This window comes from Agelaius phoeniceus, chromosome 3, assembly GCF_051311805.1.
Source record: "Agelaius phoeniceus isolate bAgePho1 chromosome 3, bAgePho1.hap1, whole genome shotgun sequence".
Lineage (NCBI taxonomy): Eukaryota > Metazoa > Chordata > Aves > Passeriformes > Icteridae > Agelaius > Agelaius phoeniceus.
The window spans coordinates 61,017,837-61,306,194 of NC_135267.1; the positions used below are offsets into that span (position 1 = coordinate 61,017,837).

The window sequence follows — 288,358 nt, forward strand, 5'->3', positions numbered from 1 at the left end:
GAAAACAGAGTTTCTGTATAGGTTGTGCCAGCATGGACTTCTAGTGTCTCTCCTATTGCAGTGTAAATTGTTAATGAGCTGAGTCTCACTGTCCAAGATCTACCAGAAGAAAGTGTAAGGAAATTATTTACTCTTCTAACTGGAGTTACTCTTTATTGAAATGCAAAGGATGACACAATAACTCCATTTCTTTAGACCAAAAAAAGTGTCAATTATATGACTGCAATGAGGTCATAACTTGACAGAAAAGAAGATCTGAAACTGGGAAAGTCAGGCTTAGCAGCTGAATGTGATGAAAGAACTGTCAGTGTGATAGGGAGGCATAGTTCATCTCTGTGGAATATCTTCCTTGAAAGCCTTTTTTATTCATAGTCAATTAGACATTGAAGATGTTTAGGTTCAATCACTATGAAATAAACCTTGGCTACTCCTTCATTTCTGGCCTTCTGCAGACTGAGGCTTAGGTAGCTATCACAGTACAGGTGCATGTGGTGAGTCTGGACCAGCCACTGCAGAACAATGTGTCCAGTTCCATAAATACCTGGGGCAAAGGCCTGTGCCTAGGAGATCTGCCTACTGATTTTATTGTCTTTGTTGTGGTATTTTTTGATTAAAAAAGTGATCTTAAGCATTGGCTAAAATTTTGATTTCAAGTCTTTGCAGATTTTTAATATAATGAATGTGATGTTCTAAATCTAATTGCTGAGGTCAAAGCAAAGCAAAAAAGATTGAACCAAAATTACTCATTTTCCTATGTTATTTGCTAGAGACAGTAAAGAGACATTATGGAAATCACTCTTAGTGTATTGGGCTCAGTTTTGTTATGCTGGTTTAGCAGAAAGGGAGAAATAATTCTGCTTTTGCAGCCTTATTGTTGCAAGTTGGAAATTTAAGCTGTATGGCAGGAGAGAAAAAGTAGCAGTAAGCAAAGGAATAGCCCAAATTGCTGGTTATGGACTACCCTCATTGTAGCTGGTATGTAAAAAGCCTGTTAGCCTGTATGTAAAAAGCCAGCTGGTAAACACTTTCTGTAAGTATAATTGTTCTCAGTAGATCTCTAATGTTCTTACTTCAGGTTTTTGACCCTACATTTGCTTGTTTCTCTACAAACAGTACTCCAAATAAGGAGTCTTCTGCTGTTTATTACGTCTGAAATTTATTAATGAATCATCCTTGAGTTTTCCTTGAATTAGTTAAGTATATTTTAGAAAGTTTTAGTTTTTACCAAATTCATCAAGAATTCTTTAGATTGAATTCTTCAAGGCATAAAAACATATGTTTTTATTAACATATCTACTGAAAAAAATATTTTTTCCTAATTTCAGTTTCCCTTAATAAATGGATATGTTTGTAGTTGGAATTTACTGTAAAACATTTCTTATGTGTTCTGTGATATTTGCAAGCTAAAATCTAGTGGGTTTTCTATCCTTGTACTTCTGCTGTTACATTAAAATTATGCCAGCATTGCTTCTGTAAAACCATTGTCTGGCCTTTATTTTAAAAGAATTGTCTTGTTAGGAGCAGAATGAAATGTAAATATGCAGCTGTAGGAAACAACGGTTGTTCTACCTTGTAATTGTACACTCCAATCAATAAACAGGATGCCAGAGTTCAAGCTTCAGGATTAGAACCCCACACAGAATAAGAAAACATTAGTAAATGCTTTCTGGCTAAGCTTATTAGAAATGCCACGGTTGGTGTGACTTGTACTGCCAGCACGCTTTAGCATCAGGTTATCCAAACCTCCAATGGGCAAGTCTGAGAAATGTTACTTGAAGGTAATTTCCAAGACTTTGTTCTCCTTTCCTGATTAAAGCAGTTTGCTTTGACATCAACAGAGATTTATAGAGTGTGCCTCCAAGAGAAGTAGCTGGCCTGTAAATTAAAGCTCCAAATGCTTTTTTCAATAAAGTTGTTTTGAGGTTGTTTCTGTGCTGTTGTGCTCAGAGAGTCTGACACTGTCATGCTTGCATAAGTACAGGAGTCAGTCAAGCTTGACCAGAAGGAACTGCATAGTAAACTAACTGGAGCTCCAAACTGTCAGGCTATCATGAGTAACATGTGGTTACAAATGATTCAAAAGTTCTCTTTCAACCTCTGAAATTTTTAAAATTTGAAAAGGAGCTCCTTATGTGAACATATGTCTGTAACAAACTTAGGAAAAGTTCAACATAAGATTTATTTCCATACTTTTTTTCTTACAGTTTAAACTTTTAAAATAGTTATAGAGGTTAAGAGTACTGAAAATGCAAATGAAAGAGAAAGATGAGATAGTTAGTGAAGAAGGACAGAGGGGAAAAATGAGTTCAATTTCAGTAAAAAATGTAAGATAATCTTTGAAAATGCACTGAAAAGTTAAGTAGAAACAGGCAGAGGAAAAATAAGTAGAAATGGTGCATGGAGGATGACTTGTAGCTGTGCATTCAAAAAAAATTGTGGAGCTAGTAGGAGGAAAACTGAGTGATATTCTCTTACCTGAAGCTAAGTTACTAATAACAGATCTATTTTCCTCTGTTCTCTGTCAACTGGAACACCAGTTCTCCCTCCAGACACTTCCATGTGGTTTCCTCTGCTGAAAGGAAACAGGGAACTGCTTACTTGGATGACAGCTTTTTTAAGGGCATTTGCCAGCAAGACACTTGTTTGATCTATTGAGTCTCTATTTGGACTTGTCTGAAATAGGAAAAAAGCAAGCATACCTATTTTACCTTCTCTTACGGGGGCGGGGGAAGAACAGGAGACTAAAGATGTATTCAGTCCTGCTTTTCTATCAGAATTGCAAACCTAGGTGTTTGTACCCACACAGAAAGTGTGCCCCATCATTGCAAATCCCACTTATAATTCATTTAGATGTTGGGAAGCAAGTGGGATTTCACCTGCAGAACTAATGTTTCTGGTATGAGTTTGATCAGTTGTGCAGAGCACTGGAACTGCAGAAAGCTTGTGCTGTGCAGGAAGCTGGTGCTTACTCTGCTGTGCAGCACAATGAGAACTCTCCTGGCTTTGGTATGTCAGGAGTGATACCGAGTCACTGAACTAGAGAGCCTTGTGGGACAAGGCCACCTTGCCCCAAAATAAACTAGTGTTTCTGCACTAACCCTGTTTCAATGTTACATGATTTGTATGTTTTCTTAATTAGTCCATGTAAATATAATCTGAGATGTTTTACAGTATTCATTCTGCAGCCTAGTTCTCATTCTTGGATGACAGCTGGCTTCTTTTGAGCTCAGAGATGTAATGTGCTGCTGTTCTCCTTTCTACTGCTGGAATTAAAAAGGGCTGTTAAAGCACTTTGCTACCTCAACATTTTAAATGGTAAAAATAGTTGTTTAAATGTTTATTACAGACCTACAGAAAGCAAGCTTAATATAGGGGTGGGGGGGAGGGAGGGAGAATCACTTAGTTTCAAATTCAGGCTCTGCTTTTGAGGTCAAGGCTTTGTGCATGTATCTCTAAGTGTAAACCCTATCCCTCCTTCTTTGGTTTCTCCTTTATTGGAATAACTTCTATGCTTCTGGAAAAAAAATATTACTGAAAAGCAACTGAGTGGGAGCTTGTGATCACTTTGAAGCCAATTTCAAAACTTTGTTTTAAAAGTTTCTGCGGTGTGGAATTCCATCCATTTTGCTAGGGAAAAGTAGGCTTGCTTCAATTTCACCTAAACGGGAAGTTAGCAGATCCTGGAGGACTGTTTGTAACTGCAGTACTTCAGTAAGCTTTCCAGAGGAGTACAAGATAAATAGTTACAGCAGTTACTCTTGTAGAACAGTGAGTACCCTGTAATGCCTTCACAATAATTTGAACAGAGTTGTCTCTTCCTATTTTGTTTACCCTTAACTCCCACAGGAAAAAAAAAAAGCCCAGAAAAACAACCAAACCCCCAAACAAATTTAAAAAGCCCTAAACAAAACCAGAAAGAGAAACAGAGGTCTTGTCCCTCCTGATAAACCTAGTGTGCTTCTCCTGAATCACCTGTGAAGAGGGGCTGCCAGAAGGTTGCAGTGAACTCTGCAGTTCATAGGGTATCAGTGCCACTCAGATTTGAAGGGACCTGGGGAGCCTGTCTAGTCCAGTCTCTGGCTCAAAGCAGGGTCAGGCTGTGACCTCTGAGTAGCCTACTAACATCCTAATCCCAAGGAACTTCAGAAAGAGCTAGAGACTGCACAGCCTGTCTGGAACACCTACCCCACTTCTTGGCCATCTTCACAGCCAAAAAGGTCTTGCTTGGGTTGTGTCAGGACTTTCCCTACTTTAAGTGAAGACTGCTACCTCTTGACCTCCTGCTATGTAGGAGGTCTGCAAAGAATTTTATTCAGTTGTTTAAAAACAATCAAACGCCTTCGAGCCTTATTCAGACATTTTACTTTGCAGGCATTGGGTGTCCTTCCTACTCCATGGCCATCTGGGCTTTTTTTCAGTCTAACCAGACAGTCCTCTCATCCTAGCAGGGTATTTGCTCTTGTTTCCTGACCCTCATGGTGGCCTGATACTGCAGCAATGGTGGTTGCTAGAGATGGGCTTTTTCCTTGAGTAAGACTATTGGGGGGATAAGATGGCAGGAACTTCCAATTCCTTTTATAAAAAGACAGTAATTTCTCTTGTTCCTGTAAGAATGGAGATGTAGGATTCCAGGTCTCCCTCCAGTGTTGGGTTTATTTTAATTTATGTTACCTTGTTTGTTGAATCAAGCCCACTTCAGTTTGAAGTCCCTGGCTCAGAGGGATTTTCACTGTCCCTGAAGAGCCTTTGTGGCTCTGGTCTGAGGGACACTTTTGAGACCATCAAGGCACATCCAGAGCCTGACCTAGAGCTGTGACTGGAAATAATGGAATGCAATTCAGATGGGAACTGTCATATCTCTACTGTGTCAGTAGAGTTGAAAGGACATAACCAAACAGGGAAAAGCAGCAACAAAAGACAAACCTAAGTTTTCATCTTCAGTGCTTCTGAGACCCTTGAGGCTCTTCCTGGCAAAGGTGAGTCACTCGGTAGTTTTGTGTTTGAGGGAACAAAAATCTATGCCCTGGAAGTAAGTCCTCCTGTTTGGCAGAGCCTGCTCCTGCTGGGATTTCTCAGCTAAGGAAAGTGTTTTTGCTTCAGGGAGAGGCAGGTGCTCTGCCGGACTGGCATGGTGCTGGGGGCATGGGGAAGTGCACCCTATCCGAAACTTGACCTGACAAGATGCCCTGGGTAGTCAAACAGAAATGCCTTAACGCCCGGTGGTGGGTTTGGAGACTTTTTGGTGTGGAATTGTTGAGTTGTAATATTCATGCAGTAAGTGCACAGAGGCTTGTCACTGATTTGCATTACGATTACCTGGGTTTTCGCCTTTCCTTTTGATAAATAGTACTGATTGCCTGTGGGCTTATCAAATTATGAATTTTTTTGCCCTCCTACGCCTCGCTGATTCTTTTTCCCGCTGCCTTTTTTCAAGCCGGCATGCCGTTCCCAGTTTGGCCGGCGGGCCTTGCTGCAGAGAGAGGGAGGCTGAGCGGCCCGGGCGTGAGGAGGCGAACGGTTCGGGGGTCCGGAAACAGTGAAAAGGGTTTCTCAGGAACTCTTGGATTTGCCCCCCGGTGACGAAACGCACCGGCATTTAACACCTCGTTCCCGTAACCCTTTCCTTGCCGCCCGCTCAGGGAGGCGGAGGAGAGGGAGGAGAGCGGGCGGGGCGGACGCGGCGCCATCCCAGCAGCGCCCGTGCGGTGCGGCGCTGCGGGCGCTGCCCGGCAGGGGGCGCTGTAGCCGCCTGCGCCGCTCCGGCGCTGCACTGCGAGGAGCCCCCGCGTGTCCGCCATATTGGCGCCCGCGCCGCAGCCGCCGCGCGTTGTTCCTCCATCTCCTGCCGGCGCGGCCGCCCGGAGCCGAGCGCGGGAGGGAGGGAAGGAGAGAGGGAAGGGAACGCCGGCGCCGCCGGGCGGGAAGCGGGGCGAGGAGGAGACGGAAACGAGCGGGGCCCGCGTCCCCCCGCGCCCGCCCCCTGCGCCACCCGCCATGGAGAGGAGGCCGGGCGGCCCCTGAGCGAGGAGCGCACGCACGCACGGACCGAGACTTGCCCCCGCCCGGCCCGGCCCGGCCCGGCCCGGCCCGGCCGCCATCAGCGGAGAGAAGCCGCCCGGCTCCCGCCTCCGCCGCGACATGGAGGCTGTGAAAGCCTTTAACAGCGAGGTGTGTAACCCCCTGCCGGCGGCCTCCCCTCCTCGGGGCCAGGGAGCGGGCGGGGCTCCGGGGCCTGGCGCCTTCCCTGCCCCCTCTTCGCAGTGGGGAAGCTGCGGGGTCTGGTGGAGCTCCGGGGGGCCCAGGGGTGCGGGAGCGCTCCCGCAGGCCGGCCCGGGGCTCCCCCCCGCGTCGGGCGGGAAAGGGCCGTTGTCGCCGTCCCTGGGAAGCGGGAGGGTGGAGAAGGTAATGGAGACATCCCCCTCCCCCCAGCTTCTTCCGCCGTGAAGCTGGGGGCGGCTGAAGGGGAAGAATAGATCTGGCGGCGGGCTGGAGGAAGAGGAGGACGCGTGAGGAGACCGAGGAAGAGGAGGAGAAGGAGGTCTCTTCCCTGCGCCTGGCCTGCGCTGGGGCGGGTGATGCCCGGCCAACTTCACCCAGCGGCCGAGGAGGCTGCGCTGGGCGGCGGGGGGGGTCCAGGCTCGCCGGGCACGGGGACTGTGCCCTTCCACGCCTTCCCTCGTCTCTCCTGCCACCCTCTTCCTCCTCGCATGTGTGTCCGAACCTCGCCAGCGCGCACTTTTAACACCTCGTGCAGCTAAGCTTTAAATCTGGGAAAAGGAATACAAAGGCATTGGAGGTTCGTCTCCGTGTTTAAGAGTCGTATATTCGCAGTGGTCAGGATGGAAGCAGACATTCCCTACATGCTGCACAGAGCTCAGATCCTGCGCTGAAGCACTGTGCAGAGAGCAGGCTGTGGAACCCAAGAACACATACATACATACAGACATACATACATATATACATACATATAGGCTGAGGTGTTCATATTGCACCTGGCTTCTCCTTTGTGCTGAGAGCCAGTGTTTATTTTATTGCAATATGGTTGTTGTGGCAACTCTGCTTTGTTTCTGTCATTATGAAAGTATCATTTGTATTTTGAAGTTAATGTACGAGCAAGAAAAACAAATACGTATTTTTCTTGCCAAGTCCTACGTTTTACAAAGTAGTTTTTAGCTTATGTAGACCTTAGATAGTATCATCATTCGTTACAATGTATACTTCTAGAGACTGCTCACATACTGAAGCTCCCAGTCGCTCTCTCGCTAGTCCCAGCAGGGATGTAGTACAGTTTTAACAGTTTTAAGTAATGCTGTTTAATTTGACCTGTGGTGGAACAATGTGGCAACCATGTTGTTGTTTCTACAAGCACAGTAAGATAGATTTCTAAAATGAGCAGGTACTCTCCAGTAACACTTGTACAGCTCTAACGTAGATGCGCAGTTCTAGATGTTGCACTTTATGCAATTTGAATTCTTAAGTAGAATAATAAGCACATTGTGGCCACTAGAAGAAAATAAACACTATAAAATTTTATTCCTATGTTTTTACTTGATTGGCACATGTGCTATATTGTTATGCAGGGAAAAGGAAGAATCTGGTCACAAAACCAGAAGAACATAAGTTGTTCAGAACATTTTCCTGCTATACACCTATCAGTAGGAGCAGAAGTCTTCCTCTTCATGTTGAAAAACAGCTTCTGACTGACCTGCTGAGCACTTGGGTATAAGTACTGTAAAAATAAGTCTGAGACTTAAGGTGGCAGCTGTGCTGAAGAGGAGAGCTTTAGATTATGCCTTAGATTTTCTAAATGCTTAAAAATGGTAGACGGTAGGTTGTTGGAAAAGAAAATGCAGATCTGACAGTGTCATTTTAACCAACTTATCTGCTATGGTATAAATAGACAGTATGTCTGATTTGACCTCTGTATTTGAATGCTGGGCTGCAATGATGGGAAGGTTTTGAAGACGCCATGACTAAACAAACCCTGATCCTGGAAGTAAATGGTACCAGACTTGCTACAGTTAAAGAATCCCATGTGTCATTGCTAGCCACTCTTAACACCTCTGTACCCAGTGCAGAACTGAACTTTAATTTAACATTCTGTCATTTTCTCTGGTTGAATTTGCCCATACACACTTTGCAATTTAGAACTGCGAAATGATCACTAAATATTTGAATTAGCTAAAGTGTATGAGTCTATTTATTGCTGTTCTTAAATAGTTTTGATTAATTTACAAAATATTGGTCGTAAATATTACTTGTAAAATCCTGTTCTTTGTTTATATTGTGTTTTAAGGTCGTGTTAAACTCCAGAACTGATGTCTGAGTCCTGTTTTAGAGTTTTTTGGCTTAAAATAGATGTAAATTAAATTTAGCAGCAGATGGGACAGAATAAATTGTATAAAAACTTTTACCATACTTTTTCTAATGCAGTTTGCATTCAGTTAATGATTTTACAACAGTTTATGTAACTTACTGGTGAAAACCAGATGACACTTTAGAAGGAGCATTTTAATACATTTAAACACTCAAGTTTGCAGGTTGATTTTTTTTTTGTTTGGTTTTTTTAAAGGAAGGAGTTGTGTTTGGATTCTGCAGTGAAGCTAAAATAAAGGCAGCTATCCATCTAGGGAGTACAGCTAACTCCAGAATTGTATGTGAGCTGAGGAATATCTTGTACTGTGACTATCCTATATGGCGGTCAGGATTGAAGTGATTAAAATGGGCTTGTCATTAATTTGATTAGAAAGAAGAATTTCAAGTTTATTTGAACAGTAACTACTGGAAATAATGGTGGCTATTGCGGAAAGCTGTTCAATGTCTGGTAGTGCTGTCTGTGCTGTACCTAGTTGTACATATAAAATTAGCCCTAACATTTCAAGTCTTGGGAAAGGTAAATTTAAAGCTGAGAAATAGTCAAGCTCCTAAATAAAACATGCTCAGTATTGTTTTCATGTAATGGTTGACATTTTACTGTTTGATTAAAACTACTTGGCAACTGGAAATTGGAATAATATATGACTGACTTAGTGTAGTGTTGAGGTAACTGGCAATGTTTTGTTCCACAGAGTTTATCATTTGCTACAGTTGGCACCACGAAGGCTTACCACTGCAGAGCCATTTTCCTCCAGGCCTCAGTTTAGGCCTGGGGATTTTTCAGAAAAGCACAAAATCATATTCAAGAACAGGTCCTGACAGAAGAAAATGAGTCAAGTACTTAAAATTCTCTATATGTTCTATAAAATGTATTTTGTTAAAGAGGAATTGAAATAGGCTAGAGGAAAGCATGTGTATCATCACAGTTAAAGTGCTTAGATGACAGTGATTTAATTGCAGATGTATATCATTAAAATTCAGTATTTATTACATTTGTTCAGTGTTAAAGTCCTGCTGTCATCATCAACTCTAGCTGGCCATTGTCACATTGCTTTCAGGTACTGGTCTTTGATTTTGAGTGCTATACTCCACAGAGTTTTCTTGCAATAATTGTCCTTTTTGCAGTGGCAAGCCAAATTATTTTTCACTTTGTAATATGAAGACTGTGGAAAAAGAAGAGCAATGGATGTTTTAATTTTGAAACACATTTAATTATTTTGAAATTTATTTCTATGTTAACATGTAGAATAAATATAAATAGTTTTACAGTCAAATAGTCACAGGATTGGAATTTATTTTAGGGGGAATGGAGGTCACAAATTCATTTTTAAGTACAACACAAACCGAATACTTGAAGTTGTGCTTTGTTTAGCCATACTAACTGCATCTGTAAGAATTAAATAATAGGAATCTTGAAAAGACAGAGCAAATTCAACTTAGATATTTATATCTTTGAAAATTGCAATAGTAGTTCACTGATCTGGTTCAATTAAACGTAGCATTTCTAATAATTTAAAGTTTGTCAATATCTTTACTCACATGCAGGCACACATCTCATCATGCATGAGCTTCATCAAGTCTTGCTCTTCATGATGTTTACTGATGTTTTTGGTTTTGCATTCTCTTTTAAAAAAAGGCAAAAATAGCTCCTGCATAAGCTATGCATGCTTTGGTCAAATCATTGAATATTGTTTTCATTTTGAGTAGCTGAGACTGGTACTTGCATCCTTGATTTACAGCCATTTAGAAGGTTAGTAGTGGTAAAACCTACTCAGGAGAGTTAGATAGCATATCTAGATTTGGAATTTACATTGTTGAATCCAGTGCACAATAGTTGTTATCATCCAGTGCCACAAATTTCAGCTGTATTTTTATTTGTCAGGGAATGCAGTATATTATGGCCTTGGAGAGGCAATTGAGAAAAGGACAATTATGTATTTTTTAAAAGGGTAACATAGAATAAGGCAGAGTTGGTCCCTTGAAACTCAGGAACAAGAAAGTCATGTGTCTTCTGATTCCTTTCACAAATGCCTTGTTCACTTGTATGAAAAGCTCAGATTCTCTTGTCTGTACAGTTGGGTGCTGATACTTTCATACAAGGGAATTGAATAGAAAACTTAAGTGTCATCATGGAGACTTGGAATATCTGCCATCCTAAAGTGAGATGCACATAAAGTGCTGTAAGGTTAAGGTAGTGATTACGATTTGTTTAAAGAGTGGTGTGGGTTGCTGTGCCTTTTCTAGGGTGTCAGAGTCATAATTAAAACTTCTGCAGCATTGCTAGGTTGGTGTTGAGCCGTTATTGACAATTAAAATGGTTCTCTTTGCATAGTTCATCATAAAATACACTGAGCTTTTGGTGTGCATTATGCTTTTGAGAGTCAAGTAAGATGATGCATAAAGTGGCTATTGCTGCTCTTGGGTTCACTTGTCATTCTGAAATTGATCAGTGGTAGAGACGTGGCAGGCACTGATCATTTACTGGTAATGTTTTGTCTCTGTACTTCATTTGCGCTTCATTTTATGTTGTCTACCTTTATCATGACAATTCTTTGGAAGGTGTATTTTGAGAGTCAGTGAGGGACAGTTCAGTGGTCTACAATTTCAGAAATGTGACCCTTGGAAATGACCTACATTTTAAATACTGAACATTGGAGTATGGGTGCATAAAAGTACAGAAGGCTAAACTAAATATTCTATTTCAGACTACCTTATTTAAATGGCGTATTCTAAGTCAACGAGGCGGGTTTTTCATGAAAGAATGCCAGTTGATGCTAAAAAGTGCTAAATGGTATGCCTCATGGAGATGCTAAATAGAGATTGATGCTGAATAGCTGGGGAAAGTGGGGAAAAAAGGGATTCTCTATAAAATGAGCAGCCAGGGCTTTGATTAGTAAAAGTAGATACTAGCAGTTATATTGAGTAACAGTGAGAAGACACATAAGCTACTACCTGTCAAGATATTTTTCTTGGATTCTGCTGCATGTTTCATGTTGGCTGAAGCACCTGAAACATCTACAGGGTTTTTTTCCTAGCTGCTGTGACAATGGCACAACCTCTATCTGTTTTGTCTGTCACTATATTTTAGAGTACTACCTTCTTTCATATCCTCTGCTGTTTGAAGGACTCTGCAGCTGTGATAAGTTTAAAACTTTCTTCTTTTTTGTTTATCTGCTGCCTCATTTATAGTCAGATACTTGTAAATTTTATTGTAACAAATTGGGATGTGAACTTCTGGTTTACTTTTGTCTTTTGTCAGAAGAAAAAGTGATACGTGCATGCAGACATTCATACATCTGAAAAGTGGTTTCTGTGTTTCACTCTTAACCTCTGGGGTGGATGTGAAAAATGTCTTCCATTTTAGTTGGCTGTATAATCCTGTAGTGTTTCTCAAAAAAAAAAAAGCATGGATATTTGCACAAATTCCCTTAAGATGCAACAAAATATGTTGCAAACTAACAAGAATTTGTTAGTTTCCTGTTTACTGGTCAGGAGCATTAGGAGCAGTGTCAGTGAAATGTAAGTATTTTACTCTATTGTTTCAAAGAATTGAACTTTGCTGGCTCTCAATGATTTTTTTAAGAGTGTAGGGAAAGAAAGTCCTTTTCTCTTTAAGATACAGTAAATATTAAATTGATGTTCACCTGGTTGAATGTCTCCGTGGTGCTGAATAAATAATTACAGTTTTAATATCACACTTTCAAAGACTGATCCAACCTTTGATTTTCATTGGCCACAGAACCTTGACTTCTGGCCTTGTAAAGACATGCTCATGCAAGTGTGTGTTAAAGGCCCGAAATGTTAGGGTTTGGTTTTATTTTGGTGCATGTCTTGCTCAAAAACCTAATTTCTTTAGTGAAACAGTATAGGACAGACATTGATAGGTTTTCAGTCTTAGATACATAGACTTTTAATTTGTTCTTAAACCGTGATCTAGATCAGATCCTTGTAAGCCTCGAGCAGTTGTGTAGATCTCCAGATTCTGCAAACTCTTTGGAGTTGTAACTGGATAGTTACAAGTACTGATCCTACTTGCTACTCATTTAGAGAGCAGCGAGCCATTTTGCAGTTTAAAACAAATGCCCTTCTGAACTCTTATAGCTTCAGATCCTTTGATTGTCACCTGCTTACCAAGATTATACCTGGGGCTACAGTCTTTGACAGCGTACTTAAAATTATCTTAACAAGTCTTGTTTGAATATGCCACTATTTGAGCTGTGCCCCATCCTTGGAAGTGTTACAGGCTAAGTTGAATGGGACTTAAAGCAACTTGGGCTAGTGGAAAGTGTCCCTGCCCATAGCAGGGAGGTTGGAATTGGATGACCTTTAAATTCTCTTCCAACCCAAACCATTCTATGACCACCAGTGTGTTTTCCTATGGCAGTTGTAGCAGTGGAGTCTGGTAATCCAGATGGCTTTCTTACAGGAAAAAAGCCATGCAGAACAAAACTTTTTGGTAAGGCAGGTTAAAAAATACTTTAAGGTACTTAAGTTACTCCCATAAGAATGTTTTTTCACTTAGGAAGAGGTCTTCTATTTTCTTGTCTGTAAAATTAATTCATCATTTTACCTCTGGACAGCCACCAAAAAAATTCATCCTGAGTGGCTCCTTCAGCCTTGGTTATAGCCCACATTCATGGCCTCAACAGGCACTGGTGTAATTCCATTGTGAGGCCCAGGACAGAGGTGCATAACTGGCTGTTCATATGCGTAGCCAGAGTTCAGTGACCTTGGCTTTGAAAGTTCAAAAACAAGAACAACTTTTGAAAAAAGTTCCAAATACTATTAGTCCTTGTTCCTGTTTAAAACTTTTTGTAAGTTGTGCGTGTATTTCTATTCTTCCATTTTTTCAATTCTTTGGGGCTACCTTCTGCAGCATTTCTCAGGAGCACTGCCACAGCAGTGGTTGGGTAGGTAATTTTATTAACCTTATTCAGGAGCTGCTTCATCACTTTAGGGTACATGTTCTTTGAGGCAAAAACACAATGTCCAGTTACTGCTGTACTAGTACTTATTTTACCTGTTCTTGCCATATGTACTGATCAAAAGGAGACATTTTTATAAGTAGAATTTAAAATGTTCACATTTGGAGGAAGTAAGAAGAAATGAGTGCATTGTCACTGTGACCCTCTCTCTATCAGATTTACCCCTACTAGAAATGCATATTTCTTGTAATAGCCTGCTGTTTCTGCTGTTTTGGGAAGTGAGCTGGCATTTGTACAAAGGTGATTACTATGGATATACAACAACTTATTTTACTTCCACTTCTTTTTGCCAGAGTTTGCCTACATAACTTAGCTGGTTTTACTGGGTACAGTCTTTGATTGTATGAGGTTGTTATTTTCTCCTGTCCCTGGTTATATGAGTGGGTGGCTGATGCTTTGACATTCAGAAATATAATGCATGTGTTTAGTTTACTAAACTACATGTGTGGAAAATGAGGCTTGGCACCTTTGTTAATGTGTCTGCTGTTGATAGTTTTGAGGGTTGGCAGAGAGTGTTCTGGTTCCCATTTAAAATGAAGGCACAAAAGAAGATGTGCCCCAAAGAAGGGTGGCAGAGCTAAGATCCAGGAGCAAGGAATGGTGGTTTGGGTGGATGGTGGCTGAACAGTAAAAGAGTGAAGGGTAGCAACAGCTGAGAGGTTGAAGCCACCTATTTTGTAGCCTTGAGCTTCTTTATTATAAGATACTGTTTATAACATTAGTTTTGAAAGATTGAAGTAAGTAGTGCTTTATAAAAAATTACAAAACAGCTGAACAAGGTGCACTGCCTTTATGCAAGGAGGTGAATAGCTGTCTTATGTATTTGAATTGAAATTTATTATTGAAATAGCATGCATTTTTGGGAAAGGTAATTTAGAAAATCCATCATCTTGAGTGGTTCAGTCTAGAGCTCATTGTTTCCAAATAATTAGTTTAGAGTTGAGTGGTAAAGGTTTCCATACTTTTTTTTTTGTTCTCCATCTTCAGTATTTATTAGTTACTTTCAAAAACCTAAGTAGAATTAATTATGTGCATTTTTTGCTTTCCACCCCTATTATTCTATAGTTTGTTTTTTCTGTAAAGTGCAAAATACTGTAAATTGCTCTCACTATAAAACTCTTGGTTTAAAAATGTTGGCCTTGTAGCAGGACTTTATGGGGCTCTCAGTGCATAATTTAGAAATCAGTATGATAGATAAAAATACAATTCCAACATTTTCTAGTGATGTGATTGCAGTTTTCAATAGAGAAATAATCATACTTATAAATGTTTTTGGCTTTTTCATAGGGTAAGAGCTTAGAATATATTAACCAGATTGTTGGAAATCAGTGGAAAGACCTGATCAAATCAAATCAAATCAGAGTCTTTCAGAATACCAAATCTCCCATATGTATTAAAAAACAAAGCTGGTTCATATGAAAATGAATAGCTTCAGATAACATGTTGATCTTCATGACTTGTTACCAGATGTGTAGTAGTAACCACTTGCTTCTTAATTTTCACAAGAGTGAAGTGGAGCACTTAAGCACTTAACAGCAAATGAAGACCATTTATATGACAAGTATATTGGTTGGAGAAATCCAATCCAGTACAAACTGGATTACATTTTAAAAAAAATTTTGAATCATTAACTTTCATTGTGAATGCAGGGGTTTTAAACTACATCCAAGGAGATATTTTGAAATGAACACAAGACAGTTTTTGTCATGAGTTCTAAAAACAGTTGGCAGAGAAAATGTGTGAGTCTGATTTTCAAAATGTTCAAGATCTGTTCCTATATTTCATATCTCAGAATTGTAGAGGTATGATTGTAGTTAGGTTTCTCTGAGGCTTTTAACTCTGCGTTATGCCATACTTTACCAAACTAGTGCATTGGAACAAGGACAGAGGGTACTTCTCCAGTGTGAGCAGCCCCCAGGTTCGCATCTGGAAATCTGTGAAGACTGACATTGTGACAGAAGCTGATCCATTTTCCTCTTGATCTAGAATTAGCTATATAATAATGATAAAATGTTAGTGATGGAAATTAGCCATATGGCAGGAAAGATGAGAAAATTGCTTGAAGTGAAATGCTTCTGTTATTTTCCTTGTTTCCTTGTGTGATACTCTTACCTGGATTTTTTGCCAATACTTCCTTTCTGTGATTGGGAGTTCAGGCATTGGTGAAGTGCTCACTCTCACCTACCTGTTTCATTTGGTCCATTTTGGTCTTTCTAAGCTTTTTGTTCCCATGCTGCAAACACCCCAAGTTACTCTGAAGAGAAAAAGGGGAATTGTATTTGATGACTTAAAAATGGCTAAATGCTCCACTTGCATGTTCTAGAGACTATCTGAAGTAAGCATCTGTTTTGCAGTTGTGTGGAGTTCAGGAAAGTGGAGCCAAATCCAGGTAGTTTCTTTACATTCCGGTTTTATGTTCATATTTGTACAAAGTAGACTGTACTAAGAGTACTTGAAGCTTTCTTTGAAATAATGGTTTAAAGAAAATTGTAAATGGGCTGGTGGGTCAGATATGTAAAAGCTAAAATGGAATTTTGTTATTCCATCTCAAATTGTTTGGGTTCAGTAAACTTCAAAGTCATAATTGTGTTTCCTTAAGACAAAAGAAGTAGGAGAAGCACTACACGAGTGCAGTGGTGGTAACACCTGACTTCATGTGCTGGTATCTGATGGGCTGAGGGACTGCTGTATTACCTTTGCATCCTACTTCACTTATTTGTCTGTGTAGTAGTTGGCATGAATATTTAAATGCCCTCTTTAAACATAAAGTGATGTATAATGCAGCTGATGTGTAGGGAGAGGCTGAGTTTTTGCTGTGAGTGTTATTGGTTGCTTTAAAAATTTTTTTAAGGAACATGCACTTAGATATCAAGAAAATGCAGTACTATTTTTATGTTTCCTAATTAAAACCATGTGTCATGCACTTTGTTTATGAAAACAGTTGTATTAAGGGAGCTGCTGTTGTCCTGGAACCCACTTGTTCTGTACTTTTTTAATGTTGAATTTTGGCAACTCATCTTGGTTGATAACTGAAACAATAGAATTTTTTTTTTTCTTCCAAACTTAAATACTGTATGCTGAAAGGAGTATCTGCCATTGTGATCATCCTGCATGCACACCTATGGTATATATTTTAACATTTATATTCAGCACTGAGGGTAACAAAGTGCTGACAGGTTTTAAATCACAGTTCTCACAGGTAGGTCCTACTCAGCATCGAGTTAAAATCCTACTCACTGAGAGATCAGGGCATGCACTTTGAGTAACTTTTCCAAAAAATTTAATTTCAGGAAAGTGTATAAAATGTAACCTAATAGAAATTTGTTGATAAGTGTCTTTTTTTTAAGCAATAAACGACAATACTCTTTTCTTGTTCTCTACCATGTGTTGATATTAATATTTAGTAAGGAATTCAGTGACTATTTCTGTATTTCCAATTGGATTTGATTTATTTTAATGGTATTGAAATATGAAATAAATTAACCTGATTTATTGAGATAGGATGTATTTGGCTTGACTTCTAAGTATTTATTTTGGGTTTTCTGCATTGAAATTGCAGATACTTGTTAATATATATGATGTCTGGTTAGTGTCATGTCATTACTTGATGTCGTTTTAATGTTGTATCCTGGTAGCAGGCAGAGAAAAGTTTAAAAATATTTCTGTAGAGGGATTTGTAACTGATATCCCTCACACTGGTCATTATCTCATACTTAAGAGATGGGCTGAGTCCTGGTGTATCAGCATCAAAATGTTTATTCCCTTAGCTGCTGTATCAGTGTTACAGAGATTTGTCTCTGTGAATATCTGTTCCTTTGTATCTCATGAGACTAGAGTTATTCACATCTTTCAAGCCTTTTAAAATTATATGGCAAAATTATATGAAAAATTATTTCCTAGCTGCTCTTCTTGTCTTTATAGGATGTGGCAGAGGTATAAAAAAAGGGAAATATTATTTATGTAGCTTTTTAAATTTTAATAAAGTTAGTACTGCTTTCTCTTTTTTATTCAAAATTTTGGTACAGGAACAGCTGTCTGGCTCTTTTGCCTATTGAATAAGAGCACTGAAAGATGTTGGAATTAAGTGCTGGGCTTTGTAGAAGTGCAGTGTGTCATTGCTTCCACAGATGTGTGTAGTAACTTGCTGTGTAAGCAACTGCCCATCCTCGGGGGATGTAAGCTCATGTGCATGATGTCTGGTCTTCACTTGAGAAGCTTTAAGCTGTAGCTTAGCAGCCTGTAGTACTGCCTTGTAAACTACAGCTGTGTGCAGTGGAGTTTGCTTTTTATGGGTATTTACAGTAGATTTCACTTTAAGTACTTCTTTAATTATGATTGTAATGATAAAAATATTGTTTGCGATAGTGAATGATGAAAATTTGAAATATACTGATAAATTCCCTGACTTTCAGTAGAGCTTCTCTTGAAGACTACTTTTCTTAACAGAATTAAAGAGAAAAGTATAGAGCAGAAATTCACTGCTTTATTTATAGCATCAACCTGATCTTCTGCATTTTCCCCTAATCCCAACATGTACTTTATATAGCTCATTAGATCTTAGAGCAAGCCCGTATTTTTTTCCCAAAATTTGGAAAGAGGACTTGGTTTATTTAAAATAATATTGGGGAAAATGAGTATTAACAATGCTGTTGACCTTTATGTACACTGGAATATTGCCTTGGATGTAGTGTCTTAGCTCTCTCCGTCATTACTTTTTGCTGTACAAATAATTGTACTGTTTTATCAGATAGAGGAAAATACAGAATTGTGAATATAATTAACTGGCTTTAATTGCTGGCCCGGTTCTGATACATAGATGTGCATTTCTGTAGGAAAGAGATAGTCTTAGAAACCACTTTTAGCACTATTACTTTGATAATATTAAGAATTCTAATGCTATCTGTGTAATAAGCTGTTATGTGCTTTACATGGACATTTGGCTGTCATCTGATTCTTACTTTGCAAGAACATGACCCTAGGAATTGCTTTCATTGAGACAGATTAGGATTTGTAGCATGTATATCTTTGTCTACTCACTTTGTCCCTGAGGTGCCATTCAGACTGAGGTCTTCCCTGTAAGGTTTTCCTGTGATTTATATTCAGCATTTAATTAAACATGCATATTTCTATCAAAGATTTATTGATTGTCCCCCACCTAATTATGAAAATGCCAGCGTGTGTAGGACATGGTTGGATGGAACCATCATACAGGAAACCAGTGAAATAACTTCTCCCCACAAATACACTGTAAATTTTATCTGGTGTTTTCTTTAGCTTAAATGGGTTGAGAAGAATAATGTTCATTTGTATTTTGTAGTTTCCTGTATTGTTGGCAGTGTGTTTGGAGCTGAGTGTGTTCAGTCATCTGGAATGCTTGAGGCAGGCAGAATAGTCTTGTCCACAGGTTCCTAGTATAAAGTGATAGATCATTAAATGTTCATTGACATTGAAATCAAATGTATGCTACTGTCAAGTGTGCTGTCTTGAAAAAAACACTGGCATTTTTTACAGCAACTCAAAAGTATTCTCTTAACTTTGGCTATGCTTTTTCTCCCAGAGGAAAATAAAATTAATCCCAGAAGATCATACAGGAATCATGCATTAATGCTCTTTCTAACTTAATTATTTAACACTTGTTTTTTCAAAACCTGAGCTAACAGTTTGAAAATGGTTTACCTTGCCAGTCAGACTCCTTGTGACTTGTCACTGATTGTGTAACTCTTGCCTCATCCCCTCTTGTTCCCCCCCTCCCCATTCTGTAGAATTTTAGTCTTTGTTCCTTCCTTGGCCTTGCGTGATGATGCCATCTGCCATCTACATTTAGACAGGAAATGTTTCATTTTAATTTTCTGAGTAATGTGCTATAGTTCAAGAACGGACAGTACAAAACAAAGCTTTGTATAAATTTTAATGTATATTTGCAGTTTTGTTGTTGTTTTTTTTTTTTTAATCAGGGGTTAACCTTTCAGTTTATTTTAAGTCACTCCACCTTGACTGAAGCAGCAATCTCCCATATGTTGTGTTTGTGTTGTGGTGACTGCTTAGGAGAGTCTTCGTGTCAGAGTGACTCGTGGGTGAATACATAGGTCACTGGAGCAGTGCTCTTTTCTGGGCAAATATCAGAAGAGTGTTTCTTCTCTCTAGATGCTAGGAGAGGTGGGAGATAAATTTTGGGTTGATTGAGATCAGCATATTCTCCTTTCTGCTGTAAAATCAATTACTAAATGAATAGGAAAAATAAATTGGTAGTGTGCTTTTTAAATTAGGTTTTATTATTTGTGTATATCATCAACAGGTGATAAATGTTCAGTGTTTGGAGAGAAATTCTCAATGCATATTTTAAAAAGAGACTCCACACACTGTGATGCTTTCCACAGCAATGCCTCAGATTTCAACAGTAAATGTCTGTACTTACTGGGTTTTCATATAAGAAATGGTGCAAATACTTTCACTCTGCAAATCTATAACATGAAACTTAGGAAGATAACTAGAAAAAAACTGTTTTAGTTGGTATTCAAATATCTTTTAGTAGTAATCAGACATTTAAAGATACTGATCAGTTTTTGCCTTTGAGAAGTGTTTCATATGGGTTGATGTATATCCAGAAAAGCAGTAAGTGGCTAATAAATGGAAGATTTTTTTTCATAATCATATGGTAATTCAGCTCTAAAGTGTTATTTTTTAAGTTTACATATGGGTTTCTGTCTGCTCCCTTTCTTTGTTCTTCCAGCTTGTAAATGTGAACTAGTCTGTTTCAAAATGTCTGAAACTTATGGTTTTACCTGGCACTTGAAGATTACAATGTTTCACTTTCGACCCTCTGAAATGAATTGTATTTCTACTGTGAAAAAAATGCAGCTGCTTGATGTGATAAGGCTCGAACTTCATTTGAATAAGACCTTTTAAATAGAGAGCTACATTTTATACTATCATACAGATAGCTGACTGTAATTTATACAGTTATTTAAAAGAGTGTGTGGGTTTCATTATGGTATCAGGGCACAGACTTATAGCAAGCTCATGGTGACAGTTTGGGTTCTGAGTCAATTCCCTCTGAGGAATGCCAGAGCTGCCCTTACAGGCTAAGGACAACCACACTGGGCAGCTTGGAACCACATCCACCAACTGTGCTCTTGCTTACTCCCTGCTAATCTCATGTGGTGTGCTCCTTGGGGGAGGAAGATCCTTCCCAGTTGATCTTCAGTGCTGAGGTTGTATTGACATATGCCTCTCCTTAGTGATCCTGTTCACCAGCTGAAGAACCTTTGTTCTTCACTTGAAAACTTCTCCACAGTTTTAGTTATCCCTGATGATTTCATGCCAGCTTTGGAGATTGTACAGTTGAGAGTGCCCTGTAGGTTATCACTGTTGCCTAAATAATGTAGATCCAAATGCCCATTTGCTGCATTTCCTACTGAGATTTTTCTGGTTTACTCTTGAGTTGATATCTTCAATGCCATCTCTCATGGATCAGCAGATCTCTTTGCTGAGTGGCAATAGCTAGCTTCAAAGCCAGTGTCCACTACTTCCAGTGTACTTACTACTTGGTAGTGTCACCAATGTTCCTCTCCAACTTTTGACAGCCTGACTTTGTCCTAACCAGAATATAGGTGACAGCAGGCACAAGTGGGTTCTATTGGGACTTGCCTTTACTGTGCATCAATTGACTGTTCATTCAGATTGTTTGCTGGCTGTATTTAAGGAGTAATTGTTCGGGTTATTTGTCATGCAAGGGCCTGTTTAGGATAGCTTAGTTTCTTGGGAGCCTTTTGTGAGAGATCTTCGGTAAATGTGTTTTGGTGGTCCAGTTGGTTTTATATCAGTGATTTCTCACTGTGCTCCTGGAATCTTTTAGAGAAGAGCAATATACTGAGATGTTGCCTTTCCTTACAACAGCTGCATGGTATTATCTGTGTCCCCACTAATACATTTATTTGAAGTAATTTATGCAATTTTTTGGTACAAACATTTAACCTAACTGATCCATTGTTTCCTAATTCTCCCCTTGAACCCCTGTCAGAAATTTGTGTTGCTTTTCCTGTCTTTCAGAGCTATAAGTTTGAGGCTGTTTTAAATGAGAATTCATAATCATAGCTACCAAGTCTTGCATTCTGGAGTTCTGTTCTAATACTTTGTTATTTTTCACATTATGAGCTTGTTATTTACCTTATTGTAAACACACTTCAGGAGGATTCTGGTGTGGGATCAGTTTTTCCTTAGTGTGTACATTAAAAAAATAAAAGGGGCGTGGGGGTGTGTGTGTGTGTGTCTTTTTCTGTAGGACTTTATCTCCTATGACTCCTCCTGTAAGTGCTGATTGTCCAGGACAAGCACTTTAGTAGATTTGCAATTCCTTCCCTCTTCTGAAAAGCACTGATTTTCATGCTTTCTCCTGTTTGTTTCTCAAACTTGATTGCACTATCTTTTGCACATACATTGCCAGCCAGAGTTTATGGTCACTTCCACTCCTCCCCATCCCTTTGAATATTACTACTGATTTTCTCAAGTGTATAATTTTATTTCAGAGAATTTCCTTGGCTTTACTATTTAATCTTGTTGCTTTTTTTTTTCTTCTGGTTTATTTAAAGACTTCTTTTATGTGAGGGCAAGCAATTACCTTCTGCAAATGAGCATGAGTGTCTTAGAAAACTAAGACACTGGTCTTAGAGAGCAAACTGGTTTAGTTAAACATCTGTAGGAAAGGGCACACAGGAAAAATTAAGCTAGGATATAACCACAAATTTTTAAAATAATGCATGTGTCTTTTAACTCCTTATTCTTCAAATTTGAAATGTCTTAAAAGAATCATCTATGCTGGATGAAAAACCAAAGTTTTCATTCACTAGAGAGGCAACAACTAAGTCTTGCTTCTCTAGTCAGCCTAGAAGTAAGAGAAAATGGATTTGGTGGATAGAGTGTTTGATGGATAAGGAGCTGGCTGGATATCAGCATCCAGAGATTGTAGTTAATGGCTACAGTATCCAAATGGAGACCACTATGAAGTGATGTCCTGCAGGTGTCTGCACTGGGATTGATATTATTTAATATCTTTTTTGATTACCTAGACAGTGGGATTGAATGCAACCTGGGCAGTAAGGTGCAATTGATAGATTTTTCAGAATGCAGTGTTTTATAGTAAATTAAAAGCTTCTTGAAGACAATTAAGGAAAAATAGTTTTTGAAGAAATTTTATTTCTTTTCTTGGTTTTTTGCATGTACTAAATTTGGGATCTGTGTGTTTTTTAAATGGCTGTTAAAATCTGTAACAGATGTAACCATTGTCCAAAAAGTCTCTCTCTACAGAAGTACTGTTTTACTCTTTTTATTGATTCCTTTCCACCACCACCTTTCCCCCTTGAATTATCAAGTCCTTAATGCTAAATTTGCCGGTTTGCTACCTGGAATAAAGTATTGGGATGTTGGCAGCAACCCAGGTTGTCCTGTTGGCTTTTGGCATATTCCTGATAAGTGGTGCTAAGATACCTGACTGCACACAGCCAATGGTCTCAGAGTGAGTTGTGTGCAACTCTTGCTTGTTTCCAGGCCCTGTGTGGTGGCTTCCTTGATACTTTGAACTGTCCCATTAGGGCCCAGATTATTTTAGAGTTGATGGCCTGGTCAGGTGTGGTGCCTGTGAGCATCTGTGTGAGTCAGTCGTCTTCCCTCCTTAAAGCTGTGTGTCTTGTAGGTAAAGGAGCTCTGGTGCCAATCCCATCTGGGACTGTTTTTAGATTGACAAGGTTGGCTTCTTGAATCTAGGCTGATTTCACATTTGCTCACATACTTGTAAATTGCTTTTACTGATTAGTATTTCGGGCTTGAGAATGATAAGAAACACTATACAAACAAAAAGTTTCTGGTGGGTCTCCCACAGCACACTCCTGGAAAAGTTGGCAGCCCACAGCTTGGACAGGAGCACTCTTTGCTGGGTTAGGAAATGCATGGATGGCTGAGCCCAGAGAGTAGTGGTGAATGGTGTTGCATCCGGCAGCCAGTGCTGGTGGCCAGTCACCAGTGGTGTCCCTCAGGGGTCTGTGCTGGGGCCAGTTCTGTTCAGTATTTGCATTGATGACATGGATGAGAGAATTGAGTCTTTCATGATAAATTTGCAGATGGCACTAAGCTGGGAGTGTGTGTCGATCTGCTGGAAGTTAGGAGGGCTCTGCAGAGAGACTTGGAATGGTTGGATGGATGGGCAGAGTTTAACAGGATGAAGTTTAATAAGTCCAGGTGCCGAGTCCTGCATTTTGGCCACAATAACCCCCTGCAACGTTACAGGCTGGGGACGGTGTGGCTGGACAGTGCCCAGGCGGAAAAGGACCTGGGGGTGCTGGTCCACAGCCAGCTGGACATGAGCCAGCAGTGTGCCCTGGGGGCCAAGAAGGCCAATGGCTCCTGGCCTGTAACAGGAATAGTGTGGCCAGCAGGAGCAGGGAGGTCATCCCTGTTCTTGGCACTGGTGAGGCCACACCGTGAGTGCTGTGTCCAGTTCTGGGCCCCTCAGTTTAGGAAGGGCATTGAGACACTTCTTGAACATTTCCAGAGGAGGGCAGCGAGGCTTGTTCTACAAGCCCTATGAGGAACATCTGAGGGAGCTGGGGATGTTTAACCTGGAGAAAAGGAGACTCGGGATGGCCTTATCGCTCTCTACAACTCCCTGAAAGGTGGTGGTAGTCAGCTGAGGGTTAGTCTCTTTCACCAGGCAGCAGCTGACAGAATCAGAGGACATAGTCTTAAGCTGCACCAAGGGTTGGATATTAGGAAAAAATTTTGTATAGAAAGAGCGATAAAGTACTGGAGTTGTCTGCCTAGGGAGGTGGTAGCATCACCATCACTGGATGTGTTTGAAAAAAGGCTGGATATGGTACTTGGTGCCATGGTTTAGTTGAGGTGTTAGGGCATGGGTTGGACTCGATGATCTTGAAGGTCTCTTCCAACCTTGTGATTCTGTGAAAACAGAAGAAACTGATTAGTGACTCGGGTTTTTCCCTCTCTTCTCTCTTTTCCTTGTGGTGGTGAAGAGCATTCATATACCTACATTTTAGAAATGTATTGCTTTCTGTCATGTGAGCAGCATGTAAATAATTCAGAATATTTTGCAACAGCAATTAGCGTTAGCATTAGTGGGAAGTAGTAACACTTGTTTTAAAAGTGGATGTCTAGCTGTGAAGTGGTTATAATTTCACAGTTTTAATGGAGATCCTTTCAAGCTGAGAAGACAGACATTTCTGCTTGGACAAGCCTTTGTTTTTTCACTTTGTGTTTTGACAGCTACAGGAGGTTTTGGTTAAAACTGGTTTTGACGGGAAAGGATAGAAAAAAAGTATCTCATGTTTACAAGGAGAACAAATCCTTGTCTCTTGGAAACTCAAGTATGATGAAAGAATATCTACTTATTACCTTCAGCAATAAATTATTATAAGCAACTTGGGGAGCATGACCTAAATTTAAGATTGTCTAATCCTTTCCACTGTGTGATTCTGGTCAGTCGTACAGTTTGCTTTATTAAATATAAACAGTTCTGAACTATGTTTTCTGAGCTAGCAGTTTGCCACAAATTTAGAAAATATTAGGAAGTTAAAGACATTGTAAATATCTGTATGGATATTAATCTGGTTCATTATATTGTGTTTCTCAGGCTGTATAGGAGAGGAGAGGGGTTCTGGCTTTGTTTCTGTTTCAATTAGTGTTTTATGGAAGAAGTGCAATTGTTCCTGTTTTCTAGGAAGGAAAAAAAATTTGGTTATGGATGATCATTCCTATTATCAGGACTCCATTTTTGAACTAACATGTTTCTAAACATGTGTTGTAAACAAAAATAAAATATAAGTTAAGAATGTCCTTAAATCAGATTTGGCACTTTGTGTCTGGTCTTTTTATGTCTGAAAGTAGCAAATATCAGCCAGTCCCTTCTCTTAAAACACCTAGACCTGAAGGAGAAAATAACAGCATTTTGTTCAAAATCATATATTGTGGATAATCAGAGGTTTTCACAACAAGTAAATAGCTTTGGGGAGGAGTTACTTCTAATTACAACCCATCAGTCATAGCTGTGAATTTAGTTAAAGTTTCACTGTGCAGCAAATTTCTGATGAATACCTGTCATGCTGGATTGTTTCTGCTGGGAGATGTATGTACCAGTCAAATGAACAGAGTTAATACTGCATCCAGGGAGAACATTGTTGCAAAACTACGCTACCTGTGTGCTCTGGTTTTTTTGCTGGTTAGATATTAATGAAGTTAAGATGCTCTGCTTGAAATTGAGAATACAGCTGGATTTTTGCTTAAACATTTGTAATACTTTCAATATATTACTTTCCTGGGTTAATGCAGTGAATGAATGAAGTCTATTCTTTTTACAGTCTGTTTTAAGTGTCAAATTGCTACATGCTCATGCTCACTGGGCTTGATTTTGTTGTTGTTCATTTGTTTAATGGAAAATGAAAAGACCAGATTCAGCAGGCATATGATGATGAATAAACTAAGTTAAGGTTTTGTTATGCTTCCATAAAGGTATTCAAGTATATCAGTGTCTTTGCCCTGGAAAACTTATTAAGAGCTCCTGTATTTGCATGTTTTAAGTATTTATTTTATTTTGTAACTTCACCTGAAACGCCTCCAGTATTTAGTGCTGGTAAAGCTAGGTGTATATATAGGCACCATTGCAAAGAAGAACCTGCTCTCCTTTAAGCATTTTGAATATGTTACAGTATATGTTATTGAGCTGCTTTTTTTTTTTTTCTTAAATAGGAATGTCTTTTCATGCCTAATGCATAAAATCCACTGAAAATTAGAAATTATATTTTCTTGTGGAAAAATAATGTATTCTGCTTACAATTCTGCAGATTATATTTCTAATAGTGTTTTTTTTTTTTCTGGCAGTTGTACTCGCTAAATGATTATAAGCCACCCATTTCTAAAGCTAAAATGACGCAGATCACCAAGGCAGCAATCAAGGCTATAAAGGTATGAAACCAGTTATCTTCTTTTGACCTCTTTTACATTTCTCATGTATGTCAAAATGATTTTGTGAAATAGTCTAAAGAATTTGCTTCAGAACTTTCCACCTCCCTTGTGCTTACAATTTCCAAGTTATGTTCATATGTGATATCTGGGAATACAGCAGAAGGCTAAAAGTGGTGTGTGACTTTCATTTGCTGGTTGTCATATGTGAGAAAGAATTATACCAATTTGTCTCCATCTGAATTCCATCAGATCTGAAAGACAGGGCTTTTTCCTTAGTTTACAAAGGAAGCACTCACATGCCTGTTAACAGATGAATAAATAGAAAATTACAATTCACCCTTCTCCCCTCTCTCCCTCCCTCCCCAAAATTTATGCATGCCTTTGGATCAATACAACTGTTCATTTTTCTGAATTCTTAGCATACCTTTTAATGGATACTGTTCATAGATTTCAGTTTTCTTGTTGCTTGGATACAAATTGTCTTTAAGTTTAAGTCTTAGTACACTCATTAAAGATTATTCCTGCCACAAAGTAAAAATAATTGCTAAACAACAGCACAGCAGAAAAAGTCACTGAAAAACGGTGAAGGAAGTATGCCACTAGTGTTAAGCATTAAAACAAACAGAAACTCAGTGAGGGCTGGAGAGGTAGAAAAGAGGACAGACCAAACTTACGCTTTTCTTATCTGCATTCCTTTGCTGACAATGCAGATATATTTTCAGATAATGAAATCCATACTAGTGTTTTGTGTAATTGGGAAAGAGTAATTTGATGACCGAAGAGTGAAATTCAATGGCTTTCTTAAGTATGTCTGTAAGTTAAAGCCTGTGTGTTGCTATATGCTGAAAACTTGTATTGAACTTAAGTAGTAAATCATAATAGATGGTTCTATTGATTAAACAATTAAATTATACCCAAATGTTTTATTATGTACTCAACTTGGAAATCCTACTTCCACTCTTACCATTTCAATGATAACATTTAATTGTGCAAGTGGTTATTTCAATTATTGACATGATTTAGAGCCATTGTGATTATATGTGAGATTTAAAAAAACAACTCCATGAAAGACAGGCCAACTTTAAAGAAAAAGTATGCAGTCGATGCTATAAATTAATGAAATGCAGAGAAGTTGTATGTTTAGTAACATTAGGTGAACATCTTCAGTCACGTACAGTAAAATAACCATGTGTTTTGGTAGAACAGTTAGATTATTCTCCTTGTTCTCAATAAATAAGCATGCTATTCAAAAAATCCAGTGTAAAAAAATCTTAAAGAAAAAGAAGAAACACTCTTTTATAGGCTATTAAGTGTTTTAAGGAAGATTGCGTGTTCAGCTGTAGATATTGGATTGCTATTTAATAATCCAAAGTTTCTGCTTCTAGTTTTGCTATCAATATAGCAACATACTTGAACAAATATGTGCATCTTCATATTTTCTCTATTGAAATACTATTGTATTTTTCAGTTCTACAAGCATGTTGTACAGAGTGTTGAGAAGTTCATTCAAAAGGTAAGTCAGTCAAGTGGGGGTTTAGGTTCACATATGATTAATATTTTTAGCATATATTAGTTTATCTCCATTTTTAGTGGCATTCAGTTTCTGCTAATAATTGGCAGCAGATCATAACCCATGATGCAGAATGACAAATACTTTGTTCTCATTTTGTTCTTTGATCTGAATTACTGTGGGCACTGTTTTAGGAATGCTTCTGTGTGTATTTATTTAATGTTAAAAGAGACTGTCAGTGAACAGCTAACAGCAAAACAATTGACAGTTGTTTGGCTAGTGACAGTTGCTTTTGCTTTTCTGCCAGGTTTTCCCATTGATTTTAAAGCTGAAGGGAAGATGACCTTCAGCCTCATCTTTTTTGTAGCAGGAGATGTAGCATTTCTATTGGTGGTTCTTACAAGTAAATTAAAACAAAAAAAATTATATGGCTAGATTAGAATTACTTTTTGGGAAGATGGTAGTATTAATTTAAAGATTCTTTGTGGCAAAGAAATTTATAGCACTTTCTTTTCTTGCAACAGTTAATTATTCTTGGGTAAAACTGCATTTTACTTCCAGTTGGAAATGCATGGATTCAAATTTGTGAGTCTTCCTTGCTTATCTGTGTTGTATCTGATTGTTCAGTTGGTCATTTTGGTACTGAATTTCTTCTCTCTTTGGAAATAGCAGTAAATTATTATCAAATTGAAATTTAGTTTTGACAAACAAGTTAGAGAAGTTAGGCTGTTAATGTTGCAATGTTGGATGCAATTTTCCTTCTGTTACTCTTTTTACAAAGCAGTCTGAATTGTTCTGTATTAGTAACCCTTCTTCCTCATTAACTTTTATTCCTTGTTGCCCAGTGTACTCTGTGTTGCCTTTTGACAGCAGCTGGGCAGTGTAAACAGGTTTCAGCTTCAGCCTGGTGGTTTTATCTGTCTCAGAACTATTTATCAATTAAATATTAGGTACTGGTACATCAGTCCTATGTGAAAAAAGTGTCATATATGTGTTTCAAAGCAGTAGTAAAGATTGGTAGTATACTTTATCAACATTGCTAGTTTTTTGTCAAGTAGTTGTCTTCTGGGTCCTTGACTCTGACTTCTTCCATCTCTGAGACAGGGATCACTGTCCTCTGATCCCTGTTCAATGCTGCAGGTAAACACAGGAGGAGAAGAACAGGAATACATCTTATTCATCTCTGACCAGTAACACTTTGCAGTTCCATGTCCTGAAATTAGCTCAGAATTGTCTGAGTTCCAACAGTGCTTTTTAGTTACAGTGGATGTGATAGGCAGTTCAGTATTCATAGGCACAAGAGAAGTTGTACACTCTGCATGAATGAATGGCGATTTGTCAGGATTGGGACTGGTTGTTCATAACCCTTCCACAAGCCACTTTGAGTTATCTTTGCATGCCTTCAGTGTCCAGTACTGCTCGATGAGGAAGTTCTGCGCTGGTCATTGCTGGTTACAGAAGGCAGATGTATGTTTTCATTGATAACCTTGTTAATGATCACCCCGATTAGATGATTCCCCTTGGTGGTCTTGCTGAGGGGTTTTTAATTATTTCATGAACAATTTAGTGAAATGTGCAACTTATTAATAACTTTAAATAAGAACTTTTTGCTTTACTAGAATGAGAGATAAGCAGATGAAAGCTAGGTATTTGATATTAAAGGACTTAAATTGTATGTTTGGAGAGATTAATTGGATGTTTTCTGCAAGCAGTCACTTCAAGTTAAAGCTCAAGATGACTAAATCTTCCATTAAAATCTGCTGTAGACTTGACCAGAATGATGTCAATGCCATCTCAGATAGTTAGCTCTTCATCCTTCACAGCTCCAGTATTTTCTTTTGTAATTTCATGATGTTACTGAAACTTCAGATAAAATAGATGCTCGTGACATTCTTAATTTTGTGCCACTTAACTCACTGGTCTATTGTTGTTTTGGTGAACTGCTTTATTCTTTGGCAAAAGATCACTTCAGGTGTCAAATGATCACATTTTGTATATGTGAGGTTATTCCATTGGAGAGCCAGATTTAATTTGTTTGAGTAATCAAATTACATTATTGATTACTCACCCAGGAAATAAGTAAATATTTGTGTGTAAAGGCTGTTCCATCTGAGATTAGGGATATGCAGGTTCACTGCCCCAGTTTTAATTTTTATTTAATTTTTTACTTGTATTTTATTGCCTTTTCCATATAATCTATATTATTACATTATTGTCATACTTTGCTTTCTTTATGTGCCATGTTTTAAAATACTTCAGCTAATACATGTCCTGAGTTTTCTTTTTGAATTTCTGTGAGCTTTATTAATTTGAATATTGTGAAAAGTTATATACCTGTCTGCTCTGTATGCAGAATACTCTTGTTCAATAATTTAAATAAAATTTCAGAGGCTACAATACATTGAAGTGATTTTCTGAAGACAGTGTATTATGTCTAATTTAAGCTTAATGATGCACATATATTCCTAAAAGGATGTCACACACATTCTAAAAATAAAGAGTGCCTTACTTAAATACATTGAACCATGTTTAGAACCTAAAGAAAGGTGGCTTTCTAAAGGTTGCAACTGTTAGCAAATCAACACTTTTCAAAACAGAACATTTGTATCTAGGGCATAGTAAAATTAATATTCTGAAGTGTTTGTTTGGCATTTTATTAAGGATTATTAATTTAGTGTGTTGCATAATATATCTACAGGACCAGAGAGGAAAAGGGTGTCCTTTCCCATGTTTTCCATAATACCTTGTGTGATATACACCCAATATTTATTAAAGGAATCCATAACATAATATATTCTGATGATGACTTCATTATACTTTTGGACCATGTTTTGTTCTGTCTTAAAACTGGTTGCAGTAATGTGGTGCAATTACTTTGCAGTTAAAAGACAAAAATTTTACCATTAGTTGCTAAGAAAGTAAAATTACATAATTAATTAGTCCTTTAATTAGCAGACATGCCTTATAAATATATCATGCTGTTTGTAAATTATGCAAGTTTTCTGGAGTTGTAAAATAAATATTGTTATATTCTCAACCAAACAGATGTCCCCATAAATATGTTTTTCTGCTGCAGGGGAGGATATACCACACCCTAATTACAACAGTGTAAAATAAAGTAAACAAATTTTAACTTTAATGTTTACTTTGATCATAAAGATCATTATTTGGTCATGCTTTATGCAGTACTTTTAAAATAGAGTGTACATTTTAAAAGGATATGTGGTTTGTGTGCTAATTTTTTTAATAGATAGATTTTTAAAAGTTAATTCTTTAGCAGTAAGAAATTGATTTCATACCATTTACATATCTTCAGAATGCATATAGATGTGATAATTTAAACATTAGAGGTTGGATGTTACTTGAGAAAGCTTCATTTTCCAGGACAATTTATAAAATAAAGAACAATTCAGTATACTTGGACCCACTTAAAAATTAGAGAGGATTGTTTGTATTTACTCTGCCGTTAATGGTTTTGGTTATTTTTCACCTATGCTCTTTTTAAATTACTGTTCTTTATAGTGCAAACCAGAGTACAAGGTGCCTGGTCTGTATGTCATTGACTCCATTGTGAGACAGTCCCGGCATCAATTTGGACAAGAAAAGGATGTATTTGCACCAAGATTCAGCAATAACATCATCAGCACTTTCCAGAACTTGTACCGTTGTCCTGGTGATGACAAGGTAAACCACTTACAGATCTTTCTAGTTAAAACAGTATTTAGCATATCATCTATAAAGAATAAAGATTTTCATCTCACTTTCTACTTGCTGGAGGGGATCTACTTAAAAACTTGCCCTGTATATGTATTTCTTAATGTTGCTTGTCTTAGTGTAGGGATTGGAAAGATGCATCCAATGAGATTAATTAGAGTTTTGAAAAGGTTGTCTTTCCCTTAATTCTATGATTATCCAGCAGCTAAATAAGGTTTAACTTGTGTAGTTTGACTCACTAGTTCAGGTGTTCCCTTAGATCACAATAGTTGAGATAGCCACCAAATTCTGTTTCTAAAAGATTGGCTGGAAATAGCAGGCAGTTTAACTTCCTTCATATTTGTCCCTTAGTTGTAAAATAGGTAGTGTTTCTTATTATTGAATAACTGCAGAAAGGTGGAGGATTCTAAGGGTTTTGTCTTCACAGAAATTTGTGTAATAGAGTCATTAGGTAAGGTAGTAAGTGAGGCTGGATGCTACAGGAAGAGTTGTATTTAAAATAGTTACATGCATTCCTAGACCTGTATTTTTCAACCAGAGATATGAAAACCCAAGGCATCCATGGAAGGTGATTAAGGCACATTCAGCCATTGTTTTATCTTAGGAATCTTGCCTTTTTAGAGTAGTTACGACAACTGCAGGAAAATGTGTCAGGACCTGGAAATTTTGCTTGGTTGGATAAACTTGGCTAAGGATGTCTGTCTTCTCTTCTGCAACTGAGTTCTGAGGTGTTGCTGAACAGGTTATTTAAGTTAAATGACATGTTTCCAATCTGGTTTTGGGTTATATGTGTGATTAACTTGCGCTGCTTCAATTCTGCAGTGTTTTACTGTGGTTTTTTTTTATAAATAGGCACCATTTTTTAACTTATATTTTTTAGTGTGTTTTGTAAACTCATTTAGCTTGCTACTTTGGGAAATATACTAATACAGAAAGACCCTGATGTATTGAAGAAGGAGAGGTTAGAACATGAAGGATGGATGCAAGTATTTATTTTGTGTCTAGTTTAAAAAATACATAATAAATTTATTGGCTAAGAAATTGCACTATTTGCCTGTGATATTTCAATGCATGGCAATTAATATATTGCATTAGAAGTGTCTGATGTGAAGAAAGATGGTAAAACCTAGGCTATTTAGGGTCCACAAAAGTCCTGTCAGGTTCATTTCTAGGATATTTTTCACCTCAGCATAAAACTGTACTTTTCAGTCCTAAGGGCTGCTGCTGTGCTGCATATGGATTCAATATTATAGGAGGGTCTTTGTGCTATGAAAGTAGTTATCCTATACATTGCCTAGCAAAAAACTGAGCTGTCAGAGACCAAGATGTGTACCTGGTTTGTAATATTTTGATGTTTAATCTGATTGAAAGGCATGATGGAGAAACACAGCAGTTGTCTTTATACAAGCAAATGTAGAATTTGTTTTTAAATCAAACAGAAATGCAGTAAGATTTCATTTAAAGTAACAACAAAAACCCCACAGATTCCTTTGTCTGGCCCAGAGAAAGTGCAAGGTGTGGGTAGATATGGAGCCACAGAAACAGTTTTGTATTCCTGTTCTGGAGAGATGAGGGCAGTTAGAGCCACTGATGGACTTGACAAGGACTGCTTATAATACAGACTCTAAAGAAGAAGGGCTCAGATAGTGAAATGCTGAGTGGAAACCGTCAGAGATTTCTTTAAGAGAACTCTAAATTGCATCTTCCATGCAGTGAAAATTCAACACTTCTGTATTACAGTTAAGGATCCTCTTGTAGTTCTGGACAAACAGACTTCTTTTTCTTGGTTTTGAACACTGTGGCTAAGTGCTCTATGTTTTGATTTTATAGAACTCAAGTGATTAAACCACCTTTGTGACAGCAAACACCAGATTCTATGAAGAATTTCCTGCTCTTTGTAATGCAACTGATTTTTTTTTTCCCAAAACAGAGGAAAATATTTCCTTTTGGTGGAAGTTAAACTCATTGAAAAAAAGATTGGAAGCAGATCAAAATGATGATCTATTTGTGATGTAATAGAATGCCTCTGTTGTAATAAAAAAAATATAATAGAAATGTAAGCTGCACAATGAGTTACAACTAATGGAATTGTATGAGGTGTTAATTTGGGGTTTTTTTTCCTTCCCCATGATGTACCTTTTTTAATATTGCTATGTATTTTCAATAGGCAGGTTATTGTGTTCCAGTTTAAACCTTTAAATTCCTCACTTCGTCAAGAGAGCTTGCAAAATATGAAGCTGCTTTTCTAATAAAAATATTTAGCAGTCTTAAAAGTATATGCCCATTTTTCAGTGCACTTAAATGATTAGGGTTCACAGGCAGAACAGAATTGCATTTATAAATGTTAACTATAAAAAATCAGCAGACTAATAATTCATTATTTTAATTATTAGTAATGCTTTAAGATGCTTCCTTAAAATAATTTTCCTTCCATGTCATCTTCCAAAACTAAAGGCACATATTTGGTTGAGAGAACATTATCACCTGTGTGTAGTAGCTCTTTGCTGTTGCCTAGGATCAGTCTCAGGTTTGTAGTTAAGACATCTTTGGTGTGACCCGGTTTAGCTGTCCTTACTGTTTGCAAACCTAAAGGTTGTTTAGTCTAGACAGATTAAAGTTTCTAGCTAAGAATTCCATGATCAATAACAAGAAAAATAAGCATGACTCAGATCTTTTGCTAACTTTTCTTCATTTTAGAGTAAAATTGTTAGAGTGCTAAATTTATGGCAGAAGAATAATGTGTTCAAGAGTGAAATTATTCAGCCTCTCTTGGATATGGCAGCAGGAATTCCTCCTCCCGTTGTGACCCCTGTCTTGCCCAGCACTACGGCTGCTATGAGCAACAATACGCCAGGTAAACAAAACCAGATGGAAGTCATACTTTGAACCAAAACACTTCTGTCAGCTTTGGTATGTTGCCTGTTAACATGCATATCTCACTCAGATGAATGCTAGAAAGAAGTATATTACCAACACTATCAAGATCAGGGAAACAGGAAAACATTATTATAAAAGTGGGCTTCATCGTTTTGTGCTCTGAGCATCTGCCTTACTTATGTAGGTAGATAGCAGGAAAATGGATTTTTAACTTTTCACTTCATCAAAATTTATTCTTTTGAAGTTGGAATTGTTGGAATCATAACTTTTAAATTCTGATACAAATTGACTTTCAAAGCAGTAATCTAGTTATATTTAGCATTCATTGGTATACCTCTACTTCTGAGCTATAAATAAAAAAGTATTTGTGGATATGGAGGATTCTTCTGGATTATGGCATGAAACTAATTATCAGAGTGCTGATTTAGTCTCAGTGTTTCTCTTGAGAAAAAACAATAAAACAAGCAATCCTCATGAATCCAGCTGATGCAGGTTGAAATTTTTAGTAGAATCTTTAAGACTCTTCCTGGGGATAAAGTGCAAGTCCAGTAAGATTTGGACTAGCTGACAAGTAGATTGCTAACAATTATCTTTTGGTATATGTAGTTTCCACTGAATATTTTGGAATACTGTGTGAAACTTATTTATTTTGTCTTCATCAGTGATTTGTTAGTAGTCCCACTAGTCCCAACTAACACTAATTCATTCTGCTACTTGAGGAATGTTGATGTGAGGCTGTATTATTTCTGTGTGCTCTCGTGTATGTCAGAAAAGTAGTTTCAATTGATGTGCTTTCTCAGTGTTTAATAACAGCAGGCTTTTGTCTTCTCTAACACTATTTTTCTTTTCTGTGTGAAATTTTAGCATACTGATTTTTCTGTTTTTTTAGGTACACCTGTGACTCCAGTTACCCCAGCCAATGTGGCACAGAGTTTGCCTGATCCTTGGGTATCTCAGATTGCTAACACAGACACCCTTGCCGCTGTTGCACAGATTTTACAGAGTCCTCAAGGCCAACAGGTAATTTTGTGGACAGTTACACTGTAGACACTGTAGACTGTCTAATACTTTGTGACTTTAAGGTACAGGTAAGGAATGCTTTCATGTGTATCTCTTATTTGTCTTTATATCCAATGTCCATATTAACTTTCCCATGAGGTTGTTCATGACAAGTAAGTTCAAGGTCAGTTAAAACTCCGTGTTGCCTTTTGTAGCCAGCCCTGTTTAAAGCCAGCACCTTTAAAGACGTAAAGAGTCTCAGAAGGTGATTTCAGATAAGATGGTCTGTAATACATGCTTGTCTATATAGATGACAAGTACAGATATATTGCAGATGACTAAATCAAGAGCAACAATAAGATTTCATGGATAAAGGTATGAATTAGAATGCCAGTTAAAGCATATGTCTCTGTTGGATGCCTGAAGAAGAGCTAAACATTGTACAGAATTACAGAATGGGAGCAAACTTCTTCAGGAAGTGTACTGTATATTGATTCCTTTTTTTATCTTTCCATCAGCTAAACATAGATTTTATTTTGCAGCATTCAAAAATAAGATTTTGGAAGTTACTATGTTCTTCAATCTTTAAATGCTCAACTCCAAAAATGTCTTGATTTCCAGCATCACAAGAACTTCTTGCCCTCATAACCTGTGGTTACATAAGTTAAGCACACACAATTGGCTTTCTGTAAAAATGTAGATCATTTTTTCAGGCTGTGCTAGAGCTATGGCACCTGCATAACTTTGGCATTGTGATTTTTATTTGGACTGAGGTTGTTTTACCTGCTGGCATACTAAACAAAAATCTCATGCATATGAATAAGAAGCAGTGGCCAGTGAAAGCTCTGGTGCTGGCAATAACAACTTTACTTAGTGAGAATGTTTTACAGTATTTAGCTAGCTAGAGTTGTCTGTAATTGTTCAGAAGTCAAGTGGAGGGAACATTTTTATCTGTTTACACTGGAAGAAATGAAGTCACTGAAAAGTAAAGCAAAATGAGTTTGTGGGATACTTTGAGAAATATGAAGGAAAGATAGTGGACTAGTTCTTAAAAAAGGAAAGGATATGAAATGAGAATGGTAAATACATGGAAAGTCAGTGAGGTAATTTTAAAGATTTTTGCTTAAAGAATATAAAAAAAGAAAAGTAAGAGAAAAAAATGAAGATGCGAAGGGAGTTAAAATTTTAAAGACAGCAGATCACAAAGAAATAACATTTGGATATTTAGCTCAAAATAGTTTAAGCAGAAGGGAAGAGACAGACTGGGTACACAATAAATATGTACTTGCAGATGTCTAGGATTGGTAGAGGAACTATGATATTTGCTTACATCCTGTCCATCTCTTTTCTTCTTGTTCTTCAAACCAGTCCTCTGCCACAGCCTCTCCCCAGCTCCAAAGACCTTGATTTAATCCTACAGTTGTGTTTTATCGGTGAGAATGTGTGTAGGTAAATTGAGAGTCTAGACATAAGAAGGGGCTGACTAAGAAAGATGTGACCAGCAAGAATGTGAAAACAGCAAGAATGGTGCCCACCCAGGATTTTTCCACTCTAGGGCCTCCATCTCTGCCTCTTCAGTTTGATTCCTTCCTACTGAGAGCAATGCACAGGCTGGACCAGCTGTATCAGACAAAAGGGGGTGAGGGGAGAACTCTTCAGCTTTGCCTATTGCAGTAATCAGGGAAAGCTCCTGCTGAGGTAGAACAACAATTGAAGCCTTTTCAGAGGCTCTGCTGTATAAGAAATCTGTATAACTGTTTTTAAAAGAATAGGGAAAATGGTTTCACATTATCAGAAAGTTACTCTAAAATTATCTTGAAAAAGGGTCACACATTTTTGCATTGTGGAAGAGAAATTCACTTTATGAAGTTTCTAGTGAGGCTAGTAAGAAGGGAGGGATTGAACCCTTTAAGAGTTTAGTGGGGAAACTTATAAGGGGTTGGGGGGAAACTTATAAGTGGTTGGAATATTGAAGGTAAGGGTAATCAGGGACTTATGTCAGCAAGTTTGAACTACCTGAATTTACTCAACCTTTTTTCTACAAATATCTAAAGATAAGACTCTAGAGATATATCTCGAGGAATGTCAAAGAACTGCTTCCTCTAATTCCACAGTGGTTTAGGAGAGCTTCTTTCAACAGGGCTAATATTTTTTCTTAAGGCAAATTGCACAGTTTTATGGGAGCATTCCTGTCCAACAGATAAATTGATCTCCCTATGAAAAAGCCTTTTATTTCCTCATTAGGACAGCTTCTCTAAAAGATTATATACAGATAGGAATTTGAAGTAAGGACATCAAGATAGACCAAGTGATTGGTTTGTACATTTGCTTTTGATGTTTTGTTAACATGGCAGGAGAATTGCATTCCATCAACCCACACCTGAGTTTCACCCTGAGATTTCACTTGTGACTTGTGCAGGGACACAGGTGCAAGCTCTCCCTATTGAACAGGTTGCATTGGCGTAAAGTGGAGCTTGCCACAGTGCAGTTCTTTTCTCCTTACAAATGCTGTTACAGGACACAGATTATCCTAATTTAGGTGGGCCCTTAGGAAGCTGGAATAGGCTAACAGATTTTTTTCAGGTCAAAAGGAATCAAACTGGAGAAGCAGAAGAGGGGGAACACTAGAAAGCAGGAAATCCTGAGTGGTGACTGACATCCTCATGAAACCTGTCAGAGCAAGTTAGGAAGAAGAAGCATCTGCCTATCTTATCAGCCCCAGAAAACAAATTAGCCAGTAAGTGGGAACAAAATTTGCTGTAAATAAATTAAAGACAAAACAATAGCCATAGGTTAGATGATACTTCATTCCTGGGAGTTTTTTTACTAAGTGGAAGGGGAAAAGTATTTTGTACTTTGCTTTTTTGCTTTAAAAAATCTTGTTCAATGTATTTGTTATCTTTTCTCTTTTAGCTTCAGCAGTTGATACAGACACTGCAGATACAGCAGCAGAAACCTCAGCCTTCACTACTTCAAGCTCTGGATGCCGGTCTCGTTGTCCAGTTACAGGCCCTCACAGCACAACTCACAGCTGCAGCTGCTGCTGCTAACACACTTAATCCACTGGAACAGAGTGTCTCTTTTAATAAGGTAGAAGTAAAATAATAGAAATTTGAAAAGGTGGTTTTTTTTTAAATTTAGAAATTCTTTTGGATTTTATTGTTTGACTTTGGACATTTTAAAAATACGTTAATATACTATAAAGTGTTTAGGGCTAAATAGCCCATTGTATAATATCTAGTGTTGGAAAAGACCCACAAAGGTTATTGAATATGGTAATGGATTTGATTTATGATTTAGCAAAGTTAAGCCATATATTTCTGCACCCTTTGTAATACAGCAATGAGAATTGTTTCTTACAAGGTAATAAATGGAAAATATGCAGGAATTAATATACACTGTTTGTAATTTTCTTGCATTATAAAGTATGTGCCAAGAAAACTTTAATTTTAGCCACAAAGTGATGTAAGTGAATAAATAAGCCTGTAGGTAAAGAAACTTTCATTGCAAATAACCCAAAACCAACCAACCAAAAAACCAAACACCAACAACCCACCTGCTCCCCAAAAAAAGGGCAAAAACCCCCAAACCAAACTACAAACAAAATCAGAACGCAGGAATTTAAGAATACTAATATTATTACATGCCAGGGAGCAACAACCATGCAGGCAATTGCAGACTAGTAGTATAATACCTGTAATAAAAAAAGGAAGAACTTCTGCTCAAAGAATTATAACTAACTAGCTAAAGAAAGAAATAAATAAGCATTGTTCTATTGTCTTTGGAAGAAATAGTTTGTGTGTACATAATGCCTGTAGGATTGTCCTGGAGTGAATAAATAGTAAGCACAAGGAAGTTGAAGAAGCAAAAAACCCTTTTTTATTCTTCACTCAGATAATCTCTTTTTATTGAAAGTAATGCAGCTGTAAAAATAAGTCAGGAAAAGAATGGCCTGCACTCTGCTATGCCACAGCTGTAACCATCAACTTGAGAAGGGCATAATCCCAGGGAATGAAGGCATCAGTTAATAGGGACTGCTGTATTATTTACATACAGAAAGTATTTTATAGTATGGCATTGTTCTGCAGATGTGAATTCCAGCATTTCCATGGATTGGTTTATTTGTAGGTGTGGGTGTCTTGAATTTTGGACAACTTAAATTGAAGCAAATTGAAGAAATTCACATCCTGATGAGATGTTTGTATACAGACATAAAAGAAAGGGCAGCTTTTATGAAAAACCCAAACATTTATTAGTATTGTGATCCAAAGGAAACTGTGAAGCACAGTGTTCATTCCATGACATCATGTTTGTGAATTGGATAACAAATAATAAATAGTGCAAGAAAATAATTTTGATGAATGCATAAGTATTCATCTTTTTTTAAAAAAAACCTATTTGGCAGTTCTTCCAATCCTTTGTTTTCAATCTCTTCAGTCTGTAGTATCTTGTGTTACTTAATCCTGCAAATAATCTTCATATGTGAAAAATTCTTTTGGCAACATCGAATGTGCGTGTTTTCTGATCTTGCTATAGAAGCAAATACTTGTATTACAGTAAAAAAAAATTGATGAACATTACATGTGGATTTACCCTACTCCTTTTCTTTTAATTTCCAAAGAGAATATCCTGATTCTTATGAAAAAATTAGTTTCATTTCTAATAAAAACCTTTTTTCATGTCTTTATTCCTTTCTGTTGCTTTTTCTGAACACGTTTTCTTCTTACATAATTAAAGTAACATATGTAGCATAAGGGAAGGTTCTGCACCTTTTATGTGCATGTGTGTGTAACATTAAACTTGGTATCCTAGTATTTAATTTGGTTTAATTTCTATTACTTCACTGTAGAGAGTATTCTTCTACAAACTATGTAAAAATCAAGATATTTTAGTTCAGATTTTTTGCTTCAGTATGTGCAATGTTACTTAAACCAAATGTAAACAAAAATCATGCTGCGCATTTACCTGTCTTGGCTGGAAGTTCTCTTGTTTTCTCTGGCCTTGGTTAATCTAAATGTTTGCTTTGTTTGTCATGAACTGGTAACTAGTTTCTATTTATTTATTTTCTCAGCAGTATAAACAGTACATATTCTGTTATTTTGTCTCCTACTTTGTCATGATAGAAGATACATGATGATTAATAGTATTTTAAGTTTGAGGTTGTTTTTCTGAAGTGCACAACTTTTTTCAGAGCAACAACATTTTATAAGTGCCTCACTGGAAAATATTCTAACAATACAAACAAAAAAGGCGATCACCTTGCTGTAAATGGATTACGTATACATGGTGAAAGTTGTTCTGGGTTTTAACATCCCATCTCACATAAGCTGGATGGTCTGTTTCTACTGTGTTTTCTCAGAGACATATTCAGTCCTGCTTTCTCATAAATTTTATATTGGGAAAAGTGGTTCTAAAAATTCTTCATTGATCAGTGATTGATCAATCGTCTAGTTAGCTTATGCTTCGTTCTTCTTACTGTACTCCAGTAAAGTAAATAGAGCATCCTGAGAAAGAAAATGGGGAACTGAATCATCTTGGCTTTGTGCTGAAGATGTTTTTGTCGTACTGTTTCAAAATTACTGCCATACATTCTCATCCTCTTGGTTTTTTTCTTCTGAGATTAAGGTTTGAGAGAAAGTTGTGCTGGTTGCATAGCATTAGCTCTGCTTTTCAGAAAACTTCCAAGGTGTGTAAAGAGGCATGGGCATGGCTTTAATAGCATGGTTCTTTCATTAAACAGTGAAAAAAGTCAATCTCACTGATAAATAATATCTGTTGTATTTCTTTATGCTTGTTCCTTAGTTTTTCTCTTCAAGAAAGTAAGGTGCTGTTAAAGTACTTCTGAACATTTTAAAATTAATAGACAAACTTTTTTACTTAAGCAGAACTCCAGTGTAGACATCTTCACAGATAACACAGGAAGTTTATCCAAGTTTTTCTCCTTGTCAGATACCTTTCTTTTTATCCATTAGAAGGATTATTCCTCTTACATGATAACTGCTTGCTTTGATTTTTTTTTGCAGAGTATTGAGAAGTTCTTTTCAAGGAGCAGTATATTTGAAGGAATTCAGGTTGTCTAAATGACACATGTGTGTGAAAATACAGTAATTCTTTGTGAAGTAATCAAGCTGTAGGTCTTCTCTTGATATGAGCAGAGCAGTTTGATGATTACCAAAGGATTGAATAGTTGGCCTCTTCGTAGTAATTTCTTCTAATTAAAGGTACCATTACAAAAAATTAATCTTTATTTAAGTTTTACTCCAAAATAGTTCTTAGTTACTGTGGAAAAGAACATGTGGTTGTACTTGTTGCAGCAGAGCTCAGGAAAACTGGGCCAAAATTTGATGCAGTCAAGAGTTTGGTAACAATAATAGTATGCCACTTAATTTTCTATTCAGGATATTTGCCAAACTTTTTTTTTTTTAAGTTGAGAAATGAGAGCATCTTCCTAATGAAGAGGAGATATGCATAAAGGGACATATAAGGAATGTTTAGTAATGCTTATTTTGTTTTCTCCTAGAAGCTGATGGACAGGTTTGACTTTGGGGAAGAATCTGAACAAAATGAAGAGCCTAAAAAGGAAACTCCCTCTTCCCAGTTGTAAGACCAAGCTATGTTTCTTATGGAAAAGGCTAAAATTTGCCTGATGCTAGTTGAAAATTAGGATTAAGTAAGGAAAATACTTATTTCAGAGCATAAGTACACTAAAACAGTAGGAAGAGAAAAGACAGTTTTCTGAATTAACATACACATTTTACTGTAAGTCTGTGTTCCAGAATACTTTTTTACTTTAGGATAAACTTAGTATGTTCTTTGTTTTTTATAGTTATATTTATACAGTTGATGGAATAGTGATGATATTAGAAGGTGGAACTAACTCCATTGTCCTCATTATTTTACATTTTAGTTAAACTTGAAATCCAGTTGTGAAGACCTATTTACTAACTGTTTAAACAAACAGAAAAACTGTAGGCTTTTTTTTTTTTAATTTAAGTTATTTCATTTTAGGCCATTAGTACCAGAATCTGTGAACAACTCACTTTTTCACCAACTAGCTGAACAGCTACAGCAGCAAAATTTAGAACATCTCAGACAACAGCTTCTGGAGCAGCAGCAGCCTCAAAAGGTAAGAACTCCATCTTGTGGCTATTGTAGTAATTTGTGTTCTCCTCTGATTAAAAAAAGCATATTCCAGGACAAAAAAAAATTGTGTTGTTACTGACAGTTTTCATATAATTAAAGTCTATTGCTAGCTGACCATGTAACAGAAACTTGCCGAGTAAGTGGGGTAAGTGGAAAAAAGTGCTTAAAGCAGAAAAAACACACAACCAAATGTGTGGGGAGTACAATTTTTTTCTCTTAGGAAAGAGTACTCATTAGGTGAGTTAGACATGACTCTGCTTTGGCTGTTCAGCTCTTTACGTGGGGAAAAAATGCTTTCCCGTCCTTGCAGAAGGAATAAGGTGAGCAATAAAGTGATTATGCTCCTGTCTCTGAGGGGAGGACAGATTAGAGACTGTGGGTAGCTTTAATTTCCCCGGGTTTTATGTCTTGACTAATAATTGATGAAATAATTCTGTTGAAGAATCTGAGCTAAAGTATAGTCAAGTATTTCCTGAAAAATTATTCATTAAGAGCTGGTGCTTGAGATGACCCAAGTTTCCTCTTAACTACATGAATTGTGTCCTCTCTACGCTGACATAACTTGACTTATTTCTGCTGAGATTAGTCCTCCGTACTTAAATGTTCTTTTTCCCTCCTGATCCCATTTAAAAAAAAACAAAAGAGCAAACCAAAACAGACAGAAGTATTTTGTCTTGATCCTGGCCAGGTATGAAGTGGACTTCCTGTGGAGTATTTGGATATAGTTTGACAGGAAAATAGAAATCTCAGATTGAAAGAAAAGACAAAGGATCACAAACTTAACAAACATCTGTTGGAGACTTTAGTTCAAGCTGTGGAAAGGCCAAGTCATAGAACCATTGAGTAGTCAGGGTGAGAAGGGACCTTAAGATCATCAAGTCCCACTGTCAACCAGCATGGCCACTGTAACCCCTGAACCACTAAACCACATCACCCAGCCCAGATCCAGGTACCTCTTAAACTCCACCAGGGATGGTGACCCTCCCACCTCCCTGAACAATCTATTCCACTGCCTGAGCCAAGGGGTTCAGCTTTCAATCAAGAATACCATTTAAGCTTTGAATTTCTGACTTTATTGATTTAATTTTTACTAAATACTGTTTCTTTACTGCTTTATTTTACTGATTTATTTTCATTTCTCATTTAAGTGTAGTAAATGGAAAAGAATATACAGTATAGCTACAGACTAAATGGTTTTGGGTCTTGGTGGATATCTGGCTATTTCTGTTTCTAAACACTAAAAACGCTGTAAAAGAATAAAGTGAGGAATGATCTGTTTGAGGAGCTTTTGATATGTCATATCAAAAAGTATCTGTCTAATTTGAAAATAAAAATATTGAATGCCTACCTTGTTGTAAAATCAGCAAAATAAAAGTTTACAATATATTTATGGGTAGAATGTTTACTTGACTCTCCCCTTACGCTTTAATTTTCTATTACAAGACCTGATGAATTTTCCCTTCAGATCCAGTCTTCTTGTCTAGTCAGTATGGAGAGAAAGGATTTTTTTTTCACTTTGATAACAGCTAAAAGATACAAACTGCTGCTGAAACTACTTTGTAGTAACTGCAGTATGTTATGGGTAATATTTTCTTGATTTCCATGTGTAAGTTTCATTGAGAAAGATGAACGGGAAAGAGAAGGAAAGATAAAGCACAAAACAAAATTATTAGGCATCTGATGAGTAGCAGAGGGAAAGGGAGGAGAGGACAGAAGATAAAAACAGAAGGAGCAACAAGAATTGTAGGCATTGATACCAAGAAACAGATGGTTGAAGAATAATTAAATATAAGGAAAATGAGACAAAACATTCTGTCAGAAGGCAAATAAATTAACTGAATTATTGTAGAATATTTTTTTACAAACTTGTTATAAGATGTTGAAAACATATAAAGATAAAACTGTTACTACTAGTCATTCTGCTAACTTCCTGTCATTCTCTGGGCAGATAGAACATGTAGGATTTGTTTAATTAAAAATTAAAATATAGTGAGGATCACTGAAATGTTTACCTGCAGTAATGGATTATAAATTTTAAATTGCTTATCAAAATTGTTCTCATATGATTTCTGAATATTTTAATTTCATTTGTTCTAGTTCTTGAATTATTTGTACCTTAGAGATATTTTTTCCAAACTTGTACTTTCAGGCAATGCACAGGCTGTTTTAGCTTTTTCTCTAGCAAATCATCAACACTTTGAGTATTCCACATTCATTAATTTTGGTGTTTTTTCAGAACTGCTTATTTTGTTAGATCTCTTGAAATTGCCATGTTGACACAAATGGCACAGCTTCCTCTCTTATTTTTTAGTAATTGCTTGTCTGAAATCATTCACTGTAAAAAAGTTCTATCTAGTGTAAAATGTTTAACTAGTTCAATTGGTATTGCAAATATTTTTATTATGTTAGTATCAACATTTATTAATGCATATGCATGGGGGACAAGTGGGTGTCTTTCAGGGTCACTGTACATATGGCTACGTTTGTCCTGTGAATTTCTGTTTTGAAGCAGTAAATATTGTACTCTGTGTGTACTGTAGTTTTGTTATTTAGCAAATAGATACTAATCTTTTGTAATCAGAAATATTAATTATTTCAAAGTTTTGTGTTGAAGGATGATAGCATAAAAAGGAATAGAATGGATTGATATCCAGTTCAGCTTTCATATTAATGAGAAATGGGAATATTATTTTCATGTAGTATTGCATTTGTAATTGCAAGGGGCTTTATGGTAAATTATTAACTGTTATTTAGGCAAGTCCTGAGGAGAATCAAGAAGGAAATTTTGGTTCAGAGCACTCTGCGTCACCATCACAAGGAAGTAGTCAACAGCAGTTTTTAGAAGTGGAAGCAAATGTAGATGATTCCATGGATATTCAACAACAGGTAAAATTTTTAAAAATTTTATTACAGAAATTGAAAAGAAAACATAAACTAATATGATTCCAAGTCATATGTATTGTGAGTAAATTTATTAAGTGTTACTGAACATCTTTTATGTCTGATCTCAGGACATGGATATAGATGAAGGTCAAGATATTGCTGAAGAAGAGATTTTTGAACAAGAAGAAAAGAAATCAGCTGTTCGTTCAAGATCAAGAACTCGTTCAAGATCTCGTTCAAGGTTTTGTAATTACCTTGCATTAAGTAAAGGAAGTTTTTCTGAAAAAAAGTTGCAATTCGTGATTGTCAGTCTTAATTCTGTATTTTCCAAAATTATCATAAGCAGCTTTTGGCAAAGAAAAGATATGTTCATTAAATAATTGTGTATTAGATGCAAACTTTTGGTATTACAGTTCATTTGCCATGTGTGTGATTTAACTGAAATTTTTAAGACCGATTCAGGTTACAGAAGTAGCTAATACTAGCCAGCTGGACAGGCTTTCAGTGCCAGAGAATTAGGTACTGTAGATACAGAACATTTTGAATGTGTTTTGTTTTAAGGTGTATATTCTGTTCCTCATCCAAACGGCATTAAATTTATTTCCTGAAGTAGTTTTAGTGAATATAATGGAAATATCTGTGTAGTGCCTAAAGTTTATAGTTAAAAGATGACTAAATCAGAGTATTTTTTTTTTAACTCAGCATACTAAAATTAAGTATTTTGTAGGTCACCAAGAAAACGAAGGTCTAGATCGCGGTCTGGTTCTCGTAAGCGGAAACACAGAAAACGTTCACGCTCAAGATCAAGAGAAAGGAAGAGAAAGTCATCTCGGTCGTACTCCAGTGAAAGAAGGGCTCGGGAAAGGGAAAAGGAACGTCAGAAAAAGGGATTGCCTCCTATACGCTCAAAAACACTAAGTGGTATGTAGTACCTGTGTAGTGCTTTAATAATGTAGGATTAAATGGAAAAAAGGCTTTGTTTTCCAGAACAAGATTTATCTTGACTATTTATATATGTATAAGTTTAATTTCTGATGTTTCTTGCAGCTTAGGTACATAATGTCACCTTAGACAAGAACAAGTGTGATACTCTTCTACTGATGTTTTTATTCACATTTGCACCACTGATTATGCTTCTAAACAGAGAGCAGCAAGGGCTGTCTCCAAGTTACAATCTTTTCTCTTTAATGCTGTCTTTAACTTGGCATTTGAATGTGTCCAGCAGTTGGTCTGAAAATTGTTAAAATGTTAAAGTGTGTGGTGCACACTTCAAACACTTTGATGGAAATCTTAGAGGCCTGGGTTTTAAAACATTTACATTGTTTTTTAAATAGATTTTCAGATGAATGTAGCACCAAAGCAGGTAGAATTTGCTAGTGTAAGACAGACCATAATGGTGGTATCTTAAGAAAGTATTCAAAAATCAAGTGGATTTCAGCCTCTGCATAGTGCTGCTGTGTACTGCTTTCATTTCCACAGAGCATTTACATACTAAAAAAAAGGAAGGTAGTAAGGAAAAAAATAACTTCCTCCACCCAGTTGCTTAAAGGGAATGTATTTTGAGAATTTAATTTTGTTCAGATAGGTTATAAACTGTTTCTGATATAGTTTTTCATTTATCTTGTGTATTCGAATGATATAGTTTATCTGACAAGAAAGCAGCTCACAACTCATTTTTGTAAAGGAAAGAATGTTCTGTTCTCTTCACATTAATATTTTATATCATCGCAAGGTGACTTTAAACTTGGGACTATATTGCACTTTAGATGCGCTTTTTTCCCTCTTCTTCTCTGGTTTTTCACATGAAAAGAGACAAATTGATTTTATGGTATAGATTTCTCCTAGAAGTCTACAAGGCAGGGAGCTATAATCAGAATGGCTGGGAGCTGAGAGACAGAGATGTTAAGTAACCTAACAAACAGCAGCAGCATTTGAGGTCCTGTGAAATTTAAAGGAGACGTTAAGTAGGCTAAGTGAAGTGTGGAAACTTTGGGGGGAGGTAAGTGATTAAATAAATAAGTAATTCACCTGACAAGTGTTCTACTTCTTGAAATTTGTTCAGTGACAGCCACTATTACTTGCTGAGATCCAAAGAATTGTTTCCTAGAGTTTAACACCATGAGGTACAAAAGGGATATCTACAAGCATGTGAGGAACAAGTTTTGTCCAAGAGAAATCTTACAGCTGGTCATTCTCAGCACTGTAGAGTACTAATGTCAGTTGAAAATGTCAGTTGACAGAATGCACAGCTCTGGTTTCCATTTTGGTGCACCAGGATTGGTACAGAAAGGAGATGTGATGTATCAAGATAATGATGAAGAATGAATGTTTCCTTGGTAAAGGATAGGGCAGACCAAGAAATCCAAGTTGCACATATAGATTGGGCAGTATTTAGAAGACAGAGGAATTGGAACCATGTACATATGGGAGAAGGAAGTCTTAGCTCATGCCAGTGAGTGTTTGTGTTTGGTGAGGAGGATGGGTGGGCATTTGGAAGGCAGGGATTCTGGGCTTGTGATGGAATTGAAAGAATCAGAAGTATCATGCATGTCTTCAGCCTGATCTGCCTCAGATAAATTTCTTTTCAGGTTTTTGCCCATAGTAAATTAATTGTTGCTATTTTCAGGTGAAAATGCAGTACATAATACTGCTGTATTAAGTTCCTGTAATACACTTTTAGCCAGCTAGAACTTAGTCTTACTTTGTTAAAATTGACATGAATCCTAAAGGCATGGGTTTTTTAATGGAAAGTAGAAGAGAAGTGTTTTGTTTTTTTCCAGAAGTAATTTATAATTCAGTTTGCCCTAGCTGCTAATCTACAGAATTTTACAGTTTTATTTCTATGAAAACAACTATTTTGTTTAAAAGAAAATGAAACAAGAAGAATAAATGCTTGTGGTGAATACGTTTGGTGTTGTTTAACCCTTTATCATTTTTGTTAATGTACTTAATCTCTATATAGCAAATAATAGATTTACCATTCTTGGGCTTTTAGCAGTGATTCCTGGGTAGTTTTAAAACCTTTTACGTTCATGCTATAGAGTAGTTAATAAGCTAATATTCAGTATTTTGACTGATGTGAATGTGTCTCTTGACAGTTTGCAGTACTACTCTTTGGGTAGGTCAAGTAGACAAGAAGGCTACACAGCAAGATTTAACAAACTTGTTTGAAGAATTTGGACAAATAGAGTCAATTAATGTAAGTAAGCATGTTGCTATGCTTTTTCAGAAATATTAGACTAGAAACTTAAGCATGCCTATGTCTCTGAATTCTTTACAGCTGCTTAAACTTGTATTTAGGAGACTTTTCTATCACAGTTAAAAATGGTGGCCATGATATTTGCCACCTGGTTTTGATCTACTCTGTTTTGAAGCACTAAAGACAGTACACTTCAAGGTAAAAAGGCTCTTCCTAAGCTCTAGCACTTTATGCAGTTTTTAAACCAGGGTTTAACCAAAAAGTTATGGTTGTTCTGGTTTAGTGATGTGTCATGGAGCAGGTATCATTTTCCTTGGCCTAAGGATACCTACAGATGTATATCCGCATTGTTCTTGGTTACTTTCCAAACAGAGGATTCCTTAAGTTGAATCCATCTTGATAAAACATTTAGAAGAAAAGAAATTGTACTGTAAACAAACATTTATTCTAAAATGTGACAATTAAAAAGATGCTTATAATTTGGACATACAATTCTCATTACTTAGAGTAATTTAGACTCAGGTGTTTAGAGTAGTACATCAGTTGCCTATAATTCAGCTTCAAAAGGAAGTATTTTTCTCCTAAAACAGCACATCTGCATGAGAGAAATCTGGGTTTTCCTCTTGCTTCAGCAGTTTTAAAATGCTTCTTGTGCAATTTCATTCATTTCAGATGAAATTTTTACTGGTTTTTTATCATGTTAATATATTCAAATATGTAATTTATAAGGAATACTTTTTTGTGACTTTACAGAATCTTCTAAAAAGTTTCACAAGTGAAAAAGCCAGCCCCATAGCCAGACATTGAAGCCTCATTTTGATTTGCAGGGGCTATCAATTAAGGAAAGTAATGTAACAACTAGACATGTCCCAGTGCCTGTTACATTTCAAAGGCAAACCATATTGTAGATAGTTCATCCTACGCATTCCACAAAGCTTAAGTAGCTAGAATAGCTAGAATAACAATGTATATCTTAATGCAGTTCTTAGAAAATATGTTTACAGTCTGTCATCTTACATGTTTGTTATGTTACTATGTGTATTTAAACAGTGTAAAAGCACACCAAGATTTTGACTAAAACAGATGTAAGCGATTGTCATATGTGACAATTTAGCTAGCATAAGCTGGCAAAGGTTACGTGGTATGTCATACATGCTATAAATAAATAAATAAATAAATAAAACATGCTATACATACATAAATACAGTAAAACGTTAGAAAAAAATCACATTCAGGAGTGAGGAGTCTGCCCTTTTAAAATGCAATATACTTTTAATCACTATTTTGCTTATCTGTGAGAGGTTATTGCTCAGCTCACAGAGAATCTGGAGCTTGAGGTAGCAACCTTTGCTTTTCTGATGTTGTCATGATGTAGTTCCCAGTCTGCTTCTTGTTCAAATTTTTCATGTCATTTATAACACTCATTCTTAAGCCTGCTGCTGCCTCTTGAAAATGTTGTAACTGAAGTAGCCTGCCAGTATCACTCTTAGGTTTCGCCATGCCCAAACTTGTTAATGTGGCCAATTAAGGTAACAGTTGCTTACAGTGTAAGCCTTTCTTTCTATAGTATTAGTATACAATTAGTGTTGTTACATAATCTGAAGTACTGATTTTCCTACTTTTTAAAACCACTGCTGTTTTTCCATAGATGATTCCCCCAAGAGGATGTGCTTATGTCTGTATGGTACATAGACAAGATGCATATCGTGCTCTTCAGAAACTTAGTTCTGGGTCATATAAAATTGGATCTAAAATTATTAAGGTAATGTGATTTTAATCTTAAGGATGCTGTCCATTTTAAACACAGTAAAATTCTACTATGATGGTTTGTCTTTTAGCAGCTGTTCACCCAAATGTACAATGTGGAGAAGAAGAATGAAGCAGTGAGGTGTAACCTGCTTTTTCTCTGTGTAAAATGCATCTTTAAACAGGCAATATGAAGGGTAGAAAAATTACTTGATCTTTAGGAAACACCTGGACCATAGTTTATGTACATACAACCTAAGTCCTCTACCTGACAATTTGGGTCACTTAATATTAAATTTTATACTAGTCTTAGAGATAAGTATTTTTTTAAATGTTATAGGGATTCCTTCTACCTGCTTGATACTTTAGAGTGAGTCCTTGAAATGCTGTATTTTTAATTTCCCCATATATATGTTAGGATTAATGTAGAACAAATTTAAGCTTTCTGATGTAATTCACCATACATGTACCTGTTGTAGAGGCCAAGTAAACTTCTTGCAGGTTCATTTAAGATCCAAACATTGTTAAAACTTTTAATTAGTAGACGCTGAGGATTTATGTGCAGTGACAGAAACTTGAAGGAAATAATCTGAAATATTCTGCTCCCAGGTTATATGATTTACCAGACTGTCTGATTGGGTTTTATTTTCAGATTGCTTGGGCTTTGAATAAAGGGGTGAAAACAGAATACAAGCAATTCTGGGATGTGGATCTGGGAGTTTCCTATATTCCGTGGGAGAAAGTGAAATTGGATGATTTGGAGGGCTTTGCTGAAGGTGGCATGATTGATCAGGAAACAGTAAATACAGGTACAAACATTAATAATTCTGATAGACAGTGTGTTTATTTTGGTAATTACAAATTCTCAGAAAAATTTTTTTTTAGGAAATATATAGTCTTTTTTCATTTGCTTAGATTTTTCTAGCTCTTTGTTTACAATATAAATGGCACTGAAATAATGAAATCTAGATTTTATTTTTAGATTAATCAACTAATTTTAGATTTAGTTGATTGTCATGACAATGAAGAACTGGTGACAGAAGATAATTAGTTTAGGCAAGTTAATAAAGGTTAGCATATTTTAAGAGGTTTGAATTTCTTGTGCACTGGTATGTGAAATATCAATTTGTGTAGAAATTGTTACCTGCTTGTGATTAGGAAAGTCTTGTATTCTGGTAAAGAATTAAGTTGAAATTAGAACTTGTCCTGACAGGCACAGGTTAGCAGAACCTTATGGTATTTTTTCCATAAAGTCAGAGAGACAGGAAAACAAGTCGTGTTAGCCCTTAATCTGAAACCCAAGTGAATAGTTTGTTAAGTTTATGAAAGATTTACTTGTATTGTAATTTCTTGAAACAGATTATACTGAAATAAACAGTAGATTAAGACTTTCACAATAGTGACAGTGATTCTTCGGGTCAAAATACAATCTTGCTTTGAGTGAAAATTGAGTATAAATGACAAAAATTAAAACAAGTAACATTACTGAAATACCTTCACTATGTTACACTTAAAGTACAAAATTCTTGGAGAAATGACAGATGGAAGAAATGGAGGTTGTGGTGAGGTTTGTTTAACATCAGGATTCTTTCTCATTGTACAGTTGCCAAGTGGTAACATACATATATTGGCTACAGGAGTTTTTAGAAAACAGGAGCATACTCTATATTGCAAATTGTTAACAGAATGATTGGTAAAAAAAGTTGGCAAGTTTTGAAAAATCAGTTTGTATACAGGCAAAATTAAACATCATTGCAGGTGGATAAAGATGTTTTTCTCTTTAAAATAAAGAGAAATAATAAATAATTGCACTTGTTCTTTTCAAAAATAAGTTTGAGGGCTATTTGTAATGAATCTATGTAGATACTAGATTCAAATTTATTGTTTAAGAAGGAAGACATCTAAACAAAAATAACACGTTAATTATTTTTTTATAATAAAATACATCATTTTTAAAGAGTGGGAAACAGCCAGAAGCTCAGAAGCTGCTAAAGAAAATACTCAAACGACGCAGAGTGCTACAGTGGATAAGAGTACCGTTATTACAACACAGACAGAAGCTTACACACAGCCAGTCACTATGCTGCAGGTTGGTATTGTCTGAGTTTGCAAAAGCCCCACAGAACTGGTGGGCAGACTTCTTATTCAATACAGGTAAACTTTAACACTGAGTTTAAGTGATAAAATATTTTTGATTTAAGTCCTGCATCCATTAGTGTTCAACTCTGAAATATTTTAGAATTGTTGCCATCCATAATGTTTAGTTTCATGCAGTTGCTTAATAAATTTTGTACTTATGTTATTAGTGTTTTATCTTTCTAAATGTGTATAGACATTTCCAGTTGTTAAACTGACATAAAATTATATGAATGGTAATATATTTGCATTTACTTGAATTGAATTTTGGGCTTTTTCCTCTCTGCAAAATCTGTCTTCAGTCTTCCTATCTGAGCCGTCTCCTAATGTACACTGTGATCAGTATATGTTTAAATATACATGTATATATTACATTTATACTGCTTCTAATTACATCTTTGTAAATATAATGCACTGAAACACAATGCATAGCTCAAACAGAAATTCAAGAAATAATAATTTTCATGATTTCATCAGGATTATTAGCCTTATAATTATGCACACTAAACTTAATTTTCCAGTACTGTTCTAAAATACCTAAGTTTTTCTAGACACTAGAATCACTGTTTTCAAAGTGCCCCCAAATTGCTACACTATTTATATTTTTCTTCCTTTTCTCTCTCTGCATTTCTGCATTCACCCCTCTGTGATACATTTTTATTCTTGAATAGACATAGTGTTAGACTGTATTTTTGGCTGTGTAAGAATGAAGTAAAGATAAAATAGGATTCTTCCAGTGTCCTTGTTTGTTCATAGTGTACCATTTCAGAATTCAATCTAATTCTTCAGTGTTTGAAATATATACAAAGCCTTTGGAACATTTAGTGCTTGATGTCAATTGCAGTTAGATCAGTTTATCCCTTTTAATGTCCTTGAATACTGTTAAATATTGAAGCTGCTTGTTTTTCTTTCCATGAAAAAAGATTCCAGTAGCTCCAGCTGTGCCTGCTGTTAGCTTGGTTCCACCTGCGTTTCCTGTCACAATGTCTGTCCCTCCTCCTGGTTATAGCCCAATTCCTCCTCCACCCTTCTTGAGAGCAAGTTTCAACCCTTCACAGCCACCTCCAGGTAAGTCAGTAAAAATGAAATGCAGTGTGTAATGAGCATAGGCAGTTAGTGTGCCTCTGTGTACATCAAAATTTTCTGTCAGCTACTGGTTACTGTCTGAGTGAGTTGGCCTTTGACTCCTAAATTATATACTAGATTAAAATTACTTTTATCTAACTTGGTATTATTTTTACCAATGTATTCTGTTGAGAATAAGAATCACAGCTTTCTACCTTTTTGAAAAATTAGAATTTAAAAGTACTTAAAATCAATCTCCTTTCTTTTGAAAAGTTTGAAACTCTTGATTTTCTTCTTTGGATGCTACTGGTAGATATCACTTAAAGATGCACCTGCAGATCATCCGTAGTGAAGATGGGGTTGCTTTTGAAAACAATAACCATGTTGCCTCTTCATATTAATATGTTGTTTGCCAGTGTACAGTGGCACAACTTTTTGGGATAAATAATGTAGGCAGTCTTTTACTGCAAAAGTTTATTTGCTTTTCATGTAATCATTTGTCATTATTTTCCATATAGGTTATATGCCTCCTCCAGTTCCACCTGTTGTCCCACCACCTGTTGTCCCACCACCTGTTGTCCCACCAGTTGTTCCAACACGTAAGTTTGATTGCTCTAACAATTGTTTGTGTGTGATGAAAAGTTTACTTGTTTATATACTCCTTGTTATTTAATCAAAAGCAAGTTAATTCTGTGTAATGGGAAATAGCTGCACAGAAGTTGTTTAACTGTTTTAAGCAGGCATTGAAAAAAGACTTATAGAGCTTATAATGAAGACTGAAAAATTATACCTAACATGGAGTTAAGTTGCAAATTGTTAATTATTTGTATGCATTGTTCAATATTTGGACCTTTCTAACACATGTAGCTATTACTGGAATTATTTGGTCTTAGTCACTGAATAATATATAATAATTTATTTTAATTTAGCATTCTAACTGTATTCATTTAACATTTAAAGATATGTTAGAGCACTGATTGCTTAGGTTTGCCTGGAGCTCATGATCTCTAGGGAAAAAACCCTAAATATTACATTGAGGATAAGAAATTTATTATCAAAAAATGTACCAGTGAGGGTAATTAATTTCACTTCTTCTGATTTATCAGCCTGACTTCTACCAAACTAAATGTGAAGGTTTCACTATATGATTACAGTGATACACTTCTGTTATATCTCTACAGCTTTAGTACAGCCTCCATTACCAATTGCACAAGAGACGATGAAGGATGTTCCTTTTACTGGCCTTGTTCTACCAGTTGGCACAGTTACTAGCAATCTAGCTACTCCAACATTATCTGCTGGAAGTGTTTTTAATCCCCTGCCAATCAACAAACCAGAATCAGATGACAAAGGACCACATCTTACAGACCTTCAGATTTCTTCCAGTGAAAACAATAGATCTGGTAAGAAATGTTTTCATTATATGATATGATCCTGTACAGGAAGCATCATAGTCAGAGATTTTTGCAAATCATAGTCCATTGAGCTAGTAACTACAGAATAGGAAGTTTTGTGTTGGGTAGGGTATCATTCTGAATTTAATTTGGGGAAGCGGTGAGAACCATCTTTGTCGTCATCTGATCAATGACTTCTAGCAGCTTATGCTTAAGTATGTTTTTCTCATAGTCTCAAGAAGTAAAGCTGAATCTGGGAACTCATCAGAAAACTTCTTAGAAGTGCAGTTTGATTACACAAGTAGCAATGGAAAGGAGCAGGAGAGTGTAGGATAGTATAACATCTATAGAACTTCATCAAAGATTTTAATAGTTTATTGCATAAATTGGGTGATGGCTTTGGGGTTTGTTAATTTTAGCTACTATACAGTCTTTACTATGTAGAGACATTAATTTCTGTGGCATAATGTCTATGTATCACCAATGTGTTTGAAATAATATATATTACCTATAGAAACTAGGACACACCTTGTCAGCAGTATCATCACTGCATGCATTACCTGAACATGGATTAAATCGCATTTTGTGTTAACACTGATATTTTTTGTTAATTGTTTTTCTTGTCACTGCATTTCAGTGCAAAGTGATGTCTCGAGTACCTCTGGACTTGTTGGAGGAGTGCAGCCACCCAGTGTCTCAAGCAATTCTGGGCTTACTGGAGAAGGGCCACCATCCACTGTCTCAAGTAGCTCTGGGCTTCCAGGGGGAATACAGCCACCCAGTGTTTCAAGCAGCTCTGGACTTGTAGGAGGAGTGCAACCACCAACTGTTTCCAGCAATTCTGGTCTTGCAGGAGGAATGCAGCTACCTGCTGTCTCCAGTAGCTCTTCTCTTGCTGGCGGGATTCAGCCAACTAACGCCTCAAGTAGCTCTGGACTTATGGCTGGAGTGCCACCACCAAATGTCTCAAGTAACTCAGGGCTTCTAGCTGGAGTTCATCCACCTGGTGTCTCAAGCAGCCCTGGCCTTCTGACAGGAATGCAGCCACCCAGTGTGTCCAGCAGCTCAGGAGTTCTGGCAGGAGTACAGCCACCGAGTGTTTCAAGCAACTCTGGGCTTCTCATAATGCCACCACCCAATGTTTCAACTAGTTCTGGACTTATGGGAGTGCCACCACCAAATATTTCAAGTAATTCTGGACTTCTGGCAATGCAGCATCCAGCTGCAGTTCCAAACATGCCTCATTTAAATATCAGTAATCAAAGAATGCCAGGAATGCCTCTTATAGATATCCGTCCAGGCCTAATGCCCCATTCGCCTGGACCAAGGTTTCCTTTAATGCAGCCAGGAATGCCACCACAGCGTGCTATTCCTCCTCCCGCAATCCTTGATCCATCTCTTCATCCACCACCACCACCTCGAGGTCCTTTTCCTCCAGGAGATATTTTTAATCAAACAGAAAGACCTTTTGGAACACCAGGAAGACAAAATATCGATAACATTTCTAATCCAGAGAAAAGGCTACCACTTGGAGGTGATAACATTCAACAGGAGGGGGACAGAGATTATCGCTTTCCTCCGGTGGAAAACCGAGATAATCTTAACAGACCATCTCCAGTGGATGTCAGAGATTCTGTTGGACGACCACCAGTTGATCCAAGAGAGGGTATAGGAAGGCCTCCAGTAGATGGAAGAGAACACTTTGCTAGACCACATATAGACATGAGAGAAAGTTTTGGAAGACCAGGTATAGATAACCTTGGCCGAAGAGAGCATTTTGGTTTCAATTCAGACAAGCACTGGGGACAGAGAGGAGATTATGATGAAAGAGAGCACCATGCCTTCCCTATTTATGGTGGCCCTAAAGGCTTCCATGAAGACAGAGAGAGGTTTCGGCATGTAAACTATAGGTTTGATAGTAGAAGTGGTCCCAGTTGGAATAGAGGATTTGAACAAGATGCTCACAGAGATTTTGATGACCGCAGAAGACCCTGGGAAAGACAGAGGGATAGGGATGACAGAGATTTTAATTTCTGCAGAGAAATTAATGGAAACAGGTTTGGAAGAGACAGAATGTCAAACAACTGGATCCCGCCTCCACATCCAAGGGTTTTTGAATATTTTGATGGGGCCACTTCTCAACGCAAAGCTGATAATATGCCCCAGGTTAATGGTGAAAATACAGAGACAGAAAGTCAGCCACCAACTGCACAGGTGCAGGATGATCCAGAACTTTATGAAAAACTGACATCTTCTGTCGAGATAAACAAAGAGAAGAGTGACACAGAAGCTGATATAGAGAGTGAACCAGTGGTAGAAAGCACAGAAACTGAGGGGACATAATCATCACTCAGTAGGTAAAAGATACCTTTTGTAAAGTTGTCATCTCTCTGTAATAGATAAATGGCTGACTGGACCGTAGCAGTTCACTTTTGTCTGCCAGAATTAAGTTAATCTGATGTTCATGTTCATCTTTCACTTAAATAACTGTACAACTGACTTGTATAGAACACTGTTCTTAATTTGAACATGGTAGGTAAACGTTTTTTGCTTTTGAGTTTTTTTTAAATTTTATTTTATTTCTTTGGTAAAGCATAAACTTGCCCCCAATTGCTTTTAATTTCACAATGATAAATTAACAGCTTGTCAAACAAAGACTTCCTATGGAAGAAAATGGAATTTTTAGATACTACCCTTAGTTTGGCTATCAAAATTGTTACACTTGAAAACAGGTGCTGGTGTATCTTGTCCGTGTTTTTAGGCTGCTGCAGAATTTTAAAGTATAGATAAAGCTGTGATATTTTATGTTCCTACAATTCGGCAGAAAAAAAAATGGCCCATGTTACTTAAGGAGCATAACACAGAGATTAAAAGTGATTTTGTAAAATCTACACTATAGTCTCTGTTTTCTCTAAAGTAAGTGTTTGTGATTTGTTCCTCGTACTGCAGTGGGTTTAAAAAATGAAAAAGTACATTTTAATGTTGGGTGCATTTTGTTTTTAGATGCCAATAAAGCATATTTGTTTGATAACAGTGTTTTAGGTATTGTATTTTTTTTAAAAACCTGCAAGCTCTAAAAACTTGGAATCAGCTCTGATATATGCTTAGCCAGTTGTTGCAAAAGGTTTATATTACTTTTGTGAAACCAGTGCAACAGTTACATGTGGAAGAAGCATATGGTTTTTACATCAAAGATCATGCAGTCATATTAGTTTATGTAAATAACATGTATGTAAATATCTGTGTAAACTGTTTGTAGATACCATTTTTCTGTGTGTGCCTGTGTATGTGCAAGCACTCACAGAATACTGTAGGCACTTCAATAAAATTGAAATGAAACTAGGTTGTGAAAATTTGCTTTTCACCTTCTTTAGGTAGTAAGATAAAACTTATTTCACTGCAGTGCTGTCAAGCTTCTATTTATCTGCTCATCCCCATTGTTACAATGTTCTTACTGCTTCTAGAAGGTGGAATATATATACTGTAAGAATATGCAGTATTATTCCAGCTTACTTTTTAAAATGCAGATATGCATGAAGCCAAAGCTTAAATGAGTATTTGCAATTTTTATTTTGTAATATATTTGGTGTTCTGGATAGATAGTGTTAGTGTTTGAGTACTCCGTGGTTAATTGATTTTAATGACTCAAAGCTCAGAAATGTTGCATTAAAAGTAAGCTGATGTTGGTCTAAAAACCCTACATGTTTTACAGAAATAAGAGTTGGGGGGTTGTGTTTTGATGGAATAACATTGAAGTTGAACCTCTTTTTAAATTGTTGAGATGAATTGGCTGCTTAGGTAAATTAGTAGTGCTATTCTCTCCTCTTTCATCTGCTTTGCTACTTGTGTATCCTTTCAATTGAAAAGGTTAAGCTGTAGGATGATGTCAGATTTTCAGTTTGTTCCATTCAAGTGCATTTCACCAACTTGTTTCAAAATAAGTTTTGTTAAAATTCTGTGTCTGAAAGCACCCTTTCACTCAGCTTTAAGAAAGTTGTTTTCCTCTTGCATAATAAGGTAATAAGGGTAGATTCTCTTACATGAATGCCCGTTTGGTAAAAGAAACGTTTTTAGCTCAAATTAGACTTTTGATCTTTAACATTAAAGCATTAGCATGCAAGTTTTATTTCCCCTTCTGCTTCCCTCAAAGGGGTGAAAGTATGAAAACATCACATGAGTGTAAAGCATTAGCATGCCTTTGAACCTAGAAGCAAGTTACTTGTGTGTGTAGTCCTCTTCCTCTGGATGGTGGGGTATTTTTCATGCTGTGTCATGGTTCAACTTTTCAGTTCCAGGGACTTCTATTCTGGATAGTAAACAGCTTAATGAAGGTAGCCCTTGGAAAGAGTGGACTTGAATGAATTATTATCTATTGTGCAAGTAGTAGTCATTAGGTATGCATTAAATAACCACTGCTTTGTAATGGACCTTGCTGATGTGTTTATTACCAGAACGTGTCTTGGGAGTTGAGATGAAGAATGTTGGAGGTAAATGTATTGTCATGGGCAGTCTCTGGCTCAAAGAGCTCGACCAGTGCTGCTGCACCAGCTACTCGTAGTGTTCTGGTCAGGCAGATTTGATTCTGTGGAAGCCCAAAAGCACAAAATAGCTCTAAGGATATTTTATGAACTTAAGGGGTTTTATTTCATTTTAATATATTAAGTTTGAAAAGGCTTCAGTCATAGGCCACAGAAAAAAATACTCAAAATCAAACACATATTGGCAGTAGCTTTACTTTTTAAACATTTTGTTAAAAACCTGAAAACTAGAAGTTCATCTGTTGTTCTTCTAAACTGGGACTGGCAGCGTGCCAAGTTGTTCATAGTATGAAGATTTAGGTAAATTGCCAGGTGACAGTTGTTAAACAATTTGGTTGGTAGTGTTATAGAACAATGCATTTAATGAATCTATTATCTTTGTTAATATCTTTCAAACATGAATAAATTGGCTACTGTACATATGTGTTACACTATCAGTTTCTAAACGCTGTTTTTTTGTAGAATAAAAGTTTGTTGTACAGTCTTCAGTTGCATTATGTTTACAGCTAGAACTGTTCTATTTCTTATTTAAATATTGTAGCATGCAGATATGTATTACCAAAATATAGCCATATTTAGAAACTTGAAGGGACTTTATATAAGCGAAACTCTGGTTTCTTTATCTTGCCAGTAGGAAGTTTTAAATGTTTCAGAGCTGGAGTGAAGACTTTCCTTTTTTATTGTAGATTAAGCCATCATAAGCCAATGTGTGCACTGAAAGGAACTGTCCTGACACCCAGAGCAAATCTTTGATGTGATGCATGGGAGTGACTTTTAATTTTTGCTTTTGCAAAGGAGAGAGATTGGGACAGAAAGAAGATGGGGCCCAGGCATTGGGGTAGCAGTTCTGGCTTACGCCGGTTTAAAGCTTGCTGTAGTGATGAAAGGTTGTGGGTTCTAGCAACTGAAGAAGCTGATGTATGATTCACATAAGTAACAGATACATTGAAAAATATTTCAGGTAGCTTTGCAGGTAACACATTGTATTTAGGCATTCACATTTACTTGAAAACCATATGCATCCATAAGATGTTTGATGTATTTACCTTTTTAAACAGGCTGTGGTTCTTTCACTGTAGTGCATTTGAGTAGAGCAGTATATCCATAAAGGTGAAATGTAGCCTTGTTTGCTATAAGGACATGATTTCTTTGCTGAAACCTTTTCCTGTGAAGTACTGGTATGCTCTCTTTGTATGTGTGGTACTTCCTTTTGTTACAGACTCAGGGGAATATATTCAGTTAGATTCCTTTGCTTCAGGAGAACTCTATAACATACCTAGAGCCACTTAAGTGATTTAAATGGCTTTATGAAGTTAAGGAACTTTTAGCCTGAGTAAGTCAAGATGGGAGTACTGTAATCAAACCTGTAGTGAGGCATGCAGGCATTCCTTAAGCACAGTTGGAAAATGATAAAATAAACTTACATATAGAAGGTGTTTATAAGATAAGCCAATTTATTACAGAAGTCTCTGAATACACAATTTGAGCAGTTTTGACCATGTGCAAAGATATTTTCTGCTGGTCAAACTGAAAGTACTCTTTTGACTTTTTTCCCTAACTCACATCTTTGGGTAATTTGGTTTGAAACTGATAAAAATGGATCCTAAATTTCATTCTCTGTCTTTTCAGTAATGGTGACTTTTTGTTGCTTGATAATAGGAGAACTGAACAGTCAGAATGATCGAATGGTTTGGGTTGAAAGGGACCTTAAAGATCATCTAGTTTGAACTCCCATGCCATGGGCAGGGACACTAGACCAGGCTGTTTGAAACAGCTTGTCCTTGACCATTTCCAGGGATGGGGCATCCATAACTTCTCTGGGCAACCTGTTCTAGTGCCTCACCACTCTCACAGTGAAGAATTTCTATCTAATATAAGTCTGCTGTACATCAGTTTAAAGCCATTGCCCCTTGTTCTTTGCTCTTGTAAAAGGTCATACTCCAGCTTTATAATTTTAAAACCTATTCAGAATATCAGGAGTCATCAAGAGTAACTGGAAAAAATTATTAACTCATGTTATTAAAGAACCTTTCCCTTTTTTGTTGTTGTTGATTCAGGTAATTAAAGTATCTTCCTTTCCCTGTTGTGACATCTACTGCTGATTCTTTTGAATTTTGCAGTAGTCAGATTTTTCTTTCAACTTCCTTTCCACAAGTAGGCATTCACTGTGATGCCATTTACTGGTGTAGATGAGAGATTGTTTTAAAAGACATAAAGGCGGGATGTTATTTTTTTTAATTTGAAGCTGTTTATTTGAATAAGAATGGCAAAAGTATCTTTCCTTAATTGTAACTAGTCTTACATTTTTCCTTGAAGGGCTGTCACAGTGATGTTAACTTATTTGGTACAAGTTCTTTGGGTGCACAATAAACATAATTCAATTAGTGTATGTACTTGATATTTCATAGTCAAGAAAAGCCAAGTAGAACTACTAAAAAGAAAATTCATGACATCTCTTTGAGTAATAACTCACATATAGGATCTGAAAAGTCATTCTTGTCAGTGATGAGAGTTTCTTAATAGGGTTTTTCTTGAAGTTGGTAAGCTGTAAAATTATATTTCCCGTTATTCTTTTATTCCTATCTTGCAAGAACTTGATGAAAAAGGGTTTGTCTCATTGAATTCCTACTCTTAATATCTTTTAGATGGTCTGCTACCAAAGGTTAGAGGAGGCAATTCTAGCAGTCTAAGCACTCTTACAAATGAAGAGGATCTTAAGATATATTATACAGTTGCAGATGAATGTGTTTTCTCTCTCCAAGAGTTTAAAGTGCACATTTCAGCACTTGCATACTAACAGTGATATTAGTTGTATCACTGGTTTACTAATCTTATTCTGTACTCTGTCATTTTTCTTTTAAAGCTAAGTCACTAGTGCTAATTTTAAATTTTCTTATCTAATAAAATGATACTAAAGCCCTCAGACAAAGGACTATTCTGTGCTTTGCAAAAAACAGTATGGTCAGAGAGCAGTGTAACTTGTAAATAGGCTAGTTGAAATATTTTTAATGTTTTAATGCTACAAAATTCCTCTTGAATGATTTTCTGTAAGCATATCTGTCTCATAATGGATATGTGTTCACATTAGTGTGTGTTAAGGTTTCTGTTGAAATGCAGAAGAACAAATTCTTTAAAGCAGATGACTTGATATGTTTCTCAAACACTTCACAGGTAACTTCACAGCCATATCGATTTGCATACCAGAACATTACAATTGTGTGCAAGCCAGTGCAAGAAACCCTTACCAGATGAATAGGTGAAGAGTGTTAAATGGATCTAGAATTGTTAACTCAGATGTAGGTCAGTAGGATTCATCTAAGCCATAGTTGCAGGGACTTCGGATCTGAATGTCACTTCCACACTAAATAGAGATCATATTGTAAGCAAAGTAGCTTTTTCTTGACAACAGCAGGAATTAAGTAGAAATAAAGTGTATTCAGTGTATAAAGTTTTTTCGAAAAATGCATTCACCTTTATCTAGCCCATGAAAGCTCTGTCACTGCCACCTCAGTTGATCAAGGGAAAAAATATTTTGGATTTATGCTGTTTCTGAGGTAATCACATCTCATTCAGCAATGCAGTGAAATGCAGTTTTAAGTGTGCCTTAAGTTTGTCCTTTTGAAAAGGACACCTATTTCAAACTTCAGACAAAAATGTAGAGAAAATCAATAAATTTTTTGTCTGTAGAATTTGAAATGTAATTTTGGGTTCAGCGATTTTCTTCCAGAAAATCTTTGTCATTTCATTTGTGCAAATACATAAATAGTAACTGTACACTCAACTTTAAAAATGTTTACTGAAAGTTGTGCTAGTTTGTCCAGTTCATTTTCATTTTTTTCCACATGCTTGCATTACATTATTTTGTCAAGTGGTTCTATCACAGAATTCCTCTTACAGTAAGTTAGAAATACCTTTGAATTATGTCATTCAGTTGCATAACTGAGATGTTAAAATCTAGGACAACCATAAGTCTTTGTCTTGAATGTCACGGATCTTTAGTGCAGTATGACTACCGACGCAGGTAATTCACTGTTGAGGACCCTAGTAGTAAAGCTGTCTGTGATTAAAAGTAAAATAGAGACAGCAAATTAAAATGCTTGCTGATTGTTTTGGGATTTTGCTAGTTATTAAAAGCAAAATAATGGCATCTATCAAATTCCATGTTGATTAGAAAACACTGTATTAAAACTATGAACTTGGAGGGCTGAAGTTCTCTGAATTGATAAAATGAGTGAGGCACCCATTATTTTTGTTAGAATGTAAAACTTTGAAGTGATTAGGATAAAATGTTATTTTTACAAAATATTGAAATGTAATTTTTAAGTTTTGTGTGCATACTGCTGGTAGTTTCTGTCTGTACACTTCACACGTGCTTTGTTCCTGTAATCCTTATTTCATGATCAGAAGCACTGTGGAAAACAGGAAAGTGGAATGAAGTATCATATTCTAGCAGTCACTGAAAATACTGTACAGAGTGGACCTATATGTAAACCACTGGACAGATAATGGTTTTTCAGCAGCAATAGCTTGTTAGCCCAATTTGAAATGAGAAAAAATACAGTTAGAAAGCATGAATAAACCTTTTTATTTTTTTAGATTCAGTAGAAATTACTGTGTGCATTCTGATTAAATATTTACTAATTAACAAGAAAGGAGGCATCCAAAGATTTTAAGTACTTCTGAGCATTTTTCTTAGTATTGCTCATACCTCAATTAAAAATGAACACCTCCTCACCCTGTCCAAACCACAAAAGACCCCCCCCCCGCCCCCCCAAAACTCAGGTAGGTGTAAATATTTGTAAGCTTACAAGGTTCTTGGAGGTACAACTTGACACTGATGTTAATATACCTGTTTGGGTATCTTTAAATAGTAAATACTTTAGAACCCAGCCAAAAGCATGAAGAAGAACTATATCACTTGCAGGGCATGTGCTAAACTTAAGTTTTGGTGTAAAATCCAAGATTATTTTATTCCTTGATTGTGTTATCCTAGTCCAAATGCTGCCCTTGTTCAGGGTTCTACTCTGAATGCTGATTAGAGGATGTTCTGATTAATGCCTGTGTCACCTGTTCAATAAGTAATACATTCTATGGATTGCATCACTGTGATACAGACACTAGTGAGAAGTTGGGAGTGATGCTGTTTAAGGCAAAGCTATCACAGAAAAAAAAGGGGAAGATTACCAAATTGTGTGAATCACCAATCTCAAACATTGCTATTGAGGAATGTCTGCTTAGTAGAGATAATTACTGATTACTTGTAATTACCTCAGTAGCCATAAGGGTGCATTGCACAATAGTATCTCAGTTTGACAAGTGCTGGCTGCAGCATTTCTTGCATTCTGCTACCTGCAGAAAACATTTTCTTGATTAAAGTTGTTACATTCTTTCATTTTATTGGTAGAGAATTTAAAATAATGCTGCTTTAGTCTAAACCAGTATGTGTTATACAGCCTCACTTGTTTACCAGTGGGACATGGCTGTTTAATTAGGTCCAGGATTTCAAACTCTCTTGGGTCTGTTTCTTTTTCAGGGGCCTTTAGAAGAGCAGGTCATAGAAGATTATATGGTTCTAATTTCTTTGATTTTTCTACCTTTTAACACAGAGGCTTCTAGGGGATAACTTTTTTTCCCTTTCAGATTCTCTTTCCTGTGCAAGTATTTATGAGCAGGCAACCCTAGTAAAGATTTTATTGGGATTCTAAGAGTATGATGAAATAGAATGTATAAAATATTTGAAAAAAATTGCAAGCACTATACTTGTCTAGTTCTGTGCTAGGAAATTCATAGAGTTCATAGAGAAAGAAAGCAAGCAAATTAAAGCTACTTAAATGCATTGGTCTTATCTTCTGGCTCTCCCAAAACAATTGTACTTTCTTAGTAGATCTTTTCACTGTAGCATGTAGAGCATCCCTTTAATACATGGTCACTGTTCTTTGTTCAAAATCCATTATGTCCTCCAGCTTTCTTTTCTTCATCTGCATACTGCTTTTTTTGAAAGCTTATGTTTTATTTAAATAGGTTTTTTTCCTCAAAGGATTTTTAAAAATGAATGCACTAGGTTAATAAAGTTTTCTTATTTCATTTTAGAATGTGTTGCTTAACTCTCAATAAATTTCCTTCTCCATGAAAAGTTCTTATATTTCTGTATTAATCAGAATAGAAGTAATGAATGACATGTAAAAAAAAAAAAAGAGAGAAATAAAAATTTTATTCAAAATTACATATATTTGTCATGATAGTCTGGTTCTATCATGTTCAAGAATTTAACTAAAATGGCATTTTTCACACATCCTAGCAGATTATCCTGTCTCTAATATGCAACTTGAAAAATTGTGCACAAGCTAGAGCAGCCTCAGGAGCTATCCCATGCAACTTGTACATAGTAGTGAATACCAAAGTCGTGGTTTTTCCTTTTCCATCCCTCTCCTTGTCCCTAGATATTCTAATTATTCTTACTCAAAGTGAAGAAATTTAAGCAACCAACAGATTGGCTACAAAAGCTATGAAGAATTTCACTTTTCCAGCTTGGAGAATTAATTTGTTCTAAATGTCTCTCATCTTGATTTATTAAAGTAGACAAACATAAGTCCAAAAGGAACAAATTGTGAAAGCAATTCTGTACATATTTCTAGCATTTTTAGGGTTAAAAAGCCTGCTAAAGAACTGGAAAGATTGTAATTAATGGGCTGTTTTACTTAAAAATTACATTTTCTTAGTGGCCCTTCTCAAGAAATTTCATTATTCTTTTGTCTCACTTTTTTTCCCAAAACTGGGTCCTATTAAGCATCCTAGAATGCAGCTTTAAAATTACACATCTTGTCTTACAGTAACACTCTAACATTGACTTGAGCTACATACCCCAAAACACACAACACATTTAATTTATTATTGTGGAACTATCAGTGCATGTTTATATATCCATCTTACAGAAGCTTATGGAAAGCTTAGCTGGAGAATTTGCAGTCTACACTGTGGAAGGAAACACAGACTTCAGTATTCACTCTTCCTTTTGCCATGCATGCTACACTTAAATTCTTCCTACAGCTGACACAGATTTGTTTTGACTTCCATCTTTGTCGTGTCAAAGGAGTCAGTGTTAGACATGGGAGTGTTCACATACAGATTTAACTGCACATCATCTCTGAAAATGAGTTGAATATTTAAAAATCTAAATATTTAGTTGGTATTCTTAATCTAGCTTGCTATGAAACATTTGGTTGGTTACACCAGATTTTTTACACTATTTGGTGTCTTATTTATTTAAAGTAAAGCAAAACAGTATTGTTGAATATATAAGAAAGGTTCAGTCTTGTTGGTGGTTGATCTTGCTATGAGAGAATACCAGGTTCCCAGTCTTATAGTATAGAAAATGATGTGCTGGTGAACTGCAAAAGGCAAAACCTTAAGTACCCTGATACTTGGCTAGAAAAATACCAACCACAACCTTTCATCTCAGGCTGTGAGGTAGCACAGGGAGTGCAAATATGTCCAGGCAAACTGCTGTGTTTTGCCAGGTGCACAGGCTTGAGAGTGGAATATTATTGAGCCATACAGACACAAGGCTCCTGCTCATCCAGGGATTGCCTTTTCTACCTGAGCCACAACAGTGGTATTACTACAGCAGTCTTTTTATACTGAACTTTGTCACATGTTTAGTATTTATAAGTAGGAGAAGTATTTAAAGTTAGTATGTTTTTCAAGATAATAATTACTGCCAAATCAGGTTTGTGAACCAGGGGCTCTACTTGAAGGGAACCCAGTTACAAGCAAGAAAGATGATAAAATCACTGTGGGTGCTTGTTTGGATTGTTCTGGAGCAGAATTGTATCTGAAGATACTATAGGCAGGTGGTTCCTACTTCAAGGTCTCATTTTCTGGGAAAAAGCCAAAAGTTAATTCTGAAACTTTTTGTGGTTCTGACTTTCCAAAATACTCTCAGTAGGCTGATACCTCAAACACACCTTACATCTGCATGTGTTTTCCTATTCCTCATGTAATCTTGACCATGCTAAGTAGCAGCCAGCACAAACGTGCTACATCTCATTATCATCACTGTTCCTAACAAGGATGTTCTTGGGTCTCTTTCTATGCCCTTTTGAATCTTTCAGATGCCATTGTTAGCCATTTCTAAAGACATTGAAATAGGAAATTTAGTGTTTTTCTTTAGGAACAAAACCTCTAGTGGAGTGATGCAATACTTCCCCAATTTTTATTTTCACCCTGATTTCTTTGGCAAAAGCACTTCACAGTGAGCACGTCAAAGCTGCTTATTATATTATGGTTTCCAGTGCCTTCAGTCTGAAAGTGAAGTTTTGATGGATTTTGAAGGAACATTTTCTATGTACTCTTACTATTCCTCTATATTTTTCCTGCCTACATGGAACAGTGGTGTCTAGCCAGCCACTGCAGCCTATTTCCTCACCTTCTTAAGAGAGGAAGTCCAATGTGTCCCCAAAACAGGCTGACACTTTCTTCAAAGGGCATTTTGTCAAGCTGTGTGCAGCAAGAGGAGCATGCAAAAAGAGTAAGCCTGCCTTTCCAGGACACCTTATCCAATTTTTGAACCTTTCTTTGCAACAAGTCTCTGGATTTAGGAAGATGAGAACAGCAGCTGATGAGTTACTCCCCTGGTTATTTATCATCTGTACTGGTGCTCAGGGGCCTTACATGAATTGCAGCTGGTTGTGCCTTTTGTGAAGGGTGGCCACTTCTGCTGTGTTTGTTCTGAGCACTTGAAATACCAAGCAGAGCCCTGAACTCTGCTGGCACCTGTGCAGTACAGGAGTTGCTAGGTCTTGTCTGTGACATGGCACATGCTGCCTTGCACGTGCACCTTTTTCTGTTGCTTCTTTGAGAACAACACTATTGCTTCTCCACTATTTAATTTTCTCCTGTGTAAAATAGAGCTTGATGAATGTGAAAGTAGTGAGAGGAGTTCATACCCCTGCTCATGGATATATTGAGGATCCTATACTCTGCATCAGAGTGCCATTAAATTTGTTGTTTTCTAGTGGTGAAAAATTCAACAAATATTTCTTGGATCATGCTATTTCTATAAAACAACATATATTTTTTGGCTGTATAGACTGCAGAATAAGAAATTTGACCTAGTTTCATTTTATTCTTTTACCTTTTATCTTTATACTTTGTATCCTGTGTACCTGTACCTTGATTCTGTGTACAGTGTGCTCCTTGGCAAAACGCATTAGTACTTTATTAACTTTCTTGTTGTCATTATATTGTAAAGGTTCCATGTTGTTAGAGTTTCATACCTCCTTGATGTTTGTCATAGGCAGCTCCTCTAGGCACTGCCTCTTCCTGCTTCTCACAGCAGCCAACTGACTCCAGCTACCCTCAACCACCCAATCCACTCTTTTATAGCACTCGTCTTATTGGCTACAGCTGTGGCCTGTTAAAATCAAGCCTGCTTCTACTCTTTAGTAATTAACCCAGCTGCAACTCTTTAGGGGGTAAGATTACCTTCTATACTACCTTTATTTGCTTATATTTTATCCCCCTACACTTTCTTCTCTCAAAAATTATGTTTTTTCTATCTGAACATATCACAACCTAATGGACTTAGAGGAGTATGCAAAAATGAGCAGCCAAACAGCACAGGAACTGGGAAATCTCTTCCAGTGGGACTGAGGAATGGATTGTGGTCAAGAAAAGGAGAAATCTTTGAAGCTCAGTCATCTTACTTGTGGTTATTGATATTTTATTCTGCATTCTAAAATGCTGAACACTTTTGTAACCAAATCCATAGGATGTTGCAAGTTATCAAGTGTCAGAGTATCGTAGGATTTTTCTTCTGAGAGAACCTCTTTTTTGTGAAAATTAAACTGTATGGCAACTCCTCTCACAAGGGTGCAAATGTTGCATTTGAAAAATTTTCTAAGCAGTTGCTGATTTTGTTACTGATACAACAAAACTGAGATTTTATATTCCTTCCTTTAATGCTTAGGTACTGATTAAGAATGTTTTTAGAAGTGTCAGTAGTGTCAGACCAAAGGGAGTTTTCTGTGGTTTTGAAGAACTGTGAAACCGAAGGATTTGTGAGGAATGTTAAGTGACTTTATTGGGATTTACATGTGTCTTCACTTCCTTATAATGTAGAATTAGTGCCTAACTACCTGGCTGCTGCTGAGAGTTAACACTGTTATACTTGTGTTTTGTTCTGCTTTTGGTAATTTCAAACATGCAAGAGTTTTGTTTATGTCAGCTTTGCAGACCATGAAGGGTCACATGTAACCTGTCAACACTCAGGAGGAGTCTTGTAAACTAAGGAGAAATTATTGCTAGCCATGATGTTGATAAAAGTTATGTTACAGGGGAAAAAAGTGATTTTCAATGCAAGAAATGCTGAATGCTTTGTTTATGAGAGTAGGGTGTCTTTCTTAGTTTGATAGAAACTATAAGGAGAAACAACTAAGATAGCTGAGTTAAAATCTAAAAAGTTCTGGAGGTATTTATTTCTTTAAATTCTTGAAGGACATTCTGATCCCTCTTTTTGTACTCCTGCTTGTAGTTAAGATGTTTTTTCTTCCCTGGATTTTGCTCGCACTTCACTGTATTTATTTCCTAAGCCTGGTGACTTGCTGCTGTGAAACCAGCAGAGGGTGCCCAGCACATGCACAGTCATTGCTGTTTCTCTCAGCCCACTGCGGTGCGGCTCTGTGGACACCAGAGAGCTGCTGCCTTAAGCCCTGTACGGGTGAGGTGCTGTAAATCTTCAGTACAGTTCTCAGAGTCGTTCAGTCTTATGCCTCAGTGCACTGCTTTCTGTACAATTGCTCTGTGTACAGGTGTACCCTCTGTTGTACACTAGTTGGATTTTGTATTTCAGTTTTTTCATGTTGATTTGTACTCAGTGCATTAAGAGGAAGCCAGAGGTTTAGTCTTACAGTGTTGAAATGTGAAAGGATATCCCAGAAAGCTAGAGGTTTTCATGAGATAGCCTTCGTGAGAGACTAATTTCTTATTCATCTCTTTATTAAGATCTTTCATGGTTCTTCTCTGAAGTTTTCATTTCTTTTTTTTTTCTCCCCATACTACAGTGAATATCTTTTCCCTCTGTTCAAGAACAATGTAATTGTAGTATTCTCTGCAGGTACAGAGTATGGATTAAATTGTGTTCTTTACTGAATTACAGGAAGGAAGTAAAGGCGAATCTGGTTTTATTTTGGGGCTTTTACAGTATAAATACCCTTTCAGTTTTTACATGGACATGAGGTTTTTCAAACACAGATTCAATAAGCTGTTTTTAAAAACCACTGCTTAAAAAGGAAACAAGCTAATAGATTTTTTTCATTGCATCTGATAACAGAAATTCTAATTTGTCCCAAACGGTAGGAAAGAGGCCTTTTTTTCAGTTTTATTTATATCAGCAAAGAAAGAAACATCTGTAAGTCCTTTTTCTCATGTTAGAATTGGTTGTGTGAAGAAGGATCAAAGAGTGGTTTTCACATAGCAATGCCCAGGTTTGATCCCATAGAAGTTAAACTTTTTGATTGCTGCTTGAATTACTTTTATTGGGGTAGCACAAAACTCTGGACAGGTTTCCCTGTGTGTGGAGCCAAGGGCAGTATGTGTCATTCATAACCTCGTGTTTTCACTTGTCTGTCTTGGATTCTGTCACTCCTTTATCACCTGGCCACCATCTTACAGAAGGCATGTCAGTAAATCTCCTGTGGTCCCTTCATCTGTAAAGAGCTCCACTTGTGCATTCTTCTCACAGCAGAGAGAAGGAAAAGTCTCCCAGCTTCCAGATTTCTAGCTCAGGCTATCCAGCTCCTGGTGAGATGAAAGAGAAGCTTCATTTGAATATTCAGTGAATAGTAACTGGAGAGGTGGCAAGAGAGATGGCTTTGGTGGAGAAACACACAGGCACATTTGTAATGGGAGCATAGAGGCTGCTCTCCACAGCAGAGCCAGGGCAGTAAGGAGATGGATGGGCTTCTCTAGGGTCACACTGTTCACATGGCAGGTGAAGGAATACTTGTGAGTGTACCAAAGAAAACCATGTTGCACATATAAAGCGAAAGACTACCTTCATTGTGTAAGTGACTGCAAAACAAAAGGAAGTATGATTAGGTCTTCAAATATTGTTTGCAAATTATGACAGCCTATAGACTCAAAAGGGTGAGAATTGAAGATAACTAAAAATTGTCACTTTGAAAATAAGATACATAACATCTATAATTCTGTTTATAAGAAATCAAGAGCTGAATATATATTAAACTATATCATTGCTAAATAAATTTATGTTGATATACTATATTCTCTCATAAAAAATATAATGGTTCTATTTAATTCTAGATCAGAATATTTAGGTGGTCATTTTAGTAAGAGTAAACCTAGCTACAGGGAGAAAAAAACCCAACAAAAATTGCAAATGGAAAACTAGATAAAATAAATTATCATATTACTCTCCTTTTTTTTCTGACCTGAACAACTTGAAAATAAAAATAATTTCCACTTAAACAGCTAAAGGTAATTTTAAGTTTTCATGTTTTATGCTGCCACTGTAAATGCTGGACAGGTTCCCTGCCAGGTTTCCAGTCCCCTATGTCAGCCACAGCACAGGAGGAGCACGTGTGCTCCATGTGCCCATTCTGTGGCTGTAGCTGCTCAGCAGCTGCCACCCTTGCTTGGTACATGTGCTGTCCTGGGAGAAGGCGTTTGGGTGGATCATGGTGCTGGTAACACCAAGGCTGGGGATTCAGTCCCTCTATTGGCCATTTAATTTAGAGCTGGACTCGATGATCCTTGTGGGTCCTTTCCAACTCTGAATATTCTGTGAATCTGTGTGAAAGTTGCTGTAGCAATGAGGTGGGAAAGAATGAGGAAGTCTTCTGTCCACCTCTTTGCTGGCCAAGTAAATGCAGGCACAGAAAGCTCTCGTTCCTGTCTGAGCAAAGTACAGGCTTTCCTTGGGATCTTCTAGGGGAGGATATGCTGTACAGTACCTGTTTCCAAAGGTCAGCTTTATTAGAGATACTTCAAGTATCAAGAAAATAGGTTTTTTTCACATGATCATGTCATTAGGTTTGGGCCACCCACCCTACTGTTGCTCATCCCCAACTGGGTATGCCTGTAGCGAGGTAAGGTGATGTCTCCCAAAGGAGTTGCTTGAAACAAAACCTCAGAGTCATTCTGCTGAGAAACAGTTCCTTGGACAACTTAGCAGACTTGAAAAAACTGCTGCTTCTCATTTTATTTTATAGCTTTATGAGCTTTCTTTTAAGACACTTATAAAAGTCTGAGAGAGCCGGGAGAAATCATTTGGAAGTAGTCAACAAAATTACTTGTTGTGTCCAATTCTCTACCTCCAACATGGCAAACCTTTCACTGCTTAGAAGTGGGATGAGATTTTGAGAGCAGAAGCTTTGTATGTATTCTATTAAATGTTCCTAATTTTCACTAATTTATTCTGAAATTTTATTTATTTTCATTAATTTATTCTAATTTCACTGATTTTAACTAGTTTATTCTGGATATTTGTACTTTCATGTGAAAATATGAAAGGAGTTGACACAGAAAAGGGTCTGCATTACTCAGGTTTTTATAGTTATCAGGGCTTTGCAGTTCCTCACTGTTGCTCCAGACATGCTCTATATCCTTAAGTTTTGTTATTCTAATACTTATCTTAAATATTCAATGCTGACACAGCCAGAGACAGTAGCTTACATTAACTCAGAGACCACTGTAGAGTTACGAGAGAGCCTATCCCTAGACTGGCAAAATGTCTACCTTGCCTTTTTTTTAAATTCCTGCTGGATGTCAAATGAAGCAGCTGGTGATTTCCTGTGACAATGGGACAATCAGCTGTGGTGTCAGGAGCAGATGTTCATCCTGCTCAGCAGCTGCCTGAGAGGGTGAGGTAGGCACCCTTTGAACTGACCAGAGAGCCAAGTCCAAGTGGTTGCCTCTGACTCACAATCAGTACCCATTCATACTCATTTCAAGAGAGTATAAAGTTAGCTTTAGTAATAAAAAAAAAAAGTGTGCTGCTCAAGCTTATATAGAGGTAGATAGGAAAATAACCTTGTGGTAGAATTTAGTAAAAATTAAGTATTTACAGTTAGATTAGATTCTCCTCTAGTACAGATAAATTCAAAAGTATTATATTATTCCTTGTCAGTGGGCAGGTCAATTTAAGAATGCTTATGACCAGTCCCTGACAGTTCATATTATGCTCCTATTACGAGCATATAACGTGTTTTTTCCTTTTGTCTCCTGTGTAAGTGGATGAGATGGATTCCACTTTAGTAGCTATTGATTGCACATTCGCTTTGTGCATCTAAGGTCTCAGTAGTGACCATCTGAAAGCAATAATTAAACACACTTGAATGTGATATGTATGTGGTATGTAATTTAAAGCTCTCCTGCCTTCTTTTCTACCCTTTTATTTCATCCTTGACAGCCTTCAGGATCAAAACACATTTGAAGAGGTTGAAGGGCAGCACTGCCAAAAAGGGAAAGCATAAAAATAATCCACTGGAATATGTCTGTTGGAACCATGACCAGCTCCTGAGATGAGCACAGTGGGTCAGAGTATGATGCTTATTACACCAACATCATGATCCAATGGGTTTGGTCGTTGTACAGGCTGTTTGTGTAACAGTTGGACTCACAGATCCTTGTGGGTCTCTTCACAGCTCTGTGACAATCTCCCTGAAACTGTGAGAGCGCTCATTTACACACCCAGCAGTGCTTTAACTGTTATAATTATAAATGCTTTTGATTTCTCATCAATACCTTGAAAAGTTCATTGAATTGCTTCCCTCATTGATTTACCTCTCTTTTTTATTATTATTCTGAAATTAAAACATCTAGATACTAATCCATCAAAACACACAAAATAGGATTAGTCTGTTTAGAATAACCAGATGTGCTTACATTTAAAGTACATGTGGGAGCATCATTGCTTTAGTGCCTAAAGGAAAAGGAACAAATGAGGCAAAAATGGAGAAATAGAAAATAATATAACACTTATGTAAACTTGACCATTTGCTTACTTGATTGTGAGCACAATTTATAAAGCAGTGACAAGTTTTAAAGTCTAATATGTTAAAACACACCTTTAGTTTGTCCTTTTGTTCAGTTTCTATTTCTGTTTCCTAGTTTTTTAATTTTATGACATTGTGGTTCAAGGTAGATGAGCTTGTGAGATTATTCTGTTCTTTCTAATGAAACCAATTTTTTTATCCTGGAATGTGAAATGTTATTCAAATATTTTTTAAAAACCTGACATTTCTTGAAACTTGGCTGATTTCCCAAAGTTTTATATTAAAATTTAGAGAAATATTACACAGAAACTGTCCTTCCATCAGCAAGCTCTCACTTGATGGTGTTAATTACCTTTAATGAATTTCAAAATAAATTCACTTAAAGGATTTAATTCTCTGAAATATTCTGTGTGATATCTTTCACAAATAATTTGAGATTCTCCTTCTTCCCATCTGCTTTCAGTGGCACTTCACATTTTTAATAGAAGCAGATGAGATTTTTCATTAGCACTGTGAGATATGATACCTGCTTTGGCTTTTAATTAGGTTTTCAAGAAGCAAGTGTGTTTGCCAGGGCCAAGATTTTAACTGAGATACACTTTAGTGAAGTTTTACTGATTATTAAACCATATTTTAATAACTACAAATGAGTGTCCATAAACCCAGATATAAATAAATATCTTGTCACCAAGATCCTTGAAGTTTCAGTTACAGTCTTCCAGATATCTGACTGCTTTTCAGTCCAGTATGATATTTAGCTTGACCCTTTTAAATCGACTAAAATTTACAGCACTATTAAGTCCCTGTTGCACAGTCAGGATATAGATGTAAATAGCTTTGCATCCTTTATTTGGCTCCTTATCTGCTTTTATTTCATATGAACATTGAAGCTGTATTATTAAATTACTTGCACTGTTTAAAGATAAGGCTCAAACAAAAATACATTTTGCATGGAAATTGCCATACAAAATGAAGCTGTCTTGTAGTTGTATTCAAAAGTTGATGTGTTATCACATTAAAAGAGGTCTTCTCTCCCATAATAGATTATTTTTTGTTTTGCAGGAAGTGAGAGTGACAGGTTGTTTGTGAAAAATCTTTTTTTATTTATCACAGGAAACAAATGCTTCTAACTTTATTGGGTCTCTCTAGTTATATAATTGTATAACTATGGAAAATAATCAATTACAAGGCACAGCAATCTGACTTTCTGTACTGAAAGTAAAATAATAATTTTAGTCTCAGAAGTTACCCAAGTCCATCATTCCCTTCCTTTGAGGCATCTGTTCATCCTGAGTGTGATACAGTGTGCTTCATAAAAGCACAAGTCCTCAAAGACACAAATATTGTTCCCAGGCAGGTGGGTGTAAATCCTGATGGAATTGCACCCGGAAAGTAAGTACATTTTGGATTGAAATGTTTGATGGTTCTTGGTAATTGTGCTGAAATCAACCTACCTAGGATTAGATTAACACAGAATAAGCATTCTGTGGGTGTTCGTAAATATGCACTTCCATAGTCTTTCATGTTGGATTATCCTGTTTCTTTTCACTCAGTGTACTATCTCTTATTTTCAAGCTTCCCTTCTTTCTAGAACTGCCCAGCTCTTTCCCACACCATCACCTTATTTCTCAAGATACTTAAGCCAGGACTTAACTTTGTGTCCAAAGATTTTGATTTGGCACAGTTAAGTACAGTACTGAAAAAGGCTGTATTCTTTTGGAATCATGGTCAGTTGTAAAAATGTGCTGCTTTATCCTTCAAGCTCTCATGCTACCATGCTTGTAAAATAAACCAAGTCACGAAATATGGAATTTTATGGTGACAACTATTATGCCTGCAAATTGTCTGTAAATTCCTTCTTTCTTCTGCTTGTTTTGTGGAGATCAGAGGAAAGTATCATATTAACTTCCATAAACCTTGATCTCTCATTGCAGCTTTTTCTCCTTCTTATCATATCTAATTACCTGAGCATTTTGACTAGCATGCTCTCGTTTCCATGCTATGCATTTCTTGTTCCAGATGAGACGTGTCCTTGCTTTATTACTTGTAGGAGAGGATCTGGAGCTCTCATACAAACTCATCAATGGTAAAATTACAGAAAAGTCAGGGGAATCAGGAATTTTTATCTCTGTTAAAATCCTATCTTATATACATGACTAATTCATAGGAATATGATCCATTATGTTAATTATAGTATAATCAAAGTTGGATTGACTGCTCTAAAGTAAAGATCTCATGTGACTTACTGTAGGCTTTATGTGATAGTGGACAAATTGCTTTATGTCTTAGCATTTAGTTTGGGGTTGTTTTTTTTTTTTTTGATGAAGGGATGATTACAGAATTTGCTTGCCTCTTTTTTTTTTCAGTTCTTTGTTTTACTTGTTTTGAGTGTGACCTATTAGCCGAGGAACATTCTTGCTTGTGTGTGTTAGATTTCTTAACAGAACAGATTTGGAACAGATTTGGGCCCTGCTGCTACTGCTGGTAATGGGAAGTTTTGTGATGCTTTTTCCTTTAACCTGTATGCTTTCAGGGAGATTTTGACTGAACTGTTTAACAAAGACAAGGATGCTTTCATGTAATTAGGAAGTTACAGACAACTCTTCTGTCCATGTAGGCTCACTGTTATTTTCTGTATCCTCAGTCCCTACTTGGCATAGTTTCTTCAGAGTCTATGCTGCCATAAATGTCTGTAATAATTGTTGAGCATGCAGGAATTTAAAGATGGCATAATGCATAGCAGAAAAGGAATATCTACTACATTCATACATAGCACTTAGGTGGTGCTGCCATCCCATGGTGAGACCAAAGTAGATGCCCAATAGGCTAATCTTATAAAATGAAGGAAAGCAAGGATTTTCTGAAAATTGATGATATCCCACTTAGTTACACCATCTGATAAAGAAGTCACCTTCAGATTTACTTTACTTTATAAGTCATCCATACCCATGCAAATATGGTCTGCAGAAGCTCTGGAGAAGCTGCGGAATCAAAGGAGGAAAGTGCTCCTTCCCACCCCCTCCCCTCCTCCTGAAGCAGTTAGAGCTGCAAATATCTATTAAATTTAAATTAATTTCAAAGGGCATTGGGCAATGAAATATAAATGCTCCCTCAGTACATTTGGAAAATAAAAAGGGAGTAATCAGGATGTTGCATTCCAAACATTTCTGTGTCAGTGTTGTACTATTTCTTTTACTTCTTTTTTCCTTACAGAGACCATTAAAAAATTCAAATCTGGATGTCTATAAATTGTACAGTCTCATTAGTTGTCTACATTTATAATTAAAAGCTAGTGTAATATGCAGTAATTTTGACATCGCAGCAGGAAAATCATGGGAATCATCATTAAAAATGGTTGAAGCATGACCTTTACCTGAGGAAGTTTTTCAGGAAGCCATAAGGCTTAGCAGGAAAGTAGAAAGAACAACTGAGTAATTGACAGCAGATGTTTAATCCCATTTGTCAATGATTTTGATTTTGCCAGGACAATAGTTATGGTCAGTATTGTCATGTAAGAAGGAATTTCCAACATACACAGTACACTATCCAGTCTTTACATGTGATTGAGCATAAGAACAGACCTTTGCCTGTGTTTTCCTTGCTCTCCATTTTATTATTGTAATGGAGAGTAGTTATTAAATTCAATGCTTCTTAACAAAACAAACAAACAAAAACAAACAAAAAAAAAAAGAAAATAAAAAGTAAGAGACCTAAGAGACCTATTGTGAATCCAGTAGTGTACAGGTGAAGTCACTTAAGGGTCTGCACACTCAGGCTTGCCGTTCTGTGAGGGATAGGACCTTTCACAATCTTTCTCCCTAATCTCTACTCCAACTCTTCTAAAAGCAGCAAAACTGACAGGCCTCACTCCAGATGTTCCCATCTGTCTTTCCCTCTCACTGTCATACTGGGGTTTCTGATCCTATTTTCTCAACCAGATGGGAACAGCAGTCCTGTTGGTAGCTGGGATGGTGTGCCCTGCAAATCTCTGCAAGGGAGGACAAGTGGCCTTGTCCTCCCTGGCAGAGATTTGGCATGGGTGGCTGCCAGCTGCCCCCATGGTGGGAATCTCTATGGTGCAAGCTCTTGGTGTGTCACCCCTTTTCCTCTGCATGCCATCTGCCTTGTCTAGGTACAGCCTTGGTCACCAGGCAGGCAAGCCTACTGCTTTTAGAACTTGTTCAGCTCATTCTAACACATTCATTAACTCACTCCACCAGTGGCCTCACAGCAGTGTACACCTAAATCCTCTGGATAAACCACTCCTGTGATAATACTCCTGTAAACCACTGGAAAGGGCTATAGAAAGCAAAGATGGGGTATGGTAAAGGTATGACTGAGCATGAGCATGTAGAAGAGCATCCAGTGGTGACTGAGTGGGTGCTCTCTGCTACTTCCAGCCAATCGAATTAACCAGCTAAATGGATTTGAGAGATTTATCCCTTGTCCTGCAGGCTCCATCCTTCCTGGCAAGCATCTTGAGACAAATGGCAGTCATTTGCATCATAGTATTCAGTCTCTGTGATGGAAAGCTCTGATCTGTGCCTGGTTTCTGTGGCTGAGCATGAGGCTCAGGACAGGTTCTCGCACAGGATCACCTGGACTGTTCGCCTGCTTTCAGGGAGAGCCAAGCACACGTCTCACCTCCACATGGGTTTGTCTCACCACTGCCAGTGCTTCTTGTGACACCAGTACATGCAATACCTGTAGATAACCTGCTGCCTGGCTCACTGGCCTCGTGTTAGAAAGCTTTTCTCCACAACTGCATACTAAGTCTTGTCTTCTGCATGATGAACATGGAGAACAATTAGTTATCATCCTCTTCTCATAACAAACCTTTACATATTTTAAATATGTTATCATGTCTTCTTTCTAGACTAAACAATCTATTTCTTTTAACCTTCCATTCTTCTACATCTGTTATCAATTTTTTTGTGGCTTTTACCTGGATTCCCTCCAGCTGTCTCTTTGCTTCAACAGCCCAGTAGGCAGAGCTGGATATAGTAATGCAGTCAAGGCCTTGCCTCTGGTAATAGTGGAAAAATAATTGTTTGATTTGCTTACAGCATTACTCTGCCTATATGTCAGGCTCCCTTTTTCTGCAAGTGGGTAGCATCCTGACTTTGGGTTTTCTTATAGACCACTGTAACTCCCTTCAGCTCTTTTTGTGTTAATTTGTCCTTCTCATTGTGGATTTAATGCAGTAATTTCAGAACATTTATCCAAATTACTGCAGTTATGGTGAGTTCTAGTCCAATCTTATAAACTGCTTGCAACCTTACCCAGTTTAATATATTGTATCAGATGCTACAAATCTCCTTTACCACCAAAGTGTGAGATTGTCAAATACAAAAGGCATCAGATTTACAACTATCTTGTTTTGAGAAACCTCATGAGAGACCTTTTTTTTAATGATTGATAACAAGCAGAAGTTATGTAATAGGATGGAGTCATACTTTTCTCTGCCTGTTACTGTCACAGCATATGATGACCTGAGGTCACTGGCATTTCAGCCACCAAAGGGAATGTTCAGGTGCTAAATTGATCTCTGCTGAGCTGCAGGTGATGGCAGCAGTATTCTCGCTGGCAAAGTTTATTTTGAACTAGCAAGGTTGTTCAATGCTGCATTTCCTTTTCTAACACTATTGCAGAATTTTTCTTACATTTTTCTATCTTTCTTTTCCCTGCATGTTTGCATGGTGAATTCTTTGCAGTTCTCCCAGCATGTGTACTTACTGATACCTCTTAAATTACTCCTTCGGGGCTCTAAGATAATTAATTATCTCCTGGTATGGCACACTGCTCATTTACTGTGCACTGGGTTAATTTGCTGCTGTGCTTTAGTGCTGCCCTTCTGTAAACTAGTCCTCTCTTTTGAACTCTTTCCCCCTCTGGATTGCCTTTGCCTGGGGGTGTCCTTGATTAGTCTCTGAAGCTGGCTGTGGCTGCATTCCCTGTGCTTCTCAACACTGGTCTGCTCTTTCCTTCCTAGGAATGATGAAATCTCTCATTTTATAATCACTTTGGTTTGATTTCCTTTCCATTACTAAATTCTAAAAAGTTCTACAAAACTAGAGTTAAAACTAGAACACCCTGCCAAATTACTTCTTCAGCAAATACTTGAGTGTGTTTTTCTTCAGGAGAAATAAAAGAGGTGTTAAATACCAAACTTTCTCCATATTCTAATTTTGAAAGTCTTCTGAGTTTTTGTATGCTTCCATGGAGGAGTGCTTTCATCTGAGAAGCCAACAGAAGACTGTTTCAAAGATTGTCTTCACTTCTTGAAGTAACCAGGGGCATACTTTTATGACCTACAATCTAATTCTTTCTACAAACCAGTTGTAGCTGAAAAGCACAGCCTGACCTCAGAAGCCGAATATTGTTTTAAAACATATTCTGCAACTTTTTAAAATACATCTGGAAAATACTTCCTGAAGAAACTACAGGGGATTCTGTGCCTCACCAATATAATGCAAACCACAAAGCGATGAGATAGAACCAGCTGTTAAATCGTGTATATATATATATATATATATATATATATATATATGTATCTCACACTACTCCTGGGACAGGCTGTCAACATGCAGTATAATACATATAATCTCTCCTGAGCAGTGAACAAAGCAGAGCTAAGACTGGCAGGATCTTCTACAACCTATATAAATATTTTTAAAAAGAGGTGAACAAGATCCATCTTATATTGGTACATCACACAGTGAGGGGATTGGTCTCAGAGTGAAGACTTTATGGTTATTGTCTCCTACAGGGCAGATTGAAATCCTGCATCTGCAGCCTGTTTTTCCTTTAGGGAAGGATCTCTGTGGTTCAGCTATTTGACTATGTTTCTTATTTTCTTTGTTTAAAAAATATTCTGTAATAGTTATTTCAGACCGCTGCAAATGGATGACAAATAGCCACATTTTAGTTAAACCAGAATGTTCTTTAAAACCATTTCTTACCCTGCTTTCAGTGCTATTTTAGTAGCTCTGTGGGTAACAACAGCATATTTCTTTCTTTGGAAGTTCCAAATACTGGAAATACTTTAGGGGAGTGATTTTGGTTCAGTTTGTATTCATACAGATAGGCTATATATCATGGGTGTTATATAATGCCTGTAATTTAAGAGTCCACAATGAAAACAAAACATTTATTATATTCGGAGACATTTCCAGGGAGTGAATAACTATGATTAAGTGAATAGGCCATTAGCTACCACTATTACAGCTCAAATGCAGCTGAAATAGCATTTATTTAGTGGTAAAAAATATTTGGCAACACTGCACTTGCAAAAAAAACCCCAAAACTTTACATTTGGAAAGTTCTCTACATTCCTAGGAATCTCCAAAGAAATGGTATTTAAAGGCACCAGACTCAATTTTCCTAGGCTGTAACTGTAACAAGAAATATACTAAGTATATAATTTAGGCAAATATTGCCTTTTAACAGTCTTACACCAACAAATGTAAGAACTCAATAATCAAAGTAGCTGTGGGCATGAAGTTTTCTATGAATTGATTAAGCCTTCTCACTCAGTTATCTCCATTTTATTGAACACATTTACTTCTGGTCAGATGCATTTGTTCTCTGCAGTACATACATTTTCACAAGTATTTGGATCACTGAGGAAATATGTTCTGCAATTAGAGAAAAAAATACATACCTCTTCATTTTAGCAGTATTACTAATGAAATCGTGATAGCAAGATTTTTCTGTTAGTGATATGAGCCAAAGAGCCCAACCTAACAGATACGAAGTTACTTACAGTATTTTATTTGGTTTTTTTTAATGTTGTCTTGGTATTGAAATAGATTGTTCTTTTTTGTGTATCTTAAAAACCTTCTATTGCAATGGCTACTGAAAGCTTTGCTTACAGTAAGAGAGTTTTCCTTTGTGATGAATTTTTGTTCAAAACAAGAACCAGAGTATTTCTTCAAGGTATTATTAAGGATCTTTAATATTAAATTTAATATTCTTGGCAGTTGAATCTGATCTGAAACAAAAGATCCTCTGAAGTTTCTCTATCTTCTCTGTCTCAAACAACTTGCAAATGTATTTCGTGATTTCTATAATGCCAGATCTCTTCAGAAGTGCTGTTGATAGTTACAGTAAGAAGATATTTTAGTAATTTGAAGAATATTTCTGGTTTAAATCCTTTGGTGAACAAGAATTATATGAATTTGGCTGTGTTGCTCTCTGGAAATCCTTGGCATCCAGAACAGGCTGCATTCCCCAGCTGACTGATTCTGATGGATAACTTTCCATGGATTGGGTGGTCTGTTGTGGAGCTGAGGGACAGACTATAGGTAGAGTGATTGTCTTTTTTTAGAAAAAAATACTGTCTCTTCACAACTGAAGTTGATTATTTTTTCCCATTTCTTGGAAAAAATAGTGTCTTTTGACAATCGTACGCTTGAAAAATCTAAACATTTTGAAGAGCCTAATATTGAACTTCACAAGATTTTAGAAGTGGACGTTTGCAAAAGAGATAATTTTAAAAGCAGAGGTATCAAGAGAATGCAACTACAAGTCTTTAAAAACAGATCAGTCTTTGTCAGAGCTAATGGAGAATAATGGTGATGGAGATGTTTCTTGATATGGAGAGTTCGGAAACAAAAGATGGGATCAGGTAAAATAATAAGTTCTTGTTGATTGTGGTAATTGTTTATACAGAGCTATTCCCATTGGTTTTTGCTAAGAAGCACATTACAATTTTTTTCTAAGAGACAGATTTAAGCACACCAAAAAGTCTAAAATGTAATATGAGAGAAAGTTAAAAAAAAATTAGCAGTTCATCCAGTTAACCTGCCAGGATGGACTTAATAGTAGTAAGTCATTGGGGGACCATAGCTGGCATCATAGCAGTCTGTAGTCTTCAACAGGTGTAGAGCCTTGGCAGTGCTCTGGAGCTCTGTCCCATAATGATTATCTGAGGTATTTTTTTATATGTTGTGGCATTTGATTGGAATAACTGAAATGAATGAGCAGTAACACCAATGTAGGTTGAGCCAATGTTTTTAGAATTTGTGGAGAGGCAGCTGACTAGAAAATGGACTTAATGATCTGAAACAAAATGACCTACAGGAAGATTATCTTCTGCTTATTTAATGCTGCAGTGATCTACCATCAGCACAGAGACATTTATAGAATAACAAGAGTATGGAAGTAAGAGGCATTTTGTTTACATAATCTATAAATTTTAATTAAGTTGTCAAAATATTTTTAGTTCCAGGCCCAACAAGGCAGAACCAGACTAGAATTACTGACTTTGTGATCAATAGCAGCTGAGGTCGCATAGAAACCACAAGTAATGGCAAATCATTACTTGGACCTAAAATAAGATTATTTAAGTCATTAATTAAAGCTAAATATGAATAATTGCATTTAAATGTAGACTGATATTTTCAAGCAATTTTTAGGATCTTTAAGAGAAGCTCCATGTTGTAAGGTTCACCTTTAGTGGCTATTCATGCATTTCTAATTCACCAGGGACATAATTCCTGTACTGCAGCAATTGGAAACAGTACTTCCACTGCAAAGTGAGAACTGTGAAGGGCATGTGGGGAAGCAGGCAAATGGTCACCAGTACATGGCTAAGACCAGGCAGAAAATACAATTGTTAGACAGCAGAGTGCACAGAGGAAATGCATTCATTCTGCAGATTGACAAAACAGATGGTGGGTACCTTTCATCCAAAGGGGATGCTGCAAGATTGGGATAAAATTTAGTAGTACAAACATGAAGTTGGGTGTTCAATGAAGTAAAGTTTCTACAATTACTTTTTAGAGACATCAAAACAAGTGAGAATAAAAAAGTACGTTTATTAGTTATGAGATATTTCTGAGCCATTGGTGCATTGCGTTTAAAAAAAAAAAAGGAAATGCTATCCTAGGACCTTAGGACATATCAAGCAAGGTAACTCCAACAGAGAAAGTGAAGTTATCAGTGTCTTAATCATAAAATCACTCAGGTTGGAAAAAGACCTTTAAGTTCATCAAGTCCAACCATTAACCCAGTTCTGCCAAGTCCACCACTAAACCACGTCCCTGAGGACCAGTTCTACATGTCTTTTAAATACCTCCAGGGATGAGGACTCAACCACTTCACTGGAAAGCTTGTTCCAGTGCTTGACAACCCTTTTCATAAGGAAAATTTTCCTAAGATCTAATCTAAACCTTCCCTGGTACAACTTGAGGCCATTTCCTTTTGTCCTGCCGCTTGTTACTTGGGAGCAGAGACTCATCTGACCTGGCTACAATCTCCTTCCAAGGAGTTGAAAAGAGTGATGAGGTCCCCTCTGGGCCTCCTTTTCTCCAGGCTAAACAACCCCAGCTCCCTTAGCCACTCCTCACAGGACTCGTGCTCCAGACCCTTCAACAGCTCTGCTGCCCTTCTCTGGACATGCTCCAGCACCTCAGTGTATTTCTTATATTGAGGGACCCAAAACCGAACACAGGATTTGAGGTGAGGCCTCACCAGTGCTGAGTACAGGGGGACAATCCCTGCCCTGCTCCTGCTGGCCACACCATTGCTGAGCCAGGCCAGGATGCCATCGGCCTTCTTGGCCACCTGGCACAGCTGGGTCGTGCTCAGCTGCTGCTGACCAGCACCCCCAGGTCCTTTTCTGCCAGGCCACTTCCCAGCCACTCTTCCCCAGCCTGTAGCCCTGCCTGGGGCTGTTGTGACACAAGCGGAAGACCTGGCACTTTGCTTGTGTCACTGGCTCAGCCAACTGGTCCAGCCTATGGGAGCATCCCTCTGTAGAGCCTTCCTGCCTTCCAGAAAATCAACATTCCCACCAAGCCTGGCGTCATGTACAAACTGAGGATGTGCTTGATGCCCTCCTCCAGAACATCAATAAGGATATTTAACAGAACTGGCTCCAGCACTTAGTCCTGGAGAATCCCACTTGTGACTGGCCACCAGCTGGATGAGCTCCATTCACCACCATTCTGGGCCCAGCCATCCAGCCAGTTTTTAACCCAGTGAACAGTGCAGGAACTCCTGTCCAAGCCAGGAGCAGCCAGTTTCTCCAGGAGAGTGCTGTGGGAAATGATGTCAAAGTCCAGGTAGACAACGAGGACAGTCCTTTCCTCATCCACTAGGCAGGCCATCTTGCCATGGAAGGAGACAAAATTGGTCAAGCAAGACCTGCCTTTCACAAAGCCACAGTGTCTGAGTCTAATCCCCTGGTTGTCCTGTACATGCCATATGACATGTACAGGCACTCAAGATGACCTGGTCCATGACCTGCCTGCCCCAGGACCAAGGTCAGGCTGACGAACCTCTAGGTCCCTGAATTCTCCTTTCAATCCTTCTCATGGTTGGGCGTCACATTTGCCAACTTCCAGCCATCTGGGACCTCACTGGTAAACCAGAACTAGTGATAAATGATGGGAAGTGGCTTGCTGAGCACTTCTGCCAACACTTTCAGTATCCTTGAATGGATCCCATCCAGCCCATAGACTTGTGTCTGTCTAAGGGGTGTAACAATTTTCCCTTGGATTAAGAGGCTTCATTCTACTCTCTGTCCCTGTCTTGCAGCTCAGGAGTCTGGGTACCCTGAGAACCACTGGTCTTTCTATTAAAGACTGAGGTAAAGCCATTAAGTACCTCAGCCTTTTCCTCATACTTTGTGACTATATTTCACCCCACATCCAGAAAAATATGGAGTTTCTCCTTAAGAAGCGTTTTAGCTGTCTTTTGTGGCTGTAGCCAGATTAAGTTCTGGTGGGGTTTGGGCCCTTCTAATTTTCTGTCTACATAACCTCACAAGATCCTTGTAGTGATCTGGACTTCTCTGCCCCTTCTAAGGATTATAGACTTTTCATTTTCTCCTGAATGCCAGCTGAAGCTCTCTGTTCAGCCAAGCCCATCTTGTTTCCTGACAGCTTATCTTTTGAGATGTGGGGATGGCCAGCTCCTGCACCTTTAAGATGCTTTGGGGTTTTTTTAAGAATGTCCAGCCTTCCTGGATTCCTTTGCCCTTCACAACTGCCTTCCAAGAGACTCTGTCAACCAGTCTCCTAAACAGAACTTTGTAGGATAAAGTCTCATCATTCATGTTCCAGCAAAATTAAATCAAAAAGTGGAAGAGACTGAGAAGCAAGCTAGGGAAAGAACAGCAAAGCAAGAGGATGTTAGCCAGAGGATGGTAACAGATGTTGACTTAACCCTATAAAAGGAAATTTGGGAAAGAGATTGAATAGAGTCTTTCTAACCACCTCCAAGAAGAGCACACCCAAAAAAAGAGAAAATATCTTTATTGTGAAAACAAGCCTCACAATTATAAATTGATCATAAAAATGCAGGCTTCAAATCAGGAAAAAATTATTCTAGTCATCAGAGCAATGAACTTCAGGAACAGTAAGTAAAAAGATGTTAAAAAAAAATTAGGATACAGCTTGGCCAGTTAATGGAACGGAATGGGAGAGGCCTGCATGCTGAGACCTTTCAAAGTAGTACCCCTACTTTGTACCCCCCCTATTCCACATAGTAAAGGGCTACGGACTATTTTTGCATGCTCCAGAGTTTGCTGTCAGGAACCAGAAGCTCATAGGTATTCAGTTAAAATTAAAGTTAAACAATTAGGAGACTTCAGTTGTGAGAGAGAAGAAAACTCCTGGCGGTTTGGTTTGTCTCAGAATTGCCACAAGCCATCAGCGTGTTACAGCCCTGACAAACACCCAGAGAGGTGTAAGAGCTTCCGTTCCATTTCAGGGTAGGGTTACTGACTGGGGCTTCAGCTTGCTTCCTCCATGCTGCTGGAAGCCCAGCCAGGAGTTACTGCTTTGAGAAGAATACAGGGAGCTGCTATGTCCTGCTGGCATACAATTTATTAGCCAGTTCCAGCTGATTCTCAGTGATTGTGCAATGGCTTTTTATTTGCTTTGTCCCAGTGTGCCCATTTATAGGAAAACACCAGCCCCACAACCGGGAGGCAGCGACATCCAACCCATCCAGCGACATCTTGGGTGAGAGAGGCGCTGGTGCCGAGTGCTCCCCTCCCTGTGGCTCACACCAGGGCAAAACAGCACTTTGGGACAACTTCTGTTCTCTGGGACACTGACAGCAAACAGCTCCCTGAATCAGTCACAGGCACCTGAGGCTAACCCAGCTCCTGCAAGCTGAAGAGGTCCAGGTTATTTTAAGGCTTCTCCTGCAGGACTGATGCAGCGTGGCTGCAGTCACACTGTCAGCTCCCAGCTCTCCCACGGAACCTGTGGCTCTTGTGGGGATGCTCTCGCTGCCAGCTCAGGCACCAACCCACCCAGAGCTTGTCCTCACAGCTTCACAGCTTCAGTGCATACCAAAAGGGTTTGCTTGAAGTGCCCCTGCTGTGTTTATGGATGTGCCTTTGCCTTGAAGCAAACCAGAAGCATTCCTGCAGTCGAGCTCAGCTGCGGAGAGATTAAGGCTGTTCTTCATTAACACCTTGAAGTGTTGTTTGCAGTTTCCAGCTCACACCATCTGCCATTCCGTAGCCACACCAATGAACACTGTTTGGCTTGAATGTAGATGAAGTGCTCTAGCAAGTATGTCAAGAGTTGGCTCATGATCAAGTTTCAGTCATGTAAGTGTGTAGGCATACCCCCAAACAAACTTAAATCTTTCTCTCCATGATGGCAAGGCAGAGCAGGATAACTGTGTCAGCCAGCAAAGCTGGAGGACAGTATATTTGGATGTTTCTTGTCATGCAAATGCCAAATATTCAAAAATTGTGCTTTCCAAGGTTATGAGACTGGCTTTAAAATAGTGTAATCTTAAAATAAAGTCTCTAGAAATCCCTTTCATCTTCTGCTTTTCTCAGATTCTTTTGAGCCTATCAGCACCTAAAAATCACATTTTTTCATATTTTCATCTATGAGCATAGAAAAATGAACTAAAAAATGAAAACTCCTATTCATGCAGGAACAACTCTCTTCAGAAGGAGAAGCTTTACAGAAAAACATCACATTGTGGAGCTCACTCTCTGAAGCTGATAACTGGATTTGACAAAGCCAGGGACTGAATTGCCAAAGTTTGCACAGCTGTAAGAATGATATAGTTCAGATTACAGAATTCTTGCTGAGAGAAGATACATATGGAGTGAAAAACACCAGGTATAGATTACCTGAAAGGAAGGGAAGAAAGTAAAAAGGCCAGAGGGAGCTACAGTTTTCTTGTGCAGTGCAGTACAAGCATCTTCAGTCACACACCAGGGAAACTGCTTCAAGGCTGTGAAATTCTTCCTTCAGCCCAGAACTCACCCACTCCCATAAAAGGTTACTTGATGCCAGCCTGGATTTTGGAGGACTGGCAACTGGATTGTCACTTGGTACCCTAGTCAGGTCTTACCTACAGAATGCAGAGTGCCACTGGACTGTTCATTTCTAACTGATATCACTTACACCACCATATACAGTGCAGAAAAGCTTTGAAAGTCCTTCAGATTTTTGAATCGTGTTAGGTAGGATTTTTTTCCAATGGTTTTAAATTGCTTTAAATTATACACTGCTTGTATTTAAAGTATACATTACTATTTTAAGCAGATTCATGTGGCTATTAAACTAGCTAATTCTTGTTAATTTAAAAATACACTTCTAAATAAATTCTCTAGAGTTTTAGAGACTTTGTTAATCATTGTAATTAGGTATAGTTTAAATTTAGCACATTGTTACTTCACTTTAGTCTTATATCCCCAATTACTTGATGATATCAAGACTCAAAGGTATATTCTAACACTTAATATTTGCCCTTTAATTTGTTTTAAAAATTAATTATAAGAATATTTTTGTATACAGATACAGAAATAACATAGTAATTCAAATATTGAACATTACTGCAATTTCTTCCCCTAATACTCCTTAGGCTGAGTCATGGAAAACACTCTGATAATTTTCAAGTTTCCTCCTGCCTCTTCATAAATGACAGCACAATATATACAAAACATCATATGATGTTCCAAATGTTATTATTATCTTGATAGAGGCTTCTCTAACATCAGGGACAAGGGCTTCATAATTTAATTCAAGTATTGTAATGATCAGCATTCGCATAGTGTAAAGCTTAAGACATCTGACCTCAAGGAACAAACAGATTGAGGTTTGACATTATCAGTAATCTAGTCTTTAACCACGAACTTTCGCTGGAATTTAAAGTCAGTTAAATTATGTAAGTTCTATGCTGCTTGCTAAATTGAGGAAATTTTGCACTTTCTATTAATCTTTATTTGATAACTGCAGTCTTAATTACCCTGAGTGTTACTACTTCTCCCCCTGTCAGACACACTGACTTTAAATGTTGCACTGTTTAAAAACAGACTCCTGTTTCTCCTTTTGAAAAGAAGGCGTGAGACTCATCTCACTTTACGCTTGCAGTGCATTTACACTGCAGAGCTGACTGCTCTGTCTCTGTAGCACAGAGTGAGCGCTCTGCAGTGCGAGTCACACACCCACACACCTCTCATGGCTGCTCCTGCCACTTGTGTTAGGCACTTAGGCAAGCGTGGCACAAATTCTCCTGCCATCACTGACTGGCTCCAGATAACTCTGGTTGGATACTTTTGCTTGCCATGGATTGCAAAGAGAACAATGATGATCTTTTAAGACAGGAGTCACCATGACACATCTCTCCATGTTAACAAGTTATCAGCTCTTCTGGCCCTTAGCAAGCTGCTGCCTGGACTTTCAGTAATGCTTCTGACTGAACAGTTTGTCTCTCTTTCCCTGTCACTGTTAGCAAAGTCTTGACTCTCAGAGATCCTAGCCCTTTTGACAAAAAGACAAAAGTAGTTCTGGTATCTGTATGTCTAAAATTCTTGATAAAAATCCCCTAAATCTCTGTAATTTATAACCCCTAGAGCTGTTCTCAGTAAGGAGCAGACATCTGCTTTGTCTCATTTTCAGGACATCTGACTTCCTGTAAAAAGCAGGTTTTTTTGTGGGATTTCCTCTCTGCCTTGGCAGTCAGACAGCAGACTGTACATCATGAGCGGTCAGGTTGGCTCACCTGTCCTTTATCCTCTTTCCTTATTTTCCACTGGAGAAAAATGGAAGTATTTGTGTGTACTCTGTATGCTGCTGTCTCTCTGTCACCACGTATTTTTCAGAGGAAGTCAGTCTTACTTTTCTTTCACTGGAAATCCAGTGGGATATATCCCTAAATATCAAATCAAATTTTGTTTTAATTGAAGGTGGGCTTTGTGTTGTATTTCAGCTTCTGCTGGCCTCCAGTTCCTCCAGTCGAGAAGGAGCTGGGGACTCTCTTTCCATCTTGGAGAGCAAGTTATTTCACATTTCTGAGTAGCACAGATGGCACAAACAAAACATATCATAGAGTGAAAAGTAGAAGAGGTCTGCTAATAATCCAAATTAGGTTAAGAAGAGTGATCTGTGCCTCCTGTATTTGTGGAATTGTCTTGTATCTTCATAAAGATTAATATAAATGGTAACCTATTCTTTGCAAAGCTCAATATGACTGGTCCTCTTGGTCTCAGCAGTCTTTTTCAGTACATTTTTGATCAAGATATCTTTTGCAAGATAAACAGTAATTTTGTGGTCTAGAGTTTTGTGAAGTTGCGCAACTGATTTGTTTCTAAACTGTAGTGGTATGTGTTTGTTATTTTCTCAGTGGAATGTTTCATTGAACAAAATTCAATTTTAAAAGGCTGTGAAACAATTCCATTAGTCTAAATTGAACAATATTTCAATAAAGCACATACTTCATAAAAGTAGCCATATAGATGTGAAATCAATTGCTAGGAAGACTGTGTTATCACTTGAAATCTTCTTTCCATAATGGTTCTATTTTTCTATTTTCAAAGTCTATATAATTCTTCTTGAAATATGTTTGCTTGTATTAGCAGCTTTATTTAAACAAGACTGTATGGTAAAATATTTCAGTTGTTACTGTTCTTATGTGCTAGGGAAACTGGGCTAGAATAAATTATCATAATGTGAGTGCATAAATTATTTGGAAACCATATACAAGGAATAGTTCTCAATGATACTCCATTTAGTAGAGTTTTTCAAGTGTTTTTTCCTTGTTCCAGTAATATTCAGTATTCTCACTGATGGTTTGGATGAAAGGTTACAATGTACACTTAATAAATTCATAGAGCAGAACAAGCATTTTGGAAGTAAGGCTGTGGAGAATGACAAAGTAAAGATAAAGTATGCTGATGGTTAAAATTGGTTAGACAAACATCATCAGGCATTACATTGGTCAGGGGTGAGCAAAGAGATCTCTCACAGCACCTGCTACCTCAATTCCTTTAGTGATTTCTATTTATGTGATAATTATAAGAATAATTATACATAAAATAAGTATTTTGTGTAGCTCCAGAAAATTGCAGGGTATATAACTAAAAACTTAGCACTGGTTCAGGAATTCATTACATGGCTTTTGTACTTACCTTAGATTGAAGCAATTATACTTCTTATCATTCTGCCCATGTCAGTACTGATTGAAAATTGCTAGGGTCTGATGGCTTTGAGAATGGTCTTTGTGAAATAAATATGTGAACAGAGTCAAATGTCTGTGGTAGGATATAGTGCATTCATATTCATAAGAAATTTTGGCCTTCAGCCTACTCACAGTCCATGGAAAAAGATGGACACCTTCTTGAGGTTACCAAGGGAGTGGGATAATCACCTTCCAGAGGTACCTCTGCCTCTCTTACATTTTCTGCAACAAACATATATTGGAGGTGTATTTTTAGTTTTTCCTATCTCCGTCTGTGATACTAAAAGTTTGATTTTCTTGGACTTCACTGAGGACTATCTTAAAAAATTCTAATTGTCAGAAAATCAGAATAGATAATGTAGAGGTCTGTTTTGACCCTTGGCTCTGTGAAGACAATTCAGTGAGTAATTTATGAATCTTTTATAGTTGTTACCAATACATAATGGGCATGACCAACATGTGTTAGAGATAGTTCTATAACAAACTCTATAACAAACTCACTGAGTCATTTAGGAAGCTTTTATAGTTGTTACCATTAATGTAGAGGTCTATTTTGACCCTTGGTTCTGTGAAGCCCATTCAGTGAGTCATTTATGAAGCTTTTATAGTTGTTACCAATACATAATGGGCATGACCAATATGTGTTAGAGATAGTTCTATAACAAACTCATATAAGCCACTTATTAACCTGTTGGATTCTTGCTCATTGTTTGTTAATCCTTTACTCTGTATCTTGTGTACAGTGTGTGAGAGAGACAATACAGGACTTTAATCCAGAAAATCTGCTATACAAAAATAATTTTGACAAGGATAATATTATACTGATGTTTTTAAAGTACTAAGCTAATGGACATTTATTTTTTAGATAATGGTATGTTTGATCCTGGATAATGTTTTAGGAACCATACAGAATAAGGCCTTTCTCCCTCATAAGCATTGTGTGGCTAACAGAGAGACTGTAAACTTTATCCCAAATCTTTTCTTAGTGAAGCATTTACTATTGCATGGCTGAAAAAAACAAAAAGTCTCATTTATAGGACTTTTTAAAAATTGGAATTAAACTCCAGCAACCAGTGATGACTAGTTATTGTTCCTTTTGTCAACAGGGAAGATGAAGGAAGTTCTGGCAGCTTACCATGTCCCGGGCTCTGCAGAGCTAAGTGAGAAGTGCTCCCAGTTCTAGCACGCATCACATCCCATCGACCTTGGGTCTGGAGTGCCAGAAGGATCCCAGCGCTGCGCTCTGAGACGGCTCTGAGCACCTCAGTACCCCCTTCTTGACAGAACCCAGGGATGGCAATATTACACACCAGTATTACCTGTCTGGGGCAGGTTTAATTTTATAAATTAAAACAATAAACTCTATGAGTTTCTAGACCATATTTGTGCTGTTGAGGATGATCTGCTCAGATGAACAGTTTTGCATCCATCGAAGAGACAGGTTCTTCTGCTGGACCAGAAGATGACAGTGGACTGTATATTGTAACTAATATCATTTGTAGCATCTCCTAGTGCAAATAATTGAAGAACAGGTGGCAAGAAAATCCTGTGGGGAATAAGACATGCTCTGTTTTGATTTACAGATTTTATAAAAAGTTTTGTTTTTTTAAAGATAACCACTTTTAGATAACACTATGTGTGCAGTCTATGTGCAGCTCTTCACTGTGGCTGTCTGTATTCCAGAGATGATGAATGCCTTGTAAGACACCTCAACTTTTTAAAATTTGTGATTAATTCTTAAATTATGAGATTATAATGGAAAACTAGAAAGGAAAACTTCTAGGGCTTTTATTTGACTGGATGTCTCTAATTACATCCCATTACTTCTCCTAAAAGGAGAAGGAAAAGGCAGGAAGTAGAAATTAAATACAAAACCCCCCACGTTGCATTTCTTCTTTTGGCATATGCACCTATCTAAATGTGTGTTTGATCTAATATCCAAGGAGAGGGAAACAGCTAAAAGTTAGCTGAGCCATCACACAAAAGGTCTGTGGTTTTGGGCAGTATTTGCTAATTTTGTCTCTTGAATAGCTATAGAAAAGAAGGAATATGTATATGCCCCAACATATGTGAAAAGGACATACTTGCCATTCCTTTATTTATTTTTGCTCTTTCAAAAATTAAAGTGTCAGTTATTTGGAATGCTGTAGTCTGTGGTCTCTTTACATTTGTTTAGTGAGAACCTTTCAGCAAAATCATTCCCATTACAGTGTAACTGCATGGTGACCACAGCTTTGGGCCTGTATAATAAAGATCTAAATTCAAAATTTTTTTTTCTCAGCATTTTCTCTATTTTTATGTTGTATCTGCAAGTTTTTAATTGGAGTCCTGCTCTTTGCTATGCCTGGGAGATTTGGCAATATTTTTAGGAAGAAATGTATTTGTGTGGTTGAACCTCCTTCTCCTTTGTATTATTATTTAGAACAGTTTAGAGGGCAGATACAAAAAGTTAACAAATCAAAAGAGATGCTTAAATTCAATTTGCACATGATCCCCCGGGACAATAAGGAGATCAGGCTCTTTGCATCCTTGATTTAAGGCCATGCTCAAGTATTTGGCATCTGGTCTCTATTATTAATTGGTAACCCTGCAAAGGTATTGGAGGAAAAAGCTGCAGAAAAGTTGAGTCTAAGCTGCCTTTGATTTGCTGTGTGTGATATATTGTGCTGAACACACAGCTGTACAGCACAGTTCAAAAGCCAATCAGATCCTTTTTACTTCCTCCTTCTTATTTTCTTCTCCAAAGACAAAATTTTAAATTATAAAAATGTTCTTCGTGTAGCAATGAAGTTTGTGTGAGCAAAAACTGCTCATGGCATTTCAAAAATAAATGTGGTCCTGACAAGGCTATCTAAGCCATGCTGTATTTGGTTTGTCAACAAACAAGTGTTTGTCCCACTATGGTTAGCTCATAGCAAATATCTGAATTCCTATCAACAGAACACCTCTGACTTTCAAAATCTTTTAGTTGGTCATCACTATTATCCTGTATGTAGCTGCGTATGGATGGTGGAGTGCTTACTGCAGTGGCATCCATACCAGTGCATTTAAACACTGGTTTTATGTGTTTAAAATAATAAAAAAAAAAAAAAAAGGGGCAGACAGCAGCATTTCAGAGCGGCTGATCAATTTCAGTTAATCTAAAGCTGAGCTCCTGCTCACCTTCTGCCCTGTTCACACCTTCCCACAGCCTCCCTCAAAGAGCTGCACACCTAAGAGGCTTCCTCGTATGACTGAAAACATCCTTGTGTAAGAGTTTAGCTCATGTGCCAGCTCTGACACCAGGGAGAGGGTGGGAAGGAACACCTTTTAGTCAGCAGTTTAGTTGTAGGTTGGCTTATGCTGATAGAGCACCCACATCCTCAGGTGCCTCTGTGAATTAACTAATCTTATTACCTTAACTTTCTGTTTCAGGACATTGCTTCCCTGTGGCTAAAAGGTGTTCCTTGATTCAGTAACAACACAAGGAAAATAAAGCACTGGAAAATCCTTAGAAAATAGTATTAATGGTGTCTTTAAAACTATTTGTGCAGTGGCAGTATTTGTGGTACCAGAAAAATACAATGCCACAAGAGGAATGCATTCTTGCCATTCAAATAACTCTGAATATCAAAATGTTTTCAGAAAAACAGAAGTGAAAGCTGTGGGCCATAACAGTAAGAGGGCAGCACAAGCCCACTCTGCTAGCAGACCCTGAGATATTAATGAGGTTTATGCTCAGTGTGTGGACAGCTGGAGCCACCAAAACTGTACATGCTTGAGCTTGACCATAGCACCATTTGAATATAAGTGACAAGAATGAATTGCCCCAAGAGCAGGGCCTTATTTTGGAGAAATGGCTTTTTGTCTGTACCAGAGGCTACTGAAGTTTGACTGTCCCATTGAGTGAACTTTTCTGACTTTTTCTGACGAGATGGGTGACTGTTGCCCATCTGTTGAAGGAGTGATTGAAAAACAAAACACAACAAAACAGGCAAACCTTTTGGCACTCCAGTAAGGGCAAAGGTTGAAGCTTTTTGTTCTTTGGATGAATTCCCCTTTGAGATGCCTCTCCATGCTTTTCCTTGGCATCTGGACAAGCCCTTCTTTGTGAAGGGACATGAATATGCAGAGGCCTGCAGTGCACCCTCTCTTCAGTCTGCTTCAAAGGAAAGTTTCAAAAGTCATTATTTTCTGGCAACTTTAAACATCTGAATGGGCCTGTGCTGTGTAAGGCAGTGCTGGCTTTACAAACAGTATTAGCTGATTTTGATGACTTGGAACAATTCAGTATTTGCTCAATTAGAACAGATACTAAATGTGGACTGTGTAGCTTAGCAGACAAGAGTGTTGGTTTTGCTGACTGAATGTAATGTGTGAATATGGACTTCACATTCAAATGAGATGATCTTAAGTAATTTCCTTAGCAGAAAATAGTCCATTCAGAGAATAAGAACATCTGTTCAGAGCTGACCTGAAATAAATTGTAGTTTTAGAGACAGGTCTTTTGTCCAGCATTGTTTGGGCACTAGACATGTAAGAAACAGTTGACTCTCCAGCTCACAGCTGAGGTTTCAATGACATGTCTGCTACAGCTGAGCACACCACATCTTACCTGTGGCTGCAGTTCTGTTCCTGCTGCCAGTCTGCACTGCTGTGATAGCACAGGCTTTTACAAACATCAGCTTGCTTTAGATTGCTTACAGTTACATTCCCTTGAGTTTGAACTATGTGTGTGTGTATATGCTACTGTTGATTCAGCCTGTACATATACAGAAAACCCCACCAGTGTGGAGGGATAGAATGTAAGAAAATAAAGATAGAGCATAGGTAGTCTCACACCTGCGGAGTTGCAGCTGTGCTAATCACCAAAGATTAGGAACAGGCCTGCCCTTAATAGGCCACAGCTGTGTCCAATAAGAAGAAGAGTGCTACAAAAGAGTGGGTTAGCTGATGGTGAAGAGAATTGGAGTTTGCTGTTTGTGCTCTGAAGAAGGAGTCAGTGCTGTGAGGAGCTGCCCATGAGAGATCACTGAGAAGGTATGGAACTTTTGCAATAAGACAGCAACACACCCGTAATCATCAAATGCTTATATTTGTTAGCTGTTACTCTAAAAAGCCCAAGTTTCTTAGAAATGATGATCATATTTCATAAGAAATTATGTACCTTACTTTTTAAATTCTCTGTTGCAAGCTCCCTCTAGTAATCAAGGTTTAGCTTGGATATTAGGAGAGAGTTCTTTACTGTGAGGGAGGTGAGGCAGAGGAACAGGTTGCCCAGTGAGGTTGGTGATGTCCCATTCCTGGAAGTGTTCAAGGCCAGGTTGGATGGAGGTCTGAGCAACCTGGTCCAGTGACAATTATCCTTGCCCATTACAGAGGATTGGAACTAGATGATTTTTAAGATCCCTTCCAACCCAGGCTGTTCTATGATGCTGTGAAATCTTGTTAAATACTAACGAAGAGAGTCTTAAAGAAGTTTGCAGGCAGAGTATCATTTATTCTAACTTGTAAGTAGATAAACCAAGTCACCAGAGAGCTAAGTAACTTCATGGATATTTCACAAGAAGTTGCTTCACTGCAATCAACAATAAAAAAATTAATGATCATGTAAGGAATCTTACTTAAGAAGTTATCACACAATTTTTGTCACTACCTGCTGTGTTTGCCTTCTACGTGAAGAAAGCTCCTCTGTCAGCAGCTTCACTTACCTCAGCTGCTCTGAGAGTTCTGCACCCATGCCCTCTACATCTTGCAAGAGACAATGAGGTTGCTTTACTCTGTATGATAACCTGAACTGCCCTCCAGGAATTGCTGTGAAGGGCCAGATCTTATCACTGTTTTCTTTATGTCAGAGTTAGAAGTTCCACTTTTCACCAAGGCTCCCTGTTGCCAGCACAGAACTTTAAAATATTTTCTACCTTTGTGTTACTACCACCAGAAATAAACAGAAAAGTGTTTGATCAACTTCAAAAGAAAAACCAGTCTGAAAAAAGCTGCCACCTTCCAACCCAGAGGGAAACAGGTCAAACTGTTCAGTGAAATGTTCCCGAATGTAGAAGCAGGAGGCAGTGGTTGCAGAGGGCTGTGGGATCTGTGCCCTGCCTACAGGTGACCTGCTGCCAGGGTTGCTGTGAGGCAGAAGGCACTGTCCTCCCGTGGCCCCACAAGGCGCATTTCATGGCAGGAGAGGGGAAGCTTTTCCCAGCTCATTGTTACTCCTGGGGACAGCAAAGCCATCACAGGGATAGCAGGCACTGAATGGGAACTGGGCTGAAGCTGTGTGCATTGGCAACGTGCTGCATTTTCAAAGCAGTAGTTAATTATTGTGCTGAGTTCCCAAGGCATGTGGTAGATTCACTGTCTGTGGGAATACTTAAGTCAAACTTCTTGACCATTCAAAGGGTGGTGATGCCTGGTGCAGGCAGAAGGGATGTGCTTGATGTGGAGCACTTGACCTGGAGCTCTCTGTTACCTAATCCCAGACTCCTTTCATAGCCACCACTCTTTTTTGACACCAATATTGACTTTGCCTTCAAGCAAGGGAGTTTGTGCTCTGTCTCCATGGGGATCTGGCAGTGCAGGTCTCTAACCATCAGTGGGTGTCAGAAAAATAGCAATTTCAGTTGTATCTTGTAAAAGTCAGCCAAATAATGACGTTTTCTTTAAAATCTCAACTGTGTAAGTTCAGACTGAACAACAAAAAAAATTCCTTACTCTTTCTTAGGTACAAAGCTTCCTATTAAATCCATTTTTTTGAAAATGATTAACTAGATATTCAAAATTGCTGAAACCTATTGCCCTCAGTAAAATTTTGGAAACCAGCCAAAACCAGGGGAGTGTTTGCTTGTTCATTCACAAGAAGTTTTGTTTTGAAAAATGACCAAAATTACATGTGATATCCAGATCAGATTCTTACCCCAGAAATCTTGCTTTTGCTGCAACACTGGAGTGTTATGTACAATACAGATTTGGACAGTTTTAGCAATTCTTTCCCCAGAGCTTTATGTATAGCAGATTTTGTCAGCTGAATTTCTTATCAAAAGCCTTCACGAGACCCAGGTTCTGCTGCTTGGTTTGTTTTGGTTTCATTGCTTGTCAACCAAAGAGCTGCAAAATAAGCGTCAGAATGTGAAAGTGAGTCCAGGTAAGCTAGGGCAAAGAGCTGCAAGCTTTCCAGCTGGGAGATGCTGTCTGATGTCACACAGCCCCTCTGACTCCCCAGCACATATTGTGTATATTAAGCAACTCATAAGTGCTGTTCTGAAGTTTGTCTGTCAAAAGCCCTGCCCAAAATTGTGCTTGGTTCTCCATGGCTGATGTGAGGTGCAAATAGCTTGGCTTTCTGTAGCTTGGGTAAGAACTGAAGCACTAGAAGACCTGGAGAATAGGCTTTGTGAAGAAGTCAAGCCACAAGTTGGCAGAGATGGGACCAATCATGTTTGTTTCCTGAAATCACTTCTTTTAACAGCAGGGGAAGTAGGAATGGCCTCTAGTACAAGTAAAACCACCCCTGCAGAGTTTGAACAATAATTGTCATCTCTATGTGGAAGACACTCAAAGTTGTTTTTTGGGGGGTTTATTCTTTTCTGGAGTGCATATTGTGTACATCAGCTAATTCTTTTTCCATGGGCATTCTCACAGTGACACAGTAAAAGAAAGGCTTGTTAACATAGCTTTGAAATTGTCATCTCTTCACTCACTAATGCAACTTAACTTCACATAGCTGATTTCAAGTGCTGTTACAATAAGAAAAGCATGACATTTACTTAGCTGTTAATGTAGTGTCCAAAGAGAATGTTATGCATTCCTATTCCAGCTCCACTTCTCAGGCAGTTTTACAGTCAACTTCTGCAGGGAATACCAGAGCAGTGATTCATCATTAAGGACAGTCCATTCCATCTCCAGGCCAGAACACTGGATTTCCCAAATGTCACAGTTTATAAGATACTGTCAGTGATGAGTCTCCATTTTCTGTGCTGTCAGTGTTCTGTGTTTGTTTCTAAGGATTTCCAACCCTGAGATGGTGATTATTTTTTTCTCTTTATCCATAGGCATAAATTCAGGAGCTCCAGAAGCACTAAACTAATATATTAGGTGATAAATCAAAGCAGTCTTGGAAAGCATTGTGTGCTGTGGCAGAGACAATCAATAGGAGAATCTGTACATAGCAAATTAGTTCTGTAATGAATTACATTCCAGGCCCTGAGCCCTTCTTGTGTGCAATCACTGCATTATCTCTTCCTGTAATAGCACAGAGTATGTGCCTGCACTGATTTGTGGAATACACTTGTGCTAAGAATTACACACTGAATTCCTGTAGTTGAATTTCCTCTTGAAGTTCATGGCAAAGCTTCCACAAACTGCAGTGGGACAATGATTCAGGATGATCAATATCTATCAGTGCCCAGCAGAGACACAAACTGCTATGCAGAAAATCATGGATATTTGCTACACAAGGAAACTCTCATCTCATCGTGATGGCATCCTTATGTAACTGAACTTGCTGGGAGCCAGTGTAAACATAGAAATTCAAGGGAGAAAATAGTGTCCTGGGTGGTGAAAATATCCACCGCCTGTGAGTGTGTACAGTTACATAGCAGGTTCTTTCCCTAGTTAAGTCAATGGGAATCAATTAGTCCTAAATATGCAAGGCTATCAACAACTGCACCCAAAAGAAATGAGAAGCAAACACAGAGATACAGAATGGCATTATTCATTTTTTCTGCAATAATTGTATTTCTAATCTTCCTGTGTCCCAAAAGGAAAATTCAGTTGTTACCTTAAATAAGTTTCCAGCTCCTGGGGCATATCAGGCTTAGAGACCAAACAAAAGCTCTCCTGCCCCTAAGATTCCTGGTCTTTACTCAAGAACAATGAAAAATAGAAACACATGGAGGCTGTTTGAAAGATGAAGCCTCTTCAGCAGCGGTAGCACTTCAGATGATGAATGCTGCCATTCCAGTTTGGAAAGGCAACTTCAAAGTCAGCGACGTGTTTACCTGGCTTGGTGCCCTGTAGGTCTTTCCTCCCATCCCAGCTGTGTTTCTGTGCATAGGAAAGGTAAAACCATGCTCTGAGTCATGGCAATGCTGTGAAGTTGAAGTCATCGACCAGTTCTGCTTCATTAAATCTGTAATGAGTGGTGCTGGCCCTGGAAGTGTTGGTCAGTGATTTGTGGAAAAGCTGTGTAGGTTCTTTTGGGGCAATTGGCCACAGGAGGGCCAGTGAGAGTATGTGGCCACCTCTGGTCTTTTGACACCCACTCCTAGCAAAGCAGCTGCCATGTTCCATGGTAAATCAAAGAGCAACCTCTGAGGTCAGAGCTCCAGCAGCACAGAAAATCATTCTGATGTAGACAGATGCTGACCTGCTGCAGTGGGGAAGTGTGGGTTATATAACTTCCAAATGCAAATGAGAAGAGTCTTGTAATAAAGTTTAACTTTAGTCTTAGGCTGTTCATATTATTGTGCCATTTTAAAAATACCGATTCTTTGCTGTTCCCTTTACTTCCACATATTCCATTTAGCCTAACTCTTCATTCTTGTTCTTAAAACATCCAGGTTCTTAGGAATCATTTCATATTTATTTGAGAACATCTTTGTAAGTTCTGTACATGCTTTTAGAGTGTGCTTTTCAATGGCAGCTCTATGTTCTTATGGATGAAGACTGGCACTTAGGTGAGTTTAAAAGCAGTTCTCTGCCACGTTTGGCACTTTGCATCTACAAGGTCTTTCTAGGGCACTTCATGCCCATCCCAGTCAGGGGCAGGATGGTGGAGCTTCCCTTCCTTCCTGAGCTCCAGCACTTGCCATCCTTCCTGCAGAGACCCATGGGCCGTGGTGGCAGGCACCCTGCAGGGCCAGGAGCAGACAGTGTGTCCCGATGGATTTGCCGAAAGTTAAAGCAGCTGAAGCAGAGTCTGGGAGCTGGCTTGTTGCCACTGTGGACTCCAGACAGGAGGGATCTTTGGCAGCAGTCCCCGGGTCTCTGAATAGAAGTAAAGGGAGCCAATTAGTAGCTAAATGAAATTATGCATTCAGTCAAAGTTTAGACAAGAAAAAGTAACTGATTGCATTCATTGGGAGACTTGAATAAAAACACCCCTCAAAAGAGCTCTTGCTCCAAAGCAAGGGCTGTTTGCCCAAGTATATTTTCCTTCTAGCTGATGTAAATCTACCACTTTTTTCTTCCTTTTTTTCCCTTTTTACTTTTTCTTTTTCCAGTCAACTGGCACTGTTAAATCTTTTCATACTTTGCTAATCAAAGTGACTTTAGATTTGTTTGCTTTCCCTTTACTCTTTCCTGGATAACTTTTTTGGGTCTGGTTTGTTCAGGTTTTTTGGGGGGGGTTTGTTGGGTTGTTTGTTTGGGTTGGGGGTTGTTTTGTTTGGGTTTTTTTTGTTTTTTCGGGTTTTTTTTGTTTGTTTGTTGTTTGTTTGTTTTGTGGGGTTTTTTTTGTTATTGTTGTTGTTGGGTTTTTTTGTCAGGGTGTCCGCTGTTGCCCAGCGCCGCTGCCGCGGGTCGCTGTCCCGGATCCCGGCGGTGCCGGGGGGTCCCGGGTCCCGCGGGAGCGATCCCGGCGGCGGCGGGCGCCTGTTGTTCCCCGCGGCCGCCACGGGAGGGCGCCCCTGGCCAGCCGCGGGGCGCTGGGTCCTGTCCGCCCTCACAGACCGGCGCTGTCCCGCTCCGAACTATTCCAAATAATTCAAAGGGAAAGATACAATCTGGGGAGCCGAGGGAGAACAGAGGGGTTTTGAACAGCTTTTGTGCTTCTGAGGCGGTCTGAAGGCTTTCATGCTCTAGTCACATCATCCCTTTCCTCGTTACTTGAGGAAGCCTGTCACACAGCCACATGGAGGGGGAAAAATTGAAGAAATAAACAGAAACCCGCCATTTTTAATCTGTGTTTTATAGCCCATTCTGTCTTTACTTCCATGGGAAGTGACATATTCTCCTGCAATTTCCATTAGCTGTTTTATTGCAGAAATGTTCTCCATTCCTCAGGATTCCTCTGCGGCCGAGCCCATCCAGGCCGCCCAGCGGAAAGCAAACACCCGCCCGTGTCCCTGCTCCAAAGCTGGGCCGGAGGTTAGCAGGTAGCCAAGAGATCGGCTTGTAGACCTGGGCACCGGGGCCTTCAGAGCCCTGGCTGCCTGCTGCTGGAGCCAGCCCGTGTGGCTGGCCGTGGAGGGGTGGCTTAATGCCAAGGCCAAGACAAGAAGCAGGTAAAGGAGCCCTGACTAGGCTGGCCTCAGGCTCTGTCTCTGCCTGATCACACAAACCCCACACGGAGCTTCCTGTGTGAGCAGAGTGCCAAAGGTGCTTCCCTGCAGGATGGCTGAGCCCAGGCTGGGCTGTGCATTGAACTCCTGCTGCTGTTCCTGCTCTCTTTGAGCTGCGTGGTCAGAACTGACTTAGCTTCATGCTGTGTGGATGTATTTTGACCAGTTCTTCACACATCAAGAAACTGAAATGTTTAACCACAATAAAGAGTTGAGGTTACCTTTGAAGCATCTGGTGAAGGAAGACTGAGAGGGAATGTGAAGCCAAATCTTTCACCCATCATCAGCTCTCTGAGGTGTCACATTATTTAACAGTTGCAGAGCACACAAACATTTATGGGGCATTTGAGAATGAGCAAAGATGTTTCATGAAGCAGAGGCTATGGATCTGTATAGAGAACTTTTATTGTCCCCTTGCTGTCCGTGTGAAAAATGGGAGGTGAAGAACTGAGAGGGGAGTAACTCAGCTGTTCCCAATGGAAAAGATACAAGTTTCTTGTATCTTTTCTCAAACACAAAGAGAAAATTCATTTTATCTTCACACAGCCTGGAGACCTTCACACTTGGGGAAGTAGAAGTCAGTGTGAATATTCAAACTGGGCAAGCTGTAATGTGAGCAGTGAAAGAAAGTGCTGCAGTCAGGCAGAGACTGAGGAATGTAGGTCCCTGGCACACTGGTTAGAAACTGCTTTCAGGCAAGGTTCAATCCAAAAATGGATTGAAATAGCAGACCATCCAATTTGACTGTAGCAGGACTCAGAAGACCAGATGAGGAGATCTATTATAATTCAGGCAGAACAGAAGGAAATACTGAGACCTCTGTCAGGTAGGGTGTTTCAGATAGAAAACCTCTACTTTTGGCATTAAAATTGAAACACAGAAACATTTAGCTGCTGAAGCCAAAGCAGCTACGCCTAGGTTAAACAGCTAGCAGAAATGCCTAGCTGGAGCATGGGGTGGCAGCCTGGGTAGTAATACTCATTTTCTTGGAAAAATTTGTATTTTCTTCCATTTAATCAGTGCTTCTGTCTGCTTCCTTGTATGTTCCTCAGCTGCTGTAACTCTTACTTTCCACACTGGGAAGCCAGGGACAGGCCAAGCAGGGAGAAAGACGGTGGTCTCCTTTCTGCCTTAGCAAAACCAAGACCTTTCCCCTTCTTGTGTTCCTTCCTCTCTGTCTTCTTCAACATACTTTCCAGCTTTTTGTACCATCTTCTAACATGCTCCTGTGCTTCCACTTTTATACCAATCACCACATTTAAAGCATTTGGAATTTTAGTTGGCCTTCCTCTCTCATCAGAAACAACTTTTCTCTGTGCCTTCATTTGTGGGTCTGTGGGTCAGCTCCAAGGAGAGCTCATGAGTATGAACCCATTGGTTGCTTCGTATGGCTCTTGTACAAGCAGGTAGGTTTCAGGAACACTGTGTTGTGCTTAGTGCAGAGAACCATCTCTTCCATCAGTGAAAACAAAGCCCCTGTGCCTGACAGGCTGGCTCCGTGGCTTTTATTACATGTCATAGGAGAGGGATGGCTGCAAGCACATAGGCATGAAGGCAGCTCCAATGGGTTTTCAGCTGTGAAAATATATCTGCTGTCTCCCCCAGACACAGAAAGACTGAGTGCAGCCACAGAGCAAGTTCTCTCCGTGTAGGTAAAACCCCTTGAGCTCCCCAGAGCTCAGTTTTCCAATGCAGGAGCACTGCAGGGATCTCCTTTACCCAGCCCACAACTATTTTTGCAGTCCCACTGCTGGTCTGCCTCCAGTGGCCCCAGCACAGCTGTGCTTTACCAAGCCCCACATGAACCTTCTCTAAGTGTTCCCAGAAGATGCCTGCAGCCACCTTTCCAGCAGAAGGAAAGGGTTCCATGCATCATTAGCAGGCCATGTTTACCCAGGAAAGCCGAAACCCCTCACAGAATGTGACGTATGCACACAGGGAGGCCAGCTGCCTTTTTTGAAAACACAGTGACACTTGAAGGCTGCCAGATTCTGCAACTCTTTCATGGTGTGCAGATGGTGAAGCTTTTCAACAGATTGAGAAACTTGGGGGAAAAAGGAACAAGAATTAGGAATTACAAAAGCCAAACACAAATCCTCTGACAATTGTTAGCGCTTGGAGTTACAACACATGCAGAGGATGGCAAAACCACTGTCAGTGAATCACCATAGAATGTGTCGATTTGCTTAATTCCTTGGGAGTCATGACACGACTCATTCCCAACCTGAAGACCAAAGGAAGGTTTTAAAGGAAAAATACTGAATAAAACACACTCTTTGCAAAAGAATGAGGAGAGTTTGAATTCCAGCCTTTGATATAATTTCATTAATGCTTTGTGATCTGATTGCAAAACAGGGCCATCCCTGTTTGGTAACAGCAGGCACTCATCTTTAGTGGAGCAAATTGGCTACGTGTGGGATGGACAATGCTGAGCAAGACTTCACTTCTTTCACTGACAAGTGTTGTCTAATGTTCTGATGTGTTCTTTAATGCAGTTTTGTAATTGATGTCCCTGCTCTGCAGGCAGGGTCCTAAAGAAGCGAGGTGGTGTAAAAATACTACTTGAAAGACAACATCCTTCTTTTTCAGTGGGGATATGTGAAGCCTTGATTCACATGGGAAAAGAAATTTTGATTGTATGAGTCATTTCAGCCTTTGGATGCTTAACAAAATGTACAGTGTGATCTGATGCATGACTAATGTGTTTGTGTATTTAAGAGTCTGTGGGTGCTAATGGAAGTTACAGAGGCATATCTAGAAAAGAAGACACTTCTGAGCATATTGGTTCATTACTTTTCATCTATACATAATCAACTGCTGTTTCATAGATCTAAAAAAATTCCTCAGTGTTTTGTGTGTTTTAGGACTGCACTTCAGAAGTCCCCTACATCAAGTCTTTGTTTAAACATCCCACTCATCTACCATTAACCATCTCATTGTGTTTCATTTCAGTTCATTTGCAAAGCCTGTGCACTATCTAATTAACACAAATTTTGTTGCTTGCTGCAAGCTTCCCTTCTCCAAGCTGTCACTCCCAAATATGTTCATGAGAAATTTCAGCCTTTGTTAATTGCATTTGCAAAGTGACCTTTATTCTCTCTGGATACCTTCATTATTCACAGGTAGTTACTAAGTAACCTGTAGGAATGCTGCAGGCGTGCCATCTCTTATTAAGAGTTGTGCTCCCTGGCTATTCAGGGTTGGTGTTGGGGACTGACGGTGCGAACTCTCTGGTATTGGCTCTACCCTCCATTTGAGAATGATGTTCATGAACCAAACTTCTTGAAACTTCTTAATTATCAGGAATTTTCTCATGACAAATTGAGCCTGAAATAGCAAGGAAAGAATGTGGAGAAAAGTCCTGATATTTGTCATTCCCTTTCACCAACAGTTTACATAGAATAAATCAAAGAAAATAATTAGTTACATTTTTAATTAATACAACCATGAAAATGAATATTAAATAATTTCTATTCACCCTAGGATTTATGTGGTGAGGATTCATTCTAAAGACTGCTTGCATTGAACTTAGTGAAACTTTGTGAATAGTTTCATTTATAACTTGGAGCACTCTGAAACACCTTGCTATTGGATCTTCACATGTGGATCTTTGCATTCTTTGAATCAGCGTTTATAATGGAATCATAGAATGATCTGGGTTAGGAGTATCTTAAAGATCATCTACTTCCAAACCCTCTGCCATGAGCAAGGACAGCTTTCACTAGACTAGGTTGCTCAGAGCCCCATCCAATCTGGTCTGAAACACTTCCAGGGATAGGACATCCACAGCTTCTCCAGGCAACCTGTTCCAGTGCCTCACCATTCTCACAGAGAAGAATTAGAAGAATTTCTTTCTAAAATCTAATCTAAACTTATTCTTTTCCAGTTTGAAGCCATTCCCCCTTGTCCTATCACTGCATGCCTTTGTAAAAAGTCTCTATCCACCTTTCTTATAGACTCCCTTCAGGTACTGGAAGGCCACAATTAGGTAACTCCAAAACCTTCTCTTCTCCATGGCCAGTTAAGATTTACTTTGCACACATATATTTTTCAGCTCTCATGAGTATCCTGTTGACCCATCTCCTTCCCTTTCCTGCCTTTAGCTGTGTTTTGCACAGACATTACCATGGTATTTGAACACCCATCACATTGCTCTGGCACCACACTGTAATGAGGTATGTAGGCAGAATGGACCGAAAATTAATTTTAAGCTCAGGGTGTAAGCCCATCTCAGTTGAAACAGGTAACATTATCTCTGTTTCATCCTTCTGCTGTTAGTACTGAGCAGAATTGTCACAGCATGAAGGAGACAGGACAATCAAAAATACCTTCTGAGTTTCTCTTAGGTCAAATACATTGTCACACCAGTCCTGTGCTGAATTTAAAGCAGTTCCAGTAGTGATGCCAGACAGTGACTCCAGTACCTAATTCTGCACCTAACAGAAAAATGACATAACACAAGAAGAAAATAAAAAACTTTGAACCTGTTTGCCCCAGGACAGTAGGACCAGAAAGCATTTTCAATGATCCCACCACTGGCTTCAGACACAAAAGAAAGGAATGAGGACTCTGTCAAATTTCCAGTACTATGTCCAAGTGTTCTCAGCCAGTGACAACTCCTTTAGGTGTTCAGTATTAACCCATTAGCAGGAGGATTTGACAGCCACTATCACCTGAGACAGTTAGAAACTTTTGCTTCCCTCCCTGGAAGTGTTTCAGGCCAGTTTCAGTGAGGCTTTGAGCGATCAGGTCTAGTGAAAAGTGTTCCTGCCCATGGCTGGGGGAATGGAACTAGATGGAAGGCTCCTTCCAGCTGTGATGCTGTGATCTGTCTGCTTTTGAACAAGAACAAAGGCCAAATGCATGTAGCAAAGGAGGCACAAAGATCATCCTCTTCTGAAAATGCACATGCAATGAACAATGACCTCTGTGTCAGCCCACAGCACTGTCTTAGCACTAAACTCTCCTTGGTAACATTACAAAACACCTTTTCCTTTCATATTTTATTTTTCATGCTATTATAATCATTACTCCACAGAACAGCATTGCCCTTCCTTTCCCAGAAGCTGTACAGATCTGTGCACTTGTGTCGCAACTGTGCCACTCATAAACTGGCTGCTCAACAGTGTTACAAATGCCAGGTGTATTGCAGTATTTTTCACTTTCAAGGCAGTGCATTTATCAAACACTGTTTTGGGATTACTCTGTTTCCCCATAATAGGTGACCTTTATGTGGCTTGCAGAGTTGTGACATTACCTTGGCTTTTGCCGGCAGCTGCCTGGTGCCATCCCTTGCAATGCCACCGATTCCTGCAGCAGGCATGGGAGGATTGCCAATCCTGCAGACTTTTCAGGGGTCAGGCTCTGTAACAGTGATGTCCAGCTGCTGAACCTAAGTGAAGGGGAAGAGGTGCTGATATAGAAACAGTGCAGGCAGTGTTGCAAGACCTGCCAAGCATGCGCACTTCTTTGGGAGCCAGCTGTGGTCTGGATGTAAGGCCAGCCAGGCTCAGGGTGTAACTGCTGAGGCCCTGGCACACAGCAGACATTGAATATGGATAGGTTTACTCCATACTTATATCTGTTTACCCCTGGTAAAAAGTTCCAGCAGATTTTTATTTCTTTTTTATTTTGTTGCAAATGTATTTTGGGAAAGCAAATTTATTTTTGTGTCCATGCGGTGGCTTTATTTAGCAACTTGAGCGTTGCTTTTCATTTCGCTTAAGCTGCCCCCACCTGCTGCACTGTTTGAACTAAATGGACAAAGAAAAGGGAGATGTGTGTGTTGGGAAAAGAGTAGAGAAATTGTGTCTGGTTTGATGAGGTGATTCCCTGTCTGAGACTAAGGGAATCTCTTACTATTGTGCCAGTGCTGCTGGAAACTCGCAATGGCATTTGATATTGAGAAGCCTTGTGTGCAACTTGGAGTTAGCAGCCTACTGACTCATTGGCAACAGGGGTTTCTTTTTTTTTTTCTGAGAGCAGTCTGATCTCTGCAACCAGATGCTGTGACAGTACTCTGTCCTGCTTCTGATTTAAAAATATACCCCTTGCCAGGGAGTGGTACCAGGGGCAGGAGCTGATAATGCCCAATCCACTGCTGCTATTGGATTGGACAGTCACCCCAAGTGCTTCAGAAGAGACTGCTGTCTCCATGAACATTAATTTCTTTGCAAGTGCCCCAGCCTGCCAGGTCACAGGGAATGTCACTGCAATAGTGCGATTTCAGGAGGGATTTCTCTGGGCTGTGCTTCACCTTAGTTAAAAAGAAGGCCAACTTGCTGCCAAAGGATACAACTGCAGCTCACAATAGGTGTCTGAGTAACTATAGCAGAGTGACACATGGTGACAAGATCATACTGGTGAGCTTTCCATCTTGCAGACTCAACCTTACTGGTCTTCCCTTTCACCATAGGCTGACCACTTGTCACAACAGCTTTCTGTTTCTAGGACAAAAGTATTAAAGAAAATTTTATGTCCTTACTGTGGAGTGATATAGGAGCAGAAGTCCTTCCCTTGCATGTAATCATAAAGCGTGTCACTTTGTGATACAGAGTCTCCCCATTATTCATTTTGTGAGCTTTGCAAAACTTTGGACTTTTGGTGTATGACTCATACCACTAACTCTGTTCTACCACAGACAGAAGCTATGTGAGAGGCTAATGGAAAATCAGAGCTTGCAGTAGTCCAGGTTTAAAATGCAGAGTCAAAAGGCACTGCCAGTGGTGAGAGACTGTATTTGTGTCATCATGCCAGTATGCTGATCCATCAGTGCTGGAGAATGTGGGATACCTCTGTGACAGCTTTCACAAAGTCATACATCAAATTACAGGGACATGCCAGTGCCTTTGGAAAAATGGCTTTTGCAAAACCCATTTCTCCCTGACTACACATTCAAATTCTGTGAATGAATCACTGTATATAGAAAATAAGTAAAGAAAATAGAGTGGAGTAGTGTAAAATTGGAAAAAAATACTTCAAGGTGTGTTCAGGGTGATGGTTTATAGTGAAGCAGGAAAACAAACATCTCTCTCCAATCTCTCCCTCTTCAATTCACTATTACAGTGCTGCAGTACTGAGAAGCTCTAACAACCTGGTCATTTCTAAAACTTCTTCAAAATAATACAGCTGTACTTGTCAGGAAAAGCAAGTCAGTCAAGGAGAATTTTGCCAAAAGCAAATGTTACTGTTTGGGGAAAGAGATTGGATTTGGCTTTGGATTTGGCTCTAGGGCCTTATGAAGACACAAAAGGCAGTGTTCACATTTGCATTCTGCCACATTCACCCCAAAAGGATGGTGAGGGCCACAGATAACTATGTGCATTCCAAGGCCGCCAACTCAAGGGGATCTCCTGAGTTCATTTGAGAGATATAAACAGCCAATACAGAGGACAATGTATGAACATCACACCAGTGACACATATGAGAACAGACAATGCCAGAAAGACCTGAGGTCATTCTGGCCAGCTTGATGTTTACTGGCTTCCAGCTCCTGTTTTAAATTATGTTACTGAGAAGATGGATTTAAAATGTGTTCCAAAATCAAGAGAGATGAGCAGTAAAAAGACTGCATGTAGCAAGTGCGAAGTGAGAAGTCTGCTGGATGAGTAGTGAAATTGTCTCACCAAAACCCCTTGCTAGCTGAGTATGAAGGATTTCTCCAGAGAGCACTGATACAGGTATCTGGGCTACCAGATAGGATGCTTTAGCAGTACCAGTGAGCTTTAGCATACCATGAGCTACAAAAACTGCTCCTTTACAACATGGACCTGGAATGCAGAAAGGTGAGGGTGGACATCTCAGTGTCCAAAAATGAGTATGCATAAAGCTTAGAAACTCTATTTTTATTCCTGCCATGAGACTTTAGGAGGTTTGGAGACCCCAATTTGCATGTGCAGTTCTGGCGCTGTGAACCCTGATGTAGATCTGCTCCTGATATAGATATAATGAGTATAGTATTGATCATTATTCTCACATCAAATACTGCAAGGTCAGTGTTTGGGAATGGGTCTGATTTCTTGCAAATCCTGTAGCAACAACCAGACTGTCCTGGTAATCCAGACTGATGGATGGGCATTAATTTCCACTTCCTTAGGATGCATGACACCCAAAAATAGAAATGCCAGTAACTGCAGAATTTTTATCAATTCAATATATAACAGAGGAAGATAATTGCTTCAGATAATAGATAACTGGGCTATAATAGCAGTACACCTGGTGTGAAACTGCACCGTTTAGGCTTTTCCTCATAATTTACTGGTGTCGAAAACTCGAGCTGTGAACAACAAATGGTCTTCAGACTTAATGTGATAATACTTGGTAGACTCTGTATCAGTGAAGGATTACCAAACTGCAGAATCATAACAATTTCTCTTTCTCACATTCTGTTGACTTCTCTCTACCATTTGCTAATCCATCACTACTCTTTACATCGTAGTTCTTTCTCTTGCTGCAAATGATTCCTGCCTAAAAATGTAAGAAGAGGCCAAGATAATGTTTTCCTTCATTTGATTACTTCTTCTTTATGTGATTTTTCTCTCTGAGTGGGTGTTCTGTGGCACCAAATTCATGCTGGTGACATGTGCACACACGTAACATCCCAGCTCATTCATGGTGGAAGGACCCGGAGCCTCAGCGGGACCATATCTAGGTCACCAGTGTGCCAATAAGTAGGTCAGTAAGGAGTGGAAGTAGGTTATCCAATTGTTATGAGGGGTGAGAGCTGCCCATCCACTTCTAGGCACACAATAAGGCAGCATCACAACTGACATTGATTGGTGTCCCCCCTGGGGAAATCCACGGAGATACCAAGAAATAAATGGACAAGGAAACAAAATCTACCCTGTCACATGGGAGAGGGCACACCCAGGTCTCAATGTAGGCATATTGGGAGAACAGCACGTAGCCTGGCTGGTGAACCTTTTGCTTTCCCATCCATTCTGTGCCTGATTAATGGACAGAAAAAGGACTTCACTTTCCAGGGCTTTATTCTGACACATTTCATCAGCTCTATCGCTTGAGAGTACATAGAAGACAAATAGTTTTATCCTATTATGTCAGAACAAATTGCAGCCTGCAGGCCTGATTCTCTGCACCATTATGCCAGTTTTACCCTGGTGCAATTTCACTAAGCACTGATGAGCTCCACCAGACTAAAACCAGCCTGACAGCATGAAGATGCAGGTTCTTCATCTTCCAGAGGATGGAAGATAGAGCTCCAAGGCCCTGCTGCATTAATAGCAGTGCTTCCAAGTACAGCCTCAATGAAAAGTAGAGCCAGACACTGCACTTTGAAGCATGGTTATTTCCAGGGCAAGGAACAGAGTGATGTAGTCAAGGTATTGTGCAGTAGTTGTGTTATGGCAGGTCCTGGTTTGGCCCTCAATTTTCTGTGGGAGGCAGAGGTTACAAGAGGAACCGCTGGCATGTTCCCAATGGCTGGTGGCAATTTAGAGCAATGTCTCCTCTCAGCTTTGTGTCCATTTATCTTTCAGCCTTGGATAAAAGCATTTCACAAAGCATTTAAAAGAAGGTGCTTCTGCAGCATCCGTTTTGTGGTTTCCCTGTAAAGAAACAGCTGCTCAGAGTGAGGTGGAGAGAGGATGCAAAACAGATGCCATGTGGCAATTTGTGAGAGCAAAGACTCTTGTAGACGACTCCCAGCTGTTTTTACCCCCAAACCTCCTGAGGATGAGGAATGTCTTGTCCAGAGTATGTCCTGATTTCTTAAGTTTCTCCAGGCTGTCCCCTGAAGCCGGTGAGCTAGAAGAAGGAGGAGGAAAGGGTCAGATCATTTCCCACCCACCTGGCTTATGTAATTTCTTTGCTCATCTTTCAGTGTTCTACCTTCCTATCCAGGCTGGTTTGCACATAAAACCGAATTGAAGGAAGGAGGAAAAGGAGCAAAGCCTAACATTAATCTGAATAAATCAGACAAATTATGTATGTTCCCTTTGCCTCTCTCCAAGAATGAAGTCTGTGTCCATACTCCAGCTTTTAACTGAATTATTTTGAAGTACAAAGGTATGTGAGCACTAAGCCTTTCAGCACCTGCAATGAGCTCCACCTCACTCATAGTCTTCCCTGATAGTTTGACAAGAGTAACTGCACAACACATGCAGAAAGGGGGAATGACAGATGCTGTGATAAACAAAGACAAAATATAAATTACTACAGTGATCCCAGCTGTATAAAAAAATATGCTGACAGGAGACTAGGGAGCTTTCTGGCATAATTTTAAATGGGAATTTTTTTAGTACCCACCCCTGTAATATCTGGTTGCTCCATTCAGTGGTTTTCCCCATGCTCCCTCTGCTTTGTCCTAGCCCTATCTTAGGACTGCAGAGCATTTACAAGTATCAGGAGCTACTACTATTATCTGCAATTTCCTGGGTGCAGCATAACATGATCCAAGAACATCCTTCCTCTCCACTTCCCATCTCTGTAGATAACAGCACTCTGCAGAATTCAGTTACTATTCACTGCTTCCAAAAACCCTACTTTTTGCTTTGCTGAGAGCTGGAAACTGCTGATATGTGTAACTTAGTATGTTTTCCTTTGAGTTTATAAATCACCTGCAGGCTTTGTTACACACAGTTCTTGCATGGTAGAAAAACAGAAAAAAAAATAAGAACTCACTCAAATGTAAGATAAGCAAGTAACTGAGCATGCCTGCTTGGAAATGGCTGGATTTTTATCAGGAAATAAGTATTCATAGAAACCTTACTTAAACAGCATCACGTGTCATTCCCTTTAAGGCTTTCACTTAGGAACAGGTACTATATTCTATAACACATGTATATGAAGTAGATTTGAGGACAAATTTTTGCTATTTAATTCCCGATAGAAAATTTCAGAACACTTGAATAGATCAAGTCCTGAATTCACTGTAAGCTAGGTAAGAAACATAAATCTCACCACAGAATCAGCTGCATTGGAAAGGACCCACAAGGATCATTAAGTCCAACTCCTGGCCCTGCACAGAACCGTCCCCGAGTCCCACCTGAGAGCATTGTCCAAATGTTCCTTGAACTCTGTCAGGCTGGTGCTGTGACCACTTCCCTGAGGAGCCTGTTCCAGTGCCCAATCACATTTTTACTCTTTATACTCACTGATTCAGGGGGCAGGGGCTACAGCTATATTAGTAATATAATTCCCAGGACCACTGTCTGGACTGAAGCCAACCATGTTCCTGATCTTAAATTCTCCTGCTCCCAAAAACAGGATGCTGGAAGGAAATTACCCATGGTGAGTGGTAGTTGGTCTATCCTACATGTGCCCAGAAATAGTTTGGAAGGCAAAACTGTGCTGATCATGACTCAAGTCAATAAAGTCAAGCTCAAGCCCCACCAACCAACTGCAGTGGAGAGTTTCCTGTTGCTGTTTAACTTAGCCATGTGAGTGAGCAACCACAACAGAGTGAGCTTGTGCCACAACAGAGCAGAACTCCTGAATCCCAGTTCTTCTTTCCATGGCCCAAGACCTCGGGTCCACTGTAAGTTTTAGGATATCATTGCTGTACTCTCCAAACGTTGGTGTCTATTCAGAGCAAAGGAAGCAGACAACAGGTAAATAAACCAAGTCATGGGGCTGAATAACCTTACAAAGCATATGTATGTGGCTTTAGGCTAGATTATTCTTGTACTTGAGCAGCTAAGTTCATCATCACTAATGTATAAAAAAGGCATTGAGTTGGCACATTTACAGAAAAACTCCGAGTGTGACTGTGAGTCACATTTCACTTACACTTGCATTTCTATACAGCCCTTTCACAGTGTTCCTGCTCTAGGCAGAACTCCCTATGATTAGTCATCTAATTCAAACTAATTATTGTGGCAAGAGAAGTTTTCTGAGTGCTTGAAGAGAACACACTGATTTTTTGTGGGCTGTCTGCTGTCGTGACATTTCAGAAGAGACAGCAAAACATGCAGAAGAGGAAGAAGGAACAGAGTGTAAAGGAACAAAACTAGGGAAATATTTTGATTGCAGAGGAAGTTGGCTAGTCAAGGAGTCTCTATCTGTGCATGATGCTGTTTATTTTCTGGTTAATTTTAGATAGTGTGTATTGGACAGCAAGACAATTGTGATGGCTTCATAGCAGGTGGGACTGGTTTTATGGCCCATTCAGTTATTGCAGAATAACCATAAAGAGTGCATTAAATCAGTACTTTCAGCAAAGGTAGGCAGAGTTGCATGCTCACATGTACATATTTCATACACTTACACTCTGCCCTTTTGCAGTGAAGGTATTTGTGCATTTCCTTGCGCTGAAGACAGAGTGTGAATTAAGGATTCTCAAGCCAAAGGAAGGGCAGCAATAATGCAAGTCAGCACTAAGGGCAGCAATAATGAAGTCAGGGGAACTTCAGTAGGCAAGGGAGACTTAGACCTTCCTTTCAAGCTGTTTCAAGAATTATGAGAAGTAAAATGGCTTTGGACACTTTATGGAATTTTACAGGGTGAGAGAATTAGAAACGTGCCTGGTACACAGAAAAACAGACCTACACATTTTTCTGTCACCATGAAGAAATTCACTGTGAATCCACAGATTATTATTTTTTAATTGTTCTACCCTCATGTGGTTTAGGAATAATAATAAGTGACCAAAAATAATGATGCTACTGAACCAACATGTGCATACCAGAACAACAGAAAAAAAATTCCAAGCTAGGTAAGAAATGTTTTGATTAGTTTTTCATTGAAGTCAGGGGCTTTTTTATCCATCTTGTGGGCTTTACAGCATATTCCTTGGACAAAGCAAGGATCTGTTCCCAATCCTACAAGGTTAACAATGCTAAATATCAGTTTCTCCTCACACCATTTCTGAGTTGAATCCATCTCTGTCCAATCATATATTGCCTTGATTTTTTGTCAGTTATGAGGGTAAATTATACACTTGGGAAGGATCTTTCCTTCCCAAACATGGCAAAACCCCTTCTCAGAAATCCACTGTGTGATCACAAATTGCACACAAATCTTGGAGGACTTTATTTGTAGGTAGTCTGGACCTTAGATAACACTTTGCAGCACCATCTACTTGAGGCTTGGAAAAATCCCAATCACATAGGTTGATTGTATTCCCCTGTAGCTCATTGTGACAGCTGGTTATTCAATGTTTGCAGAGGGATCTGATAACAAAATACCCTTCAGGCTGCTTGTGTCCTGTGCATAAAGCATTAGATTTTCTTAATGCAACATTAAAAGGCTGCCTATCTCCAGGAACTGTTCCACCTAGATATATGCACACCTATAAAATGAAAGCACAGGAGGCACAATTACACTCCTTTGTTTTTGAAACCCTCTGGAATAGCACAAAGTCCCCTCCTCCCATGAGAAGAAGCAAAGGCTTCCAGAAATAGGTAGGGGTGTTGTGTGCTTGTTTCCTACTTCTCTTACCATTCATGTTTTATCTCCATAAATACTCAGAGGCTGTGGCTGGGGTTTTCTGGAGACAAAACTCATCAGCCTTTGCTGTTCTTGATGCAGAGACTGTACCCTTGAGGAGGCCAGTGCTGACACACTTGGTGTTTCAGTCTTTGCTTCAAGTTGTCTCCTGTCAGACCAAACCTCACTCATGGATGGAAAATGTGTGCAAACCAGTTCTCTCCTCCTGAAACCATTCAGAGCCATGTGGAGGGGTGCTCTTGAAAAAAACCTCAACCAATACCCTACCTATCTCTAATATTTATATACATATATTAATATTTATATATTTATATGTTCATGTAATTATTAACAATCATCTTGAGAAATCTACAGAACTTTCATAGCAAAGTAAGTAGCATGTACTCATTTGACAGATAGTTCATTTTCACTACATGAGTCTGAGAGAGTGGGGGAAGAAAAGGCAAAAAACCCAAAGGGTCTAAACTGCTTCTGGGTTTTGAACACCAGCCAACATAAAATATTTAAGACTGATGTTTTTCAAGAGCTTCCAAAGCACATACAAGATGGAAAATTAAATATGCAGTCAAATCCTGACAGTTTTGGGTTTTTTTCCAACAACTGTAGTTCCTACCAGTAGTTGTGATGATGTCATGGTACACAAATAGGAGGATTTTTGTTGAGTTCTGCAAGGGAATGAACCTAGGCAGGTGGAGGAGAGGGATGATCTGTTCTAGGGGTTTATTTTTTTGTGTCTCTGGTGTATCTTCCCTATAAACTTGCATCATATTTTTCTATATTCAACTCCACATCCAAAAACAGCATGACCAGCTCATTTTGTGTCCTCTTCATGTCCACGTCCTTCTATCATTAACAGCTTTCTCAGGCCAATTCTCCACTAAGTCCAGCCCCTTTGCAGGTCTTCTACCTTTATTTATCCCAGCAACTGAGCAAAAACCAGTGTTTTGTGGCTTTCTAAGAAGCCAGCAGAAATTGCTGTGTAGGCAGCCATCTACATTACTGCTAATTGGCCAACTGCTTCTCCTAAATCCCTGCAGAGCAAACAAAAGGAGGTGATGATTGTCTTTCCATTACTAGAAGCATTAATGTGGCCACTTCTCCATCTCCTTAAGAGTTTTACACTAAATGTGGGCAGTTTTGAAATATCTCTCACTACATTTGTTTGAAATTGGTTAAAAAGGTCAAAGGATGTTGCAAGTAGCAGCAGGGATGATGAGGAAAACTGATGGATGGGTAGATAGATATCAGTTCACAAAAGCTTTGTTTCCTTAGGAACCAGACTGAAAGCAAGTTAGAAATGTTTAAAAAATGATTCTTGGTTGTGCTTTGTGGGGTTTATGCTGTTGTTGCTATGGGTACAATGTTATTGTGTACCATAATATAATAGCACCAAAGAGGGTTTGCGCCAAGAGATAAGACCTAGGTCTGTTGTCACATCAGCTTCCATGCAGTCCAGGGGATATGATGCTGTGCTCTAATTAATGCTGACTTCAAATGCCTCAGTCTCAAGTTAACATGCTCAACTGACTTGTGCTTAAGAGAAAGACAAGCAATGTGTTCTGATCAGCCCTGGTCCATGAGAAACACCAGCACAATACAGTCCTGCTAAACCCAGAAATGTTTTTACTCATCTTCATCTTAATGTGCCCATTCTTCTTCCCTGCTCCCAAGAAGGAGCAAAAAGGAGGTGAAGTCGTCCTCTCATTCACACTGTCCAGACTCCTCTCTCTGGCCAGCCACTGTACTTGTCTAGTGTCCCTCTGGGTGTGCTGGGGCTCACTGGGCCCTGGGTAGAGCAGAGCAGCAGTGACCTGCTGGTAACTCTGAAAGGAGCCTGGGAAGCTCTCAGCCTTGGGGTACTTCTGCTGGAATGTTGCAGGCACAGTGGCGATGCTCATCCCTACCACACCAGGAGGACAAGCAAACTGCATCTTCCTGGCAATGCTGATCTTTCCAGAAAGCAGAGAAAAATTCACCTCTCCTCTTATTTTTAAAGAAAACCCTTTAAACTCCTTCTCTCTGAGGAGTGATATGTTTGTTGTCTGTGAGTGTGCGAGAAGGAAAAGACCAGAAAGGAAATTTAATCTAAAATGCATCACAGTCAAGAAGAGATAAATACTAACTGATAATGAATGCCTGTACCCTTGCTATTTAAGGTTTCCAATTGACAGAAGAATGAAGTAATGAATGATTAGAACAGCAGAGGAGACAAAAACCTGGTAAATTAAGCTCAGTGAGCATAAAGGGAAGATAAAAGGCAGTAGCCTACCAAAGGTCTGATGACCTAGCAGCACCTTCCCTCCCACACTCCTGGGGACTGCCCCCCCAACTCCTCCTCCTGGCCCAGAACTGAAGGCACAATTAGCTGGCAGTTGTGGGTTGTGAGTCATTCCAAGAAAAACTACCCCCTTCATGCAGAGACTAGTGAGTAAAAAGGCTCACAGGTCACCTAACACAAGTGGTTGGTGCCATCTCTTCCATGCTGACAGGACCTTCATTTGTGGCCATAAGCACGATCCACCGCTGCTGCTCAGGATGTGCTTTAATTACAGCATTGCCTGTGGCTTCCAGCTAGCCCCTAGCTTCCTACCAAATGCTCTTCTCTGAACCCACTCTCAGTCCTTGTCTCCCATCAGCTCTTCCTCTAGGGGCTCCTTGTGCTGACTCCATCCAACTTCCTACCAGAATTATACACGTCCTTCTCTTCCTCTGAAAGTCAAAAAGGAAATAGGTACTCAGATTTCATGGTGATGAAAACCCCTAAAAATCCCTAAGAAGGAAGGGAAAGAAACAAACTCTCCAGTCCTCTTTTTGCCACCCTTCAAAAGGATTAAAATAACAACTATAGTGTGAATCCAAAATGGAAGACCATAAAAATTGGCTGTCTGCCTTAATTCTGGATCACCTGGTTGTGACTGATGGCTCACCAGAGTCATCAGCCACAAACAACTAGACCTTTATTTTTGTGCTCCATGATTGTCTGCAAAGCAACTGCACAGACTAGCATAACGTTTTTAGAGGCTCTGTTCCACATCAGGATTTAATTGTGAAAAATCTTCCTTCTGCAGAAACTTTGGTTTGGGATTCAATGGCCCAGGCTTACTATGTAAAAGGCTACCAGCCTGTTCACAGGCACATAATGCTGACCCTTTTCTCTGCTCAAGCACCCTCTGGAGCAACTGCTGGCAAACAGGAGAAATAAGTCACCTCTGGGCAGCTTTATGAGTCCAAATGCTACAGTACATAGGAAAGAGCAATAGCATAATTTTCTTGTTCCAGGAAGTTCAGTCGTGTACAGTAGGTTGGACTAAGACATGTGGCCTATCTAGAACTCCTCTAATATGTGCAGTCTTTCATCTCTCAACTTGGTCTGTATCTGGCCAGGGTGTTTTGGTTGGTTGGGTTTTTTTAAACTTTTTCAAGAAACAATCAGCCATTGCGATACACACAGCCTTCTACTTTGCATATACGAGCGGTCAGAGTTCATTCAACACTTTTCCTACTTTTTGCATTTCACATGCTAATAAAGTTCAGAGACAGTTAGATTAAGAGACCTTCAAAGAAAGTCACTGTGTGTTGGAAGTTTAGGGCTGGACTGCAGATGACATCCTGGTTCAGGACAACACTTAGGCACATGTTGCGGTTTATTAAAATCTGTAACCTAATTAGAACACACCCTTTTTTTGTTTGAGCCAGCAATGAATTAATGTAAAAACCAAGTCACAGCTGCCTGACTATGAATGCTGGGACAGACAGGAACAAGGAATGAAAACCATGGGAATGAGTGATAATGTTACAATGCTGTGCCTCAAAGTTCATGCCAAAAATCTTGGCCAGATAGTGTTGATTGTATGAAGAATGAGACCTTGTTCTAGTAAGTTTACTAAGCTATGCCTATATGAAGAAGAATATGTTGAAGCAGGCACCGATTATCCATTTTAAAATAATATTTTAAACATGCTTTGGCAATATTGAGGACTCATAGGAAAATTATCTAGAACATTACTCATATAAAATTGCTTATATGCTTTCTTTACAGATAAATACATATGTGAAATTGCAAGGAAGAAAGCACCTCTACAAATTTCCTTTAAGCACGTTTTTTTCTTATTAAGCTAATGTGTAAAAAATATCATATTTCCATATAATAAATCTGCCCCTTCATTCTATTTGCAGTCATGTGTGCTGGTAGCAAGGGAGAGAGCAGAGACTACTCTCCTTTTTCCTAGCAATGAGGGGCTAATAATTTCCAGGGGTACTGGATTTATACACTGGCAATGTAACAACAAGAGTCAATGGAAGGAGAAAAAGAAAAGACCAGAAAGAGCACAGAAACTAAATGCTGTTTCTAAATGCTGACACCTAAATGAAGTGATGGAAAGCACAGTCACTTTCAGGAGCTGTCTTGCAGCTTGGCATGTGCTAATACAGTAAGGCAAGTGAAGAGTCTGTAAACACCCTGCCCTGGAAGATAAGATATGATGTGACTGTGGTATCTTTTGTACCAGTGATGGTATCAGCACCAGCTGGTTAGGAGAGAGGGGGCTGGGTCAGCCGTCCTGGTGGTTCTGCCACTTCTGACTTAAAAAATGATAATGTCAAAACATGATAAAAGCTTGAGAAAGACTTTGATACAGACTCTCACCAGTCATCACTCCAATGTTTTAAGAATGTGCTTTAACTCTCAAAGTTTTGGTATCCTAAAGTGAAATTGGTATCTTGAAGTGAAATTAGCATTTTGAATGAGCTGAGGGGCCCAGCTCTGCATCACACACTGCGAGCTTTTACTCAGAGTCTTTGGAAGCTGGGAAATTGGGGATGACTTTGTGTTTTCCAGAGGCTGCCATTTCCAAACAGGGCAAGCAGTCTTCACCAGAGGATGCAGTCACATAACAGTCATTTTTGAAATTATGTTCTTTTTTGGGCTTGAGATGAACATGATAATTCAGCATAAAACTGCATTGGCTTTACAGGCTTCAGAAAAGGGCTTCTGAGGGGGATTTGTTATGCCAGAAAAATCCCAGATTGGCCTCGGAGCACTAGTTTGTTGAACATTTTGGCCAGGGCATTTTCTGTGTGGGTGATGGGGTTTTGAGGAGAGAAGGACCTGACAGGCTTGACAAGCCTCTCCTGCCCGGGGCAGGACACATGGACTTGGAGGTGTCGTGCAGGGGGGTGGTTCTCAGAGAGACTCCACACATGCCTGCAGTGCACTGCTCCCTGGCTGCCCTGGATGCTGCAGTGGCTAGAGGATGGGAAAAAAATCCCATTTTTATTATTGTATTGTTTGCATGAATTAACAACAAGGGGCTCTGAAATAATACCAGACTGGTGATGAGCTGAGCCATGTATGCTGCAGGGTGAGTGCAGGGGAGGAGGGGTTGTGCTTGCAGGAACCACAAGAGACTTTAAGTCAAGTTCAGGAGAATTAGCCTGTGTATTGCTTATTTTAGAGATCACAGCATCATTGCTTTAATCTGCATTATCAATGCAAAGAGGTAGCTTTATCTTCCAGAGATATAGTCCCAGGTACCTAGTCATGTGGAAAATATTCCCTGAGAATAATGCCATGGCCATGGGCCTTGTCTGCAGTAAGTCTCACATAGGGACATGAGCAAGAGCAGTTTAGGGAGGTTGCTCATGTGAAAATCCATAAAATCAGAGGGTTTTGGGAAAGCTACAAAAGGCAGGCCTCAGAGACAGCAGAACTGTGATTAGAGCTAAGCAGTAGCCATGAGATAGGTCAGCAGAAAAATTATTTAAAAAGTAGAAAAGTAAGGACAAATAGAACAATGTGTATTAATGCTTGTCTAGCATAACTCCCTGAGCTGCAGAAAAGTATATCTAGTGAAATATTAGGAAGTTTTAAGCTTAATAATGGAGCTCTGTGCATTGTGTTTTAAGGCTAACAAGCAGATACTGTATTCGAAATAAACAAGCATTGTTTTAACCGAAGGTACGTGCTTCTAGTGCTTGGATAGAACTACTGTCAGTATGCTTTTGCTTTATGTGATTGGTCAAATAACTTTTAAAGTAAGTTGTAACATTAAGTCCTTGGTCTGCTGCCTGGGATGTGAGCTGATGGCATTTTCCCATTGTCAGAACCATGTAATGAGACTGATGCTGGAAAATAAAACAGCTCAAGGCCCATTCCTCAGCAGTCCGTCCCGTTCGTGATTTGTACATGTACTCCCGGCCTGTGATAGCTCATTTTCCCTTCAAGGCCATAGGCTTTCTATTTTTCTTCTAGTTTTTCTGCTGTTTTTAAAATTATAAAGCTGCAGAACAGCTACCTCCATTTACGTACATTTTTCAAGAAACATACCTTTTGTTCTTGACATGAAACATCTTGAATTAAACTGTACTTCATCTATTTGAACAATACACACTTTCTCTTTCAGTAGTCAAAAAGACTACTTGGTGAGTGGGACAATCTATTTTTTCTCTCAAATGTCCCAGCTCAAGCTCTTAGATCTACAGATAATACTCTCCAGTCCTCTTGGCCCTGCAGGTCATCTCTGGTCCTGTTCCACACTTGGAAACCTGGGACCAGTGGGTCAGCAGGGCTTTGGACATGCTTTGAGTGGCTTGGCCTTCCTGTTCAAATCTTCTGCCTGGAAAAGCCTAGTCTCACTGATGTCAGTAAAATCTGTGCTGGTTTCAGTACAGGTCTTTAAGATGCTGGGCATGGCTCTAGTGGAACTATTATCCAAGTTTTGTGCCATCCGTTTCCCTCTGTATATGCTTTTGCCTGTATCAAATATTTAATTTTATCTCTCTGTATTTTTTTATCATTTGTCTTTGAATATACACGTGTATGTTTGGATGTATATAGCATACAGAGTTATGAATAAGTTTACATAATTTGGTTTTGATGGGGAAAAATACAGAAGGAGGAAGTTTTTACATCAAAAGTTGGAAATTACAAAGAAAATGAATCCAGCCTCCCATCCACACACATCTGTTCTTTGAAGATGGTCTTATCTTTAGGAGTTTTTGCATGGCTCTGTCAGCTTTCAACATCTCTTATCTCAACATTTTGAAATTGAGTGTGAATATTTATTTGGAACAAATTATTATGAATTACCATTCTGCAGGATTGGTAAGGGAAGTTATTCTTATTCTAGTGTGGCCAATTTTTTTTAATGCTCCAGCATCACCAATAATTTCACTATAATGTTTTGAAGTATGTTTGTTAATGCAGATACATAAGGGGGCCAGCCAGTAGAGGGGGCACAGAAGCCAAAACGCTGTTTTGGTGATGTATCAGAGATGGGCATTTTCCCCTACGTGTGTTTGTGAGTGTTGTGCGTGTGTGTGCCTGCAGAGTATAGAAGAGAAACCTTTTCATATTCCTCAATTTGCCTTTACTAATTTACCCTCAGTGAAAATGTGTTCTGTCCTAATTACAAACAATCCTAGAGACTGTGTTTCATTAAATATGTTGAAAGAAAGTGCATTTGCAGAGGATGTAGAGCATTTGCCATCTGATGCTTTGCATCATGTAGATAACTTTTCAATAACAGAGATAGAAATTTCCTGCGTGTGCCTTCTGATGAGATAAGCAGGAGAGACAGAAGGATTCTAAATATTTGGGGGTCCCAGGCTCCTGACTGGCAGGACACCATGTTTTTATGAGTTGAAATTTAGGGAACAAGCATCTCCATAGTCTGCACTGCTTGTGCTGGGGCTGTGGGGTGGCAGGAGCAGTCGGGGTGACAGGCAGAGGCAGAGCCAGTGATGCCCAGCTGCTGCAGCCGGATGAACATGGACGGCTGCCGGAGAGCAGAGAACAAAAGTAAAGCAGATGCCCAGAAGCCATACATACAGGGAGGTCAGGAAGGGACAGATAAAGGATTTCACTACTTAAAAGGGAGAGAGAGAGACACTTGGAGGACAAACAGGAACACCAACCACAGAGAGGAAATCCATGCAAGCACCGAGTCAGTCAGACACGCTGCTCCACAGCAAACCAAAGGCAGGAGGATGAAAGTGGTTAGGATTGAAGAAACTTCTAATGTAATACTTGCTTGAGAGGGAAAGCCAAGGAATACAGGGCAAAAGGGAGAACTTCATATTCTTACACAAATAACACTTTATTGTGTGCCTTGAGAACATGCTGTGCATGAGGAACAGCCACAGATGGTGTTCACTAAAGCCTGCTTAGTGAGGTAGACTCCCCAGCTGAAGGCCCATCGGAAGTCCTGAGGTAATCTCATGAGAGAACTAAGCCATGAACAGCAAACTTTGGGTCTACATAAGGAATCCAACTGCCTTAAAAGACCAGAGTGTTTCCATCCCTGTTTTGATTTTGGCCCATCTCCAGCTTTTTTTCCTGCCAAACTCCCATTTACTTCAATAGATGTTTTGCTTGAGTGAGTCATGAGGTAAGGGCTGGACCTGAGACCACAAAACATTGTAATAGGCAAGTCTGCAAGGGACATATTATTTTGTGATGTTTTTAGGAATTTTAATGGTGGCCTTAAGAGTAAATTTACAGTGTGTAGCATGTGACAGTGACACTGGCTTTAAATATTCATGACAGCAGATGATAGTTTCTAGTATGACATTTTCTTGTGTCTTTTTTGATAGGCAATTCATTCAGCACTTTGCAAATGTAAAGATTTTAATCTCTGGAGTACACTACAAACTGTATTTACCACTAATATAAATTTACTATAAACATAATCCATTACAGCAAAACAAAGGTGTATGGCTGAGAGGGGCAATGAGGCCTCCCTCACCACTTCTGCTGTGCTACCAGTGCTACAGATATGAGCATTTTTAATGATATTCAGCTTGTTTTTAAATTCCTGGTTCCAGAAGTTATTTGAATATGAGATAATTCAAGATCTATTCCTTGTTAAAAGTAAGTATTTAGCTCTCAGGCCTGTGAAAAATAAATTGGGAACACAATCCTGGAACAATCCTGAAAGTTTGAGAGCTAGCTGTTGAAGAACAAATACTTTTTAAGAGCTTCCATATGACTTTCTGTATGACTTTTTCGTGTGCCATGTTAGCAGTACTGCCACTGATTATTTCCAACAGATCTCCATGGATTTGTTCTGCTCCATCTCCTGCTTGGTGCATAGAGCCAGCACGACAGTCACCAGTTGATAGTCTGTCTCTAGAGTCCTTATTGAGGGGTGTTGCATGAAGGCAAAGCAATATTCTAATTGCAGTTGTGCAAAGGAGAAAAGCAGTCAACAGAGGGGGAGAAGGTGATCTGGAACAGGATAAACACCCCAACCCCTAAGTAAATGTACTAATATGCGACAGAGGCCCCTATCTATGGAGATATTGGTTGAAATGGAACATAGTACAGATGGCTTCCTACATAAAATTCAGCAGACTTTTTCCACCCTGTGAGGAAAGTCTACTCATTTCTTAGTAATTACACTTGACCTGATACTTTTTTTTTTCCCTAACATGATAAAAAATGCTTATAATATAACAGTTTTGCAATGTTCCTCTGCTTCCTTCTCTCAGTAATGACAACCAGGTATATTCCTAGTTCTCTAGACTCTACATCTAGCTTAAGTGCTCTCTGCAAGATCAGTAGGAAAAACCATACTTGTGGGAGTTGCCACTCATTTTAGTCTTATAAGTATCTAGTGTTTCATATTTAAAGAGTTCATAGTCACAAGATAGATTTCTTCATTGAAATGTCACAGTCACAATTGGCTAAGCCAGGCCGTGGGGCAGGAGTGCTGTCAGTATCCCTCCCTGACAGCACTCGTAGCTGTGCTGTGATGGACAGCAGTAGTAGTGCTACTGAGAGCAGTGTGGTAGTGCACCAGTAGTGGTAGTGCTCTCTGAGAGAAAGCCCTTGTTGGCCAGAAGAGTCTCTTCTTTCCTGACAGACTATGATCCTGATGACTCCATCTCTCACTACATTGCTGGAAAGATGTTGCAGGCAGGAAGCCAGCAGAAAACTCCAACATAGTGTATTGTCTAAGCAGCTGAGTATATTGTGAACACACATCCTGTGCTTCTCAGTTCAGCCTCCTGTAGAGATTCCCTTCCACCCGGTTTTGCTATTCTGATGCACTGGGCCTCTCTGAAGACAGGGTGTAGGCTGCTGGGGAGGAGACAAAGCTTTAAGGGCTGGCTGTGGCACAGACTAGCTGAGGAACAAAGGATTACCACAACGTTCTCCATGATGCTGTCTATGGAAAAGAACTTTTTTGATCTAGTTTTCCTGGAGAGAAACCAAAACAAAAATTGTCAGGGGAACAACTGACTATCCCAACATCAAGCCCTCCTCCTCATACTCACAACTGCCCCGCAGAGAGAATGACAGGGTTACCAGCATAACAAAGGTTAATTATGTAACACGCATCAGAGCTGTGCTTGCAAGGTGCAATAGTGGTAATAAACACACCAGGAGAATTGAAGGCAGCAGACAATTGCAGGCAGTGTGCCTGCCCCTCTCTGCTCTCACACCTCTGCTGTGCAGAGAGAGGGGCCTGTCCCAGCCTTCCTAAATATATTCAAGAATGGCGACTGTGCCGCTGAAGCAGTTCCCTTTGGAGTTTGTTTTACTCCAGAAGGGCTCCCCCTCTCAGAAGGGCTCTCCCAGGTGCTTTCTCTTCCATTTAAATACTTGTGTGTGGAAAAACCCAAGAGGTGTGATGTTGCTTCTGGGTTTAATTTCTCCTGCTGTTGCATTAACCGGCTAGGTAACTCGCAGTAAGTTTGTAAATAAACGAAGACTAATGGACAGGAGGGCTTGCTCGGGCAGACAGAGGAGGATGGGGTGGCAACACCTGGATCCCGCACCCTTCGCTTGCCCTGGCAGGGGCCGGCGGGTACAGGTGAGCTCGCCCAGCCCTGCCCGGGCACCCCCGGGGCGGGCACGTCCCCCAGCCCGGCAGCTCCGCCGCTCGGACACGAGCGGGGTACCCCCGGTACCGGCCCAGCCCGGGCACAGCCCGGGGAACCGGGGGCGGGGTCGGGCGCTCCGGACCGCCGCCCCCGCCCCTGCCGGAGGGAGGGAGAGAGGGCGGGCGGATGGACGGGCGGACAGACGGAGGGAGCGGGAGGGGAAAGCGTCGCTGTGGCTGCGAGGAGCGAAGTAGGGGCACTGACTTGTCCGCTGGCATCCGGGCGCGCCGCGGAGACAAAGTCCTCGGGGCTGCTCCGCACCCGCGGGCAGGTAAGGGGGTGTCGGGCGGGGGGCTGACAGCCCCGGCAGGCGCTCCCAGCTGTCTGTCTGTGGTGAGACCTTCTCCTCCGCTGCGCGTTCCTGCGGGCGGCTGCGGAACGGGCTCCGGCTTGGGCTCCGCGGGCTCCCGCCGCCCGCCCGGCCTGCGCGCCCCGGCCCCGGGCCGAGCCCGTCCCGCCCGGCTCCGCGGGGCGCGGCCGCTCCGGCCTCGGGCGCCGCCGAACAAAGAGCCGCGGCCGCGCTCGGCTCCGCGCCCCGCGCAGCGCTCGGAGCCCGGGGGAGCGGGGCTGCGGCCGCGGGGCTCCCGGCTCCGGGCGGGACACCCGCGCCGGCGGCTGTCGGCGGGACAGCCGGGCTCCCGCGGAGCCCTGCACGCAGCCGGCTGCTGCCACACGCTTGTGCTGTGCCCGGCACTTCGGGGGGCGCACGGGGGAACCGCGCTCCCGCAGCGACCCGCTGGGCTCCGCGGCTTCGGAAAACGCCCGTCAGGATTTGAGCAAAATGAAAAGGTTTGCTGGCGCGGATCTTGGTTTAAAGATGATCGCGGGGGCTGAGCTTTCAAAGTAAGAGGTGAAAAGGGAAACAGCGGCTTGAACAATGCCAATTTCAAAAGCTCGGGGTTTATGGAAATAGTTTTAAGCCTGGTGCCGATCGTTTGGCGAATTTTGTACCGAGTTCTAATAACGTGGAGTAAATTTCACCTTTTCATGCGTCTGCGGAGTTCTTGTCATTTCCCAAGAGAGCAATGTGTATGAATCTGAGAGTATCATGCTGGGTTTTGTACACGGACAGAACTCCCACTGAAATTAATTTAACGTTTTGTTTTAAGTTACTAGTGGGATTAATAGTCATTTTCTTTAATCAGCTTTCAGTAAGGCTATACAGGAAAATCCTCCTGGAACCGTTGGGATCTTTGTATATGCAAAGAATGTGAAAGGAAACCAGTACTTTGTATGACCTTTTTTTATCTAACTAAACTTACAATAATGTGCTTCTATGTTTTTGGCATGAGTGAGACTTACAATCCTGCAAATGGGTTTACTTCTGTGGCTGTTCCCTGTGGGAGGCAGCGGTTGGTCCTGGCCAGGCTTGTCCTTTGTATTTGGGAAAAATGTAGACAACTTGCTCTGGGTGCTCTACTGTGGACCCAGTGCACCCTCTCCTTTATGCCAGTTCATCCAACCCTGTGGAAAGCCAGTTCCAGGAGCCAATGTAGCAGAAACTTAGTCCAGCCCCGGAGTTTTTCTGGGGGGATATTTCTTTGCAGCTCTGCCTTCCCAGAGGAGTGTCTTGGAGAGATGCTGAGCCCCAGTGCTGTGGGGAGAGGGAAGGGAGATGGAGGGAGGAAGGGGGGGGGACTACCTTATTGCTCTAGTCTCAGTGTCAGGTAACTGTAGCAGGGCTGAAATACAGAGTTGGGCTGTGATTGTGCTTTGGGTGGTTTAAACTGCTGCGACAATGGGTTGCCCTGGCAGCCCCTGCCTAGCTCTGACTCTTTTCATAGCAGTGCAAACACTTATGCCTTCCTGTGGTGATCTGGATCTAGGCACTGAGCAAAAAACAGATGTAATTTTAATCTGGATCAATTCCATTATTTGGTTCATTAGGGGGTAAAGAGGAGGAAAGAGGGAGTGGAGAAGGTAGCTTTTTTTCAAGCTGGCAAAACTGGATACTGCTGCCAAAACTGCTTGTGGAGCTGCAATGTGACCGTAGATACTCCCAGGTGCCTTTCACCCTCCCTGCCTCCCCCCCGGGAGCCTGTCCCGTGACTCTGCATGTAGCCTTGGGAGCCTCCACTCTCTGGGTAAAAATGAGCCTTTGCTAATTAATCCATTAAATGTAATGGAGTAGTTTGTAACAGAAGAATTAAGCAAGTGCCCGAGTGTTTGCATAATTGTTGCTTTGGACAACAATGAACACTGTAGGTAGAACATCACAACGTGCAGGATTTTATAAAAAGTGTGTGAGTTTGTAAGCACAGTTTACTGGGTTTTGCTGCTCTCTGCAGTGTCTGTCTAGCACTTAATGCACAGGGTGAGCCAGATGTTTTACAGTCAGTCATGACACTTGTATTAGTAAGTGATTATCACATGGGCTTGAGACAGGAATGGGTGCTAATCAGCCAGATAAAATAAGATGAGTGTGTTTCTCAGTCCTGGGGCTGATGGAAAAGTAGGAACTGAATCCCAGTGTAGGACAGCAGAGTCTTTGCTGCAGCAGAAGGTGAAGAATCTGTTCTCTCTGTTCGTGGTTACACCATCCCCGCGTGCTGCTTATGCTGGCTCTGCTGAGTTGGATCAGATCAGTGATCAGGCTGAAAATTAGTGCTTGCAATTGGGGAAAAAAACCTCAGCATGCTGACTGTTGTCCTGTTTCGACACGTGCAATAGCGTCATCTGAGGGCAGGAGGTGGCAACTGATGGCCAGATTTGGAGGATGCTGTGAGACTTTCCCTTTGAGTAGCGGTGTAATTTTAGCTGATATTGAGTTGATGGTGCAGTTGCTTTTTTCATTCCCGTTATTGCAGTCCCTTGAGGAGCAAGCAAAAACCATTCATGAGGTGCTCAGGAGCTGGGCATCCCTCGCTGTTTCACCTTAGATCCTTACTGAAGGTATTCTGAGTGTCTGGAAGTAATGAATTGCTGCAAGTGCAAGTGTTAATTAGTTGTCAGTTTTTACCCACTGAAGAGAGGCAGCCCACTTTGCCCATGGCCATGGGATTGAAGTAGATGATCTTTAAGGACTTTTCCAACCCAAACCATTTTATGATTCTATGATATATTTGACTTCAGGACTTGATGGTATTGATTTGTGGGATTTGAATACTCTTCCTCTTGGGTCACAGTACAGCTCATCAAGGAGCTGACCGAGACTTGGTTGAAAGACAGGTTTTTTTTGTTTGTTTTTAATAGAAGATGTGCTTCCAAAACCTGCATTTGTTGGCCAGATCTGAGCTCTTTCATGCTCAGCTAGTGATGTTACCATCAAGGACTGCTGAAGGCCTCACTGAATTGCCTTCAGTAGGACGTCTGCAGAGGTCATGTGGGTGCCCTGCCCACTGACTTCACAGGAGAGCTCCACGTGCCGTCTATTCACATTTGCAGTGGCAACTTTACTCTGACCTTGCCTTTGATAGTGCCTGGGCACATTGATAAGGATCCTTCATGCTGCTGTGGAACACCCTTATGGATTAATAGGGTTGCCTTGCCACTTAGAGCCAAAGGTGAGATTCTGATGGTGCCAAAGTAAAGTCATTGCTTCTGAAAATTCAAGAATAATAATGGCATAATGATAGTGGCTGGGAAAAGTTTCAATACTTTCTGTATATAGTCTTAAACTCTCTGTGGGATTTTTTCCCTTTCTGCAAAGTAAATTGCAGTGACACAAAGTAATGCACTGGAAAAGTTTGGACAAATGCTACCAATGAGATTATATAATACAATAGTGAAGGAATTTATTATGAAGCCTGTTCTTGATTCAAAGAAGAAAGATTTTCCCTGGTGGATTGTGGATAGTTTATAACTTCCTCTGCCATCCCAAAAGTGTATGTGTCATATTGTGAAACCAGAGAAATATATGCTTGCTCCTCTTCAGTAAATAGTTTGTGAGGACTTTAATGGCAGTTTCAAAGCTTGTAGTTCATTGCTTGGGATAGCATAGCAGCAAATAGGGTTTACTGCTGATAATAATTAAAATGTGACCACATTTCTGGCTTTGTTTCTCTTTTTTCTGGACCACATTAAATGCTGGGGTGTCTAAATTTAGAAGTGTTTCTAATGTCTATAGATGTTGAGACAACAATTTCCTAGGTGATCTCACTGCATTCTTTCTCTTTACAATTGTGTATTTTTTTTCTTTATTTTAAACCAAATTATTTGAAAAAGAGTTATCAAGTAAGAGTAGTAAATAGGTTGTGCATTGTTTTTTTATCACATTTGGCATTGTATCAAGTATGCTGTGATACTCCGTTTGCAAAGCAAATAGGTGTTATTGAGAAGCCTTGAAAGTTTTGATCAAGGAGGAAGATCAAGACAGCAAAGGAAGCAAGTTTGCTTTGCTTTATATGAAATCCTCATAATTTAATTTTTAACTTTTTGTTTCTTCCTTGGTTTGTTCAGTTTGGTTTTTCTTTCTTCTTCGGTATAGTGTTTCTTATTCCTAGCATCTGTGTGCTTATATCCTATAAGTCACAGAAGTGTGTTTCTCCACAATCAGCAGTGACATCATTCCAAGGAATGAAGGGTGACAAAAATACCTGCAACACATGATCACCTTGTGAGTAAATTGTCTTTTCTGTTGAGGGCACCTGGTGCCTTGCTGCCGGGACGGAGTCAGATGGTGCCTGGGCCCAGCACCATGGAGAAGCACTCAGGCTGGTCATTGCTCCCCCTTGAGCTCCTTCTCCCACCGCTCATGTGTCCGTAGTCTGTCCGACTCGATGTTGGCAACGGAGCCAGCGCTGTGCCATGCCAGCTTGCCAATGACTCGAAGAGAGGCTCGATTTGGAGCATGCCAGGAGGCCCCTTGGCTGCCTTGGTGCCTGGTTGTGCTGTGTCATTTGCTAATGTGGTTTCTTTCTTGCTGGCCTGCGTCTTAATGGAGTTCTTCAACCACGCTAACCGATTGTAATAACTTTGCCTGTCTAGACAGGGCCTTACTGTGTCTGATTAGATCCCAGCCTTGTGGCGTGCATCACTGCCTGTTTCTTATAAATGTGATGAAAAAAAAAAGGTGCACGTTAATAGTGCTTAGTCTGTTTTTTTTTTGCTTTGCAGTGTTGGTATAAAATATTTATAGATGTTTACTTTTTGCCTGGAGGAAAAAAGTTTTAGTCAAATGTCTCTAGGATGCAATTTAGAAGGGAACCTCTTATCTCCAGTAAGGAAAGAGCAGACAAATGTTCTCTTTGAGGATATTAATTGGGGTTCCACTGAAGTCAGTTGCAGAAGTTTATTGCTCACTGAAGTCAGCAACTTTCTCATATAGGTAAAAAAAGAATTTCTCTGAATCATTAATAAAAATCCTAAGCAGGAAATCTGGTCTTCCTGCCTGCTTTTAGTTCCTTACTGCTTTTTGGAAATGTAGTAAGTTAAATGCAACTTTGGTACCACCAATATTTAAGCACTCAAGAGGAAAGGTTGTAAAAGCAGTTTTCTACTGTAATTACAAAAATATTTTTTAAATTGATATCCAGTTCTAGAGAACCCAATAATTATAAAGTATAGGATTTGAGATAAATTTGGGTTGGTGGTAGTCTGCCTTGTCTTTTTCTTGCATGCCTTCCCCAGAAAAAGAATGATTCAGATTTTAAAGTCTCTTAATTAAAAAGAAAAACTGCCTTGGCAGAAGAAATTAACTTGTGGTTTTGATTCAAAAAGGAAATCAGAAGATAGTACAAATGTGCATGCTTTCCAGTGGCTCTTATTAGTATTTTAAACTCTGTGTCATGGTAACAACTGCTTCTGTTTTCCTTGTACTGTTAGGATGGATTTAGACTGAGTGAAGAAGGGAAATTTGACAAAAGAAGTTAGCAGACCATTCTGGTCTCTCACAGGACTGGGAAGTTAGACTACTTTTTTTGGAGCTGGGAGGAGCAGTTGCAGCTTGGTTTGTGTGCTGTGCTTGCCCAGAGGAAATTCCTACTTTATAGTGAGAGAGTGGCCAAGAACTAGAGCATATTATTCTAATTAAATCATTTAAATTCCATTGCCGTCATTTGAAAGACTCTGTGCATCTTCTGAGTTATAGATGGCTTCTGCAGGGACACTGTGAACAATTTGTGTACTTACATGCCAAAATGTTATCTTCAATTGACGCTGTAAAGTTTAAATTGCTGATTGATTTTGATATGAGTCACTTGAAAGTGCTCTTAAAAAACCTACATCTGTTCAGAGGTAGGAAGCATATTTATGTTTGTTAACCATATACTGAATTTGTTTCCTTTGTGAAGCACCACAATGTCATTAAAATAGCTTTTAGAAGGAAACATTTAATGCAGGCCTATGAAAATGGACCATTCACCTCTCTTTCTAGTTCAAGAAATTAGACTACTGTGGAAGGACTGAGTCCAGGATCTGGAACTGATGTAGCCATGCTCCCACTGCAGAGTGTTCCTTTAGGTCAGATGGTGCAAATTTGATCTTGACTGTCCATAGGTGTGATCTGCCCATAGATACAGAGAGATCACACTTAAAAATGGTAGGGGTACCAATAATGAGTGGGTTTTTTGTGATTTTTAAAAGAATTATATTACCGTTTTAGTGTGAGTTACTTGGCAGAGTTAACTCTATAATTAACTTGTATGATCATTGTATATATGACAGTGGAAAGAAGAGAAACTTGAACCATTAAGATACTTTTGTTTGGAATACAAAGCTTGTTAAGCGATTATCAGCTTTCAGGCTTTACAACTGACTGCAAGGCATCTTGTTTGAAAAAAATAAACTGTTAAAATAATTTACTTTTTTTCCTGTGGTTTTGAACCAACAGGAGTGTTTTATGTGAACTAAAATACTTTGTATATATATCGCTTTATCAGATCTCCAGGGGAAAATATTTGCTTAAAGATGTTTGAGTTTTCAGATGGGTAACTGACTAAAGCCAGAAACTGATGGTAGAAGAGTTATGGGGCTGCTTTTTTTGATATTAATATTCACTGACAAATAGTGATTATCGTGTAGCTATTCACCTGTGTAACTGTGGTCCCCATGTGGGGTGCTGTACCTCTAAAATGCTTCCTGGAAGGAAAAAAAAGTTAGATGGTACTAGGTTGTGCTCTTTCATTATCAAAAAGCACAAATAGCACCTGAAAAGCTAAGTCAACATAAATAATTGTAAAGGTTTTTTGACAATAATAATTTTGACAATAATAATAATTACTCATGCTGATGGTTTTGTCACCTCATGATCATGGTCTTGTTATGAATCTTTGTCCCTTCCCTTTGTGTTTTTTTTTAGTGATAGCATTGATTTGGTTACTGAAAGTAAAAAAGCTTTGCCTTAACTAAGTGGATTGGACTAATGTAGTGGCAAATTAGTGGAAATTTTTTAAGTTGTACCACAATCTAATAGTGAACAACAATAAAGGGAAATATCTGTGCAACGCTCACAATACTCTCCCACCCATAAGGTTTATCTGTTTATAAAATGCCAGTAATGAATTAGACTTTGGACAAAAGGAGGTGCTGCTAGTAGGCAGCTTAACCTAGAAATATTCCCTAAGGGTAATATAGATTGCAATGGGTAGTAAGGATTGAACAGGGCTTTACTGTGTCATACCATGGCTGTGATTTTTATTTTTTGTAATTACTCTGTGGGCTTCTGGTTTTCTCTGTGTTTGTGACTAACTTGTCTCAAGCCTGGTCAAGGTCAGCACAACTAAGATTATTGGGATTTGTCCTATGACTGGCAAAGTGATAAAAATATTGTTTTTAAATTTGCAATTGAGTTGACATTTCAGGGACATAAAATGATGTGAGCTTTGATTCTTGACAATCGCTATGTAGGCTGCTGATGTGTCCTGACACGCCCTTCTTGTAGAGCAGATTTGTTGCAGTTGGCGTATTATTGCTGATAGTTCTGAAATTCCTTGCAGTGGTCCTGTCCTCCCATTGCTCTTGTTATGAACAACCGGTTCCTAGGCTGGCAGCAGGGAGGGAAATCGTGGGGTAGTGGGAAGGCAATTGTTAAATCAGCCGCATGCAATGTGCAGCAGATATCAGCAAGGCCTATGACTGACTAACAGCTACAACTGCACCACTGGGAAGTGTCTGCATGCTCAGAGGAGTCTTGCAGTCTGCTCAGAGTAGCCTTGATTATTTTACTGGGTATTGTGGACACTTGAACCCCAGTAAAAATATCGTCTATCTGATTATTTCTCCAGAATCAATCCCTTAATAGCTGTTGCATATATTTAAATGCCGTGTTCCTGAGGATCAGATCAGATGGCGTTTGAATTCAGATGATGAAATCTGTGTCTTTTTTTTCTTTTTTTCCCTCTGTTCCAAACAGAAGTAGGAAAAGGAGAGCTGTGCTCCTTTTTCCATTATTGAGAGAGAGACTTCAGCAGAGACCTGTCTGAAATAGTTGGTCCATATTGATTGCTTTTAAAATTCTGATTTGGGGACGTCCTTTCATCGGTGGTGAAGACTTTTACCTGTTTAATTACCCTTTATTATTATGAACAAAATGATGTTGCTTTTATTGCCTGATATGAGCCTAGAATGGCACTGAAGTGCTGACAGGAATGTAGAACAAAATAGGAAACTTGGAATCAGTGCTCATAGACTGCTTCATTTGCTGAGGCATAGAGCTCAGGTATCACTTATTTGCAGTGTTTGTTTCTTCAGTAATGGAAGAGGAGCTTTCTGCCTTCCTAAGGTGATGAAGTCTGTTTCATTTTGCAAAGTAGTAGAAGACCCTGAGAAGAAAGATACCAGATGTATATATTGTTGTTTATTCTTCCTATGGAGATTTGCAACAATATTATCATCAGTACTACCCACTGAAGGGAGAGAAAAATTTGAGTGTTATAGTACTGTAATTAATGCCCAATAATTAATTATAGCATCCTTGAAGTAATTTTTTCTGAAGTGTTTTGCTTTTTCATGGTGCTCCCAAAACTGGGTCTTTGAGAAATGTTTTCTTTCTCCTTTTTTCTCTGTTGGGAGATACCTTCTAGACATCATCTTTCTGCCCTCTATTTCTTTTGGATCCTGACAGCTTCCACATTTGGTCATGGAAAAGACATTTCCCATAGTAGAGAACTACATTAGAAAAACAAATCACCGAGCAGTTGCAGTTCTCTTGTTTGACAGTTTATGGAGCAAATGCTGGCTATGCACCATTTAGCATTCTCCAAGACAAAGTACCCACACAGTGCTGCCAATTTCATTAGAGAGCTACACCAGCTACTTTTAAAATTTGGTCCTGTTTACATAGGAATTACAGTTTTACTACCATACCCATCAAAAGGTTATTGTCTGCACACAGAGTCACTGTTTTTAGCAAATCTGCCCATAAATCTAAGTAACCAGTAATTAAATGGGAGTCTGAATACCAGGCAAGGAATAAAACTAAGGGTCTCCCTGTGGACTGTGAAGTTATGATTAGCATGGGCAGGTTTTAAGCACCAATCAGCCAAAAAAATATATTGTAATTCATCATTAGGACTTACCTTTCCAAAACCTAAAAGTTAAATTTCAGCAAAAGGCTAGAGATTACTCAAGGAAGAAAATGGTCACCATGAGGTGATGATTTCTTTTTCCTCTCAAAGAAAGGTAGCTAGAATTGGTGCTGCTTTTCCAGTTCATTATACAAATGGGAATAAAAACTGGGTGCCTGGGGATGGTGTTGAGAAAAGTCCAATAGCTTTGTTGTTTTCCCAGCTACACGCTGGTGCTCCATGTCTGTCTGCTCTCTCCCTTTGCTCCCATTTCCATGGCCCGAGATCCACAGCAGGACCTCAGCAGGTTAAGCAGGGTCCAGAGTTCACATACTAGACACATGAATTATATGTCCACAGTGTATCAATCTCTGCCAGAATCTGTCTACAGCCAAGACATAATGTATAGCAACACTTTTTTAATGAGGAACATGCATCTGTTGCACGTTTAGCAGAGGATATTTCTGGAGCAGTGTTAAGAAAATATGCTTTGGTTTTACAACCCCATACCCCTCTGTCTGTAGAGATGTCATTTTTGAGTCAAAGACCAGACATAAGGGCTTTCAAAGACTGTACATCTTAAAACTGGATAGAAGCCTGGCAGCTCTACCCACTGTAAACAATGTGTGAGTCTCATCATTCCCTTCTCTGCTCCCCCACCCAACCCAGTAAGATGTGCTCTTCAGAGGGTTGAGGAAGCATTCCAAAGAAGCGCTTGAATAAAAATGCTGCTTTGTTTAAGAAGCCTCGTGCAAATGCATAAATTCCTAATTTTCAACAGAAAAAGCTGTTGTAAAACAGCATAATTCAAAGCAAAAGCCAAGTGTATTGGTTTAGTTAGACTCTCATTGCAATACTTTTCATCACTTTCAGGTGAAAAACGTCATGTCCATGTCAAAATATTGACATTTGAGTCAAAAACTGGCCTAAAATGTTTTTTGTTGGATGGATAATGCAGAAGAATGGGTATGAATGTCCCCAAGATTGAAGTCAAGGCTTGAAGACAAAGCTGTGGGTGTGGTGGCATTTCCCTGTCCATGCTGTGGTGAAGGCAGCCAGGAATGAGCTCTGCCTGTGGTTTGTGCCAGCACGAAGCACTGTGAGTGAGCATTGCCAGCTGTGCCGAGCCCGAGGTGCTGGCACAGAGATGTCCCTGCGGCTCAGCAGAGTTATTAGCTTGGCCCAGAGCCATGCTAAGTGTTCAAAGGACTTTTGGTTATCTCCAAGTGTGGGCAGGGATTTCTTGTGTCTGTTCAGAACAAGTTTGAACCTGCTGGTGTTATAACCTATAGATATATCCCGTGGATCTGTGTCTTTGATGAAAGGAAACTGGCGTGGTTTTGTATCTTGCTTCTCTTTGACTGCCTTTGAGTTTGCTAATGATTTTTTTTTAACTTTGCAAAACTTGTCTCACTGTATAGCAAAATTAAAAGAGGAGGAAGCAATTACAGAATCATTAAGGTTGGAGAAGACCTTCAAGACTGAGGCCAACCTCTGACTGAACATCACCTTGTCAAGACCATAGCACTAAGTGCCTTGTCCAGTCATTTCTTGAACACCTCTGGAGATGGTGACTCCACTGCCTCCCAAAACAGCTCATTCCAATGCTCAACCTCCCTCTCAGTGAAAAAATTATTCCTTGTGCCCAACCTAAATCTCTTCTGGTGTAGTTTAAGCTTATGTCCTCTTGTCCTGTTGCTGTTTCCCTGAGAGAAGAGGCCAAATGTCACCTGGCTACAACCTCATTTCAGGCAGTTAAAAAGTCTCCCCGAGGCCTCCTTTTCTCCAAGCTAATCATCCCCAGCTCCCTCATGCGCTCCTTGTAAGACTTGTGCTCCAGACCCTTCACCACATCCATTGCCCTCTCTGGGCACAATCCAGCACCTCAATATTCTTACTGAATTGTGAAAACTGATCACAGCACTTGAGGTGCAGCCTCACCAGTGCTGAGTGCAGGGGGACAATCCCTGCCCTGCTCCTGCTGGCCACACCATTGCTGGTCCAAGCCAGGATGCCATCGGCCTTCTTTCTACCTGGGCACAGCTGGCTCATGGTCAGCTGGCTGCCAGCCAGCAGCCCCTGATTCTTTTCTGCTGGACCACTTTCCAGCCAATTCCCAAGATGGTGGCCTGCTAAGTCAAAAGTACCAAAAAAACTTTTCTGCACTGTTTCATCTTCTTTATCAGGCCTTCTTTTTTGAGCCCTGTCCTTGTAGGTTCTGCAGTCTTCAGTATAAAGCTTATTGGAAGCAGTGTTTCCATGTAGGAAAGTTTCCAAAGGTGAAAATTTTGAAATTATGCCATCACTCCTTTCCCCTTGTATGAAGGGGAATGAAGGGCTCCATTATTTCCCCTGCTACCTTGGTCTGGCTTGGAAAGAGCATTTGGAGAAAGATAGATACAAGGGAGTAAGTAATTTTTCTGGTGTTCATGTCTAGCCATTTTGTGCTTCAGACCCTGTCTGCTTCAGGGATGCTTGTACAGCATGCTGCAGGTTCCTATCAGAACAGTTGCCAGATGACCTGGAGAGGAAGAGGTGCCAAGATCTCCTTCTCTGTACAGTGTAAAGTTGCATTGAGGGAGTGCTAACTTAGAGCAAGTTACAGACAGAGTGTCATCCTCATCAGGAGTACTAGTCAAAGGCACTTGAAGCCAAGAATGAAATGATGCAGAATTCACTCAGGATCTCCATGGCTCTGTCAATTAAACAGCTGCAGAGAAGATCCCTGACAGAGTGATGGCACTGAAGGTTTTCCCATGAGGCATTCTACTTGGATGACTTGCATTAAGGAACCATCTCCATGGTGTCGGGAAGGAAGAGTTTTGCTCAACATAGCTACCTAGGCCCTTGGTGTGACAAGTGTATCTCTGGTTAGGCAGTAGAAGGCATAGTGCTGTACATGGAGAATAGGAGGAAAGTTGTGTTCCTGTCCATAAGAGGTGTTGAGAGCGAATCTCCCTTTTACTCTTGTTCACAGATTGTGTAGAACTTTTAGAGATAATTTCTTTGTGTATTTTCCCGTGGTATTTCAGCCCCCAGCTCTATGACTACTCTCAGTTTGCATCTGCATAATGGGAAACTGTTGGCTCCACAATATGCATCAGAGAAAGTTAGAGTAAATCACTTCAGACTGACAAAGGTTATTTTAAAATGGGGAGGGACGACGACAACCTTCTCACCCAAACCTCCAAAACGTCATTTAAATTTGTTTTTGGAAGATGAACAAGGGAGCAGCAATTAGCTGCAGTTCCTGCTGTCTTCCTGTCTAGCTCATACAGCAAGAGGAGTAGGATGAGATGTGTGGAGAGCTTGTGTCAACAGTGCTAGTCACTGCCCTGTGGTCTTGGGGAGTAGAAAGAATCTTGGGCCGAAAACTGAGCATTTATGTGGGCTGCTGGTGTGCCCATGTGAGCAATGGGCTGTTCTCTTGCAAGAAAACAAGTCAAAGTGCATGGAGGATGCTGTTTCAGAATACCCTACAGTATTTTGCTCTACTTAATATTTTAAGGTTTTTACACTTTGGCCTGTGTTAGCATAAAAATAAGTACAGGACTATCAGACTTTCCCCACAGGACAAAAATTCCATTTTCCAACCACCTCTAATTATTTCCATTCTGCTGTCTGGAAAGGATCTGGAGACAATTTAGGAAGCCAATTTAAAATTGACTTGGGAAAAAAATCATTTACCCTCCTGAGCCTCCTTAGATGTGCAGCCAGTGGCATGTGATCAATAGGAAATCTCATGCTCAATGATTCTGATGCTCACAGAAGGACCATGAGACCATGAAATTCAGCCTGAGAACTGCTTACCTGTATGTGTGATTTTTGTAGACATGGTGGACTGAACAGCTCACTTGTTGAAGAGCTTTGTGTGGTGGGGGAAGTGACAAAGAGCCATTAAAATAGGCAGAGGATGGCTGTGCTCTTGGAAGTGCCTTGTCATGGGGAACATGGCCAGCCATTCCCTGCTTTCTTCCTGTGGGAGCTTGAATGAGGTTGCAGCTTCTGAGCCCAGCAGTGACATGTGCAGCCTGCAGTCCTGAGGGTGCCTGTGGGCAGCATCTGTAGCTCCAGCAGCAGAGGGAGGCAGCAGGAGAAGTGTGTGTGCCTGTCTGGTACTCAAGCACCGCTCCTCCCAGGGCTGTGTTCCATCCTTGCTCTGTGGATGGACACAGATTTTTCTTCAGCTTTTCTTGCATACCAGCTCTACATACATCATCCTGAATGTCTCTTTAATCCTATTAGGGCTGTGTTCAGCTGGGGTTTGGATTTGTCACTAATGAGCGCTTGAGGTTAGTAATTTTCAATTATGCTTTTCTAGCTCTCAATTAAAAAGGTGGTTGACATTTTATATGGAGAAGTTTAAAAACTCTTTTTTCATTTAGACTGGCTGCAAATTATAAAATCAGGACTCACGGGTGTACAAAATAAACATTCTTGAGAAATACTGTAAAAAGTGCTCTTCATGGTTAACATTTAGAATTTTAAGATTTTTTTAATGTGCTTTATGCTATGTTGGCAAATTGAAAAAATATTGGATCCTTATATGGAGAATCAGCAATTTCCCACAGCCCTGCTTTTACAGTGCTGAATGCATTTCATTTTGTGTGTGATTTTCCCCATTCGCCAACTGACTACATCATACAGTTTTTTTGGCATATTCTTTCTGTCTTATGACCATCAGCAGATATTTTGAGTAGCATATTATAAAGCCACAGATCCTTTTTGCTGCCTTGTATTTTTCCGGTTGCCACTGGGAATGGAAAAGATTTTATTAATTTTGTGGCGTCAGATGAGGCTTCAGCAGAGTCTCTGTGCCTGACCCCAGCGCCCGGTGCTGGTTTCCCTCCCCGTTGGCAGAGGAGGGACGTGCCTGATGGTCTCCAGTGTGTTCTTTGAAAGTAGCACGAGATTGCTCTGGAGAGGTATGAGGAAAACGATTGACACTTGTAAACGGTTCAAGATGCTCTGCAAATCCTTCAGGATGATCTAAGTGTCAAAGAGATGGAGCTGAATTTGAGACACGCTGCTGAAGTGGAGAATAACTGGAGCAAGGAGAAGATGGGACCAGGCAGAGGCCTGGTGGCAGTGGTTGCAGAGACATGGAATATTCTTGCACAGCAAACTAGTGTTTTATGGAAACATAGACTGACCACCGGAAACTGAATTACAGAAATCAGGGAGGGTGTAGCACTGCTGGGTGTTGCAGTTGGTTGTAGGGCTCCATGAGGAATATATTGCCCTCAGGGCATTGCAGCAGTAGGAAGGAATATAGTGTGTATAAACTATCAGGCCCTTCAGAGCAGTCTAAAAATTTGTGGTGTTTAGGACATTGTGTTTATTTTGGGCAGCGTTTATAATGAGAGTAACAAGTGATTGCATACTGGAGGCTGGTTCAAGTGGTGTGAAGTAAGATGTGAATGTGGGTTAGCTTAGCTTAGTGGGTGTGGGGAGAGAGAGCTAACATGCTAATCATCATCCCTGAAAGCTATAACTCTTGAGTGTAAGGGGCTGTTCCTTAAAACACTCTGAGGAATTATGAATGGGAAAAATTGAAAAAGTAAGCTAAAGTAGGAAGTGTAATCTGAATAAAAACATAATCTTTACAGACAGACCTCATAAATAGAACATTTCTTTGGGGAAGGGGTGAGTGCCCTGTCCCTCGAGTTTAAATTTAGGCTAGGCAGGAGATCAGAATATGCATTGCTGGGAGGCAACTCTTCACTGGCAGGAACAGGATTGGCTTCAGTATTTGGCCATCAGCAATGTTATTATTGTGAAATGTTTCCTGGAATAATACACGGGGGGTTGGTATCATGAAACAGTTTAGTTTTTGTTGATATATTTCTAAGAGTGAAAATATCAGTGATGAATTGTGGCTGTCAAATCTCTGAGCCAACATTTTTATTAGAGACGATGTCCTGCCAGATGTCCATGTGCACAATTATCTCTGTAGGAGAGGGTGCCACCCAAGGCGATACTGATGGATCATTCACTAAACGCTGTATTGTAAATGACTGTGTATTTAGAGCTAAGAACGTGTGAAAAGGGTGGAGTTTTATTGCTGCTTTCAAGTTTGACTTTAGTCAGTTACATTTGTTCTCTTGCACTTTATGAACGTTAGGTCCCAGACATATAGGAAGGGATATATTCCATTCACTGAATTCAGACTGATTCTTAATCAGTGGCTACTTCTTACTTGTATAAAATTGGTGTAGGAATTAAGATTTCTAGCTTGCCAGGTATGAAGAGTAACAAATGGGGCTAAATCATCAAAAAATGTCCAGATTATTTAAAATACTTACATTTACTACTACTTTTTCCCCCACCACAAAATCCTAATACTAGATTTTTCCAGTGTCTGAGCTGATGGCTTGACCAATAAGCCCATTTAAACGTTTTGTTTCTTTTATAAAAATTTACTTCAATTTGGAACAGTGCTTTATTTTCTCTGGCACACATGCTGACACGTTGGTTTTTTTGTTTTGGTTTTTTTTTTTTTTTTTTTTTGGTGCGGTATTTTGCATTTCATGTGTGTTATTGGGAGGACACTCTCCCAAATAAAACTTGTTTGGTAAATACTTCAAGCACATATGTGGAGTTAACTGGTTTTGGATCTCAGGATGAGAGCTTGACATTAACTTTTTGTTCTCTACACTTATATTCTCTATATCCTCTTGAGATAGGAAGTTCTTATTGTTCAGTTATCTTCCTCAGACAAAGACCTTTTCATGGAGAACTTTTATGTTTTTCTGTTGGCTTTTTGCTTTCATCCTTATGAATTTATTTGTGGAATTGTTGTAGTTGAGGTTGTTTGTAGAAAATTAATCTATAAGACGTTGTTTGCCATATTTCACTTGGAATTGTGTACAGAGATTATTCATAATTATTCATTATTCATAGGATTTGTTATTGGCATTTTATAATAAGTGTGTACATAATCTTATTTATTCTTGCATGTATTAGTGATATATACACTTTTAAATATATATATATATATAGTTTTGCAGAAAAAATATAGGAATGATTAAATGGTGTCTTCAAAAGTTCATAGTTCATAGGAAGTTTCTGGAGAAGCCATGCCATGTCTGTAAAGATACACTAAAATTCTCTCTGCTGTATCTTATCCTGGTGCCTGCTGTGCTTTCTGAAATAGTTTTGGATCAGGAGCTGTAATCTGTGAAGCTTTAAGCACTAAACCCTGAAAAGCTCCAGGTTCATGGTTCAGCCATGTGAGGTCTTTGCTATCACATGGATAATAGACATTCCCTTTTGCATTCCCTGAATAAAAAGTGAATCAACTAGACGCATGTTTGTACTAAGCCACATCAGAATTTTCCTCTGAATTAAGGCTATATAATAGGTCCTTTAAAGCTAAATTTGTACAAAAAGGTCTGAACTTTTTGTTGTTAGTCTAGATATAATTTGATAGCTCCAGTTTTATCACTATTAAATTTACAGTTTTATATTATCTGAATGAATTGGAGTGTGGTTAATTTGTATGCAACTTTATATACCACTAAAATCTTCCATATGGAATTTAGATTAGATAAGGTTCCAGGAAATGAGAGTTTTAGATGTGAATGACCGTAAACATACTTTAAAGAGTTATACTGTAAGGATTAGATAACGTTTAGAGTTAATTCTCCTGATTTTTTTTCTTGTTACAGAACACAGCAAAGAGTCTAATTCAAGTTCTAAATTCGGATGCATATCATTATGATAATTTGCTGACTCACAGTATTTCATGGGCTATGCTACTTTACATGGTAGTGCAGTGGATGGTGATGTGCAAAAAAAGTCAGCAAAACAAGAATCTCTGAGTAATAGAAGCCTGCCTTTTTGATAGCAATTAATTGATCCACGGTGCCTTCTTAGCACATCATGCTACATTTTCTTGCCTCGGGGATATCACAAGATGGCTGAATATGGATAAACTACGAAGACTGGAAAGCTGAAGAAGCTATCATCTGATTTTTCTGAAATTTCTGTGGCTAAAATAATCAAATCAAACTTTCCCATATCTTCTTGTTAAAGATCAAGAAAGTAGTAAACTGTTTTCCCACCGTTCTTACCCACATTTGATATGTGTATGTGCGGTGTGTGCGGAAACTTCCCCTCTGTGCCTCTCCTACTAGTCACTGACTTCCACAGTAGAGTACTTCTCCAGAGTAGTTAATGAACTTTGGGGGTTTTAGTTGTTTTGTCCTTTTTTTTTTTTTTTTAATAACTTAATTATATTAACTATTTTTCCCCCTCTCACCATTGCCAACAAGATTTTAGAATGTTTTCTCTCCCTGGTAATCTCGTCAGTTTTGAGAGGTTTTGAAAAGACCTCTGAGGACTTGTTCTGAATCTCCTGTCTTTTATGCCTGTTGGCCATTGATACATCATTCCTTAGGGGAAAAAAACCCCAAACATCCAGAGGCTTCATTGTGCAGTTTATCAGACCATTAAAATAACTAATAATGTGTAAAAAACGGTGAAGGGGGGTGTGGGAGGGGCTGGGATGTGGGACTAAGTACAAAACAAAGTGAGTTTTACTGTCAGGACTGATACATCTTTTGCAGATACTCTCACTTGCTTTGAGTGGAAGTAGTCTTCCTCTGGGCTTGCATTCTGGTGCGGAGCTCATAAAAATCAATGGAAGCCTTTTGATCAGTCTCCTAATGAGTAATGCCTGCAATCTTCTTGTAGGCACAACTGGGTACATGCTGCTTATGTTTCTGGTGCTATTAGGTAGAGGTTATGGGACAATCAGAGCTGAGATAAAAATTTTCAGCAGCAATAGCAGCATTCCTGTGCCGAATTCCTGGTGCTTCCACCACACATCAGCCCAGGGACCGGGGAAAGGAGTGTGCGGGGTGGTTGTGAGCCTGCAGGGCTTCACCCAGCCCTCAACCCCTTCTCTGGCCGCTCATGCCATCAGTGACGTGGTTAGTCAGGGGCTGGAAGGCACAGGTTGACTGGGGAATGGTGAAGTATAAAGGGAATTTAGGAATCAGATAGGGGTGGGACCTCCTCACATTTACATTAATTTATGCACTTCTGTGATATGAATACCAAGTGTTTAGAAGGAATTAAATAGTTAAGTTCAAAGTCCTTTATGTGCCTAGCTGTGTCTAGATGGTTTATAGCTGCAAGTAAGCAAAAGGTTTACTTACAAAATTGATTTATATGTTCATTTATGTTCTTGAATATTGAGAACAGGGAGGGAATTAGCAGTGTTGCATGAGCTACACTAGCACATTTTTCACCTTATATGGAGAATTGCCTACCACTTATCAAGCGGGGTTAGATGTGCTGTTATTGTCACATTCCTTAAAGTTGGAAGAAATCTTATTTCTCTGACTAAAGATCCAACTCATAAGCTTATGATTTTGTTGTTTGAATACTGTTTTTTCATCCAGGAATTGTTGGGATGGGCAGTGCTTCTTGAGAAAAATAGCAGCGTGCACATTTTCGCTGCTGTGTTGTGGAGTTCATTCCTCAGCTCGGGTGGAGAAACTTAGATGCTTGCAAGGGAAAATGTTTCTGTTTGGAGTCCTCTGGAGCTCCTCCTGGCTGGCTTCTCTGGTCCTGAAGAACACAACAGGAGGGAAGGTCCCGGGAAATGAAGGAAAAGACCTGCAAATCGTGTACACGTGGTATTTAAGGGCGTAGACTTCGGTTTTGTCTTTTCTTTATCCCTGTTAAAGTGGCTGGTGTTTGAAACATGGACTTGTTGAAAGGATTGTGACTGACGGCTGTTGGCTGTGAAGTCATTGATATGGTGATTTGAGGGTGAGATGGAATAAGTGGAAATATGGAAGTGGAGACGAATTGCTTGTTTAGTCATTGATAATCCTGAACCACAGAAGCCTGACAAAAGACTGAATACTTGAAAGGTTAAGAAGGTGACAATTATCAAATTTCCTTCTGTGATAATGTGCCATTGATGGTTGCATTCACTGAAATATTTGCATTTGAAAAGTGGGAGATCAGGTCTGGCTTAGTGTAAGTTCTTCAAATTAGAGGACTGCTTTCTATTTGAAATATTTTTGGGGTTAGGGCATTCAGTAGGGCAGTAAGTCTCACCTGCTGCTGCTTCTTGGTTTTTTAGGTACCTAGAGTATTATAAGTTTTTTAGTGTGTGCTCTGCCACTCTTGTGACTTGAGTTTGTGTTGTGATTGCAGAGATTTTTCTATGGTACAGCTTGGAAAATAAAATACTTCAAAAGGTAGTGATTAGGTGCAGTGGTTAGAAAACCTGGTTTAAAATTGCTGTTGCTGATTTCACTTTCATGCAGACCCAGAAGAGTTAACTGGAAAATGATACTCAGGTTTTTCTTTCTCTATAAAGGCAGTGTTGGCTGTATTTTTTTGAATAATAAGACGTAAGGAAGAATTCATGAGCCTAGTAACATTTGAAGCCAAGAGAAACAAAAGGGTAGTTTATATGGCTAAATACTTTGAAAAACCAACATTTGAAACATTTAGCCAAATGTTTGCATTGCAGTATCCATGCAATTTTGAAAGGGTAGAGCAAAAGATAAGGAGCTTTATTTTCTGTTTTCCTGTTTGTGGTTTTACCATTCTTCCCCTTTTATGGCTCACCAGAATAGTACCAGATTTCTTATCATGTATGGATATAAAAGAATTTAAACTACATATATTTATTTTTAGGACTCCACCCTTGGGCTTTGGATTTTGTGAACAGCTATTTCAGTAAATTTACATCTATATGTGGAAACTGGCAAATTGAATACTGTGCAAATCCACATTTTAAAAAAAGCAACTGCTATTATAGAAGCTAAATGATATCATAAGAAAGCCAAGTAAAAAAGATTGCATTTTTGTTTGCTGCTAAAGGAATGACCAATGCTTCCTGCTGGCTTTTGCACCCTGCAATTGGAGACTCTGGTGTGCAAATGGCTTAAATAATGCTGGGGTTTGTATCTGGTTGGCGCTGTATAATGCTGGGCTGAGGTGACTTAAATATACAGTGTGGGCCAAGCTCAAAGCCCTTTCTGGGGCAGAACACCCATTGAAATCACATTTAAGTGTCGTCAGTGAAAGCCTTGCCAAACAAATCATTATGGATTTGACCCCAAAGTTATTACTACTAAATTTCATATGTAAGCCTTTCATTATAGTGTTTTTTAAGAATGGAGTACTTGAATGAATCCTGGAATTCATTATAACTCTAAGTTTTTAACAGGGTATCAGCCTCTTAAATTACATTTTCATTACTAAAACCAGTTTCTTCCTCTTTGTTTTTTTTTCTCCTTTTTTTGTTGCTCAGAAAGAAGTACAAGGGGTTCAGAAATATTTTACCTCAGGCAAGCAGTCTACTGAGGTGCCTAAATTAGGAGCTTAGTCTTCCAGCTCTCCATGTGCATGGTGGAGAGGGTTGTATCCAGAGGGGATTTTGCTCAATGCCATCTTTTGGATGTGACTCTGTTATGCCCAGGGGTGGTGTAGGGTGCACTGATTTAGGAACCCAGAGGGATGTGGTTGGTTGGCAAAGGACCTCTATGATTTATGATGTGAGTTGTATATAATTTGGTTCAAAATTCCTTTTTAGGAGTTAGCAGGTTAATTTTTGGTCTGCCTTTGCTCCATGGATGATGGGGGTTGGCAATAGAGCTGTTCCTTTAGTACAGAAGATCTCACATTGTGATGGGATCTTTTTGAGGTCTTCAGTCTCACTCTCTTGTGTGCTTTGTGTCTCTGGCCTTGGTTCCCTTCTGAAGGCTGCAGGTTTCGTCCAGATGTCATGAAGTGTTTTGTGAGTCATGATGTGGACTGATGGATTATGTGACCAGATGTCTGCAGTGCCTGGCTGCTTGTAGCAGGACTGGCTGAACCAGGTGGTCCCTTCCTGGCCTCAGATCCCAAGAGAGGGATTTTCAGCACAGAATCTGGAAGTTTCATACTTTGTACAGCTGAAACTTAAAACTACAGTAATCCAGCCTTCCCCTGTTTAAAATACTGAAGGAATAACAACAGAAAGGGCAGGCCATTAGGGTTTTAAAGCTGTTTTAATGTCTTTTCGCTTCCAACTGTATTACACAGTATTAGATATAAAAGATGGTAGATACAGGTAGCAGGAGCACCCTTAAGCACACCTCCCATATTCTAATATCATATTTTCACCTGTGTTTACTTCTGGCCAGCCTTCAGTCATTCAGACAAAAAATTTCCAGAGTGTTTTTTCTGCTTCAGGCAGAAACTTCTTGGAAAGATTTTCACCAGAAGAACTCCAACTGTTTTTAAAAGAATGCATTACAGAAATTTAGAGAGATTTGTCAACTTTATTTAGCCAGTCATTCCTTCAAAGCATTGTTATACCTTCAGGGAGTAGAGGGGGGAGTCAGGGTGCTTTTTGCAGCCTGATGGAAATTAATACAGATCTACCAGCCTGCCAGAGTTGGTGAAAATTGTTATCTGCACGTGCTCACAAGAGCTTAGAGCTTTGCTGATACAATCACTGAATACTCCCACTTTATAAAATGGAAAATGGGCTTCTCTCTCTGCCTGGGGTGATGATGATGATGGGTGGTACTGAACATCCAGCTGGGTAGGTCCATGATCCTTGCTGCCTCTGCTTTGTTGGAGGAAGTGGTATCTGGGTGTTTAATAGTCTTCCAAATTGATTAAAGCTTTATGCCAAGGCATACTTGAGGCAATAATTGAAAAAATACTACTTTTTTGCTAGTCATCACTCATGCAGTTAATTCCAGTAAAGCTGAGAGTAGAATTTATACTTTAGTCCTTATACTACCCTCAGGAGTGTTGGGGTTGAGAGGTGTGATGCCCAACATTTGGGAACAAGGTTCAAAAAAGAACTTTTGTCTTCTACATTTTTTTTCTCCCAGATTGCAGGAGACTCTATAGGATTGTATTGATAATTCTTTGTTAGTCTAAAGGAGCAAGTGTTGGAATCATGACTTCCATAGAGGGAATGAATCTCTCTGCTTTGTTTAAAAACAGCTAAACATAAAAATACTACTGGGAAATTTTATGAAGGTTGCAATAAACCTACAAAAACAAGAATCTAATGCGTGACATCTTCAAGCTGTTTAAGAAATCAGGATAATGCAGGTTGGTGACTTGAGGGTGATGGCAAAACTAAGATCATGTCTTAGTTATTCTGCAGGGTGGGAATGAAGTTGCTGCTGATATATCAGCATTGCTCCAGCCAGGGTCTAAAGGCTTCATAGAGTTTGGGTTGCCTCCTCCCATTTTCTTGTTCTTTCACATTTATAAGCACATTGGCAACTCTTCCTTCTCCCTATCTCAAGCCCTTTTAAAATATTCATCTTGCTCAGAAAACACAAAATACTCCTCCTAGTGAGAAGTGCTTTAGGTCTTTGCCTTCTCAGTCATGATCCCCGAGAGGCACTAGGAGCTTTTCTGAAAGGGAACATTTATATTTGCTCAAGTAAGGTGGAAAGGAAGAGGGAAGCTCTTGCCAGCCTCTAGGGCTGGCCAAGTTAGCAGGCCAATAAGATCAGTATTGCAGCAAATAGATAATTGTTTGCAGAGTATAAATAAATAGGTTGTTCTTATGATCTTTCTGCTAATTTGCTGTGCTAACCCTGATAAAGAACAATATTTTACCACCCTTCAAACATGCATTCACATTTCACACCCAAAGGTGCGTGTTGCCATGGATGTCCTTGCAGTATTTGTGAGATGCTATTCAGCATTTTCAGCTTCCTGAGATTATTAGGATAGTGTGTAAAGATTGTCCCTTAACACACTGACTGCCCATCTCAAAGCACGCTCCCAACAAAAATGCCACTAATTAAAACTTGTGCGCGCGGAAACGTTGTCATCTGTGTCAACTTCAGTCTGTTTGGAAGAAAAATGTAAGGATTGTTAGAACCCCTTTGTGAACTAAAACAATTAAGCAGTTCAAGACCCTGTGTTATAAAATCTTAGTTAAGAGTTAATCAATGTGACAAATTATGGGTTTGTCTGCCTGTCAGATGGAATTAATGGTGGGTGACCCAGGGAGTTTGGGTGCTGAGGTGAGAAGGAAGAGCTCCAGTGTTTTGCTGTATGTTTGTCTTGATGTGCCGAATTTTTCAAAACATTTAAACAAAAGAGACTGAATTTGGGTCTCTATTTCAGGTTAATACTTTGAAGCTGTTTTCCCCCACAATATCTGTTGCTTTTAATCAATTATGAATGTTCTGATGTAAATGCAGAATTAAAATAGTAGGCTATTTTCTTGTGCATGATGTAAGGTCCAAAAATTTATACCAGACGACTGTTCTGGAAGAGGGAAAATAAAATACTTGGGAAAATCTAAGAGAGTATTTTCTGAAGCATATCTTCCTGCATGTGATCTGTAAAATGTAGGTATCTAATTTTTAAATATGGTATCTATCACCACATGTGAGAAATGAGCTGTTGATAATGTTGGTAGCTTTACAGAAAATATGAGACTTGCCTTTCTCTATATGCAACTTTTTGCTGGTTTTTGTTAGCCTCATGGATAATTTCACAGAAATTCTCAGCTTTTTTCAGTTTTCAGTTCTTTTGAAGGGTTTCTTTTGGGAGGGGGGCAGGCTGGTGGGAGGGATGGCGTTTTGTTTGTTTGTAGGTTTTTTTATTTTTTGCTTTGGGTTAGTTGGGGTTTTTTTGGCTTTTTTTCTTTTTTGGCCCCGAACATTACCACATATTGTGTCTTTCCTGAGGTGTTCAGCCTGAGCTCTGACAGAATAATGCCACTGTTGCTTTAAGCCCATAGTGCTGCTTTATATAGATCTGGCCTGATTTATAGTGTTGCTTTAAATAACAATAAGAGAGTTCATCTCCCTTTCAGAAAAAGTTTATGACTGATCTCTGCCTGGCTAGCAATGTTTATTTTTCTTAAGTTGCCTCTCTGCAAAAATGTTTTGAAATGGAGAGTCCCAAGCTGGTGATGGGGTTTATGCATCTGTTGCTTGTGCTCTATGCAGCTCTAATCCCTTTACCACTAGAAAGATGTGGTTTGTGATGGATCTCACATAGATCAGGCTCAATTCTCAATTTCTCTGTCCTTTCCCTATTGGCCATCCTGTTTTCAAAACTGTATCATTGAAGTGATCTATGGGTGTTGGCAAAACCATCAGAAGCCTCAGTAAGATTTAGTTACTGCTCCTAGTCCTTTGCAATAACACAGGCTTATTTTCTTTTCTCCATAGCTGATGATGAAATAACTTTGAAATAAACAATTTAAGAAAAAACTTTTCCACCACCAGGGATAATGGCAGAAGGGGAGGGAATCACAGTGGATTGCTTCTGGATGCTTTTAAAATGGCATGCATCAGCTTTCTTAAAAATGTAAACTTTAAATGCAAATCTTAAAATGCAGTATCAGCTTTCTTGCTTGGAGCCATGTATTGATTATGTATTAAGTTGACAGAGGCCAATTGAAAAATCCTTTCTATCCCTGTTCCAGGAGTCTGTGGGGCTGTGTTGTATCCTGTGTGGTAACTTGTGCTTTGAAAGTGGATAAATAATGCCAAGTATGAGAAGAAGCATGCATAGACGAAGAGATGATATGAAGCATATAATTTAGGACACGGAAGGGAAAGCTCTGTTCTTTCCTTTCTGCTTAGCCTGGTTTTCTGGTCTGCCCCATGTCTGCCTTCCCAGTGTCACTTTCTGGTGACCAGGAGAAGGATTAGGCTGCTCCTAAAGCTGAGTCACCAACTCTACCTGCCACTTTTCGGGAGACCTTCCTGAACAAAGGGAGAGCAGCAGGAGGATTATTTGCTTGAAATCACCTGGGGCTTTTGTCACTCAACCTGTGAAAAGGAAATGGTGTCTACCTTGGTCCCAGGGCAGTGGGCAAGGAGAAGGTCATGATATGGGAATGATTTCTGTTCATGTGTAGAGACCAGGAGAGGATTTTCATGGAAAACGAAAAGTTACCCAGTCCTTGAGGCTGTTCAGAGCACCTGCAGACAGAATTGTGGCTCCAAGGGCAGATGAAGCGCATGAGCTTTCCCAGATGAAGGGCAGCATGGGTTATGGTGCAGAGCTACAGTCAAGGAAGGCTTACCTGCTTTTCAGGGCTAAAAGTCTCATAATCAGGCTGTAGACCAGCTTGTGCTGGAGGAATTTTAGTAAGATCTTAAAAAACAGTGAGGAAACCTTCAAATAAGGTTTTCTCTTTGACTGTCTTCCTAGGTGGGGACACTGAAACCACTGGCTGGCTGGAAGTATACCTGGTTTCAGTTGTGGTATGCACTTAATGCTGTGCACATTCCTGTCTAGTATCAGTGTCATTCCCACTTCCTTGCCTGAGCCAACTAATTCAAGACTGCAGGTCTTGGGCAGAGCTTTGCAAATGCATATTGAACCTCCAGGCTTGCTGTGCTTATTTTGTAAAATTAAAATAATTTAAAAAACCAAGAAAGTAGATTACTATGAAATTCAAGGCAAGAAAATGTGAGACTTCCTAAAGAATAAAGTAAAATAAAATTTATCTCAGAAGTTTAAGACTGAAAGCTTGCTGTGTTGTGGGGTTTTGCTCTTCCTTTTGAAGTTGAATAAAGAGGAAAGCAGTTTGATGCAGAACTAATTATTCTACAGTTCTCTCGGGTTGAGTGATCTGTGTTCAGTCACACCTTCTTCAGGTAACTCAAGTGCATTAATCAATGATCATCTTTCTAATTAAACTGCTGAGTAGAGAGAGGATTTAGAGGATGATCATTAGTTTTGTGTAGAATCAGTACATTAAGGGAAAGTAGTGTTAACAAGATGTTCCTTTTTCCCATATGATCAGTCAAAGGTTAGGAAAAAGGTCAGAACTTTTGTTTGTATGTTGCCTCTGAAGTGCAAATCATCAACAAAAATCAGAAAAAAAATTCAAGTGCTTTCAGGAATACATTTTGAAATTAGCAAGAAAGGTGGGGAAATAAGTGCTTTGGATCATCCCAGACATACATATCTGCTTGGCTCTGCTCTGCATCTGACAGAGCAGTTAGGATAGATCCTGAAACTTGGCTTGGGAAGGGGAGATTTCCTGAAACAGACACCCAGGCACCGGGAAGTGAAGTCCAGCTTTCCTGGTGCAGACAGCTTCTGCCTTCTGGGCAGAGCAGCATGCTGTGGCACTGCCCTGCCTTTGTGGGCAGGCTGAATGGATGTGCTCAGCCAATGGTCCCTTCCCAAGGACTGGAGGATTTGCTGCTCCTGAGCAGAGCTGAAGCTCAGTGTGTCACTGGGCAGCCTGAGCTCTCAGGAGCTGATTCTATGCTGAATGTGTGAATGTCCTCTCTCATGTCCAGTATGACACGTGGTGCATTTAGAGTTGTTCAGTGAGGCTGGAAAAGTTGCAGGATTTTTGTTTGTTTTCTGTAAGCAGGAGCAGCTTTCCAGCAGGCTATCCCCAAATTTCTCTAGGGGAAAGGGGAGAAAGAAAACCATGTGAAGCAAGCTGATGGACTGCTGCAGAAAGCTGCAACAGCTGCCACAAGCTATTCACTGGTGTTTGGTTGAATATAGATGTCACTGATGAAGTTAAAATCTCTCTCTGGTGATTGACAGGGCAAGGTCTGGCTGTATATCTTGTAGAGTTGTTTGCAGTGCTTTTTATAGGAGGGTGCTGTGCTGTACTTGGTTTATCTACCAGTGGCTAACCCTGGGGGGAGCCACATGAATAATAAGCGTCACTTCTCTGCTCCCTTCTTGCCAGACCTGTTGAGGTTCAGTAGCAGCTCATACCTCCCTTTTGACACACGCGTACTGCAGCTCAGGGGGATGGAGGTGTCTGTACAGTTTGTCTTCCTGAATTGCTCAGCACCTCATCATTGTACACTGGCTTTAACCAGGGGCTATAGTTTTTAATGACTATGCCTGGCAACCCAGCAAAAAAATCCAAAAAACCCATCAGTCGGTGTTTGCTCCCTTCTTGTGCAGACAGCACCTGCCCTGAGTTTGTACAGCCCTTCCCAGGTCACAGTTGAGGAACTACATCTGTGACTTTAAGTGTTGCTATTGTGTGTATAATGTAATTCACTCTTTGTTTACAAAAGAGCTGGAAGGGCCCATGGTAGCTTTGTACTAAGGACTTTGCTTCAGTGCCATGCCTGCTAGCCATTTGCTGGTGTTTATTTTTGTGTGCCCTCCCGTTCAACAGGAAAATGAAAATGTGAGTACTAGATGAATGACAAACCAAGGTTGTTACCATAGCACATACTGCCTAATCTATGCTGTTAAGACTTTCACAGCTATGCCTACCTGTCTGTCCTTAACTAAATGACAGAGCCTAGGGTGTTGTATATGCCATGCTTAGTGTATGGGATTTTTGTCCTTGTTTGTTGGCAGGAGGCAAAAATCTCAGTCTAGGACGTGTGAGGTTTATGTGACTATTACTTTAGTACAGCAGTTCTTTCTTTTTTGACTACTACTTTATCTTTTTTTTGACACATGGAAGTTTTTTTTTTTGTAGATTGATTCCTTCAGAAGTGCTTTGCCCTTGGTAGAAGTGTAATGGGAAGGGTTGGTATTAAAGACATTTTGGGGAAAGAAAAAAGAGAGGAGTGTTGTAAGCTGGTATGAGATGCCCATTTCCTCCTAACCTGCTAGAAAAAGATACCTGAATGTGTAAGAGACTGTATGTATGGAGCAATATTCTACCCTATAGATTTTTCTTATGTTAAGCCTTATTATTCAAGATTGTGCAGATCCAGAGAGATGGGTATTGCAGATCTGGCAGAGCATTGCTGGGAAGTTTGTATTCACCACGGCAAACTTCCTTCAATATTTGATGGACTGCTTGCGGGGGAGCACTGTGACCTCCCCGAGAGGTCGCTTACTGGGAGGGCTGGAAGCACTTCAAAAAACTTGGCCCTCTACCCTGGCCAGGAAGTTTTCTTCAAACAGAGCAGGGCATCATCCTCAGTAAGTGTTCAAGTAAGACCTGACAGGTAAGGAGGGACTCCTGTGATACTTTGCCATAAATCAGTTCTTTTGTATCAAAATAGCATACCATCTGCCTGCTATAAATGTTGTGCTCTTGTTCCAATGCAGGTAGAAATGTTTTAGGTGGACATTTACAAATCTGTGATGACTGAGTACTGTGAGATCACCCTGGCTGTATTAGCTAACAGCTAGCTGCATTCCCTTATAGGTATGGGCCAGCAAAAATCCAGGAGGGTCAGGTTTGCCCATGAGGGCAGTGTATAACACTGCATTGTTGAAATTACACATATCTCCTGCCACAGATCTTACATTTAGCTCTGTACTGGGTGTCACTCTGTGCCCATCAAACTATTAGTAAAGAAGCCATGTCTGTGAAGAGCTGGAAATGTGGTTCCAGCTGGAAAGGAAAATGCTTGAGCAGCACTCTTCAGTGAGCTGGAACATGGGAAGAAAAAGGGCACTTTTCAGTTCAGGGGTTTTGCAGATGAGAGCAATTGCCCCAGGTTTTGAGTCTTAGCTGCTGGTGTTCAGGAACTGAACCCCATGGTGAAGGAAGCCCTGTGTGGCTTTGAGGAGTGGAGCCATGCTGTGCCATTGTGTAGCAAAAGGAAGTGTGACAAAAAATAAAGGTTGGGCACAGTAGCAGTGCTATGAACTTTGGGAAAGACAGTATCTGTGACACATGGATCATGGCAGTGTTATCTGTATGCCATAATCATGCCACTTGCAGCCTTGTCCCACAGCTCTTGGCTCTGCGTCTCTTACAGCCATGATTAGGAGGGCTTTGGTGGTCTGAGCTCTAAATGTTCTGTGTAGATAGATACACCTTTCCCCACCAGCAAAGCAGGTCTGTGTATTTGGAGCTTAACAAGCAGGTTTTTTGTGTAACAACTAAGAATTTAGTTGCATTTTATTAGTTACATTTTATATACGTGCATTTCCTCTTGGGTGTAACTTGCAGCCTGATGCTGCTTTTTACTTCGCTGGCTCACTGTTAATTCGTCCATTTTGTGTGGTGGTTTTGCAACTTGTATTATTTGCTATTTTGTTTGCATTTTATTTTAATGGAACAGCCTTTATTTTCAGTGAAGTCAGTTTAGGACTTTGCTCTAATTCCACTGCCTTTGGAAGCATGAGTATGATAAAATTCTTGTGTTAATTTTAATTATGTTTTATGTCAGCTTAACCATTGTAGATATCAGGATATTTTTATGACAAGGTGCTTTGTGCTGTGAAGAAGCTGTTTAAGATCAGCTGTGCCAATTTGAACATCAGAGAAAACATTATAATACCGTCTGACACTTTGCAGAATGAAAATGACAGGCTTTGTAGAGCATGAAGTTCTCCTTGCCAGCTTTTGTGAGCTCAGTTAGTCACTCTGCTTGTTCAATGCACATACATTGAGGATGGCTGGTGTCTGTTTTAACATTTTCAGGTGACGTGGGCAAAGGAGCAGCTGATTGCTCCGCATCAGTCTCCTCAAAAGCAGTGGCTAGCTTTTCAAAGCCTGGCTTGGTTGGTGCAAGAGGGCTTCCATGGGAAATTTTTGTATCTGACATACAGATATTTGTAGAGGTCCTGGCTGGGATTTGATAGAAGCTTTAAATATGAACACGTGGAAACAGGCAATACTGTTGTGGTACAGGCATAGTTAGTGGTTAGGGCCACCAGTGTAGAAAAGGGACTGTGATAGTGCTGACCAGTTTCAAGCCTGTTGTGCTGACCTGTTTCCAGGTTGAGCGTTTCCTAGATGGAAACTTGGGCAGCTTAACACTTGCTTTTCTTGAAGCAGGTGGTTGTAATGTGTTGTTTTACTGGTTTCTATTTTCCATTTGTACACAGAAAGAAGTTTTTGGCTGTGAGCAGTAGTGCAGAATGTGTAAGGGAGGTATGAATTGAGTGATGTTTCTAGATTTTTTTTTTTGCATGAGAGCTGTGGGCTTGTTCATAGTAGAGGTTAATGATGTAGTTGGCAGTGGTTCAGAACAAACCTTATTTCTATTTTCTGTATCTAGGGATACAAGTGTTAACAAAACAATTTTTGTTTTTCAGATTGCCAGTGCTACGAACATAGGGACTTCCAGCAAGAAGTTCTTCAGCTTGTGAAGCCACAAGGACACCTCAGACCCTCTCTGTGCTTTGACTCATGATGCAGAGGAAACAAGACATTTAGAGAGCAAATAAGTTATGCAAGGTTTGTTTGGGTTTTTTTGTTGATTTGTGTATTTCTGAGTGGGTAAATTGCATTATGAAACATTATAGGCATGGAGCCAGATAGAACCAGGTTAAAATTTGCTTTAGTCCATGGATCTTAATGTTTCGTATTGGGTGGGTGTTTTTGAGGCTTTAGAATCAACCAATAGAGAACATCAGCACAGGGAGAAATATAGGCTATGTGAACTGTTTCTTTCAAGGCATTAATCCAAATATTAATGCTTGTGACTTCAAAATAGATTGTATTTACAAAACTTCAGTCCAGACAAGCCTCCAAATTGTAAACAGCAGAGATACAGTTTTCTATACTTAGCAGGGAAAGGGTGGGGTTTAGGCTTTTTTCTGCTTAGCTCACAAGAGTATTATGATGTGGTAAATTTATCAAAGGAGAGGGAATGGATGAGCAGTATCTGGTGTAGAGTGCATTGTTCCAGAATTAGACAGAAAATTATCAGCAAAGAGAGCCCTACTCCTGATGTCTCACCTAAAGGAAAGAGTGGCATTGCAGTTTAATTCCAGAGACCATCAGATGTCTTTCTGCTGTAGTTAGAAATGTTGTGAATGGCACAAGAGAGAGACAGAGAGGTGCTTTGGTTGAGGGTTTGAAGGACCTGGTGCAACTGAACTTATGATAGGGCAAGTTTCTGCCATCCTTTTTAGTTTTGTCATCTGAGATAATTGTTTAGAGTTGTTTTAGAGATTTTAAAAGACTTAATCATGATGTTTTGTAAACAGGTGATGAGAGTGTTTATTCAACTTTTCATTATTTTTAATTGCTTCAGCATTGTTTGCTGCTACTAACAGAAGAAACTTGACATTGTTGTCAATACCGTGGTATCTACTACACCGTGTATGCTACTAGTTATCACAAAATCCAGACTTTGTTTGGACTTTGTATCAGGAATCCACTGCACAACCCTGACAAAGCTGCCTTTTAGGAACTTTGGGCCTCTGGGCAGTTTGGACATCACAGGGAAGGAAAATGGTTAGACCTCAACACATCCTGTTCATTCTCATTCCCCAGGAGTTTGTCCTAGGCAATCACATCCACTGGCAAGGGATGCAGTTCCAGAGGGATTCGTTCTCATTCGATGCTAGGACAGAATTGTTTTTGTTTCCTGACAAACTATTTTGGGGCAAAATTATGCTGAATAAACAAGGGAAGTATGTTGTGGAGTTACAGGGTTTTTCCCTCCTTGATGGACACATACCAGGCAGGTGATGATTAGACCCAATTGTTATATATTATTCAAACACTTAAAAATTAATACCTGTGTGCTCAGTTTACTTTGTAACCCACTCATCTCTTTTAAAATCAGTACATAATGGAGAATTGCTACATTTTGTAAGAACTTAGAGTTTTGTCACATGGGATTTAGGGCACTGCTGGCACAGAAGTAAATCTGCACAAACTCTGCATATGCTGTTGTTTGGCTAATGGAGTATTTGGCCCATCCTTCTCTAAAACAGGCTATGTTTAATACTAGCATATACTTTCAGGATGTATTATAAAATTAAAATGGATTTGGAGGTGTGGTCAGTGTTCTGCTGAGCATGATTACAACAGGTCTAGAGGGTCTTCTGAATTCTGGAGTTTCCCTCCTCAAAAAAGTAAATAATACAAAGAAACAACTCAAAAATAGTCAACTTCTTATTGATTTAGATAAAAGGACAGCTGTGAAACTGTGCCATTGATTGATACAATTAGACTTATTATTCCAGTGTGTTGTGCCACTCTTTATTGCTATAGGTCAAAAGCATCACTGAGATTTTATGCACTGCAGTGCTCATAAAAGTCCTAATTTGCTGTATTAGTCAATCTGTTAGGGGCTTGTGGGGTTTTTTTAGGGTGTTTCTTGTTTGTTTGATTGGTTTTCTTTGACCTGTGTTGATAAAAGGAAGTATTGAAGCTTATTCTAAAATTTGATGACACTACTGTCTGTTGGAGTGTCTGTTCTCATAGCCTTTGGTGCTTTTTGCCATGTTTCAGTGCTTTGGGAGGGATGCCCTGTTTATTCCCTTGCAAGTTCTTAACCTTTTTAGCAGTCAGTATGTTTTGTTTTATTTTGCCCACATGCAGCTCTCCAAAAAGCAGTGACAACCCAGCGTGAGCTTGTCAGGGGCAGAAGGTGAATTTGCGAACCACGTGAAGGCATGGAGGAGAAAATTATGGCATACAGGTTCCTAATGATAAACACACTGAAAGCATCCTAAAATTATAAAGCAGTGTGGTGCATTAAAGCTCTACTTTGCATTTTGGCTAAGGCGTAGCTGCATTTTTGGACCATCCCTTTAATTTGGTTCTTTTAATTACCTGCTGATGAGTTCCTGTGGTGGAAGCAGCAGGAGCTGTGCCTGCAGCAGTTTCCTGGCATAGTGGTTTCTATCAGACAGAGCAATGGGATTCCTAAGGTTACTTTGAAATCTGGGGTCTCCTGCTGTAAACCAGCAGACTGACACGAACAGGAATCTAATTAAAAAGTCAGAGATATTGAATAAAGCTCACAAATGCCATCTGTTCAGCTTTTCAACCTGAAATTACTCTATGAATTGCAGTAACACGTTTGATTGTTCCTGCATTTTTGTAGCTAAATTTTGTTACAGCAGCCACCCATGCAGGCAGAGTTGTGCAGGCTCTGTTAGTGTCAGTAACTGCTTAGACCTCTTGAAGTATTCCAGCAAAGTATGTTTGGGCAATAGTGCTGGATTAAAGCTTAATCTCATGAGGAAGGCATTGATAACCCTGCAAAGGCCTTGCACTGATTTACTAGCCTGGAGAATGCCTGGAAAGGGGAAGGTCCCCATCTGTAGATTTTGCAACAAATTGTTCCCAGGTTAATGTAATTAAAGCAAGGCCTGGTTATTTACCTCCTCTGCAAGTGAAAGTGTTACTCATTGGTTGAAGGAGAAAATGCCAAACAAGTTTCTGGAGTGAGGAGGGAAAAAACTCCACCAAGTTTGTGATAGAATAATCAGGAAGCAAATCAAATCTGAAAAGAAGACCCATCAGTGTTTTGATGAAAACTATGGAATGGAGTAATCTTAAAAACACTTCCAGTAATATGTAATGTTGGTACCAGCAGTGTCCATTCAGTCTTCATACAAAAATGGAATAGGGACATTGCAGAAAGAAACTTTGTGGCTATTTGGGCAAACCCCTGTGTGTGTAATATACAAGAGGAAGTGTTTCAAAACAGTCTGAGGAAGCAGAAGAAAACTTTTGTGTACTGATGGAAGTCTTGTGGATTGCTGTTAAGCTCTGTATCCAGGAAACAATTTCTTATTGACAGACATAAATAATGGATAAACTTAGTAATTTACTAAGAAACTGATTTCCTAAGAAAATCATTCTGGTGTATGCATTTTTTGCAATATTATCTCATAAGAAATATAGGCCCTAAAGTCTTCAAAGTACAATAATATTACTGTCTCCAAAGCTCTCTGTAGTTACTGCCTACTCTTATTTGCTAGTTGTACATTGCTTTCCCTGTTTCCCTGGTGTTCTCTGTCACAACCGTGGCCTGCACATGCCCATGCATCTCCACAGCTGGGCTGGTCTACACCATCAGCAAGGATCACCAGCCTTACTAAAGATGCCACTAAGAAATTAGGCATGCCTGACAAAGTTTAAGGAAGCTGCCCTCCATCCACAGAGCAGCTCTCCCTGTTATGTGTGTTCAGTTTGACACCTCTTTGAGCTGGCACCTCTGACAGAGTGCTGGGATGAAAGGATCAAAGTGTCACCTTTTCCCTGTGGAGCTGTTGGGACCGTGGTGCATGGACCATGCTACCATGGGAGAGGGAACACTACTTCCCAGGGGATCACACAGGGTGCTGACCTGTGACCCTGCTGGCATAGTTAGCAGTGTGTCTGCTCTCACTCTGCAGCAGTGAGATGTAGCTCATCCATCATTCTGGAGAACCCATCCTCCCCTCTGTAACACGAGGTGATGGGGCAAGGTGTGTGTTGGTAGTGCAGCTGATATACAGAGAGAGTTACCCCAGGGTTTTCCTGGCCTGATTGGCCAGGCCTTCAGTAGAAACAGTGGTGCCTTGTGTGTGAGCACAGGAGCAGAAGGAGTATTTGTGTTTAAATTTCTTTGAGAGGCATTTTACTGAGGTCACTGTTAGTCTGGATAGGTGCGTGTTGTCCCATCTGAACCTTAGCTCTGTCATCATCAGTCTGTGGGCATTCTTGCTCGATGTTCTCATGGCTGCTGCTCTTTGTCTGCTCAGAGATGTGCATCCCTGATTGAGGATGGACTCTCATTTGTGCTCCACCATTTCTGTGTCCTGGGAGATCTACAGTGTGATCTATTGGTGTATTGTCTTCTACCCTGATATATCAGAGAGGTCTCTTTTTTTTTTTCTTAAAATGATGAACATCAAATATTCCCTGCAATCCCAGCTGAATTTGCATATAGAGTAGTCTCTTGAAAACCATGTTATACTTTCATATTGGAGAATGACATTTCAAAATCATTGACTGTGTAATACAGGGTAATATTAAATAGGATAGCAAAATTATCTTGGAAACTGGAGATCCAGAAAAAAAAATCATGGGTAGTGGATATTGAGAATCTTCACTTCAAAACTGAGTCAGTATTTCTTCTTAGCATGCTTATGCCTTGCAAAGTTTAGATGTTTTATAAGAGCATTGTGGACAGCATTAAAAAGAAATTTATGGGGGATTTCATTGCTCTAAAGAATAAAATTTAAGAAAACATTGCCTCTTTGTATTTGCCATTGCAAGCAAGCTTGGTGCTTAATCCAGTGTAAATGTTACATGCATTTATGTGAACTGAAATTTTAATTACTGTTCTGCCTGCCTGTTGTTGGCATGGAAAAATAATTATTGACTGAATTGAATAGAACAGGTGCACCAAATTTGAAGTTTTTATAAACTCAGTTTTAAATACTTTTTATTTTTCAGAAAGAAAAATGTAATGCATAATAATTCACTAGTACTGGAATTCACTGCAATTCCCTGTAGTGATACTACTCTGGTAGATATTCCTACAGTGTTACAGAAGTTGGTTTTCAGGTGGGCTGGGCCAGTAAATGTTGCCTCAACTTATGCATTGAGGCCTTAGGTGAAAGCTGTGCTCTTCATACACGGACACAGCTGCTGTTTAGGTTGCCCAGAGTGGGTAGTTTGTCTATAAATAACAGTTGTCACTGGAGTCCAGTATCTCATACAAGATATTTGGCCTTTAGGTATGTTTCTCACGTTGGACTTATCGAGCCATTTGATTTCCAGAAGCGCTGTTCCTTTGAAGCCTCCGCAGCATATCTGAAGAGGTGACAATATAGTTGCAAAACACCCTTTTCCTTGGGACCAGAGCCAAATGGTGCCACCCACTCTCCTGCAACATCCCTTGCACACTGATCACTGAGGAACTTACCTCAAACATTAAAAAACCCCAACCAACCGAACAAAAAACCGCCAAGGCCACCCCAGTTTTAGGAACTGCAGTGCTTTTGACTGAGTCACTGCAAAACCGAGTTTTAATGCTGTGGATCTTTTCCTGCACTGTTAAAATGCAACTGGTGCAAGAGCTCCTGTGTTGTGTTTTGCTGGGCATGATCAGTGGGAAGGGCAATGTCCAAAGCTTTGTCACAGGGAGTGATAAATCAACTACCCAGGCACTGAACTTTCAGCTTGTTGGCATAGCAGGGGGAGTGGCAGAAATTGCATGGTCGAAGACATCAGAAATAGTGGTTAAAGCAATCTTATTTATTATTTTAGTTTTCTATCTCCAAGCCTTTTCTGTTTTCTGAGTTGGCACAATGGGCGAAATTCTATTGATGTTAGCGGGAAGTTTGACATCAGCTTTAACAGGACAAAGATTTCACCCACAGTGTTTTAAGGTAGTTTGGGTGTTAATGCAGCATTTGTATATTTTACAATTCCTTGATTTGTAGGCAATAGCATAAGTATTGTGTATGTTTCTTCAGTTACCTTAAGAAAATCATGCTTATTTTTGCAGTGGGAAATTTCATGTAATTACAGCAAATTTTGTACTGATTTTTCTCAAAACTTCCCAACTTCCTTTTTTTTTGTTTTAGTGGTGTACAGGAAAGGGCGTTTTTATTGGCAGACTAACTTACTTAAGAGAAAAATTAACAGTATCTTGACTTAAGTTATACGTTCATAAAACAGGTATTATTTATGAATAATGAAAACTCTGGAGGAAAACATCTGTCTGAGTAAAAAAAAGTGTTATGGAATGACATGGATGTTCTCCTGATTGCAGTCTTGAAACAGCTCTGCTAATTCCATTAGTGGATAAGAAAAAAGAATTAGAAGAAATAATTACATTTAAAGTCAATGTAATCTGCTTGTGTAGACCCCTGTGTATTCAAATTAATGTAGAATAGTTCTGCTCTATTTTCCATAGAAAATAATGTTCTATGGATTCCTCATAGATTCTTAGCCTATGACACCAATGTCAGATGTTTTATAATATACTGTAAAGAGATCTGCATATGTGACTTTCATATATATAATTTTCTATTGAAAGTCTGTATCATTAAGGGTGGGTGGGAATAGTAGAATATTGAATAATAATGAAATAGTATGCTGAGATATTTCTTCATTTTCTTGCTATTTTTAACTGGTAAAATTTACTTGGATGGAAAGCAGTTTTCTATACTGTGCATTCACTTAAACCCTCATGAGGTATATCTTAGCATTCCCTTAATAAAATTCATGTTAAAATGTTATTGAGTTCATTTGGTTTCCAGGATGTGGTCTTCTGTTGCACATTGGCAAACCTGACTGAAACACAATTATTTCTTTGCATCTGTTGATATCTTGCTGTAAGCTGAATTAATATGTGCTGTTGAGGACAGGAACTGAATTTTTACTCTATCCATTACCTGACACAGTTGGAGCTCGTGGGAAGGGAGCAGATGCTTTTGAGCCTTAGCAGAATAACACATGCTAACAGGATGTTATGTGAATTGTGCTAGGGTTAGTTCATAGAATCACCAAATGATGGAAATGTTTTGGTTGAAAGAGACCTTTTAGAGATCTAAAACTCTACCCTTCTGCAATGAGCAGGGGCATCCTCAACTAGATCAAATTGCTCAGAGCTCTGTCCAAGCTTGCCTTGAATGCTGCCAGGGATGGGGCATCTACCACCACTCTGAGCAATGCAGTGTTTCACCACCCTCATCACAGGAAATTTCTTCCTTATATCTAGCCTGAATCTGTCTTTTAGGTCAGAACAAATAGCCCTTGTCCTATCAGTGCAGGACCTGCTAAAGTCTGGTTTCATTTTTCTTACAAGCTTTCTATTATGGGGGAGGAAGAAGAGAAAACTTTGGCATGAGGCTCACTGCAACTTTGCCTCCATATGACCTTCTTTTCCCCAGCCATTACATGAGCCTTCACCACATATTAATCTTCAGTTTTCTTGTTTTCACAGCCGTTGCAGGCCTCCCCCATCTGTCCATACCCACCATAGATGAACCATGGCAGGACTGAGCAGCTAGTACCCAATAAAGCATATTTCCAGGTCACAAATAACCAACTATTCCATACCTTGTTGCCTCCTTCATCCTTTTCTCCTCCTGGGACCCAGAAGCCTGGGAAGAGGGAAGCCTTTTTGGTGCTTGTTCATTCCTTGCGTCAGCAGCATCTGGGTTGTTTCAGGAGCTCAGCAGATTGCTGTGCTAGAGCTTAGGAAATGATTGTAAGATGTCTGTGTTGGTTTATTTCCTGTGTGTCATTTCCTGTGATATTTCTACAGAATAGCCCTTTCTGTTGCACAGACATAAATCACCTGTGCCATAATGATTCTGTAGAAAATGGAGCAGTGTGTTACCCATGCAGTGAGGCTGCAGTGCTGTCTACTAATGCTATTAAATATACTTTATATAGTGGTAGATTTCTGGAAAATCAAGAGTGAGTTCCTGTGGGAGTAACAAAATAACAAATTTATGGACATTTGTGTCTTATTTTGTGATAACTCTATATGTGTTTCTGTCTTTTGAAATGCTTTTGGAACAAGTTGAATTTTTAGCTAATGTACATATTCTCTAGCTTTTACACACTGTCATTTCTTTACTGTTGCATTTGTCCTCACCAGAATATTTTTCATTTCTTCTTAATATAATGTGAAATTAGATCAAAGTATTAGAAAATAGCACAGGATTGGCTGTATACCCAGTATCTCAGACTCAGTATTTATCCAGACTATATATAGCTGATTGATTAAAGTGGTTTCAGGTTTTGTGCAAGTCAAGAAGCTATTTATGTGTGTTGGAATAAGAGCCTTGGTGTTGAACAAAGTTTTGATTATTCCCAGAAGTTGGAAATAGAAAGGTATTTGATTTCCAAGACTTCTGTAGAATCAGTAAAGAAAGATGTATAGTAAAATCCAGGAGATGAAGGGTGGGTTTCCTAAGTTCCTTGGACTTCATGGGGAAAAACAGAGAGAATGACAATATTTTAAAAATTAATGTATTGTGAGGCCAGAAGTGATCACTGTGATAATCTAGCTTGATTTCCTGGATAACACAGATTGTGTGACCAATTGTTTTTCTTTCTAAAAAAAACGTTAGTTCCTGTATTTTTGTTAAAAAAAAAAAAAAGACTTCAGTCCTTGATAGAGACTGTTTCATGACTGCTGTATTTCTGCAATTCCCTCCAAAACTTGTTTCTGCTGCTGTTGGTCAGTGCTGGAGGCTGGCTCTCCTAACTGGACCAGCGAGCCTGGCCCACTGTGTCCCCTTCCAAGTTCCCAAGCAGAATGTGATGAAATAAGCAATGTATAGTACTTTACCAGCTTCTGCTTTTCTGCATGTGTTTTGACAGACAATGCACCCCATGAAATCCTTTCCTGCTGAAATAATTATGCAGCTTATAAGAGAAGATGCAGCAATAGTGCTTAGGGGAGCTGAGCCCTGTTCCCACCTTGGCCATCATTCTGCCTGGAGAAGGTCTCTTGTCCATGCACCCATCTCTCTTCTCCTTGTCTTTCCCCCTGCCTTTTGCTGGGGATAATGATACCAGCACAGCACTTCTGGGTTTGTAAATGAAAACTCCTGTTTGTTATGATAATATGCCCTGTGTGATTGTTTGGATGTACTTTGCCAGGCAGTAGCAGGTGGCATTCTGCAGCAAATAGCCTGATTTTTTAACTAGTTACCATAGCAGAAAACCATAATAATTTCCCTAGACAAAGCTTTGGCATCGCTGAACACTGAGTGGGGATTTTACCATGACCAAAGTGATCTGGGTCAGCACTCATCCACTGCTGCTTTTTTTTTTTTTTTTTTTGTTCTTTCTCCCTCTGACCTTGGCAACTTTGAAGAAGATTTGTCCTCCTGGGACAGAGATGCCAATCTGATTGTGCTGCTGAGTGTTGGCCCCTGCAACAATTGGTTGGGGTCATTAACAGTCCTGGTCAGAACCATTTCATTGGTTAAAACGTTGTGAGATTTTAATACTGAGGTTTTATAACTGAAAGGATTTGGAAACCTTAGTTACAGAATCACTGCTTCTGTCTAGACTGTGGAAAGAAAAGAGTGAGTGTTACACTATGAAGTGGTAGCTTAGTTTTTGGCAAGAAGTAACAAAATGTCCTAAGAAAACTGTCTTTGTCATGAAGATCAGTTCATATATAAATGCACAACTGTACTGTCAGCTAGCGGATGTTCATTCCAAACACTTCTACCAGGAATGTATGGAAAACTTATACTGTGGATTTTCCCAAAATGTAGTCTAAATCTGAGAAGGCTATTTTAAAGCAAATACAATATTAAAAAGTTTCAAAGTCATTAAACTGTGCATTATTTATATGGAAAATATTGCTTTTGCCTATTTCATGTAAAAATTAATCCAACCTGCTGACACTTGCAACAATCATTTTTTTGTTTCAATTTGGCACAGAGAGTTACTGGAGGCTTTTAGCACCATTGTAAGGGATAATGAGGTAATTTTCCTCCCACATTGCTATTTTTTGTTAATTTGTCTGTATATGTAACCTCCCTAAAGTAGCTTGGCCTTAGCTGTACTTATGCTTAGAAAGCTTTCCATGACATCTATACAAAAGTTTCCTCAGTGAAAATCAAGCTGATTTATTTCTCATGTATTCTTGATGAGGCTGGCCAACAGCTGATCCAAAATCTTTATACAAGCCTTTTATATACTGGAAGAATATTCTGCATTTCATTTTTGTTCTCTTTTTCCAAAGAGGTTTGTCCTTCCTTTTTTTATTTCTTCAAAGTGTCTTATGTCTTCTTTTTAACTTACTGGACAAAGTAATTCTGTAAAAGTTCTAACAATATTGATGAAAGAATTATTGTATTTGAGCATTCTAACAAATGAAAGAATATTTTATTTTTGTTTACTGTTTGATCCACTCTCAAAGCTCATAATTTTTTTTCCATATCTGCTGTCATCATTATGTTTTATTCTGTGACTTATTTGTAAGGCAGGCTTTTCAGCCAAATAGAAAAACGTGGACTTTGTTTTGCACCAATGTGAAAAATACAGGATGGAGCTGTTGTTTTTCTGGTAAAGATCAAGAATGTGCCACATGTTCAGAGGACCTTATCACCTAAAATCAGCAACTTAATGTGTAAATACACAGTGGGGATATTGTTGGCTAAAGAAAGGAAGATGGTAAATGAATGAAGTTACAAGAAGTTGTAACGCATTATCTGTTTATTTGGATGATGGGGCTTACATTTCTGTACCAGACTTCTACAAATCAAATCTCCCACCTTGCACTTTTGAGGAGGAGAGTGGCTTTTGGATGTTGTGCTGCTGTAGAGTTTCCACAGGAAAATGCATTCAGACCTTTTTGGTTAAGACAATAAATAAAAGTGTTTGGAGACAGGCTGTGCAGTATTGGCTGTGTCAGGGAGCAGCACTGGTCCTGGGTGGGGTTCCTCTTGGAGCTGCAGCCCCTGCCAGGGCCTGCCTGGGTCACCAGATAGCAGCCAGGAGCCATTGGAACATCTGCAGGAAAGGGTTCCCTCCCAGCCTTGCCCCTCTGGTGCTGGCATCTGCTGGGGTGCCTGTTGGAGGGGCTGGGCTGGTGGGAAGATAACTCTCTTTGGAAAGGGGAGTGCCCAAATGCATGAAGAGTTGTCTTTTGAGTGAGCTACTCTTAATGGCCTTAGAAAAGGCTGTGGCCTTCTCCCAAGTTCACATCTTTGAAATGGTTGCAGAAGGGTCTTGTGCAAGGCATGCACGCAGGGCAGGCAGGCAGCACCTTGCTCTGTTCTTCTGTATGACACACTTGCATGATGGTTGGCATCACCTCCAGAGTTCCTCTGCTCCTCTCAGCTGATGGTTAGGACATGTTTGTACTTGTCCTCTCTATTTTCAGGGTGACAGACACCCATCAACTTGGGTATCATGAGTGCATTTAGCCTAGGAGACTTTCTGAAGCAGGGAGGCAGCTAGCTACAAATGACTTTTTGTTGTAGAGGAAAATTGAGACTGACTTATTGTCTGATTTCAGAGCATCAGTGCTACTTCCATAATAACTAGTTTATATTCATGCTGCATTTTGTTTTCTTTAATAAACTGTTACAGTGGAAGAAAACCTAGCTGTGCAAAGACTGCTCCAATCTAGTTTTGGTGCCACAGGTGGAATAAAGGAACAGAACAGAAGTCAAAGTTCCACTAGCTGGGGTGGGCAGAGGAACTTGGAAGCCCAGGGATGTGAGTGGGAGAAAGCAGGATAAATCTGCAGGGTGGCAGCATGGCCATCTGTCTGTCTCACAAGCGTGGACCCAGGACGTCCTCAGCTCTCTTTGTCTGGGAGATTGGTAGCAGGCAGCTGTGGCAGGCAATGTTGTCCATCTCCTATGGGCCAGGTCACACAAACTGTGAGAGTGATGCAGTGAGATGAGGGAGTGGGGGAGCGAGGCAGGTGTGATGGCTGGGCATGTGTGACAGAGCAGCTCCACTTTGACAGAATCTGACCCCACCTGCAGCTCGAGTTCCTGAGCATCCAGCTTCAAAATAGTCCCTGCAGTAGAAATCCACCCCAGGTGAAGCAAGTGGGGCGTGACCTGACATGGATAACTGGATGGGTTTTGGGGACTCATTATTGGGCTGCAGTCAGAGCAGGAGCAGGTAGTTGGGGAGTGGGGTGTATAGCAGTAGTTGTGTAGTATATAAAATTTGTGATGTTGGTGTGAGAATAATGGAAGATAGGAAGGGGAGAAGTTTTGGGAAAAAATAGCTAGAAAAAGAATACAGGAAGCACAGGGAAGAAAATAAATATAGGGCGTAGTTTATGTTTTATAATTATTTGGTGAGAAAAAGGTAACTGAGATTTGTCTCTGAAGGAGAGACAGCTCTTGTATGTAATTTGGACACCTTGATGGCACCCTGTCATTGCTCAGGTTGTAACATACCTACCTGAATTGCTACACCAGGTTATGTCCATGAGGTATAGAAGCTACTTGAATTTTCAATTAGGCTTTTCCTTACAGAAAGGTAGCTTTTGTGTAGTAATGCCTGTATGCAGATGTTTCTTATCTTCTTGGAAAAGGAAGTAGCAAACTTATTTCAAGTCAGACAGGATGCACTTATCTGGTGCTGTCCTTTTTTCAATTACTGCAAGATGTGCAGCTTGTCACTGAAGAGGAAAGGCTTATTTTCAGAAAAAAAGTAGCAGTTGAAAATGTCAATGAGTTATTTGAATTAAAAAACAACAAACCTGAAACAACCATGTAGAATAGATTGTATCTCATATTTTCATGGCAAGAGAGGAGGCATGCCTATGTTCCAAGTGGAAGAGGAGAACAGTTAATATGAGCACCCTGCTATGTCTGACACTTACTGAAAAGGGGGTGAGTTGGTCTTTGAAATGTCTGGGTCATTCCACTCACTGCAGCAGGAACTTGGAGTACTGGTTAATTTACTAAGTTAGCTCTGATCAGAGAATGTGAATCCCACTCTCTTCTTGCCTGTCGCTGTAGGTGCCCAGCACACAAGAGCCATCTGGTGGGTGTCCAGGCAGTGCTTCTGCAAGGTTTGGATTGTGTGTCAGAGCTGCTGTCTCTTGAGTAGGAGGGAATACTGGCTCTTGAGCACTCTTCAGTTGCTGCACAGATGGAGTCAAAATGGCATCTCAGGCTGACTTCTCCATGGTTGTTTATGGCTTGTAGCGGTTTCAGGAAACGCTGCACTACTAATGTTGCTGAAATTCTTGGATAATGCCATTTCCGTCACTTCAGGAGCCATTGTTCTGGTGTGTGAAGGGCTGCAAAGCATTTGTCTGATGCAGGGACAGCACAGAAATGTGCTAAGATGTAGTGGAGGTTTGGGGTTTTTTTAAGCTTCAGTTTCTTGTGATGTTTTTGCTTTGTGATCTATCACTCTGTACTTGTTACAGGGCTTAACCAGTAGAGTTTAATCAAAGCTTTTGGTTAACAGAGATTTTTTCTTTAAGAAGTTTGAAAATTGCCAAGATGTCATCTTCCAATAGGTTGTTTTTATAGACCACAGCAGCTTGTTGATGTGTTAGCAGCAAGCATAAGTCTGCACATAGTGTCAAGAACCTGAAGATTAGAACAGATCCAGAAAGTTCATACATTTGTGGTGGTCTCAGAAGAGGAAATCTCTCCCTTTTTTAATTGCAAAAAACTCATCTAGTATTACTATGCAGTGCCTTCCTGCAAGTTATTCTCAGTAGCAATACAATTATCAACATTCAAAGTGATAGTAAAAACCTTCCCCCAGCGTTCCTGTGAAGTTGTGAATCACACTTCTCCTGAGATGCCTCTTGATAGACTGCATGAACTATTGTAGTTAGAGATATTTAAGATGAATTATAGTATGAGTGTGAACACAGTGTAAATGATGAGTTATATTTGATTTGCAGAATATGTTATGTCTAGTGAACTAATGCTGTCCCAGAGAAGGGCTTCCCGGTTGTATTTACAAGAGATGGTCTTGTCCAGTTATCTGGCTGGACTTGCCACACCTGCTTGTTAATTGAACTGTTTTAACAACCCCTTCTAGGCAGATTAAATAATATTCTTTTCATTTGATGTTGGAGAAGGTTAATGTAATCAAAGAGGCAAAACAGTGGTATTGAATCTGATATTTGAAGGCAGGAGCTTCTTCCTTCATAGGCTGGATTTTTAGCAAGTTATTATTATTTCATTTGTGTTTACCACTTTTGTAACTATGGTTTCTCAAATCTAAGTCCTTTAAAGTGAAATTAATCTAAACCCAGAATGTAGGTGGTTGTTGTAGGACAGTGATGTTTTCCCATTTGCCTGCCCAGAAGAGGCTGTGTGCAAGGCTGCCTCTGCTGCCTGCTGCGGCTGCGTATTTGAGCAGGCATGCAGGAACTGGATGTTTCTTCTGAATTGTTTGGAAACTGACAAGGACATCATGAGTCTGAACAGATGACATGGCTTTATAATTTACTGGTGTGAAATACTGATCAAAGTGATAGCTTTAACTGTTGCAGGATGTGTCTGGCTTTCTCCCTACCTTCTGAGATCTGAGAGCAGGATTAAATGATGTATTATGATGCTCAGAGTCACAGGATTTGGTTGGTGAGGTAGTGAGTCTTCAGCTCTGTTTTTCACAGACTGTCTGGTTTATAGTGCAGTTCCAGGACGTTTTTGTGCAGCTTGAAAAGAAGCCTGGGTGGGTTGCTCGGCCACCCCCATGGTGCAAGAAGTGCTGGAGGAGTATTGAGGTGTAGAAGAGCAATCCTGGCCTCAGAGTGGTCTGACAGACTTGTCCCTTGCATTTTGCTGCAGTCAAGAGTTGGATATCTGCTACTGTGGCCATGTTGCTTCTAGGCCCAGCCTGGGGAGGTCTGCACTGTGCCAGCAGCTTCTGCTTTCCTTTCCAAAAGCTCTTCGGTTCAGGTATTCGTGCAGTTGTGGCTGTACCTGATGTTCAGCTGGTGACCATCATTGGCTCGGAGGTTGCTGCCTGTTCCTTGAATTGGCCTGGCTCCTGGCCACTGGGAACCATGGTCCTCCTGCTGTGGGGCTGCTTAATCAGACTGCAGAGGAACAGAGAGGAGGAGGGGCAGGGAACAGCATGAAGCATCTTTGTTTAGAGACATCTAAGTTTCAATGGAAATTGAACATTGTTGCATGCATAATTAAGGGATGAACAAAAAGTACAGTTTTATTCTTAGCGGCGTAGCCTGTGATGCTGCCAGAGTTAAACATGGATTCCGGTTGCCAAAGTGAACACATAGCAGGAGCACAGCCGTGTGGTCCCACAGGAGCAGCAGGTGAGTGCTGTGCCAGTGACAGGGCTTGGTACCACCAAGGGCCTGAGGTTCAGCTGTCTGTGTGTCTCAGATGGCTCCCAGGTCACCCACAGTCTCTTTACTCTTTCTTAATTTCCTCTGTCTCCTCATTGGTTCTTCCTCTCTTTCTCAAGTGTGTGTTTGTTTTAGTGATTGGTTTTGGTTTTTTTTGCAGGCAATGGGCAAGATGCTGTTGCCCTTTCTGTGGACTGACTTGAAACTGTCAGGTTCAGGCAGTGTGTTCTTCTAGCCCTGCTTAAGGGGGAAAAACTTCAATCTTAGTACCTCTTGATTAGGCAATGCCACCACTTTCACTGCTCAGCACAAGGCTTGACAGATGGGCAGCATCCCTACACCTATTGGGGGAAATGGCAATTCTGCCCCAGCACAGAATATGCTTATATTATATCTTTCATATAATATTTGTACTTCACGGATCTTTCTCCTTTTCTGCACCATGCTGTTTTGTTGTCATGCTCTCTTCTGACTTAGTCAAATGTTTATGTGTAAGACTTGATTAGTTAAAGCACTCAGGCAAAATTAACTGAAGTAGAGCTTGCCTTTTCCAATGGCAAAACAAATCACGAGGCAGTTTGAGTGGATCCAGTGTTTATCTTGCTCACAAGTGAAGGGTCAGATTAATACTTGGCACATTGTTATGGTTTTCTTTCCTTAGTGGTTTTGGATACATCAAATGCCTTAATATACAGCAGGCACCATCAAAAGCTGGCCAGATCAGTTGAGTGATTTCAGCAACAAGTTTCTGGAAGACTGTGGATCACCTTTAGATGCCTGTTGTATGTATTCAACATACATTTTTCCTCTGCTTCTCACCTGGCAGCTGGGAATGTATTTTGCCTCTGGTTAATTCTTCAATCTGGCTGCATAAAGGAGGGCAACTGGCAACATTACCTCTGTTATCACATTACCTCTGTTATCATTGCTACTCATTAACTCTCGATAGCACTAATTGTTCTCTTCTAGTATTTTGTGGTGGGTAACTTATCTGTACATGTTACCTGTTCAGTCTGCCTTGAACTAGAGCACCCCAGCTTCTTCCCTCCCCTGGACATAAGCAAGACAAGAACCAACCCCTCCCCAAGGTGGGGAGCAGGGGTCCCTGCAAGGTAGGCATGAGGGGATTTTCTCCCTGAAAATGTTGTGGCAGATCTGTGCCTACGTGCTCCCCTTCAGTCTTTCTGCCTCAGCCCACCAGGGCAGCTCCCAAGCCCAGGGTGAGCCAGGAGGACATGTTACCTCTGATAAGAAATTGGTAGTATGTGTGTTTTTTTAAAATATCAAACCAAGAATTGCAGTGGGACAAACCTGTTTGGAAACTGTGCTGGCTATAAATGTGATCCTAGGTCTCTGTTGCCTGTGAGATGTACTGCGTCCATTTCTCACCTCTTTTTCATATTAAAGTAACAGATTGCATTTTTATTCCACCAATTTATTTCAATCTTTGGAAAAACAGAGATCTCAAGGTTTTTTTTCTTTTTCACGTAAGAATTCAGCAGAACAGTGTTTTTGTGACACTGATCATGAACCAAGCTGAGCATTTACCTGCAAACATCTGCAGAGGTTTCTGGTCCTTGTGCCTGTTGCAGGCTCAGTAGCTGTGTAGACATGGATTATAATGAAGCAGGTTTGAGTAGGACTCTGCTGCCTCGAGTCCCTGCTAGCCACTCCCCAGCACTGCTGCTTGGTCCTGGGGTGACACAGCTATGCCCTCTGCCACCAGGGTCTCAGGGCTTCACTTCTGGGATGAACCCTGAGAAAGGGCAAACCACCTGGGGTTGGTCAGGTCAGACCCTTAAAAACTCAGGGGGTGGTCTAGGCTGTAAATTCTGGTTAATAAACACACTGCTTTAGTGGTTGAACAATGCACAAGACCTTTAAAAATCTTTATTTGCCATTCCGGTTGTACTACAAGTCAGTGTCACCTTTCTGTTTTTATTTTCTTCTCTTTCATCCTCAGATTATTCCTGCAAACAAAGAGGAAATAATTGTGACAGTCCTTTGTCAAAGGTAGCTAATAAAACAATGGAAGGATGTAGGCTGAAGCATAAATGGGATATTGTGGCAGATGTAGATGATTATTAAACAGCCAATGTTTCCGCAAGGGATTCTAATCATAAACACAGCATGGAGTGAATCTGAGTGTATTAATAGCAGAGGTTTTATGGAAAATCAGAATGTGGGCTTTTTTTTTTTAAACATTTCATTTCCTGCTTTAATTGATAGAGCGTGAAGCTTTCACGAAAATAATTTGGAAAAGATTATTTTGTATCTCTGACATTATGTACATGATACAGGCCAGGAACAGCATGTTGTAGAAGGATCTCTTGAAAAGGATTCTTACAGTGTTGCTTTTTTAGAGATGTGACTAGTGACAGATGCTAAAGTCAGCAATATAAAAAAGCCAAGTGTCTGTGGTAGAAGAGTATCTATTTGTGTCTATGCAATCTATGTTTTAATGTGACTTTGTGAGAAAAACAAAGATATCAGAGAGATCATTATGCTGCAAAACTTGTGGGCTATGCTTCCAGTTGTATCAAATGTCCTCTTAGTTTCAGTTTCATATTGTCCTGTTATGTTTTGAGAAATAAAATGTTAGGTTTGTACTGTAATCACTGGTTTAGAGTTGAAATACTTAAATGTACACCTTTCTGCAGCTCTGCTACAAGTTTCTGAATCTCTGAGGAGAGAATAAAAAGATTAAACAGAAATCACCCAAGTAGAGTGATGAAAACTCTTCTGGACATATTATACCTCAGCTCGGCAAATATTGATTTCTAATACCATTTGCAAGTGTCAACAGTTTATTTGTCTTATAGGAGCCAATATTTTTGAAGTGTAGAGTGTTGCTTACAGTGGGATAGAAAATGCTGGGAAAGGAAATATCACTATGCTGTTATAATACATTAAAAAGACAATATAATTGTCAATGCATGTGGTTTTTCTATAATAATTTGTACTCTGCCAGTGTCAGCCAATATATTTCAGAAATTTTGTGAGGGGAAGGACCCCAGGTTAAAATGTGAAAATAAGGGAAAATAGCAGAAGTTTAATCAAAAGATATGGACAGGAACCAGTTTCTCCACTGGTCATCTCCAGCTCTCTAGGAAAATGGTATAAACTGTAAAGCCAAAGGGGAACAGCAGGATTGACCTCATGGAGGTTCCTCTTACTGCAGTGTATTTTCTTCAGGAGCACCAATGGGTCCATCCACAGCAAAGCATTGTACTTACTGCACGTGGTCTCTTGTAGCTTTGGAGCCTGTTTTCTGGTGGCTAATTAAAAAAAAAAACAAACTTCATTATCCTTGATCTTAATGTTTCTCTTTCTTTTCTATCTTATTTTTCTCCCCCCTCACAAAAACTGTTTCTGTGCCAAAGAAATCTGCTTAAATTAAGCAGTGGGTGCCAAGTAAAATCATTCAATTATTGGCATTTTTGGTCTTTCCTTTGAATAAACAGAGCCTTCCTGACGGCAGGGCAGTTCCTCAGGAATTCCTTTATGGTGAATTAAGCAGAGCAGTGATGAATAACTGGGAGCAAAGGACAGTCTGAGCAGCAAACCAAATTGATTATCTAAGTCCTCAGCTAACTACTTCAGGGTAATTTTGGATGGGATTGATATTCCCTAAGGCTTAGGTGGAGCCTAATCTCACCCCAGGGACCTGCTGTTGTTAATGTGTCCTGCCCTGTTATCTGCGCTGCCTGTGTGCAGCTGGGGAGGGCCAGAGCTGTGTCATGAATTAAGGATTTACAGCAAAGACCAGGAGCTGGCGTCTTTGCTCATGGACCCCAGTGCATGTGGGGCGGTGGTGACAGGACATTCCTGTGGCACACCCAGCCCTTTGTCACCCTCTGGCTGCCTCTTCAACCCCCAGCACTCCCAAGAGTGTGCTCCTGCCAGGCAGCCAGTCCTGCTGATGGCTGGAGGTGACAGTTCCAGCAGGCACCGGCTTTGCCACCCAGCCATTCCCTATCCAGGTGCCTGGGAGGTCCAAGCTGCCCGTGCCTGCAGCTACTCCTGTGCCCCAGCACAGAGCATGCACCTGCCAGGGGAGCAGCAACACTACTTCCCCATCCTGCTGTGCTGCTCTGTGAGAGATTAAAGCTCCTGTCAAATAAACCTAGAAAGAGCCTTTACCAGTATTTTCTGTCTACAGCAAGCCTGTGACCTGCCATATCTTGTTATAGGAGAGAACAAAGCATCATAGCATGGGCTGGTTTTAAGTGCACTTTACTTGGTAACAGCCTAATGTGCTCCCTACCATCTTGAGAGACTTGTCATTCCCAGCAGTCCTTTCTTTTATTTTTTTTTCTTTAACTCATTCTGGCTACTGAGGCAATCACGGTAACAGCAGAACATCAAACCAGTCTGTAGGAATGTAGAGCATGATCTCCCCCCACTGTGTCCTGTAAAAACTAGCATCCTGTCTGACCACTATCTTGAAAGGCTAAGGGTGAATCAGAGATTGTTTACTGCACACATTTTTTTTCTTCCACTGTCCTTCTGAATGGCTTTCTCTAGATTAGTTTATAATGCCACCCATTATTATCTATCTGATTACATTTGAAGAGGTTCTGCATTTACTATTGAGTGCTTTTCCCTGATGAACACATTTGGGGACATAATTGAAGATAGAATGAGGACATGGGATGTGGAACTCAGGACGAGAGCAGGAGAGAGTGATGATTTCAGCTGTTCCTGTTTGCACTGCCAGCTCACTGTCCTGTAAAAAAGCTACTCCAGAACTGGCTTGTATTTTCAGAGTTAAGCTGATTATAAAATATAGTAAAGCTGTGGCCTCTCCAGGAAGCTATACAGACTTACTGTGAAATAAGCTTTGAAATGGATTTAGGAGCATCCCCACTGTTGCTTTCCAAGGAGGATAGACTTGGATGGGTACATCTTCCTTCCTGTGCCACTAGAACAGAGCAGCACTGGAAGTGGCAGCAGCCAGGGATGTTTCCAGGCAGTGGCAGCAGCCTTTCTTGCCTTTCTCTGAAAGAAGAAAATTCAAAGGGTGCCAAGCTTCAAGGGTAGCCTGAGCTCACAAGCATTAATCAGAAATGCACCTCAGGTGCCTGTATACCACAGAAATGCAGTGCCTGCTGTGGAATTATTTTGTTTCCTGATTATTTACTTTTCAAGATTTTGTTTCTGGGGGAAAGAGGAGCAGCAGTGGATGGACAATATGCAGGACACAACAGTTAAAGCTTCTCTGTTCCTCAGCTCACTGGTAGCAGACTGGCATGCACCATTTGGATTTGGTCTGGATTTTCAACCTGTTGAAGGCAATTTCTACTTCCAGTGGCAAGTCCCAAGATAGCCAGCAAAGATAGCTGAAAGGGTTACTTTTCTCTTGGAGGACAGAGGAAGGGAAAGGATTGTGGGAAGATGTATTTCATTATCTTGGATATATTGAATAGAAGTAAATTGTGACACTGGCCTCTGCCTGCTTCTGGGATTAAGTTCTGAAAAATATTCTCTGGGGCAGTATGCTTCCCTCCAGTAAATATTTAACTAGCTGCATCTTCATCAGAATTAAACAAGGAACTACCCTGCTGTAGATGGCACATACTTAATGTGGAATCTGTGCTTCTTGTTCATTCAGATTGTGCAGAAATGGTAGATAATGTGTGAAGTAAAAAGGGAAATACTAGGTGGGAAATGAAGTTCATAGACTGTCCAAATCCATTTTTTTGCCTTATCATGGCCTTATGCATCAAGTCAGTCTGATGTAGATTTCAGGTTGCCTGGTATACAGAGGTCACACATGGAAGAGTTTGTCACCTGCTAAATTTTGTATTCAGTTTCTTTGCTTCTTAGCACTATTTGTTGGAGAAACTTATAGAAGGAGCATGTGAAGCTTGGCTGGGCTCTGGCCAAGGCGCTGCAGCTGGTCTCCTAATTAAAGAAAAAGAAAATGATATATAGGCCTGTGGGGATCTGTCAGACACAGATTTATTGGGCAGGATGGAAGGGACTTAAAGCTATCACCTCCACTCTGTCAGCCCCTCCCCACACAGTGCACGTGCACTGAGCTTCATGACACTTTTGCAGCCTTGCAAAAATCATCATCTGGAGCACTCTTACCTCCATGCTCCCTTCTTCCTTCCCTGTTTGCAGCTCCTCCAAGTTAATGGATGCAAAATGCCTCCAATGGATGCACCCAATGCATCCTTTCCAAAATGGAAATAATGTGCAAGATAAATCTATCCGTATCAAAATAAGGGATTCTGCAGGTTAGGGTTGTTAAGTGATAATCTGACTATGTTTGCTGTCTCCTAGTCCTCCTCAGACATCAGTAAGGAAAAATACATCAAGACTGCTACTGATGAAAAGGAGAAGCTGCAGCACCAGTTAGTTGGAATACTTAAAAATAATTTTAAAAAATGAAAAGTTTCTTAAAACTGAAATTTTTTGATTTATGCTGATTTTTGCCATGTTTGGGTCCCCAGTTCTTGGAACATTGCCTGGAAAGGACGAGGAAGAGGGACCAGCTCATCCTAGGAGTCTCTTCTCTTGAAAAACTTCCCACATGATCTTTGATATTGGGGAAAAAAAAGGCAGGGGGGCCAGAACCTTACAAACAAAGATGACCAAAACCCATTTGTCATTCATTTGTGCAGCTGATGTGCTTTAGCTACCATTCTTTGGACTTTTTGATGATTTTGCCCTCCCTGAATAGTCCAACCCTTCCACAGGGACTGCAGGCAGAGATACAGAGAGAGGGCACAGATTTTATACTAGTTACCTAATAATCTCACAAGGATAGGAACACAGCTTGTCCCAGGCTAATCTGAAGAAAATTCATAGCTGGAAGTGAAATCCTGGCTCTGCAGGAAGTGATCTCATGCCAGCTTTGGTCTAGTTGGGATTTCACTTTCAGGAATGTGAAAGAAAAATTTTTTTTAAAAAAGTTCTTTTTGAAGGGAGTAAGTGTCAGTTAAGCCTTGAGCAGTAGTTCAAGGTACAGGACCTCAGTGAGATGAAGATGTGTTAAAAGTTAAGCTTGAGCTTAAAATGCTTTTCTAATATTTTTTGCATGTAGAAACCCGAGTGATCCAGTTGTGTACTCTGGCTGCAGTATTTGGCAGTGTATGCAGCACCCTAACATGTTTCTCAAAGCTGGAAGGACTATTGGATATTGTGCTGTTCTTCATTTCATGACACTGTTGATGCAAACCAGGACAGGAAGCTGTCTGGGATAACGATACATCACTTATTTCTGTTTACTTTTTCTACCTTTTCTCCTTGCTCACTGGAAGTTAGAAAGCATTAAAGCAAAAAAGTAAGAACATAGAAGTGGATAAATGCTTCCCTTTTGCAAGAAACTGTACACGTTTTTCTTTCGTCTTTTGTATAATGTAACTCTTAAAACCAAAAAATAATAAAAAGATAAAAAGTAGTGTTAAAAATTGTTTTATAGGTACTTTCCTTTTTGACCTTGCTGCCTGACCGTGCTTACAGGGGAAGCTGATCAAGAGATCTCAAGAGTTGCAGCTTCCTGGGATTGTCTGTCAGAGGAATGAAGAGCAAAAGAATAACTTTCCATCATGAAGTATGTGCCACTATATTTTCGAGTGTCCTTAAAAGACTTTTCTTTGGACATAATCGAGTGGATTCAAGGCCCCAAGAGGTCAGACCAACAAATAGATATCAGTCCTTAAGCTGTCTGGGTTTTTAAAATGAAAGTCAGCACTTGATCTCGGTAACATTTCCTGTGTTTAATACTGGCATGCTTTTGGTGCTGGTTTGCTATTTGGGTTATTTACATTAGGATGTAGAGTGACCTTTAGAATTAAGTATTTCTTTTAGAATTGTTCCTTTATGGTGAATATATAAAGTCCTCCCTTCAGCAAGCAGCTGGAATCCAGCAGCAGGAGGCAGTAGGATTGATCTTCTACTTTTCCTTAACATCTCAGTCCACTTTTCAACTATGACTTTACTGAGACAGTGCTGTCTTGATTTATCTCAGGGCCAAGGTAAAAGCATTTCCCTCAATGACCTTGAATTTCTTCAGACTCCTCCATCTGCTGTTTCAGCCTTGATGTGCTTGTCTTCCCAGCAAAAGCAGAGCCCAGCCACTGACTGCCTTTCCTAAATAGTCTCTGTTTGCAGTCTTGGCAGTTCAAATGCTTTGCTCCAAGAGCTGTACATGGATGGAGGGCAATTATGTTCAGCAATTTTCAACAATATTTTTATTTCCTTAGTTTTGGCAGGTTTGTTGTCATGTAAAAGCTCATGGACGTGCTTCACTGAAAGTGAAATTGGTTCCTAGGGTATCAAAATGGAGCCCTTGAATGTTCTTTTCTCTGCCGCTGTGGTATCTCAACTGTATTTGAGTAGTTAGCTGTATTTGAAGATGTTTGTTTTCAACTAGAAAGTTAATTTGCAAGTACTAGTGCCATGAATTCATCGCTTCCCTTGCTGTATGAATGGACATAAAGAGACTGTACCCAGCCCTTGGGGGTTGTGTGCAATCTTCCCTTCTCTTTTCAAAATTGTGTTTATTCTGTTCTGGAAAAATGACGACAATAAAAATTAGCCTGCTTTTCAGATGGATATAAGATACTTCAGAGTTAAGTGGCGTTGCATATAACTGCCCCTGTGAGAGGAACAGCCATGGAAAATGAGGGGTTTGGGGTTTCCTCCTCATGCCATGCCTGTGCAAGGAGGCCCTTGTCTGAGTGCAGCTATTGTACAAACATGAAGCAGTATATGGCATTTTGTCTGATTCTTATTATGCATTCTCATTGCCTTCATGTGTGGCCTGGGAGGGAAGTGGGAAGGGAGGGCAGAACAAATCAGCCCACTTCCCTCCCTGGTGGTAAACCAGAGTTTTAAATGTGAACTGATTTGGTGTAGGAGAAAAACAGACCAGCATCTGGTGTGTCTGACTGCAGGCTTTTGCCATGCTCAAATCCTGTATGTTTATGGAAACTGGGCTTCGTCAACATGGGAGGAGGATTCAGACTGACTTGTGCTGCCATCCTAAGAGTCACCTATGTATGGTAGTAGTGAGTGTGTTAAACTCATTTTGTACTGGGTACAAGTTCTCTTCCTACAGTTGGGTTGGTTCTCCAGGGTTATTCACCATGCTAAATTTTGTTTTACAACTGAGAAGCTGTCATAGTTATATTTTTTGCATATTAGTAAGTCATGTTACAAGGAATCATTCCTATTTAAGCATTTGTATGATTGTACAATTTGTATGATTGTGCTTAATTTTAGCAAATTCTTAGTTTGGCACTTTCTTGTGTGCGTTTACACATGGCATTTTCATGGATTCCTAATTTAAGTGTCAAGTTTTATTTTTTTTGAGATTTGAGTTATATATAAAATGGATAAACAATGTATTTACTCTATTTTGTTGTCCAGAATGTCTTAAATGTGGTGGCTACCACAGAGAATGGAGAAAGTTTATCAAAATACGTAGTTATTTAATGGAACTAACATAAGTTAATTCAAAAGCCTCATGGAAGTGTGTCTTGGCTGCCCTCCTCCCTAGCCTCTTCCATGCCACCCAGTCAGGCTGCTGCCAGTGGGGAGAAAAGCTGGAAATCAGCAGAGCCCTAGTGCTCCAGAACCACTATCCATAGACACTGAAGGTGTCCTAGCCTCCAGCCCCTTATGAAAAGTCTAAGTGATAAGTGTGGAGACAGCTAATGATACCTGGAAGCTGTGTGATGTTGATCAAAAAATCCCATTTATTATGGGAGAAAAGGAGCAAGTAGGATAGTGATGAGTATCTAGGGACAGAGCTGAATAAAAAAAGTTAAAATTTGCCAGGTAGAAAATGTTTTTAAGTAAATAAAAAGGAGGCACACTAAGATACACATGTATCTTAGGTTTTTTGGGGTTTTCATAACATAATCTTGGCAAAATCAATAGTCTTATGTGCTCTAGACTCCCTCTGCCCCACACTGTTACAGATGTTTGGTGAAAACTTTGTGAACACAGAACAGTCTGTGAATTTTGTCCAGGTCTTGACAACAATTTTATGAAGTGATTAATGACCTGTGTTACTGTAGTTGCAGGTTTCCTCTTCTGTCTGTTGGTGTTGTAAGTAAAACAGATGTAGCTTTTGCAAATAACAAAACCAAACCAAAAACTCAACAAGCAAACCACAAAAAACCCCACCAAAAGACAAGCCCCCAAACCCAGGGATGCATCCTCCTAAGGGAATACTCCAGAAGATGGAAAAGTTTTCTCCCAAAAGCTGGAGGAGGAAGAATATTTAAGTTATATGATCTGTAGGGTAATGTCCTGTGGCCCTTAAGAACTGCTTATCTTGAGTGCTTAAAGCAAGGAAAAGCAGAGTAGATGCCTCCCAGTGAACCAGCAGAGGAAGGAGATCTGTACTAGTTATTTTAACTCTTGGTTAGGCAAATGGGATTAGCTATGGGGGATTAAAATGATCATATCTGAATTTTGCTTTAATGTAAGTAGGACCATATGTCTTTGGGAAACCCCATCTGCTTTCAGGCAATCTTAGTGAGAAAATGAGACAATTTCAATACTTTTGTCATTTGTTGTGGGGTTTTTTTGGGATGAGTGGGGGTTTGCCACAGTTTCAATTTGTTCAGTTCATGAAGTTCCTGCTGGATTAATCCTCTGTAAGTGAAATGTTTTGTTTTTGTTTTCCCACTTGTCAGCTTTCACTGTGTTTTCTAAAGGGACAGAGACAGCTTGAAACTGAATGCTGTAGCAAAGGAAAAAAGACACCTTATAGGTCATCACTTCACATAGCCTTCATTGTCTTCAGAAAAATCTGGTGTGAGCATTTTTTGGAAATAAATAGGGAACAGTGGCAACAGTGAATAATGTTACTAAGTCATGAACAACTTCAATGTGTTCTTGAAATGCAAGTTTCTCAGTTCCCCTGTGTTCCAGGGTGGTCACAGATTCAGTCATCATCAAACAGAGAAACAAATTAAACTGTGTGAAGTAGGTGAATTAAACTCAGCAAAACAGCTTGGTTTTCCTTTTTTCCCCAACATTTCCTTCTTTTCTTCAGAATAATTGCATTGATTTCATTGAAGTTACTCCTGATGTGGGGATGACAGTCTGGCATTGTTGTGGTTTTCTTTGTTTGTCCTGCAGCTGGGCTTGTAGGTGCTACCAGCCAACTTCTTTTAAAATAGTACAAAAGTTAGTTGTTGGTTTGTTTGTTTGTGTTTTTTTCTTTTTTTTTTGGGGGGGGGGGGAGGGTTGGCTTTGGCTTTTCTTTTTTCCTTTTAAAGAACAATTGAATATTAATTTAAAAGGAAAATCTTACGGATGACCTTATGGTTTAGAGTCAGCCATATATGAATTCATAAGGTTTTGCACTTAGTTTTTCTGAGGAGGAGTTCATCTTTTCACTGTCTTAGCCACCCCCAGTTCTGCTGTGGACCTGGAGCTTGCAGGATAAAATTACTGTTTCATCTGCCACCTCATTTGGATCCTGAGTGGCTGCATCACTTCATAGAGTACAAAATAGCAATCTAAACCAGAAAAAACAATATTGAGCAAGACCTGTATTATAAGAGAAAGTGAAAGAACCTGGTGATTCTGGTCCCTGGGGAGGGGAGAGGAAAAAGCAATACAATGGCTGAGCAGTACAAGCCAAGTACAGGAAGAAAATTGCTGTTTATGGACTTCCTAAGAGTACCTACATTAAGCTTGGTCTAGTATGAGACATGCAATAATACAGAAAGAAAGGGAAAATTAATAGTTCTAAATATAAATCTGTGCACAGCCAAAGAACCACACAGTGTTTTTCTCCATGGAAATTGCATTTCCTGGGTAGTAAATGTTACTTGTGAAGTCATAAGATATTCTGTTTCCCAGAGTAGCAACACAATACCTGTTTCTTAGCCTATGTTGTACACTTGCCAGAAATGCCATCCTCTGAGTCAGTGCTCTGAACTCAGGTGTTTAATTAAAACAACTTCCAGTATTTTGGAAAGACTGCTCTCCCTGCTGATTGTACTTGAGACAATCTTTGTTATAACTGTTTCTTATTTCCTCTACCAATAGGACTGAATGACAGGCATGACCAGATCTGCTGTTTGCACTCCATTCTTGAACAAAAAGTGACAGAGGCAGGGAACATCTTTCAAGATCCTTCTGTCCTGTGCATTTGTTTATGTTGGTACAAAGCAGGGGAACAGTGCTACATGCTGTAATAGGTCAAATTTGATACTCAGCTTGTACTTGCAGAGAAAGAGAGTTTTCTGTAGAGATTGCTTGAAAGGGAGATGTATTTCCTTCACAGGAACAAAGTTTGATTTGTAATTCTATCCTTAGGAAATGCACATGCATCCATTTGTGTTTGTTTGCAATTCCTTGTAGTTCAGAGCCAAGGAGAGAAGTACATTTTGCCTGTTCCTGCCAAAGGACGTAAATAAAGCAGCTGCCTTCTTTCACCCTCTGTAATGGCCATCACAGAAACCTGTAGGAAGCAGGCATGATAAAGGGCACCAAATGGGTGAGCCAATGAGCTACATTTACTAGCTTTGGTTTTTAATGATGGCTGGACTTCTCTCCATGCCAAGGCAGAGGGGCTCTGGCCTTGTGGGGAGCTTGTCAGCTCAGCTCTTGGCCAGAAAGCTCTAGTCAGGCTCCTGCCCTGGCACTGGCCAGCATCTCCATTTTCCCATCAGCCTGTGGCTAGCAACTGCTGGTAGGCATTTGGCTTAAGGGCTTCTCAGCCTCTGCTACCAGAAAGTGTGAAGAGGAATTTCTGGTTTCCCTCCTTCTCTTGCATGTTTGTGTAAGTAGTTCTGAACCTCACCTCTTCTGCAGTAACAGTTTTCTTTAGCAGTGCTAGCAAAAGAAAAACCACAAAAAAAAACCCCAAGAAAATCCCAACACAAACCCCTCCAAACCACTAGATCAGCAGTTCTCCTGCTTTTCTGCCTCTAAACTCTGGTGAGGCCCCATCTGAGATACTGTGTTCACATTTGGGCTCTCCAGTACAAAAGAGAAATAAAGGTACTGGGAAAAGTCTGATGAAGGGCCATAAGGATGATGGACTGAAATACCTCTTGGATGAGGAGAGTCTGAGAAGTGGCATTGTTCAGTCTGGAGAAGGCTCAGGGGGATTTCACTGACATGTAGAAGTACCTGAGGGAAGGGTACAAAGAAGATGCAGTCAGGCTTTTTTCAGTGGTGCCTGGCATCAGGGCCAGAGGCAACAGGCAAAACCTGAAGCCACAGGAGGTTCTCTCTGAAGATTAGGAAACACTTTTTACAGTGAGGAATGGCCATTGGTTAATTGGCCATTCTCATTTCCTAGTGATGGAATTGCTCATAGTTAAAATTGTTTATTTGCGTGTACCATGACAAAGTAACCAGGAACAAACTCAAAAATATTTGCAGTCTCTGCAAGGGTCACTGCTGAGTTTTCACTTTTCTTCATGTTGAGATGTTAGCTTGCTGTAACAGCTACAAACTTTATAACTGGGACTAGGCATATTAAAAGCCCTGTACTGTTGTCACACTATTACAGTTTTGCTCAGTCCTTCAGATGCTGTTGGGCCAAACAAGTGTCTCCACTAGAAAGGGCTTGCTGTCTGTCAGGGACATTGAGCTGTGACAGTTCATCTTAACATTGCAAATACAGACCACCACATGGAAAATGAGGTGCACTGCATTTTTTTCTCTGTGTATGTGTTCATTTATCAAATTCAGAGTTGTCAGCTGTAGAAGTTGGTTGTGGAAAAATGAAAAATGGTAAGTTACCAAAATATATTGCAGAATTTTATATTGACTTCCCCCTCTCCACCAATATCACATTTCAAGAAAATTATTTTATCAAGCACGTGTTTTTTTAAGATCTTTTACTACCTCCACTTAATAAAAATACTGATTTGACCAGATTAAAATATTACGCTGGAAACACTTCTGAAATGCAGAGCTGAAGTGCAAGCTGGACTGTGGATTTGATTTATTCCAGACACAATTAAGTAAAACCTTGAGATCCAGACATTCCTTGCTTTTGAACATTGTTCAAAATCTAGGTCCAGACATGAATCTTGCATTGGAAGGTTCACCAGTTTATATATATCTTTGGGGGATGTTGCAAGATTTGATTGGACCTGGAAGGTAATGACTGCTTAATATTTTTGGGGAACAGAGAGGAGTTAAGGATTTCCTGGGCCTGGTCCTCAGGTCATCTTGCATTTCACAAATACATCCTGCAAGAAGAGGTGGCAGACTGTCCCGTGTGTACTGCAAAACTAATGCCAGCATTGATAAACTCAGTGTGCAGTGAGAGTGTTTGGTGAACATAGTATTCTTTTTCTGTATTTAACACAGATAAACAAAGTGACAGTTTGCTTAATGTAACATTTTCTTGATTTGATTTTTTAATTTACTTTATTTTTCTGCAAATTAGAGATAGTAAAGATGCAATAATCTGAATTTAAAATGAGGGATATGTTTCAATATGTTACCTCAGTGTAGCTTAGGAGCCTGCCATTGGGTCAAGAATAAAATACTTGGAGTAAGTCATATTTTAAGGACTATTCTGAAATGAAAAGCAGGGATTTCTTCTTCTGGGTACTTTCTCTGCTTTTGCCCTGTTCCAAAGCCCAGAGAAGTCTTTCTATTTTATGTGGTTGGCTTGGATTTGGCTCTATCTTAAAAATGCCATTATGTCAACAATAACATTTCAGGAAGCTGAAAAGGCAGCTTGATAAGGAGGGAGAGAGCAGCCAGGACAGAAACTGCTGCCACCCAGTAGACTGTTCACACAGCACGAGTGTTATTTAGAAAGTGTTGAGCACTTTGGAAAAACAGATCTGCTGCAGCACATTGCTTAGGGATACTGAAGTCAAAGAGCATCCAAACATTGCTTTGTGAGTTGCCTTTACTGCAAATAGAGTTAGTGTTTCATTATATTTGGAAAAATGCTATCGAATTACCTTCTGGGCCTCATGGAAAAAGTGAAACAGCAGGAATGTTAGTTATAACCCCTTTCTCAGATCCCAGGAAAGACTCCTTGAGGCTGCCATAACCTAACAAGATATCCTGTTGAGGTCAAGAACATTTTTGTTTTCTTCCCTGATCTTTCTACCTCAGGCAAGGAGAAAGAAACTTAAATTAGTTAAAAGAAATAGAAAGCACAAAGTGCTGATGCTCTGCTTGTTAATTCACATGGAACTGGGATACACATGGGGAAACGCTTTTGTCTTTTCGAGCATGGTTGCATGGGAAAGCCCCCTGCTCTGTGCCTGGAGATGGGTGGAAGTGGGGGGGCTGTGCCTGGCTGCCTCCGCTCTCGGGAATGCAGGAGGGGCTGGGCTGGGACAAGGGAATGCAGAATTTTACAATGACCCAGACATTATGAACTTCTGCACATTGGGGTATTAAGGATTACATCCCTAAGTGGCTTAGCTTGGAAGGCAGTAAGTATGGGCAAAGAGGGCCTCAGAAACCCCTGGTCTCTGATTCTCTTTTGTCCCTGAGCTGGGAATTAAGTCCAGCTCTGCTGCCCACCATGCAACTCAGACTGGAAGCGGGAAGGGATGCCCAGCACACAGCAAGGGGAAGAGGAAATCCCTAGCCACATGACTTTGTGCAGATGGTCTTGGGCTTCTCACATAATCCTCTGCTTTTGTTTCTTGGGAGAGACCCCACCTCTCCTTTGCCTGAGTGTAAGCTTGTGTAGGAGGCACAGTGGGGGAATCGTGCTGATTTAATCATTCCTTACATGTTTGCCTGTGTATGGGACAATTGAGCCTGCAACAATCAATCTTGCACGCTCTCAAATAGGAAAATGCTATGTATGATCTAAGCTACATGCTGAAATGTGGTTATTGGAAATGAATTTTATGGCTGAATAGGCCAGCATCATGTTGTCTCTCTGCCTTTTTGGGCTTTTAGTTATTTAATCACAATGTCATGCCGGCAGAAGATTTCATGTTTTTCCATTTAGCTCTCTGACTTAATCTTGTGCTTCTGGAAATGTTTATATGCAGATGACAAAATAAAGATTTTGTAAGTAAACTGGTGGCTTACTTTTTGATCACGTTAATTGAAAGGCTTATCTTTGTAGAATCTCTTTAAAGAATAAGAAAGGAGTTTCCTGAACTCCTATTATATGCATTAAGGTAATGAATTTTTGCTGTTTCTTTTTCATATTGTGGTTGCTTAAGAACAGTAGTAAAAATATTAATTTGGAAATGTTCTCTTTCCATTTGTCCTTCCATCAAACTGGCAATTCTCTATAGCTGTTGTGTCCCGAATGGTAGTTCTACCAAATATTTACATGTCTTCCCTTATAGCTTTTGAATGCATTTGTAAATCTCTTTCTTCTCACACATGGTCTGTGTTTTGGTAAAAGAGGTCTAATGCAGACATTCCTAATTACTGCACTAACGTTCCTTATGAAGTTTATGTGAGGAACTCTGTTCAGATCTTAGGTTTTGAAGAGATTCCAAATTTTGGAGGCTGTGAAGAAAATAAGACAGTCCTGTTGAATGTAAGACTTGCATTTTTTCCCATTTTGAGAAAGGCTAGGATTAGGTGAGATAATTAGTGCTGCAGAGCATGTTTGATTGCTTCTAAGTGACTGAGAAATAATCCATCATAGGTAAAGCTGCTGTTACTAGTAGCATTCCACTTCATTTCTATGTATGTTAGAGGTGGGAATATGTTTGAAACATCCAGCTGTTTTAGCTATGACTGTCACTTGCCTATAACCTCTGTTCTGCTACTCTATTTTGTTTATACCTGTCATCTATCATATGGTAGATGAGAAGAAAAAAAATCAATAAACAGCTATTTTGCCTCCTCCTAACTTCCCATCTGTTGAGATGCTTACTGTTGCTCATTTAGCATTCAGGCTTCAAACTGTGTTTCAGTTTTTCTCTTTAATGTATTTTACTTCTCTGCTTAGTTCGGTGGGTGTAGTGCTTAGCAGCAACACACACCCTCTTTGTTCAGACTGAAGGCTTTAAGCAGCATCGAGATGATGATAGACTGAGGTGCATATTATTGTGGGAGCTGGCGCCCTCCATCTTTCGTGTTAGGGTGGGGATAATGGAAGCCTCTTGCCTGCTTAACTCCTGTGATTAAAATGGGACACATTGTGATGTTCTCCTCAATTAGCATGATCGGCTCCTGGGGAGCAAGGGAACGCTGGCTGGGGTGGTTCGAATTTTCCTCTCTAATGAGTAGAAAGAGTCTTTTGAGAATTGCTAAATAATTCAGGCCATTAGGAACCTGTCAACTTAAACAATGCCCCCTCTGACCAGAAAAATGGTTGTGAGCAGTTGGACACCCTGGCAGATGTTGAACTTGTTCTCATTGTTCACTCTGCTTCAGGCAAATAGCTGTGCAGGATTTGTGCGTGGCTCTGTTGAGGCAGTGCGTGTGGGTGTAAGCAACACATGTTAGCCAGACTCCATCTAGCTTTTATACCCAAGTATTTCTTTTAGTTAATTTAATGATATTGTAATAAGCTGCTAATATTGCCATTTACCAGTTTTAGTAGGTTTGCCAGCTAGCTGTAATGGGAAACCACAATCAAGACTCAAAAAAAAAAAAAAAAAAAAGGTAAACACTGTCCCCTCTCCAAATTTTACTTCATTCATCATACTTCTGTTGTGTTAATTTCTTATTTTGCATTTTGAAGTGTTTCTCTACAAACAGAATGATAGAGGTATTTTTAAGCAGAATTTGCTGTATACTCATCTAACCCTAGGATCTCAAACTTCTGGAGAAACATTAATGTCTTGAAATATCCTGTAAAATCATATGCATATTCAGGACTACTTTAGTCGAAATTTATTATGCAACAATCTTTTTTATGTGTCTTTTGGTTGAAGTAAACAGTGTTTTGACACAATTTTCTTAGAAACTTTGCCATACTTATGCTTCTGTAACATTTATTTATGTCTCCACATTTCTCTTTACATTTCTCTAAATTAATTGATGAACCCATAATCGGTATTCTAAAGAAAAGTTGTATAATAATTATTTGATAGGTTTGGTTAGAAAACAACCCCTTAAAGCTTTCTACCCCCCAGCAACTGTTTGTGCTTCTGTCTTGAATGCATGACAGCAAATAGTCAATTTTGCACAAGCAATTAGCTGGTCTGTTGGATCAGTTAATGGAACAAGCAACGGTAGTAATGCAATGTGAAATAACATGTGTGCTTTGTAAATATTTATGTTGTTAGATCTCCTAGTATATTCTTGTGACAAATTACTCCACCTTCAAATATTTTTACATGTTTAAGGGGCAAGTTTTTTTTTTTTTAAAGGCATGTGTGAAGGCTTCAATTCTCATTCTGTAACATGATGTATTCCAAAAACCTTTGCACTCATATTTTTATGAGATTTGTCCAAGCTTTAGATTTTTGTTCCTGCAAATTAACTGTCCTAAATTGAGAATCTTTCTACATGTATCTATTGCAGTTAAAGAGCTTTTAATTATAGCTTGAAAGATACAAATACCTATTTAATTAACATTATTTGGCTAACTCAAATTTGTTGCTGTTCATTGGATATTGAAAAAGTTTATTGTTGAAGTAGAGTGCTTGTCAGAAAAAGATGCATCAGTTCTGTTCCAGTGATACTGAATGTAGCAAGTACTGTTTAGGACAGGTTCCCACCTTGGTCTTGGTATCAGCATTTCTCACTTTTTTTTTTTTTCAAAAATGCAGCTTTTACTGTTAGTTCTAAAGAAAAGACTACTAAAAAGTGTCAGCCTTTGAGTTTGTGCAGGGCAAGCCTTTCTGTCAATGTGGGTACCACTGCTTTTGAGGGAAACCTTTGTCTCAGGGGTTAACCCTTGTGAGGGCCTTGTTGGTCTCAGATATTCCAATGAGAACCCTGTCAAAACAACCCCTCATTTTTATTACTGAACATGCCATTATATGGTGTGGGATGATGTGCTCTGTTGGGATCAGCTATCCTAGCTGTGTCCTCATGCCCACCCCAACCCACTCCCTGGCAAGATAGAATGAGAAATGGAGAAATCCTTGATGCCACGCAGGCATACCCTGTTCAGCAACAGCGTAAACAGTCATGTGCTATCACCTCTGTTTTGTCACAAATCCAAAACAGAGCACCATAGGGGCTATTATGAAGAAAATTAGCTCTATCTCAGCTGGTCCCAGTGCAGAATTACTGGTGGATCATTGCATGCCAGGCTTCTGAAATGCAGCATGCTTAGTTGTTGCAATTGAGGCTGCACAGTTCATCTTTTTTTTTTTCTCTCCTATTTTGGCATTTTTCAGTAATGCTCATGCCATGTGCCTTGCCATTGTGTGACCATGCTTTATCTCTCTTAATTTAATTATACTGAGAGGAAGAAGGCAGTAACTAGAGGCACTTCAATTCTCCAACTATCCTCTGTAAGACTTGAAAATAGATGATAACCACAAGTACTGAGCCCTTGTCTACAACGGTGCTAAAGAACCATGCAACATAAAAAGAAAGGAAAAATTCCATCTTGCTTTAAAGATCAAATGTGTTTTTTGGCATGCCTTCAATGGCAGTGGATTCTCACTGTTTTGGACACAAGGTCTGTGTGGATAGTGTCTGTACAGCAAGCCCCTCTTCTCTGCTGAGCTGGGCAAGGGCACACTGACTCCACAGGGAGGTGGGGATGGGGAGAATCCCTTTGATCTCTTTCATCACAGCATTTCACAGAGAGAGCAGGAGACTGGCAGAAAAGTGGTAGGCACTTAGGGCATTGTAAGTCTCTGTGATAACTAAAGGTATAAAACTGTGCTCATGTACATCATGTTTTCATTGCTTAACATCTATTCTGACCTATAGCCAGAGCTGTTAGACTTGTGTTGATGATCTCATTCAGTAGGTGAAATGGCCTGCTTTCTGGTGAGCAGGAATGGGCTAACACACAGGCTCCTGTCTAGTCTTTTCCCAAACTCATCTGAATCAGAATTAAGTAATGAATGACTACAATAATTTTCTGCCACTTTGCATCTGATAAACATTTTGAGATAAGAACAGAAAGCTGAGTGTGTGTGCACTGGCTTGCAGAAGGTTGAGTTCTCAGAAATTGAAGTGATGTCTTTCTGGAAGAATTTCATGGGATGTAAGGTTTGCCTTCACCACTGGTTGAATGGGAGACCACTGTGTTTCTTGTGCCGTTCCACTTCAAGGCCAGAGATACCAAGAATGGATCAGAAGTACAATTTAAGGAGAATATTTCTTTAACAGATGTTGCATGATTCAGATGTTTCAGTCATGAGATCAGCAAGGCTTTGAAACTCATCTCTGGTTATTATCCTGTTGACAACAACACACAATTATTTTTTAGCATTAGTTACACTTAGTATAGCATAGTGTCCCAGCTTTCTTGAGAGCTCCACTACAGGTTTCTAATTTGAGAACCCAAATTCCCTGCTTCAAAATTCTTTAATTCCTACATAGATTCTGTTTCAGAGAGCATGGGAACCTGTTTTGGATTTCATGGGAAAGCTCTGTATGCATCTGTGTAACAGTCTGTGGTTAAGCCATGATTGGCAAGACACTGATATCTTTCCAAATGTGCCCATCCAGCACTCATCTGTTGAGTATTAGTCAGGGGACTTTATGGATCAGGGATTTTCACATGGCTCAGCTGTATCAATGTCAGGTGAGCCAGGCAGGAGGGGTCAAGAGGCAAAATGGAGAACTGGCATTTCAGAAACAGACTGGACTGTGTCTAGGAAAAGGTATTTTATAGGCATGGCAGTGGGTGTGACAGTAGGCTGACTTTAGGGAAGGAGGCGTGTCATTGTCTCAGCATGAATGCTGGGGATAGGTGCCTTTTCTATCTTTTTCTTCATGGATTTCCATTGCTTAGGAAACAAAACTGGTGACAGTGGGATTTCTTAGCACTTTTGAAGTAAAATCTAAGGTTTTGTAGTGTTAAAGTGATATAGAAGATAGATTAAAACACCTATCTTTAATTTTGAAGATTCATTTCTCTTCATGTATAAAATTAAGTGGCTTTCAAATATCTTTATAGATGAAGAGAAATGAATTCTCAAAATTAATACACAGAACTTTATTTTTAGTTCCCTTATGGACTTCTGTGCACAAATTGTTTTTATTGCAAACCAGAGACATTAAGAGCCATTAAACTACCAGAGACATACATTAACACAAGCTGGGGGAGGTTCCTCTTGCTTTACTGAAATACCCCTTAATTTCCTGTGTGACCTAGCAGCTCTTTAGAAAATAAGGATAATGACACCCTTTCCTTTCCCAGCAATGTTGTGATGATAATACATTTGTGGAAGATTTTGAGGTGCATAAATACTTCTCGTAGTAGTAGGAGACTAATCTTTTGTTTTCTCCATGGGGCTTACATCATCCTTGTTGATCTCAAGAGAATATTTCATTATCGGGTTTTCCCAAGTTGATAATGACAAGGCAGCGGGTGAGAAAAGGGGGACAAGGTGGATGTGGAGAGTCAGTTTTGGGAGTGTAATAAATAAGGACTCTCATGTTGAAACCCACAAGCTAGACTGTGCCATGTAAGTCAAGTAGAGGTCAGAAAAGTATGCCTTTAACATGGAATGTCTGTGTGCTAAAAGTAATCAGTTAGGTATATTAGAGATGAAATTTTGAAAACAAAACTTATTTGAAAATGAACTTGGGGTATCAACTGGAGTCTTAAGACCAATTTTAATGAATGTTGGTTGCCTTGTCACAAAGAGAGGGAATGCATTGATGGAACAGGCTGATAAGAAGTGGAAGGCATAGTGAATACACAGGTAGATTAGAAATGATGTAGTAAGTAACCTCCATGTTAGTCCCGGGACTTGGATCTGGCCTGTTAGTGAAATAATTGGACCGCAGCAATGATAAGTGAAAAGAATGTAACTATACCAGGAATATGAAGAAGAAAATAGTCTGCTTTGCCCAGAGGGAAAAGTTTTTACCAGAACAAGCAGATGTGGAGCCTGCAGACCTATTTTCCATTGTAGAATTTAGGAGTATGGGCATAAGTCATGGACTGGTCAATTAGGTTTTACAAAAACTGGCCTGTGGAACTTGCATATAGAAAACTTGGTAGAGGTCAGTGGAATTGAAGGAAGGATTTGACCTTTGCCATGATGAGAAGAGTGTATTCAGTGATGATATTGTTGACTTTGAAGTTTGAGAAGAGATCCAAGTTGTTGTTTTCCAGTGGATGAATTAATTATAGCTGGGCTTTGGAGATTAAATAAAATTTTCTTCCAAATCACTTCAAAGCTGCTAGGTTCTGAAGTTTCCTCTATAATGAGTCTGAATAATGGACACAGTGAAGCAGGGGTCCACTTTTAGGTGGCAATTCCTCTGTTACTGTGCAAATCATTATTTAATTTTTGTGGACCTATGTATTGATTTGGGGCTTTTGTGGGTTGCTAAAGCTTTTTATTATAGTGTTCATGTATTTATTTTCAAATGAACACGTCGTCTGCAGTGTAACTTGGCTGTATTTTCACACTTGGCACTTGAATGTAACTCTGCAATTTTATTAGAATATTTGAATAAATGCATTGTTTTTTGGCTGAGTTTGTTCACCAACTGCTGCTGCAATCAATGAAGTTTTGGGCTTTTCTGGTAATAGAGCAATTGTTCATGCACCTAACTACAGATTAATAGCCTAGCTCTGTATATTGAAATTTTGGTGATGCCATTTGCATGTGAAGAGGCACATTTTATCAAAGGTCAGTTATTAAAAACCAGTTATTAAAAAGATACTGGGAAAGGTAATTCTTTCCATGGGGAAAGTGTAAATGTCTGACAAAAGAAAGTGGCAAGGAAGAGAGCACCAGAGTTTGTGGTTGTATCCATGATGCTGTTGTGCAGAGTAGTTAAACACAACTGAGAGCTGCTCCTAAGAGTGTGTTTTCTTGACTACAGCATTCCTGCTGTGGTTTGAGGAATTACATTTTTGCCAGGGTGTCTTACTCAAGGATCTTAGGGTTACCTACACCCTTCTAGCAAGCTTAGGGAAAAAAAGAAAAAAGCCAGAACAAAACCCCGCAAAAGACAAAAAAGAAAGGGAAAAAAAAAAAAGAAAAAAAGAGGAGGAGACCCCGGAGCTACCTTCAGGCAGGCAAGCGCCTTGCAATTCAGCAGATTTCCAAGCAGCTTTCCTGTGGAAGCAGCCTGGAGGCTCAGGAATGTGGGGTCAGACAAGAGCTCAGTCACGGTGTATTCCCCGGCGGCTGCCCGGCATCGCGGCGGGCCGGCCCGTGGCAAACCACCCTCTGCTTAGGCTGCATCCTGCTGTTCCACCAATGGAAAAAAACGAGCGGCAGGAGGAGGAGGGTGTGTAGCCTGCAGACAAAAATACATCCAGCCTCGCGCAGGATCTGTTTTTAGTTCCCGGCGGCTGTGCCGCGCTCTGAAGTGTTAGGCACAGTTTCCTGGCATGCCCAGGGCAGGGAGAGGCTGTGTCTGCGTGTCCCTGCTCCCGTGGCAGGCTCGGGACAGCCGGGAGGCTGCGGAGCGCCCCGGGAAGGTAAGCGGGACTGGGCACCGGGAGGGAGATGCTGGGGGAGAGCGGTCCCCTGCTCTCCGGCTGCCGGCCAGCCTTGGAGCGCCGAAAGAAAAGTGGGGAAGGGCTTGGGAAGCCTCTGAAAGCGGAGCGGGCTGCCGCGGTGCCAGGACTTGCAGCCCCTCTGCCGCCTCTGCCATGGGTGGCTGCACCCAAGGCGGATGGTTTTCCTCCAGAAAACAGTTCTTGGTGGTCATCTGTCAAACTCTATTGCCTGAATTGCTAAATAAACCACTGCTGGGATCGTTTTACATCTCTCTGCTATGATGGGGCTGGATTTTTTTTTAAGGCAAAGTACGAGAAAGTGTGTTTAATAGTACTATGGTTTCTGTTTTGTTGAAGTGACTCTTTCAAGTGAATTGAAAAATCCCTCTGAATCTTTTTTTTTTTTTCAATTGTTCTGTCTATTCTCAGTAATACTTAGAGTGACTTCTAATAAATAGTGTACCCAAGCAAGGGTGTAATGTTTGTGTAGTGTTAGAGGAAAAAAATTTAGTCAGCACTACTACCACTGCTGAACTGGGATGGTACGGAAAACCAAAGCTCCTGCATTTGCCAGAGGTAGGACCAGCACTGGTTTTGATCTTTCTATGTAAATTTTTAGTACATAATTGTACACAAATAGTGAAAATGCTATGTTCCGTGGCAGACAAAATAAAAATGAGGAAAACGCCCCAAAAAATGGGGAAGTGCCTTCGCCCCCTTGGTTTTCTTTTTTTTTTTTTTTTTTCAGAGCGGTGATTAATTGCTTTTGCAATGCAATCAGAGTTTGTAACTTTGTTTGTGCTTGTTGCTGATGTGGTCACTGAGTTAATTTTGTACACTGGTGACTTCATTCTGGAAATCACGCATTTCTTTCTCTTTAGGGTGGATGATTTGTTATACACTGTATAGTAAGTTACAATTTAGAGGTAAGAGCTGGATTTTTTTTTATCTGATCACCTTCAGTGGGAAAGGTGTATCCATGTACCATGGGTGGATGGACTCTGACTAGGGCAGTCTGTAGCTGTGAAGCTACAAAGAAATTTTTTTAGTGAGGAAGCCTAATCCTCAATTTACTCTTTTTGTTCTTTTAATGTATGAGTAACATGCTGGTACTGCAGGGGTACAGGAAAGGAAGCCTTCAGCTGTGTTACTGCTGTAGAGCTCTTGGCATGCAAAAATCAAGGTCTGCTTTCAATTTTCCAAGGGACTGTGTCTCAAGTTTACTTTTGGTGTCTAACTTCCAGATCCTCTGTCCTCTTCAGGAAGTTCTAGGGCTGAAGGTAGGAAAGCATTTACTTTGGAATCAACACCCTCAGGTATTTATGAATGTGTAAACAGAGAAGTAGAAAAGACTATGCCAATTGTGGCCTGTTTTCTCCCTCCTGCTTGTAGAGCAGGCAGTGTGATAGGTGACAAGCAGGGAGTTTTGCAGCCACCCCAGCCCCTATCCCCCAGCCTGAAACATGCTGTTCTGCCAGTTCCTAAAGGAGGCTTTTCTCTGACGCCGTGGGTGAAGAGTTGTTCCAATAGACTTGGAATGTTCTATGCCAGAAGGAGTCTTTGTGGGCAGAATGTGTTAATGTTCCTGTCTTGGATTGTTCTTCCTTTCTGCCATTTGCCATTTGGTAGAGTCTATGTGGTTGCTCATGCTGTTGTGAACTGTGCCCTAGTCCAAAAATAACCTTTATCCTCTCTTCTCCAAAGCTGATGTTTTGGCACCTACAGTTTTGGGGGGGTGTGTGAGGGAATATCCCTGTAGCTTCCTGCTGACTGTGGTTGTATTTGATAGCATAAGCTGATTGCTACTGAAACAGACAAGAAAGGAGAAGGACAAACGTTCCTAGTGGAGAATTGGGAAACCCAGTTTGACCAGAAAGCCCAAGTCTCCCCTCCTGGTGTTGCTATAGGTAAAGAGGACTGAGGTAGAGACCTCTTCAGGAGTTTGTCTAAGCAAAACCTGCAGACTTGTGCTTGGTCTCCAAAGTGCTGGGCAGCAATGCTGGAGCCCAGGCTCCCCTGCTTGGAGTCTCTTGGCTCCCTTCAGGTTCACCATCCTCCTCACCTGAGGCCTCAGGCTGCAGAATCCCTTGAAAGCACTGTGTAGTTCTGCACCAGGACCTGACAGTATCCTTACAACCCAAGTAGATGGAGAAGTCTTTCAGATCACTGAGTTAATTTCCCCTCTGAGGGCAGGAAATAGACCCTTAGACATATCAACTCTTTAACTACTGCAGCTACTGCATTAAGCCAAGATGTTAGCTGGTGTTCCTGGTGGGTTCTTTCTTTTTTTTTTTTTTAAACAAGCTTAATGGCTTTTATTTAAATGGATGTGCACTTTGGCCATTGTGTATAAATTCAATAACATTTACAAATGGTGAAATTTGTTTTTCCTGCCAAAGAAAAATAAGTCCCTAGAGATTTAGATTGTATCAGCACTGGTGTAATATGATAAGAATCTTCAGGCTCGATTCAGCCTTCCATATTGCACTAACTTGAAAGCTATAAAGCCTAATTCAATAAAGCTGCCAGAGTCCTGGACCTAGAGTGATGGGTTGAGCAACAGAAGGTATCACATCCCAGGTATGGGATGTTTAATTCTGATGTGATATAGATGTGAAGCACTGTAGATCTATTAGAATTGATGTTATTTTAAGAGAAGAAACCAGAAAAGGAGAGTATCCCTTTCTTGCTTAAACTGTGAAATTAGAAGTCCATCTGCAATGTAGGTATGATTCACAAACATGAAAAGAAGTGTCTAGGCTCATAAAGGCTACTTAGGTTTAATGAGAAAAACAAATTACTTTAATTTGATGTGGAAGGCACCAAACAGTTCCTAATACAGGAAACTAGAACTCTATAGAAACAAATGAGTGAGTGAGGAATTCTGGCTTCAAGTTGAATTTTTAAGGCAAAATAGTCCTACTTTTTTTTTAATACAGGCATGCTTGTGGTGTTTTAGTTATTCATTCTTTGAATACAGTGGTATATAATGCAAAGTATCCTGCCAAGAATACTGTGGCATAATTATTATGGTATATTTTTATAATAGGAATGTAATTGAGATTGCAGGAATAAGAAATCTGCTTCTGATTTGTGGAAGCATGTGACCAGAGTGCGTAGTTTGAAAAAATACAGTGAATTGTTTCCAGTAAGAAACTCCACATTTAATCCAGCTAGAGTGTTGTGCTAACCTGCCCCCTCATTAATTTCACATATCCATCTATACACAGCCATGCAGGAAGGGGCGGGCAGGTTCACATTCTAGCATTTTGTATTACTTTCATATTAAAAACCAAAGTAGATTAAAAGTTAATTAAAGCTTCATACCTGTAATTCTGTATCCCTGTAAGAATTCAGAAAGCCCAGTGATTCTTTGGAAAACTTATGGACACATTAAGTTAGTTACATACAAACTCAAAGACTTTGTAAGCCATTTAAAATGGACAGTGTTGTAACTGTTAGGTGAAAGAGGATGTAAAAGTCATTTTAAAGAAAATACAGGATTTGCTCAGGCAATTTAAACAAAAAATTACACGAAAGGCTTTTCCTGATGTAAAATACCCCCGGTGTAACTGCTGTACATCAAACCCTGCAACATTTCTAACTTGGTCCTCTGTTAAAAGAAAACAAATTGGTAATTTCTTATAAATCAGGGGATTTTCTGTTTAGTTTTTATTGTTCTGAAATAGTTTCACATTCTCCATTATCCCAGCTGCTCTAGTTCTGATGAGTCTCCTGGGGTGCACTTAGGAGCTGTGCACTGAGGGCAGCTGCCTGTGTAAGGACCCTGGTGCTGCCTGTTCTCCTCTCTGTGCCTCCCTGCTCCATGCACACAGTCTGGAGGTGACCATGCTGGCTCCACTCCCTGGCTGGGAGCCCTTACCTGCCCTTGTAGAAATGAGGGCTTTAAGCACAGCAGAAAGGACGTGACTCCTCTTGCTTCATCACTAGAGTAGTTGGTGGGATGTACTCTGCCCTCAAAGCCCCTTTATAGGAGTCTTTTTATCACTGCAGAGTGAGTTGAAGCTCTGCCTTTCTTTGGCAGATGCTTACACTTGGGTAGGTGGCTGTGAGAGACTGCCCAGTGGCAGGTATTCCAAGATTGGTCCTATCCTGTTTTGAATGGAACTGGAGGGGTGCAGGCAGCAGTCCTCCTGTTAGTGAAGAAAGTCTGAGGAGTTTGTGATAGGTGCTTGCTGCTTAAGCTATAAGTAAAATAAAATACTTGGTTTATTTATTTATTTATTTATTTATTTCCTCAAAGAAGGATTTTCTTAAAAAGTTAAAACTGTGTTCTGCTGTGTCATTGTGAAGAACTGAGAAGATGGAGGTTGCTCTCATCTCCCAGGTAACAAGTGACAGGACCAAAGGAAATGGCCTCAAGTTGTGCCAGGTGCAGCATTATATTAGACATTAGAAAAAATAATAAATCTTCACATGAAAGGGTGGTCAGGCATTGGAATAGGCTGCCCAGGGAATGGTGGAATCACCATCCCTGGAAGGGTTCAAGAGGTATGTGGATGTGACACTGTGGATAAGTGGTGAACCTGGCAGTACTGGGTTAAGATGATGTTAGAGACCATTTCCAAACTTAAGGATCCTATGATTCTGTGGGATCTTATTTTATAGGGATGAGACAGCTAGCTCTAGGTCTTACCTATTTCTTAGCTCTTAATCTAGCTCTCCTTTCAAATGCTTTTTACTTCTTAATGATAGGAGGTTTTAAATTTAATCTCTTCTGCTGTGCATGAAGAATTTTGTTCTTGGTAATGCTGAAGACTCTCTTGAGTTCCTGAATTTTCAAATGAGCCCTAATTCAGTGGTGCCAATTTGATGCCATGATTTAGCCTCATCTGCACTCATCCATACTGATTTGATTTGATTTTTTTGTATTTTTTGTATTTTATTGTACTTTATTTTTTACTGGTTTTGCCACTCTGGCACAGATGATATGTTTAGTAAAGAGAGACTCAACTTCCCTGTAACTCTTCAGTAGATTTTTTGGAGAAGCTTCAGCAGGGGTAAGTGGTTTGTAGACCACTTATTTTTTATCTGCCAGTGAAGATTTTTTTTCACCAGCCACCCAGAGGAATAAAGGCATCAAAATACATCAGAGAGTTAGCTTTGGTACATGCGTTTGTCTCATGAGGGTTAACTTTGTGATCCAGACTAAAGTTTAGCATTGCTAGGGTTGACTTTAGTTGAGTTCTTTCAACATCCAAGGTGGTGGGACTGAGGCAGCCCCAGTAAAGCAAATCTGCTGAGCCTCCCTAGGAAGGTGCTACCACAACCTCTTGCCTTTTTATGGCCACTGTCCAATGCTGACTGTGGTGGTGGAGCATTCAGCCTACTGACAGCTTCCCATCTGGAAACTTGCCATTTTCTGACCTGTAGTTTTAGAGAGTCTCAGCCCAGTTAGTGTGACTGTATGGGAAGCAGATCACTGACAGTAGCAAAACCATGATTGGTATGTGTTCCTGCTATAGCAGATGAGAGCAGTGCAGGAGCCTGTCTCCCTTGACTCAGATCTCCCACCAATTCATAACACAATAATTCCTTGTTATATCTCATAAGCAAACAAACAAAAAATAATATCCCTAGTACTGGGATATTATTATTATGATTCAGTTTTGCTTGAAATATGGTTAGTAAGTAAAGTTTGGAAAACCTTTGAGAGATTAAGACTGGAGAGGAAAGCACCCCTGCAATTGCTGAGCACTACTTGTACTTGTGTTCCCTTAAAGAAAGTAATTTTCTCCTCTAGCATTTGTAAAGCAGTCCAGCTGTGGTGGTAATAATGAGGGAATAGAGGTGGCAGGCACTTCTCCAAAACAGCTCCAGAGCTTGTGTGTTTGTGTTGTGAAGTGAAAAGAGTCTAGGAGAACTTTATGTGGAGAAGCCCCAAGGTGGGGAAATACATTTTTAGCTCTCGGGTTATGACTGGTGTTAATGTTTGGGTGTGGTGGGGATGGTGGGGTTCCCGGATTAGTATGTTTGCATAGCTGGCTTTTTTTGAATGTGTCAAGGGGAACCAGGATGGAGATTGAAAACTTCTTTTTTAGGGAATGTGGTTATAATTGAGAGCAAATAAACTCTTAATAGTCATCTTCAGGCACGGTGAGCTGCTTTCTAATTATGCTGATTATAATTGCTGAAAATATTCATAGAAACTGGTTTTGCTCACAAGAAGTATTCATCCTTCTGCATAGGAAGCGAGAAAAGCACGTCTTCTGCAGCAGTGGATAGCTTGAGAAATACAGCTGAAGCTGAGCTCTGTCCCCTGCACTGTAATTTCCAGGGCTTCCACAGATCAAATAGTGTAAAACACTTGAGTGTTTGGAGTGAGCACAGCCAGAGTTTGTCCATGTTCACCACCTTGACCCTGTGTCATGCAGTCTTTGGGTATAAGCTGACTTGCTCTGCTCTTCCTCCACTAATTGTAAATAACAGAAATAAAATTGCTTCACACAAGTGAGAGGCAAGAGAAAGGCACAACAGCTGATTTCCAGGGCAATGATGGTCTTTGTGCAGCCTCAGAGATGCCCCGTTGGGTTATCGCAATGTGTGCGGATGTTGAGCCCACCGTAGCTTTCTGAATGGCTAGGATGCTGAGAAAAATCCCTTGGGGCTATTTCTATGGAATTTATTGACTGTTCTGCTGCAGTGCAGACTGGTTCCTGCACAGAGTGAGACACTGTTGTGTAGACATTTTACCCTGAGATAAATGTATTCTCTCACCCATTGTGTGGCCTGTGTGTTGGAGATACGTACAATGGACCCTGGTAGGCACGGCTCGAGCCTTGACAAATTGAAGGTCTGTCTTTTGAGGTTCATGACAGCAGCTTGCTCACTACCTACTCTGTTAAAAGGATTACCTAACCATTGCACAATCACTATGGAGACCAGATGGTCTTTTTGCCTGTTTCTTTAGGCAAATTGAGTTCAGTGTTTCCTTATGAATAGATATAAGCCCCTCAAAGGTCTCTTGTTGAATGTACTTTCTGCTCCCAGATGAGGAATTCTGAATGTAAACTTGTTGCTTGTTTGTGGTCTATGCCTCTTGGATATAGCATGACAATACTGCTGAGTGTTGGCAATTTGTTCAGGAGCTTGGAGCTTAGGAAGTTTGTGTGTTGTCTTCTGCTAACCTTGAATCAATAGTCTTTTTGTTCAATCCAAGTTGCATATGACACATAGAGGAGTACACTTAGCAGCATAGGCAAATCAAACCTGCACAGGCAAGGGTATCATAAATAGCAGGCATCCAAATTGTTAGAGAGAGTAAGAAAATTACAGATTTTTTTTTTCTTTTTTGAGTATAAGATGAAATTTCTGTGGCTTATCTGTTTTATCAGATATCTTTGTGATAACAGGCATTAATTCATGTTTATAGGTCTGGAGCATCTCTATCGTGATCTGTCTCTTCCAAGTGATTTATTTGCTAACATTTTTCTAGGCTTGCTGTTAAGACTGTTTCTAGTTCTAGTTGGCAACATTTACCTTTGTTTTTGGTAACGTTAGCTATGTACCAATGAATTAATGTAAACTCTTTCAAGGTTCTTATACAGTAAATAGCCACAAAAAGAGTCAACGAGAACAAAATCCAGCATGTTCAAATCAAGTAGCTATTCAATTGAAAATTATGAACAGTAGCAATGGAATTTAGGCAGAAAGGAAAAATTTTGGTGGTGTTAAAAATGGTTTGCAACTTAACTGTGTGTTCCAAAACTTAGTCTAACATTTTGTACTACTTCTTTTATATAAAGTGTCTCAATCCCTAGGCTGCTGGTGTGATCTATGAGATCCAGATTTGGTCCTTTAGCTTTGAGTTGTAGTCTTTGTGTGCTAAGTGAAGAGCCAATACTTTCAGAGGGTTAGGAAGAGTTTGGGTCTTGTTACCTTGGGGTCTGTGCAATGCTTGGTGCAGCCTTTTACGTATTTACTGGCAGATTAACTTAAAATCAGAACAAACCTAAAGAGGTTACTCAGTGGCTGCTGGAGTGAATTTCATGGTGGCCTTTCATTGCAAAGGTCATGGTTGGAATCCAGGCATGGGGAGAGATAAACAGATGCTGTGGGACATTGCTCTGATCAGTCTGGTCCACATTGTAATGGACCATTGCACAATACTGTGAACTGTAATTGGTCTTCCAAAAGGAAAACTGGAGAGGGATGAAAGTTTGTCCTGACTCGTCAGTGAGAGGAGAGAAAGACAAACAAAGAGGAGAGAAAATGAAACATTTACTTGATTACTTATTTCGACTAATTCAATATCAATTGTTAAAGAATGCTTGTAAAAATACATGTCTAAATTCCAGGAATCCCCTTCATAGAATTTCTCTTAATTTGTAACTTTTTGATTTTTTTTCTTTTTTATTCATTTTAGCTACAGTTGGAGTAAAGTGTAAGTTGTATTTGACTGAAAGCCCTTTTTTGTCATTTTGGTGTTTTCTAGGAAGGCTGTGTGCAGCTCCATTCTGGTTTTGGCAAGCATAGTGGCTGGCCACGAAGACAATGCAGAACATACTGACTGCTAACCGTGCCCGTGTTTGAGAGTGTTCCTACAGGTTTGCTCTTTCTTTCTGTGCTTTTAATCAAAATTTGCTAAGGGCTTGAAGTAGGGATGTTAAAACATAGAAACTCCAGAAGATAAGATTATGCTTTTGCTGTGGCTTGTTTTGACAATTTTTTTAATGAGGCAGCAGTGTATCCTCCTCCCGGTGATAGTCTGAGATTCCACATGTAAAGAAGCATAGTCCTGATGGAAAAAGCATTTTGGTGTTGTTTCTGTACGTTACAAACACTGGAGATTCATTTTCTGAGTTACAAAAAGAACAGAACTGTCTTTTTTACTTTGGGGTACACTTTATGTAGGTTTGGAATCTTCAGTCACCTCAGTGGGGCAATTTAACTGCTCCAATGTGTGCTGTTCACTGCAGACACTGTGAAAAACTGAAGAGCATTTCACCAAGCAAACTATCAAACTGTGCTGTGCTGAATGAACATAATGCAGTTTCGTGCTGTAGAGGAAGATAAGGCTGTTTGCTAACCAAATTATTTTTTGTCTGATTTTTTGCACGCTTTTTTTTTTCCTTTCTCCTAGATTAGCTTCATTTAAACACATAGCTGAGGTTTACTGAACATTTTATTGAGGCAACACTTGGTTGCACAGAAATCAGTCAAGCTGAAACTGCAGTGGGCTTGTCTGCTGCCAGAAGGGATTTCTCTGAAAGAACAGTTCACTTTACATCTAAGTTATGATTATCTTGCTGTCTCCCTTTCATTATGCCATTGTTCTTGGGAGCCAGAGATTTTGTAAGTTATAAGAAAAGGATGTTGCCAAGGGTGTGGGTAGAGGAAGGTGTTGACATGATTTCAATGGAGTTAGATTCCAGCTTTATAACAGAAGGGTAATGAACCACAGAGAAAATAGGCTTTTCTAGCTTGCCCCTAAAATAAGTTCAGTTATGAATTTAATGTTGTACATGGCTATTTAATGGCTTTTTTTGAAACAATTGTTTCATATAATTTTTTAAATAGGCATTTTCCTGTGTAGAGGAAAACTTTTTGCTCTTTTAGCCATTGTTTCTAATGAAACTCTTCTTAATTTAGTGGAAAATGGGGAATTCAGAAAGCCAATACAGTCTTCAGGGATCAAAAAATCATGCTGCTACTACAGCTGGTGCCAAGCAAAAGCCTTGCTCTCTGAAAATTCGCAGCATTCATGCTAAAGATGAAAAGTCTTGCTCTATGCATGGATGGGGACATACCAGCAGCGGCTCAAACTACAAATCAAGGTCCCTTGCCAGAAGCTGCCTTTCACAGTTCAAGAGTAGTCAGCCTTACTCCTCTAGACTTGGTGACACTGTGATGAAGGTCTCCAAAAGCAATGTCCATGCCAAACACAGGACAAATGCCTCAGGGGACTACTGCCAAGGGAATAACGTGATGTTTTTGCCAGAGAATGGTTTCCACTATATTGGCCTCCAAGCTGGAAGTAATCATGCTGCCTCTCGAGAATGCAATGGACACATTTTAAATTGCTATGGAAAGAATGAGAGTCTTGCATCAGCCTCTCCATCAGAGGACAGGAGGAGTCCTAAAGTTCTCATTAAAACTCTGGGGAAGCTGGACGGTTGCTTGAGGGTCGAGTTCCACAACAGCAACAACAGCAAGGTACCAACCGAGGAGTCCGGTGGGCCAGTGCAGTTGCTGAGGTATTCCCCTGCCTTGGAATCTAAGCCAAACAACCTGCTTGATGTCAGGAGGAACTCCAGTGCAGACTGTTCTTCAAGCCATCGTCTGTCACCTACCGACTCAAGGCTTCGGTCTAGTAAAGGGAGCTCCCTGAGCTCTGAGTCTTCATGGTATGACTCTCTCTGGGGAAATGCTGGGGATATCAATGAGCTGGATGGCTCATATTTGACCAGGAGCACTCCAGATACAAGCATTCATGCCAGTTTCCCAGCAAGCGACAACAAGAAGTCCTTCAACCAAAGTTCATCTCTTTCCTCACTCCGAGATCTCTATAAGGATACAAATTTGGAAAGCACTCCTCCACCTGGGATCAGGCTGTCTGATGAGTATATTGACACTCCTGGTAGCCTAAGCAACCGTGTCTCCTTTGCCTCAGACATTGATGTTCCCTCCAGGGTAGAGCAGGGAAGTCCTGCACATTACAGCTCCTACACCCTCCCGTGCAGAAAGTCCAAGCCCCTCGGTGAGGATGCATCCAAGAAGGATACATTAAAGAATCGCATGCGGCGCATCAGTGACTGGACAGGAAGTCTTTCAAGGAAGAAAAGGAAGCTGCAGGTATGTACAAACCAGCCTAAGTGTGTGAAAGTTGGTTTTTATATTCCTCTTTTAAGCATAGTGATTGCATGATATTTGTCTTTTTTGCAGGTTAATTATGTGCTTATCTCATTTAGTAATTTGTGGAATTTTGAGAAGTATTGCATCCCTGGTGCTGTCTGAAATGTCAGCAGCAAAAAAAGATACACATTATTTTGTGCAAAATTTCCCTTCCTATTTTCATATTTTGTCACCTCCTAAGTTAGCTCCAGTTTTTGGAGCTTAATATTTCTGTGAATTTGCTTTTGAAATTGTTGCTTTACTTAAAAGGTGACTTGGGGTTTAAACCTTCTTTTTATTTCAAGTATGGAAATACAACCTCTCTCTATATATGTGCTATGGATTAGCATACATTATCAGAAGAGTGTGGAAGGAGCAGTAGAAGGAGGACATTGTATCCATCTTTTCAGATGCTCCCTGTCTGTCTTACTGGCTTCACCACTCAGTTTTTGCTTGTTGGTCCATTTCTAGTAAGGCAAGCAGCCGTATTGACCAGAGGTGCTGGTTCTGCCTCCACATGCTCTGAAGGCATTACATGGAGCAAACTCCTCCTTCCTGTGTGTCAGCTTAGTTCACCAGATGGAAAAACTTGAGTTGCCATCTGGCTCACTGGGAGATGGTGGTGTGAAGGAGATGGGAGGGGAGAGCAAGAGGGAGGGAAAGGATGTTTCTTTAGAAGAATTCAAGACTAAATCCATTAATAGGAATTTAGGATGCCTGTGGTCAGGAATGAAATTCTCATCTCTAGCTGCAGGCCTCAGAATTGGCTCTTTAAATACCAGACTGTGCCTGGTCTCTGTGTGTGAGTTTGCAAGCTGAGATGAGACCGTTTTTGGATTTGGTCTGGATTTTTGGTTTTTTCCCTTCCTTTTTTCCTCTGAATCTTCCCTGGTGTTTTTCTTAGAGGAACAGTCACTGTGCTTCCCTAAATGAAGGATGCTCTCTTTCAGCAACATTGATGTGCTGGCCACTTCAGAAGTTTCTTGTCTCCTGTGCTGGAAATTCAGACAGGTCTTGTGCTTAACCATGTACATCTGTCAATGCAATGTAAAACTCTGACAGACCCTTAGGCTCAGAAATGAGCTCAGCGTAAGGTTTGCTGGTGTGCGTCCTGGCTGGGGCTACAGAACTGGGAAATGAAAATGAAAGCTGTTTATTTGCATCACTTCTTTTGTGAGTTGGTGCTCATGTACTTTATCAGATACTGTCTTTTCACCTTCTTACTCAGCTGTGAAAGAGAGGGCAAAAAACCTGGAATCCCTGAGGAGCCTCACTGCTGTGTTCCGGGATTCTTCACTGATTTCAACATCTGTAGCTGCTCTGGATTTTACTGCCAGGCTTTACATATGATTTCTGCATCCCAGACCTTTAGTATGTATTACTTAGTTATGACATTTTCAGAATGGCATTTGTGGTGTGCAGTTCATAGCTATTTTGAATTCACTGTGCAGTGCACTGACTTCAGACGCAGCAAGGAAATTTGGCTGGTGAGATTGCATCAAGCTTGAATCAGATTGTGGTAGAAGGAAAACAGCCCTAACTCCAAAAACGGTGGTTTCTTAGAAAAAGGCATAGGAAATGGTTAGTCACTGATTTTAATCAGACAAATATCCAGCAACAGGAAGGGTTAGAGGGAGGTAGTGAATGCTTTTTAGTTTTGCAGTTCCTTGTGTAGCTTTATTGGTTCATTTCCATCTTTCACACTTTGAGTAACCTGCCATCTCTTCTGGGGGTTGCTGGGTTGTAGTTTGGTAGTGCTTATACTCTTAACAGGTCCTTTAGCTTAAAAAGACAGAAGTGTTGTGCATGGTTCTGAACTGTCACGTGGTTGGTCCCTGTTTGTGCGACTTCATCTCGTCATGGCAGCATCTGTGCTCTGCTCTGAACAACGCGTCCCTTCCTCCGTACATTAGTAATGACTGGCTGTGAGTCACTGGGGCTGAACGTAGGTGAAAGCTGGAATATTTCCCTGTAAGTGGGCCTAAATGCCAGTGGTGGCTGGGTAGTCCCTCCAGCTCCCCAGTGGAAGCAAACCAGCCAAGCCCCCTGCTTCATGGGAGCACAGGCCTAGGAGACACAGGCTTGGGACATTGAGGCCAGACCCCTGACACTAGAGAGGCAGTGGAGTTTAATCCCCTTTGTGAACAAATTGCAGCTTAAACACAGGTAGGATTTTCTCCATCTTAAAGGCTCCTTCCAGACCGTCTTATTCATGCTTGCTAATAGGCAGAGTAAATGTAGTTCCAGACAGTTTGTTCTGATGTCAGTACTGCCTTCTACATTAGTTATTCTTTCCTATTTTTTAATCTGTTATGATTTATTTAAAGGGAGAAGTGGTGTCTTTTCTTGGCCTGCATTTGTGGGGCTATACAGACTTTCCTTGGTCTCCTGTGTTAAGATTGGAAATCTATTTCCTTTTCATTCTGGCACCCCTCCTCCTCATCTGTTTTAAATCATCCACAAACACATTTGCATATGGGATATTCCAGAGGATTTGTTGGTTATGCCCTGTCCAGTTACTTGGATGTTTCCTTATGTCTGCTTGATCTGATGTATCCTGGAATTGAATTTACGTTTCTAATTAAGATCTTGCATCAAGACTTGCAATAATCTTTTCCAAGACCTAGTTTTCCTTGCATGAGGGTGTGCTGAAGTGTTCCCTCAATGCATCACTGGTACTGTACTGCAGCACACATCTTCATTTAGTTTAATCTGTGCTGAAATGGCATTGGGGTGATGCTGAGTTGCAATTCAATGTGTGTGAGCTGAAAGGTGTGTGTGATGTAGGTGAGACCTGTGGACAGAATTTAGGCAGACTTGCTGCACAGCCAGATATGGCTAAAGATGGTGGTGTAAACTCTGTGCAACTCTTTAACATGGAGAACATTGGCAATTTCTGTGTAAAATGAAAATCCATCCACCAGAAACAGCTCCTGAAGAAAGGTTCTTGAATTAAATAAAATAGCCTCACTTCAGGAATCGTATCTGAAATTTTATGACTTTATAAGCCAGAGCCCTGATGTGGGCTGTAAAGAGAATTTAAAAGAAAAGTACGTTGAATGAACCTTTTTATTTGACTTGAAGACTGGTATTAGATTCTTCTTTTAGCATGGCTCCTAATGAATGCAGCAGGCTGCATTTTTCCTGTGCTGTTCTTTGGACCTAATTATTACGTGTGTCACTTTGTCTAATTGGTATCTTAGCCACTTTATCTTTTGCCTTGTTTTTAGCTATTCCAGAGTATATCTCAAACATTGAGAGATCTCCTTGAAGGCAGCTGAGCAGAAACAGAGATCTATCATCACTAGAGTCAACAGAGCAAAAACCAGCAAAAGCCAGCCTGGCAGGGAAGCCACCTGGCCAACTTAGGTCAAACCTTTTCAGTAGTGGCAGATATTGCTACAATGACAGCCTTCTCAAGGACCAACAGACACTGGCAGACTCTGACAATTCAAATCTTTAGGAAAAGAAAAATACAATTGATGGTGTCCTGGTGAAGTGTATATATTCATTTTGGATTCATTATCCATTTTCTCTATTCTGGTACTTCCTCATTCCTACCCTTTCTATGTGTGAGGAGAAAACATAGGATTTGGTTGGTGGCTGATCATTGACAAGTTGCATCCCACACTTTTCCTTAATGTTTGCTGTTCCAGTGGTGGGTTTTCACAACAGACCCCTTCTATGTTTTTGCCTTGTGTTGTGTCTCTTACTAGCGCTTTGGGACTAAAAGAAATACATATTATTAATAAGCTGTACACTAATGTTTTCCAGTGGACACTAGCAATTCCTGGAGAATAGTCAAACAATTAAAATGCTGGATTTTGGCACACAAGTACAGTGGCAGTAATTAAAACAAGGGTGCAGAAAGCTTTCAGTTTCCCCCTGAAATACAGATCACCAGCACAGTTGTACGATCCATGTTCTGCAGTTGCTTTGTGGCATAACTGCATTACATGTGGGATTTTATCCTGGCTTGCCACCCCATATGCCTTTTACCATATAAAAACCAGTTAACCTGTTGATGTTTAGGGAGTTACTCTTGGGCAACACTGATTACCACTTTGCAACAAGATTTGAGGAAGGTGCTCCTTTACCATGAGAATTGGATCACCAGACAGTGATCTGAAAAGCCAGACTTGAAGTTCAATGTACTATAGGAGAGTGTGGGTCTCAGGTCAAACTGGCTTTTGTGAGGCCACAAGCAGCAGTGTCCTGCTGCTAGAAAAGTGGTTTGTCTGGCATTGCCTGGGAGGGTGTACAATCCCAGTCTTGGTTGCACACCGGAGGTCCTGATGCTACCAAAACATAGCACAGCTTTTCTACTGCAGTTTTGAAGAGCATCAAGTAAGAAGCAAAGAAAAAGTAGCTGTTTTCAAAGCTGCTGGGGAGAACAGCTCCCAGGAGACCAATGTTTATTTACTTTGTTCTTAGTACAGTAGTCTGTGAGAAAATAAATGCTTTTAGAGAGGCAGTCTAAACCTGAAAGTATAATGGCTTTATTATTACCGAGGGTAATAGCTTCACTTCTCAAATAGTTTATTGCAATATCTTTTTTTTCTTCCCTTCCACTTTTACTGCAAAAGGCAACATGTCTTTTGTGTTTTAGGTTCTTAAACCTTGGTTGCTTTTAAATAGCACTGACAATGCTTGAGTTCGGAAGACAATAAATGTCTTCTTAGGATGGATGGTGTGGTTCTCAGCAGTGAAGTTAGTCCAAGGAGCTCTCTTTTGGGTAGTAGGAAAATCCCTGTCCATCCCTGGAGCTTGGGAGAGTTGGGATCAGAGAGCATATTACTTGGAAAGGCTTAAAAGAGAAAAGGTCCAAACTGCCAACAAAGTCCCACGTTGACAAGCAGTGGCAAGAAATAGGCCTACTCTAGCATCCATATCAAAGGCAAAGTTGAAGTCATACCATCAGGCCTGATTATTTCAAATAAAATTAGCCAGCCCTCTCAATCCAAGGGATGAAGTTGCACAGTGCAATTAGGAGAAAGGCCTGCCAGTGCTTGATGGGATGATCAAACTCTCAGGGTGTTCCCAGCAGCTCAGAAAATACACAGCTCTGCAGTCTGGAGACTGGATTTAAGCCAGTCAGCAAGCATGTCTTTCTTTTTTTTAAATCCCATATTGTTTTAGATTAGATTTTAGTCAACTGATCAGTTCTAACAAGCTTAAAATATTCTTTACTTTTGACCTTTTTTTTGTTGGTTAAGCACCATTTGTACGACAAATAGAAACTGGAGGTTAAAATCAGCCTTGTTGTGTTGAAGCTAAACCTGGCCACCTTGCACCAATGTGATAGCACCAAAGTATCGAAAACCCTGTAATAATAAAAAAACCTGTTGTGACACTATTCCTGCTTGCACTCAGACAGATGCCAAACATGGTGCCTGCATTTCAGATGGAGGATGTAGTTGTCTCTTGGAGTACTTCAGGTTTCAGACAGTAGTTTCTAGTGAAATTTGAGATTGCTCAAAGCATGATGGAATTACCAAAGTGCTCACATTAGTAGATGGGGTTTAATGGGGTTCTGCTGAAAAAACTGAATGATAACAGTGGTGGTGTGAGTGGCTGAGGCAAAGGCTGTGATATAAGGGTGAAAAGATGAAGGAACTGGAAGTGGCTAAACATGAAACAAATTTCATTGACAAATGAGGTGTGTCTTTTGATCATAGCTCTGGTGACTGATGGCAGATAAATTCCTTTTATGCGCAGGAGCCAAAGTGTAAAGATGGGAGTGACTACTTTGACAGCAGAATGGACAACTTCACTACAGACACACTGGCACCATCACAGCTCTCCACTTTACTGTGGTCTCCTGGCTCCAGCCATGCCCTGTCCCAGAGAAGCGAGTCCACCAATGCTGTCAGCAGTGATGCCTTGAGGCAGAACATTTATGAGAACTTCATGCGGGAGCTGGAGATGAGCAGGATGAACTTGGAGAACACGGAGACCTCGTCGGAAACAGAAGACTCCAGTGGCGAGTCCCTTAGCTCCCTGGAGCAGCTGGATTTGTTGTATGAGAAAGAGCAAGGAGTGGTGCGCAAGGCAGGGTGGCTGTTCTTCAAACCCTTGGTGACCCTGCAGAAGGAGAAGAAGCTGGAGCTGGTCACACGACGGAAGTGGAAGCAGTACTGGGTTACACTCAAAGGTAAAACCACCACGCTGATCCTTCATCTTGGCAGCAGCAGTTCTTTCTGTTGTGTCTCAGCAGCATTTCATGCATGCTGGCTTCTGTTAGCAGATTTAGGGGGATCACAAAATCACACCTAACTTTGCAAGGCCTACCCACCAGCTAAAGTGGAGCTTGTGCCTAGGCAGCCCACTGAACTGAGGTGCTGCTCAATGTCTTTGGGATTGTGTGCAGCCTTGTGTGTCATATCATAGTGGGAATTGTTTTGTCTGACTTCCTAATTTGTGTGTTCTCATCAGACTGGGGAGTTAGAAGATGCTTTTGGATGTTTGGAGATCAAAGACCAAACTGAACCAAAATTTAAGGGTCAGGAGAAGTTGCTGGTGCCCCATTCCTTGTTAGAGACACACAGTTCCTTAGGCTCTGCTATGAAATTTACTGAAGGATGGGGTAGTTTATTGTAAAAATGTTTTGTTCATTTCTAGCACATTAGGTGGCAGTATAATGGGAGAGGTGAACTCCCAGTGCCAGAGCCTTTACACAGAGAAGTGTGTGTGGTTCAGAGCAGGGGAAGTTGAAGTGGTGCCCAAGGCAACTATTCCCAGGAGTTGAAGGTCTCCCTCCTTTTCCCTGCGAAAGCAGGTCTTTCACATTCTCCACTCCCAGCAATACCAACCCTTTCTGGCTTTTGGCATGCCCAGCTTCCCATTTCCTGCAGCTGCTCCTGTTGTGAAAACAGCCCCATGGGAGGGGAATCCACTCAAGGGGGCTGCTGCAGGTGTGATTGTTGTGCTCCATTTGTGCTCAGAGGGTGCTGTGAGAAGTGTACAGGTGTCAGGAAGTGTGAGAAGGAAAATAATATCTATTGTGGGGAGGAAGGGAAATTTAATGGGTAAGTTAATATGCCTTTTTTAAATTTTGAATTGCACCCAAAGGATTTGTCTTTCAGTAAATATGATACTAAGTTAATGAGCAAGGAAATGATCAAGCTTGATCATTTCCTATCATATCTGGGACTAGAGAAGAGAAAATGGCAACTTTCCCACAGGTTGCCCTTTTAAAAATTGTGCATGGGTGTAGACCTGAAGAAAAATGAACAGCAAGTCCTGGTAATGTTCTGCTTGATAGTGCTGATTGAAAAGAAGCAAACCTACTAGAATGAGGCAATTCTGCCTAAAAATTCAGAGACTTGTTATCAAGTGATCAAAATGTAGGCAGGCTTAGCAGTTGAAATCACTTGTCCTGATAGCATCATCAGATAGCATGATTCATGCTTACAAGCAGTGTATACAAAGGGAAAAACAGTCCCTGAATTCCACCCTCTTATTGTGTGTGTTTGTGCTATGGAGTGTGAATATAGTTTAATCTGCCTCTTCTAAAATACACTTTCTAAACAATTCTATCAAAACTCTAAACTGAAATATGTTATATACTAGTAGTTTGTGCATTTCTGGGATAATGAAGCTCTGGCAAGCAATTTAGGTGCTTCATGTTCACTTTCTTGGCTATAAAATTGGCTTATTGGTGACCTTGAAAAAATTGTGTCTCTTCTTACTACTTAAATTTCTACAGCTACAAAAAAAGGAACAATAAAGTTCTTTGTAAAAAGCTTTAACTTCTAACATTATTACTGTTAGATACAATGCTTTTTACTTCAGTGGTTGATCTGGCTGCATTCATGGTACAGAGTCTTTTGCACTTTGCTAGCTGTTTTAAATATACATTCCTAATTTCCTTGATCTCTTACCTTTATTGTCCTGTGGAGACTTCTGATTCCAAAATAAACTTGCCTGTCTGGATATCAAGGCATAACTCTGTTTTCATAATCGCTATATCAAGATCAAGGCACTTGCTTTAGTTCTCTTTATACAGGTTTTTGAATGAATCAGTGTTTAATTTGTTCTTGAAGTTTAAATATCCAAGATATTTTAAAGCATTGATCTAAACATGTAAGTGGAGAACAGCATGTTTATTTGCACTCTGTTGAGATGTGTTTAATTATAAGTATGCAGAAGGCTTATAACCATCTAGTTACCTGCGAGACTTAAAAGTGTACATGTCCTGAGGCCTCTGCTCCACTTTCAGGGCCACCAAGACCTGAGCCTGAATAGTAACTGCGTACCAAGAGAAACTCTCTTTTCCATCTGTCTTGTCCAATTAGTTTCCTTTAACGAGGGAAATTGCTTTCCCTTTGCTCTCTCTCTTCAACTCAAGTTTTAATTAAAGTATTTGGACAATAATCAGTCCCTGTGGGTCTGACTGAGCTTATGAAACTAGCTGCTTCCAGGGATCACTGGACTTGACCTAAAGATATACCTGGGGTTCCATACACCCAAGCATACACACATGCCCTTCAAAATTTTTAATTTGTGTACATATAAACTCTCAGGATAAAATATGACTTATCTTGAGTTAAAGCAAATAGGGGAAATACGGGAATATGGAAATATTTTAAAATAAATCTTAAAAACTTTAAACTTCTGCACTTTCCTAAAATGCAGAATATAAGAGAAGACTTGGTTTTGTTTGTTTAGTTTGCCCTGTTATGTTCAAATGACATTTCTGATATGCAGAGTGTTATAAACCATGTCCTTTTCTCCAACTGCAGAGATCTCCCAAGTGTTTCAGTGGCATAAAGAAGATAAAGTGAGGGCTGCCCAATGGAATAGATAGGACCAAGTCTATAGGATTTGTTCTTACCCCAAATATTCTGCCAGTCACTTTTGACATTAACAGGAAAGGGTGCAGTTATGTAGTATAGAGGTATTTCTATGTATTAGATTCCTTACTCTAGAAACTTTTCAGTTAACAGATGATTTGATCAGAAATCTCTGATATGGGTTTCCCTTTGTAATGGTATTTTAGAAGTGCACTTCAGTCCATGACCCCTTGAACAGGCAGATTGGTGTGTCTCAGAGGACAGTGGGTTATACTGAGGCAGGAAGGAAAGGCTGTCAGGGATGGAGGGCACAGGCCCTTCTTGAGCCAGCATCGCTGCCAAAGGAAACATGGCACTGTAGTCATACTGCTGTGGGCTAGGATCAAGTGTCCTCTGCTGGGATCAAGTCTCCTCCACTCTCCTCCAGAAGTAATTCCACTTGTTATACTCGGGATTGCCGTCATCAAGGATGAAGTTTGTTTTCTGGATGCAAGCTTCATACCTTAGATATTACGCTATTTACAAGACTGAACATGCTCAAACTCAGCCCTTTTAAACTGTTTTAAATTACTCAGAATTGTCTGAGTCTCAAATTTTCAGTTAGATTCAAGGAAATCTGGTTTAAATTTGAGAAGTTTATTCACTAAGCATGTTGTATGAAGACAAAGGGTTCTGCAAATCTTTTCAACAAATATGAAGATTTCTTAAGTGGCTGTTATGGGAGAGTTGGTTCAATTTAATAAAGAAACACAAAAGCTGATTTAACTAAGCAGGAGTTAATCTCTTCTACATGCCTTAACATTTTAATAGACTGAGTTTATTGATAGAATATTGTGGGTTAGAAGGGACCTTTAGTCCCGCTCCCCTGCCATTGGCATGAACATCTTTCACTGCAGCAGATTGCTCAAACCCCATCCGACCCTAACCCTTGGATGCTTCCATATTGAGGTGTCCTGATTTATTTATTAAGTCCATAAATATTTGTTGTGGCCCTATTAGATGTCTATTTCAACTTTTCATTGGCAAATGGATCATTAACTGTTTTTCTGTGTAGAAGCTCTTCCTTTTTTATCTGTTTCGAAAGAGGAGTGGAACTGATGTTCTCTGTCTCTGAAGGATGTCTTAATTCACAAAAACATCATATAATGTTGGGAGATCCATGACTTACTTTCTCCTCATGTCTCATGTTTTTTTGTCCCTCTGAACTGCAAAAGGTTGTACTCTACTGTTTTATGAGACCTATGGGAGGAACTCAATGGAGCAGAGCAGTTTGCCTCGATATGCGCTGTTTGCAGAAGACAGTATAGTTCAGTCTGTTCCAGAACATCCCAAGAAAGAAAATGTATTCTGTCTCAGCAATTCTTTTGGAGATGTCTACCTATTTCAGGTAACAGGATGCATGCATAACTTGGTGGTTGTTTCCATTTTAGGATGTGTTTGTGAGTCTACACATGTATCTATAGGATGGTATGTACACGTGCACACACACATCATGTTTCTGCCTTTATTTTTATTATAAAAATAAAAGCACGACTACACTGTTGCATTACACTATTATAATATTAAATATATGATATGACTGCAGGTATTACACCAGTTGGCTCAGTCAAATATGGTTCAGAAACAAAAAGAACAAGGACCACAAATCTGCAAGAAGCTCTGGGTACCTGGTTGATCACAAGCTTCTAAAAAATCAACTTTTTATCAATTTTTTTCACATCTATTAGCATTCCGCCCTTACAGAATGGTGTGCTCAACCCTGAATCTGCTGGCCACAGAGAGTTTGCTTGAGCAAGATACTCAAGAAAGAGAGCTAAAAAAATCAAAATACCTGGGTTGCTCAAGGGCACCACTGGAAATGTCAATAAAGAACAGGGTTATGTGGAACTGCCTGCATAGAAACATGTTGATTCATAGGCACACTTGTACATATCTCCAGAGATACTTCATGCAGATTGCATTCTTTTTACCTTGATGTTGCATCTCCACTAACTTGGCACTTTTTAAGTAAGCAAATACCTCACATATAAAATCTTCTCTGCTATCACAGCAGTGAAGAAGGTTTGTCTTTGATATCTGGTAGGGTTTACTTTAGTTATCTGGAGGGATGAAAGATGCCAGTCACATCTTTCCCACAGCTTATGTGGCTCTTGTCCTTCTGGGGCTTTTAGACTTTGCAGGTCTAAGAAGCAGAAGCTGGAGTTTGGAGACAAGTCATGATAGTGTAGGAAAAAGTCAGACTACCATTATTTCCTCAGTTCTAAAGAAAACTTTATTTCACTTGATTAAGATAAAGTGCCTAAGGCAACAGTGAGCCCATGAAGCACTTCATGCCCTAGAGCTGTTGATTTTATTTAATTTTTCTCTTTTCTGCTCATAACATTGCATCATTGATTGGTTTCACAGGCAACAAGTCAGACGGATCTGGAAAACTGGGTTACTGCCATACATTCAGCCTGTGCTTCCCTCTTTGCAAAGAAGCTTGGTAAAGAGGACACTGTCAGGCTGCTGAAAAATCAGATCAAGAGTCTCTTCCAGAAGATTGACATGGATGGCAAAATGAAAAAGATGGCAGAGTTGCAGCTCTCAATTGTTAACGATCCAAAAAACAGAAAGGCCATAGAAAATCAGGTACTGGAAATAATTTTTTTATGAGAGCATATTTATCATAATTATTGCTTTGGTCTCTATTTGTGATTTCTAGGCCTGAGAGTAATTGTCTTAGCATAGCTGGCACAGTGGCTGTAATTATTGCCAGGTTTCTACAGCAATCCAGAGCAGTGCAGGAGGCAGGTTCCTGAAGCTGCACATCAGACTGTTCTGTTTCAAGAGCACAAAGCTTTTTCTTGTCTCTTCTGTGAAAATGTAATTAATTTTTACTGTTTTATGTTAATAAGATCTAGCTGTTACATCACATACCACAGAATATACAGTATGTTCTGTGAATAATTTATTATTATATTGCAGAAGAGATTGAAGAGTAGGTGCTTGGCAGTATTGTTCTGCACCTTAAGGCAGCACATGAGGAATACTTAGTCCTTCCTCCGACTTTATTTGTGTAGTGGCAGACAGAACCATGTGCTTCCGGTTGAAATTTAGCCATGACTAATGATCACCTGATTGTCTGTGTGGTGGTGAACAAACATGAAGCCTTACTCTGCTCTCAGTTCTAGCATGCAAACCAGGAATGACTCCAGGGATACCTTATGGAAGTACATCGTGCAGTGTTGATGGCTTGCCCATGCCCTCAGTTTTGCAGATAGTAACAGGCAAAAAGATGCTTTAATTATTTAGACAGATTAATGTTCAGTCAATGACCTTGCTACGCACGGCTTCTTCTGCACTAACCTTGTCTAGTAGTTTAGCCTACATAAGTCTGTGGACTGAGGCTGCTGTATCTTTGGTTTTATTAGGCCATTTACAGAAGACTTCTAATAATTTGAACTGATTGACTGGTCTTTGAGAGCCTTTCCAGTCAAAAAAACTATTCCTCTGTCAATACATGCTGCATATTATGGCCCCTTGAGTAGCGAATGAGGTTTACTTCCTTCAAACCAATACAGCATAATTATTTTTCTTTTGTTAACGAAACAGTTGTAGTTTCAGCGATTTGATGCTTATAATATTTAAAATTCTTACTTTACTGGCTTGGACTTGATGAAGAGCAGGCTGAGTAGTACTGACGTCACTGCCAAGCTCTTGTGGCACACTTGAGTCTGAAGCTCTATGAGCAGAGTTCAAATAACATGCAGGTTTGTGTAGGGATTTGCAGTGCAGATGTTCATAAGCCCTTTGAGTGCTCAGATGTTTTATAATTTATTTCCAGGTCACTTTATTTCATGGTCCAGAGCTGAGTGAGGTGAATGGAGGAGGAAAAATGTTAAGCATCCTTTTATTGCAGTAGGCTTTGAGACCTAGGAGGATATACAGACCTCTGTAGATGTCTAGTGCTTGTAACGTGTGATGCACTGAGGAAAAATCCTGATGTATATTAAGTTAATTTATCCCTCCCTCATCAGATAGTCCTGTTAGTAGTTAATTTAGAGTCAGCTGAAGAGTATTAATGATCTATATTAATATCTGCTAATTAAGTGTTCTATCCTTGAAGAATTGTCATTGTTTTCCAGCTCTGTTAGAAGTTGGCTTCATTCTGTAGAACTGAAATCCATCTTCTGGGCTGCAGAAGATTTATTCCTGTTAATTTTCTGTCTATGTGTGTCTCAGAACATTGAATGGGGGCAGACCATTGGCACAAAGAATGAAATGGATCACTGCAAGCATCCAGTAGTTGGCAAAGAATAAATTTATAGCAAGAATTTTCTCCATTCTTGATACCTTTGATCTCTTTAAAATCTCTCCTTACAATTGCCTAAGGTTTGCTGGCGAAGTCACTTCAGAGAAAAATCGATAGATAACTCAGTTGCCTAATCTTCTAATTTGTTGCCTCAGATTGGCTTTTGCAAAGAAAAAAGAAAATCTTGATGCAATTAGTTACTGAGAATTCTTAATATACTTAGTAAGGTAATGATTTTGAGAAAATGTTATTCCTGAGGGAATAGTTTGCATATATGTAGCTATAGTTGTTTAGTAACTGTGGGTGTTTTGTTGTCTTTTGCCTATTTTGAGAAACAAGAAAATATAAATTCTGGTTTTGGTTTTGTGTAAATTTGATGATGTGTCAATCATGGGGCAGATATTATTCTTCCATGCTGAACTACATAGTGTTGCCAATACTGTATTTCTTAAGAATGCATTCTGTGCTGGAAATCGTCACTGGTGATTTATTTTGGGAAGCCAGCGGAAACAGTGTGATTGACTTCAGAAGGACTGTGGTGGTTTTTTTACATAAAAAGAATTTATTTTCACTGGGGAATTATCTTGGAAACTCTGATTTCTATAGCCTTTCTCCTTTTCCTTCCTCAGAAAACTAACCACCAAATGTCAACTTACTCTTTCGCTTCTTATTGACTTAACATCCATACTTCTATGCTGAAGACTTAATAATTCTCAGGGGTTTAAAAGCAAGCAAAACCTTTTTTTATTTCACAATTTCTACCACCTGAAAGACAGTTGTACTAACGAAACTTGCACTTCTAAAGTTGCTATGGGTATTTTGATTTACTTTGACATGCTTTTTTTTGGTATCCAGCAATTAGACTAGAGAAGCTCACCCAGTACTCTCTGGTAACTTTTGTGAATTTGAAGGCAATCAATTGATAAAACCAGTGCTAAACAGAAGTGCAAACAAACAAACAACAACAAAGACAAAGAAAACATTGTTTTTCTAGAGAAATTGTTGTTTTACATGCTATCAAATCTGTTTTATATGGTATCAAATGTTGTTTATATGCTATCAAACTGGTTGGGAAATGTTTTCAGTCTTGTGGCTTACATGAGGGATTCTCTCTAGCTGGGTTTAGTGGCATAATAATAATAATATTAATAATAGACTTTTTAACTGTTTAAGAGAAAATTGTAGCCCTTCACAAAGCTATTGGTAATGCTGGTCAGTTTAGAAGAGATCAGTGAAGCATCTACAAGATGGTAATGTGGCTGGAAATCTGGAGTCTGTACATGCTACTTACAGCCACGTATGTTTATTATTACTATGTGAAATAAATAGGTTGTGTGTGATAGTCTTCTCCCAACATGTAACTTCTCCCCTCAAGTGAAGGCCATTAGGACAAAAGGTAGCAAGTTTGAAAATCTTCTGGTGCCGAGATGAATTTCAAAGCCTTTCTTTAAAAATTTTTTAGTTTTCCTAGATGTTTAACCTGCTAGAGAAACCACAGTGTTTGCTGTGAATATGGAGCCCTGTTACTGAAAGGGATTATTAGCATTTATTTAGATAATAATCTCTCTCTTAGCAAAGAGAGCTCTTTTAACAAAATATTGCACATTAAAGTCAGAAGTGAAGCTGCCTCTGCCTGCAGAACTGGTTTTAATGGGGTGGAAAATCTGTCTCGCAAGAGAGACCACTGCAGCCCTTGTGTAATTGTTTATGTACTTGGTACATAAGTCTATCCTGATGTCTCATTTTAGAACAATAGCATGATTAATAGTTGCTTGAAAGCATTACGGAGTTTTGTCTTCAAATTTTAATATGTTGGCATAATCATGTTTTCCAAGCTATTCAGAGGTTTCTGATGTAATTCATATTTTCTCTGCATATACTTCTTAACTTTTCAGAGGGTTAGGAACATGTGTATTTACTTGCAGGCACTGAAATGGTGAAGCATTATTGTGAAGAACAGGAACATGCTTTTTTTGGAGATAGTTTTTTTGTAAGTTTTCATACGTGTCCTCCACCTAAAAGTAGTTTGTCTGTTGCCATAAAAAAAAAAAAAAGATCAGTAAGATGATGGTCTGCTTATTCTGGGTAGTCATTTAATCCATTAGTACCTTTCTTTCTTTCTTCCTTTCCCTGTAGTGGTCTCCAGCTTTTTACAAAGAGCATAACTTCACTGCTTTGTTTTTAAAATTTACTTGACTCTTTCTCTTTTCTCTCACATTTGAAGAAGGATGATTGGAATAGATCTGAAAATTTATTCTTCAGCCTCCCCAAAGCTCAAATTTCATATCTTAACTTTCTATAAAACATCTGATGGAATATTTTCTGACATTGAGGTCCAAATTCTCAACAACACTCAAAGACAGTCTTTTCAGGGAACTTCGCTAACACATGCCATCATTGCTGCAGACAAATTCAGCTGGAATCTCAATACATAGTAACTTTTCATTCTTCCATATCCTCTTAAACTAAAAAAAAAAAAAAAAATTAAATGTCCAAGCTTGTTAGAACAGACCTTCAGTTTGTGTGGTCTTTGAACTGACTAAAGCAGATCTCTGCTTCCTGAGAGGTTGGTTCAATATCTTTCCAGATGTTACTCTTCAGTAACATTTTACTTCATCATACCTTCCCTGCATTATTAGCAAAGTACTTCTCTTTAGCAGTAGTAGACTGGAAGTGAAGTGAGTAGGCAGACAGAAGGTTAGGGAAGTTCATCTCCATTCTCTCTGCACTGTTGTTGCTGTTTTACAGATTAATGATCTTCCCTCTTTTCCAAAGATTTAGCAAGAAGTAATGAAAAATGAGTGTGGAGTTGCATAGAACTATCTCATACAATGGAGCTGGTGGGGCAGCCTGTTCAGAAAGGGATGGTGATCTGGATTTTGGAGAGGGCAGCTGGATAATAAAATTCAGTGGCTTCATTACTTACATCTCTAGCTGTAGACCTATATATGGTACCACCAATTTCCATTGGATTTTCAACAAGATGTAACACACGTGTCCACTTTCGTACTGTCAGTGGTACTGGGAATAAGATTAGCTCTGTCTGTTTTGGTTAAAAATTATGAAAAATTCTGTTCTTCCAATGCATCCAAAAAGATGACATTTATTGAAAAAAACCCCTCCATTGTCTTGTTATTTCAGGAAGATTTCTTAACCTTTTTAAAGTCACCATGCAGATGAAGAATAAAGTGTTGCTAATTTCACGAGTGTTGTTGTACTCTGTTACAATGCCTTCTTTATTTCTTTAAACTAAAAGTTATGATAGAATCTCAGTAGTGTTTTTTAAAGTAATGGAATTTCTGGAAGAGTGATGGTTTTGCTTCTTCGAGTTCTCTTTAGGAAGTAATGACAATAAAAATCTGTTCCCTGTCCCCAGAAACCAAGTGACTCATTTTTCCAGATGGATACAATATGAATTTTGTCTGAGAACCAGGGACTGGAATGCAAAGAGTTTAGTGTTGTTTGTAATGTGGTTGAAAAGCTGTACATATAAAACAGCAGCAGAAGTTTCCTCTCAATCCACAGAGTTCCCTACATCAGCCTGCAGAGACACTTTCCATCTGGAAATAAGATATTGTGTAGGGAAGAATTGAGAATTTTTATTGCTACAGATAGTGAATTGTGTCAGCAAGGCCCTCATGCTTCTGTATGGTATAAGAACTACTACTCAGTAAAATCAATTTTGAAGGCTGAAGTACTGAGAGAAGGCCCTCCTTCCTGTGCATCTTTTCTTTCGTGCTCCTTTGAATAGGTGCCAGGTGAAAAGCTGGTGTTATCAGGTGAGCTGTCCAGGAAGTTTTTTCCATCCTCCTTCTCTGTCCTTGAGGTATTGTTACATTGAGTTGATATGGTGTAATTTCTGGCCCAGCTTTACACCATTCACAGGCTGGTTTGGGTTTTATTATACTGAATTCTTTTTACTTCGTACCAAACACATGCTTGCAAATGAGACAGTTCTTCCTCAGCCCCCCAAAAGATACTGTTTGCACTGTAGTGTATGAAGGATAAGGGGCCAAGGGCCATCCCTGAGCCACCCTGCCTTCGCTGGGACTCTTTCCCAGCCTGCAAACCTAAACCTGTTCCAGCTGAAGGTGCTGGTGCCACTGCAAATGTCACCTGCAGAGAGCTGTAGAGCATGTTGGAACTATGGATCCCCAAATCACATGCTGGAAACTATTAGCATGTATATATTTACCCCATGTTTTCCCAAGCTCCCACTTTAAAGTTTAGCTATAGAGAACTTAGCAGGTTTATTAGTCTGAGAGACCTGCTTTCAAACAACTTGCTTTAGCTCCTGTTTGTCTGACTTAAAATGTAACTAATTTGCAATTTTTTCTTAGTGTCTGAACTGATTTTTCACTAACCTGGAGGAGATTTGACTATTTATGTTCTGAAAGTGATCATTACTGCTGAAGTACTGCCAAAAGTACCATGCTGATCTTCCTTTGTGTGTTAACTCTTAATAACTCATTCCTGCTCTAAGTCTTTGATGCAAAAACTTATCCCTCACATAATTACTGTCTTGTCCTTGCACCAGGCTTCCTTGCATGAGTTCTCTTGGTGGCCCAGGCTAAATAATTCTCAAGGCTTTCCACATATTTACTCCTTTTTATCTGTCTACGTTGGAAGGAAGCTTCCTTTTCCACCCTATCTTATAGGATCCTACTAGGTTCAATACATTTATTTGAGTGGCCCTTTTTTGCCTTTCTTCCAAGCACTTTCATGCTGCCATTAAACCGAGAAATCCTTGCTTAAAATTTCCCTGGACTGACAATTACATCCTCCCTTTCTTCTGGAAAAACCCTTTAATGCTTTCATGTTTCATGTGTGCTCACTTTTCTTGGTATGCCTCATTTCTGGCTGTATCTCTTATCTCTTTTTGGACTCACTTCATACTGGTGTTAGCCTTTGTTGCCCATTCCTGCTTTCACAGCTGTCTGCTGCATCCATGTTTTCCTGTTTGCTTTCGAGCAGATTTCAAAGGGCTGTCTTTTCTGTGCATGATGAAGTTAAATCCTTGAGCCTTTTTTCGGGTAGTCCTCCCACGTGGGCCAGAGATTTGCCTCACACAATAGCAGAATAGGGATTGCAGCAGCGAGTCTGCAGGCCGTAAATTAACTTCATGGACCAGGTCATACTGTGCTTTGAAGTTGTTGCTTTATTACTTGTGTGCTTCTCCCGTTTATTCTTCAAGAATATAAATCTCTAGGAAGAATTATCATAGTTTAAAAGCCCTAGACAAATAGCAGCTGGTATTGGTTCATGGTCTGCAATTGGTTCCAGACATCCCTGGTTTTGATAAGACTACAAGACAATCCCAGAAATTCCTTGCCTACAGCTTTTGCTAATGCCATTAAATGTAACATTGTGATTACCAATGCTTTTGGAGCTGATTAGCCAGTATCCTGTGTGACTGATAAACACTGTAATTTAATTATTTCTTCAGAATGCCCCCATGTCGTATCCCACTTCCCCTTCTTAGATTTTTTAATTTTAAAATACAACTTCATACAAATGTTTAATGGGGATTTTGAAGAAGGCCTAACACACACAAGGGTGCTTGTTCTCAGCCTGTGTTCAGTGAGGACAGGATGCTTCACTCCAGCAGTGCCCAGAACAAAGCTTGCTCTGTTCTTGAGCTATTAAAAGTTGACTTGGCTCTGTACCCACAGAGGTGTCATCTCGAAGGGAAAGACATTACCTGAGCTTGTAGCTTTTGGCTTTGTGAAGAGCTGACAACCATGTTTTCATTCTAGTTGGATGTTGACACAGAGAAAGAGCCCATCTCGCAATCTCCTTTTGGAGTCGTCCCATGTGTAAAGTACTGGAAGCAGAAAAAGGCTCTGAGAAGCACCTGAGAGCACAAAGAAAGCAAAAGAAAAATAAAAGGGAAATTATCAAATAAACCCAGGGAAAAGAAAGATTATTCTTTCTGGAGTGCAGAGGATGCGTGTTTCAAATGTTTGTGATGAGAGATTAGACAAGGCATCTTTGTCATGTGTATGTCTCTGTCCATTTTCACTAGACTTCTGAGAATTGATCTCATTATAAGCTTTTGTAAATTCTCTCTTTTGCTTTTATTAGCCATTCTTTGAAAGATTTTTCAAGTGTAATATGAATTACAATTTTGCATTCATACCTGTACAAAATGGTATATTGTCTTCTATTTCTCACCCTACCCACCAAATAAGATTTACCTCTTACTTCCAAAAGTAACTGATGCAACAATTTGTGAGCACACGTGTAAGGAAGCTGGACTGAGTGGGATCTCTATCAGTTGTAGCACGAACCTTAGCACCAGGTTGTTAACAGGGCCTATTTTGCCATTTCTCTGCTTAAGTCTTAATACTTGAAAGTAAAGTGGTAAAATACTTGTTTAATTCTTGAAATATTTGGCAGCATTATAAGGAAACTGAACTGATTTTGCTTCTAAACAAGCCTAAAGGGCATAGTCCACCTGAGGTTTTTATATTTGTCAGCTTGTTTCCTGAGCCACAATGGTGCTTGTCCCAGCCTTGGCTAATCCCAGTGTGAGGTGATAATGTCCAGTGCACGTGGGGACAGGCAGGTGTGCCAGGAAAAGGTATGAAGCCAAGGCTTATTAGAGAAAACATGATGAACTTTCTCCACAGACCTAAACACCTGTTGAACAGGCAGCCTGCAGTGATTGGAGCTGACGTTGGAAGCTCAGTGTTGTCAGGGGCTCAATAGTCGTCAGTACCCAATCTCAGTGTTCCTTGCCTTTTCTACCTTCTCATTTATCAGTGTGCTTGCTGCCTTTTTTATTTGCACTATCTATAGGTATTACTGTGTGATGTACATTAGTTGTACAATCTCCAGGGGAGATTTTTTGCTGCTACTACCAGTATGTAAGTTGGGGAAATGAAGAGCAAAATTTGACTTCGGTGCAGTGCATAAGAATATGTGTTTAAATAAGTGTGTATGTTTTAAATGCATGTGAATATGTTTCAATGAGTGTGTATTAACACAAATACTTAAAGTCTGTAATCTAAACCTTGATTCAGAGCTATCAGTCTAGTAAATATTTGAGTCTTCACTTTCTAATTTTACATTGAAACTGGGTTAAATTGTTACCTCTTCATGTACCTGTGCTAGATATATTGTAAGAATTGCATATTTACATTCCTTCTTTGGGTACAGTGGTTTGTATTGGGTCTATATAGCTGATTTTTTGCAGTTTGCAGTATTGTCTCCTGTTTACTACCATAGGATGGTAGTAAAGAATGAAGAGAACCTACCACTGTAGCTACTTTGCTTTTCACAGTGTGTTAGAGTATCTGTTTTCTACTTTGCTTTCAGCCAGCCAGCTACACAATCTAAGCTAAAAAAACCCCAAAACTAATTTCCAAAAAGAAGGGGGTGGTGGGAGGGAAGGGAAAAAAAAAAAAAAGCAAGCTTTTGTGAACCACAGGGTTGTGTTTTTATGTAACTGTTTTTGTGGCTATCAAACTACCCAAAGTTCATGTTATGTTCATCTTGTCAGTATGTGTTTAAGACCACCAGCTTTGTTTTATTTCAAGTCATCTTTTGGGTTGATGTAACACAATATGACTGAATGTGTTTTGGCAGGGAATAACTAATCTAATCCATATACTACCAGATGAAAGCAATTTACTCAGGGTTTGGGGAAGCGCTCGAATTTTCAGTGCAGCCCACAAAGGCATTTTCCCCCCATTTAATTGTCCCTTTTTATATCCAAACAGATCCAGCAATGGGAACAAAACCTGGAAAAATTTAACATGGACCTTTTCCGAATGCGATGTTACCTATCCAGTTTGCAGGGTGGGGAGCTCCCAAACCCCAAGAGCCTTTTGGCTGCCGCCAGTCGTCCTTCAAAATTGGCACTGGGGAGGCTCGGCATTTTCTCTGTCTCATCCTTCCATGCACTGGTAAGTCCAAATGCACTTCCATGGGTGTGTTACACAAAAAAAAAAATGTGCTTAGACGTGGAATTGTGCTGGGATAATGCATGGCTGCACCCACATGCATTGCTCAGGCAGCCCTGTACACTTCTCACCCTCTCTGCCTGCTCCTTGACTGTAAATACATTTTCTTCTACAGGATATGGCCATGGCTTTTTTTTTTTTTGCCCCAGAGTACTCCAGACTTGGAGTCCCTCCTAAAAAGGAAGTATTCTTAGAACAGGCTAAAGCTAGAAACAATTCAAAATTAAATGTCACTTTTTTTGAAAACTGTGGGGTGTGTTTCTAAAGAAGAATGAGTGAGATCCTCAGCTGTAACCTGTTGCCACCCTGTCAGCTTCAAGGGAAGTACAACAGTAGCAGGTTTGCCTCTGCTCTTCAACCTTGGCAGGGCTGAAAGGCTGATCTTGGCAGAGAGGGCTGGACCACATTTGCTGCATGAAAAGTCTGAAGAGTAGTACCAAAAGAAAGACCTATCAGGGAATGTGTTCCTCTCCACCACTGTTTTTATCTGTGTGCTTTGTGCCATTCTTTGTTAATAACTCAAAGCCATAGCATTTATCTCCTATGTTTGGCAATTTGGAGAGTCTGTCTTCCTCTAGAAATTTCACACCTCAATGATAGGTTATCATTCTTATTCAGAACCTTTTCATTAGCTTTTGTTTTACAGAGCAATATTTTCTCAGATTTTCCCTTCCTATGGCTTCTAATTTTGCCCCATGACAAAAAAGTTATGCTGCCATGCCACTGGAATACTGAAACAAGCATCACTGCCAAAAGCTTAAAACATCGTCCTTGCACTTTGTCATGTTACACTGAGATGAACTGAAGTAACCCCCATTTGATGCCTCAGGTTGAAATAACTGTCAATATTTTGCTGTTATGAAAGTGATACAAGAGGGTCTGTCTCTGTGTTTAAATAGATCTGCTCCAGGGATGAAGCTGCTCTCAGGAAACGTACCCTGTCTCTGTCCCAAAGGGTTCGAAATAAGAAGGGTTTATTTTCTTCTCTAAAAGGACTGGACACATTGGCAAGAAAAGGAAAAGAAAAGCGACCTTCCATAACTCAGGTAGATCTTACTTGCTGGGAATGGCATAGAATGGCTTGTTTCTCCTGGAGTTCATCCTGCAAGGTGCTGTTGGTGCACAGGGTAGAAGACATTTGTCCATCAAACCTACATCCAAGGTTTCAGTAGGTTTAACAAACTTGCAATGGGATCATCACCTGTGAAGAGTATATGTCTAATTTGGGGGGTTTTTTGTGATGAATAAGATTGGTGAATGACAGGTTTTGACCCAGTAATTTAATTATTGTCAGCATAAGAACATCAGGCTGGAATTTGTAACAAAACTTCTCCTCTGGCACATTGCAAACTGTTTGGATGTAGGGTTTCTTTCAAGATAGCCTCTCTGCACAGTCCTTAATACAGTGTGTGCTTGTTTGTGACTGGGACTCTGAAGCACTGTTGCAATTCAATATAGTGACATAGGTGAGTCTTCAAGGGAAAAAGAGACTGTGCAAAGACAGACATCTTTGGCATGGCCTGTTAAAGCAGCACACACTGCCTGGAAGTACATTTTAGCCACCAGGAGAAGACTGCTGTCATGCAGGGAGTCAGCTCTCAGTACAGACAGCTGACAAATAATGCCAAACCAGTTTACTGAAGACTTGGCACAGGTTTGGTGTGCAGGGTCAGACTGGCTCTAGGGAGAGGGACGATGCTGATGTGTGCCCCCACTGAAGGGCTGCACTGCTGGTGAAACCACAGTATCTTTTTCTCTTTCTGGAACTAATGGCCCATGCTTACATTTAGTGCAAGCTCCACACTTCAGGAGTCTGTGTTTTCTCAATAAAAGCTCAGTTATATGCAAAACAAAAGTTTGCTGCCTTTTCCCTGAAAAAAAGGTAAATAAGAGCAGAGACGCTTCTTGACAGTGAGGCTGAAGTTACAGATGTGCATTCTGACTCAGAACACTACTGTTTTCACTAGCCTCTGCCATGTCTGCTGCTGCTCCTGCAAAGCAGTATTTTGTGCATTGTTCATTAGGTAATTTTGCTCCTGGCCCTTGATTTTATTAGTCACAAAATCTCTGATCAGCACTTGAAAATTGGCTGTTCTTGCATGTGTGGTAGTGTGTTGCAGAATATTTAAACAAGCCTATCTGTACATGTCCTGCTCAAGACACAGAGCTGATTCAACAGATTTAATGTTGCAAAATAACACATCAGGATTTTCTGGTCTAGTGGTTTGTATTTTTAATAGGTAAATATCTGTGTATTACCCTGGCATTAAACTTCTGCCTGTTACACATTTTAGCATATTGATCAAGGAGTGTTAGCATGGTGAAATTGATTATTGAAACTCTGCCTTACAATAGAAGGAACCAAAGGAGAAATTTTCCCTAGGTCATCTATTTCACATAACTTCCCCTGTGTTCCCCAGCAGCAGAGTCTGGTCTGGGAGTCCTGCACCTCTATTTCTTTATTACTATGAGCACTGAGGGAAGGAATGTTATACCCTTTAGTTCTGTTCCCAGCAGAGCTGATACCTTGCCCTGTTTTTAACTGGGTAATATGTCTTCTCTTATGCTTTATAGCCCATGAAGGGGATTCTGTGGAGCTCAGGGACAGGGAATATTATAGCTCTGGCAAGGAGAGGAGGCTCCTGCTACCCTCCCAGTGCTTTTCTGAGCAAAGAGAAGGGAGGCCTGTCACAGGCAGAGGTGCCCCCGGTGGGTGTTTACCCTTCTTATTACAAACCTTGCAACCAGCTGGTCCAAAAATGTTTTCATTTTCATAGACAAGCTGGAGTTCTTGGTTTTTTTTCTTTTTGTAATTAAACATCCTGCAATATAAGTAAGGAAATTTAAATGCTGAGTGTTGCCTATAAAAGTGAGGAATTTTTATGGGCATGGCTTGAAAACTGACCCAAGAACCTAGAAGATGGCTGAATAGAGAGCCACATCCTTGCTCAGACTTGTGTATATGCACATAATTCTGTATCAAAATCAGAATAGGCCTGAGGATAACTTTCTTGTCTCTTTCAGCCAACTGGGTTAAGCAGAGAAGTCGAGGTTCCTTCTCTGCTCATTGTGTTAAGGTGTTTCTGTCAAGCAATAGATTAAAAAAAGTCTTGCTTTCTTGGATTTAAGTTCATTTGACTGTAGCTGGTATCTTTTAATCTTCAGTACCCTAGCTTCAAAATCCAATGGTATATTCTTGAAGATCACTGCGTCAAGGAAGCTTTTAATTTTATCTTGTTTATTTTTATGACATTAATAAAACTGTTCAGAATTTCTGTGCTGGGAAGCTTTCGTAAACATTAATGAAGTGGCTAAGTCTTCTACAAATCAGTTAATAAAACTGCACTGTAGCAGATGGGGGATGTCTAGGCTCACATTATCCTCAGTTTCTTAAATGCTTATCTGCTTTCTTATGTCTAAATGGTGAACTGTTTTGACAAATCATAAGCAATAAAATACTTTGATTATATCTGTGGGTGAGACAAGGAAGTTCAGAAGTGGTACCTTTTATTTGCATTGGCAGAAACAGGATTTTGTATGAAATCTAGAGAGTTTGTTGTCTTGGATTATCTGAAAGGCTTTTGCTAATACCAGAACCCCCCAAAACTTCATCTGTAAGTCTGATATTGTCCTAATTTGTTGATTGCAGAAGGAGTTGGAAAATGGTTTTTAAATTTGCAGTTTAGGAGGGCAATGTTATTGCTTGAAAATCTCAATGTCATTTATAAAGTATATAGGTCTATCCTTGTGTTTGCACCAGCCTTATCACTGAAATATTCGTATTCATAGCCATATACTTTGTTTAAAAATAAATAAAAATCTTAGCAACTTTGTGAGATACCAGTAGTTAAATTTCCAGAGCATGTGGGCAATGTACATCTGAGGTCCTGCCTTCATCACTTCCAAAGCAGACACAGTAGTCAGCTACTTTTGTTGCTTAATAGTGTGGGGTTTTGGTCAACTATGCCTTTAAAGCTAAGCTAAAAGTTTTGATTAATAGTGCCAAGAAAATTGGTTAGAAAAGATGCAAAACTGTAGGGTAGGAGATTTAGAGACACCAGCAACAATGACTTGAAATAGTCCCTTGGAGTCATGATGAGATTTGTAGCTCTCCCTAACAGTATCCTGAAGGGTGAAATTTATAATTCCAGTATAGTGTATGGTTTTGAAGGTAAATGACTTTAATCTTATTACTAAATAGTGGATAGGAATAAACAAGAACATATTTTATACGTATTTGAATCTGAGTGTGCATGTAGCTTAAAAGAGAAAATCTGCTTAAATTTTCTTTGTATGGAGAGAGTTGTATTTCTTTATGACTTCCAGTCAGAATAAAGCAATAAAAGGTACAAAAGATCCCTGGGGCTTAGCAGGTTGATATATATTCCTTAATTTAATTTTATTTTTTGTTTTTTTCAATGGATTTACCCAACACATGTCAGAAGCAAAGGTGTTTATTTGTTCAACCTACTTATTTATCTGTGATGTTTTCAATAGGTTTTTGATTCAGCAGGAGGACATGGATTTGGTGGCGTGCAGAATTCAGCCAACTCTGCTGAGGTATGATATGCCTGTTCTCATTCTGCATCATAATGTTTTTGAATTCCTGAATGCATTTCTCTATGGCAGGGCTGGTTCAGAGACCCTAAAGAGGTTCATAAAATGTATTTATTGTCAGATGAGAGGATTATAACTCTGCTAATGAAACCACTTCAACATAAGTTTCTGAGCATTCATGGTAAGCTTTAAAAAACCAAACCAAACTGCTAGAAGCTTCTTCACACACTAATGCATACAGTCTGAACACTGTGAGAGAGACTTGGGGCCATGCTTGTTTGAAAGCATCTTTCACAGTATGGCAAATCATAGGATGGGTTGGACTGGAAGAGCCCTTTATAGGTCATCCAGTCCAACCCCCTGCAATAAACATGAAAATCTTCAACTAGATCAGGCTGCTCAGAATCCCATCCAATCTGACCTTAATGGTTTCCAGGGATGAGATGAAACCCAAGATATATTTTTCCCCTTTGTCTGTTTCAACAGAAGCTTTGTATTTTGAGTTTTAAGGCAATAAAATCTATGTAAAGTCTATGGACCATCCCATCAGAGAAGTGAGATTTAATATAAAGCTGGAGATTGCCCAAATAAAGGAGAATAATAGAGCATCCCTCAGCTGCATTATCCAGTAAATAGCTGTGATCTTCTCTGATACCCAGGAGGAGGAGATGTGCTGCTTTTGCCTGCCTGGCCTCAGTCATGATCCTTCTCCATTCCTTCAGCCCCCCTGGGGCACAGTGTTGCCATCCCCTAGTCTGGAAGGACATCTCCCACTGACAGCAGCTATCCTGTAATCCTGTAACACTGTTTTGCCTTCTGAAAGTATCTTCACATTTTGTCTGTTTTTTGAAAAAATGGATTGAAATACCAGAATTCCCTTTATTACTTGGCCACTTGCCTGTTATTTCCTGGAGTGGAAAAGTATTTAAACCAAATCACTCCTCTGTTTTCAAAATAAATTGTAATTATGGGGTTGAAATCAAGTCCTGTAGAGAACACTTAAAAATTTCCTCCAGAATGTCCCATTGTGTGTGGTGTGAGATGGCATCCATCTCCTATCTCAGAGACAGCAAGCACAATTCATTCCTGTTCAAACATGCTGAAACGTGGAGAAGTTTGCCACATGAGAAGTGACCAAATCTCTTGGGCACAGCCCCTGGAGGTTTCTCCTGAAGGGCTGTGACACCAGTCCCTTGGTTGGATGCCAGCCCCCTCGGGGCTGGGAGGTTGATGCAGCTGCCTTATACAACAGGGTCTGCCATGGTTCTCCCATCCTCTGGCTAACAGGAGCATTTACTCCTCTGAACCCTCCTGAGGAGACAGAGAAATGTTTTGAACTAGGGAGCAGGCAGAATGAAATGCTCTCCCTCTGGTGAAGTGTCAGCAAAGGGACAAGGTCTGTCTTCTTGTCCCAGCTCTAGGTAAAGCAGCCTTCTCCAAATTCAGGTAGGGGTGCACAGCCCTGTTCCCCAGGTAGAGGGGGACCATCAGAGGTCAATATGGCTGCAGGTTTTGGGCCAGGATTTAAAAATTTAGCAGGGTTGTTCAAGACTAGAAAAACACACACAATTTAGGGTGCTGAGTAGACCTCTGGAGCTAGAAAAACATTTTTTTTTCCTTATTATTTCAACCCTATTTCTGAAACCTTTTTTCAATGGGTATTAAATACAGCGTGGGCATTTTTAAGATCCTGACATTTTGGTGAATCATACAACAACTCAGAAATGATTCATCATAACTTTGAAAACCGTTACTCTGGCATCAGCCTGGTTTCACTGATTTAAAATGAAAAAAAAAACAAAAACAGCATCAAAACTTTTATAAAATGCTGCCTGGGTATGACAAATAGCGAAGTCTGCCAGGGAAGCTGTATTTTCCCTGAAAAGGATGATAAAACTAGAGGCAAATAGTGGGAGGAAATTATGAAGTAACCTATTGGTCCTGCAGCAGCCCTGTGGCACAACATGTGACAGTCCTGGCGCCTCTTTCTGGAAAATTGGATGGGTTGTTATAACTTCATGTGGCAATGAATGAATGAACTATTGTGGAATTGGTCACTGCAGGCATAACAGGAAAAAAAAACCCTTTTCATGTCAGATTTTCTGAGACGGAAAATGTGGATGAAGCAACGGTTCCTTGACTGCAGTTAAGGAACAGTCATGTTTAATAACAGAGGGAAGTTTATCTCAAATTGTATGCTTGAGCATCAGTGTACATGGCAAGGAAAGGATGTAGTTCACATTGGCTGCAAAGCTTTCTGTCCCGTTATAAAAGCTTACATCAAACGGTGGCTTTGGACCTATTCCTCATCACCTTAATCCTCTATGATATGAGGTGATGGGGTTTTTTTTCGTCTTTGTTAATAGTGAGATTTATTCCAGTTGCACAGATTTGGAGTGCTAGTGTTGCAGGGCAATAAACCATTGTAGTAGTTGCAAACCTCCCTTGCTGAGGCAGGCATAGCATTGGTTTTCCCTGGAGAAAGCCACCAGGGAAATTCAGCCTGACTCATGTGTGCTAATCTCTCACAGCATCCCTGCCTTGCCCCCTTTCTCCTTTCTGTTATTTACACTGTGGAGGTAGGTCAGGCTTCATTCTCAGGCAGTTGATTTAGTGCTGAGAGGACTAGAGTTCCACAGGAATCATCTTCTTCAGCATCACCAGCATTACGAGCAGGCTGCACCTACAGCCGCCAAGGTCAAACTTCTCCTGGTGTGGATTTCAACACTGTGTTAATTGCAGTAGCAGAACATGACTCCTGTTATGTATAAATTGATGGATTTCAGTAGGATTTCCATCACCTGTGTTAATTGAAATTTCATGTTCAACTAGTTAAAAGGGATGGTTGAGCAAGACAGACAAGATTAATGAAAAGACTTAGTTCATTAATATTATTTCACCAACCCACTATTCTGGCATCACATTATTATTGTGCCACAATCTGGCTTGTCTGTAACCTGAATTTCTGCATTGTTTGGTAATTTCCTGGATAGGATTGCTTGCTTCACTGTTTTTACAGCCTTAGTTGTTATTTGCAAAACGAAAAGAATATTGTCTCTCTGTTGCTACTGACAGATTGTTGTCAATAACTTTGCTGCCTGCAGCAAGGAAAAGAGGCTCTGTGCAGCTTTTACAGCAGCTTTTAATTGTGGTGAACCCTTGGGCTTGTGTCCCGGTTGAGAGGGGGCAGAACTGTGTAATCAAGGGTCTTTATGTAGGCAACAAATTCCCCCAGCGCAACAAACAAACAAAAAATACTAACAAAAAGCACAAAGGAAGTAGGGATGCCTGGGAACAGCTCAGGATATCTTAAGATATGCCTTGGGTGGAAGTCTTGCCACTCCATTGAGTTATTGTCCATTTTCAGTGGCTGCATGGGGAATCAAGGGACCCATCTGCATAAACTTAAATGCCTTGATATAGGTAATTAAGTGATGTGCTGAATAGGCTGACCCAAATAATATGTGAGACTCCAAATTCTGAACAGCTCTTGGTGTTTGTCTTCTCCCGTGTGGCTTCCTTTGAACCATGCAGCCTGAAGTGCAGTACAGGAGAAAGTGTGAAAGTGAAGAGTGAGAAAGTGACAGGGAATTTATTTAGGACTGATGTTATTTGATCAAGCAGAGTGGCATTGGAAAGAGGGAGAATGTGGAGCAAAATGGTAAACAGGCAAAATACCTTCTGCTGCCAATGAAACACAGTGTTCTCAAACTGTAAATAAAATAGGAGCAATTTATTCCTACTTTAGGCCTTTATTTTTTTATGGCTAGCCTTGCTCCACAGTGCTCTCTGCTGGAATTTTTTGTAATTTTCTGTCAAAATGACACCAATTCAATTTATTTATTTATCTATTTATTTGCCGAGTTATTTTACATGTATTGGTTAGGTAAAATTGTAGTTGCAGTTCTTCTTAAAAATTTATTTCTACTGTGATATAAAACCAGGTAGATACATATTTCCACAGTCAGTTAAATCAATGATTAGTATGAGACAAAGGCATGAAACTCCATCATGGGAAAGCACAGCACGTTCAATCTGAGCTCTAGAAAATCAGGCCTTCAGTAGTGAATGAGAGCAGGTAACAGAACTCTGCCTGGACTGCCATGGGGAAATACACAGCACTGTTTTTGAATCATAGCCAAATCAGCAAACTGCTAATGTCATTGAAATGCTTTGTTTTGGTTTTTTTTTTTTTTGTTTTGTTTTTTAACATTCATATATGTTGTTCTTTTGTCTCTTGTTTCCAGCAGCAAGTTGATGATTTTTTGAATGTCTACAGCTCAGTGCCAGAGAGCATCCAGAAGGAGAATGCTTGGGAAACACAGACATACGTTCATTTCTGTGATGGCCAAGCTGTGGCGCTGACACTCAAGCCAGAGCACAGGGTGGAGGATGTTTTGTCTTTGGCATGCAAGGTACTTAGTTTTCATGCTCAATTGCTCCGTGTAAATAGCTGTGGACTTGAGAAAGAACATAGTATATCAGTGGATGCATGAATAGGGAAAACTGTGGTAAGATTATCATTATATATAATAATACAGTAATGAGATAATATATAATACTAATAATACATAATGAGACAGCAACAGGGAGATGCTTAAGGCACATTGCTCTCTTTCCTCAGTTGTGGTTTTTATATGCTGTAGCTAAGGCAGCAGGGTTGTGGCAAGGTTTTCAAGATCGTTGCTGGAGACAGCACACAGGGAGTGCTTCAAGGGCAGTGACAGTGCACCAGGCAGTCAGCCCTGGGCAGTCTCAGCACGTGTCCACTCTGTGTTGTCCTTGCAGCAAACCCAGTTGTTCTGTGCAAATTAATCACAGAGGAGCAACAGGGACTGGTTGAGCTAGAGTAGGAGATTAAGACATTCAAGACTGCTGTGACAAAGGCTATCATATAGGTTTGCTTCTGAAATGACCTTTATAAGCTTTTAATGAAATACAAGCTCTATTTGTGAATTTCAAAGAGTGAGTTTGCTTGTGAAAGTCAGTGCTGGCAAATTGAGAGGGATTGCTGTAGACCAGGAACAGAAAACTGAGTCACAGGTTGAAGGTAAAATAGAAATACCAGTTTTAGCTACAGGCAAAACACTAGCACCTCTGGAACATTGTAATATACCTAGCATTTCTGCCTCCATATGTGTCAGTGCTTGAACTCTATAACTTCATGTTTCAAGACACTTAAATGATGCTAAACAGCTTTTTGGAAAAAATTACTCTTTACCCCCAAGTTCTCTTTTCTGGCCATCTGGTAAATATATTTTATTTACTTCACAAGGGGAAAAACAGGGAAAAAAGAAGTCCTGTGCCGGACAAGATCCAGCTGTAGCTTTTGGCATAGGTTACGGTGAATTTCCATGTTAACTCATTGAACTGCCTTGACGTTAATGAAGTTTGAGGCTTTAATGGAGGAAAGGACCCAATTTAATGGCTCTTTTCACATGCTAATATTGGGTGAGGAAAAAAAATAGAAAAGCTTTTAACAATCCAGAGTAAACTATAGTTTTAAAAATCAAAATAAATCAAAATAAGCGCTCTGATTTAGGCAAGTCCCAATGCGTCTCCAGGGCATCATTAGGAAGAAATTACCTTCTTGTTGCTTCTCCTGGTGGAGACTGAATCCTTGAGAAAATGTTTAATATTAGGCTTTACTTTTAAAAACTTGTCTGTGCCCGGTCAGGCTGAAGGGATTGTGTGATACACGGGTTGGCCACCAGGTGGCACGGGAGAGCCAGAACATTCTGAAGTCCTTGGGGAACCATGCGAGACCCCTAAAGGAGGAAATAAAATTTATAAAAGTAAAATTAAGTTGGAAAAGGAAATTCCTTACCTCTCTTATTCTATCATTCCAAAATATTTGTAATTGTAAAGCTGACTTTTAATTGTCATTGTCTGTATCTCATGAAAATTTAGTTTTAAATTCCTTGATTTTTTTCTTAAATGTTTTTCTGTTTTATTTTGTCTTTCTATTCTGTGTGTAAAGCTTTTCATAAGCATTCTCTAATGCTGAATACTTTCTGCTCATCTGTCCTGGTTCTTTTCCTTCTTACATTTTCATTCTGCTCTGGTGAGTGTAAGGAATCTTTCTTCTTAACAGAAAATGTTTGAATGCTATGTGTATAAGGCTAAAGTTCAGAAGAGTTGTTAGGGTTTTATTTTACCCCTTCATCCATGCTTTATGAGGTTTATACTTTTCTCATTTCTGTTTTCCATCTGAGGTTTTTGGATAGCACGTATAAAACAACTTGTGCATTTGAATTCAATTTTTCAGGATTCAGAACACAAGTAACTTGTAAACTGCAGCATGTAATGAAAGTTAACTACCAGTTTTTCAGTAGAGTTAGATTTGTAAGCTGCTGAGTTGCATTAAAGGGGTTAAATAACCCTCAGGGAGGGTGTCAGTCCTCTTCTTTTGGAAATGTTGCTTCCTCCTGTTTTAGAACTGTTGGTCTATTAATATGCTAAAATGAAGTGTTTTGTGCCTTGGTCTCACCCGTATCTTGATTTTTTCAGAGCCTCCCATCAGGGGCTCAGCACTTTCAGGCTAATATCCTTTGGGAATATCCCTATTTCCCTTTGGCTTCCTGTTGAGACAGGATCTTTGCTTTGACCTCATGTGGTAAAAAAAAATAGGGGAAACTCTCTGATCATGGATGAAATCCAGCAATAAAAATAGAATCTAATAAAGGCAAACCCTTAGGGAACCTGCTTGCCATCCCATTTCCTCTCCTAACTGCCCATACGTGCACACACATTTTCTACATCAGAAGCAAAAGCTGCTAAGCAGAACTAAATCATCAGAAGTAGTCATAGAAAAAGGTGCTTGTGAGTGCTAAGTTCAAAAGGACAGAAGACTGTTGAGATATCTTTGGAAACATATATTAGTGCTCAGTTAACCTAATAGCCAAGACAGAGTGTTCATTAAAGGATTTGGGAGGATCATAAGGCAAAATGGAAATAGCACTGTAATCTTATATTTTAAGCATCTAGTTTTGTTTATACTACAAAAATAGTTAGAAAATTACTTTTTGAGATTGCTTTTGCGTAATTTTAGAAGCTTGTTGTGTGTGTCATTTCTCTGTCTTCTAGGATTCTGGAAATAAATAATGAATTCCAAACTCCATTCTTTTTCTTCTTTAGATGAAACAGCTGGAGCCAAGACACTATGGCCTGCAACTCAGAAGACTGGTTGATGAAAATACTGAGTATTGTGCTCCTGAGCCATATGAATACATAGTAGACCAGGAAAGTGTAACTCCTTTTAGATAAAGTTTTGTGATGTTGGTTGAGCTGCACTTGAGTTATCACCTACAAATATGTGAAATTTAGGTGTAAAACGAGGTTTTAAAGCTGTTCTGGGACTGCATTTTAGTTCACAGTTTTGAGTAGCTAGGCACTGCAAGCACTTTCTTCAAGAAATGTTTGAAGATTTGAATGAGGCTTTTAGTACAAAAGTAAAGTGTCAGCTTGTACTGCAGAGTGGGTTTTTGGTCTTTAACTTTAGTCCCACTAATAGCAGTGATGCTTACAAAGTAACACAGTTCTCTATGTAAAGACAGCAAGTCTTGATGCAAAGAATTTTGTGCTTGTTTCTCATGCTGTATCTGGGGTTTGATTTTCATTTTCATTTTTGATGACTTCTGCTACTGTTCTTTTCTAACAGGTGTATGATGAAATAGAAATTTGTCCATTAAATGTTTATCATGTTCATCTGACAAAAACTGAAAACATAAGTGATTATGGTAAGCTCCCAGGAATTCTTCTTTTTATTCTTCTCATTGCTTACTTTCTCTCTTTGGGACTTTTGAGTTTCTGAAAGCAGACAGAGCCATCCTTGATAGCTCAAAGTATGAGTCTGCAAAAAACTCAAGGCATTATAACAAAGACCCAAACTGATTGTTTTACTGGCAAGTGCATTTTTTATGTTTTGGAAGGGTCCACTTTCTAATTTTCCTACAGTGGCTAAATAATTGAAGCATGGGCTTGTCAGAAATATGAATATCCTTTGCACACATATGAGTGCTCTCAGTCAGACACTGGTCAAGGTCTGCTATTTTTTTTTTTTTGTAGTGAGATCCTCTGTTGGCACAGTATCAAAAGTATCCTTTGGAACTAATTCTGACAGGCTTTTTGTCTAGGGGAGGTAGTTATGCCTAGGAATAATTGCATACCTTGCAAAGATACCTTTGTAAGGCAGCTTTATGCTGTGCTTTAGCCGCAAGTCAGTTTTAAGTTATTATTTTCTGGCCTTTCCCACTCATTAGTCTAGTATAGTTTATTGCTTTATAGTTTGGGGGGTTTCCACTTTTTGGAGTTGTTTATGCACCTCTGTGTCTGATGGAGACTCTGCAGAGTTCTTACTGTAAAGATGGACTGTGCTGTGCTATGGAAATGTCATGGAGCTGAGGTAGAAAATACTTTTTTTGAAACCTTTTTTTTTTTTTGCATCAGAGCGTGGCATTTTCTGGGAGTTGAAAAGTCTTACTAATTTTAACAGGTCTTACAATGACTGGGTAACCATGTGATAATTTCTATATGCTCTGTGGGTGTGTTCTCATGAGAAGTATCTTCCTTCTCATGTAAAGTCTGCTAAATACAGGAAATAAAAGGGAAATGTCCCCAAGAAAGTTTATTTGATTTAAACCTCTTTTACTTCAGGCTTTGCTGTCACAGCCCAAGTTGCTGAGAATGAACATCTCACCCATATCTTTGTAAGTGATGTTCTCCCTGATGGACTGGCATACAAGGAAGGTATTGTATCCTGTTTGTGTTTAAAACTATTCATTATCTTTTTTGAGTCCAAAAACTTGAAGGAGCTTTAGTAATGCTGTCTCAAATATTTCTCGGCTTTTACTATTCACAGTTTTCTTTCCTGAAGACCGTGGAAAGTATGTAATGGTAGGAAAAACAGTGTCTACAGAGTAACTGAATTATCCTTTCAGTGTAGTGGGGACAGTTCTTATTCACCCTTGGAGACAGTCTGTGTTCAGCCATCCAACTGAGTGCTTTTGCACAGAGGAACAGACTGGAGAAAGAGTTCATCTCACACCAGGGAACTTCATGGGCTTGATCAGTTTCTATGAGCCATTGCTTCCACTTTTGCTGGCAAAAAGCCTTCCTCCCCAGAGCAGTTTTCTGCATACATTTCTGTGAGCACCTTCCCACTGCACTGCTCAGAAAATGTGCCTCTCTTCATTGGCACGTGTGAGCATCATGTGGGTTCTGCTAGATGAAAAATAGCCCCAGAGAAATAGAGATAGATCTGAATTTGCTACCTGATGGTAATATCTGCTTGGTTTTGCTGACTTAGAAAGACAGCACTTGCTACTGTTTAGATTTATATAAAAGCTGATAAAAACCTCCATCTTTAGTTGTTGCAGCTTTGCATGAATAATTTGATCTCTGTGACTAGTGCCTTGTTCTTCACAGCTGATGAAATATGTGTTATGGTGCTGTATAGTGATGGTATCTGGTTGTGAGAGGTGCCTCTATTCTAATCTTCTTGAAAGCTGTGCTGCTCTCCCACCCACCCAATTCTGTAGCATCTTTAAACAAAACCAACTTGATTGCTGTACTGTGGGTAGCACCTATCAAAGTAAGCAAGCATGAGGTCAATCTGTATAATTATAGCACAAATAAAGCTCCCATTGGTTTAATGGACTTGTGGTAGGATTTGGGTATTTGAATTCAAACAAAAAAGATAAAAAGCAAGTCAGCACAAGGTTTGAGTTGTTACCCTTTTTATATTATCTTACCTTTTTTTTTTTTCCTTTGCTTTCACATGCTTCCAGGGCTCCGAGTAGGCAATGAAATCCTGAGCATAAATGGAGAGGCTGTGTCTGATCTTGATCTCAGGCAGATGGAGTTACTGTTTTCAGACAGAAGTGTAATGCTTACAGTGAGAACGAGCCATTGTGGTACCCAGCAACCCTTATGTGTGTCCTGGTCAGATGGTGACATTTCCAGAGACCCAAAGAGTTTGTTGCCCCCTCCAAACCAGTCACAGCTCCTGGAAGAGTTTCTAGATAACTTCAAAAAGAACACAGCAAATGGTAAGAAATTGACAATAATTCTATTATTTCCACCTCACTTCAAATATAACTGTTTTTTAAAACTCAGTAATGATCAAAAGTGTGTGCTTGCCTTAAAAACACAACTACAAACTGTTTAAGTTCCATTTGTGCTCAATATCTGTCTGTTATTAATTTTTTAGGGAGTAGAAATGGAACAGAATATGATTATGTCTGCAGGGAAATGATAATATTTTAATCTGTTTGTCTTCACCATCCAGTATTATCAAGTGTTCTCTTAACTGTTCTGTGTCATCTCGAGTATCTCCAGCACATCCATTTCCCAGGCATCAATGGTTGAACTGATGTGATGGCTTTCAGAAGCAGAGTATTGTCCTGTGTTTGCCGTGCTTTCTGTGTGGCAAAGTACCACTTACATTCAGGGTTTCTTCAATGCAGTAGTCATCATCACCTCAGAAAGGAGTCATTGAGCTCTGCTCCCATCAGGTGACATGGTGCTCCTGTTGGGTACAGAGGCCATTGTGCAGAATAAAGCCTATGGAAAGAGCTTTTGTGGGGATTGTTCTGCTTCTGCCTGCTCACATTCCTTACTCAATGTGATAGCACTGTTTTAAGCACTGGGTGGAGGATGTATCCTAACAGTGCTTATGTCAGGGTGAGATCCTGGTGGGATGTGAGGAGCACCAGGCAGAGAAGAGCCTATGTGGTAAGGAGTGCTCCTGGATGACATCACAGCCCCCCAGCCCCAAGGAGGTGCCAATGCCCACTGCTGGGTTGCCTTTTCAGCTGGAAATAGGAGGTGCACATAGAGGGGCTCTGCCCCTGGGGGTGGAGGCAAGCCATGGACTCCCTTCCCTTCCTTTATCTGATGTTACGTCCCTGGAGAACCACATCTTGTCATACCAGAACACTTGTGAATGTCTGTCTGAAATAGAAAGTACGTGGGGCTTTGCTCCCCTTTCGTCCCACACCTTGCCTATTTTTCAAACAAGGTAGAAGGAAATTTAACGAGATTTTCAGGGTAGAAGGTGCAGTTTCGTCGCTATGACTCTGGAGGGTGCTAGTAAAATTCTGCAGGAAAGCTAGCCAGGATGCAGTGCTGTGTGAAGGGAGCAGTAAGAGATACAAAAAGAGATCGCTGATTTTTGCATATAATTACGATGGCGAGTGTTTTCTGATTGGAATTCTTTTCGTAATTAAAAATGGGAGAAGAGAAAGAATCACATAGGAGAAGTTAGAGTGGATTTAATTATAAAGCAATTTTATTAGGTCATCTTTTGAAATTAAAAGAAATCTGAATACAAGATTTGTGATTCAGTAAGTAGCATCTCTCTCAGGGGCCTTATTTCAATTTAAAATGCCATTAAATTGACTAGTGGCACATAAAAGTTAGTGTCATAAACCAAAAATTATGATAGAGCTAATTAATTACATAATTATATCAGGGCTATCATCAAGCTTGTTGGCTTGATATTATAGGCCAGCATTACCTCGAGTATTCAGTGTAATAAATGTATGTGTCCATTCACTAGATTCCTCATTCCTCAGGGACAAATTTGCAACCTGTGCAAATATTCCATTATAATAGGAAATTACTGTAGTATGTATTATACTTTAAGCACTAGTGGATAAAGGGACATAGTGTATTTGCTTTTCTGCTTAAAAGCAGTTAAGGAAGATTTATTTTATTCTGAAAGGGAACAAATAGTTCTAAATTAAGCTTCGTGAGAAGAACTTTTATGTTAATTGAATTCAGTGCTTAGTGTCTGATTACCTGATCAGTTCAAATGGAAACAGAAGAAAATGGCATTACTTTGAATTAATAGATAATCATAAAGGGTTTAACTGTTCTGTGTCCTGTTACTCAGGAATTGAATAAGATTTTAGATTAGTGGAGGGGATATTTAATGATCCAAGCAGGGATTTGGAGGTCAAGGACTCTTAAATTCATACCCAATCTTTAGGAAATTCATAGAATCATTAAGGTTGAAAACACCTTAAAAGTCATTGAGTCCAATGTTTGACCAAATGCTGCCATGTCAACCAAACCACAGCACTCAGTGCCACATCCAGCTGTTCATTGAACACTACTGGGAAGGGTGACTCCGCCACATCCCTGTGCATCCCGTTCCAATGCTTAACCTTTCCAGTGGAGAAATACTTCCTGATGTCTGACCTGAACATTCCGTCGTGCAGCTTGAGGCCATTTCCTCTTGTCCTGTTACTTGCTCTCTGGGACAAGAGGGCAACCCCCACCTGGCTACACCCCCCTTTCAGGGAGTTGTAGAGAACAACAAAGTCTCCTCTGGGCCTTCTTTTCTCCAGGCTAAACACCCCCAGCTCCCTCAGCCATTCCTCATATGACTCACTCTCCAGACCCTTCCCCAGCTCCTTTGCCCTTTCCTGGACACACTCCAGCACCTCAGAGTCCTCCCTGCAGTGATGGGCCCAGAACTGGACACAGGATTTGAGGTGAGGCCTCACCAGTGCTGAGTGCAGCGGGACAATCCCTGCCCTGCTCCTGCTGGCCACACCATTGCTGAACCAGGCCAGGATGCCATCGGCCTTCTTGGCTACCTGGGCACAGCTGGCTCATGCTCAGCTGCTGCTGTTTTCCAGCACCCCCAGGTCCTTTTTCCCTGGGCCACTTTCCAGCCACTCTTCCCCAGCCTGTAGCCCCTGCCTGGGGCTGTTGTGACCCAAGGGCAGGACCCGGCCCTTGGCCTTACTGAACCTTGTACCACTGGCCTCAGCCCACTGGTCCAGAGATGTCCCTGCAGAGCCTTCGGGCCCTCCAGCAAATCAACACTCTCACCTACCTTAGTGTCACCTAAAAACTGACTGAGGGGGCATTTCATCCCTTGTGCAGATCATTGATAATACATTAAACAGGACTGGCCCCAGCACTGAGCCCAGAGTAGCACCACCCATGACTGGCCTACAACTGGGTGTAACTCCATTCACCACCCCTCTCTGGACCCAGCCATCCAGCCAGTTTTTAACCCAGTGAAGAGTGCACTTGTCCAAGCTATGGGCTGGCAGTTCCTCCAGGAGAATTCTGTGGGAGGCCGAATCAAAGGCTTTACTGAAAGCCAGGTTGGCTGTGTCCACAGCCTTTCCCTCATCCATTCGTTGGGTCACCTTGTCATTAAAGGAGGTCATGTTGTTCAAGCAGGACTTAGCTTTCCTAAACATGTGTTAGCTTTCCTAAACCATGCTTTTCCTAAACCTGTCCCCTGGTTGTCCTGTTTAATACTGTTCTGCTTGAGTAGAGTTGAGTGAGTCACTGTTAAGACTACAGTTTTCAAAAATAATTTCTAACATTTGCTTGTCCATATTGAGTCTGTTCTTCTGAAGCACCACCTTGAAAGTCAGTGCTGGAAGAGAGGACCTTTTTAAAAAATCAAGCTCAATTTGGCTGAAGGTACATAGCAGGAGTTAAAAAAACTCCAATGCTTCTGCTGTTGCTTCCCTGTTTTTAGAAATTAACCCTGTCTTTCTAGAGTGCTATGAGGTTAATGAGTTAAAATTAACAAAGTGCTTAGAAAATTGAAATTTTTAGCGCTGAGTCATACAGTAATGCCCTGCCTAGTGGTTGGTGATGACCACCATGTGAAAGCAAAACAGAACTTACTTAAAAGTAAGTTATGAATCACTGGCTTCATATAACTTGGACAGTAATAGTTTGTGCACATTTGTTTACAGTTTTGTAATTGTTTGTAGTAACTTTGATGAATGCCTTTTCCTACATATTCTGCTGTGTTGAGGATACCCTATTATACCTCGTGGCAAACCATGGCAGCTTTTACTGTATGGAAGGGAAGTGATTGACTTTCTCCAAAGCCACTAATTCTGCCACTCCTGAAAATTATTCCCAGAGAATTTTTGGTGAGAGTGATTCATTTTCTCTAAGAGGTTGTTATACCCTTGTAGCTGTATTTTGAACCTGCTGTGGTTGTATCATTTGATCTCCCACGTGGCACCACTATGTTCCTGCTGCTTAGCTGCTTGGTGAGTAATAAGCTTATCCTGGAAAAGAAATGAGATTAAATGCTTTTAAAAAATGCACTCATAAATGTGGAGCAACTAAATTTTTTCCAAGCCCCAGTGCCAAGAAACTTAAAGAAATATTTATGTAGAATTAAAAAATGAGGAAATTGCAATGAAGTTCTTATAGCTGTGGAGCAAAAAAAAAAAAAAAGAGGAAAAAGTGCCTCATTTTAGGATGGCATGGATATTTGAGGAAAAACAACAGAGGAGGCACAAAAATTGGAAGCTATATTTAGGGCAATGCTGTGTGGGTTTATGGTATATCTATAGATATACCATATCTATGGTATGAGGCAGGAGGTAGAAGCATTAGTAGGTGTGAAAATTGGTTGCAGAATGTTAGTTACTGTCAGAGTTGAGCAGAATTTTCTTTTTCCTCAGAAAGTGTGGTTTTGCCAAAAAAAGCTGTTGTTTTTGGTTAGCTGACACTGTTAAAATCAACCCTAATTTGTAAATAGAATTCTGTGATTAAAAAGAAAAAAAAAGTGGGGGATGGAAGGTTGGAAATGCTTTAACGAGTTTCCTTGATGAAACACTTTCATCTCTGAGGGCTAGAAAGTTAAATGGGAGCTAAGTGGGAAAGAAACCACTTAAAAAGGAAAGAAGAAAATTCAAAAGTAAAAAATAAATGGTCATATTGTTCCTGTGCTCCGTGTTGTACTCCTCACCTGGGGGGTGGGACGCTTACCTTCTGAGCAGGGTCTGGGTTCCTGTCTGGCCCTTCTTTCTGGAGGCACAGTCCCAGGAGCAGTGAAGAAGCCCTGGGTGCTGCTGACAAGGAGGAGGTTTGCTCCTCCTCCTCTTCCTCTAGCCCCATAGCACTCCTCCCACCCCTGTGCTGGCAGCAGCACTTGCTGCAGCCCCTGCAGCTAATCAAGGAGAAATCTTCCTCCCCTGCCCCCACACTCAGGCAGTTGAACTGATGGGTGCAGAGTTCTGACAAGGGCCAGAGCCAGGTAAGGAGGAGGAGCGGGGAGCAGGCAGGTGCCAGGGGAGAGCTGGTTGCAAGGAGTGCTACTCTCAGAGGCAGCAAGTTCTCTTTCAGTTGAGCTGCACACAGAACACTGCTCTAGCTACTTTGGAGCAAGGGTTTTGCCCTCTGCTTTCCCTCCTCTTGCACTAATGTCTGGCCAGCAGTGTAGTCTGGGACATGCTGGTTTGAGTCACTCCTGCTGAAGCTATTTTGTGCTGTAAAAGGCATGGCTGGAGTCAGGGAGGGAGAGAGAGTCAGGCTTCGTGCTTTTTGACAAGTGGCTGGGCTGTGTGCTGGAGAGGAGCAATTACATTTTAGTTCCTGATCTGCTAAACATTGAGATATTTTTGCAAAGTGTCAGTGCTTCAGGAGGAGGATCAGTGGTTTGAATCCTCACATGGAAAGTGGCTCTTCTGTTCACCAAGACATGTGCAGCATCTGATTTTAATCTTAGTAAGCACCCACAAAAGCAAAGCACATCAGTTGGCCACAAGTTTAATTTTTATATGACTAGATTATTAAAAAAATTACTTTAATAATAACAACTGATTTGGATTCAATTCCAAGCTACTTTCTGTTTCAAATGCACTTTGCTAGGTGTTCTAGATGCCTCTGTAAAGTGTGATTACAACTCGCTGCTTCTCCAGAAAACTTTGCTCCATTCAGCTTTGTCAGATACCGCTGATTTGAGGGAGGAAAAGGAAGGCAGATGTTGGTTCTGTTGCCAGCTGTCTCTCTGCATGTTGCTGTGCACACCTTTCCACACAGCACCCTGTACATCCTTTTTCAGCCCCAACCTACCCTGAATATCAGAAAGACCTGTGTGTCCTTCTTAACAGAAGAGATAAAGTTAGGAAAATGTTGACACTAAGGTGGCCTCTAGCTCCGACAGCTGGGGGCTGTGCCTGGACCACTGGCTCAGAACACTCTGCTTCTTGCTGTCTGCCCATAGCTTTTTGTAAATGTCTTTAATGTATTGCTGAAAGCATTTTGTAAACTAAAGTAGAACTAAAACTTAACTGAAAAACATTCCTAAAATGGCTTCTACTCTTAGTTCTGCCTAAATCAGGTCCTGTTTGTTTGCCTAGATGCTGTTTCAACATATAAATTCTCTATGTTGTTCTGTAGGGCATCTCCTTCCTTGTGCTTTGTGTGTGAGATCTCAAAGAAATCTGGTTTTATTCTTTCACAGAAAATTCCTTTGAGCTCAGAAGAGCTGAATATTGCTTCTTAGCTTCTCAAGTCCCAAGGACATCCACAGTCCTGTTAGATAATGGGCCCTGATATCTGTTAGTTGTGCAGATCTGCACACATTGCTCCCTCTTGCCTGGTGGATCTAATACCAGGTATAAGATGGTTTTGTGTGGTGTAGGGCAACATACTGGGAAAGCCTCTCTGTAACACAGACATGTATCTGTCTGTGCAGCATGATTGCTTATCTGCCTGAAGATAGATGACTCTGCTGGGCTTTCTTTTCCTTACTTGTTACCCAATTCAGTGGGAAACCACAAAGATGTGAGAGGACATGCTCGTCAGAGCAAGTGCAAGGGGCGGGCTGTGTGTTGACAGTAGTCTTGGACAGCTGTGGAGGGTTGGCTCCTGCTCCAAGCTGTTTGTGCACTGTGGACACCAGTGTCTTTGTCCTGCACTCTTGTGAATCACTGGGAAAAGACTATGTCTGACCTGTGACAATTCCTGGGACTGTAGCAGTGTAGGGATCAATTCAGAGAAAGCATTTTTCTCTTCAGAAGATGGATCCATTGGAGCACTTGTTGCCCTACTGTGTATTTTGCAATCCAAGTGTTTCCCAAGAGTGGCAGTTTAATGAGCTCTTGCTGACACTTGACAAACTGTCCTGTTGGCTTTCTGCTAGATGTGTGTGCACCAAATTAAAAAATTGCTTATGCTATAAAATGCTCTTCGTTGTGCTTTCTTACTGGAAGAGCATTCTGTTCTGCTTTGCTAAATGCTGCTATGATTTAATCCCTGTGAAGTCAGTGGGCCAAATTGTTGGGTTATTTTTTTTCCTGGTGTAAAATTCATTAAACCCTGTATAGCTGCACCTTCTGGCTCAGTGATATGTAGGCATAAATCATCATATTGCCCTTCCTACTAAATTCTGTAGAGTGACAATATGGATAGCAAGGAGGTTTATTAATTATGATAAAGTTAGAGACATCCACATATAGACTAGTGTCATAGGCATGATTTAAAACACATCAAACAGCAGATGTTCTGTGTTTCACAGAGGTAAGGTAGGTTGAGTAATCATAAAAACTGTCTAAGCTAGCCACAAACTCTTGCTAAACTATTAAGTAGGTAACTTTTCCTCTCCTTTTTTCTTTCTGTTTTCATTACTTTTGTGCCTATAAATCTGAGATGGAGAAGAAAATGTGCCGCTGAGGTGATATACTTAAAACCTGGGCAGGGCTAGCTCCATTTGCTTTCCAGCTCTCCCCAGTGCAAGTGACCTCTGAGGGCAGCCAAAGATTCCCATGTGAGCAATCCTGCAGAAGCAGCAAAAACAAGGAGAGGGAACCCCAACAGCACCCCTGCATGTCCAGCAGCTGTAGCCTGGAAGACCTAATGGCAGCAGTGGGTTGCAACCTTTGCTGCCTTAGAGAGGATGGTGGCATTGAGGAGCCAGTTTGGGCTCTGCTGTGTCTTCCTCCTCCGTGCTGCAGGCACACATCTCCAGCTGTTGAACTGGAATTGCAGGGTGATGCATTAGCTGGCCTCCAGTGAGAGTGTATGGAAGGAGGCATTTGTTACACACTTAGGAAACAAAAGCATTTAGATAATAGTCTGAGAAGCCGGTGTGAATTGTTAAACTTCAAACTGAAAAGGCTGAACAGCTGCCCAACCAGAGAAAGTTTAGAATGTTAAATAACTATATAGAAACAAACCACTGAGATGCAGGGGCTAATCAGGCGTTGCTACAGAAGTGCAGGCAGCTATTTCCTATTGTGTCGCTAATTTGTATCTCCTATTGATGGTTGAATTAGCTAATGAGTCAAATGACTTAGCCTCACCGTGAGCTGTTAATGGACAAAGGAATCTAAAGGACTCTGCTCCAGCATCAAAATGGATGTTGCTGTAGATATTTAGGAAAAAGAAAAGAATTATAAGAGCATAAAGCAGCCTATAGAAAGTCAAACTTGTACAAGTAGGTGGTTGATTGGAGTGAAGCCACTGTTCAGCATGTCGCCCAAAATGTCTTAAGAAAGCTGTATGATACAAGAATATTTGCGTGAACATACTGCCTTTTTCTATACTTGAAAATGTGGAATGTTAAAAGGAGAAGTGTCACTTTCCTCACTGAAGGGTGAGAACAAAGGAGAAAGACTTGTCCTGCTTGATCATTTCCGGATCACAGCCAGAAGTAGGAATTTCTCTTTGTCTAGGCAGTATCACATATGCAAATAGAAGCAGCTGGGTTGCATTGTACATTGGGAAGCATGTAAAGCACCTTCTGATGTTTCAGTTTGCTCCCTGAAGCCAAAACATATGGGTGAAAGGGGCCATGAAGGGAATCTTCTTGGCTGGTCTGTAATTGCATGTCTTGTTTGGTAACAATTACTCTAGTTAGTGACAGGTCTCTAGTAATTCTGTGTTTAAGAATCCTGTCTAGGAAGTCTGATGTTATGACAGCTGTATGCTAATTTTCTTTCCAGATTTTAACATATGGAAAGGATTCCTGAATGAGTTTCCAGCTACACCAAGGAGTCATTTGTTACAGCCTAACCTGAGAGTATACCTTCTCACCAGTCTCAAAATAGGTTACAAAATATCTAGACCACCAAAAAGTGATAAAAGCCAAAATATCTTACAGAGACTTAATAGTTTCTGAATTACTAAATTCAGTTAATTTTATTTGTGTTTTTCTAACATTCAGTTTTCTAGAGACTGAAATTACTAGTGGTAGTAGATTCAGGTCATGATAATATAGCAATAAGAACTTGAGCTAATTGTTGTTATCTGAAGTTAGTTCAAAGGCTTTCAGAAGAACTTGAAAATTTCCTAGGCAAAAAGAGGAAGGTGGTTTTGAATTGATAATAAATCTAGTGTTTCAGTGTCTTTTAAACTTTTGGTTAAAGCAGCATGAAAGCTGTACAGTTAGTAACCAGAATTACTGCCTGCAAATACATTTGGGCTTACTCCAGCATTAGAGTGAACACTGTGAGTACCAGCTGTGGGGAAAAAAGTGGACTGCTACTGTGTAATAGTTAAAAACTTACACAGATTCCATTAATTGAGCTAACATGAACACTCAATTAATTGGAGATGAATAAGAATCTGCACTTGGGGTCCATCGTACCTCAGTCTCTTGCCCAAATCCATAGAGAACCTCAATGAAGATAAAAAAGTGAACCAAATTTCTGTGGCTTTCAGCTTGAAGTGGTAGAGAGAATATGGTGGGTTTCAATGGGCATTTCTCATCTGTGGCTGCAATCTACCCACCTTCCCTTAAAAATCTGTTTTCTTAATGCATAAGTTACCTAGAGACAGTTTTCAGCCTAGAAATCAAATGTGACCATAAAAACTCCTCATGAGTAAGCTCAGTGTATAGCAGCCATTTTTCATATATTGAGGTTTGTACTAGTAGGATGTAAGAATGCAAAAAACTGATTTGTTTATTTATTTGCTACAATGATATGCAGAGGATATAGATGAATAATGAGGTAAAGTAGGACCTTTCAGTCCACTTTTCCTAGGTGGAAATTAGATCTCCACTTGTTACTTGAGGTGGACCATTCTTGTGTCATGGTCTTTGAATTTTTCTTCAGCTGACTTATCAGCAAATTTCTGATAATCTTTCTCTGGCCAAAGATTGTTTAGAGTAAAAAAACTGCTTTTATTTGAATGTCTCCAAACACCTCTCGATGTTTACCCAGACATGGGCCTTTATGACAGAAACCCTGGAGCAGAAACTCCCATGTCCTCTTGTACCACAACTTCACTAAACTAGGTGCATCCCCAAAACTTCATCTTCTAGACCCTCCTCACTTTTACTTGCAATTTTTCCAATGCAAATGGCCATTGTGGGACAGTTAATGAATCTTCCATGGAGTCTTCTATTGCTTTTCTTTGTTCAGAGCATAGTTATTGTGTTCTTTGCAACCTAGAGAAAAATCTAAAGGGCTGTAGAGATTGTGTGGGCTCTGTCATGTATACTAACTGGTGGGTGCCCCTTCCATGCTGATCCCAGGGGATAACATGAGCCAAAGAACTGAAAAGACTTTTTCTCTCATAAGAAGACATATGAGTTATTCATAGCTGAACTAGTGAACCCAGAACCCTTCATCTCTCTGGTGAAACTTGGATGTCTTCTCTAACAGAGACTGTGAGAATGTCTTTTGAAAGCCATTCAATAAATTCTTTTGGATCAACTGTTACTTTTTGAAAGATATTTCTTGAAGTTTTTCAGAAAGGAAAAGGATACAGAAGGAATGCTTACAGACCTATTTCTCAACTTCATTACAAAGGAGTAAATATACTGTTGAAAACCTGAAATGTATTAGGTTGTATAAAACCAAAAGAAATAAGCACGTGCATGCTACCTGCCAGGCTGAACTGTTTAACTGAAGTTATGAGTGGTGGTCTCTGAGGGAGCATTTTTAGAGCTCATTATGCTGATATTTATCTTCTCCAGGCTGTGCTGGAATCGTTCACCTACCACTCCCTGTTTTTCAGTAAGTCTGAAGGCATGAAGACCACCAAAACTTTGTTCCTTTCTGAGAGTTGGCTCAGACTTTGGTATTATTTGCACCAGGGATTTTGGAAATATTTGTTATCTTCTCTTGGAAGTTTACTTTTCTCTTGATAGTAACATTGGCTAGAAAATGATAACTGTAAGCTTATCATAATTAACTGCTCAGTCTGGGGAATTTGCAGAACAATGAAAAATGCAGCTTTCCATACACTTGGCTTAAATTTATTACCCAAATGTAATATCTCATTTCCAGATAAACCATACAGGGGATTATGGAAACTCTCTGTAACAGGGAGTGGAATATCCTACATGCTGAAGATCAGCTGAGTTGTGTTTTATTGGTGGTTTCTAGAACATTTGGGAATTACTGAAAATATTGAATACATTCTTTCCTAGTGGACATTCTGGACCTCCTGCAATCTTTTACAGTTGTGGATCCTATTTTTCTTTCAAGCTAAAATTCATATTACTATTCTCAGAAATAAGTTGATGCCCACTTTATTGCTGTTTTGCATAATCTGTCTGAAATCACTGGACAATACTAGTGTTTAAAAAAGGCTGTCAGTTGCTCTGATCTGATGTCAGGATATCAGTCTTTTACAGACTAGGCCAAGCCCATCATAACTGTTTGAATGCCACTGTATCTACAGCATCTATCTACTGCAGATTAAAAACTGCAGCAGAGAGGACAGGAAGTGAGAATCCTCTTTCCCTTTCAAGTGCCAGAGAACTACAAACAAGAATATTATCATTTTGTTGCAGTGGAGTTGTTAATGAATATCAGAGCTGGAGTGAGCAAGAAACTGGGGTAAGACAACTGTCAGGGCTCATAACCCACGTGCACTTGTGAAATAAATGTTCTCTTAGTCATAAACATTCTTTGCCAGTATCTTTAAGCACCAGTATTAATGAAACTTAAAGTATTTCTTGTGCTCTACTGAAGAGACAGAGGCTTCTGGCTATTTTAACCTGTGTAGCTAAATTATGTATGTATGTATTTGTGTAATATTTGTACTATGCTGGTGATAGATAAACCCAGGATGGGAAGGAATTTCCAGACTCAGCATGCCCAATCGAAGCTTGTTATGGCTTTGGACAACCCTATTGATACATTTATCCTATTCCATTTTAAAATAGATTGTTTGCAATCTTTGTGCCTAGGTAAGTCTGTTGTAGAAATTTATTTGTGTGATGGTTGAAAACCAGTCTTCTAATTGCCAGCATAGACAGATTCCTGGCCAGTGGAATGACTGGTCAGTATCTGCTGGCCTTTGCCATGGCTTAAGTAGCTCTAGCTCACAACTACATGTTGTCAAGCCCTTCTCCACACTTCCACATTTTTCTTTCATGTTTCCAACTCAGGAGTCCCAGCTTATAGAAGCAATGGTTCTTACAGGTCCCTGAAACTGTCTTCCATGTGATTTCATTCTAGGACTGTGCCTTCATCTTCAAGGTTATCCACATCTCCTTTATGCATCTCCAGCTGTGCTCCTAATTAATGCTCTGTAGTAACTTTGAATGATTTGAGTATTTAATTGGAGTACTTACTATTGTACTTTCTTTGCTGAGACAAATAATGAAAATATCAAATAAAATTAGTCCCCCAAACCCACCTTGAACAAAATCTACAATCTAGCCTTTCCTAGGCCTAGGAGTTAATTCAGACAAATCTATTCCCATCTTACCTGCTAGCCAGTTCTGTCTTGTTTTAATTCCTGTCCTTTTCATTTTGGCTAAAAATTTCCCCAGGGATATTATAAAAGTTTCCTATTTCTTTTTTTTTCTTTTTAAACTAAGTTTCCAAAAGGTTATTTTTATCCTTTATTTTTGTCTTTAAAAAAATACTTTATTGAAGGTGGATGTCAGATTAGTTTGACACTATCTGCTTACCCATAATGTATATATGTTATAGTCCATTTATCTTCACGTTTCTGATTTTTCTTTCCTTGAATTTATTGTGAAAGCCTAAGGTTACTACATAGGTTATAGATCTGTATTTTCCAAAATTAGATTACCCCAGAATTCTCGTTCTTTCTTTAAGCATAGCTATTGGATATTATTCACCAGCTGTATAGCCTCATCCTCTTTTCCTATCATCAGTTGAATAATTCATTGATATCTTTGCTCCTGAGTTTCAATTTCATATAGGTTTTATATGTTGAGAGCTAAAGTTTAGTCCTCTGCTCAGCTGCTTGAGTGCAGCATGGCTTACACCCACCTCAGACATGGCCATTTTCTGATCATTAATTCCTGTCCTGCCTTACTCATCCCTGTTGATTACAGACAAATTTCAGCCTGGTTCAGCCAAGCCCTGTGGGACTGGTTTTACCATGGCCTTTAGAGTCAGACTCTGTTTTAGTGAATGTCTGGTGATGTGGTAAGTGGATCAGGTGAAGTCAGGGATACCAGGAAAGACTCACAGCTGCTAACTGTTAATGAAGTATCTCCACTCACCTGGGTGCAGTTCCCTTGCCTGATTCCGACAAAACATGAGACTTTATCTCTCTTGCCCTCTCTCTCCTACAGCTGAGGATAGTTATCAAGTAGTGCCCAGAGCTGCTGCTCCTCACAGATCTGAAAATGATGCCCTGCAGTGGTCTTAGTTTGTCTTGGAGTGAGAGACTGAGTACATTTAATTTATCTGTGTTGTCTTCTCATGTAGATGTAGAAGGAATTTTTATTCAATTTATCGTTGTCTTTGGAGTGGCAGGTGGAAACACTCCTCCTTGCCATAGTTTGAAAAAAGAGGTGGTTACACCACCTACACAGTGCTTGACATTTGATAACACTTGACATGCTTGTGATGGTTATTTGGCATTTTTTAAAATCAGTGAGAGCAGTCTGAAATGGAACAAGTTCTGATGCATTATGAAAAGAGAACTATGAATAAAGAAACAGGATCCTCAGTTCCTACTCTCTCCTCATGATGATTGTGGCTTTGCAGTGAGCAGCTGAACTGGTAAGAACATCTATGACTTGAAAGTAATTAAGGCTTCTTTGTTAATTAAACAGAAGAAGAAAGATAAGTGACATTTGCAATTGCTGATGGCTTCTTTATGGTAAATGAATTGCCGGATGGTCGGTGTTGATGTTTTCCAGTTGATTTCCTTTGGATTCTTGGCTGGGATTGCAGCAGAGATTATTATTGTCTCACACATCTGCTAGACGATGAGTTTCTATTGTACCTCACTGCTCACAAACACATGAATAACTTCCACATTCACCACTTGTACGTGTATCACTGCATCAACATGGGAAGAAACATTCCCGTAGGCATAGAGCTCTTGGATATGCTGCATGTGTTTGTTTTTCAAACCAACTGTCCCATCTGTGTGCTCTGTGCCTGTTTTTAATTGAATGTTGAGCAGTGAGGAACATTACTTAAGAAGTATGTTTTCTCTCCATCTTTAGTGGTTAGACTGTAACTTCTCTTGAATGATTGAGTCACTTACCTGCCTGCCAGCAAGACATAACATTGCAGGAGTAATGGCATTCTTTGGTGATGCTGTTGGTAACTAAAGGTGCTGAGTGTGTTCTTAGTATTTATTGGTTCTTTGTTAGACACTAAGAAATATGTTTAGTATGCATTTCATGTGATGTAGTTTAAGCTTGTCACATAGAGGCACTCTTTTCCCCCCTGTGCTTTTCTGGGAATCCTAGCATTTATCTGCTGTTGCTACTCTTGTTTGCTACAAGCTGATTGTATTTGGTTTGTGTTGCAAAGTCTTCGTAGCAGGGGCCTACACGGGTGGCTTCTGTGAGAAGATTTTAGATGCTTCCCAGTGCCAGTTAGCTCCAGTATGGACTCACCACTGGCCAAGGCTGAGCCCACAGCAGTGGTGGTAGCTCCTCTGGGATAAGTTATTTAAGAAGGGATAAGTTAGTTAAGAAGGGGGAAAAAACCTGCATGATCACAGCTGGAGGGAGGACTGAGAATATCTGAGAAAACCAGACACCAAGGTCAGTGAAGAAGGCAGGGCTGGGATGTGCTCTGGGTGCTGGAGCAGACCTTGCAGCCCTTGCTGCAGACCATGGTGAGGCGGCTGTTCCACTGCAGCCCACAGAGAGAGACATCCACCTGCAGCCTGTGGAAAACCCACACCAGACCAGATGGATGCAGGAAGGAGGCTGTGACCCCATGGGAAGCCCATGTTGGAGCAGGTTTGCTGGCCAGATTTGTGACCCTGTGGGCAATCCACGCTGGAACAGTTTGTGAAGAGCTGCAGCCCATGGGATGGGGTCATGCTGGAGAAGTTCAAGTAGGACTGTCTTCCATGGGAGAGGGTCTCCATGCTGGAGCAGAGGAAGAGTGTGAGGGGTCCTCCCCATGAGGAGGAAAGAGTAGCAGAGCCAATGTGTGATGAACTGACCACAACCCCCCATTCCCTGATGCCCTGTTCTGCTCAGGGGAAGGAGGGAGAGAAAATCAGGAATAAAGTTAAGTCTGGGAAGAAGAGAGGGATGGGGAGAAGGTGTTTTTAAGATTTGGGTTTATTTCTCATTGTCCTACTCTGATTTGATTAGTAATAAATTAAATTTTTTAATAACTAATTTTTCTAAGTTGCCTTGGTTTTGCCTGTGACTGGTGAATCATCTCTCCCTGTGCTTATCTCAACCCATGACCCTTTCATAACATTTCTCTCCCCTGCTCAGCTGAGGAGGGCAGTGTTTGAGCTGCTTTGGTGAACATTTGAGGTCCAGCTAGGGTCAACCTACCACACTGACTTAGTATTTTCTTTTCTGGAAACACTCCTGTTTACTAGACTGGAAAAAAGTATCTGCTTCAGAGGTTCCTGTATCCCAGCTGAAAGTGATAAACATTTCAACTCAGCAGGCATGAGTGCATGTGTAAACAGGACAGAGGTGTACTGCAGCAGAGAAAAATTATGTTAAAAGATTTAAACCATATTTTGTTTAACTCATTATTATCAGTCCCATTTTTCTTCCAGGCAGCTTTATAACAAGTATGTCAGTAGAATAAATCAAATGTACTACTGTAATGGAGCTGTAGGGGCAGATTTAGCCGTGATACACTCACCATTTACTATGCTGGAAAGCCTCTCAAGCAATGTTTTCAGTGAAGTATTCCATGTTTTCTTTAAGTAGAGAGCAACATAATCCTAGTAACATCAGAGTTTTGGGTTTTTTTTTTTTTGTTTTTTTTTTTTTTTTCTTAAATAATGATTAAAAAAAGCCTGGAAGTGCTGGTTTGACCTTGAATTTCAATGATTTTTAGGAACATATATCTCCCTGCATACTTTTCCATCCTCCTGGCCAGCAAAGGACCAGAATAATATATACTGGAACAAATTTGTACTTGTACAGTGATAGTATCTTTCTTGATCTTGTGCAAATTCTATACAGTTTTGTTGCTAGTTTTACCTGAAAGAATAGTGGTTAACCAGCCTGTAAGAGAACACTTTCACATTATTTTTGGTGAACATCTTTGATAATGTGAATTCTGTTGTAGAGCTAAATCCAAATTTTAATGTTTAAAGAAAATACATTTTGTACGGTTTGGCTTTCCTAGGCCCTTGCACTTATCACTGGAAGTAGAAGGAATTTCAGTGTTGAACTTTTTGCTCTGTTTATGTCCTTAAGCTTTGCATTTGTAATTACCCATTCTCTAATACTACCTCTTTTTTTTGGGGGGGGGGGGGGGTTGAGCTATGCAGCTGATATTGGTGCTTCTGTGCTTTTTGGGAATAATCTGTAGGAGCAGATCCAAAGGAAGTCCCCTTCCACAGCAAAAGAAGGAAGAGGAGACAGGATATGGAACGCTAAACTGATCAACAGCCCATACATCCTTCCTTCCTTTCTTACTTCCCTCCCCATGTTAGTTCTGCATACAATGTGGGATGCAGTAGGATGTCTTTTTTTCACCTTGGATTCTTTCCGTGTAACTTTTTTTAGGTTTTGCTATTTAAAATAACATTTACTGCTGCTTCTCCATCGTCAGCAACTCATTCTGCCAACAACAAATGCTATAAAAATGGGCAAGGCTATATAGCCCTAGCTCTGACAGTCCTGTACACTACAAAGGAAAACCAAAATGAGGGTAAAAGCAGAAAAAGATGGGTCATCTGGAAAAAGCAATACAATATTCTATTTGCCTGCTTTGGGTGTTGTTATCCTGATTGCTTCTGTTAATGTTGTTTGCTGATTCTTTTACCCTGTTTTCCTCTTCCTACATTTATGCTCTCACTTCATTGCTTGTGTAAGTTAGTTTTACTGCTTCATGAAGGACAAATATGTTTAATGATCACTTGTAAAATGATTTGTAAAATCAGGGAAATAGGGTTTTTTTTCTCTTTAGCTAACTACCTGAGATCCAACTCTACATCCTTTATACCATTGCAAAATATAGCTCAGGTACATGCTTTTTGGAGGGGAGAAGGGCATTAAAACCCAGAGGGCAAGTAAAAAGATCTCATCTGGGAAGCAATAGGAAATAATATCTTTGGCATCACCTTACCCTAAAGAAAATGTTGTTTAAAAGTCAATTTAAGTTTTAGGGCTTGGCTTACGCAGGAGTTGACAATGGTGGAAGTCAATAGGCATTCATGTGTACTCACAGACACAAGAGAGCCTCAAAATTACTTTAAAAGTCCAGAGGGAAGGAGAAAATTATTCAGGCTTGGTGGAAGAAGAGAGGTAAAAGCATAATAAAGTAAATAGACAAGACAGACTCTTTCTTAAGGTCTTAAAGATGATGGATGGCTTGAGTGGAGTTATATAAAATGTGTTTTTTTCTGCAAAAGTGATAACTCTTGGGGTATTGCATGTTACACAGGCTCTTATATATCAGGAGGCGCACCTGACTGGGAGCAGAAGGTAAAAAAGCCTGAGGGGAGAAAAGTGATGAGACCTTGTTTCTGTAAGGATAGGGAAATGAGAAAGTGGTCAAGTATTTGGCATGTGGGTGGAAAATGTCAGCCTTGATGCTAAGCTTGACCTGAGCATCTTAATAACAGATAGAAAAACCCAAGTTGATATTGTGCTGAATTATTTGCATGCCTTTCTCTGAATTGCCTCTGGAGTCTCTCAGCCATACTTTGTCTTACCAGGAAGGCTCTTTGTGGGTTGCAAGGTGGTCTTTTGGGCCTAAAATTCCTATTTTCCTCTCTGCTTCAGTCCATGTTGTTCAATTCTCTCTGAGAGGAACTGGTCCTGCTCTGCATTGACAGGAGAACAGCAACACCCAGGCAGCTAAATTCTGTTGTCCTTCCCAATTTCTTTATTGCAAGCTGTCATGATATTACTGCAAGATGGGTGGTATTTGTTTTAATTACCATTTCAGTTGCTGGTGTTAGTGATTAAATAAGACTCTTACCTTTCACTTAAAAATAAATCTTCAGAATTTGTAGGTGTTGAGAAAGAGTTTGAAAATGTGGTAATGTGGTGTGAATGATACTCTGGAGGTTTAAAGGCTAGGAAACAAAGCAGCAAACTTTACCCTCCCTTTTATTTTATTGCTGTTTTAGCATCTGAGGTTGCTGAAAATCCTTTTTCCTTTATCTTTTCTGTCCTTTTTTTTTTTTTTAATTTGTTGGTTGCTTTATAATTTTCAGCTACATGGATTGATAATACTGCAGATAAAAAATCACTTCTTCACTTCTAGAATTTTTAATTAGAATTTCCACGTGAACATCTCTGCAGATTTTCAGCAGCCAGTTGAGGAAATATAAAGAGAAAGAACATGATTTTTAAATGAATGCTCAGCATTGTTGGATAGCTCTTGAGTTTAAATGTAAATGTTACCGAAAGCTACAGTCTATCAGTAAGTGGAGCAGGGCAGTGCTCTGGTTTTTGCATTGTGCCAGCTACTATGTAGATGGACTCCAAACTTGAGAAAATTGGTAAAGTATTTGCAAGAAGAAGGGATTGTGTCTGTATTATGAATTATGGTGTTTGTTCCAGGGCAAAATTCTCTTTTCTTCTTAAATCTTTAAAGGATTTAGGACTAAGTCATGTTGAACAATGGTGTGTTCATCCAAGGAGAACTGCTGAGTGCATTTAATAATCTTCACTGGTTGTCTCAGCACAGAATGTACTGATTATAGATAGTGCTGCCTTCAAAAGCATGCTGCTAGCAAGAGCCTTACGTTTATTTTGGTAGATCAGATATGCACATTGCTTCAGACACTCTCCCATGTCCAGCTGCTGTTTGGAAAGCAGAGTTTCAAGGCATCGTTGCTCCTTGCTTTGACCTCTCCCATTGTTTTTTGAGGGGTGAAGATGATTGCAGATTTTGTATTTTTTTTGGATATGGCACTTAGTGTCCTCGTCTAGTTGACATGGTGGTGTTAGGTCATAGGTTGGACTCAATGGTCTCAGAGGTTTTTTCCAGTCTAATTGATTCTGTGATCCTCTCCTGCTGTTGTAATTGTACTAGACACTGAACGTGTTCACCAGGTAAGAGCAAATACTTTTCCTTTTTCTGTCCTATAACCATCTAATTTGTTTATGTGTTTTATTTCAAATGCAGACTTTAGTAACGTGCCTGACATCACATCCAGTTTGAAAAGGAGCAGTACTGATGGCACTCTGGACCAAGTGCCACACAGGAAGAAGACTGATCCACCCTTCAGGGTAAGAAAATGCTTGACACAACGATCCTTATGAACCAAAAGGCAATGTTGTGGCGTTAATGCTCTGCATTTTGTTGGAAAGAATTTACCATGTGGCATTAGCGTGAAAAAAATTGTATGCATCTTAGCTGTACTTGGTGTTTTAGTATCTTGAGGTCACCCTGACAGCATCTACAGCACAGCTGCTGCATCTGCAGGAGCAGTGTGATGGGGGCAAATGGCAAGCAGGTGGAGACTTGTCAAATTCATTCTTCTGTGTGGCTTGAACCCAGTTCCTGCAGAGAACAGTAAAGCTGCTACATCTTTCTAATTGATTCAGTTTGTTTTGTCTTTTCTTTTGGCTGATCTTTCCAGGGCTTACTGATAATATTGCAGTGACCATAGCAATACTATGTCAGTTGTTTTAAACTGGGCTACAGGCTTGGAGAGGTGCAGTGTTCAAGAGACAGTGATTGCCACCCACTAATTTGGAGACCCTTTATGTGTCTGCAGTTTCTATCTGACATGGCTGGACTAATGGTTTTCCTTCCCTCAGCAAGGACTTTGGGGGCTGAGGCAGGAATGCCCAGAATTAGTGCCCACCTTCATGCAATGGTCTCCAAAGAGCAGCTTTTTGTCCATTTTGCCCTGAATCAGGCAAATTGCAACCTGTGTCCAATTGAAGTGCATATTGTTTTGAACCTCCCAACTGCAGGTGTGGGTAGTGTTTTTGAGTTGGTGGCCATGATTTTACCTGGCATTGCCATTCTGACAACAGAAGTGTGTTTTTAAATTCTGTTGATGAGTTGGTTGTATCTTCAAGCAAATTTGGGATAACACTTGTGTTAGCACCCTTGCATAACAGGAATGGCGTTAGAGTTTTTATGGTTCTGGAATACATTACTGTCTTGTGCTGGGTTGTATGAAAAATTGGTAGAGATCAGACAGAATGTTAAAACTCAGAAGACTGGAATAGGAAGATACATTGTGCCTTTAACCATACTTACTAAGAGGAGCTGTTAATCTTACTTTATTAGTTACTTCATAACCTACTTCAGTCTTGTACAGGTGATTTTATGCCCTTTCCCTAGAGAATAAGGAGAAACCTGGTGATTGTGGGTCCTCAGCCCATCTCCTGCTGCACAAGGAGATTCCCACGGAGATGGGGAGGAGATTCTGGGGCATCAGCTTTGCTCTAGCAGAAGAACAAAGCCAGTCCTGATTGCCTGTGTCAAATACACCAGGTGCCAGAAAATTAGGGAGAGTTCTGCGGATTTAAATACACAGAGAACAATTGATGTACACTAGTTGCTGCTTTTAATGCACTAAATTTGCTCCAATGCTCTAAATTGCGTGCTGCAATTAAAGCTCAAAAAAAGAGGGGAAAATGGACAGGTCTGCTCCCTGTCCTCCCTCCAGCCTCAAATTTGTCAGATTCAGCAGTTATTAGGGCTTTTGCATGATTTGCTGAAGTAATTGCCCATTCTGTATTGCAGTGCACTTCTTGAGCTGACATGCAGGTCTGCTAGTGTCATTTTAAAAATTATCTGAGGTTATCCTGGTTTTGTAGGTACAAGGGTGGAAAACAGCCTGGCAATCAGAGGCAGTCAGACTGCAGCTGTAAACGAGTCTGTGACAGGTCTATAATTTCTGCAAATGGTTTGTAATTGATTGCTGTCTTTCTGTTGGAGGGTGCCTATTACCGTCAGAGCTTTTTGTCTGACCCTTTTGATATCCCCAATAGATGTAGAAGTAAAGAAAACCCAAACCTAACAGTTAAGTTCAGGTGGTGTACATTGTATGTGCTTTTGTGGTTATGTATGACAGGAATTGAAATGATTTCTGTTTTTATATCTGTGATTTGGGACTGCTCACCAGATGAACAATAACTATTGCTAATAAAAGCTAGTTTGAGGAAATTGTGCAGCCTTGAAAAGTGTAGCATCTGGATTTGGGGTTGTAGATTTTTTTTTTTCCTCTGCCTTCTGTTTCCTGCATGTGCTGACTTGACCTCCCACGCCTGTGGACACCATTAGTGCAGTAGGCAAGTAGGCGATGCTGCAGAAGTATGGGGGAGAGGAGCTCTGTAAGCACAGCTCTGTGGAGGAGAGGCTGAGCACAGCCTGGAACAACAGGCAGTTTGGGATTATTTCAGAGGAGACACAGCTAGAGATGCTCACTTTCCAGTTGACAGCAACTGTAGATGTGATTGTTTGGCTCTGAGGGAGCAGGCTCCTTTGAAGTTTGGTTGATTTTTGTCCCGTAACATGTAAGTAAATAAAAAAACAGTCTTAAAGCTTTGGATTTAATAGCTGCATGTCTGATTTCTGGACTTTATGTATCTTGTTTTGAGCATTTTCATTTGTCTGTTTTTCACTATTTTCTTGATCTCATACCAAGCTAAGTTTAGGCATCATCTTAACTGAAAGTACAGTGAGGCATTTGAGAAGTGCCTTATAATCTCAGAGAAATAAGTCTTTTATTGCATGTGCATGTGTATTACATTCAAACATGCCTTCATTTAGTCAGTCATTCTTGGATTTTTTTTTTTTTTGTAGACTGGGAAGTGAATGCATTTAGGAGGGCAAGAGAGGCTAGTATCGTTCTGGAAATGGAAGCTGTTCCTTAAATTATAAAATATTATTAAAAATACATGGATATCAAGAACCATCCATTCCAGATGCACATTTGTTCTGACAACTCTCTATTCTCTGGGATACCCCATTTGTACTTTAATAGCTTTAACCTTATCTTCAATTTTATTTATCAGGAGTAGATATTATGCTTGTAACACATTGTGCCGCAGTACATTTCCAAACTCTGTTAAAATACTTTTATGTGGCAACAGCATGTTGTCCTTGCTCTTGTTTCTGGAGCATATAGATGTTCTGTTGACAGAAGAATATGTGACCTCAGAAAATCTGTGAATTGAGCATGCCTGTCAATGTAATTAAGTTTAGTTATGTTTAATCATTTTGAGAAGTAATTGTCTGTGCTCCTCGTGCTCATTAAATCCTGGTATGTTGGCAGTTGCCAAGTATCAAGCTCTCTTTACATCAAAGTAGCATGAAGTCGAATTAACAAAAATTGCAACTCTTCCTTTAGCTAGTTGTGATTTCTAATTGCAAACTATATTGGCTAGAAATGTTTTCTCTAGCCCACTGTTTAAGATTAGGTTTAGTAGTCTTTTACTAACTCACTTATCTTTACTTTGTATTTTCAGTGTATTAAAATAACCTTTTATGAAACATAGTTAGAAGGGGAACTCTTACCATATAATTACCTATTATTTTCAGGTCCCTAAAAAGAGACCTGCTGTGATCTGACTCTTGGTTGTTCTGAATCTTTTGAGTGTCATGAGAGAGACACATTTCTGAAATCATATTAAATCTAACAGACATAAAAAAGTAACTTCATATAAATGCGTGTCTGAGAAGGGGAAGATGTATTTTCACTTTAAGTATTTTACAGATCATAAGAAAAAAACCTTAGGGTATACTCTCAGCAAATATTTCACATAACTTCATTATATCCTCAGCTGTATCTTAGCGGTCTTTAAGAAACTCAAGAAACCCAGTAAAAATAGCTAGTGTGATGGCTTTTAATCATTAAAGAAACAGTCAATGAATACTGAATGGTTTTATGGTGGCATCTTCAAAAATTAACATTGCAGGAAGCTGCTGTGTGAGAAACTTTGAATGTTAACAAGAATTGGCTTTTTAAAGAATGGCCAACTGGTTTCACTTTGTAAGGCTTTGAAATGCTTCCATATTTCTTTCAAACAATGAAGGAAAATTGGTCCTGGGAATAAGTTGGACATAGAAACTTGGGGAAATTACCTTTGCTGTTGCCTCTTGAAATAGTCACTTTACTCTCAGCACGGGTTATTGATCATACATGAATGTGTGTATATGAGGACAAATCTATCCCCATCATCTCTTATTAAAAAAGAAATCTATACACTGCAGAGACAAACTCCATTTTTTTCCCTTGAGAATACGATTCTTAATGCAATGAACAGAAGTTACAGTTAAAAATCCTAGAACACCTTTCCCTAGCTTGAGCCTATTTAGATTATCTCAACTAATTAATCTTTCCCTCCTGTTGATGACCATGTTCCCTTTTCCTTCATCTGATAAGGAAATGAGAATTCATGGCAAGTCTGATCAGTGGAGTTCATGACACGTTTGGCAAACGCAAACCTGCATCTCCTACAGGATGGAGCATTTTCATCCAATGGTTTCAGATTTTCATGGGGATGAGGTCTAGGTCAATATGATGGCCCTACTTGAAATGCCCATTTTTACAGATATAGCGAACAAAAAGAAGGTAGAAAAAAAAATGTCCTTGTGTGTTTCAGAAGTCTTGTTCTTGGATGCTTGAGTTTCCTATGTAATATCAAATCATCCTTGCAGTGTTTTTGAAGCTTGTGTGTTCTGTTTATTGTGATGCCAATTGTGGCCTGTAAAGTGAGAAGTACATTTCCAGGAAGTCGGCATGTCTGGGACCATGGTGAGAATTCTGGTTTTTGGTTTCCCTGCATTCAGCACCACTTTTCGTGTTCAAGGAGCCAACGTGCACATATGCCTGACTTGGGCAACTGTTCAGATTTTTTTGTAGCCCTTCCAATCAAAGGTATATGTGTAATTGAACAGCTCATTTGCTCTCATATCTGATGGTGGCCAGGAGGTGTGAAAGCAGAGAGAGACTGGGTAAGAAAGCAAACTCATCTTCCAAGTTCTACATCATGCAGCTACCTTAGGAAGATTCCCAAAACAGTGCTTTGAACAGATGCAAAATACATGTGTTGGGATTTCAAAAAGGAAATCACTCTGTTATCTATTAGCTGATTTCACACAGCTATTTTTGTAATGAAAATCAGTGAGCATTGTAAAGATCTTGCTGCTTTTTGCAATTTTGGCCTCTTGTACATATGCATGTATACAACATAGCCACCACTGGAAGGGTGGTTTTCATAAGCTGAAGAAATTAGCATTTTGTCTTCAAAATCTCTAAAGCTGATTTCAAAACCCCTCCATTAGTAGTATGACCACAGGCATCAACTTCTGATGCAGAATAATTCAAGGATAAAAATCCCCTAGGTACAATATATATTGAGGTCTAAGTTCAAACCAGGATGAGAGAAAATGTATCTGATTGCTCGTCTCCCCAAATGCTCAGTTTTTAAAGAAAAAAAGCATGGTTTGATTTTTGGGGAGAGGAAGGGGGCAACTGTGGCAGTTGCCATGGAATGGCAGGAGTGGAAGGTAGTTGGTAATCATTACTCATACTTTCAGTCCAATCCCAACAGAAAATTCATGCAATTGTTCAATGTTTGTGGAAGATTTGAATGGTATTTTTTCCTCCAGAAGAAGGCAAGTGGATGCTAGTAATCATGTATTCCTATGATTTATCACCTAGAAAACATTGTACATTGTGATCTCTAGCAGATGGGCTTTGGAGTAGTTCAGGGCACTGTTATTCAAAACACACTCAACTCAAAGCAACAACTGCTTTCTACTGCTGCTGTCAGTAAATGTAATCTTATTTTTTATATGGAATATATGTATTATATATATGACGTGGTTCATTTATTTATTTTGATCTGGTGATGGCATTCATCACTCTCAGAGATGAGTATGGGATCATCAGTCTCACTGTGTGTATATAAGCAGCGTATGCGAAATAATTTTGTTAAGCAGCCTGTAAAAATTAAAAATCTTGGAAAGGGAATGTTAGTATTAACCAAGTTGTTGAGCTCCACTGAAAGAAAACCAAGCAGAAATGACCAGAAGCTCAACAGAGCCCCATACCCACTTCTTGCATGGAGGCAATTCCAGCACAATGTCATGATAGCTTCTCATTAGCTCTGTTTTGCATTGCCCAGGCAGTTCCCACTTGCACAGCATGTCATTAATTGCAGGAGAGCTGCCTGCCTCAAGGTTTACTCAGCATCCATAGGACATGAAGGATTTTTCCTTTATTTTAATCATGAAAACTTCTTTTTAGCAGTTGATGACATCCAAAAGCCTGGGGAGTAGTCTACAATTAACATCTTTTTTTTTTTTTTTTTTTTTTTTTTACTTTGTAGGAGGGGGATTAAAAACATGGTATTCTCAAAATCATGTATAGCCTCTGCAGTCCAAGTGTCATTTTCTTCCAGATGTGACATGCATTTAGGGAATCTCGGAGCTGACATGGGAAAATAGCATGTTTCTCAGCAGTGGTTTCCTTGATTCATTTGTGCCTGGAGGGGACTGTTCTGCATTGAAAGCATGACAAGCCAGTGGGGAGTTCTGCTAATTATTGTGCTTCCCTTGCAGATAGCCCAGCCTATGGTGACCCTACCAGAGCTGGTGGCTCCAGCAGTGTGGACCTGTTTCTGGACCCCTGCTCTCTTCCTGTGCCTTTTGAGAAGGGTATCAGTGAAACTGTAGCCCTTCAGAAGTTCATAAGAATTTTGCTAATTAATCTAATTAATTAGGTTAATTATTCAATATATTAATCTATCACTCAGAGAAGGCACCAGAACTGGTAGACTACAGGTTACAGAAAGCCTAAACATACCAGTGAGCGCTACTGCCCAGTCCTGGATTTCACTTTATTGTGTTGATTCTGGAGTTCTGCATCCCCTACGGATGGCCCAAAATTCAAGTGTAAGAGCTGTGAGTCTTGGCTAACACAGCAAAGGAGGTGCAAAACCACAAGGCTTAAAGCATGTAAAGTGCTGAACCTAGTATGAACCTGTAACCAGGTCAGGCTGTGGATGGAGACCTGCTTGCATAGTTACTGGTAGGGAGGCACAAGAAAGGAGGAAAGACCAAAGGGTCTGCACAGTATGTGCAGTTCCTGCATGCAGAGGTGTGACCTTGTGCAGCTTTGTTTTGTGCTATTACACTGAGGCCCTGGGGCTTAGGGGGAGGGGGTATTTGTTGTCTTTCCTCCAACTGAAGGAAACATCCTCTCAAAAGTACTGAGACAGCTTTTGGTGTAAAACATACAGATGGTTTTGATCAGGAAAAGAAATCGTGTTGTGTTGATGCTTGCAAATGAAGGAAGCCAGTGGGAGAGGACTCACAACACAGATTTTCTTTGTAGTCATCTGGGAAAAATCTATAAGGCTTACCTGCAGATGAAAAGGGAAGCATATGACAAGGGCCCTGAATATTTGCAACAGGATATGGTTAGCAGTGTCTCTGGAGCCAACTGTGACTTCACTGATGAAGGGCAGGAAACTGCCTCAAGCCCACCACCCTGTGCCTCCAGAAGCAGCCCCGGTCACCTGCAGTGCAGGATATGACGCCAGTGTTTCACTTTGCAATGAAAGGCAGAGATATCTAATCACACTTCTGATAGACACAGGGAACTGTGTCTCTGCCAGCTGCAGAGTATTTGGTGGTTTGTTTTTTTTTTAAATTAAAGTACTGTTCAGTTTCAGTAACGTGTTTTTTCCTTGTGATGCAAAAGCATCTAAACCCAATTTTAGTCTGTGCCAAGGTATGTGATGTGCCCAGCTGTCACCCATAGCACACAAAGTCACTTTAAATTTGCACAAAGTTTCAATATAGGATTTCAGATAAATACTGCATCCTGGATACCATCATAACTTCAATAAAGCTTTGATTCTTATTTTGCTCTGTCAGGAACATGTAATAACAAAGGTAGACCTGAAATACCAAAACTGAAAAATATCTGCTACCTGCAGCAATTTCTGCAAAATAAAAGGTAACAAAAAGGTACATGAAAGAATGAAAGAGGCAGAGGAATTTAAAAAAAAAGGTAAGGGGTCAGTTGAGTCAGATGCATAGGGAAGTTCCACCAGACTTTCATGTTTTGTTACCTGTTGTCTCTTGTTAACATATTGTGAGCAGATAAAGACATCCTCTCACATGGTGATTATTTCCTTCTGGGACAGAGGAATTCTCCTGTAGTTCCTAAACAAAGCCTTGCCAAAACCAGGGGAGAGGTTGGTGTAGAGTTCAGAGAATCTATATTTGTCTTTACAGGGGAGTTACTGCATCTTTTAACATTTAGAATGCAAAATGCTGGCTACTAACAAGAACAGATAGGCGTTGCCTTCTCTGCCTCCAAAGGTGTCACACTGCAAAACTATGTTGTGAAACATGAGTGCAACTGCAAAGATAATGTCTCAGTGGTTGTTACAGTTTCTAATGCAATACTTGAGAAAAGTTTTTGCATTCAGCAGAAAACACTTTGAGTGAGAATGTTAGAAACGATATTTAAGATGCTTGAAATTAAAAATAAAACAAGAATTCACTTTAAACATTTGGAATGCTAACTGATTTTTTAATCACTGGAATTAAAGCAAGTGTCTTCACTGTGGTCAATTATGCTTTGAAAATACATTTTGACGGCATTTAAAAAACATGTTATTAGTATAATAAGCATGACAGGAAAATATGCAGAAAAATTATCCACCCACAGTTATAAAAAGTAAAAAACAGACTCCCTCTAGATCAGTGCAGAGGTCTGGAGACAAGCTGCATTAATCCTGAGCTTATAATGCTTAGAGACCACTAACATTGCAGAGCTCCTGTTAGTGCAGGGTATGTAAGTACATGTATATTTTAAAATATATGTGTCTGTGTGTTTGTGTGTCTACATATGTATGTTGTGTATATGAATTCTGCTTCTGTGTCACTAGGGGCCCAGACTGATGTTACAAAGTAGCCCACGAGTGCTTGGGATTGTCCTGCAGGCAAGCCACTGTTTCCTTTCATTCAAAGTATACACTGATGGAGCAAAATTAGCCTTTTACCTTGATGCATTAAGGGCAAAAGCAGGATGGGAAATGAACTGGAGGCAGATAAGCACACCTACACATATGGGGACAATAGAGGGAAGCACATATTATGAAGGATGTCACTGTTATGGTAACTATCAAGGCTGGTGCCACTGAAATGGAAAGATGAAAACCAGATGTCGGTGAAGGGAATGTGCGTTATTCAAAGTACACAGGAACAAACAACAGGGCTGTGTCATTTTTCCAGTGATCTTAAAAATATTTCACAGTGATAGATCATTTCACTTGTTTTTGAAAAGTGCTTCAGTACTGCTTGTGTGCTTCTAGAGAAAAAAGAAAGGCTAAATGAAAAGCATTCATTCATTTGCTTTGCTTTAGTTTGTGTTGTTCCCCTTTTTGATTTGTCCAAGTCCCTCAATAGGAGATGGAAAGATTACTGAAACATAATTGTCTTTTTTCTAATGAATACACATTAAAAAAAAGCTGTTAATTGGTAACATCTTTTAGCTGGCATATGGCTAGCTAATAATGCAGGCTTAATTAGCAAATCTGGGGAAGAATAACTTCCTAATATGGAATTAAAAAGGCCTGTCATTGTTTTTCATCAAGACTGACGATATTGCTTGGACCTGAAATTTAGCAACCTTCTTTTTTTTTTCTCAGTCCCAGTGGATGAGCTGTGTTTTTAGATGTATCTATTAGAAAAAATTGAGCTTGAAAGTGCCACAACTAATGCAGATAGAAAACAAAGAAACAGTAGCTCTCTAGAAAGTGTAGTTATACTCTTAATACACTGTATTAATCTTAATCTGGTGACCTGGCCTGTGTTATTTTAAAAATGCTATATGCAGCACTTGAAACTTTTAATTTCCACAAACTACTTATTTGTTTCTTATCTTCAGACTTGCTCTGTGGATCCCTACAATCTGTGGACTACTGCAGAGGCACCCACTAATGGTGGATAAGAACAGTAGCCAAGTACACGCTGCACAGCAATCTATGAATTTGGGTTTTTAAACCAGACTGTACATCCACTGATAAATGAAATGTTTAGGGAGCAGGCAAAACCTCTCTTGCTCCTTCAAGACCATTTCCTCAATTTTCTGTTTAGTCTTCTCCCCCAGTGACCCTGATATGTCTCCAAGAGGAAGAAAGGGCACAGTCCATCCGCTAAGCAAGAGGTTCCTGCTGCTGTGATGTGTTCTGTATGTCTTATCAGCAGCATGTTTTTTCAGGGCTCCAGCATCATTTTTCCTCTGATAGGCAGCCTCTCAGTGACTGAGCTGTACAGTTTGGCAAATGCTGAGCTGTCAAGTTGTGCTAATGATTTGGAAAGAGATGGATGTAAGTTTAATTGCAGTAATTAAAGGAGAAAGCTGTGTTATTCCCTTGCTTGTATGAAGGTGAACATCCTTGAAACCTTGGAAGCAGCGCACTCATAACCAAGGATATAGATACCCAGGCTTGTTGGGGTTCAAGAAGAGGGTTTCCTAGGGAGCAGTAGGTGCTGCCAAGGGCAGTGTTGAATGAAGCCTTACAGCTCAACTTCATTGCTCTCTAGGAGTGCTGTGATAGGGGCAACATGAGAGTTGCTGAGTTTTATTATGCCACTGGTGTAGTTCTCCTTTTATTAATGAATTGCTTGTCAGTCTTTTATCTCTTCAGTTCAGTGTTGTCATGTCCTATAATGTTTTATTTAAAGCTGCATTGTTCTTAGAGTAATCTATCTGTAGACCCAAATGGTTTTGTATAAATATGTCAACATCAGAACTCTTACTTTCAAGCCTGAATTTATTACTTAGCTCATTTTAAATTTCTTTTTATTGATGTAATTATGGCTAAAAAGTTCAAACAAAGGACAAGCATAATTATATAAAGAAATCATCCAGAGAGCTGCCTATTTGTTTTTCATTTTATCATTGTAAGAGCATTTGTATGCCTCAACATTTAGCAGCATATACCCTTGACAGAACATCAGTGCTATTGACAAATTATGCTGACCTTCAGGGCAGTCAGCACCCTCTAGATATTTTTAGGTATTTGGCTAACTTTCTCAAAGCACCTGATGTTTTGTTTATGCAGTAAATTTCACAGGCAGGGAGGCAGGTATATTTCTGGGAAGATCAAACCCATTTTCCCTTGTCATAACTGAACTCCTGCACTCACCACATCAAGCTATTTATAAAAAAAACCTTCTCATCTAGCATGTTTTTCCTTCATTTGTAGCAATAAAGGGAGGCATGGCAGGTCTGTCTGTACTCTCATATGCTGCTTAGCCTCCTCGCACTGGGATGTTGTCAGCATCTCTGATTTTTGGGTATTTGGCACAAAAGAGAAACTTGTGCAGCTGAGCTCAGAGGCAAGGTGTGTTTGTGGGGGATCACAACATCCGCGGCTTCCTTCCGAGGGCTCTTTCCTTTGGCAAAGTTTGCGCTCACGAGCCGCAATGCCCGCCTTCAGGAGGAGTAAAGCCAGAGCTAAGAGTTTAGCGCTGGCTCGCAAGACCCAGCAGCAGGCAGCAGCAGCTTACGGCTCCCTGCACAGGATGCTCTCTGTGGTGAGTTCTGCAGCTTCTGCCGTGGCTTCAGCCGGGGGTGCTGCCTAATTAGGCTGGGGTTGGGTTAGGATGGGGCTGCAGGAGCATCCAAGCTGCCTGTACCTAATAAATAATGACTGTCCCAGCATTAGTCATCAAATAATGGATTCTCACAGTGTGTAGTTGGGGGCTGAGTTTGTACCAGTGCTCTGCATGGGAAAAGGTTTGGGGTTTCTGAAGTTTGGGGGAGGGAAGGGTGGGTTGGTTGCCTGCACTGTTTGCTGCTGGGCTCGAGCAAATTGTTATTTCTTGCATCTCTCAGAGAAAGGACTAAGAAAGATCCATATTTTGACAAGAAGTGGGAAGGTTTTAAAAAGATTCCTCATGGAAATTTGGAAATAACTGCAGCATGAATATTTTAACTGTTTCTCTGTTTTTTCACAATTGAGTTAGTATTGTGGAAATAAGGAGGGGAAAAATATTATTTATAATCAAGGTAAAGCTGGCAAAATATATGTATTACACAGATGGCTATATCTATGTGTATATATATATATACACATGGATGTATGTGTATATGTGTTACACAGGTTGCAGAAAAATAACATGAGCCTCCTGCATTAAAATTGACAACATCAGGATAAGGACCTGGGGTAGGAAGAACTGACAGCTTTTTACAAAACCAGGGTTTGGGAAAATTTTTATTGTGTGCTTTGATGTTGCCTCATAAGACTCTCCTTTTTGTGACCTGGGCTGTCAGTGTTCCTCTTTTTGTTTTCCTGATGCTCTTATCTTTACATTTTGTACAGTCAGGATTTAGTGTCCTGTGATGGAAATCACTTCTGCTTTGCTTTTGACTTTGGTATGAGTTGGGTCAGATGACTTTGGAGACTGATTCTAGAGAAGCTGAGCACTGCATCCATGAGCTCCGTGGTTGCTGCTTGTCTTGGGGACAGGGTCAATGCAGGCTCTTGGGCCCAGGTCCCTACTGCATGACTTGGTTTGTATCTAACAAGAGTTTTAGTTAAGTACCTCAGTCACCACTGATGGTTCTTCTGTGCTCAAAGAGAAAGATGGGCATCTCTCTGCGTGGCAGGTGAAAGGGAAGATTTGCCTCCATGCAAATATCAATATCTCAGGCACCACATAGGAGGGTTACATCTTGGCTGTTTTACACAGCTGTATGTTCAGCCTTCTTTCAGGCCTTACCCTGTGCTCTTTGGAAAGATTTACTGGGTCAGCAGCTCCTCCCTCCTCTTACAGTATTTGTGATAATTCTAAATGAGGTTGGTGACATCCAATTCTGTTAACAGAGTGATTTGCTAATGTTAATCTCTCTAAAATTGGGAAATTCTAACTCAAGGACGAAAGTTCCTTGTTAATGCCTTGCCTTTTGTATCATCTAGTAGTGTCTAGCAGGGCACCTTCTCATCCTGTGGTGCAGAGGATTTGCTTTTCCCTCCTTAAAACATAACTCCAACTATGATTTACGTATTTCTATGAAGCAACTGAGTAGACACCAAAAAATTGCCCTTCTTTTAGCAAAGTTTTAAATATTTTCATTAAAAGACATGCAAGAGACAGAATGAAACAAAGCAGATCCCTATAATTTTATTGTCAGTCAGGAACAAGTTCATACTGAGTGGCCTTGGAGCTGGGAAAAGAAGGAGAAGAAGCAGAAGATAACTAATGGCTGAGGCTACTGCTTTGGTTTAACTTCTATTGCTGAAAGCTGAGCAGCACTTTTGCCCAGACTTTTGTGGTGAAAATGCCACAAAGTATTTTTCAGTAAAGATCTGCTGTCATTTTTTCAGTTTCAATGAACAAATTACAGGAGTGAGGTACTGTATTGATCTCTAACATAAAGCAACTTTTTTTCTGTGGTCTTTAAGGAAGCTAGAGCCTTCAACTTTCTAGCCTTTTATATTGCTTGGTTACAAAGTACTTCCCAGTCTGAGGAGATGCCAGAGATGCCCACAGAGTTATGCACACAAAGTAAAAGGGATGGACATCTCCAAGAGCTTTCCTTTTGCACAGAGAGAGGGATGTAAAGGTGTCTCAGACTAGTTGTTCGTTGCTCAAAATTCCATGTAATTGTACTTCTTCTGCTGATTGGTGCATTCAGTCTTCCTGGAAATACATCCATCAGACAGAGCTGATGTATTAGCTGTTCATTTTTGGAGGGCACAAGTCTAATCTATTTCTGCAGGATGTTTCTGAGCATGTTTCCTTTTAGGGTAGAGAGTTCAAAGGATTGGTGATCCAGCCCATAGTGTGTGTCCTGCACAAGGATACTGAATCCTGAATGCTTTTCAAAGGACAGGCATAGCTTTCACTTCACCAAGGAGTCTTTCTTAAGTTGTGTAGAGTTTTCTAAGTCTACTAAAATATTCCTTTCCACCACTGTTTCAAACAAACCCTGACAGACTGGGGTAAATGAGGGTAAAGTAAACAGCAGCATGCAGAGACCCTGTAACACTAATTGACCTTGTGCAGCATTTATGCTCAATCAGTATAATTCAGTAGAAAGTCACAGGATAACCATGAAATCATTGTGCTAGTTCTTAACCACTGCTGATTAATGTCTTCTGCTCTCTCACTGATTAATTTTATGGGGTTTTGTTACTCTGGTGGGGATAGCACAACCTCAAATGATGACATGCTTGTCTGCAAGGAGCAAAGAAAATCTGTAAGACATCCTTGTAAGAGTATCTTTTTGCTCACTTTAGGGGAATAATCTGTAATATTTTTTATTGCAACTATGACTGAAAATGGAATGTGCTGCATCTCCATCTGAGCACCTCTGTGGTTGCTGGCTGCCGTGGGTCAAGGTGACATCTCTGTGGGCTGGAAATTTCCATTCAAAGGTTACTTTGAGCAGTTCACATTCACAGAGATTACTCCTTGCAGAAGGACATGGAGCCTTAAGTCTGAGTCTCAAACATGCAGGGAAGAAAGAAATGTTTCTCCAGACTACTTATATACATCCTTCTGTTTTCTAAGAGGCCAGGAGATGTTGGTCAGGAGGTTGCTTCCCCTGACTGGTAGATCTGTAAAACAGCTTATACAACTTTGTTGGAAAATCTTGAATATGGCAAATAAACCATAAGGTTTATTAAGCACAGTGCTCCTTAGCTTCCTTCTCCTTGAAATATATGTGGGTTTTTTTTCCCTTTAAGCCCTGCATAAACTCCATTTTTCTTTCCCACCTCTAGCACTGTTAGTCTAAATTTCTTGATATTTAGCCTTATCTGTCTGCTGTTCAGTGCCAAAGGTAAGCTGACACTGCTTGTAGTCCCCTGTACATGTTGCTGAAAGCGGCATACGTAAGCTCAAGTAATGGATTTTGGAGGAAGTTTGCTGCTTCTATTGTAGTTTCTCCTCAGCTTTTATCTGTTCCCAGCTATGCTGCAGCCTTGTCTGCAGTCACTTATCTGGACTTTTCTTTTTTACCGATTTAACTGTTCCTATTCTGATAAGCTGCACACTATAAAGGTTGGCATAAATAATTTTTTTACCATTTACAAAGTGCAAACAGTCTTGGTCCTGTGCAAATAAAATCAGCTCTGTGCTTGAGGAATTGATGAGTTTTATCTGAGAGTCATAGCTGCCGGTATTAACCATTGCAATGTCAAGGGTGAATTCCCTCAGAGTAAATTCAGGGTTAATTCCCTCCTTAATTCAAGATAGATGTGGATGTGTGTAGTATCAAGAGGGAGTTCCTTTTGAGATTTCTTGGCTTAAGGGTGCTGGACTACCAAGTTTTGATTTGACATCCAGAACGTCCGGATGGCTTTGAAATCCCAGCTGCAGGACAATCCCAGATCAAGGACAGAGGCTGAGCCTCTCCTGCCCACACATGCCAGATATAAAAGAGCTGGTCCTAGGGGCTGTCACTCAAGACTTTCTGGAAAGGATGTGTTTTAAACAGTTTAAAAGAGCAGGAAATTGTTTCATGTCAAAGGCAGAAAGTAGCATCCAGAACACTTGGGAAAAAGGGTAGAGATCCTGACCTGGGTGGTAAGAGAGTTTTGGGAAGAAACATGGAGGAAGAATTGCTTTATGCTTCTCTACTTATTTGTTGCTATGTTCTCATTTATACTAGGCTCCTTGTCAAGAACCAGTGGTTCCACTGGCAAAATGGGTTCCTTCATCTTCCGTGGTCTATGCAATGCATATGAGTGAATGTGAATCACTTTTGTCCTGTGATCAAGTAGCATTTCATGCTTGCTTTGACCCACGTGTAAATACCACAGTGGGTACAAAGAGTGAGGTCTGGATATTGCGTGGTCTGGAAGACTCTTCCCTCTTGTAAAGGGAAGGACACAGAGCAGCAAGACTTAAGGAAAAGACAAGACCCTGTGAGCAGGGAGGTCAAGGACAATATTTTTAATGCCAAATTTGCAAACATATCCAGGAATGTATTAAAGTTTATAAGAATCAGTGCTTGTTGGCAGTACAGAGAGGTAATCCTTGGGCTTAGGCCAGCTATGCAGAACAATTTCTGACAGCAAAATTATATTGCTTAGGTGATCAAAAAGTATTTATATGGAGGAGTATAATCTATTTCCATATGCTTTCCCATACAGTGATTCTCGGTGACAGATGCAGCACTGACCCCAGAACTTAAGGGGATGTAGAAATAGCACATTCCCCAATGTCTGCCTGCTCTATATGCAAAGGTGGTTGAGGAGGAATAGAGGACTTCTAACTCTTCCTTGTAAAACTGTGTCTGATGATGATACTTGTGACTTGGTTTAAACAGGCTGCCTTGCATCCTTGATCCCTGTGTCCTTGATCAGTCATCAGGCTGATGTAAATCAAGCTGCCCATGTGCCTCTTGAGCTGTAGAGAGTGTAAAATCTGAAACATTCTGATATAAATACAAACCTTTCTGACATCAGAAACAAAGAAAACAAAAATGAAGTGCTTTGGCATTCAGTTGTTTAGAAACTGCTTTAAAATAACCCACATACACACAAACACCCACACACCACTTCCTAAAGGATTTGTTTGCAAGCCACTAATTAATTTCAGTGTCACAGACTGACTACAATTTTTAAATTTATTCCATCAGTGTGGAGCTGTAATTCTAACAAACACCATTCAATTCATATAGCAATTTTGGGGTCCTAATAAGTGTTGAAAATACTAAATGTATCTAAATTTCATAGTTCTTCAAATTATACTGGATTATGAAGAGGGTTCCACATATCAGTGAGGAAAATAACTTCATTTTTTTTAGAGTGGTGGCATTTTTCAAAACTGGGAGCTGGGAAGGTACTGAGTAATATGGACTACATGGCAAATATCTGACATTTTAACATTTATTTTCATCATATAGGTGTTTAATCACAGGAATGGTTGAGATTAAATATTGCTAGTCCATTTAGCCTCCAATTTACTGAAAGACTTTGTATAGCTCGGTTCATTTTCAGATTAACTTTTGCATTTGTTCATTTGATGGCCTAGTATGTTGGTGAACCAAGCTACACAGGTAATCAGTGGTGAATCAGGACACCCAAAAAGGATGACTTGAAACAGCTTGTGGAATAAATAATAGTACAAATTAAGACAACTCTGAAATGCACTCATGTCCTGATATCACTATAAAAGGACTTACACCTGAAATAAGGCAGCCTTCATGTAGTCCTCATTTGAATGCACTTGCTAAATACAAGGTGATAAATGTCACAGCTTATGCAACTGTCCAGTTTGTGCAAGTGTCTGAATGACAGAAGGAGTGAAGAATTGTTTCATGTACTACAAAGATGTGGATGCTCAATGCTGTTAACACAGAATTGGGTAATGGTAGTGATGTTTTATCTTCCAGGGAAACACTATGTAAGAAAGAGACCTGTGGAATAATTTCAAATTGAGCATTCAAGATTATGGCCTGCAAAAGTTGCTCTTGGATATTAGTTGTGGTCATCTGAGAGCAAATGACATAACTATTTCATAGTGTCAGAAATATCTCCTTGTCTTCCATCTTTGCATCTCAAATTAACTGTTGTCATTGTATATTCAGTTCCTATCTTGTTTGACAATTTTCTCTGTTTTATTTATTCTGTTTTTAATAATTCTTCTAAAGAATATAAAATATTTAGTTTTCCATTTACCTTTTTTTAAAGCAAAAGTTCCTGATATGTAGTTGTATCCTTGGAAAGAAAACATCTGACCATCTTTTGACATCCCCAGAAATTGGAATCTGAACCCTCATCTTCATGTCTCATTGTTTAGAAAGCAACAAGACAACACACAATACAATATATGTTGCAGATGAAATACAAAAGAATTATTCTGGATGCTTATAAGATATTTATCTGTTAATTCCTTGAATTTTGATGCAGTGAGTGTTGCAAAGTAAAAGAGGTGGAAAACAGTGTCATAAGAATCAAAGTATGTGATATATCTGAGTTCTCTGTCATGTTTTGCACTCCATGAACTTGTATCTGAAGACTGAAAATAATTTGTGCTGGAAAATCCCTAGGAATTTTAAATTCCTTTTACTGCTCTGATCTGGTTTTGCTAGAAAGTAAAGCTGTTCAAAGCTGTCAAGATACACCTCTGACAAAAATCGATGGCATGCTCTGGCCCCTGAATTTGAAACAGGAGCAAAATTGGGGGAATTTAGAAATAATTGTGGTTCAACTTGTATTCTAAAACATCATCACTTGTCTGTTTCTTCTCATTCAACAGAGCGCAGAGCAGATCAGCGCATTGTGCCGAAACTTCCAAGAAGTCCAAGCAAGCAATATGGAAGCACAGAAGGACAACCAGGATCCACCTCCACGACCACTGGCTCGCCACCTTTCTGATGCAGATAGACTGAGGAAAGTCATCCAAGAACTTATGGACACTGAGAAATCTTATGTCAAGGTACAAAAAACAAACCATGGCTTACTTGTTTTTGAGGCTGGACAGTGTTAACATATTTTGATCTTATCTTTACACAACCGGCCTTCCACAAGGGCCATAGCCTACAAAGTCTCCTTATCTAATTGTTCCTGTTGCTTCTGGCAGACTTGCTCCTGCAGCTGAGGCTGTAGGATCTGACGTAGTAGCATTAATTGCAGTCAATTTGTAGTTGTATTGGAGAGCAGTCATCTGTGGGGAGAAGATACCTGCAAACAAAAAGGGTTTTTCCAGGGGATGTCTCCCCAGTTTTCAAGATGAAGATAAATCTGGTAGAAGAACAGAATAGTCTCATACAAATGAGTATGTGGAAAAGAGTGCATGATTATTTTTGAACCAGGAAAGCTGAAAGGCACAACTCCAGTGGGTTGTAGCATGATAGGGAAGTTATTCTGACTGATAAACCTGCAAATTGTTCGATGTATCTCTCTTCTTTTTATGAAATCTAAAATCACGTGACTGGCTGCCAAAGGAAACATAAGAACATCTATTTCATTGACCTCCAGCAAGAAGGCATCATCTCCTTTTCTGTATCTCAAAACCTGTATTTACAGATGTCAGTACTTGCTGCAGTAATGTTTGTGGAAGAGAAAACACTTCATCCACTGATATAGCCATATGCTGGACCCTCATTTATGTCCACCTGATATATCTTTTAGAGGAATCACTTGAACAAAGCATGACCATGGAGGCCACTGATATACATGAAATTTTGCATCAGGAAAAATCGTGGCACGTTGCAATACTTGTTATGGCATTTTCTGGGAGCTGCTCGTTATTCCTTCTACATAAAATTTCTGGTGTGTCTCTTCCCAGGGTTGGAGAGCCCTGTAGTGGGCCCCAGCCCTGCTGTCATGCTTTGGTGTGGGACAGTAAGTCTTCAAAAATGGCATTAGTTTTTTTTGAGAAGTGACTGACAAAGCCCTTGATCATACCTACCTGACAAAATAACTGAACACTTTAATAACTTGTAGGGTTTTAACAGTCTACGTGTTCTTCTGAATATTACTACAGATGTTTAAATAAGTAGCTATTTATATAGTTTATGTAAAATAAATAATTAAAACATTTATGCTGTTCATATGGATGGACTCGTTCAAAAATAACCATTTGTAACAATTCTTCCTCATGCTAAGCTAAAATATAATTTGTTATAATCAAGTTGTAAAGCCTTAAGGATGAAAAATAACATTACGCTGAAATCACTTTGCCTCTAATTTAGCAGTAACTTCAGTGCTAACAGTATGTAGGCTATTTTGTTACTTAAAAGGAATTGTATCTTTAGTTCATTCCCCAAACTTACCCCTATCTCAGGGTTGCCACATAAAGAACAGTTTCCAAATGGTACAGAAAAAGTGAACAAATATTCTTTTTTGCAGGACTTGAGCTGCCTCTTCGAGCTATACTTGGAGCCCCTTCAAAAAGAAACCTTCCTTACTCAGGATGAGGTGAGGGAATATCTGAAAAAAGTCCTAGTCATTCTTTTATGGGCTAAGACCTTGACACTTGGATTTTTTATTGCTGAGAGTGGGACAGAAAAAGCAAACAACAAAGATGTCAACAGGAATGACACCAGTCAGTGCCTTTCTCCTGGTGTGCGCATGACTTCTTTTTTTTAAAGAGTAATTGTTTTTCTGAATTAACTGCTGAGAAACCTCAATTTTTTGCATGGATTTTTTTATAAAACCTATTTGAAAAGTATTAACAATGACATTACTAGCCTTTGCAATCTCTTTGTGTATTACATCTCCTTAGTCCACTGTTTTCAAAAGACCTTTTAGGTCCATGGAGTGCTGTACTTCATGGCCCAATGTTTTCCACAGATGGAGTCCTTGTTCGGCAGCCTGCCAGAAATGCTGGATTTCCAGAAGGTGTTTTTGGAGACCCTTGAAGATGGAATATCTTCTTCCTCAGATTTTAATACATTGGAAACACCATCTCAGTTCCGGGTAAATATTTCATCATTTCATACTTTGTAGTGTGCCTGCAAATGTTTGTGAAAATCTGGCTTTAAGAAGTTTCTGGCTCTTAGAAGTTTCGTAGGGTTGCTTTGAAGTTTTACTTTGGATTACAGAGTTCTGTTCAGCAATGAAAGGTTAGTGCTATTTTTCATGGTCTTATCTTCCTCCCCATGGCAAAATTTGCAACATGGGAAAAGACAGAGTAGAGTTGGAGTACACGATGTTTGGCAATGTTTGTGAGGCAGAACTCCTTTGTAGAGAGTTTATTGTCACTGCACTGAATTCTGCCCTGCCTGTGCTTTTCTGTGTTGTGCCCAACTAACCCCCAAGAGACTGGGAGCTTTTCTTGTTTAATGCCACATGAGTTTCCCACGTTGTGAGGTCCAAGGAGCAGGAAGTGAATTGTAAATGGCTGCAGCACTACCCAGTACCTGCCCTGACTGGAAGAAGTGGATTCCCTGGCAATGGAGTCACTGGCTCAGGACTGAGCTGGCAGGCCTCCTGAACACTTGCTGCATTTTGTGGAGCAAACATTGATTGAAAGAGGGGAGAGGGCTGCTTTCCTCCTCCCTCACTACTCCTCTTTCTTATATTTGCTTTGGGAGGCATTTTTCTAAAAACCTCTTTTGTGATTCAGTTCCTCCCACATCTTCCCAACCTCCTCTTCATGCAAGAACATCAGAGGTGTCCTGTAATTACCACCTGCCTGAAAAAAGGAAAACAGCTGGAAAGCAATCCTGTATTTGTTTTACTCTGTCCCTTCTGGCTTTGGCACTTTTATGCCTTGCTTCCTATGGCTCCCGTTTTTTTCCCAGAACAACATAGTTATATGTCTGCTGATTTTTGTTCCTGTGCTGCCTGAAATATAAAGTAAAACAGAATATCTGCTCAGGAACAAAAGAGAAAATTGCAGGCTGACCTCTACACCTCTCAGCAAAATACAAAAATATCATCAAGTTACTACCAGTAAAAATCATCAAAAATCTACACTCAGCGAAATACAAAAAAATCATCAAGTTACTACCAGTAGTATATTAATGTTATATATATATGTATGTATATGTATAGAAAGATAGCCAATAATTCACCATTGAGTCTGTTTGTTGTATGCCTGAATACATATTTAGGATTCTAGTAGTGAACTAATATTTTGATTGTGTTGATTTCAGAAATTGCTGTTTTCCCTTGGTGGCTCCTTTCTGTATTATGCTGACCACTTCAAACTGTACAGTGGCTTCTGTGCAAACCACATCAAAGTTCAGAAAGTTCTTGAGAGAGGTAATTTATTGTCTTTATTGTAATTTACTTGCATGAATTCAAACCACAGTGAGCTACTGTTACAAATCTTGTCAACTTGTAGAGAATATTGGATAAAATCAAGGAATAAATATTGGCATCAAACAAGGACTAATCAGGTATCTTTCAATAGGAAGATCTAAGATCACAGGTTCTGCTGAAGTATAGTATAGACCTGAAGAACAAGATTCCTTTTATAACCTCCAGGCAGTAGCCTGGAGAGCTGTAGAAACACCTTCCACAACTTTGTGCTGTCTGCAGGCCCAGTCTCCAGAAAAGCAGCAACAAATGGTAGAATCAATCAGGAATTACTTCCTCTGCCATTCACTGCAATGCAATGGAAAAATTAGAGGAATAATCTCACCTTCATAAAATTGCTCTCTCAGCCCTTTTGAATGTTATTGGATGCAGGAAATTATAATGAAATTGACAGTATATTCTACTCTGTAAATCATCCATTGAAGAGGGCAAGAGTTTTGGTGCTGGGTTCAAATTGCCATTCCATGTTTTTCAATGATTGTAGCTTCCATGACTTTCATATTCAACGGACAAATTTTTTTGGTTTTTAATTTTTTTTTTTAATCTAGCCAAAACAGATAGTGCCTTTAAGACCTTTCTGGATGCTCGAAATCCCACAAAGCAACATTCTTCTACACTGGAGTCATATCTCATAAAGCCTGTTCAGAGAGTGCTGAAATATCCTCTGCTTTTAAAAGAGCTGGTGTCTCTGACAGACAATGAGAGTGAGGAGCATTATCATTTGACAGGTAACTTCTTTTCTTCTACAGGAATGAATGAGTTAAGTTTTATTTCCTGCCCTTTCTGAAGATACAGGTAGGCATTCTGGTAGATAGCACAGAACTTGTCAAAACCTAGAGAGAATTCCCTCACTCTCCTTTAAAGTATTGAGTAATTTTTTTTTGTTCCTTTAGCTAAAAGTTCTACTTGGTATGTCCAAGTCCCTTTGAGAAGTAGGTATGCCAGGATTTGCCATGGCAAGTAGGACTGGGATCTTTATCCTCATGCACAGGAGCATGTCAGGTCACAGTGTTGCCTTTTTTTTTTTTTTTTTTTAAACCCACTTGAGAAATACTGACCAAGGCTCCATCTTGTGGTTATTATTTAGTTCTTGAAATATGTCAAAAAGTTTGAGTACCACAGAAGGAAATATTTGTTGTTTGAGGTCCTTCTGTGACTCTTGTTTGTGTAGAAGAGATCTTTGTCAAATGTTTGCACTGTCTCCCATGTGGAGAGACTTATCTGACATGCATTAGAGTTGATTGCTTTTCTAGGCTCACATGCCTGGGACTTCACCCTGGCAAATTCCAGTTCAGGTCTGTCAGCACCTGGTGGATGAAAATCAAGAGATGTATTTTATGGATTGACTGTCATTTTTACAAAATGGATGTAGGCAAACTACACTGTCAGTAAAAACTCATGAGGATCTTACTGACTTCAAAAGGAGCTTCCAATATTGTTCCCTTTCCCAAACAAGCTGGGGCTGGGGACTTATTTGCAGGTCAGGATAGATGCCAAACTGCTAAAATTAACAATTGATGAAACAACTGTGCCATTAAGAATTGATGAAACAAAAGATCCCTGTCCAATTCCATTCTGAATTAATACAAAAATCTAATGGAAACTAGTGACATTCTTGTTTGGAAAACATAATTTAAACAAAACCTGGCCACCAGCATTTAATATGTACAGCCTGTGAGGAACTTGTACAGCCTAACACTGTATTTCTTTGTCCATTCTGGGAGGAGACAAATGCAATTTGTTTCTCCTGAAGATCATTAGATAACTTATTCTAGGATGAGTGTAGATTACTCCAGAGGACTTAGTGGCCCTATTCTACAAGATGCAAAATTTAACCATGGTACTATCATACTGCCATGGTACTATCATACACCCCCCCAACTTTGGGGGCTTGTCACTGGAATCCTTATTGCAGCCTTTTCAGCCACTTAAGACACTACATGAGCATTTTTCACTTACTCTGACCAGGAAGTTTTTCTTCTACTGTTGCTATGAGAAAGTATTGATACAGAGCTAGAATTCAGTTCGCCAAACTTTCAGAAGGCAACATCACTTTACATGCCTCAAGGGGAATTGAATTTAAAATTACCATATTTAGAAATAAAAATTAATTACATAGCTGTGTATGAAATTTTTACACCTTACAGAAGCACTGAAGGCAATGGAAAAAGTAGCAAGTCACATAAATGAGATGCAGAAGATATATGAAGATTATGGTACTGTATTTGACCAACTGGTTGCAGAACAAAGTGGAACAGAGAAAGAGGTAAGAGAACAAACAACATGTCACATTGATTCTTGAAGCATTATCCAGCTTGCCCTAGGGGCTTCCTCTCTTCCTGAGGTAATTTGGGGAACTTACTTCCACTGGGCTTGCTCCATTCTCCTTTAATATTTTCACTTCTGTTTTGTATCTGCCTGTCAAATTTCTTTCTGTCAGTAGGTTATGGTAAAGTTTGCAGACAGCTGCCAGAGCTGCATTCTGGACTGACAGGAATTGCAAGCAGGAGTAGATATAGTTCTCAGTAGGCAAAACCCTCTTGTCAAAACATTGCAGAGATTATCCATGCCCCAAGGCATTCAGATTTTATGCTATTGAGTTCTTAACATATTTTTTTCACCCGTATAAATGAAAATGGCAATTTGAAGGATTTCACATTAAGGTCTGTTATTCTCATTCTCTGCACTTCCAGTGCTGAGGCATCCATGGGTACTTGTCAGAGCAAAACCCATTAGTTATACAGACTGTGTGCAGTCATCTCCCAGAACTGGGGCAGCAAGGCCTCAACTCAGCCATTTACATCAAACAATTACTAAGCAGATCAAATCTGTAAAGCTGGATATCAGATATGAGAGATGTCATCTCAGTTGTTTCATTTCCTGCTAGTAAAAGTCAAATTGTCCCTGTTGACTACCTGGTTTCTCATCATTTATGGGGAAACAAAACTTGACAGCCTTTGATATTCTTCAGCATTATGTTGTGTCCCACAGAAGAAAGGAGCCTCAGAGTACAAGACCTCCATTAATTCTGCCATTGGTAGTGTCATTAATACCAATTACTCTATAGAAATTAAAAATATTTACAGCTAATAATCAGGCAGTTCATAACTGACTATATAGAAGTGTAAGATAATCAGAACAGCTTAGTATTCTTCTAAGTTATTAATAGTAAGAACTTCTACCCAGCTTTTGTAATTTAGGGGCTATTACTTTGTATATTTGTAACCTGTTTTAAAAAAAGGGATTACTCACACTTTTCCTGCTGTAGTGAAGATCTCTTTCTATACATAGAGTAAATACAGGAAACATAAATCCTTAAAGTTATCAATGTATACTAAAATGCAGCACTGATGTAGATATTTATACTGTTTATTTATTTTACTTACTGTTATAATTTAATCCAGGTGACAGAGCTTTCAATGGGAGAACTTCTGATGCACTCTACAGTTACCTGGCTGAATCCTTTCCCATCGCTGGGCAAAGCAAGGAAAGACCTCGAACTTACAGTGTTTGGTAAGTGTCTTCCTTAAGGACTCTGTGCTTTCAAATCTGAAGATGGCCACATTAGATCTCCTCCCAAGATAAAAGCCCCAAACTCCATTCCCTGCAGTCACGTGATATGTAGGGTGGATTTATATGTGAAAAAATGCATAGCTGTGTTTTCCTAACATGAAAAAACTTTCTATTTATTTGCTTGCTTGTGCTGTTTGCTCTGTGAGCCACCCTCAGCTGCTGTCTTGCCTATATTTAAACTATGGAAGATTTTCAAGAGGCAATATTAGAGTCTTTAGAACAATCTGTTAAATGAAGCTTTCAAAGGAGGCTTGTGGGAAAATCATGATTTATTCCACTCTTGTGAATTCAGACTAACTTCTGCTTTACAGCTACAGCACTGACATCCCCATCCAGATTATTTTAACCTGAAATTTGATGTGGAAATGAGACCATACAAATAAGAGTCCATTTCTTAAAAAAAAAAGATTATTTTAATACTTCAGTGAATAAACACCTTCAGAAGAACTCCAGGTTAATGTCAGACAGGTTTCTCTTTCTCAGGATACTCCTTTCCTGGGAAGCATGGTTAGGGAAGGGGATGCTCCAAACAGAAGAACAACCTGTTGAACTGCACGAAGAACAGACTGTGTCCTCTCCTGCTACAGGCCCTT

General features: G+C 39.7%; 2 protein-coding genes across 10 annotated transcripts in view; both read left to right on the forward strand.

The window, feature by feature from the left end:
• The first annotated feature begins 5,751 nt into the window (after nucleotides 1-5,751).
• SCAF8 (SR-related CTD associated factor 8) lies at nucleotides 5,752-158,086 on the forward strand. Of its 3 annotated transcripts, none has more exons than XM_077175412.1 (21): nucleotides 5,752-6,168; nucleotides 26,244-26,327; nucleotides 27,796-27,840; nucleotides 31,360-31,521; nucleotides 34,249-34,405; nucleotides 35,318-35,448; nucleotides 38,341-38,517; nucleotides 41,948-42,027; nucleotides 42,436-42,553; nucleotides 45,325-45,456; nucleotides 45,582-45,694; nucleotides 46,181-46,374; nucleotides 48,552-48,652; nucleotides 50,301-50,414; nucleotides 51,051-51,207; nucleotides 52,357-52,487; nucleotides 53,458-53,602; nucleotides 54,118-54,198; nucleotides 54,781-55,002; nucleotides 55,631-57,350; nucleotides 157,950-158,086. In XM_077175412.1, the coding sequence occupies exons 1-20, from the start codon at nucleotides 6,139-6,141 to the stop codon at nucleotides 57,334-57,336; spliced, it is 4,080 nt and encodes a 1,359-aa protein (XP_077031527.1). In that variant the 5' UTR covers nucleotides 5,752-6,138; the 3' UTR covers nucleotides 57,337-57,350; nucleotides 157,950-158,086. The 3 variants fall into 3 exon arrangements, with proteins under 3 accessions (XP_077031527.1, XP_054484554.2, XP_054484555.2); XM_054628579.2 differs by lacking the exon at nucleotides 157,950-158,086 and adding an exon at nucleotides 93,097-94,257; XM_054628580.2 differs by lacking the exon at nucleotides 157,950-158,086 and adding an exon at nucleotides 93,097-94,257 and having other exon boundaries at nucleotides 5,753-6,168; nucleotides 41,951-42,027.
• A 47,246-nt stretch (nucleotides 158,087-205,332) lies between these two features.
• TIAM2 (TIAM Rac1 associated GEF 2) overlaps nucleotides 205,333-288,358 on the forward strand; it is an 88,100-nt gene continuing 5,074 nt past the window's right edge. The window contains exons 1-21 of one of the 7 annotated variants that reach the window (XM_077175405.1): nucleotides 205,333-205,447; nucleotides 206,493-207,695; nucleotides 213,453-213,888; nucleotides 217,744-217,916; nucleotides 218,936-219,160; nucleotides 228,548-228,733; nucleotides 229,690-229,836; nucleotides 233,288-233,350; nucleotides 237,595-237,762; nucleotides 240,485-240,586; nucleotides 241,005-241,086; nucleotides 242,003-242,095; nucleotides 243,136-243,396; nucleotides 262,600-262,703; nucleotides 280,681-280,860; nucleotides 282,276-282,344; nucleotides 282,720-282,845; nucleotides 284,027-284,135; nucleotides 284,741-284,920; nucleotides 286,340-286,458; nucleotides 287,597-287,705. In XM_077175405.1, coding sequence (XP_077031520.1) covers nucleotides 206,499-207,695; nucleotides 213,453-213,888; nucleotides 217,744-217,916; nucleotides 218,936-219,160; nucleotides 228,548-228,733; nucleotides 229,690-229,836; nucleotides 233,288-233,350; nucleotides 237,595-237,762; nucleotides 240,485-240,586; nucleotides 241,005-241,086; nucleotides 242,003-242,095; nucleotides 243,136-243,396; nucleotides 262,600-262,703; nucleotides 280,681-280,860; nucleotides 282,276-282,344; nucleotides 282,720-282,845; nucleotides 284,027-284,135; nucleotides 284,741-284,920; nucleotides 286,340-286,458; nucleotides 287,597-287,705 — 4,129 coding nt within the window. In that variant the 5' untranslated portion in view covers nucleotides 205,333-205,447; nucleotides 206,493-206,498. Of the gene's footprint in view, nucleotides 205,448-206,492; nucleotides 207,696-209,757; nucleotides 209,901-213,452; nucleotides 213,889-217,743; nucleotides 217,917-218,935; nucleotides 219,161-228,547; nucleotides 228,734-229,689; nucleotides 229,837-233,287; nucleotides 233,351-237,594; nucleotides 237,763-240,484; nucleotides 240,587-241,004; nucleotides 241,087-242,002; nucleotides 242,096-243,135; nucleotides 243,397-262,245; nucleotides 262,527-262,599; nucleotides 262,704-264,799; nucleotides 264,951-271,224; nucleotides 271,249-273,843; nucleotides 274,003-280,680; nucleotides 280,861-282,275; nucleotides 282,345-282,719; nucleotides 282,846-284,026; nucleotides 284,136-284,740; nucleotides 284,921-286,339; nucleotides 286,459-287,596; nucleotides 287,706-288,358 lie in introns of those variants that run through there. The other 6 variants (XM_077175406.1, XM_077175407.1, XM_077175409.1 and 3 more) reach the window with 6 other exon arrangements.

Bases quoted from the DNA above. Each gene is read 5' to 3' on its own strand.
- SCAF8 (XM_077175412.1), top strand. From the start codon at position 6,139: ATGGAGGCTGTGAAAGCCTTTAACAGCGAG. The intron at 38,518-41,947 runs GTAGAAGTAAAA...GTTTTCTCCTAG, and splicing joins AGAGTGTCTCTTTTAATAAG to AAGCTGATGGACAGGTTTGA. The intron at 45,457-45,581 runs GTAAAATTTTTA...GTCTGATCTCAG, and splicing joins CCATGGATATTCAACAACAG to GACATGGATATAGATGAAGG.